At 44.7% G+C, this 288,358-nt stretch overlaps 2 protein-coding genes and 4 pseudogenes across 3 annotated transcripts; 2 read left to right on the top strand and 4 right to left on the bottom strand.

The window, feature by feature from the left end:
• Positions 1–77,521: 77,521 nt before the first annotated feature.
• On the bottom strand, positions 77,522–140,864 carry LOC143390290 (uncharacterized). Its single transcript, XM_077108331.1, is given in 32 exon segments — positions 77,522–77,698; positions 78,476–78,571; positions 79,970–80,160; positions 80,854–80,921; positions 81,542–81,652; positions 84,871–84,974; positions 86,536–86,613; positions 87,339–87,437; positions 89,355–89,413; positions 89,416–89,464; positions 93,006–93,120; positions 94,545–94,687; positions 100,818–100,901; positions 100,904–101,023; positions 101,966–102,040; positions 103,109–103,173; positions 103,176–103,284; positions 104,013–104,161; positions 110,685–110,850; positions 114,365–114,518; positions 115,295–115,364; positions 115,367–115,408; positions 118,697–118,807; positions 120,032–120,105; positions 122,393–122,489; positions 125,001–125,098; positions 132,537–132,568; positions 133,365–133,479; positions 133,984–134,090; positions 137,154–137,266; positions 140,283–140,373; positions 140,859–140,864. Coding segments are annotated over 32 exon segments (3,168 nt in total).
• Positions 140,865–144,758: 3,894 nt separating this feature from the next.
• LOC143390240 (heat shock factor-binding protein 1 pseudogene) lies at positions 144,759–145,248 on the bottom strand (annotated as a pseudogene).
• Positions 145,249–160,627: 15,379 nt separating this feature from the next.
• On the top strand, positions 160,628–179,042 carry LOC143390291 (interleukin-5 receptor subunit alpha-like; annotated as a pseudogene).
• A 26,379-nt stretch (positions 179,043–205,421) lies between these two features.
• Positions 205,422–218,350, top strand: LOC143390292 (lysophosphatidic acid phosphatase type 6-like; annotated as a pseudogene).
• A 6,529-nt stretch (positions 218,351–224,879) lies between these two features.
• Positions 224,880–237,880, bottom strand: LOC143390245 (B-cell CLL/lymphoma 9 protein-like; annotated as a pseudogene). Its single transcript, XR_013155065.1, has 7 exons — positions 237,802–237,880; positions 236,625–236,941; positions 234,838–235,026; positions 233,484–233,583; positions 228,978–231,232; positions 227,186–227,446; positions 224,880–226,065 (listed from the first exon to the last, which is right to left on the bottom strand). The product of XR_013155065.1 is annotated as a B-cell CLL/lymphoma 9 protein-like (transcript).
• Positions 237,881–269,056: 31,176 nt separating this feature from the next.
• LOC143390232 (dnaJ homolog subfamily A member 1) lies at positions 269,057–270,524 on the bottom strand. Its single transcript, XM_076842740.2, has one exon. The coding sequence runs from the start codon at positions 270,414–270,416 to the stop codon at positions 269,223–269,225; it is 1,194 nt and encodes a 397-aa protein (XP_076698855.1). The 5' UTR covers positions 270,417–270,524; the 3' UTR covers positions 269,057–269,222.
• Between the last annotated feature and the right edge of the window lie 17,834 nt (positions 270,525–288,358).

The raw sequence follows: 288,358 nt of genomic DNA on the forward strand, positions 1-288,358 counted from the left end.
CCAAGGCCAAATTTGGGGGCCAATAGAGGTGAGGCAAAGAACCTCACCCCCCCACTGGTGCATAGACCTATCCACAAGTATGGCTGTATGCTGGACCGGTAGTCAGTGACGGGTATGATCCAGTTGCAGTGGTATCAACCTAAGACAGGAGGCTGACGCCTAAAGGTCAGTTTTCCAATGACGGGTAAGAGCCATATGTTGAACTGGACAACCTACCAGGCACGGTCCTTAAGCCACATTACTTGTTGTTTAATTAATCAGAAGGGGGGAGATGCTGGGAGCCATCAGCCAAGTAGGTATGACAAATTCCTTGCCAGCTTACTCCCATGCTGTCTAGTGGAAGGACTTCTGAAAGGTGACCTTGCTCAAGGACCAGGGCAGGATCCGTGTTTAGGGTGTTCCCCCTTTAGAATAGGGCGGTTTAGCATAATAGGAGATTAGGGTGTTCCCCCTTTAGAATAGGGCGGTTTAGCATAATAGGAGATTAGGGTGTTCCCCCTTTAGAATAGGGCAGTTTAGCATAATAGGAGATTAGGGTGTTCCCCCTTTAGAATAGGGTGTATCCTGCTGCTGAGTTCCTCTTGAGTGCTTAGGGTCAGACAGTATATTTTAGGAGACAGAAGCCCATTCGGAGTGGATTAGGGCAGAGTGTGGATTTGGGAGAAGTGGATTTGGGCAGAGAACGTGGATTCCCCCAGAACGTGTTTGTAGACGGCCGGTGTGAGTTCGGGAATAAAGAATTGCTGTTTGAATCTACAAGCTGTGTGGAGACTCGTGATTTGTGCCCAGCCAGAGACTGCGGCAGGATAGGTCTTCTCCAAGCCTGGGAGCCCAAAGGGATGGTGGTCACCTGGAATTGGGAAGGACGAGCGAACCAGAAATTGGTGCTCACTTGGAGGATGAGTCCAAAGGAGCTTTGAGGAACCTGGTTTATGGTGCTAAGCTAAAGGCCTCCTTAGATATCTTGGAAGGAGGAAGAAATCCAAAATGTACTTTCTCAGCTGAAGTGGAGAAAACCACGGAAGACCTTACAGAACACCTTAAAAGACTGCAGACTGAACAGGCATCCTTGCAGTCAGAAAATGCACAGCTGCAAAGTGAGAATGAGACCCTACAGAAGAACTTTAAAGTCATGATGGAACGCTATCAAGAAAATATGATGAAACTGCACAGGAAATTAAGAGTGGAGGAACACTACCGGGTGGAGCAAGAGGAGAAACTTTCCAAAGTCAAAGAAATGTTGAGCCATACAATGGAAGAGCTGGAGACCTACAGAAAGAGAGCCCAATATCTTGAAGAAGAATTGCAGAGAACCACTCATTCCTGTCTGGGGAAGATTATTTCCTCTGAGAAAGAAGCACATGCTAGTGAGTTGGCAGCTCGGATTGCTGAAAGAAACCTCAGTTATTTCAGGAAACAAAATGCGCGCAACAGACAAAAATTAACTGAGAAGGAGCTTAGATTTGAACTTGTAGAAAAAGATCCCTATGATGCACTGGATGTTTCCAACTCAGCAATGGGCAGAAAGCCTTCTCCAAATGGGCCCTCACCAATAGGTCAGCCTTCATCTGAAAGGAGGCCTCCTCATTTTGAAAAGAGTGGTCCACTCACACTCTCACCTTTCACTCCAGTGGGAGGAGGAAGAGGGTCAAGGGGCCCTGGAGAATCCTCTGGACCATGCGACTAGCAGTAAAGGAAGAGAATCCAGCTGTCATAAGTTCACTGATTTTCAGAGAGCACCTTCTCAGACTGGGCCCCTCTCTCCCCTTCCTTCAAGTTCTTTTAATTCTTCCCATGTCCCCTATTCAGTGACAGTAAAAAACAGACTCCATTCTTTGTTCCTCATTCCCACTAACCTTGCACACAAAGTCAATACTTCTGTTAGGATCTCCTATATGATGTTTCATGACTGAACATTTAATGAAAATTTGTGTCACTCCCCTCCAATTAAATACTCTGATGGCTTCCTTACCTATGGCTTGAGGTAGTAAGGCTCAACCTAGGGCTCCAGTCTCACCTACCCCACCAGCCCTTCACACACCCTGCACACTAGTCAAAGTGTGCAGTGTTCCCTTCTCTAAACTTGTACCCTCACTCATGCTTTTCCTCTGACTAAACTAGCTTCAATTTCTCAAATATAGGAATAGTATGTGCACACCAAGCACAATGCAAAATGTCTTTTCTATGGCTCTTTCAAAAGTTAAAGTCATTATTTCAAATTAGGTTTGATTTCATTTTCTGATAGGCAGGGATAACCAAAACAACAGCTAAGTACTCTTTATTAGGTTTGTGTCCAAGTTTGGTAACAGTATACTAAAAAGCACTTGGATGAAATTTACTGATTAAACTTTCTTGTTTCCCTTTCACATACCCAAAATTCCCTGCAGTCTTCAATATTCACATAAAGTAACCCCTGAAAGCCTGTGTAATCCAAATCATCACAAGCCTCTTATGCCTTGAATCCATTAAATTATCCACACTAACTACTAATAAAAACTCCTCTGAACCACATCAGACCACAGAACAGCAGTATGAAATAAATATAACTGGTTATTGAAAAGGGACAAAATTGTTAATGCTGAACTTACCTAAATCCAGAAACTATTTAACCCAGAGCAGCCCACTAAACCAGAGTTCTCTCATTAATCTAAGCTGCATTCTGGTCCTCCATAAAATGTGATTACTTTCCCTGCAGAGTCGTATATAAACTTAAAGTGATATAATACATGTAAAGTACAAAATGCCTGATTAATTAACAGGTGTGTTAATATTCTACAAACCAATAAAACAGTTGATATAATTATTTAAAATACTATGACAATGCTCCATTTTGTCCTATTGTATTAGATGTGAAACATCTATAAAAATATATAGTATGTACCATTTAATTAGTATAGTGATATAATTAATTAGTATTACATTATTCCCAATGTATCTGAATGCACATGTGTAAATGTCTTTAACATCAAGAAAGGAAGATAAATCTAATAAGTCAGATGACTTCTTAAATGTGTTTCTGCATTCAATACATTGCAACAGTTTAAGTCTATGAAGAAAATCTCCTCTCCCGGAAAAGAGAAAAGCATTTTAACAGTCTTTCCTGATTACTATGCATTGTTTCAATATTATACCAAAACTCAGCAAATTATTTTACTCTAATTTTTTTGTTATTTGTTTTTTGTTTTCATGCAGTGCTAGGGGTCAAACTCAAGGCCTCAAACATGCTGGACAAGTGCTCTACCACTGAGCTACCTCCCAGCCCAAAAAGTGATAATTTTTAAACATTACAAGCAACTTAGTTCCAAACCATACTTCCAAATTTTTCATACACTGTTATACTGAAATCAATTCATCCACATTGCATTTTATGCATTATTTAGTAGCATTATGTACAAATCACCCGGTAATTATCAGTACTTGTTATGCAGACCCTTCCTGATATCTCTTTGTTTGATCTCAAAACTCATGCCTGTTAATACCACCACTGGTCTCATTAGGGAAGACTGTTAAGTACTGGGGAAGCTCTCAAGGTCGTGAGATAGGGATATTGGAAACTCTTCCAATATTCTAAATTTTTTGCCTCAATATTCCAGTTTTTGCTTAAAAATTGTAATTTTAGTATTAGCAACAGTTTTTCTTGAAGACACAGGAACATTCACCTTTTCTTATTTTTTTGTTTTATTTATTTGGCGGGGTCAAGCATGGCGGTGGTTACTGGGGATTAAAACTCAGGGTACTTGGCCACTAAGCCACACCCCCAGCCCTATTTTTGTATTTTACTTAGAGACAGGATCTCATTGAGTTGCTTAGGGCCTCACCATTGCTGAGGCTGGCTATGAACTCATGATCCTCCTGTCTCAGCCTCCAGAGTTGCTTGCATTAAAGGCATGCATCACCACACCCAGCACATTCATGTTTTTTAATAATGTATCTGTGAAATATTCAAGCATGAATAAGCACAGTCTGTCATTCTTTCAAGTAAAAATGGTGATAAATTTAAAAAGACCATAGCTGAGCACACAACTAACTTATACAAGTGGTTTTCATTATCAGACAACTACGTAACAGAAGTGATTTGTGCCATTTTATCACACAGAATATTTGACAAATTATATACTCAAGGGTCAAGATATAATTAAATGAATAGTTTATGGTGGTTCATCACAGACATTATGTGAAAGGTAAAAACTGGCTTCTTTTTTTTTTTCTTGGAGAATACACATTCACAAAGAACACTATCATTATTAGAAATTATTAGCCCACCTTGGTACTACCTGGATTTAAGCTAAGAAACCAGAAGTTTTACCCTACACTGATATTGAAAATGTTGATAAAATGAAAAAGGGAAAAAAAAGTCCTACTTGAATTACTAAAATTCTGACTCTCTCAACAGTATAGACATTAAGAAATCCATATACCCTCATAAAGACTCTGATTGCCGGGGGCTAAGGCTCAGTGGCAGAGTACTTGCCCATCACACATTAGCACCACATGAAAAAATAAAATGAAATAAAATAAAGGCATGCTGTCCCTCTCTAACTATATATTTTTTTTAAATGACCGATGCCAGGAGCAAAATTTTCACCACTCCTTTAATATACAAACTAAAGTACTAACAAGTTCAGTAAATCAAGATGGGAAGGCCAGAAGCACATTTCTCCAAGCAAGTAAGGGCACCCCATCAAACTAGCAATGACATGCTAACTCAAAAATGGTCATCAAATGAGGTCATGAAAAATCCAAAAGGCTTTTCATTCACAATGACAGAGAACCACTGTGTATAAGACCAACTAAATATGACTACTCATTAATGTTCTTTCTGAAAAAAAAAAGGAATTAAATGAAATGTATGCTGGAATGCATTTCATTAGTTCATGTTTAGTAAAATTCTAAAATAAATGTAGAAATGGCAACAGGAGGTGGTGGCACACACCTGTGATCCCAGCATCCCACTGAGGCTGAAGCAGGAGAATTCCAAGTTTGAGGCCAAAGTTAACAACTTAGTGAGGCCCAGTCTCAAAATAAAAAATGAAATAAAAAAAAACCATACATGTCTGTGTTTCCGTGTGTGTGTGTGTGTGTGTGTGTGTGTGTGTGTGTGTGGTGTGTGCTTGTTTATGAAGGACACGATTGTGGCTATATCTCAGTAGAAAAACAATAACTTTCTCTGCAGCTGTTCCACGCAGGCCTCAGCCCATGGTCATATAATTCTCCTTCTTCAACTTATTCTTGGGATCTTACACTACAGGTCCTTCCCATACCTCCTCTCACTCATCAGAGTAGTTCAAATCACTGGGAAAGTAAAGATCCCCTTGTCCTTCCTCTCTCCTAGCTCTCTTTTCCTTTTCTCTGGCAGCAGGTTTAAGAAGGTAAGAACCTACCATACCCACCACTATGAGATGTCTGTACCAACCAGGTGCCAGAACTAATAGACTAAGCCAGGACACTCACTAAGTCTAAGAGCTCCAGGTTCAATCACTCACATTCCACACAAGTCCTTTAGAACTAGCAATCCCAGCCAACACTTTGGTTTCAAAGAATTTGAATATACTTCAACTTGAAGCCCAGAATTTAATTAAAACAAATCAATTTCAGACTGTACCAAAGATATTTACAATACTTCTAGTAATACTGACCTCAGGAGGTAGTTGATTCCAACTACTTATCTCATACCAATTTGGTTTTAGCACTCCAGTTCTTCTGCTTACTACCTAGTATGACTTCCAGGACAAGTTATATTTAAACATATACAACTATGTGCCTCTTAAACTGGAAAATCAGGACAATAACATCATCTACTTCAAAGAGTTGATGTACAGCCGAGCACCGTGGCACACGCCTGTAATCCCAGCTGCTAAGGAGGCTATGGATCAAATTCAAGGCCAGCCTCACCAATTTAGCAAGGCCTTGAGAAACTCTAAGATATTTTTTAAAAGGGCTGAGGATGTAGCTTACTAGTAAACTGCCCCTAGGTTAAATCCCAGGCAACCCCCACCAAATAAATACATAGATAGATAGATAGATAGATAGATAGATACATACATAAATGAGTTGGTGTACAATTTAAATGAAGCAACTTATTTAAAGCATTTAACTCAGTATCTGGCAAATAGTAGGCACACAATAAACCAATGCTAACTATAAAGAACTCTAGGAGCAATTCCTCTTTCCTATATAAATTTCAAAATGGAGTATAGGAGCTAGGATTATAGCTCAGTTCTAGAGCACTTGCTGAGCATGTGTGAGGAGGTACTGGGTTCGTTCCTCAGCACTACATAAAAATAAATAAAGGTATTGTGTCCATTGACAACTAAATTAAAAAAAAATAAGTACAGGTTTTATAGCTGCTGGACCACTGACAAAAAAAAAAAAACTTCCTTCTTATTTCAACCACATACAACAGCTTATAGAACATACCTACATAGTTTCACCATGTATATTAGATTCCCATTTTATAACAATGACAATCAAGTTGTAGTATCTAAAAATTTCCTATACATAATAAGTGAGATTAAGATTGAAAAGCTCAAAAATACTTTCCAGTGGATATTATGTAAGGGTAATGAACTGTGACATACTAGGATTACCTTAACAAATGACTTAACCTGGTGAAAACTTTGTGACAGATGAGGTAATAAAATAATCATAAACTTTCACAAGGCATATAAGACATTAAGGCTGGGGCTAGAGTTCTAGCTCAGTGGCAGAATACTTGCCTAGCATGTGTGAGGCACTGGATTCAATTCCCAGCATCACATAAATAAAGAAAACAAAGGTCCATCAACAACTAAAAAACATATTAAAAATAATAATGAAGCAAATATATCAAGCTGGGCATGGTGACTGTAATCCCAGCGATTAGGTAGGCTGTGGCAGGAGGATGTCAGGTTGAAGGCCAGCCTCAGCAACTTCATGAGACCCTGTCTCAAAATTTTAGAAAAAGGGATGGGGATGCCTAGAACACTTGCTTAGCATGCATGAAATCCTGGGTTCAATCATCCCCAGTACCAAAAAAAAATTTTTAAAGCATGCAAATACAACAAAGATGAATGGTAGGTACACAAGCATTTGTTACATAATTCTCTATAATTTTCTACACACATTAAATATTTCATTAAAGATGAATCACTTGTGTGAAAAAAAATGGCAAAGAACTCTTGCATAATTGAATTTGGGATGAAATTGTAAAATATAGTCCAGCTCTATCTCATAACATTTATATATCCAAATATAACAAATAATTTTTAAAATCTTGTGTGTATTTCATGTTGATGGTTTATTTCTATATAAGAAAAGTGTAAAACAAGGGCAAAAGCCTGGTGCCACAGTCTGTATCCCAGCAGCTTGTGAGGCTAAGGCAGAGAGGATTACAAAGCCAGGCTCATCACCCTGTCTTCAAAAAATAAAAAGGGCTGGGGAGGTGGCTTAATGGTAAAGCACCCGAAGTTCAATGCCCATTACTGGAAATAAACAGGTAAATCTTTCCCCTGACACTGGTGAAAGATTCTAGAAATTCATGGATTAATAACAAGCACAATCAAGTTAAATGAGATATGATAATATAAAGAGGATTTTTTTGGCAGGGGGAGGGGTGTTGGGGTATGAACCCAGTGCCTGGCTAGTGCCAGACAAGCGCTGTGCCAATGAGCTACACTCCAGCCCTGTTTGACTGTACATTTTAAAACAACTGAGGAAAATTTTACCAAGACCAAGTCTTACACTGCTGCACTTAGATTCAACAGGGTACTTACTTTATCCAAATCAATAACAGAAAAAGCTTTACTTCCCATTTTTCATTGGAAGAAACTGGATTTTTCTTTTTCTACTGTTTATTTTTAAATAAGGAAGAAAAACACCGAAAATGATCCAGTTGTTGCAGCACCAAGCATGAACAATGAGACTGGGGGTGGTAAGAGAAAGGGTTAGTGCAGGGCCTAACAAGAGCCCTGCACACCGGCTCTGGCTAAACCCTGAGGATGAAAGCACTCTTTGTCCTTCTGGTCAATGCAAGGCCTTTCAGTGTCCCTGTATATAATTTTTTTTTTAAGCAAAAGAAGTGGGAGGATGGGGAGTTTTGCTTCTTTAGGGGATATCTCCTCAGCTGCCTGGCTACAATAAGGACAAAGGTCACATAGACACAGAAAAGCTTTCCAAGCACGCCACTGCTGGACCTTTGTCTATTAACACAGACAGCAAGAAGGACTTGTGTACCCTGCTTACATTACATCATATTTGCTATTAAACAAAATTCCAGGAATGGCATTTCTATTTCATATTGATCCTTGCAATCTAGTTCATTTAGAAAATCACAGAGGATATAGTCTTTTGTCTTCCACTTTGGACTCCAGTAATGGATAATCCCTCTATTTTGTGTGAGAAGACATCAGAAAAGATTAAAATTAAGAAAACCATTTCATTTCTCTGTTCAGGTGTTTTTTCAAAAGGTCATAAAACCAAATAAGATTCTCTAATAAAACTACAATTCAATGTTTTATTAAGCATTTTATTGAGACCTCCCATCTCAGTTGATACACTTTGACCCTCATGCTGTGAATCACATTTCCCTCACTGCCTTAACTTCACCAAGTAAAATAAGTTAGTGAGGGAGCTGAGAGAGTTTAACAAAATCCGATAGATAACCCATTGTGCAATCAAATATGAAGCTATAGTTAGCATTAGGCATCATGTCCTTTGAAGTTTTATACAAAACAAAGCTCATTTATCCAGTATTAAGAGTAAACATACAAATACTGACAGGCTTTACACATATAAAACACACATAAAATGAGTGTGTGCCCTTGTGGGCAAGCATGGTGTATGTATGAGAGAATATACTGCCACTACTGGAAATGTTCTTTTAAAATTTAACTCCGTGACTAAAATTTTATGTATGTATATGGCTGGCTTTTTGCAGAGCTATATTTAAATTCACTTATGAGACAATCAGAATGCAAACACATTTTATTAACTGAAGTTTTATTCAGAAGGTTTAGCAAGACTTTTCTTAATTAGAAATTTTACTATAACACTTAAGAATTACTGCATGGGTACGAAATTATACAATAAGAGATTTGGAAAAGGTCCTGGAAGATAATCAAATAAAATGAATGTTTGATTAACGACGGGGTTAAAAAGACTCTAATTAAGTAATTTGCCAGGGTTCACAAAGCTAAATTTCTTTTCTTGTGACAGTAATAAAAAGTCAATTTTATGTACAGTTTGCAAGCTCATTTTTTTATTAAGTCATGATTTACAAATGAAAAAGTTTTTTATACATCCCAAAGGAATGGCTTCTGGAAACCATACTATTTGGAAAATAAAACTATTTCAGTGAGAATAATGGAATATATTAAAGAATGCCAGCTATCTTTATTTGGTAAATTAAAAAATAACTTTGAAGACAGGAGAAACAAATTTATATCCACCACCTAAGTACCACTTGATTACTACTAAAGAAAACCTCCACTTAATACAGAAGATATGAAGTAGAAAAGACCAGTTCAGAAGGATGTAAGGTGAAAAGTATTTGCCACCATCCAATCTAATTCTCACAAAAGTAACACTGTCCAGTTTATTTTGCATCTTTCCAGAAATTTTCTACACATAAACATATATTATTTTTTTAAGGTTAATTTTTCTTTTAAATATTTATTTTAGTTTTTGGTGGACACAACATCTTTGTTTGTATGTGGTGCTGAGGATCGAACCCGGGTCGCACGCATGCTAGGCGAGCGCGATACCGCTTAAGCCACATCCCCAGCCCCAACATATATTATTTTTAAACACTTTGAAAAAATGTTTCTAAATTTAGTGAACATGACTTTCCTAAAATTATATAAAAGGTCAAATCAGTATAGGTTTAAGAAAGGAGAAGGAAATTTCTAAAATATGGGTAATTCACAATTATGAAAACAATGAATACTGCAGGATAAAAGTTATTATAAAATATAAAATAAATGCACTAAAGTGGTTGTTACTTTGGTTTTCTTAGTTTGTTCAGTACCAGGGAATGAACCCAGGGCACTTAATCACTGAGCCAGGTTCCCAACCCCCACCCCACCCCTTTTTTTTTTTTTTTTTTTTTTTGGAGACAGGGCCTTGCCAAGTTGCTGAAACTGACTTTGAACTCTCAATCCTCATGCCTTAGCCTCCAAAGCTGCCGGGACTATGGGCATGTACCACCACACCTGGCTTTTTTTTTTTTTTTTGGTACCAGGAATTTAATTCAGGGGCGCTCAACCACTGAGCCACATCCCCAGCCCTATTTTGTATTTTATTTACAGACAGGGTCTCACTGAGTTGCTTAGCACCTAGCCCATTGCTGAGGCTGGCTTTGAACTTTCGATCCTCCTGTTTAACCTCCTGGGCCTCAGAATTACAGGCATGCAACACCATCCCCGGCTGGCCCACTCTTTTTAAGAATACAATTTTATAGAAAGGAAAACTAAACTTGGTAGTGGACCTTGGATTCTAGCACAAGTCTGATTTTAAAGTTCACATTCTTGCTTTTGTACAGAAATTCAGGTTGGGTTGTATGAGTTGTTGAGGTTCATATTCAGTACCATAGTCTTTTTTTTTAACCCCTTTTCAGTGGATATACATATTTAAAACTGGTATCTTGAACTGAGTACAAGAGGTGTGTGTGCCTGAAGCCCTAGCTTCTCTGGCCATTCTCACTCTCCCTCCCTGTCCCCCCCCTTCTTTCTTCCTATCTGTATTTCCCACATATATTTTATTGGGGGGGGCTATATATACAAAGAAAATTAACATTTTTAAAAAATATTTATTTTTTTAGTTTTAAGTGGACACAATATCTTTATTTTACATTTATGTGATGCTGAGGATCATATCAGTGCCTCAAGCATGCCATGCAAATATTCTACCACTGAGTCACAACTCCGGACCCACATTTCTTTTTTTTAATATTTTTATTTGTTATTAATGGACCCTCATTTATTTGCTTAAATGTGGTGCTGAGAATCAAACCCAGTGGCTCACACATGCTAGACAAGTGCTCTACCACTGAGCCACAACCCCAGCCCCCACATTTCTATTTTTACTCAAGAAAATTTCCAGTAATGATGACATATCTTGCCCTTCTCTCTTTCTCTCCCCACCTCCACCCCACAACACATACATTTTATATGCTATGTACATAAAGCAAATCAGCATTTCCATTTTTATTTAAAAAATAAAACAAGACCAGGAGTTTGGTGCCAGCCTGAGCAATACAGTGAGAGCCCTATCTGTTAAAAATGAACAAAACTCTTGGGGATATAGCTCAGTTGGTAGAGTGCTTGCTTTGCAAGGCCCTGGGTTCGATCCCTAGCACCAAAAAAAAAAAAAAAAACTGGTATCTTGGATTCAAATCTATAGGACGTATTTACTAAAGACTATGCATAGTGTTATGGATTTTTGTTTGCTAATGTTTTTTTAAATTGGAACCTGGAGTGCTATTGTTAGTTTATAATTTGATACAAACTAAGAAGCAATTACTAAGCCAGCCGTGATGACACACACCTGTAATAACAGCAGCTCGGGAAGCTGAGATAGGAGGACAGCAAGTTCAGAACCAGCCTCAGCAACTTAACAAGGCCCTAAGCAACTCAGTGAGATCCTGTCTCTAAATAAAAATACACAAAGGGGGCGTGGGGGACTGGGGATGTGACTTAGTGGTTAAGTGTCCCTGGCTTCAGTCCCAGGAGCCAAAAAAAATAAAGGAAATTACTGGACTAAATAGACTTAATAAGATATAATTAAAGGAAATGGGTAAAATGAATATGGACTAGATTGAGAAATAACTGTGAAGATTAATAGACTAAAAATTTGCCAAAAATGATAGCATCATTTCCCTAGTATGTTTATTTAAAGTGGCTGCACCAAGTGCAAATAATGATCTTTGTATTTGACCACATGGGTCTGTTAACACTTAGGTGATGTGGGGGGGGGGACCTTGTAAGGTAGGCTTTATTAGTAAACCTGTTTCACATTTTCAGGAAGCTAAGGAACTTAAAGGTTAGGGAACTCTCCCAAAGATACAAGCTAGTGAGAATCAGAGCACAACTGAAAAAACTCAGGTCATCTGAGCTCCACTCCCTGTAGCCATCATCCTCTATTTCCCCTCTTAGAGTGTATTCATGAATATGTGAACAATAAATTTGCGAGTGAAAGGAAAACTTAAAATGTTGCTGTATTTTATTTTGAAAGGATAAAACTTTAGATGAGTTCCTAATAATGCACTTCCTACCATACTAACCATCAGGTGAACATTTTTCAAGATAGGAAAACTCCTTCACACTAAAGAATAAATTGTAACTTCTAAACAAATACAAGAAGTCAAATAATTTCCATCCTCTCATATATTGGGAAACTAAAATATTAAATAACTAATTCATACTAGGGAAGAGAAAAAAAGAATGACCTTTTTTATCCCCCACATATTACAAATTAATTGGAAAATTAGTTACAAATGTAAACCTAACATTTTTTAAATAAACATCTCCTTTTTTAATGTGCTTTCACGTATCTAATATTTTAATACTTTTAGCAGTTGGCACAAATAAAAAACAATTTCCTGCTAGGTCAAATGATAGACTTTTTTCAGTTTGGGTTAATTCAGATTCAGCTGTAATTCAATTACTATAGTCCAGACCAACAATACTGAGTACTCTCAGGTAAAAAAACAACACAATTTAAATGTATGAAAAACTTAACACATCAGCTGAGGGCTTAGTCTGCCAGTTTGCATAAAACATGTGAACGACCTGCAAGTGAGCTTGGACTGGTAGCACTGCTGTTTCACACAGCTACAGGTCCAGACTCAGGCAAGACTAGAATCATGGTGACTGCAGAGCCTAAATAAACACTTGCAAGCCAAAATCATGTATCAAGGTAAAACTGCACAGTGGGAAACATGAAGTCAACATAGGAGTAACACATTAGTAACATAATCCTAATCCAATTTAAAAGAAAACTCTGTATCTGGAATCCCAGCTACTTGGGAGGCAGGATCACAAGTTCCAGGCCAGTCTGGACAACTTAAGGAGACCCTGTCTCAAAATAAAAATTAAAAAGGGCTGGGGATGTAGCTCAATGGTATAGTGCCCTGGGTTCAATCCCCAGTACTGGAATGGGGATGAGGGGTACGCCTTCCTTGATCACAATACATAAAGTAACAAATTGCTCCAACTTCTAATCATTCTCTGGGGCACCATTCCAATCTAACTCTGCATTATTTTTCCACCCAGCACTTATCCCCTCTGATACTATGTGTTTGGATACTATCCTTCTCCTCCAGTACAAGTTTTGTAAGAAAAGGGCTTGTTCACATACCATTTTACACACTTAGCTCTTAATACAATATGTGGGCCAGGCATGGTGCAGGGTGCATTACACCTCACACCTGTAATCGCAGCATCTCAGTAGACTGAAGCAGGATCATCACAAGTTCAATACCACTCTCAGAAACTTACCAAGGCCCTAGGCAACTTAAAAAGGGCTTAGAAATGGTACTCAGTAAATTCCCAGTATGAAAACAAAAGCAACATTTGTTGAATAAATGAACAAATGAATAAATTCCTTAACCCCACCTATGCATAAAGCCTTCCTGGACTCCCAGCAATATTATGTTAATGAACTGTTCTGAAGGACTTTGGAATGTTTGGAACAGCAATCATCTCAAAAACATTCTGCTCTACAGCTAGGTTTTCACTGTACTACCACCAGACACAACATGCCTTCCTCACTGGCTTCCTCACTTCTAGGCTTTCTCAACACTAAGAAGCTACTACAGGCTTATAAACTGACCTAATTTCAATATTGTTGTGTCTCAAGGAATAGGGAGGGCTGAAGAGAGGGAGAGAGAATGGGGAACAGCAGGTTAATGAAGTAGTCAGAACATACACATTTATCAGTTAAATTCACCATTTTGTACAGTCAATTATAATAACAAAGACCACTGACCACAGACCACCATAACAGATAAAATAATAATGAAAAAATATGAAATATTAAAAGAATGACCAAATGTGACATAGTATGAGAGCATATACTGTTGGAAAATATACACCAACAGATCTGCTCAACAGAATCTTGCAATAAACCTTGGATTTAGGAAAATGCAGTATCTGCAACACATAACAAAATGAAACATAATAAAGCAAGGTACAAGACATATATGTTCAAGATAGATTATCTTATGTGTTACATTATGCACTCCACTATTTAAAATGTACTCGCAGGGGCTGCTGGTGGTAAGAGTAAAAACTTTATATGCACACGGCCCTGACACCAAAAAAATAAAAGACACTCATGAAAAAGAATTTATTGCCTGAGGTGAAGACAATTTGCTAAGACTGTTCAGAAGAGATAGGAGAGCTCCCCCTTCCCCCATAACCCAGCTAAAAAAAAAAAAGAATTTATTAAAAGTCTGGACACTGACTTTGCTTTGATCGTTATAAAATTCAGATCCAGGGCTGGGGTTGTGGATCAGTGATAGAAAACTTCCCAAGCACCTGTGAGGCACTGGGGTCAATCCTCAGCACCACATACAAAAACTAAAAAGAACAATTAAAAAAAAAAACTTTTAGAAAAAAAATCAGATCCAAAACTTCAATTCATGTGCAGAAATCATCCCAGGCTTTTGGAATTCATTTATATAGAATACTCACTATCTACCTGGTTGGGTTTTTATTTTTATTATTTCTCTTTTACTTGAGGTCAAATCATTTTATTGAGGGTCTTTGGGAAGGGAATTGAAGAAGAACTGAAAAGAACAATGAAATCTGGTCCTCTCAGAAGGGCCCTATCTATCTGTTCTCAGAGAGCCAAAAGCTGCCTGGTTATGTTTTAATCCCTGTTCTTTTTTTCCTGTTGCCTTGATTTCCTAATCTAGCATAATTTTTTAACCTAGTATTTCAAATATTTTTATAATCTTTCTTGAAATGATTACAATTTTCTGAGTCCTCCTGGGAATAAAGGCTGACATAGATTAATTTAATTAATTCTACAGGTTATTACTAGATATTTCTGTTTAAGATACAAAAGTTGCAAAGAACACTATAACCCATTTTAAAAGGTGAAAAGGCCACATAACATAAAACATTCCAACATTTCTTCAGTCCATCAGAGAGCTGAAGTTGCAAGGAAACCAAATTAACTGAATTCCAAAGAGGGACAAGGTCTCCCAATGAAGGACAGAACATATACCATACATAAGAGATCATGAGAAAAACAGTGTGGTAATACAACAATAAGAAGAATATATGCTTAAAGTTTAATACATACCTAAAAGCTAAGTGTGAGCTTTCAGTTTCCCAAACAAGTACCCCAGACACATCAGGAATTCTACCTTCACTTGCAAGCTCTTTAATAGGTCTTTAGCAAAAGAAGGAAGAGAGTCCCACTGGATTGAACAGGAGCGCAGGAGGTAATCAGCTACAGTTGGGAACAGGCACAAGGCCCCCCAGGACTCCTCAGCTCCTTTTCTTCTATGACGCAACAGTCTTAAGGCCATAGGAGAAAGGGCAGCAAACTTTTTCTCCCCTAAGACATCAGCACAAATCTGTTGCCAGAATAAGATAACAAACGCTTCTACCCCTGTTAAGTCAGGACACTACACTGATATAACACACACGTCTCGAACCACTGGGCAAGGGATAGAAAACTTCCAACCAAAACAATCACAAATACAAGATAATCAGTGACTGCAACAGGGAGGAGAGGTGGGAACACTGACAAAACCACACTCTGGGGCCCCTACTTCTGAAGATAGGATCTGCATAAGATGGGGGCTGAATCAGGAAAACTTCCTCCTTCACCATCTTCGCACCAAGTAGCAAGCTACACTATTCTCTCACTGGAGTAAAGAGCAGCCACCAGAAAGACTCCGAAGCTTGTGATGTACTACAGGTTATGATAACAAAACACAAAACTAGCTCACTTGATCATGACTGGATACCCTACACTAATGACCCAAAAGAACTGGGCTCATCTCTAAGCCCACAATACTATTTAAAGTTCCCTATGCAATGTTCAACATTTAATCTAATCTTAGCAGACACAAAAAGAGAACAATCTGAGTTGAAAGGAAAAAAATAATCAATAAAAGTAGACTTTATATAACCCACATGCTAGAATTACCAAGACAAGGATTTTAATTTTTTTTCTTTTGTGTAGTACAGGGAATTGAATGCAGGTGTCCTTTACCACTGGGCTACATTTCTAGCCCCCCTTTTTTTTGAGACAGGATCTTGCTAAGTAGCTGAGGGTGGGCTTAAACTGGAGATTCTTCTGCTTCAGCCTCCAGAGTCAAGGGGGATCAATGGCATGCACCACCACACCCAGCAAGGAACTTCAATTATGATTAATATGTTAATGGACGTCAGGAAAAAGATGGCCAACATATATGAATAGATGGGTAATTTCATCAAGAAGATGGAAAATATTCTAAAAGTTATATACAAAGGCTAGAAATAAAAAAAATACAATGTAAACAGACTAAGAATCAATGAACCTAAAGACACATGAAGATAGAATTTATCCAAAGTGAAACCGGAGAAAAAAGAAAAGAGGGAGAGGGGAATCCACTGACACTGCAAAGTAACAATGGTCTAAATGAAGAAAAAAACTGAAAGGAAGGTGCAGGAGGAAGAAAAAAGGCTAGGTCAAAAATACTGGAAAGAGGACTGGGGATGTGGGTCAAGCAGTAGCACGTTAGCCTGGCATGCATGCGGCCCGGGTTCGATCCTCAGCACCACGTACAAACAAAGATGTTGTGTCCACTGAGAACTAAAAAATAAATATTAAAAAAAAATATCTCTCTCTCTCTCTCTCTCTCTCTCTCTCTCTCTCTCTCTCTCCCCCCCCCACTCTCTCTCTTAAAAAAAATTTTAAAAAAATACTGTAAAGATAATGGCCTGGAGTTTAATAGAAGTAATGAAAGATATCAAATCATGGATCCACAAAGCTTAGAGAAATTCCTAGCAGGATAAATATAAAACCAACCAACAAACACAACTTGACACATCAAAGTCAAGGCAGCCAGGGGGAAAGTATTACATATACAAAGTACAAATATAAGAACTGTCAGACGCTAAGCAAGCCAGAAGACAATCCTTTTTTTCAGTGCTTCAAAATAGTGAAAGAAAAAAAGCTGTCAACCTAGAATTTTATGTGCAGGAAAAAGGAAGGCAACATAAGATTACTAACATTAACTGTTCTCCATGCCAAACTGAATATTAATCGTTATCTTCAAAACTAACTCAACAAAACTAACTCAATAAACACAGTAAAAAGTGATTTTATCCTGAAAAAAAAAAGTTAAATGCTGAGCAGTCCAAACATTTTACTTAATATTCAAAATCCTTCTAAAACCTTAGAAGGGGACATAGCTCAGTTGGTAGAGTGATTGCATTGCATTCATAAGACCCTGGGTTCAATCCCTAGCACTACCAAAAACAAAAAACAAAACAAAGCAAAACCCTTCTAAAAACCTTCCTGATTCTTCTTGTCCCATCTATAGCTTCAAATACTATAGAACTGAAGCAAATAAAAGAAAATGAGAGGTGGGGATGTAGCTTTCTGGGAAAGAACTTGCGCATGGTTAAGGCCCTAGATTTCATCCTCAGCACCAAAAAAACAGGAGAGTGCGCAAGCCAGAGAAAAGGGAAAGCATAGCCCAGGACAAACTCCTTACTACCACAAAGGTTCCCTCTGAATAATGAAATTATAGCTGATCTTTTCCCCACCGCTTTTAAAGTTTTCAAATATTCTACTACAAACATCTTGTCAAATTTTCCATGTTTAATTTCTTTTTAAAAATCCTATTAAAGCAAAACTGACAATGTACCAGAGTTAAATAACATTACATTTTACAGACAGGACTGTGATTAATTTCAAATTCTCACTTTCTTTTTTTTAGTTGCCGTTGGACACAATACCTTTATTTCACTTATTTATTTTTATGTGGTGCTGAGGATCGAACCCAGGGTCTCACACATGCGAGACGAGTGCTCTACCACTGAGCCACAACCGCAGCCCCTCAAATTTTCATTCTTAATGGCTGATGTCATGTCACACTGGAATTTCGCTGCTACTTATATAAAAGTGAAGTGATCAAGAAGGAAACACAGAAACCAGGCATGATGGCACCTGCCTATAATCTTAGTCACTCAGTTGGCTGAGGCAGAAGGATCACTAAATTCAGAGCCATTCTGGGGAACTTAGTCAGACTCACCTCAAAAAATAAGAAGAAAACAGTTTTACCTTCTACCATAGTTCCATCTATCAATGTGTCAAAATATAAAAGCAGCAGCTTCTGACTTACCTGTTCCACTTACTGCTACCACCTCCAACAATTAAAAAGTAGTTACTAACAGACCAGACTTTCTTTCAGGCAGCCTTTTAAATCCAAAGATCACAAACACTAAAGACTGAAAAATATCTGCTTGCTGAAGATAAAGCACCCAGACTGGTTCAAGGCATTGCATATATTCTAGCCCTCTTCATTATCCTATTAACAAATATTGCTATTCTCATTTATAATTAAGAAAGTAGAGATATTAGGGTTCAGTCCTTCAATTGTATTACCAGATTTCCACTGTGGATATCGATGTCATTAGCTTCTTCTACTTAGACCCACTAACAATGAACAGACCATATTTAATAAAAATGCCAACACTGATAATATTTACTAACCTTGGTTTATATATTCATACATACGTATTTAAATACAACTGTACATATTTAATAAAATATCACAAAAAAATTTATTTCATTGAGTAAAATAATTTAAAATGGTTGTGTCCCTAAACTTCAGAAGATTAAAATCTTAACAGTTCAAAATATTGAGCATTCACAATCAAATCTGCTCTTTCAAATTACAAGTTCCTAGTTATCAGTCAATAATAAGACTTAAAAACTCTATTAAGAAAAATAGTGTTGCAGGGGCTGGGGTTATGGTTCAGTGGTACACACTTGCCTCGCATATGTGAGGCACTGGGTTCAATTCTCAGCACCACATATAAACAAGTAAACAAATAAAGGTCCATCAATAACTAATAAAATATTTTTTAAAGAAAAGAAAGATAGTGTTGCAAGATATAGTGGCCCACACCTGTAATTCCAGCTCAGGAGACTGAGGCAAGAGGATCACAAGTTCAAAGCCAGCCTCAGCAACTCAGTGAGGTCCTAAGCAACATTGCAAGAGTCTGTCTCAAAAAATAAAAAGGGCTAGGGATATGGCTCAGTGATTAAGCACCCCTGGGTTTAATCTCTGGTACCCAAAAATAAAATAAAATGGCTGGGTGCAGTGGCACATGCCTATTATCCCAACATCTTGGGAAGCAGAAACAAGAGGATCCAGAATACAAAGCCAGCCTCAGCAATTTAGCGAGGCACTAAGCAACTAACTCAGTGAGACCTGGGTCTCACAAAATAGGGCTGGGGATGTGACTCAGTGGTAGAGTGCCCCTGAGTTCAATCCCTGGTACCAAAAAAAAAAAAAAAAAAAAGGTTTGGTGGTTCAATCCATAGTACAAAAGAAAAAAAAAGCATGTTAATGGACTGGGAGTGTAGCTCAGTGGTAAAGCACTTGCCTAGCTAGCATGCACAGTTTCCTGGGTTTGATCCCCAGCCCCGCAAAAAGAAAAAGGAGGGGGAAAAACACAGCATTGGAAGTTAAGTTCAGAAAATACCTTACAAGCTGGAAAAAATATACATGTGTCAATTGAGATTTAATAATTCTAATGATTTCTTCTTCAGCTAAAGTAATAATAAAGAGATTTGGAAATCTATAATGTACATTTGTAGCAGTACAGAAAAATATATACTGGGTTAATAAATCCCAACTTCAGTATAAGTCAGTATAAGTCACTTCCAGTTTTCACTAGAGTAGAACAAGGAGATAAGGAGAATACATGTGAAAGATATTTGCAAAGATAACTGATAGATACTTGGTTTTACTGTATTTTAGTGTAAAAGATGGGAAAAGCGACATGGGGCGATTTCTGCACAAATCATGGGCTAATAAAAACATAAGGTCAACCAGACATAGTGGAGCAGGAGTATCACAAATTTTAGGCTAGTTCCAATAACTTAGTGAAAGCCTGTTTCAAAATAAAAATTAAAAAGAGTGGGGGACATAGCTCTCAGTGGTGGAGCACTCCTGAGTTCAATCCCTAGTACCATAATAAATAAATAAATTAAATTAAAATTAAAAATATAAGGTCAAAAAGGACCTAGAAGTTCGTGTAGTCTGTTTAACAGATTTACAGAGGAAGAGTCTGAGCACAAGGAAGTAAAATTATCCCAAAGAAAATATCAGATGTTAGCAGCAAATCAAGCAGGTAAAGGGAAAGGCAGAGTACAAAGAAAGCCAGGAAAAGTTTAGTGTTTTTTCCACAGGATTATGGAATCTTACCAAAAATATCAAAAAAAGCCTACACTTAAAAGGGAATGATGAGCATCTGCAAAAGGCCAAATTTGCCTTACAAATCCTATTACTTAAGCACTGGTTTGACAATTTAGTTTCTCCTTCCATAACATAATCATGTATTTATCACCTCTAATCAAAGTTTATTTAATCCCATTGGTCAGAATTACCTCTCAATTAGGCCTCCAAAATGCATGACTAAAACTGCAAACTATTTACTACTCACAATAAAAGAAAAACTTCAATGACAAGGTTAGAACATAAACACCGGAAGTAGAAATAACAGGAGAGAAATATTTTGCTAAGAATGAAATCATTGCTGTCATTCATTATTCGAATACAAACTAATGTAGAAGTGTGATTTTTTTTTTTTTTTGGTACTGTGAATTGAACCTAGAAGTGCTTAACCACAGAGCTCAGATAAACTTTTGACCTTCCTCTCAGCCACCAGATTCACTGGGATTACAGGTGTGCAGCCCAGCCACCATTAAAATATTTTTAAACAGACAAAAGACTGATAAAGACGTATTGTCTTGACCTGGTACTCATGCACCTTTGGTTGCCCTGGAGCACCAAGTTCTTAAGTAAATGCTATATTTTGTCATTAAAACAGCACAAAATGTCTCCTTTGTAAGTTTTTAATACATTTTATTTCTTACATCTGAAGCTGTAAGAAAGCTTTAAAATCTGATCCATACAAAAGAATATACCAAGCCCATAATTGAATCTTCTTTCAATGAAATATGCCAAATGAAATGAGAATTTTATGACAGTATAAAAGAGAAATCTCTCTCTCATTTAAGAAGAAGGATCTGGCTGTTACCCAGGCTAGTCTCATATGATCCTCCTTTCTCAGCCCCTGCACGTTATAGGCCCAGCAATCACCGTTTTTACTTTTTTTTTTGGTGGTGATGGGAATCAAACCCAGAGCCTCCAGCATGCTAAGTAGGTAATCTACACTAATATCCTCCCCAAACTCTATACCATGTTCATTTCTATAATTCATTTCAATATGCATATCTAGTATTTTAAATACTGAAAAATCATGTTTCAAAAACACTAAATTTTTAAAAATTAAAACCATAAGTAAAATAATTTTACTGAACTTGGGTGTAGGGATAGGGGAAGCAAACAATCTGAAAAATCTCTTGGGAAAATTTATACAACATGCTTTCACTCTCTAAGTTCATGACTAGAGATTTCAATATTCTCTGACACATTTAGGGGCTGGGGATGTGGCTCAAGTGGTAGCGCACTCGCCTGGCATGCGTGCGGCCCGGGTTCGATTCTCAGCACCACATATAAACAAAGATGTTGTGTCCACCGAAAACTAAAAAATAAATATTAAAATTCTCTCTCTCTCTCTCTCTCTCTCTCTCTCTCTCTCTCTTTGAAAAAAAAAATTCTCTCTCTCTCTCCCTCTCTAAAAAAAAAATTCTCTGACACATTTAACAAAGACTTTATTGGTGAATTACTGAGTATCATAAAGTTGAATAAAAGATACAATTAAAACATAATTCTATTATTTGGATTACGATTCAATTAAACTGTTTAAAATTCTTTTATATGTGGGTGTGAGAGCTGGTATAAGAAGCATTTAGCCCAGACTGAATATCTCAAGAAACCTATTTCATTCAAAATCTTCCTTTTCAACACTCAGCAAACATACAACAGGCTTTTTTATTTTAGTTTAATAAATGAGTGTTTAATTATTTCATATAAATATCTACCCAAAAAGAGTAAAGCTAATTTGTAAATCAGCAGTTTATCTAAACAGATATATTTGAGCCAGGTGTGGTAGCAGACACCTAAAATCCCAGTGGCTTCAGAGGCTGAGGCAGGAGGTTGGCAAGTTCAAATCTAGCCTCAATAATTTAGCAAGGCCCTGAGCAACTTAGCAAGATCCTGTCTTAAATTTAAAAATTAAAAAATGAAGGTTGGGGCTGGGGATATGGCTCAGTTATTAAGTTCCCCAAGGTTTCAATTCTTAGTAGTAAATAAATAAATAAATAAGCAAGCAAATTTGTCACCAGTTTTCCTTAAAGCTCCAGAGTGAAGATAGTCAAGCAAAGAACTAGGCAAAGAGCAGATACTCAAAGGACTTGCAAAATAAATAAATAAATTTTATATATATATATATATATATATATATATATATATATATATATATATATATATAATTTTAGCTGTCAACGGATTATTTATTTATTTATATGTGGTGCTGCGGATCAAACCCAGGGCATCACATATGCCAGGCAAGTGCTCTATCACTGAGCCACAATTCCAGCCCAGCACTTGCTCTAAAACATAAATTACCACTGACTAAGCACTTATTATGAGTTCATCATTCCACTGGGTACATACTCATAAAAATCCTATATTCTATTCACTGCTAGTTGCCCTCCAACTTTTGCTTCCTTTCTTGATAAAAAGTATAATTAGCATATGACTCCTTTCTGACAGGCGCTCTCTAAAACAGAAGGCATCTCTCCATCTTCCTCATTTCCGTTACTAAAATGCAAACCTATTATCTGGGCCTGAAATAGTCCTGGCCAAGAGAGGGCATGCTCAAAAAACAAAGCTAGGCCACCTGGCACCTCTGAGTGCCACAATAGCTCAGGGTTTGGTAATATGATAACTAGTGGAAGAATCTACATTAAAATCAAGAAGTGCGGCATGGTGGCCCACATCTGTAATCCCAGGGGCTCGAGAGCCTGAGGAAGGAGGATCATGAGTTCAAAGCCAGCCTCAGCAAAAGAAAGGCACTAAGCAACTCAGTGAGACCCTGTCTTTAAATAAAATACAAAATGGGACTGGGGATGTGGCTCAGTGGTGGAGTGTCACTGAGTTCAATTATCTGTACAAAAGAGAGAGAGAGAGAGAGAGAGAGACAGAGAGAGAGAGAGAGAGAGAGAGAGAGAGAGAGAGAGAATAAAATTCTGACAGCAGTTTTCCCTTATCCTCAGGGCATAGGTTCCACCACACACAGGGCATGCCTGAAACCTCAGATAGTATTCCAAACCCTCTACATGTTTAATATATATAAAATATTAATAATAAACAATAAATTAACAACATACTATAATAAAAATTATTTAAAACTTGAGAAGAATTGTTTATTTCTAGAATTTCCCATTTACTACTTTTAGACTACTGTAGATCACAGGCAACTGAAATCATAAAATGCAAAACCACTGATAAGGCGAGACTACCACAAGAAAAAACACTATGAAGCAGACAATCCAATTTTAGTTAAAATTTAGAAATGTTAAAATAGGTTCAGAAAGGGCTGGGATTGTAGCTCAATGGTAGAGGGCTTGCCTACCACATGTGAGGCCCTGGGTCCAATCCTCAGCACCACATAAAAATGAAATGAAGATACTGTATCATCCTACAACTAAACATATATATATATATATATATATATATATAAAATAAATATTAAAAAAAACAGGTACAGAAAATATTCTGGAGAAAGACATCAGACAGTTAACTGAGAAGGAATAAACTATAGGGAATTCCACTTATTAATGCATTTCTGTAATGTACAATAAAATACATCTATTGGTTTTTCTTAGCACAGCATAAATAAAATTCATTATAACAAACACTTACTGAACATACAAGATATTTTAAGAAAGCAAACACACAATAAATCAATTTCAGGTGGCCAGGAGGGGAGGATTTAAAATTTTTAAAAATAAATAAGAAAGCAATCTCATGTTTTAAGAGATGATTATGAGTAGGGCACAGTGGCACACACCTGTAATCCCGCCTACTTGAGAGATCGAGGCAGGTGGATTGAAAGTTTGAAGTCAAATTGGGCAATTTAGGGAGACCTTGTCACAAAAATAAAATTTAAAAAAGGATTGTGGTATAGTGAAGTGTTAAAGCACCTACCTAACATGCATGAGGCTCCAGGTTCAACCTACATTATCCTCCAAAACAAAGACATGATTCTGATATTTGAGACAAAGCTCCAAAAATTAACCTCAAGAATCCATGAGTAATCTTTTAGAGATAACATCTCTCCCCTAACAATTAACAGTATGTACTTCAGTCACTTTTAGATGAAACAGAACAAGACTCAAACACCTTAGTATAGCTAGGGTAATAAAAGGTTCAGCAATGAAACTGAGATTCAATTTGGCCTAACTGTAAAAAGAGCCACAAAGCAAATCTTGATGAGAAAACAGATTATAATAAATGAGTCCTTACATAACAAAGAATGGGTCCCAATGGGCAAGGCAATCCCCAGCACCACCAAAAAAATAAATAAAGAAGATGGGGATCCAGGTGCGGTGGCCCATGCCTGTAATCCCAGCAGCTCAGGAGGCTGAGGCAGGTGGCTCAGCACCCTCAGGTTCAATCCCCAGTACAAAAAAAAAAAAAAAGGGGGCTGGAATGGGTAGGTCAGAGGCAAAGTAAGTACTTGCATGGGGGATTCAAATTCCCTAGCACTGCCAAAAAAAAAAAAAAGGAAAAGGAAAAGAAAAAGAAATACAAATTTAAATATATATCATTTTCATCTATTAAATTAACAAAAATTTAATTAGAGGTCTAGCTCAGTGATGGAGTGCTTACCTGGCATGTGAGGTTCCAGGTTTGATTCCCAACACCAAAAAATAAAATAAAATAAAATAAAAACTACACAAGTTAATGCTGGCAAGAATACACACAGCAAGCACTAGAATACACACCAGCAAAGTAAAAATACATGTCTGCAGGTTGGTGGTATGAGTCACTGATAGAAAACTTGCCTGGCGAGTGTGAGGCCCTGCGTTCCATCCTCAGTGAACCAAGGAGAAGAGGGAAAAAGAAAAGATGTCAATATGTGTCAATTAACCTAAATGTTGACATCTGCTGACCCAGTAATTTTTACTTTTACTAATGTAATATCTGAAATATGAAAAAACATTATGAACAAAGATGTTAGTCTCAGAATTCCTAAGAGCAAAACTGTTAACTTAAAAATCCAGCAATAGGGGTTAGGCAGTGCGTGTCTATAATCCCAGCTATTCAAGAGGCTGGGGAATAAGGATTGAGGCCAGTCTCAGAATAATAACAGCTTGTCTCAAAAAATAAAAATGATGGGCTGGGACTGTTGCTCAGTGGCAAAGCGCTTGCCTAACATGCATGAGGCACTGGGTTCAATCCTCAGCACTGTATAAAAATTAACAAATAAGATAAAGGCATTCTGTCCATCTATAACTACAAAAAATAAAAAGTAAAATAAAATAAAATAAAAATGAGGGCTGGGGTAGTAGCTCAGTGGTAAAGTGCTTGCCTTGCATGCATGAGGCCCTGGGTTAGATCCTCAGGACCACATAAAAATAAAGAAATAAAAATAAAGAAATGTGCCCATCTACAACTAAAAAATAATAAATAAATAATACAAATAAAAATGAGGGCTAGATAATGTAATTCAGTTGTAGAGTGCCCGAGTTCAATACAGACATACCGACTACCCAAAAAAAAAGCCCTCAAAATGTTTACTGAATTGTAAATACCTCAATATATCAAAATAGAAAAAAATACATAAAGTGTATGTATCTTCCCAATTTTCTCCCATTCACCTCTGCCTCTCAAGTTCAATGATCGTCCTTCAGAGGTCCCATTAGATCCTATGTTCAAGATTCCTGTTTTCCTTCTTACTTGCTTTCTAAACTATAAGTTTCCTGAAAGCAGAAACTATACATAATTTCTATATCCTTAGTGCTTATCCCAGAATGTACTGAATGATTCAATCAAAATGCATAATATTAAAAAAAAAGAAAAATCTTTATTTTTTAGGTGTAGTTGGACACAATACCTTTATTTATTTTTATATGGTGCTGAGGATTGAACCCAAGACCTCGCAGATGCTAGATGAGTTGCTCTACCACTGAACTACAACCCCAGACCAGATATTTCTTTTTATTTATTTAGTTTTAGTTTTTTAGGTGGATACAATATCTTTATTTTATTTTTATGGGTGCTGAGGATCGAACCCAGTGCCTCACACATGCTAGGCGAGTGTTCTACCACTTGAGCCACAACCCCAGCCCCCCAGATTTTTCTTTAGAACCTTTGGAGCAAGTATCCCAACTGTGCTTTGTCCTGTTTCATACAAAACAGACTGCCAAATCACCAGCTCCTAGTTAATGTGAATAACCAACAATAAATCAATTTCCAACCTATAAGCTAGACACCTTAGGACCACACATTCATCATCCACAAGTTATTTTCATTATTTCAAAAAGCTTAAAATAGGGCTGGCAGGCGGGGGGGAGGGGGGGGGGGCAGAATGCCTGTAATCCCAGTGGCTTGGGAGGCTGAGACAGGAGGATTGTGAGTTCAAAGACAGCCTCAGCAAAAGTGAGGAGACGCTAAGCATCTTAGTGAGACCCTGTCTCTAATAACAAAATTGGGCTGGGGATATGGCTCAGTGCTAAAGTGCCCCTGAGTTCAATCCCCAGATTAAAAAAAAAAAAAAAGAAAGAAAAAAAAGCTTAAGATTGGCATAAGTACACACCTATAGCCCGTGCTACTCAGGAGGCTAAGGCAAAAAGATTACTTGAATCCAGGAATTCCAGGACAGCCTGGATAACATAAGTAACACCACAGTCTCAAAAAAAATAAAAGGAAAAAAGTCTAAGAAATTATACATCAATTCATAATATGGAGGCAAAGATCAGCTAACTAAAATAGTTCCTTTTCTTCTATTCAAAATTTGTCAATTAATGGTGTTGGGATTAGAAGTACAGCATAGAGTTAGTAGGGGTGGATATTAAGGGTGTTAACCCTATCATGCTATGCTCAATTATTGATTAGCATATATAGAGAAAAAAAAAGAAAAAAAAAGAGATTCAAATTAATGGTTTCACAGTAATTACTGCCCAGAATCCCAATAGCAGTCTATGAGTAAGCAAGAGAGATAGCAGTTTAAAGTATTAATTTCAGGGCTGGGATTGTGGTTAAGTGGTAAAGCATTTGCCTTGCACGCATGAAGCACTGGGTTTGACCCTCAGCACCACATAATTAATACATAAATAATTAGATAGGTAAATAAATAGAGGTGTTTTGTTCTGCAACTAAATACATATATAAAGTAGTTTTTTTTAATTTGCCATCTTGACTGTTTTTTTTTAAAATCTTTATTTTTATTTTTATGTGGTGCTGAGAATCAAACCCAGTGCCTCATGCGTGCAAGGTGAGCGTGCTACACTTGAGCCACATCCCCAGTTCCATAAATAAAGTAATTAATTTCAAGTTTTTTAATTATAAACTACATGATCAAAGAAAATAAGTGAAAGTATGGACTTATACAAAACTATTAAAACAAGTCCTTTAAGGACCAAATTAAGCAAAAAAAAAAAACCTCCTCTTTAGTCCCCAATCTTCCTTATATGTAAAAACAATGACTTACACATAATTCAAATGTTCTTGTTAAGTATTAAATGTCACTTCTCCAACTACATAAACAAAGCTCAGCAGGAACCTATTCTGGAAATCTTGACAACGGTGTTTCCTTGGTTCTCTACTTCCTCTCAGCAGCTCCTTCCTCTTTTTGTAGCTTCCTCAAATAACCAGCCACTGCACAGACTACTAAAAATCTTTTGTTTTTCTCTTCACTCTCCATTTTGCTTATATTATCATGGACTTGTTTTGCCAATCCTTTCTGCTTCCATCTTCCCTATTTAAACATTGTTAGTTATCTTCATTTGTTAAATGGAGTGCTCCATTCATTTAAAACCCAACTTGTCCTAAACTGAACTTATCTGTCCACTCTCAAAATGATGTAGGAAATTAAATCCTAGGTTTTTCTTACTCCATCAATGACAACATCATATTTTATTCTTTAAATATTAGAGCTGCCTATAAACCCAGCCACTCGGGAGGCTGATTCAGGAGAAACCCAAATTCAAGACCAGCCTAGCAAAACCCTATTCTCAATTAAAAAAAAAAGAGGTGGGGCTCAGTGTTCCCTAGCATACAACAAGGCAGCCCAGGGTTTGATGCCCATTACCACAATACTAAACAAAACAAGAGCGAGTTTTAATGCTTTCTCTTCATCAACGATGTTCAAGCCCTAAGCTTTCTTCCTTTATGACAGCTTCAAGATGTGATCATCCTTTCCATTTCATTTTCCTCTAGTCTGCACAACCTCAGAAAACCTTCAATAGCCTACTATGTTGTATCCATGCTTCCTGTCCATCTCAATCCATCCAGCACAATCTTTCACCTTTCTCTAATAACAAGGTCTTCAAAAACCTCCCCTTGCAATGGGATGATTCTCCAAAACTGTCCCCCACACAACACATTCACTGAATTCTATTTCTGCCAAATGGGTCTTCTGACTGCAAACACACCATTCACCATTTCTGAACTAAGACTTTGTTCACACCACTTCCCTCAACTATACATGTCCTTCCCCTTAATGTCAAGTCTACCCAAATCTTCAATGATAGAGTGCTTGCCACCTAATGAGGTCCTGGGTTCAATTTGCAAAATAGAAAAAAAAAAGAACTGTAACAATATCATGCTTCTGAATTAATATTTTGAAAATGCAGACCAAGGAAAACACTCTAAAGAACAAAACAAACTATTTTATACTCTCAAACTTTTCAGGATAAGAATTCAGTTAATCCAAGTTCCCATCTAATGCTCAAAGCTTAACAACACACTCACAGTGAAGTAATAAAAACAATAAAATTCAAATATCCAGTAACCCAGACACTACTGGGTCTACTGGGTCAACTATTCTCTATTGTTACAGACTGGAGCTGGGGAAAACACTCAGTGGTATTTTGCCTAGATGTTCAAGGCCCTGGGTTCCATCAAACGCCCTTCACCAAAAAAAAAAAAAAAAAAAAAAAAAAAAAAAAAAAAACACACACTCAATAATTAAAAATGTAAAAAGCTATTTAATGTATCAGAAAGATGCATTATTGAAGAGAATCCTTCAATAATACAAAATACATAAACATATGGTTATTCACTGCAACATCTCTGTAACTTTTAAAATATTTGAAACAACCTAAACACCAAATATGGGTGGTTGAAAACAGTTGGTACACCCACACAATATGATACTCTGCAGCTATAAAAGAGAATAGGAAGATCTTCTGAAAAGAAAGATTGATTTCTAGTGTATACTTTTCCCTTGTGGTGCTAGGCACCAAACCCAGGACCTCAAAAGTGCTTTATCACTGATCTATACCTTCAACCCCCAGGGTATAATTTTAATTGGAAAAAAAAAGACCCAAAATTATCTATAGTATCCTATCTTCATTTAAGAAATGGACATAAGAAAATGAATAGCTGGGTGCGGTGGTGCACGCCTATAATCCCAGTAGCTCAGGAGGCCGAGGCAGGAAAATCAAGAATTCAAAGCCAGCCTCAGCAACTCAGCGAGACCCTGTCCCTAAATAAAATATAAAAAACGGCTGGGGGGCTGGGGATGTTGCTCAAGTGGTAGCGCGCTCGCTACTCAAGAAACTGAGGCAGGAGGATTCCAGATTTGAGGGTCAGCTTTGGCAACTTAATGAGACCTGTCTCAATAACAAGGGCTAGGCATGTAGCTCAGTGATAAAACACCCCAAGGAGGGGGGAGTACTTGGAGAACTGGTTGATCCCTAGACAGAGACAGGGAAAATACAACATGAGGCTGGAATACCTTGTGTACCAGAAAGCAAAAAAATTTTTTTCTTTTTAAAGGTAGTGGCTTATTCAGAGAACTCAGGAGTCAACCTGAAGGAACCCCAGAAGGCCAAAGCCAGAACAATTTGAATGACAAAACAAAAAAATAATTATGGATTAACTCACAGAATAAAATACGTACCTGTGAGTACATGATGATACAAATAAATAAATAAGAAGAAAAAGTTTTTCCACATAGAAGTACAATCAATAAATGCAGAAAGAAAAAGAGAAAATCACAATTAGGCAATTCCAAATGTAAATACTGCAGACAAGATCCACCAGGAGAAAAAACATTTATTTGTAGTCTTGAAGTATCTCCCACAAGCTACTTATCAATTTGAAGGGGAAAAACTCTATAGGAGAAAGACCAGCAGACACCAGCTTAATAAACTAATCATCACTGACACATCACTCCTGATACACTGAGAAAGAACATATAACCTCATTCTTTTCATGAGAAAACACTCAATAAATTCAAACTGAGGGCCATCTTATAAAATATCTGATCAGGAATCTTTTCAAGTGCAAGTTCAGGGTTGAGGTGTAACTCAGAGGTAGAACATGTATTTAACATGTGCCATGCCCTGGGTTCAACCTTAGTAACACACACAAGCATCAAGGTCATGAAAGAGAAGATGAAGGACATTTATAGACTAGAGAAAACTGAAAAGAAATAACAAGTAGGGATTATAGCTCAGTGGTAGTACACTTGCCTAACATGAAGGACACTGGTTTCAATCACCAATACCACAAGAGAAATAGAGAAAAAAGGGGAAAAAAATTAAAATGCTATTAGGATTCTGGAACAGAAACAGGATATAATGGGAAAATTGGTAAAAGGTGAATGAGGTATATAAAGGTTGAATGAGATTGTGCCAGTGTAAATTTCCTATTCTTGAAAACTGTACTATGGTATGGAATATATTAATATTCTATAAGTCAAAAATTAGTTCAAAATACAATTTTTCTTTTTTAAAAAATGGGGCTAACAATAATTTGCTCCTATTTAGGTTCACATACTAATGTTAAAGAGCTTTACAATTTAAAAAAGATTAAACACAAATTGTTAAAAGAATGTAAAATGCCGTCTCAAAATTATCAGTAATACATCTAGAAAGAGGATACAAGACTCATAATTTTCTAAGCTCTGAAACAGTTACTAGATGGGGTAATCATATAATTTACCATTCAAATTAGGCCCTTTACAGGAAAAAAGAGAACTTTGGTCATCCTATTAGGTCAGTGGTCAATGTCACTAAAGATCTCAAATCACTCTGAGTTGGCACAAACTTTATTTTTATGAAAGATACTCAGACCTCCCCACTCAGCCTCTGGAGCAAAGGCACTAGGGACAGAAAGTTGAACCAGAGGATGCAAAACTCCCCTACAACTTAGAATAATCAATGATTCATGGTAACATTCTTCAAATACATCTTTTGACATATTAAAAGAGTCTACTATGTATAAGGGGAAAATAAGCTAATGCATATTAATTTGGGGATCCCTTAATTGTGATTTTTTAAAAGAAGGACAGGAGGGGTGAGACTATAGCTCAGTGCTAGAGCGCCTGCCTCACACTTGTGAGGCACTGGGTTTGTTCCTCTGCACCACATAAAAAAAAATAGATAAATAAAGATACTGTGGCCACCTACAACTGAAAAAAATTTTTAAAAAAAGAGGACAGGAATGAAGTCACTGCTGCAGACAAAATCCACCAGGAGAAGAAATGTTATTTACAGTCTTGAAGTATCTCCCACAAGCTACTTATCAATTATGAAGGGGAAAAAAGTAACTCCATAGGAGTTACTTTTTAAAGAGGCATTTAGCTTCCACTGCCTTGCCTAAAATTCAAGTACACACACTCAGTCACCACAACATGCAAGGGGGTATGTGTTAAGGTCAAGTACTCTGCTGTCTGCCTTTGGAACTGCAGTTACCTCAGGAAGTTGGACTGGTTCCAGATTCTAATACTTCTGAAAAAGATCAACAATTGCAAGTATCAGTTGACAATATTAGCCTCAAAGATTCAAAAATATTAATCAGTTATGTCATTAAAATTCTATATGGATTAAGACCCACTTCCCTTATTGGTTTTTGTTTTTGTTTGGTACCAGGGATTGAACCCACTGAGCCACATCCTCAGCCCCTGTTATTTTTTTATTTTGAGACTGGATCGTACCAAGTTAGGACCTTGCTCAATTGTTGAAGCTGCTTTGAACTCATGATCCTACCATCTCAGCCTCCCAAATTGACAGATCTTAAAAAGTAGGTATAATCTTACAAAATCAGTAATCCCATTCCCTCACTATAATACTTCAATTTTAAGTCCCTCAAGAGATTTTTCTAGTGGAAAATTCTGTCCAAAACCAATAACCATCGTTTTTATTAGACCTGCAAAATTATAAAATGCCTCTCCTTTCACGTGATCTTTTTCTAAATAGCAAAAATAATCCTGTTTGACAGAGGCTAATACTATTTACCAAATTTTGTTTCTTTAAAATAATGCATATGGGGCTGGGGGTTGTGGCTTAGTGGTAGCATGCTTGTCTGGCATGCATGAAGCACTGAGTTCGATTCTCAGCACCACATACAATTAAATAAAATAAAGATCCATCAACAACTTTAAAAAAAATTAAATAATAATGTATATATTAGAATAGCCTGAGGATATAACCTTGTAAATCAAAAATCAAATTTAAAATTACTTAAATATTCTGGGACAGAACTAACATTTAATGTGAAATACAATAACCCAAGAATCTGTAACTTCATACACAATTCCAAGTCTGTCCCAGAACAGTAAAGTAGTCAACTGCCTATACTTTTATTTTTTACAAGGCTATCCTTGCCTAGTGGGAATTTACCTTAAGAATAAAAGCAGCCAGAATATTTCATTAGTTTTTCTGTTTTATACGAAAGTTAGAAATGGTAGAAGTTCAGTTATTCAGTAGGCCATATTTTATGAACAGCACATCTCTCATTAAATTTTAAATGCTTGATTTTAAAACCTTACATGTGTCAGGTGCAGTGGCACAAGTCCGTAATCCCAGCAGCTCGGGAGGCTAAGAAAGGAGGATCTCGAGTTTGAGACCAATCTCAGCAACTTAGCAAGGCCCTAAGCAATTCAGCAAGATCCAGTCCCAAAATAAAAAGAGCTGGGGATGTGGCTAAGTGGTTAAGTACCTTGGGTACAATCCCCAGTACTAAAAACAACAACAACAAAAAAAACTAGTTGTAGTTGTGATGCCATTTCTATTCTCCTAATCTTCCCACTTCAGATTTTAATTTGCACAAAAACAAAGTTTCAAGGTCGGTTTCTCAACAACAACAACAACAACAAAAAAAAAAAAAAAAAAAAAAAGAAATACAGGGCTAGGGATGTAGCCTGTAGGTACAGTGCTTGCCTAGCATGTGGGAGGCCCTGGGTTCAATCCCTAGTACCACAAAAGAAGAGAGAAAAGAAATACAAATGACTTTTGACAAGGCACTAAGATAACTCACTAGGCAAAGAACTGTCTTTTCAAGAAATGGTACTGAGACAACAAATATCTGCATACAAAATAATAAAGTTGGACCTCCACTTTACATTGTACACAGAAAATAATTTGAAATGGATCAAAGACCTAATATTATAAAACTCTTAGGGGAAAAAAAAGGACTAAATCTTCAAAAATTTGGTTTAAGCTAGGCACAGCAGCTCCTACTGACAATCCCACTATACTCAAGAGACTGGGGCACGAGGACCATAAAGTTCAAGGCCAGCCTGGGCAACTTAACAAGACACTATTCTCACTGTTTCAAAATTTAAAAGAGTTGAGGGGCAAAGCTCAGTGGTAAAATACCCCTGGGTTCAATCCCTAATACCACAAAAAAATAAATAAATAAAATTTAAAAAACTTTCGCCCCTCAAGAGACATCTTCAAGAAAATGAAAAGACTGACTCAGGGAAAGTTTGAAAATCCTGATTCTGACAAAGGGTCTATACTCAGAATATAAAGATAACTCTTGTCCTTTTTTTTTGAACTAGGGTCAAACTCAGGGCTTTGCAAATGCAAGGCAGATGCTTTGATGCTGAGCTACATCCCAGCCCAAAATAACTCACAGCTCAACAATACACAGATAAATATTGTATTTCCAAGATCCTGCATTCAATCCCTAGTAACAAAAAGAAAAAAAAAAGAATTCACATATATAAAAAGTCTAACTTCTTCTATTCATCCCCAAACGCCTAGAACCTAGATTCATTACCTTGCATATTCTGCCACCAGAATCCTCCACTCCAAGCCCATGGGTCAGGTCCCTGAAAAGGCGACATACACCATGCTTATTCCAAGCCCAAATCTTTGTTCATGCTGGACACCTGCTCATAATACATATCCCCTCTTCCCATCCAAACCCTGCCTAAAGTGGTCTTAAATTCTTTTCTTTCTTTTTAACTGATCTCTCAAGTTTTTTGTTTTGTCTTTGTTTGTTTATTGTTGCAGTGCCAAGTATTAAACCTAGGGTCTCAGACTTCTATACTTAAATTAGTACTTGCCTAGGGCAGGGAGAACTGGGGGCAACTTATATGGTTATGTACTATTTCCTAGGGCCTACTTAAAAAAAAAGTCAGGAGTCATCCAATTTATCCTTTCTTACATTCCTTTTTTCTACCTTCAGGGTTCAATCCTTTCCATTCTCCTTAAAAAATTATATTCTGATATATTCTGATTCAAAACTGGCTGTACTCATTCTTCATCTCTGCTTACTTTTCTTGTCATTCCAAAATTCTGTTTGTTCCCACACTTCAAGCCTGCTTTCCTAATTCCACCTGAATCCTTTATGGTCTTTTCCTCCTTCCTTTAATCACTCCCTAGTTAATATTAACACTTCCTGAAAACCAAGTAAAAAAAAATCAAGGAAATAAACTGGGCATGGTGGTGATGCCCATAATCCCCAAAAGTCAGGAGGCTGAGACGGGAGGGGAGAGGGTGGGGCAAGTTCAAGACCAGCCTGGGCAACTGAGGGAGATCTCACCTCAAAACCAAAAAAAACTAAAAGGGCTGGGGATATAGCTCAATGGTACAGCACCCCTGGGTTCAATCCTCTGTTCCATCAATGAAAGAAAAAGAGAAAAGAGGAGGGTAGGGAAGACTATATATGTATACAAACACCACTCTGGCCACTAGCTTTTTTCAAAATTTAGTATGAATATATGGATTACAGTGGTTTCTAAAGAATAAATAAATGGGGGCTGGGGATGTGGCTCAAGCGGTAGCACGCTCGCCTGCCATGCGTGCAGCCCGGGTTCGATCCTCAGCACCACATATAAACAGAGATGTTGTGTCCGCCGAATACTAAAAAATAAATATTAAAATTCATTCTCTCTCTCTCTCTCTCTCTCTCCCTCTCTCACTCTCTCTTTAAAAAAAAAAGAAGAAGAAATAAATGTAAATAATCATGGGGGGAAAATGTGATGTTGCATTTGAGTTTTAGCATTGTAAATTATTACAGACACAATAACTGAAAAATGTTTGACTTATTGATAAAGGTTTGAGAGTTTGTTTTGTTTTGTTTTATTTGTGGTACTGGGGATTGAACCCAGGGCCTTGGGCATGCAAGGCAAGCACTCTACCAACTAGGCTATATATCTCCAGCCCCTGAGCTCTCCTTTTTCTAATAAGCAGTCATAACTTCTGAGCTACACACCAACGGTAAAAAGACCATCTTTGAAAACCAAAAGTTCATTTATATCATTTATATTCTAAACTGACTATTCAAAAGTGAATATTTCCAGTGAATCTTTTATGTATAATTATAATGCACCAATAAAAATTTTTTTAAATTTTTTGGGGGACTCTTTTTTTTTTTTTTGTACTGGGGATTGAACTCAGTCACTCAACCACTGAGTCACATCCCCAGCCCTATTTTTGTATTTTATTTAGAGACAGGGTCTCGCTGAGTTATTTAGTACCTCACTTTTGCTGAGGGTGGCTTTGAACTCACAATCCTCCTACCTCAGGCAGCTGGTATTATAGGCGTGTACCAACGCACCCAGCTGGTACTTTTTGGTAAAAGATACAGTCAAGTAACAAAATAACAAAGATGCAAAAGTGGGTGTAGCTCAGTGGTAAAGAACTTGCCTAACATGTACAAGGCCCCAAATTCAATCTCCAGTGCCATAAGAAAGAGAAAAAAACTTCAAAAGATGCAAACTGTACAGAATTTGACCTTAAGTTATATTAAAAACAGGGGCTAGAGATATAGCTCAGTTGGTAGAATGCTTGCCTTGCATGCACAAGGCTCTGGGTTCAATTCTCAGGACCACAAAAAAAAAAGTTATATTACAAAAAAAGGACAAAATTTTAAGTTCAACAAGTTAAAATCCATAGTGGGCACATGTTCAGTGCACAGGTGGTCCTGGGTTCAGTCCCCAGCAAAAATAATTTCCATACAAAAAAAAAGAACAGGAAAGAAAAATATTAAATGTTAATAGTGGTGACCCCTACATAACAAGATTATAGATGATTCTTACTTCCTGTTTTTCGCTATTTTTTAAATTTCCTGCTTCATGTAATCACAAAACAAGTTTTTGAACACTAACATTTGACTATAGATGTTCCTCTTTGGCCTTTATATCAACCCTAAACCTCAATAATATGCTTCAAATCCAAGTCTGCCCCTTTAGTTTTATAAACTGGGTCAATGATACCCCATCTCAAAGGAAATTACAGAACCACTTTCAATTTAATTACATATCAGGGCAAAACAATTTTAGGGCACTCCTGAATGCTAAAATTGAGTTGTGATACCATCTATTTTTGCCCTAAAACTTACCTGAAATTGATCCCCAGACTCCAACTTACTCAACATTTTATGTGATAAATATTTACCAATTGCCTACTGTCTGCCAAGCACTATTATAGGTGCTGACACGTCCACAGTGAATAAAAAGGACAAAAATCTGCTTTCATGGAGTTTACATTCTACTGACAAGACTCAGCCAGCACACACCGGGCTCAAAAAAAGTAAAAAACAACTACTAGTTAATACAGGTCATAAAAACTGACAAACTTCACATACACTTAAAATAGCTTAAACTGTCTCAAATTTCAGCTGAGGCTTCAGGAGATTGAAAAATGCCTCCTGGTTGGCAGCAAGCCAAGGAACTAGAAGCCATTTGAGAATTCAGAAGTAGCTCGAGATCCTGCAGTATTTCATCCATGTAAATCTCGGCTGCAGTTTATTCACGGCTTGAAGTCATATGCACGGCTAAAAATCAGGAAAAATAATAGTTTCCTAATATTTTAGGTTAATGTATTATTCTTTTTAAAAAATATATATATTTATTTTTTTTAGGTGTAGATGGACACAACACAATGCCTTTATTTTTATGTGGTGCTTAGGATTGAACCTGGTCCGGCCCATGCAAGGTGAGTGCTCTATAGCTGAGCCACAATCCCAGCCCCAACATATTATTCTTAAAGTAAAAATAGATTATGTCTTATCACAGGAGTTTATTCCAGAACTTACTTTTTCCCTCATACTTCATAATGAACCAACTGAGTGAGCCAGACACTAAATAAGACTCTTTGGTCTCAAAACATCCCACAACTGATAATAGCTAACAGGATTGGGGCACTTTAATCTCTTTGGCTAAACCCAATAATAAGACAAAAACTAGAGGCCCAGCGGTACCTCACTTGCCTGGCATGTGTAAGGCACTGGGTTGGATTCTCAGCACCGCATATCAATTAATAAAGGTCTATCAACAACTAAAAAAAGACTTAAAAAAATAATAAGTTGTCCTAGAAAAATGTCATAAGACAAATGTCATCAACTAGTCCCTATAAATCCTTCCCCTAAACATGGAAGAATAAAACAAATTTCAAAGCATAATCTTCAGAATCACAACCAATTATATATGAATCAAGGTCACTAGATAAATGACTCTTTGGGATCTTGGGGGTTGGGATCTTGGGATTGAACTCAGAAGCACTTTACAACTGAGCTACATGCCTGAGCATTTTTTTTTCCTCTTAGTTATAAATGTCATAAATACTCTTGTTTTCTTTCACACATGCTAGGCAAGCACTCTATCACCGAACTACAATGCCAGCTCCCCCCAGGCCTTTGAATTTTTAACTTTGAGACAGGGTCTTACAATATTGCTGAGGCTGGCCTCCTAAGGGCAATCCGTCCTCCTACCACAGTCTCCAATTTGCTCAAATTACAGGCATGTGCCACCATTTATTTTTTAAATTTTGACACAGTTTCCCTAAATTGTTGAGGTCTCACAAGTTGCCCAAGTTCATCTCAAACTTGCAATTCTCCTGCCTCAGCCTCCCAAGATAACCTCTATATTTTAGAGAAGGGAAAACTTGACACCAGAAGCAGTTAATGTGACTACTGTAATACAACACATTTATTAAAATGGAAGACCAAACTCAAACCCAGATTTTTCTACTGCATGTCAGAGGCACTGCTGAATATACCAAACTAAATCATATATTTTAAGGCCAGCAGGTACCATTTGTAAGCGAGTATTTAATATCAAAAGGGGAGGGTTATTATATAATAAAGTGGGAAAACTAGCAAAGATTAGTTGCATTTCTCTTCATACATTAATTTCTGAGGTTATAGTTCAGAAGATACTTTGAATCTATAGCAATAAGTGTTTTTACCACTGCTTTCTTTTTTTTTAATTTATTTTCTAGTTCTCGGCGGACACAATATCTTTGTTTGTATGTGGTGCTGAGGATCGAACCCGGGCCACATGCATGCCAGGCGAGCACGCTACCGCTTGAGTCACATCCCCAGCCCCTTTACCACTGCTTTCTATGGCACCTTCACTAGCTTCCCGGCTCCAACAAACAAATAAATAAAATTAAAAAAAAAAAAAGAAAAAAACTTAAAACATGATTGAAATGCACTTTATTAAAATTCCTTGCATAAACAACAGCAATGGAATTAGGAAAAGTAGGTGGCAGAAGAGAAGCTAGTTAAGCCTGAGGTAACACTCATCCTTCTGATTTAGTTCAGATGTCAACTTCTAGGAATCCCTAATTCCTTCTTCCCAGACTAGATGCATAATAGAGTTAGCACTGTACTTGTCTCATGATATTTTATCTGTTTACCTGTCTAAACCAAGTTCTTTGAGTCCTCAACCCCAGACCTAGCACCAGTCTGGAACACAGAAGGTGCTGAATAAATAAACAAATGAATTCAACTTACCACTTTTATTAAATATTTTTATTAGTTATTGATGGACTTTATTTAGTTGTTTTATATGTGGTGCTGAGAATCGAACCCAGTGCCTCATACACGCTAGGCAAGTGCTCTACCACTGAGCCACAACCCCAGCCCAACTTTACCACTTATGCCAAAGCTCCAATATAATTGACCCAAATGGAAGTCCTCTTCATTTTAACAATGACAAATAGATAGAGTTTTAGCATGGTTTTCAAACCATTTTTAGCAGACAGACCTTTTGGGGCTGTGGACGTGGCTTCGTGGTAGAGCAGTTGCCTAGCAGCATGCTCAAGGGCCTGGTTCTAGTTATCATCATATTTTGCTGGTGGCCTTCTTGACTTCTGAACAAGGAGAAACACGAATTGAGTCTAATGTAAAGTATCTCTGCTTAAAGATCAGTGAGATAAAGATAACCTACTTGTCTAGCAGTTTGTAGCTATGAACTAATTAATTATGGTGCAGTATCACTATGTTCTAGATTACTCCACAGAGCTTCTTTTCTGTATATAGACTTTCCCCAGCTCTCAAATATAGGAGAGTATTCTTCCTCTCATTCTTACATGCAGGTTGCATAAGAAATAGCACAGCATAATAAAAAGGGCAATTATGGGCTTGGAGTCAGTCATAGCAGTGCAAATCACAGACCACACTTTACTGGGCAGATAACACTGGCAACATTATTAACTACTCTGCACTCCAGTTTCCTTATCCATAAAACAGCAACAATATCTACCTTATTAAAATTCTTGGAGAAATAAATAAAATCATGTATGTATGGTTCCCAGATAGTAGGCACTCAATAAATGGATATTATTATTATTGCTACTAATGTTATTTTTTTAGATCTAGCTTTGGCAAAGAGGAAAAAAGAATACAGCAAATATTACTGGCTTCAACCTGTAAGATAAAACTGAAAATCAACAGAGGGTGAAAAAAAAAAAAAAAGAAAAACTATAGGGCTGGGGTTGTGGCTCAGTGGTAGTATACTTGCCTAGCACACATGACACACTGGGTTCAATCCCCAGCGTCACATAAAAAAACTAAACAAACAAAATAAAAGTATTGTGTCCACCTACAACTGAAAACATTTTTTTAAAAAATAAAGGAAAACTATAATACAAAAGAAAAAAAAAACAGCAACAAGAATATTGGTTTTTCATCACATATATCAGCCAGGTGTAGTGTCACACTGCACTTAATTTAGTTCAGATGTCAGCTTCTTCTAGGAATCCCTAATTCCTTCTTCCCAGACTAGATGCATAACAGAGTTAGCACGTACTTGTTATAATCCCAGGAACTGAGGAGGTTGATGGTAAGTTTGAGGCCAGCCCCAGCAACTTAGTGAGACCCTAAGCAACTGAGCAAGACCCTGTTTCAAAATAAAAAGGATTGGAATATACAGTCTGTGGTAAAGTGCCCATGGGTTCTATTGCCAGTACAAAATAATAATATCATATGTCTATCACAAAACAGCTGAGGACACAGCCATTTTCTGGTTGACACAGGTCTTTTACAAATTTAGTTCCTTCAAAGAACGCACTGATTTTCTTTTTTCTTGGGGAGAGGGCTACCAGGGATTGAACTCAGGGGCTCTCAACTATGGAGCCACATCCCCAGCCCTATTTTGTATTTTATTTACAGACAGGATCTCACGGATTTGCTTAGGACCTTGCTAAATTGCCGAGGCTAGCTTTGAACTCATAATCCTCCTGACTCAGCCTCCTGAGCCTCTGGGATTACAGGTGTGCACCACCTTACCCTGCCTAATTTTCTTCATCAACCTGGCTGCCCCAAAACAGCAACTAGACTCCCCAGAAATGTCTACAGCCCTGAGAGATATTACACTCTGAAATCTTTTCATACAAAGAAAAAAGCTTTGTGTTCATAATAGACTATAAAACTGTTCTGTTTAAGTAAAAACTATTTGGACACCTGAATTCAAACTCATTTGTCTTGATAATCTGAAGGATGACCAGTTTCAATCTAAAGAGTTAGACTTTTAACAGGGACCCAAGAATGCCCTGAAAAATCTAAAAATCTAAATCTAAAAATCTAAAAAAAAAAATCTAAAAATAAAAATCTAAAAATCTAAATCTAAAAATCTAAAAAAAAAATCTAAAAATAAAAATGTAAAAATCTAAATCTGTGTATGGACAATTTTCTGTGGAAAAGGTCAAAGCAGCTTTCATCAAAATGTAAAAGTTGAGCCAAGTGCGATGGTACATGCTTATAATCCCAGCTATTCCAGACACTGAGACAAAAGGATAACAAATTCAATCAATTCCCAAACCGATCCCAAGTTTGAGGCCAGCCTGAGCAACTGAGGAGACCCAGCCTCAAAACAAAATTAAGCCAGTTACATGCACCTGTAATACCAGAGGCTTGAAAGGCTGAGGCAGGAGGATCTACAGTTCAAAGCCAGCCTCAGTGGGTAAGCACCCCTGGGTTCAATTTCTGGTACCAAAAATAAATAAATAAATAAAGGATTAGGGGTTTAGCTCATTGGTAGAGCACTTGCCTAGCATGTGCTAGGCCCTGGCTTCCATTCCTAGCACCAAAAAAAAAAAAAAAAAAAGTCAAAGTGGTTAAATCACCACCCCCCCCCAAAAAAAATGTTAAATATTCTCAACACAGCCTCTCTCAACCTCTTTTTCTTTGGGGCAGGGTGAACTCTACCACTGAGCCACATGCCCAGTCCTATTTTGAATTTTATTTAGACACAGGCTCTCACTGAGTTGTTTTGGGCCTCAGTAACTTGCTGAGGCTTTCAACTTAGGATCTTCCTGTCTCAGCCTCCTAAACCACTGGGATTATAGGTGTGCACGGCCCAGCCCTCAACCTCTTAATAGGTTGGGGTAAGCAGATCTCACAGCAGTTTTTTCCCCTCAGAACTAGGGATAGAATCCTAGGTCTCACAAATGCTGGGCAGGCACTCTACCACTAAGCTACATCCCTTGGCCCTTTTAAATTTGAGAGAGTCTCCCTAAGTTGCCCAGGCTGGCTTTGATCTTGCAATCCTGCCTCAGCTTTCCAAGCAGCTAGTATTACAGTCATGTACCACTGTGTCTGACTTCAATGCAAATATTTTGAAGTGACAATTTAATAAAAACTCTAAGTTCCATGTCGGCTTATGTTATCAAAATTCTAAGCATATTTCTCCCTTGCTTTTAGCATTTTTCATATCAGAGTTTTCTTCTTCCAGCCCCTACTATCTACCAAGCCCCATGTTCTGCCTCTTCGCAGTCAAAGAGGTCATTTCTACTTGAAATGGTTTTATGGGTCCTGCCATGCAAAACTGATGCCTACTTAAGCAGGTTCCAGTTTACATTCAAATTCATTATTGCTAACATTTCCCTTCGTTTTATGCTTTGTCACTTGAACACTAAGTACAAATGAAGGACACCTTGCCATATGACTCTCTCGCTCCATTTATATATATTAAAAATGTCTGAATTTGTTAATTTGATGCAAACAGCTGTACCCATATATTTTGAGGAACTGATCTATTCAAGCTATGGAAAAAGTAATTCTAGTTCTGCACTCCAGCCTGGATGCTTCAATGTTATCAACTAATCACATAATGACCACTGTGTTAAATACAAATTCCCACATTCCCTCTCAGGTTAGAAAAACAGAACTGCTCTGTTTCAATCCATTTTTAACCAGTTTCCATTACCAGTTGATATCATTTCCCCACTAGAGTGTTCTGATTAAATCTGTAACCTCTAACTCATTTACTATTTATATAATGTGTTTATATTTTAGCAATTGTAACCTTTCAGTACATAAAGCAAAGGGAAAGGAAGGTAAGGAGTTGAAGAATATACATCAAGAGGAAAATTAATTTTAGATTCAATGACTTGAGACAAAATTAAACCTTGAAGTTACATAAAAGTATCTAATATACTAGATAAGTTTAAAACTGATCCCCACTGAAAATAATATCTTAAATTTATCTTTAACAACTGTTTCTTTTATTCAAAGGAAAATTAAGTTGCAGAACTAGTAACTACTTCTGTTACAACCAACTCAGAGCTTTTAGAAGTCCTCTCTTCCCAAAAAACCACTGAGAAAAACAAACTTAAAAAACACTCATATCACAGTCTCTGTGTCTAGGAAGTTACCCAATTCACCAAGCACTGTCATAGTCAGCAATGCAGTCCTACTTATTACTTCCATTTAATTGCCAAAACATCTCAAAGATGCAGATAATGAATAATGCACTTGGTGACACAATACAGAAACTTCCAGTCTTACTCAAGAGTATGGAAAATAAGGGGGAAAAAACTGAAATTAGAAAAAAACTTAAACTCACAAAGTACTATGGAAGATAGAAGTACTTAGGAAATCCAGCACTGACCTCTACCTTGAAGTAAGCAAGCCAATCAACCTTCTCTCACAGTAAAACAATTAGGGATATTAATCAAAACTAACCAGGTTTTCCAGGAGCAACACTCAATATTCTCATAGGTAAACAATTCTTAATTGAACAGAATCATGCAGGATAAAAACATTGTGAAATCTGTACACACATCACACTGGAATGGAACTTATCTTTCCTCTGCACACACAATGCGCCACAATGCCTGCATTGAAAAATGTGGACTAACAATATTTAAAGAACAGAGAAAATGACACTTGACAAAAACCAATGACCTGAAATGACTCTGGAAGGGAGATGCCTTTTCCTTCTCAAAGTAATTGATACAGACAAGAATCAAACTAGATTGTGAAATAATCTGTGGCCCTCAGAGGAGTTATTTACTCAAATATCCTACTATCTCTAAAAATCAAATTCAACATGATTCAAACCCCAAAACACATCCAATTATTATTGATTAACAGAAATACAAGGGATGAGAGAAGGAGGAGGTGCATGAAATGCTACCCTCGGTAGGTAACACCTTTCTATACCTCTATGGAATTCATTAATAAAATGTTCTACCTTCCTCAGCTAGTTTTTGACTAAAACACCTCATCACCAAGACTTTTCAATCAAAGCTGTCCAAAATTCCACAAATAACGCAAATAACATAAGACACAATACTAGCGTTTCCTCCAGGAGCCCCGCTACCCTGTAAAACATCAGGCCTACGAAGAGCAAATTAAAGCCCTTTAGAAATATTCGTCCTAACACAAGCCTTCCAAGCAATGAGTCTTTTGGGGGTGATGGGTAATGTCAGTTAACTTCCTCTTCCTTTAAAAAGGTCAAAGACAGGGAAGCGTCAGATGTAACATTTCCTCCTTAGATCGCGCTCCACCACAAATCACATCACAACTCCCCCAATCGTTAAAAAGCATTAGCCAGAGGGAGTGCTTTTTTGTACGTTTCACCGTAGACTGAAAATGCAACTTACCTCGGGAACGAGCTGATTGGTTTCAAACAGGAAATTTACCAATAAAGTTTATTATGTATTAATAATGATCCGGGGAGCCCACCAAGGCCCGCTGCAAAGGGAGCTGAAGGGAGAGGAGGAGTAGGAGGGTGTGTATCCTCACAACAACCAGAGGAAAGCCTTGCCTGCAGGGTCGATCCCAGGCACCAGAAAATTCTGCCCAATAAAGGGGAGGGGGGCCACAGGAGGAAGAGGCAGCAGCGACAAGAGAGAAGGTTCCCCAGATCTAAAAGGGAAGGGCTGCAGAAGCATGGCCGAGTGGAGCTAGTTTTCACCATACTGCGGAGGGTCCCAGTGAGCCCCGCAGTGCTGCTGCAGAGGAACCCCAAAAGCTCCGGCCAAGCCCGGTGCCTGGGCTTGAGCGGCAGTCCCTTTCCTGGCTGGAGGGTGGCGGCGGGCAAGAAGGTCCCCCCCGGACTGCGGGGTCCCCCGGGGGCTGCGGCAACGAGAGCCGAAGGGCCGGCAGGAAGGTGAAAAGGATACTGTTGGGGCGCCTGGGTCTGGAGGGCCCTGATGTTCGGGTGAGGAGGTGCCCCGCTGCTGCCGCCGCCCAGCCGCTGCTGCCGCCGCCCAGCCGCTACTGCCGCCGCCGCTGCCGTACCGCTGCTGCTGCTGCTGCTGCTGCCGCCGCCGCCGCCCCCCCACCCCCCCCACCGCCGCCCCCCCACCCCCCCCCACCGCCGCCCCCCCCACCCCCCCCCACCGCCGCCCCCCCCACCCCCGTGCCAGGTCGGTTCCTGCTGCAGCCGCTGAGCCTGATTTCAGAGCCGGTTTCTGCGGTAAACTCATGGCAAAGCGAAGCCACCAACACCCCCCCCAGAGCGGGATCGGGTGCGCCGGGGTGCAGGGGCCGGGGGCAACTGGGGGGCTGGTTGGGGGCTGACCCGGGGAGGCGGCGGGAGCGGGGGGCCGGGGGGAGGCTGGGAGGAAGAGGAGGAGGGGGCCGGGGCCGGTCACACACGCCCGCTGCCTGCGCCGCCGCCTCCGGCTGCAGCAGCAGCCGCCCTGCGGGCCAGCACCTCCGGCTGCTGGTCTCCGTGACAACGCGACCCCAAGCGGGGGGCCGGACCCAAGGGGGCAGGAGGCGGAGAGACCCGACCTTTCATGCAATATCCTCATGGGCCGGCAGCAGGGGTCTTTATCCCCCTCCCCGGGGGAAGCGGCGCCCTTCTCGGTAGCAGGGCTCAGGCGATGCCGGCGGATTTTCTTCACTCAATGAGCAGAGCATCCAACATGGCGCTGCGGCCACCTCCAGCAGTCGGGCAGGACCGCTCGGAAAACTTCGGGTATTTTCGGAATGACTTGGTAGGCTGAGGATGGGAAGCACCTTCGGCTCTTTCCGGAGACAGAGAGCGGTTGGGATTCTTCGGAAGCATTCGGGCGCATCTTCGGTCTCCGTTGGGGAGCTCTCTAGGACTGACTGCCTTCCTCCGGAAAGATCGGCTAGGGGCCTTCTCAGGCTCACCGCGGGCGAGTGCGGGGCGGAGGGAGAGACCAAAGGTGAGGTCTGGCCGGTGAGAGCCCTCCCCTGCGGCCCAGCCTTGAAGAACAATGGTAATGGCCTCGAAGTCTGCGTCCTGCAGAGCCCTGCCCGCAGGGGCAGCGAGGCAACAAACCACAGTTCCTGCGGAAAGAACCGCTTCACCTGAGCAAAAGCGGAAGGTTAGGAACCCGCCCTCAGCGGGCACTTTATTAACATAACAAATACCAGTCTGCGGCCCTTGGCGAGCCTTTCACATCCATTATGTCGACAAGCTGTCCCTACTCATTGGGAGGGAATTGGAATGAGGAGGGGGGGGGGAGGAAAAGTGACCGGTCGAAGGTCACTCAGCTGGGCAGGGACTGAGCCAGCCAAGCCTGGATCGATCGGAATTCCACTTTCTTTGGGACGAACCTTGCCTGGTCCCAAGTTGATCTGACCCGCCTTATCTAGTCAGCATCCTTAACCGAGGGCTCTGGATGGGCTCTTCGGAAAGCCTACCCCAGTACTGGCGCGCCTCTTGGGGGGCAGCCCATGGTCTTCTCCTCACGTCCATCGGATGCTGGGGCAACACTTGTTGATAAGGTCTTTTATCCCCACACTGGCTCCATCACGATCACTCCCACCCTCACCCCGCACACCCAGCCCCGTGCCGGAGCCTCCTCCCGAGCGCTCAGTAGCACTGAGGGAAAAGGAACCTCAGGATCTCGGAGTAGTCCAGTGGCCATCGGGCATGGCACTGAGCCTTCATTAGCTCATGCAGTCCTGTGAAGTCCAAGTGGAGAAACTGAGGCCAAGAGAGGCTCAATACCAACACACACACACACACACACACACACACACACACACACACGGAAATTGAGGCTCAAAACGAACTGGAGACTTGCCAGGGTCGTGTGGACAATAGTTGACCGTCAAGGTTAGAGCCCAGTTCTAACTCCTGCGACACTGCCTCAGACTGTCCGCCTGCCTTTTTTTTTTTTTCTTTTAATTAAAGCTTTTACATGTAGTGGATGCTTAATTCATGACAGCCCCTGGGGTCCCCAGAAGAGCCCACTGGGATAAAAGAGCAGATACCACCACCACTGCCACCCATGTTGGCTGGGGCTTCACAGTTCCCTGGTGAAAACAAAACCTCATCCCTGTCTCCACACAGGAAGGCAGCAGCTACTTCCTACTGAGGAATCCTAAATCGTTTGGATTTGTAACACCTTGTTATCTAGGATTGGATTTCTGCAGCCTCTCCAGTCTCGCCTGGAAAAATTCCCAAGAGGTCCTTAAGTTCCCCAGATTCTCATTTCATGTTCTGAGATCTTAGGCTTCTTTATCCCAGTCAAAACCTGTTCCCAGAAAAAGATTTGACTTCTCATTTACACTAGGGTGATAACAAACTGATAATTGCTTAATTGTTATTCTTTTCTGAGCTAGTTTCACATCCTAACTTAATAGTACAAGCATCAGGCAATTAGTGTGTGCCTGGTCCTTGCTAAGCACTTCAGGAACATTTATCTCTTTTGAAACAGATAGACCTTGGGCAAAATAATGTCAACGTCCCTGATAAGATTCTGGCCTCAGGCTATCAAAGGGAAGCTTGTAGAGACTTGTAGAGAGCAAAGTCAAAAAGATACAGCTCCCTCATCCAAAAGCATGGCCCTGCTCAACACCTCACCACTACCACAAAGCAGCTAATGTTTATTGATTACCCACTGTGTGCCAAGGTACAATTGTGCTAAACATTTTTCTTACATTAACACAGTCCCCTAACAATCTGTAAGATGAATATATTCTCATTTTCGATTAAAGATACTGAGATTCAAAGATGTGAAAAGGCAACACGTGTAACTTTTAAGTGGAACTGTTGAGATTCAAACCCAAGGCACCAACTCCAGGTCAGCTCTGCTACACTGCCTGCAGCATAGTCATCTCTTCACCACAACCAGAGTCACTGTCAAGAAGAAAAGCTGCTTTGGGCTGGGCAAGTGGTACACGCCTGTAGTCCCAGCTATTCAGGAAAATGAAGCAGGAGGATTGCAAGTTTAAGGCCAGCCTGTGCAACTGAGCAAGACCCTAACTCAAAAAGTAAAAAGGGCTGGGGTCTTAGCTCTGTTGAGTATTCACCTTGCATGTGTTAGACCCTGGTTTTGATCCCTTGAACCACAAAATAAATAAATGAATAAAAAGAAAGAAAATCTGATTCGGGAGTGGGGGAGGTACTGGGGTTTGAATTCAGGGGCACTCAACAACTGAGCCACATCCCCAGCCCTATTTTGTATTTTATTAGAGACAGGGTCTCTCTAAGTTGAGGCTGGCTTCAAACTCTCAATCCTCCTGCCTCAGCCTCCTGAGCCACTGGAATTACAGGCACCGCCACTGCACCTGGCTAGAAAAGCTGATTTTTGTTAACTTGCGTGTTAAAAGCCCTTCATTGACTTCAGGATTATGTCTAAATCCAAGGCCCTTTAGGATCTGGGTGCTACTTTCAGCCTGCTGCTACATTCCACCTTGAATCCAGAGCATCTCGGTCTTTTGCCACAATGCCATCATTCTTGCCCTGGGACCTATATGCTGACTACTTCTATTACCTGTACCACCAAACCATCCTCTTAGCCAATTGGCTAAGTGCTGCTCAGGAGCTTGGCTCAAGCATCACCTCCTGCAGGCAGCCCTTCTTACTCCTGGGCTGAGCTGGACAGGGCTCCCAGGACTCTCAGGGCCCCCTGGGCAATGGAAGCTTTCACCTCTTAGGGCACTTCCTTTGGAACCAAATTATCTGAGTGTGATTCTCTGCCCTGCCAATTATTAGCTGTATGACTTTAGAGAAAACTTTTCACCTCTCCAAGCCACAGTTCTCATCTGTAAAATAGATTCTATCTTCTGGAGTTATCATGAGAAATAAAACAAATACAAAGCCCATTCCCTGGCTCATAGTCACATTTTATTTTTATTTTATTTTTATTTTTTAATTTTTTGATGCTGGGGATTGAACCCAGGGCCTTGTGTATGCAAGGCAAGCACTCTACCAATGGAGCTATATCCCCAGCCCTCATGGTCATTTTTTAATACATTTTACCTATTATTCATTTATGTGGGGTCATTTCTTGGTCATTTAAAGTGTCCCTTATTAAGTCCATTTATAATCTTCTGCTCTAAACTTACATTATATCTCAGTTTCATGAGACTAAATGTATGTGAGTGAATATACTTGTTTATACTTTATTTTCTTGCATGTACTATCTTAACTGAGAGACAGTATAAGATCTATTTATTTTATGCTGCTAACATGCTCTGCATTACATCAAAAAGTGTTTATATATTGTTATATAATCACAATTATATAAAAATCATTCTTATGGCTGGAAATAATTCAAGTTTAACTGTTTGCTATGATTTAGGAATGAGTTATGTATCATTTATTAAATTCTTAGTGTGAGCCAGAAATTGCTCTATTTTTCAGTGGATAACACAGAGCACCTTCTATGAAGCAAGTTTTCTTTTTCTCATTTTACATACACTATCCTAGTCTTCTGAGTGCTGTCTTTACTTGCCAAAGAGTCACAAAGTCAGAATTCAAACTCTGGAATTTCAAAATGCATACCTGATTGAGGTGTGTGCTTGTGGCTATTTATGTTTAAATGAATTTTTTCAATCAAGTTGAATGTCTGCATTACTTGAATTGAACACTGTAGCTGATTTTAAAAATTCAAATCAAATTGTAATTCTGAATCTCTGTAGGAATTGAGGAGGGTATTCTGATCACTTAATTCTCACCCAGACTAAATGACTAAAATTTTAGTTTATTATATTAAAATATTCTGTTGTTACTTAAAGAAAAATTTCAGTGTAATGCATACCACACTACCTATTACATGTGTTTTATAATAGGTGAGATAGGAACAATTCAGTAAATGTACCATGTCACAATTCTTAGAATTTTAAAAACTCTTCTCAAAAGTCTATTATGGCAGCTGGGCGCTTTGGTGCATGCCTGTAATCCCAGCATCTCAGGAGGCTGAGGAAGAAGGATTTCAAGGTCAAAGCCAGCCTCAGCAATTTAGTAAAGCACTAAGCAACTCAGTGAGACCTTGTCTCTAATAAAATACAAAATTAGGCTAGTGGTTAAGTGCCCCTGAGTTCTATTTCTAGTACCCTCCCCACCAAAAAGAAAAAATCTATTATGTCACAATAAATTTAAGACACAATTATAGAATTCTGGTGATGGCAATTTACTTCATTCAGTACTTCTCTCCCAAAATAGTTTGTTAACCATACTGGATAGAATCAACTAGAAGTTAAAATAAATAAATAAATAAATAAATAAAGTGTCCCTTAGAGCTAGCACTCAATAAATAGGATGTGATATTTGCTGAGTGAGTTGCCAGAAGATTTGGTATTATCCTGGAAAAGTCCTAGGCAACAGGGCCCAGGCCTCACTGCATCAGGAGAAAGAAGGAGTATTGGGTCTTGAGCAGCCAGCCCTCTGCTGTTTCTAGAGCCCGAGACAGGTGAGGGGAACTTAGGAATCTTCTCATGACCCAGTGACTTGTTGGCATGTGGGATCATTGCTCTTTTTCTCTGGGTGAACTGGAATCAGGCTTAAGATGGGAAGAGCCTTAATTTCTTTTTCTTTTTCTCCTCTCCTTCTCCTTCCTCTCCTCATTCTTCTCCCTCTCTTTTTTTAAGACAGGGTCTTAATTATTTTGCCCTGGTTGGGCTCAAACAGTAGCTGAGACTACAAGCATGTACCTCCACGTCTAGACTCCTAATGTCTTTTTTTTTTTGTACTGGGAATGAAACTCAGGGGGCACTCCACCACTGAGTTACAGATCCAGCCCTTTTTATTTTTTTTTTTATTTTGAGACAGGGCCTCACTAAGTTGATAAGGCTGACGTTGAACTTGCAATCCTCCTGCCTCAGCCTCCTAAATTGCAAGGTTATAAGCATGTGCCACTATGCCCAACTCTTCATAGTCATTTTAAAAGTTTGCATGGGGCTGGGCTGGGGATGTGGCTCAAGTGGTAGTGCACTCGCCTGGCATGCGTGAGGCATGTGTTCGATCCTCAGCACCACATAAAAATAAAATAAAGATATTGTGTCCACCTAAAACTAAAAAAAAAATATTAAAAAAAAGTTGGCATGGGGGGCTGGGATTGTGGCTCAGTGGCAGAGCACTTGCCTAGCATGTGTGAGCACTGGGTTCAATCCTCAGCACCACATATAAATAAATAAAAAATCTATCCCAAATAAGTATCCTAATAAAAATAAAGATACTTAAGCAACTAAAATATATTTTTAAAAAAATCTTATGTGTTGTACGTTTGTTTGCACATTTGTGTTTTGTGTTGTATGTCTGTGTGTGCGTATGTCCATATTTCATATATGAGGAGCGCTCATGAAAAATGGATCCAAATTATTATTTTTTTTATTCACGTGATTTAAATGGCTTAATTTAAATTAGGTAAACAGCTGTTAAGGATTGTTTTTAAAGGTGGTTAACAGATCTGCTTGTTTACTAATTTAAATCAGGTAAACAGCTGTTAAGGATTGTTTTTTAAGGAGGTTAACAGATCTGTTTGTTTGCTTTCACCTTTCCTTTTCATTATATTTAATAATTCTTTTCAGAATAATGTCTCTTTAGCATCATTGCCAGAATTCCTATCTTCATCCCAATGAATATAACTCAACAAGTATGCTCAATCAAGGAGTCAACTTACTTTGGGAGGAAACGGACTTTGGGAGGAGACGGACATATTGATAGATTCCTCCACTTTGAACCGCTTGCAGAACTTGCCTGGACTATGTAACTATCATTTAGTGCAGCAAATTGTGGTAATGCTGGCATATCTTTGCTGATGGTGTCACCAGTGATGCAATTTTTATTTCCTTGCCAGCACACCACATGTTAATTGTGGTAATGCTGGCATATCTTTGCTGATGGTGTCACCAGTCATGCAATTTTTCCAAAGGAGCTGTCAATTGGCTTGGTGTCATGGCATTTCTGTATCCTCCTCCCTTCTGCTAGTAATGGTCTAAATTTGGGGGCCAATGGCTATATGCTGAACCGGTAGTCAGTGACGGGTATGATCCAATTGCAGTGGTATCAACCTAAGACAGGATACTGACGCCTAAAGGTCAGTTTTCCAATGACGGGTAAGAACCATATGTTGAACTGGACAACCTACCAGGCACGGTCCTTTTTTTTTTTTTTTTTTTTAAAAAGAGAGAGAGAGAGGTAGAGAGAGAGAGAGAGAGAGAGAGAGAGAGAGAGAGAGAGAGAGAATTTTAATATTTATTTTTTTAGTTATCGGTGGGCACAACATCTTTGTTTGTATGTGGTGCTGAGGATCGAACCCGGGCTGCACGCATTCCAGGCAAGTGCACTACCGCTTGAGCCACATCCCCAGCCCCCAGGCACGGTCCTTAAGCCACATTACTTGTTGTTTAATTAATCAGAAGGGGGGAGATGCTGGGAGCCATCAGCCAAGTAGGTATGACAATTTCCTTGCCAGCTACTCCCATGCTGTCTAGTGGAAGGACTCCTGAAAGGTGACCTTGCTCAAGGACCAGGGCGGATCCGTGTTTAGGGTGTCCCCGGTTTAGCATAATAGGAGATTAGGGTGTTCCCCGTTTAGAATAGGGCGTATCCTGCTGCCTGAGTTCCTCTTGGGTTCTTAGGGTCAGACAATATATTTGGGAGACAGAAGCCCAGGAGTGGTGGATTTGGACAGAGAACGTGATTTTCGGCAGAGAACGTGGATTTCCCCAGAACGTGTTTGTAGAAGGCGGGTGTGAGATCGGGAATTAAGAATTGCTGTTTGAATCTACAAAGCTGTGAGTGGCTCGTGATTTGTGCCCAGCCAGAGACTGCGGCAGTGGCCCATCACATCTGGTACTTGTCCATCTCAGTCCCCGCCCCGCGGCACTCTGACACGCACCCCGGACACCCACACGCTCTGATGTCTCCAGGGCTTTTCCATACAGTGGCCCACACTCCCCCTGGAGGATCTCCTGGGTTGCCTGGAAGCTCCTATTTGCCCTTCCAAACCCGGCTCAGGTATCATCCGTGAGACAAACTTTCCTTGGTTCCCTCTCCCTGCCCTAAACAGAATTAATTGTTCTGTCCCCTGCGGTAGGACATTATTTTCTTGTGATTTCATTGCACTATATTAAAGGGCTTGTGTAGCCTAGTATCTGGCACAGGGGAAATATTCAATACTTATTTCTCCTGGGTGGGAGGTAGAGCTCAGTACACTTGCCTAGTGTGTGGGAGGGCCCTGGGTTCGATCCCCAGCCCAAGAAAATCAAACAAAATATATGTTTCTCTTCTGTGAAGCTGGATTTTTAAATAGCTTGGGGATAATAGCACAACTTGCTTTTTGAACATTAAAAAAAAAAAAAAACTTTTTCATTTTATGCCTTAACACAGAGGATTTCTTTCTCTCAGGGACAGAGACTGTGACTTTCACCTACACTGCTGTGTGGGCAGCACAGAGCCTGGCACATGGGAGATGGATGCTCTGTAAACAGTTAAGGAGGAAGGTTGATTGAGTCTTTGAATGTTCCTCTACCCTGTCAGATTTGGGAACTACCATCTGCCAGGGTAAGTGGGAGCCCTCTGCCACCCAAATTTCATTTTATTTGTTTGTTTTGGTACCAGGGATTAAACCTAGGGGTGCTTAACCACTGAGTGACATCACCAGTCCTTTTTATTTTTTACTTAGAGACAGGGTCTTGCTAAGTTGCTGAGGCTGGCTTTGAATTTACAATCAGCATCAGCCTCGAGAGCTGCTGGGATTCTAGTCTTGCCCCACCATGCCCGTCCACCCAGGAGTTTCAGAGTGGCCTTTCCTGCTCCTAGGGGAAATTGGGTCCTTCTCCCTGACACTGTAACTGAGAAATGTGGGCGGAGGACTCAGTGCTGTCCTACTTCTGCGGCTTGGGCATGGGATTTGGAACACAATAGATCTTGGCGCAAATCCCAGTTCTGAGAACTTAGTTGAATTGCTTCACCCTCTGGACCTCAATTCCTCTCCTCTGTGTGTAGGGCATGATGATAGTTCCAATGTTCCTACAAAGTTGCAAGGTGGAAAGATCCAGCACAGTTCTGGACACACAGGAGACTGTCAATCAATGGGGATCCCCCTCCCCCTTCAGCTCTTCCTTACTCTGATCCAGCTGAAGCTCTTTGGGGAGGGGAAATGCCACATGGCTCTGTGGTAGCAGCACAGAGCTCTAAATCATGGGCCAGAAGGGCACAGCGGTTAAGAGCCCCAGCCTCGGGGCCAGGTTACTTGGGTTCCCATCTCAGCTTACTAACCGTGTGATCTGAACTTCAGTTTCTATCTGTAGTGTAGTCATGATGATGCCAGCCTTGATCTCCTAAGACTTTATAAATGAAAATGTGGAAAGCACTCATTGGGGGTGAAGGTCAGTGGTAGAGCGTGCTAGGACTGCATGAGGCCCTGGGTTCCATCCCCAGCACCAAAATAAATCAGAGCTCCTGATAGATAGGAAGCTCTCAAGAAACCAGAATGCAAGCCAGCTCTTGTGTTGAAGAAGTCTCCTGCTAGACTTGGTCTGGTCAGCTGCCTCGTGACAGGACCTGCCACCATGACTTGAGGTCTGCAAGGACTAGAATCTCTGGATTACCATTCCTTGCTGACCCTCACTCCACTCCTGGCCTGGAGGTGAGGAGAAAACTGACTGCAGAGGTGGCTCAGTGTACTGGGTACCATGGTTTAAATAAGCCTCCAATGTTCTGGAAATCTCATCTCCAGAAATCTTGATAATGGTAATTAGAGGTGGAGATCAATAGATGGAGATCCCTTGCCTTGCAATGATTAGAATTAGATGAGGTAACAAGGGTGGGGCCCCAAGGATGGCAGTACTGGCTTTATTAAAAGAGAAACAGAGACCGGAGTTAGCCTGCTTGCTCTGCCTTACTGTGTAAGGCACTCCGCCATGTTCTCCTGCAGCAGGAGGCCCTCATCAGATGCCGGTGCCAGGCTCTTGGACTATAAGAAATAAATTTATTTTTCTTATAAATTACCCAGTCGGTGGCACTCAGTTGCAGCAATAGAAAATGGACCAGGCCAGTGGACTGTGAGGTCAGGCTCAAACTAGGTCTGAATCTGTTCCACCTCTTCCTGGCTCCTTTACACTCCAGATCCCAGTTTCCCACTAGGAAGGACAATGTCCCTCTCATAGAGCTGATTTGAGAATTACAGAGGATCCCACATGCAAAGCCCTGACAAAGGAGCCAGGCCCCGGAGTGGAAGCTCAGGGGAGAGTGGTTCCCTGCCCCGCCTTCTGGGCTGGGCGCTCTGCCCCTTCCTGGCTCTGGCACTGCCCACTGAGTTCAAAAGTGGCTGCTGCAGCTGTCGTTTCTGAAAATATGTTCCCTGGCTGCTTTCTGTCTTTTCATCCAAGTCTTTCCCAAATCCTTCAACAATCTCAAATTGGGGGTTTCAAAACACACATACACACACAAAAAAAAAATAAACACCCCTCAAACTCTGACCTCTGTGTGCCACCAAGTTGGCAAATGTCCCAGAGGATCTTGACCACTGGTCACTGAGTTAGACATTCAGTTCCCTCGGTCAAATTCACTCATATCTGACAAGATCAATAAGGGAAATGGGCAGCAATGATCAAAAGGGCCCACACTGGCTCTGGAGGCAGCTCTCACAGCAGGATCTCACACCACACAAAAGTTCATGCAGGGGGTGTTCCATAAAAGCTCCTCTACTCACAGGCAGCCCTCATGCCCAGAGACACTGAAAAAAATGGTTCCCATGACAACATGCTGCAAATGTTCTATATAAATGAGTCTGTGCGCTCCTGTGTGTGTACATAGCCACACAGAGAGGCATGGAAATAAACTCTTGGCATGATTTTTTTGTTATTCCAAACACAGAATAACTTTCAAGGATTGATGGCTGGAAGGGAGAACAAAGCTTTTTGAACCAACATTTTTCCAATGGACTGGCTCCCAGTGATGCCCAACCGTTTTAATGTGGGTCTGTTTTGGTTCTTGCACCTGGAATATAGTAGATTGTCAATAAATGATTGTTGAAGGAATGAATAAATGATGGATAAATGGAAGAAAAGAAAAGAAAAGGAAGGAGGGAGGGAGAAGAAAAGCCTGGAATATCAGGGCTGGAAAGGCTCCTACTAAGAATCCAATCCAATCCCTGTGTCTCTGTTGGAGAAACTGAGGCTCAGAAAAGAAGGATTCTTCCTTTCTTCTGCCCCAACAGAATTTTTGGCAGAGGATAGTAGCATAGACCCAGGCCTAGAAATTCATTAAATACTTAATAAATATGAGTTAAATTTCTATAATAATACACATGTATTGGACAATTATTATCTGTCAGCCCTGCATTAACTACATGCAGACAGTATCTCATTTAAAATTTGCACCCACGCAAGGGATAGGTTAAAATTCCCATTGAAGCCAGGGGTGGTGGTGCATGCCTGTAATCCCAGCAGCTCAGGAGGCTGAGGCAAAGGGACCAGGAGTTCAAAGACAAAAGCCAATCTTAGCAACTTAGCAAGGCCCTACGCAACTTAGCAGACCCTTTATCTAAATAAAATACAAAGGGGCTGGGGATGTGGCTCAATAGTAAAAGTGCCCTTGGGTCCAATCCCTGGTACCAAAAAAAAAAAAAAAAAAAAAGCTCGTTTAACAGAGATGGAAACTGTTTATCCGAGAGATGACATCACTTGACCTAAGTTATAGAGTCAGTATGCAGTCGAAGGAAGGGGGAAATTAAACTCAGGACACTCAGATACCAAGATTTGAGCCTCTCTGTTCAGGACCTCTCTCTAATTCCACTGCCAAGGATAATTAGCTGCCTTCTTGCAGATGTTGAGGGCTCCAGGGGTAAAATAACTCGCCTAAGACAGGAAGCTGTAGAGGAAGGACTTGAACTCATATTTTCGAATACGTAGTCCAGGATTCCCTCCAGTTTCCTTCCTGCTTTTGAGAGTCAGCCATCTAATTGAGCAAAGGAAGGGGACCCCCTCTGGCTGTCTTTGCCTCCCAGGACTCAGTTCCCCCAAGGACTCTGCTGATTCTAAGCGTCTCTTTGGGTTCTTGCGCCGCCGCCTAGTGGTAATATCTTAAAACTGCATTAGACCTAACTCCAATGAAGCAGCCCAAGCCCTCTTGGGAACCAGGTGTTTTCCCTAGTTCTCTGGAATAAAATAGAACTGGTGCTTAGGTCCAAGTGTAGGCTCCTTGCTGCCCTGGACGTGCCACATTCAACTTTTCTCCTCAGCTTCCTGACTGGCCTCCCTGACTCCATTCCAGACCTCCTCCAGTCTGTTCTCTGCATAACCAGCCAGCTTTAAAAACCCAAAATGGACCATGTTATTCACTCCATTCCCTGCTTATACTCCCCATAGTGAGTTTTTTGTTTTTTGTTTTTTGTTTTTTTTTTTTGGTGGTGGTGCTGGGGATTGAACTCACGGCCTAGTGCATGCAAGGCAAGCACTCTACCAACCAGCTATATCCTCAGCCCCTATACTCTCTCTAGTGTCCATTTTCTGAGGATGAAGTCCATCCTCTGATGGCCTGCAGGACACAGTCAACGGTTCCCACCTCTCTCTCTCCCTGCCTCCACCCTGTCTCTCCCTGATCTTTAGCCTCGCTTGTCTTCTTCCAATTGCTTGTGTCTGTCCGAGCCACTTCCTAAGTCAGCCTTTACACACACAGCCCCACACCTAGCCAATTCCCTACCCTGTACCTGGAAAATCCTTAAGTTCCTGCTTGTGAAGCTAAAAGATGACTGCCTCAGAGACGCACTGTTTTGAACCTAGGCCTGACCCTTGCTAGGCAAGTACTCTACCCTGAGCTGCACCCCCAGCCCAAGAACGCACTTTTGTATTCCCCTGCAATGCCACTCCCAGAGTGCTCTTTGGACTTGCAGTTACTTGTGCAATGACTGCCTTTATTGTAGTTAACAAAAACCCCATCTCACTCAATGGGGCACTCCCAGCACCAGGCACAATTCCTAGACATGTAGCTTCTCAATATTTGTTAATGAATGAACGGATTAAAATGAAACAAAGGAAAAACCTATACTTAGTAAGCTCTATATGCCACAAAGTACTCTAAATTATGTGTGTGTGCGCCGCCGCTGCCGCTGCCCACGTTGCACCACAAGCCGGAGACAGACTGGGCCGGGAAGAGTTGGAGACTGAGAAGGAGGCGGTGGCGGAGGCGGGGCGACTCCGGTGACCGGGAGCGCCGCAGACTGGCAGCTGCGGCGACTCCCCCCTTTGTGTCTGGTCTGCTCCAAGCCACTGGAAGTGCTTCCCGGAGGGCCACGGGGTGTCTCGCCGGCTTGCTGCCCACCCTTTTCCCCAGCAACCTACATCCACCCTCCCGCTGCCCCACGCCCTCGGCCTGCGACGCCGAGCTCCGCCAGGAGCCCAGAGCTGCGGGGGAACCAAGCGGCGGCGGCGGCGGCGACAGCAGCAGCAGCAGCAGCTTCTTTCTTGGGGGTTTGTGATTCGTTCACAGGAGCCATTGATGGGCGAAGACGAAGCTTTCATGGTGGAATTCACGTCAGGCAAGATAGAGGGGCAGGAATAGCCTCGAGCGAGAGAGAAGGCGCGCGTTCAGCAGGGAGAGAAGGGGCAGCTTTCCGTACCTCACCGCGACGCGCCGCCTTGGAGCTCGGGCCCTGCCAGCCGCTCCCCCTCCCCCGCCTCGCGCAGCCGGGCAGCCCGGGGCTGGGCCTGCACGACCCTCGCGAGATTGTGTAGGCTTGGGCTTGCCTATGGAGGCAACCGCCGTTTTCCATCTCGTCGAAGGAGAGGATTTGTTGTTCTCGAAATCGGAGTGAAAGAAGCACCGAAGCGAAACTTTAAAAGGAATCCTGCTTTCCCCGAGCTGCGGGCGATGCGACTCGGGCCGCCGGGCGCCCCTGCCGCCCGCCAGGCTTCGCCCTTCGCGGCAGTCTGGAACTTGTTCTGATCCTCGACCCCCCATCGAACCCCCGCCCTCCACTCCTCTGCTCCTTGGATATGTTTTCTCGCAGACCTGGATATTTTTATTCATATCGTGAAACTACGAGGAAAATAACTGCCGGGATTCCTTCTGCTCCCCCTGTTTCTCCCCACGGACATGCCTCCAGTTTGGGGGGCCAAGGCACCCCCTCCTAGGCGAATGAAGCCCCCCAGTCGCGAGGGAGCGAAATGAAGGGAATTTCTGCAGCGGAATGAAAGCTCTGCAGCTAGGTCCTCTCATCTGCCATTTGTCCTTTCAAACTGCATTGTAATACGGGCAGGATAAGTCAGACGGGAGAAGACCAGCCTCCCTGCCGGACTTGTCTGCCCGTATTTACTTTCCATATATATATTTTTCCCCCTCCTGCTTCTTGACTGGTCCAGGGATGACTTCCTCGCTGCAGCGGCCCTGGCGGGTGCCCTGGCTACCGTGGGCCATCCTGCTGGTCAGCACTGCGGCCGGTGAGTAGCCCCGGGTAGCGGGTCCCGGCCACATGCCCAGCGGTGGCGAGGGAGGGAGCCCTCGGAGGCCCAGGCCTGCGCTCGCCCTTCTCGACACGTCCCCTTGGGTCACTGTGGAGGGGATCTGCTGCCGGGTACCGCCAGCGAAATCGCCTTTAGTGTTTTCGTGTAGTTTCATATCCTCACTCCCATATTCCCAACCCCATCCCCCTCCACTGGGGCGGGGGGGAAAGACATGTTGGGTGTGGTATCTTGACATTTTTAGCTATGAGGTAATGCAAGGAATAAAAATAATATTTTAATCACCAAAAAAACAAATAAATAAAAATAAATTGTGTGTGTGTGTGTGTGTGTGTGTGTGTGTATGCATGTGCACAATTGGGGAATGAACCCAGGGGTGCTCTACCACTGACCTGCATCCCCAGAACTCCCCCCATTTTTTTTGAGTCAGGGTATCTATAAGTTTCCCAGGCTGGTTTTGAACAAGTGATCCTCTGCCTCAGCCTCCTGAGTCACTGGGATTACAGGCACAAGCCACTGTGCCGAAAGAAAAGCTCTTATAACCATTACCTCACATGAGCTATGACATGGCCATTATTAGCTTCATCTTACAGGTGCAGAAACAGACTCTGAAAATTTAAACTGGTGGGGCATAGTGACACATTCCTGTAGTTCTAGCCACTCAGAGGATTGAGGCAGGAGGTTCATTTGAGCCTGACCAGGCACTGTGGTGCATGCCTGTATTCACAGCAATTTGGGAAATTGAGGCAGGAGGATTGCAAGTTCAAAGCCAGTCTCAGCAATTTATTGAGGCCTTAAGCAATTTAGCGAGACCTTGTCTCAACATAAAACATAAAAAAGGTTGGGGATATGACTCAGTGGTTAAGCGCCCCTTGGTTCAATCCCAACCCTGGTACGAAAACAAACCAACAAACAACAACAACAAAAATCCATAATGCATCCATTGCTGGGCATGGTGGATCATGCATGTAATCCCAGTGACATGAGAGGCTGAGGTAGGAGGATCAAAAGTTCAAAGCCAGCCTCAGCAATTTAACAGGTCTCTAAGCCACTTAGCAAGACCCTGTCTCAAAATAAAAAATGAAAAAAGGGCTGGGGATGTTGCTCAGTGGTTAAGTGTTCCTGGGTTCAATTCCTAGTACTTAACAAAATAAATAAATAAAAACAAAAACCTTACTATAAGGCTATTAAAAAAAAGAATGCATACAAAAACTAGTGATATCTGAATAATGTCTGTATTCTGCTGAACAGTATTATACTGGTACAGTTTTTTGAGGTGATTATATCCAGTTTTGACATTGGCTATATTTATGCAGGATAGGTGAAGGGTACATAGGAATCTTTATGTAAGTTTCTGCAACTTCCTGTGAGTCTATGATTATTTTATTTTTTTAAATTTGTTTATTGGTGCATTATAATCATACATAATAGTGGGATTCATTGTTACACGTTCATACATGCACACTATAATTATTTTAAAATAAGGATTATTTAAAATGAAATCATTTTTCTGTATCCTGATTGTGGTTACATGATTCTATATACGTCTCAAAACTCATTAAACTGTACATACAAAAAGTCAATATTATCATACATAAATTTTTAAAAATGTGGTCAAACAAAGACTTCTTCAGATTAACAAAAGCTGAGAGAATTCATTACTACCAGAACTGTACTATATGAAATCTTCTTTTAAAAAAATTTTTAATTGTAGATGGACACAATACCTTTGTTTTATTTATTTTTATGTGGTGCTCAGGATTGAACCCAGTGCCTTACTCAAGCAAGCGCTCTACCGCTGAGCCACAACCCCAGCCCCTATATGAAATTTTTTTTTAAAGAGAGAGAGAGAGAGAAAGAATTTTAATATTTATTTTTTAGTTTTGGGCGGACACAACATCTTTGTTTGTATGTGGTGCTGAGGATCGAACCTGGGCCGCACCCATGCCAGGCGAGCGCGCTACCGCTTGAGCCACATCCCCAGCCCCCTATATGAGATCTTAAAGGAAGTTCTTCAGGTGGAGGAATGATAGCCAACAGGCCCTTGAGTCTACCGCAACAATGATTCACAGAAATGGCTAAAATGAAGCAAATCTAAAAGACAAGTTTAATTTTTTTTTTTAAACTGGGCATGGTGGCATGCACCTGCAATTCCATCAAATGGGGAGGCTCAGGTGGAAAGGTTGCAAATTTGAGACCAGCCTGAGCAACTTAGCAAGACCCTGTCTCAAAATTAAAAATGAAAATGGCTGGGAATGTGGGTCAGTGGTAGAGTGCCCCTGGGTTCAATCCCCAGTACCCAATTCTAAAAATAAAATGAAAATAAAGTAAATGTATTATTATTGAGTCATGGCCTTGGACATACTAGGCAATCATTCTACCACTGAGCTCTATCCTTAGCCCTTTTTTTTGCTTTTAGAATTTTATTTTGAGGGCTGAGGTTGTAGCTCAGTGGTAGAGCGCTTGCCTTGCACGCTGAGACCCTGGGTTTGATCCTCAGCACCGTATAAAATAAATAAATAAAAATAAAGATATTGTGCCCGTCTACAAATAAAAAAAAATATTTAAAAAAATATTTTGAGATAGGGTCTTACTAAGTTCCCTAAGCTGACCTTGAACGTGTGGTCCTTCTTCCTCAGCCTCCTGAGTAGCTGGGATTACAGGTGTGCTCCAACCATGGCCAACTCAAACAAAAACAATTTTTTGTTTGTTTGTTTGTTTTTGGTACTGGGAATACAGCCGAGGAAGAGACCCGGAGGCTGAGCGTTGAATGGTGGCTTGATCATGGAAGACGGACTCTCCGACCAGGCCAGGTTGGAGGATCCACCTTCCAGCCCTGGGATGAATACATTTGTGAAAGGAGTCCCGGCAGCTTCCCAGAGCCCTGGCTCTTCTCTGTAGTTTGGAATTTACAGGGGGAATTCCTGGATTTCCACGGAGCTGTGATCCCTAAAGCCAATAAGACTGTGGAATCATGGGCTGGCAGGGGTCAAGCAGTAACCCTTGACTTGCCAAAGATGAGGAACACACAGAGACTGTAAAGGACAGCAGAGGTGAGGCTGAGATCAGAATGGTTGGCCTTCAGAGCCCCAGCACTGGCCTGCTGGCTGCAGCATCCCCAGAGGACAGTCAGCCAACTTCTTACTTGACCTGTATGGGCAGGAGAGTTCTAGGCCGAGCGAACACAGATCTAACTTGACTGGCCAGAACGGGGAGCCATGGCCTCTGAGTCATTCCCAGGCTGGGGCCAGTTACAGACTCAGAGACCCAGCAGCCCCCGAAGGAAGGAGAGGGTAGGTCCCCCAGGAAGGACTCTGCTATGTTGCCCGACACTTACACCCTTCATCTTTCTCTTGGTTTCTCCCCAGGGACCTAGGACTGTGTATTGGGGAAAAGGAAACCATCAGACTCCCCAGGGGCTCCTGGAAGCCAGCTCTGAACTGACCCTCAAAGCCACTGTGCTCCACCACCCGTGCCAGGGCCATGGAGGTCAGGTGACAATGACTGCGCTCCTCTGCTGGCCAGCCCAGCGGGTGCTTGGATCCACCTGTGGTGATTTCCCTAGTTCTGGAATGCGCATAGAAGGGATGGACGCGCCACTGGCACAATCCCGGCCATGGTTTTCTGACCCGAGACATAGAATGGTCATTTCCTTCCAGGTGATAGGAAAGGCCAAGTGGAAGCCACTAGAACACCTCTATCTTAAAAAAATTCACAAACCAAAAGCACACTGCATTTCCAGAGGGATTTCAGAGGTCACTGTCACCATCAGGACTTGAAAGACACAGGAGTGGTGATTCCCACCACATCTCAACCCATCTGTTTGGTCTGTGCAGAAGGTTCAGGGGGATGAGTGTGGATTATTATAAGGTTAGTGACTCTATTGCAGCCACCATCTAGATACGGTGTCATTACCTGGTCCCACAGTCCCAAACCATCATGTGACACACTCACACCCATCATAAGCCACCATGTGACATGCTCACCTCCATCCCACACCATCAAGTGACACACTCCAATCCCCAATTCTGGCACGCAGCTACTGATCTGGAACTTGCCTTCCTTCCCCTTCCCTGTCCGTCACGGCCATCACAAGTGACTTTCTTAGATCTAAAAAGGAGAGCAAGACACCTTCACTGTCCTGCCTCAGGAGTGTATCAACTCTCTAGCCCAACGTCCCAATTTAGTTCACAGAGATCTCTATGACCTTCCTCTTCCACGAGATACCACACTGCCCCATTACATGGATGTCGTCACGCTGAAGTGGTGATTGTCCTACACTCCGTGATCCAGGTGCGTGTGAGGGGTGGGAGTAGTAAATCCACCTGGAATTCAGAGCCTTCTACCTCAGCAAAATATCTAGGGGTCCAGCAGTGTGGGTATGCTGAGATACCCTTCTACAGTTGCTCCATCTGGTACCCCTGCATCCAAGAAAGCAACATGGTACCTATTGGGCACCTCTGCACTTGAAAGATATCATATTCTTCATTTGGATGTGTTGCTCTGACCCATTTACTGGGTGATCAAAAACAAACAAACAAACTGCTATTTAAAAAAAAAATTGGTACCAGGGATTGAACCTAGGGGTACTCTACCACTGAGCCACATCTCCAGCCCTTTTAATTTATTTTGAGACAGAGTCTTCCTAAATTACTAAGGCCGGCCATGAACTTGTTATGCTTCTGCCTCAGCCTCTTGAGTAACTGGAATTACAGGTGTGTGCCACAGGCCCTGTGGAAAAGCTGCTAGTTTTTTTTTTTTTTTGTACCAGGGATTAAACTCAGGGGCACTCAACCACTGGGCCACATCCCCAGCCCTATTTCATTTTTTTTAAAAGAGAGAGTGGAGAGAGAGAGAGAGAGTGAGAGAGAATTTTTTAATATTTATTTTTTTAGTTTTTTGGCAGGCACAACATCTTTGTTTGTATGTGGTTCTGAGGATCGAACCTGAGCTGCACACATGCCAGGCGAGCGCGCTACGGCTTGAGCCACATCCCCAGCCCCATATTTCGTATTTTATTTAGAGACAAGGTCTCACTGAGTGGCTTAGTGTCTTGCTTTTGCTGAGGTTGGCTTTGAACTCATGATCCTCCTGCCTCAGCCTCCCATGATACTGGGATTATAGGTGTGCACCCCTGTGCCTGGCCAAACTTATATGTCACTTTTTCTATATAGCAGGAAGAGAATGTAGAATATTGGCAACTTTGAGGGCATATAAATGATTGTTTGGGTAATGAATTGTTCCTGAATTGCGTGTGTGTGTGTGTACGCATGCTGGGGATGGAACCCAGTAGGTCTGATCACTGGGCTACATCCTCTTTAGAATCTGAATGAGCCCCAGGGACACTATCTTGGAAGAGACATCTGTCCAGGGGCAGCGACCTCCAGCCTACTTTCCTGAGATAGATAAGGGCATTTCAAGGTGGGGGTGGACAAGGCCCCAATCCCTTTTGCAGCCTCCTTTTTACATAGATCAGGGAACTCCGGGGGCTCCTGGTGCTTGGGTGGGCAGAAGCCACCAGCTTTCTCCTAGGTCATGAGCCTGACATGCCAAAAACCCCACCGTGTCTTGGAGGCACCCTTCTCTGAGACCAGCAAGCCCCAGAGGTAAGCCCTCCTGCAGGACTGCTTCTGTGACTCTTGCAGAAAGCCACACCTCATCCTGGGGGTAGATGTCACATCTGGGATGTGACCTGGCCATCAGCTGTCCTGGGTGACAGGTGTGCTGTTGGTGGCTTCTTTTCCTTCTGTTCAGAGGCTGACACAGCTGATATGACATCTGACACTAGAGCCCTGCATCTTGCTGAGGTGGACATTAGGGTCTTGATGTTGCCTAATGCAGACTGGAGAGCAGCCAGGGGGCTCTGCACCCTCCAGGTGCTTTGAGCAGAGGAGCACCCCACAGAGGAAACCCATGACCTCCACAAGAGGCTTTGCAGAGATCCAGGACAGCCCTGAAACCCAATGGTCTTCCTCTTCGCTCAACCCTTTGCAATCTCCCTCTGCAAGCTTTGGTTTGACCGACCTCTAGACTCATGTATTCAGCCACCACTCATCGATCCACTCTCAACCATGCTGACTGCCTCAAGTAGTCATTTGCCTACACTCATAAAAATCAGTTTGTCTCCTTGTGTTTTAGAATTAAAATGTGGCGACTCCCTGGATCCTGAATTTGACCTTAATATAAACTACAATTTGGGACCACAGGTTCCTCCAGCAGGACACTCAAGAGAATGCGGCATTCTGATTTTGAGGATGCCGATCACTTGTTTCACAATTTACATTTGTTGAAAAAAAATCTGCAAGTTTGTGCATTCCCATTACCACTTAATATGAGTGGTAAGTTCAGGTTTACTCCATTCCGTGTACCCTATTGACCCAAAGGGGGAATCCCTCTCTCGTAATGGTGACAATTTATTTTGATGGTTACAGGGACTGGGATTTACCACCTCAACTGCATTTTCTCCAAAGCTTCACTCTCCAACAAATCCACTCCAGTCAAAATAGCCATCAGCAGTTATTCAGTAAATGAGGGCAGAGGCAAGACCTGAACCCAGGACTTCTGAACCCAGGACTTCTGACTCCAGAGCCCTTGTGCTGATTCCCCAGAACATTTCATTTCTTTTTTCCTTTTGGAGATGTACTGAGGACTAAATCTTGGGGTGCTACATTAAGCCACATCCCCAATCCTTTTTACTTTTATATTTTTGAGACAGGGGCTCACCAAGTTGCTGAGGCTAGCCTCAAACTCAAGTTGCTGAGGCTAGCCTCGAACTTGCGAGGAACTGCCTCAGCCTCCTGAGTGGCTGGGATTACAGGCGTGTGCCGCATCAGACTAGAGCACTTCTAATAGTGAGAAGATGTGCTTCCTGCCATGGAGAGGCCCATCCGTGTCCCATCTCACTCTGATTAGTCAATGACATAACCTTCTGCTGGACAACTATGTATAACCAAAGACAGATTGGCGCTGCCGTCCCGGCTCCCGCTGCCTCACGCCGACCCTGCGATCCTTCATTTTTTACAGAGCCAGCAGCCGAGCCCAGGCCAGGCCTGGCCCCAGGCACTGCCCAGTGTGTCCCTTCCCAAGCAGGTCCCAACAGAATGAACGGGCAGATGTTCACTACTTGCTGAGAGCCATTAGCCAAGTAGGTATGACAATTTCCTTGCCAGCATACCCCATGTTGCTTAGTGGAAGGACTCATGGAAATAGGACTTGCCTTAGACATTTTGCAGTGACATTGCATGTAAGGTGACCTTGCTCAAGGACCAGGGTGAATCCGGGTTTCGGGGCTGATCAGGGTTTTAGGCTCTCCTTGGATTTAGGGCATTCCTGGTTTAGGACAATCCGGGTTTAGGGCGGTTCCAGGTTTAAGATTATTCCTGCTGGGAATAGGGTGTATTCTTCTGCCTGAGTTCCCCTTGTGTTCTCCCGGGATTCAGAGAGTTTTTGGGAGGCAGAGAACGTGGATTTCACCAGAACGTGTTTGGAGAGGGCCAGTGTGAGTTCGGGAATAAAGAATTGCTGTTTGAATCTACAAAGCTGTGAGTGGTTCGTGATTTTGTCCCCAGTCAGACTGCGGCAACTACTGGAAAACACGAAAACAGCAGACAGATGTAGCTCCGAGGTGGAGCACGCATTTGGCACTCGCAAGACTCTGGGGTCATTCCAGCCCCCCAAGTTTAAAAATAAATAAAATCAGAAGAGAGCAAATGCCAAGGAGCTTGCATTGTTCAGCCTGGAAATGGAAACAAGGACCCCTGGGGTGTGGCCTAGGGGCAGAGCTCCCACCCAGCAGGCATGAGGCCATGGATCTGAGCCCCAGCCCTTCAAAAGGAAAGGAAAGGAACATTGACACAAGACAAATTAGAATAGAACCAGCAAATAACAGAGGGGGGCTCTGGGCTGCAGGTGTAGCTCAGGTGCAGACCTGCCTATTTTTTTTTTTTTTTTTTTTTTTTTTTTGCAGGAGGCCAGGATCCATCTCCAGCACATCCCCCTGCTGGCCCACAAGGTGGTGCAGGTTGAGTCTGAGTATTTCTAACCCATTGGAAGTGAGTAGCTGAATTTCCTGGGGGAGGGAGGGACTGGCTACCAATAATCAGCAATGAGCTGGCATTCTGTAAGAGCACCCTTAGCCTTGGCTGGCAAGGCAGCAGGGTCCCTGGGCCCAGTGTTAAAGTCCACCTGGAGTGGGGGCAGGGTCCTGGACTCTGCACTTGGGTACCCTGGGCTTCTTCAAGGAAATTGACTACAGATGTGTCCTGGGGTGTTCCCAGCCTTGGAGAGGATGGAGAATCAGGCTCCTGATGACCTGGTGACCCGGTGAGCCCCTAGCATGTGCCAAGTACTTTCCATACAGTTTTCAAATCTCCATGCCAGACTGGACCAACTGGTCATTCTTCGTTCAGAGACACTGTTGCTCACAAGAGAAGCCATGTGCCCAGTGAGACCCAGACTAAGAGCTCTGGGTGGGACGGGCAGGAAGATTTTCAGCGGTCCCCTGGTACCCACAGGATATTTTTTTTTTCTTTTTTGGTACTGGGGATTGAACCCAGGGAGATCTACCACTGAGCCACATCCCCAGCCCTTTTGCTTTTATTGGGAGATTGGGTCTGACTAATTGCTGAGGCTGTCCTTGAACTTGAGATACTCCTGTGTTGGCCTCCTGGGTCACTGGGATCACAGGCGTGTGCCACCACACTCAGCCCTCCTTTTATCTTTTAATTTTGAGCCTGATATAAGGGATTGAGCCTGGAATAAGGGATTGAGTCGGGCACTTTACCACTACGCTACAGCCCTGATCGAGGAATACAATATGCAGGAGGATGTCAACCTGGGCCCTGGGGAGGAGCCTAACACACCTGGCAGGCTGTGCTTCCTGCCCCTTGGGAGCCACTGTCATGTAGGAAGCTCAGCTCTCCTGAGACCACCAGGTTGAGAAGGAGGCCCTGGTGGGCAACAGGCCATATACAGAAGAGGACCGGAGGGTGCTGAGGTACATACCAGCAATTCAGGAGGCTGAGGCAGGAGGAACACAGGTTGGAGGTCAGCCTTAGCAACTTATTAAAACCCTGTCTCAAATTTAAAAAAAAAACACCACAAGGACTGGGGATGCAGCTCAGTCGTAAAGCACCCCTGGGTTCACCTCAGTACCAAAAAGAGACCTCCTGAGGGGAGGTCCTACTCGCGGGAGCAGAGACATCGTAACTGATGTGCTTCTCAAATTCCTGAGCCAGGAACATCGGGAAATGGTTCCAGATCTATACGGCCCAGCTCAGGTGTGTCGTAGCACCCTGGACAGCTGGAACATCCCAAGTCCTAATCCAAGCCAAAGTCCCATCTTGGCCTCAAAGAACTGGTGGGGCTGGGGCCGTGTCTAGGAGGTACAGATGCATAGTGCTCACCCAGCCCTGCGAGGCCCTGGGCTTTGGTCCCAGTTCTACAAAAAACCATAAAACAAAACCAGGCGCCAGGTGGACCTTAACAACTGGATTCCACGCTTTCTGCTGAGAAGCTCCAATCCCTCTAGGTGTTTCCATTACTCTTAGAACAAATTCAAGTCCTTTCCCATGGCCTCTGAGGCCTTGCAGAGACCTGTCACCTCTCAATGCACTGCCCAGGGACAAAAGTAGCTCCAGAGTATGCCAGGCCTTTCTTGCCCCGGGGCTCCTCTCCTTCCCCCCAGCCTGGCCTGTAGAGGGCAGGTCACTTACCAGGTTGAGATGACTTCCTAGGTCCACTAGGGCCTCCTGCCTGATGCTGGGCTTTTCTTTTTTCTGTCTTTGTTCCTGATCTCTTCTCTGAGCTTCCTCTGGACACAGTAGCCTTAATTTTTATTTAGTCTGTCTCCCTCAGTAAAGTAGAAGCTCTGGGAGGACAGCCGGTTTTGACCACCTCTGGCCCCAGCTCTGGGAACACGGCAGGTGCTCTTTGTGGGATGAATGGAGCTCCTGCCAGGCGGGTTAGGCTTGGTGCCGAAATCCAGGTGCCTGGGCCTCAGCAGATGCTCGCTGAGCGAATGCAGCTGTGCGGATAGGGACTCTTGGTGTGCTCCTGGAGGGGAGGGGCTGGTGTGGGTGGAGGGGGGACAAGGTAAAGGGTATTTCCAGGGGATCCGTTCAGCAAACTGGCTTAAGAAGATTGTTAACAAATATGAGCTGGGGCCTGAAGCCAGAGAGCAGCTTTGACCAGCAGCCCTCAGAAGGCCGATTTTCCATGTCTGAAGCCGCAGAGGGTGGAAGGAGGTTTGGGAGCAAGAAATGTGGGTCAAAGCATGGATCCCAATCATCATGGCTGCCACCACCTAGAGTCTTTCAGGGTCAGGGTTCTTCCTACAGGGGCATTTCCAAGGCAACGCTGAGCCCCAGACAGCACCAGGGCCCTTTATCCTATAAAAGCAAAGTCTAAGGAACAATGACATTTTAAAGAGTGTTAGATAACAGTAAGGCATGGTGATACACGCCTGTAATCCTAGAAACTGGGAGGCTGAAGCAGGAGGATTGCAAGTTGGAGGCTGGCCTCAACCCTTGAATTTAGCAAGACCACAGCAACATGTTAAGACCTTGTTTAAAAATAAAAAAAAATAAAAAGGATTGGGGATAAAGCTCAGTGGTAAAGGGCCTCTGGGTTAAATCCTCCATACAAATAAAAATGGGTCAGATAACAGTTTTAAGTGGTGGCTCTTTTGGACTAATTTATGCTCTAGTCCCTAACACACTAGACTGAAAATCAAAATGGAGTAACCCATACTAACACTCAAACAAAAATTAAGCTGATATAAGATCAGCTTAATTCAGGAGAGAAAGAAGACAAAACTTGAATTCCCAAACAGCCCGTTTCAATGGCATGACAAGTTTTTTTTTTTTTTTTTTTTTTTTTTTTAAGATGGACACAACACAATGCCTTTATTTATTTATTTAGTTTTTATGTGGTGCTGAGAATTGAACACGGGTCCTGCCCGTGCTAAGCGGGTGCTCTACTGCTGAGACACAATCCTAGCCCCACGTGACAAGTTTTAATCCTTATCTTTTTTGTGCAATCAAAAATTTAATATGAGGGATGTGGATGTTGCTTTGTGGAAGAGTGATTGCCTGGCATGCATGAAATCATGGGTTCAATCCCTGCTTAAAAAAGAAAAATTACTAGCAAAAATACTATTTTTTAAATGTATACTGCAGATGGATCCCAGTGGTGCTTTACCACTGAGCCACATCCCCAGCTCTTTTTAATTTTTTTATTTTGAGACAAGGTCTCACTAACTTGCCCAGGCTGGCCTTGAACCTGCTATCCTCCTGCCTCAGCCTCCCAAATTGCTGGGATTATAGGCTTGTGCCACTGTGCCAGACCAGCAAACTACTCTTTTTACTATTTTACTATTTACTTATTTTAACTAGATTCATGCTTCATGAAGCCCCATAGGATGGAAGAAAACTCAGTCCAGTATTTAAAATATGTTTCACTTGATTCTAGATGTAAAGATAATTAAAAATTAAAAAGAATTTCTGAAAAATCCATCTGTTTAGAATCATAAAAAATTGATCACACGTATATGGACACATTTAAATGAGCATTTAAATAATTAAATTATTATTAAGTTCAATTTTTTTTTCTTTTGGGTACTGGGGATTGAACTCAGGGGCGCTCGACCACTGAGCCACATCCCCAGTCCTGTTTTGTATTTTATTAGAGACAGGGTCTCACTGAGTTGCTTAGTGCTAAACTGCTGAGACTGGCTTTGAACTTGCATTCTTCCTGCCTCAGGCTCCCAAGCTGCTGGGATCACAGGCCTGGGCCACTGTACCCAGCTCCGGCCCTTTTTATATTTTTTATTTTGAGACAGAGTCTTGCTACACTGCTGAGACTGGCCTTGACCTTGAGATCCTCCTGCCTCAGCCTCCCGAGCTGCTGGGATCACAGGTGTGTGACACCGCACCCATCCAGAGCTTCTCTTAGGCCCACGTCCTGTGATTAACTCAAAGGAAAACCTCAACAGCCCAATGCAGCTAGACCCGTGATGGCCCAGACCTTCCAGGAATGAAGGGTTGGGTCACCCCACGTGGCGGAGAGCTACAGCAGATAAGGCATTTGCTGACAGAAAAGGAAATCTGAACTGGAAAGTGAAGGAAGGGAGTGATGAAAAACAGCTCTCCCTGGGGGCGGGGTCCTGTCTATGATCCTAGACTCAGAGAATCTCAGGTTCGAGGTCAGCCTCGGCAACTTGCCAAGATACTGTCTCAAAATACAAAATAACAAAGGGCAAAAGGGCCTGGGGTTGTACCTTAGTGGAACAGCATCCCTAGGTTCCATCCCCACGCAACAAGAACAAAGAAGAACGGCTCTATCACAGAACCAGCTGCAGAAATGAGCATTTCTCCCTTACTTTGTTAGGAACATGTTTGTGGGTGTCTAAACACCTCCTTTTGGGGAGAAATGGGGATTGAACCCAGGGCCTCCAGAATGCTACACGAGTGTTCTACGACTGAGCCACACCCCGGGTCCACCTCCCTGTCTGTACCGGTGTTTTGGGGACTGTGATTGGCCCACTCCTAGCCCATTTCTTGAGGAGAATTCCCGTTTTAAGCCGCCCTCCTTTGTGAATGGTGGTCAGAGGATAGGGGGAAATTTTTTCTTATTTCTCATTTATTTCTGGATTTCTCTTTTCCTTTCTTTTTTTGGTGATTCTGGGGATTGAGTCCAGCACCTTCAGCATGCTAGGCAGGCGCTCTACTGCTGAGCTGCACCCCGTGCCCCATGGTACCTTGGTTTATAAAAGAACGAAATTTCGGTATTGCCAAATGTGTTTATCTTCTTTATGTTTTTCTTTTTTTTAAAGGTGGCTTTGCTGGTATGAGGTTGTGGCTCAGTGGTACAGCGCTTGCCTAGCTCATGTGAGGCTCTGGGTTCCATCCTCAGCACCACATGAAAGAAATAAAGGGGAACTGGGGCTGTGGCTCAGGGGTGGAGTGCTCGCCTAGCACGTGCAAGGCCCTGGGTTCGATTCTCAGCACCATATAAAAATAAAAAAAAAATAAAAATAAAGGTACTTTAATTTTTTTTTAAAGAGAAATACAGGTATTGTGTTTCCAATTACAATAAAAATAAATGCTAAAAAAAGGTGGCTTTGCTAATCCAAAGATATAAACAGATTGTTATATTTTATCTCATACATTTATAATTTTAGTCTGTTTAGGTTTCTAATGCATAGAGAACTTACTGATGTACACAGTAGGAGGGAAATCCATCTAAATTCAGTTTTTCTCAAATGGATCCGCCAACACCATTTATTAAATGGTTCATTTCTCCACTCAGGAAGTGCTTCCTCTATCTTACACTAATTCCTATATATGAGCAAGGTTGTCTCTGGCTTCTGGTCTATTCCAGTTTGATACCTGTTCCTAACCTACAGCAGCTGTCACTTACCATTGCTTTATAAATATTTACATATGGAATATAGCTCCTTCGTTGTTTCAATGTTTTTTTTGAATTGTCCTGATTGTGCTTTTTCCCTTTCATGTGAATCAGCTCGTCAAATTCTATGCAAAATTATCTTGGGATTTTGGCTGAGAGTATGCTGAAATCATACATTAATTTGGGGAGAGCTGGCATTGAAATTACACTGGACTTTTCCGCCCACCGGCAGGGTGCTCAAGGGCATTCTCTGACGGCCTTTGGTGAAGTTTCCAGTTTTCTCTTCTGAGGTTTTCCAAGTTCTGGTTGGGCTCTACAGTGGACCAAATTCTTTACAAGTTTAAAGCCTGTCCTAACCCCCTGCTCCCTCACCCTTTCAGAGGCCTCTGCAGGCCCTTCTGCTTACACGATTGTTACAGATTGCTTACTTTTTCCAGCTGTTCCCAAGTTACATCCTGTGTGTTTCCACATGTGTTGGGTGAAGTCTGAAGGCCAGGCTGGGGTTTCCAGTCCTGCTTGGGAGGGGAACAATGTTGGGCAAGGATCTAGGAGGATGGGGGCAGGCAAGGGCACTGGGACCCCAGCCTAGGGAGGAAGGAGCCTGTTCTTCGTCCTTGGGAGGTGGCCTGTCTGGAGGGAGGGCATCTGCAGGCCCAGGGCTGGGGGAAGGGTGGCTAAAAGCTAGGTCTCCCTTCTTGGGAAAAGGGTGGGCAGCAGCCAGCTCCTCCATCCTGTGCCTTCATGCATGCGTGTGTGTGTGCGTGTGTGTGTGCGTGTGTGTGTGTGTGTGTGTACGCACATGCGTGGTCTGCACACGTGGCATCCCTGGGGCTTTCTGTTTCTAGCGGCTTCTCACGTTTTCCAATCGAGTGGCCTGGGTTCAGAACCCAGCTCAGCCACTTCCTGCCTGCAACCCAGTGTCCCCGAATGACACCTCCTCTGAGCATCAGGGCTGAGAAATTCTCTGTCCCACAAACTGTGAGCTCCAGGGGAGGCGGGGTGAGAACTCTTGCACATGGCTGCACTCCAATAGGCACGTGACTCATGGCGGGTATAAACAGAATTCACACATCCATCCTGCTGGGGAGGGGTGTGCCCTCTGTGCAGAGAACATTTCAGCCTGAAGGACAAAAGGGACCCAGAGCCTCAGTGGGAAAGGGCTTGGCCTGTTTGGGCTCCAGAAAGAAGTTGGAGGCCTGGGGTGTGGCTCAGTGGTGGCGCTTGCAGCTTGAGGCCTGGTTAATCCCTGGCACTGCCCCAGACAAAGCAAACAGGACACAACAGGGTCAAACACAAGAGGTGGGAGCCAGTGACAGGGAGGGACCTTCTCCTTAAACAGGCTGCTCTCCTGAGGACAAGAGCTGGAGGGGAGGGGGCTCTCCCAGCTTCCCCGGGGGAGAGACACTGGGGCCTATGGGCCTTGCAGGCCCCTTCGCACCTCGTGGGGACAGTCTGAGCTCAAGCATCTGAGCTCTGGCATCCTTACTGTCGCCCATATCTGATGGTTACCAAGACAGTAGAAGAGAGTACATTGTAGGTCTTATAGCCAGAGAAACAGAGTCCAAGAGAAATGACCTACTCCTATTAAAGACAGGTAGAGTCAGGCCGGGCTTGGTGACCCACACCCGTAACCCCAGAGACTTGGGAGGCCAACACCTCAATCTGTCCTGTAGGCCACCATGTTTGTGGTACTTAGTTACAACAGCCCTAGTAAACTAATACCCTCTGGAAGGAGAGGAAAGCCTGTGTGAGCCCCCCCCATGCAGACCTGAAGCTTCCTAGAGGAGATAATGGTGAGTGGGGCACTGAAGGGTGGTAGTAGTTCACTAGGTGGGGAAGTCAGAACATTCCAGGCAGCGGGAAGTACATATGTAAAAGCCAGGGGAGGCTGTTTTTTGGACCTCTTTGAATTTCCTGCCTGCCCTGCCCAAGTATCTGAGATCCAGAAGCTCTTTGGCTCTGAGATAATGGAAACATGACGTTGACCAGGGAGCCCCTTGTGCCCAGGCCATGAGACATCATTCTCATGGGTAGGGGGCGCACACAAGCCTGCCCACGAAGACCTGCTGGCTAGGTGGGGGTTGGCTAGGTGGGCGCAGGCAGGAGGAAGCCCCAGCTGTTCCTCAGGGTCCAAAGCCTCTTCCTAGTGAGGCTAGGGTGGGCCATTCTGGGCTGGCTGGAGCTTTCTTGTGGTTCCAAAGGATGCACAGCACCCTGGAAGGACACTCGGACACAAGTGGCTCTCGATATAAGTACTTTATTTTAATTACAATAGTGCCACACAAAACTACGGTAGCACGAAACATAATACAAAAAATAGATTCCCACCTCCAAACCCCACACCCATGTTCCCACAGAGAAGCAAGTCCTGTGGCTCCCCTGGTCTTGGGAGTGCACTGCCCATCTCCCCTTGGCCTTGACACTGTGGAGGGGCAATGGGAGTGGGGACCCTGCCTCTGCGTGGGGCTGGGCTTCTCCCCCTGCCCCCGCACATCCTGACAGGGAGCGCCATCTCCTTCCCTCTGGCTAGACTCCAGCCCAAGACACTTGCTTCTGGCTGGTGGTGTGACAGTTTCCAGGACCACCCTTCCATGGGGAAGGCAGGAGGGTGGGGCATCGGAGGCACAGGGAGGCGCAGGGATGGGAAAGGCCCACCTCCCAGGTGGCTGGCTCTAGCTCCTTCCCTGGTTCCTTCTAATCTTTCTCCCAAAGAGCTCCCAGGCCTTGAACTTGTTTGTGAGTAACAGGGGCCTCACCTGGAGCCTACTTGCAAGCCTCCTGCTGACCCGAGCTCACAGGGCAAGGCTGAGCTGTCTGCGCCTCTTGGACAAGGCTTCCTCGGTAAGGGGCGCGCCATGGGGCAGGGCCTAATCTCTCACGGGGGCTGCTGTGCAGCTGCAGTCGGGTCCACCTACCTGGTGGAGCCTGAGCATCTGCTGTTGGGAGGAGCTGTGGCCTCTAGAAGGTGTGACCTTCTTGGTCTCTTGACTCCACGGGCTAGACTGGGCTGAGGAACCCTGCCCTTAGCCTCCTGTCTAAGGAGGGGAGCCTGTCCAGCTACAGGGGCTGTCCTGATCTAAACCAGGGGACCTTGATGACTAGAGCCCAGGGCGAGGGCAGCGGCATCTAACTTCTACTACCCAGAGCCACAGCCCTGTAGGCCAGAGCTCCTGGGGGCTGAGGGGTGGCCCTGTGAGCATCAGGAGTGGGAGTATGGCCTTGGGTTCCAATCAGGACACTTGGGGGCTCCACTGAGGAGGCCGGGGGCCGCTGGGGCAGGGGTCATCTCCTCAGCACGGCCCAGGCCACAGCCTCAGATAAGGCACTAGAGAACTGGTCTGGAAGCTGACCAGGCTGGGGGCTGAGGACGGAGCTCAGGGGAGGATCTGGACCCTGCTGCAGACAAGAGCGGCATTCTCTTTCCTCCTTCCCTTGGGGGAGAGGGATCCTGCAAGGCAGAGCCCAGAATGGCTGGGGTGGGGGGGTTGCTACAGAGAAGCAACAGGTCCCGGGGGTGACCCGAAGAGGAAGGACCAAAAGAGAAGGTCTATGGTCAGCTGCGAGCATCTGGTGCTGGAGGGCCCTGTGCTCCAGCTTGGGTGCCTTCAGACCTGGCTTCATCTGCCATAGCCATCAGTCCCCTGCTGTGACTGTGGGGATGAGATCTTCCTTGCTGGGGTTTCCATGGTTGAGCTCTGGGGACAGGGGCAGCAAGCTGAGAGCAGCTGGCCATGAACTGGGCCTCTGCCTGGCTCCCCCATTTCCTGTCTGTGGGTGACCATGCAGTAGTAACCACAGTCAGAGGATTTGCTTAGTGGCCTGGGGCAGGTGTGTGTGTGTTCCCGACTCAGCCCAGCCTTGCAGTGAGGGGGTAAATCAGTGGGGCTTCCTTTGTCCACAGGTTATTTAGGAAAAAAAAAAGAAAACATAATAAATATAACAATCCTTCCCTCAAAAAAAAAAAAGTGTTTTAAATGCATTTTTCCCTGAAGATTTCCAGTGTATTCCACAATGTTTAAAAAATAGTTTCCCCAAAAATAGATCTTAAAGCATTTGACACAGTGGTAATTGTGGTCTATGTGGTGCTGGATGTGGGTGAGGGGGCTGTGTCCCCCGGCCCTTGTCGCTGTGGGGCCCAGGCCTGGTGAGCCACCAGCCCGATACCCGAATGCCCACTGGAGCTGGTGCTCGCTGGGACGCCAGTCTGCACAGGGGAGCAACTGGGGTATGCAGAGGACCCCCACCCGGCCCAGTGCCGGCTGCAAACCCTCCAGTTCGGGGAAGGGGCCCTGGGCGGCCAAGGGGTTGGAAGAAGGGGCAGACTTGGCAGCCTCCCCTGGGGGCTCATCCTCAGCCCCTTCCTCTCTTCCGTCTTGGCTCTCTGTGCTCTGCCCTTTACCAGACTTCACACTTGTGATGAGGGTTCATGGGTGACCCAAGGGCGCAGTGGAAGTGTTCTGAGAACTCTTTGGAATTGGAGAGGGAGCCGATGACCCTGAAGCAAGAGGGGCTGTGGGGGTCGGTGATGAGGCCTTCATGAGAGCTCTCGGGCATTCGGACAGAGCACCAGACCTTTGAGGAAACAAGGGGGAGAAGCTGGGGTCACTGTGGGGCCCTGAGGCCGCCAGACTGGTCCCACCACTGCAGGGGTGGAATGAGCCCTCGCCAGGTGCTCACACCCCAAGGACTCAGGAAGGCCCGTGGGTGGGTCGGAGGGGAGGCTGGAGTGCGCCTATGCCCTTCTCTGACGCAGGTGTCACCAAGCTGTGTCTCTTCAGCCAGAGCCGGGTCTCTGTCTGATACCAACGTACCAGGCTGGGATTCTGCCTAAACTCCACTTTACAAATCTTGGATTTAGTCCAGATTTCATATTTCCTGGGTAGGACACTCTCTCGAGAGGCAGCTCTGGGAATCAACTGAAGGCCAATTCAAGTGCCAACCTGGTGGGTCTTGATTTCTTTCTTCCCCGGTTCTGGGGACTGAATACAGGGCTGCTCTCTCACTGAGCTACATCCCCAGTCCTTTTCATTTTCTATTTTGAGACAGAGTCTTGTTAAGTTGCTGAGGCTGAGCTTGAACTGGTGATCCTCCTGTCTCAGCTTCCCAAGGAGCTGGGATAATAGGCATGCATTACCGTGTCTGGCTATGTTAAGAAGTTTCTAGAACCCCAGAACCAGGAGGGGCCTTCTCCACCACATACAGGATACTAGTATTCTTTCTTGGCCCTTCCTTGAATCTCTCTAATGACAGGAAGCTCACCTCCTCACAGGCTAATGACCTGAAGATGGTCTGATGAGTTAGGGAGCTGGTGATTGGAGGGGACCTTACCTGTTCCCCTAATGAACTCACCTGTGAAAACCCCAGGAAGAAGAGCTGGTCATTGGTGAGACCCAGCGTGGGCAAGGTCTGCTCCTCCCCATTCTTCTTTACCCAGTTCTGGTAAGCCTGGGAGGAGAGAAGGCCAGAGGTTGAGGGCAGCCAGGACACAGGGGCGAGGGGCTAGTGTGCAGGCCGAGGCTGGTTTCTGGGTTCTGGGCCTTGGCTCAGCCTGGAGGATCCCTCCTCTTTCTCTGCTCCCTCCCTAAAGGGGAGTGAATTCGACCCCATGGCCTAAAACGCCACACAATGCTTTTGGCTCTCCAATGTGCACTTTGGCACCAGCCTCTTCCCTGATCTGGATATTCAACTGCCTTAGCTGGACACCCAAGGTCACATCCAACTCAGCATGGCACAGAAGGAAGAAGTCATTTACATGAACCCTCACCAAACCTGCCACCATAGGATGGCACCACCACCCTCCTAGTTACTCAGGCTCAGAGTTCCCCCCAACTCTTCCAGCCAAGCCAAACACCCCAAAACTGACCCTCCTCACCCTTCCCCCTGTTCCACATGGCCTCTCACCTGGGTAATCTCACAACAGCTTCCAATGGGTCTCCCTAATTCAGAGGAACCGAGGACACAAGCCTGGTCCCCTCCTCATGTGGCAACTCAAGCGAACCGTCTAGGGCGAGTGTTGGCAGACCTCCTCTGTGAGGGCCGAGTAGATGTTCCAGCTTTGGGGCTACCGGTCCCTGTTGAACTATTCTCCTCTGCGCTCAGAGTGCAAAAGTAGCCACAGGCAACCTGTGGACACAGTGTGGCCAGGTCCCCCAAACCTATGGGGACAGTCTGGGGCTGGATTTGTCCATGGGCTGCCGGCTTGCAGACCTGCCTTAAAGAAGGAATTAGATCATGTCTCCTGTTTGACCCTGGAGTGGTTCTCACTGTTGCCAGAATAGAACCAAGCTCCTTTCTCAGTGACAGAGGCCCTTGCTCCCGACTCCTTCCACTACCCCCTGCCCCTGGCCCTTTTCCCTTGGTGAGTCTCCAGGCTGCCTCTCAGGCCGGGACCTGTGTCTGAGTCACTTGGTTTCACCTCCGGCCACCTGAGGGTGCAGGTCAGGGGCTCAGAGCCAAGCCAATGGGCTCAGATGGTAGCGACTTACTCCAGACTAGGATCGGAACCCAGAACTGGCTCTGAGCTCAGTGTCCTCCTGGGCCCTGCTGCCCTACCTGGCAGTGGGTTCCCCCGCAAAGGCAAGAAGGGGCTGGCTCTGCAGGTGGACCCTGCCCTGGCTCTCTCCTGGGACTCTCAAGCAGGTGGTCTCCAAGCAGAAGGCCTTGGGCACTCGGCTCAGGTGCTGCGTCCACAGTCAGTGCTCATATCCTCCCCACCCCCACTGACAGACGAGGAAGCCGAGGCACAGCACTCCTGCAGCTTGCCAGGCGTTTCTACGCTGACCTACTGATGAGGCATCTGGACAGATGTGGACCTGGACAGGTGCACAGGGGGAGTAGACCCACCCGATAGGCCACCTTGAGGTCCCCGTTGTCTGCGATGTTCTCCCCGAGGGTGTGGCGGCCATTCACCAGCTCCCCGTTCACGCTGTAGCTGCTGTACTGCTCCACCATGCACTCCGTCTGCTGTTTGAAGGCCTCCACTGAGGAGTTCTTCCACCAGGGCTGGAGGTTCTCGTCCTTGTCATACTCCCGCCCTGTGGTCAGAGCGCAGGAGTGGCACTATCGCTCTTCTTCCCTCGCAGTGGGAAGTGGGTTCCCCTGTCTGACCCCACCCTCTAGCCTGTACAGGGACAGGATGCCCATCAGAGGGCCAGAGGACGGGCCAGACCGAGTGGGAGAGGGTGGGGGAAAGTGGCCAGGCAGGCGGCCATGTGGCTGTACAAAGGTTTGAGGCGCAGGGTGGATCTCCACTGGCCAAGGGCCTCGGATCCCAAGGAATGGAGGTCAGCAAGGGGCCAGTGGAGTTGGCAGAATCAGGAGCACATGACAGGCCTGGTTTCCAGGGTCTCTGCCACTTCCTTCTTGTCCCTGAGCAGGGGGCAGTTGAGGAAGACCCTGGACACTAGCTGCTGAGGAGGGTGTGACTTCCACGTCTCTAATTCCTGACTCCTACTGAGCACCGAGCACCCAGCACCCTGCAGAAGGTGCTCACTATAGCCTTCACACGATCCTCCCCACCCCCACCTTGACCTGTTGCACCCATTTTGCAGATAAGGAGACGGAGGCTTGGAGAATGATGTGACTTGCCGAGGTGAGAGCATTTGACAAGCGGCCGAGCCAGGGTTTAGACTCTGGTCCTTCTCTCCAAAGCTAAGTCCCAGGGAGCAGAGGCAGTGGGGCTAAGAAGCTGATGGGCTCTGTCTGGAGGGACCCCAAGGTACCTGTACCTTGATCATCAAAAGCGTGAGTCAGCTCATGGCCCATGATGACACCAATGCCACCAAAGTTTAAGGCCCTGGAGGGAGACACAAAGTGAGAGCAAGGCCTCTGGCTCCTGCCCTGCCATGTGGCCCTCACTTGTTGGGCCTGAGATGTAGCAGGGGCTCTGTGGGACACAGCCCTGGAGACAGTGGGAGGCTGGGCAGTCTAAGGGAGCCAGCTGTGCCCTGTGGGTGACATGCACGTGCTGGACACTCTAGAGGATCACTGTCCCCTCCCACAGACTAGCAGTTAAGCTTTAAAGCAAACGAAGCCTGGGAATGGGCCAGTGCCTCTTCCCAAGCTCCACACAGTCATCCAGGGAGTCCAGCTTCTAGGACAGCGCCCTCACCCCGCCAACTCCCTGGCTGCAACTGCTCTAAGCCACCGTCACAGCAGTATTTCCCACATGGGGCTCTTGACTGCATGACTGTGCCACGTTTCCCGATTGCAGGAGCTTTCAGCCCCAGAGACCCTTGGAGGGAAGGCAGTGGACAGGGGCTGCTGCGCTCTGCACACACGACGCTGCAATCCTAGGCCACCTGGGCCACCAGGGCACAGATGGCTCAGTGAGATGGCTGTCAGGGTCAGCTGCAGACACAGGGCTGGCTGAGGGGCAGGGGACCCGTCGGGGCACCAGCACCAGATATGGCCTACTTGGGCGAGGAGCGGGTGTAGAAGGGCGCCTGCAGGATCCCAGCCGGAAACACGATCTCGTTCTTGGTGGGCGAGTAGTAAGCATTCACCATGCGCGGGGTCATGCTCCACCTGCAAGCAACAGGTGCATGAGAGCCCAGGCGGTGGGCAGAGCGGAACTCCAGTGGGTACTCCTTGACCCCAGGACCAGGTCAGCACAAGGACATCGGGCAGCACTGTTTCTGAGGGGGAAGCTAGAAAACACCTGAATACCTATAAATCAGTGATGTCACCTCAGAGGGTGCCACACCGAGGCGCTCACAGACAGCAAGAGGGACCATCAGATATTGAACTGAGGTTATTTTTGAGGCTTGAAATGTGTCTAGCAGCCGTTCTAAGGTGTGGTCTAAAGTGACAGTCCCCAAGATCCTCTGGTTTATGATGTCAAAACTATTTTCATTATAACATTGAGACACTCTGTCTCTGACACGTGTTGAGATCTGCATCATGGTACAAAAGCAACCGTGGATGACACTGCTGCCGCCTGGGCAGGGGGCCGGGCAAGTCATAGTGGCCACCTGACCCTTCCCTAGCAGGTGCTCCAACCAAAACAAGCCAGCGGGTCATTTTCGTTGACAACACCCAGGAAAAAGTAGCCTAATCATTAATTCCATTAAATCTCGACCCCCAAGTACCAGTCTTTTTAATATCCTGTGTGACCAATGGGGAATACCCACGTGGTGCTTCAGGTCTCTCTCATCCTCTTCGGATGACCGACCAGCCATGGAATTTTGGACTTGGGCAACTAGGCAGACATGTTCTTGAAAATGAAAAAGGAAGCTTAGCACCTCAGGGGAACTAATTCACATTTTGTCATTTATTACCAATGATAAAAATCTGAGGTTTCAAGAAAAATGAAGTTTCAAAGAAATATTAAAATTTTGGAAAACTTGTATTGACCATCATGAATTTGATAGCTTCCCAGTACTTTAAGACTTTTCTCAGGAGGTCAACTATGATGTTAACTAATGTGGATTTTTTTTTTTTGGCTGCAGTATATGAGAGTGGAAAATCTGTAAATCTTAGTGGAACCACGATTTTTTTCTTTTCTGTTTTTTTTTTTTTTTGTACTGGGGACTGAACCCAGGGGTGTGTAACCACTGAGCCCCATCCCCAGCCCTTTTTTATATAGTATTTAGTGACAGGGTCTTGCTGAGTTGCTTAGGGTCTTGCTAAATTGCTGAGGCTGGCTTTGAACTCATGATCCTCCTGCCTCAGCCTCCTCAGCTGCTGCGATTGCAGGCGTGTGCTACCATGCCTGGCAAAACACTATTTTCCAAAGGACCAATGCATGAGCCATTATGTAAAAAATTATGTAAAAAATCCAAAAAGTGCAAGACAGATCAATGATTTTAGTGTACAGGGTATGAAAAGTTCATGAATAAGTTTTCAGATTTTTCATAGTATATTTTTTGGGGGGAGGGCAAGGAGGTTAATGGGGATTGAACTCAGGGGCACTTGACCACTAAGCCCCAGCCCCAGCCCTATATTGTATGTATTTAGAGACAGGGGCTCACTGAGTTGCTTAGTACCTCACTTTTGCTGAGGCTGGCTTTGAACTTCTGCCCATGCCTCCTGAGCTACTGGGATTATAGGTGTGCACCACCACGACTGGTTCAGATTTTCCATAATGCATTAATCTTTCCTTCCTTGGGGACTGAACCCAGGGGTGCTCTATCACTGGGCTTCATCCCTTGCCCTTATTTTTTACTTTGCTAAATTGCCGAGGCTGGCCTTGAACTTTGGCTCCTTCTGCCTCAGCCACCTGGGTAGCTTGGGTTGCAGATGAATACTGCTGTGTCTGGCTAGAAGACAAGTTTAAGTGAAAACTTTTAATCTAAAACTTAAGAAGCCAGGTAAATTGGCAGTAGTGTCTGTGCCATATTCTGAAGGTGAAGGTCCACCTACCTTCTTGTTTGTTAGTGGGACCCTCATTCACAATGGAAAACTTGGAGGAAAAAGATGTTTGAACCTCCATTGCCCACAAGAGGGTGCCAGAGGCAAAGAGGACTCATTCTGACTTGGTAAGATTTATCCTGTTTGAGGAGTGGAGGGACTAGTACCGGGCTGACTACATCTAACTTTCCTGGGGAGACCATTTTAAAAAGAAGGGTCTTTCTCCAGATTATTCTGACTTAAGATCTGGGGTAGAAGTTAGGCTATGGCTAGGTGCAGTGGTGCACAACTGTAATCCCAGCAAATTTGGGAGGTAGAGGCAGGAGGATCACATGTTCAAGGCCAGCTTCAGCAACCTAGTGAGGCTCTCAGCAACTTAGTCAAACCCTGTCTCAAGATAAAAAATTAAAAAGGGCTGGGAATTTAGCCCAGTGATAAAGCACTCCTGGGTTCAATCCCCAGGAACTCCCTACCCCCTGCTGCAAAAGCCCCCACAACCAAAAACTACAACAAAAAAACGTCAGGAGGCAACCCCCACACCCCCCCCCCACATTTTTGGCAGTGCTGGGGAGGGAACCCAGGGTCTCAAGTACTAGGCATGTACTCTACCGCCGAGCTACACCCTCATCCTTGGAGACTATTTTTGAAACTGCTCTCCAGGGGACACTAATGCAGAGTGGGATTTGCAGTGTGTTAAAGTGCTTGGTTATCAGCACCCATCTAGAACCTTCCCCAGCCCTCAGTGGGACAGTGGGAGAAACCACTGCTCCTGTTTGTGAGGAGTTATGGGGCACTCACCCATGCGGAGGGCCTCCTCTCAGGGCCTGGCTCTCCCCAGTTCCCACACTGTATTGCTTCAATGACCCACGAACCAGTTCCCTTCCCTTCTACTTTGAAGATAATGAAATGAAGGCTCTGAATGCTGAGGCCATGAAGCTGGGATGTGGTGCCAGGCCCCCTCGGCCTCAGAGGCCAGGTTCACTCTGCCAACAGGCTGGGCACTGCGGCACCCAGATTGGGGCCAGGATGGGCTCTACTTTGGCTTTTTTTGCAGAGGATTCTGGGGATTGAACTCAGGGGCACTGGACCACTGGGCCACATCCCCAGTCCTCTTTTGTATTTTATTTAGAAACAGGGTCTCACTGAGTTGCTTAGTGCCTCGCCATTCCTGAGGCTGTCTTTGACCTTGCGATCCCCTTGCCTCAGCCTCTTGAGCTGCTGGGATTACAGGCATGTGCCACTGCACCCAGCGGCTTTTGGTTTCTTAATTTGAAAAGAGGGCCTCTGTGACAGTCACACCTGGCACCTGACAGTGGGTGAGGAAGGCAAGCTCAGTGGGGTGCATCCCCATGGTGGGGAACCAAGGCCTTCCTGGCTGGGCCTGGGGGACTCACTGGTCTCTGTTGGGGGCTTTCCTGAGCTGGTCAGCGGTGACCCTCCATGAGAAGTTGAAAAATCGCATGGCGTTCTCAAAGTAGAGGTCTGGAACTGCCGTGTACTGAGGAAAGAAGCAGAGACACAGATGGGAGCAACCTCAGAGGAAAGTCAGAAACTCAGACCCCACGAGGTGAAGGGATGGGTCGGCAGGTCCAGGGCCAGAGTGTGGGCTCGGAGCTGCAGGCTCGGCCCCTCTGAGGCTTCTAACCTGCTGGGCCCAGCAACAACTATCTCCTTCAGGCACCTGACAGTGTCACAGTGCTGCAGGATGCCCCATCAGTGGTTCCCTTGGGCAAGAAGTATCTCCATCACTGTCCTACAGGACTGTGATGATGGGTGTGTTCCCCGTGTGTTCTCCCCCTACACTGGCCAATATGGTAAACTCTGGTGACAGGTGGCTACTGAGCATCTCAAATGCGCTAGTGTAATTAAATTTTAATTAACTTAAGTTTTGATTAATTAAATAGCCCCCCATGGCTGGTAGCTAACAAATTGGACAGCACAGATTTAATGAACCACACTGGAATCTGGCTCTGAAATGTCAGGGGACAGGCGTTATCACACCCCCCACCCCTGGGCCCGGCCTCTCAGCTCCTACCAGGTGCAAAGCCCTCCCTCAGGTCCACTCCAGATCTTTATGGCATACCCAAGGGCTGTGGTAAAACACTGGGCCCTCAGGGGCAGGCCCCTGTCCTGTGGGCCCTGCCTGAGCCGTCTCCAGGAGACTCTGGGTCTCGCATCAGGATGACCCTGGGGTGTCTGAAAGTATTCTCAAGAAACATGGCTGCGGAATGAGTCTCCTATTCTCAGAAGTAATTTTAATAGTCTTAGGTTTTAAATAGAACCATGATGAGAGGTTATTATAATTTCAAAAATGCCTGAATTTCACTCATGAGAAGATAGGAAACTATCATTTGGGGCAAAATCACAACCCACTTAAAGGGGTGATGTGCCGAAGGTTCTGGCAGCAGGGAGGCAGCAATCCCCCTTCGCCTCAGTGGAGCTTCACCGTGCATTTGGGATGGCTGCCTCCTCTTTCCCATCCCCATCTCAAGGTCAAAATTTGAGGTCCAAGTTTTCTCTGAGGAGGTTGGGGTACGACCCTGAAGACAGGTGGCCGTTCTGGGGCAGGAGCGGAGGTGTGAGGGGCTTCACTTTCTCCCCCCACCACCGTGGTGTTTTAGGGCTGCGATGCTGGCCAGCTGACCCCAGCCCTGTGGGCTCTGGGTTCAGGGTCAGGTGCTGCACCTTTTAGGATCTGCTTCCCCAAGTCTTTTATTTTTTTTTAAATTTCTTAGTTGTAGATGGACACAACATCTTTATTTTTTTTATTTATTTAATGTGGTTCTGAGGATTGAACCCAGGGCCTCATGTGTGTGAGGCAAGCGCTTTGCCACTGAGACAACCTCAGCCCCGCTACCTCCCCCCCCCATTTTATGCAGTGCTTGGGTTGAACCCAGTTGGAGTCATGATGCAAGGCCAGTGCTCTCCCGCTGAGCTAATCCCCTGATGGCTGTCATGATGCCAGGTCAGCCTCCCTGCCTCCAGAAGCCCTGGGCGCCCCGCCCACCTTGGACCCTCCCCAAGTGGGCACTTGGGATAGCAGGGCGTAAGCCACTCACGTCGTTGAACACTTTGTCCAGTTCCTTGGGGTCCATAATGAAGCTGGGGTAGCCTATCATGTTGTAGATGGTGTCCGCCTGGATGGGAGGGACACAGAGGACTGAGCACCCGCGATGCTGACCAGCTGGCCCCAGCTTTGTGGGCTCTAGGCTCAGGGTCATGTCAAGGGGCAGGGGATCAGGCTCCTCCCCACTTAGGGCTTTCACATCTTTTTGGAAACATTCCCCCCATGCCTAACTTATCTTTTTTTTTAATATTTATTATTTAGTTATAGGTGGACACAATATCTTTTTTTTTTTTTTTTTTTTTTACTTTTGTGTGGTGCTGAGGATCGAACCCAGTGCCTCACATAGGCTAGGCGAGCACTCTATGGCTGAGCCACCACCCCAGCCCTCAGTTGATCTTTTGGGTTTCTGATTAAATGTTGCTTCCCCAAGGGAAGCTGCTATGGTCCAAATGTGTCCCCAAAGTTCAAGTGTTGGAACCTTTGGGAGGTGATGAGGTTCTGAGGTTCTGAGGCTCTGTTCCCCACTGCTGGGGGACTGGGAGCTGTGGAGGGAGCGAGCACCACAGTGGCTTGGTCCACCTCTCTGTGCGTGCTCTCCTGCCTGTCCACCTTCAGCCAAGAGATGTGTGACATTGGGCTTCAGGCTGTCCCCCCAGCCTGCTAGACTGGTCACAAGGCAGGACAGCATCCATGCATGCCAAGGGGACAGGCTGGCCTCTCCTAGCCCTGCTCTCTCTCTGCTGCTCTTGCCTGGTGCAGGAAGCCTGGGTGGCCCGAGCTCCCGGGCGGCCTCACCTTCTCCTTGGCTGATTTCCGGGTGTCCTTACCCATCCACATCAGCGTGCTCAGGCTCTCCTCAAAGGCCTTCTTGATCTCCAGGATTATCTCACTGGCCTGAGGAGACAGATGTTGCACCCTCAGCTCTGGGCACTGGCCCCCTGGATGCAACCAGTGCCCCAGGCAGGATGACACTGGACCCGAGGTCAAACTGAGGTTGGCTCAAGGCCTCGGGTTCTGCAGAGCGGGCTAAGAGGGTGGCCATGGCTGTGCTTCCCGACCATGTTCCTAACATGGACAGACATCCCGCGAGACGAGACGGGCCTTCCATGCACTGGTCTCTGTGGCCAAATGAGCTTGGACGTGCCTTGGGGAAGCGGAAAGGTCCGCAGCAGGACTTTTCGGAGCCTTTAGAGTGGTGGAGTGCTCTTTTGGAGCCGTCCAGAAGACATGGCCTCTCCCAGGCTGATGGGATCCTTTTTGATGGAATAGAGCTTTAACACCCAGAGAACTTGATCTGAGAGGCACTCAGAAAGGCCTCAGGGCACAAATGGCAGCTGTTGAGGGTGATGATGCAGGGCAGACCCGGGGGCCAAAGATAGAAGATGGAAGATTCTGGGGAAGGGGAAGGCAAGAGCCGTGGGGCTGGGGCCAGACAGACCTGGACTCAGATTCTGCCTCAGCAGATTAAAAAAAAAAAAAAAAATATATATATATATATATATATATATATATATATTAGTTGTAGTTGGACACAATACTTTTATTTTACTTATTTTTATGTGGTGCTGAGGATTGAACCCAGGGCCTCGCATGTGCTAGGCGAGGGCTCTACCGCTGAGCCACCACCCCAGCCCCTGCCTCAGCAGACTGGAAGTGCAGTGCTGCCCCTTGACTACAGATACTAATCACGCAAACAATACCATTAGTGATAAACAATCGCTGCCATTGACTGTAGCTTATTTTGGGCCAGGTGTTCTTTATGTGCAGCATCTCATTTTGTTATGGCCAGGCTGTGTGGGCAATGACCACACAGACTCCATTTTGCCCTGAGACCCCACATCATGTAAGAAAAGCTTCTCCCGTGGGAAAGCCCCGTCTCTGCACCCATCAGTGAGCGGTTGCCTAGCACGGCATGTTAGGCGACACAGATGGCAATTCTTATACAACGTAAAAGTGTCCCCTCTTCAGTTCCCATTTTTCTTGGACAATCTACCCTGTCAGAGGTGTAGATGTTAGTAGCCATTCTTTAACTTGTTCTCGACTAGGGACGTTTTGGCCCACCCTCTTTACTGTTTATGATTTTAGATCTTATGATGTTTGCTTATGGATCTGAATCATAGCAACAGCCACTTATGCGTTAATATAGTTTTGGACTACAAAAGGTGTGCTCAAACCCTGGGAGGGGTCGAAGGGTGTGGACTAGCAGCCTGGCCCTTGGCCGGCCAGCTGGTGGATCCAGACATCAACTGGTGAATAAAGGTTCCGTCTCTTGCTTTAAGATCGACTTGGTGATTTATTGCTGTCTCACCTTAACACCCCTCTGCAGAAGGGACAGCCCCACTTTCATGTCCCAGGTGAGGGGAGAACACCGCTCAAGTCACCCAGCCAAGTGACAGAGCCAGAATCTGAGCTGGGGGCTAGCTGTCTCCCTAGCACTCAGCCATGATGATCCTCTACCTGCTTGAATAATTCTGTCACCCTCAGAGTAAGAAAAATGTCACTTCCAGGTCAACATTACCTGGTGGGGTCCTTCGCAGCCCCAGGAGGTGGAGGTGGCTGTGGTAGCCTCATGGGGTCACTGGGAAGATCAAATTAAATAACACAAACAACTGGCCTGGCCTCAACCATGGAAGTCATTTAGCAAGTCATGCCCTGCAGCCTGAGGAAACGGCCTCTGAGTTAAAGAAGGCCCCGGGATCCTGTGGCCTGGAGCAGGAAAGGACCAGGGCAGAGCAGAGTGTGGGCTGTCAGGCTGGGGTGGAGGGCGCCCAGCAGATGCGATGCCCACTCTGTCACAGGGGAGGTACTTACTATGTTCTTGCTGTCCTCGGCGAAGGTCGCTTTGACAAACATGGGGCCCAGGGCAAAGCAAGGTTGTTTTCCGTGTCACTCACACAAAACTTCCAGCGAGGAAGGCAGGTCTGGAAAACACGAGCGCAGAAGGTCACTGGGCCCAGTCCTCCTTCTCCCAAGGCCTGCCTGTGAGGTGGCGCCATCGGGGGCCTGTGCTTCCCCCCAGAACTCCAGGGAGACAGACCTCTTCTGACCGCAGAAGTTACTTTAGGCCACAGACACCCCTCATGGCCACCACCTACTGTCTCCTGAGTGCCAGTCTCCGTGATTGGCACTTCACGAAGGTCTGCCACTGAGCACCCCTAGTGGGCAGGGATGGGCCACTGGACAGACGGGAAGCAGAAATTTAGTAAGGGCAGTCATTAGTCCAGCAGGTGACAGTAGGTGACAGGGGTGCCACAGGGATGGGAACTCTGACATGCCTGGCCCTCCATCCAGGGCTCCCGCCAACTCCACCTGGTCTTGCTTCCTGGAGGACACAAGGAATCTTGGAGGCGCAGAAACTCGGGAAGCTGCCCATCCACCTGAGCAATGGGAACCTTCCTAGAAGGCCAGGGGCCCAGCCCCATTTTCAGCCTCCTAGAGACAGAAGGCCACATTGACATCGCAAAACTTCAATGTCGGCTTTTTTTTTTAAATGTGCTAAGGATGCCAGGCAGTGCCTCACCACTGAGTCGCACGCCCACCCCAACCCCAGCTCTTTCCTTATATTTTATTTTGAGACAGGGTCTCTCAATGCTCACTGCCCAGACTGGCCTTGAATTTGCAATCCTCCTGCCTCAGCCTCCCCAGCAGCTTGGACCACAGGTGTGTCACTGTGCGGGGCTTAAATTGGTTCTTCCTCAGTCTCACCCACAAGCAGTGCTAGCCCACAGGATGCCTCAGTATGAACCAGAAATGGTCTTGGGCTGCAGCTCCCCAGAGTACGGGCTGATAAAGAGCACTGGGAGGGTTTCAGCCCACTGGCCCCCTGCCTGGCCATCCCCCCATGGAGAGTGTGAATGACCAGGTGTGATGACCCTGCTTATGGAAACCGGTCCAGCTGCAGGGTCCTCTTAACCCTGAGGAACAGGCGTGACAACCAGCTCGGGGCAGCCTGCTTTACACCAGCCCTACTGCGAACAACCCAAATGCCCATCAGCAGATGGATCAACAAAGTGTGGTGTTGTTCTACAGTGACATACCACTTGGCAGCACGGAGGAACCAGCTACTCAGAGATGCCACGACATGACGAATTCCACAGACTCACTGAGCCAGGCAGCCAGGCAGGCAGCGTAGGACTCGGCTGCCCATCTGCAGCACCTCGGGGAGACGCAGGGAGGGGCCCGAGGGCATGCTGGGTAACTGGTCCATGGAAACCTTCTCTGTCCTGACTGGGCTGGTGGTCACACACATAACTTCATTGTCACAAATCAACCAACTGTATCCTTCACCCACACTCTATGCATATGTGTGTGCATACTGTTTTTAAGTGCTGGGGGTTGAACCCAGGGCTTCACACATGCTAGGCGGGCTTTCTTTCTTTTTCTTAATGGGGTGCTACGGATGGAACCCAGGGCCACCCTAGCATCACACTAAACTGGTCTATGTCTCAAATTTTTATTTTGAGACAGGGTCTCCCTGGAATTACAGAGTGTGCCACCATGGCCAGGTATATTGAATACTCTATTGTATGTAAATTATGACTTAATTTTTTTTTCTAGTCAAGAAGGAAGGGAAGGCCATTCTAGTGTAAGTGTAGCCCCTGGATTCTGCTTAGCTGTCCCAACCTGTGTCCGTTTCCAATGGCTGCTTTCTGCTCCCCTCTCCCTCCTGCCCGCTGCCCTGCCAGTCATTGGGCAGCCCACAGCTGGACACAGACTTGGCCTGGATATGCTGAGGCCGAGCACATAGTGGGTCACAGCTACGGAGCCTCCAACTTTGAGGCTGGGCAGAGGCTCTGACGGCTGGATCATGGGCAGATTCTTACTCATCTTCTGCCCGCGTCTCTGGAGAAGCCCATTCACTTTACACACACGCATTTGTCCCCTGAGTGACTCCCCTGCTTGGGGACTGTGCCAGGTCTCAGGAATTAGAGCTGAATCAACCGCAGGCCTGCCCTTGAGGACTCTGTGGAAATGCCAAGAACATCCAGCAGGAGACAGAGGTGCAGTAATGATGTCAATAGCCATGACAGCACTGAGCGCCTGAGTGCCCAGGGTGTGCAGGCCCCACGCCTAGAATGCTCCAGGGAGACTAAGGGAGAGAAATGAAGCACAGAGAGGTTAAGTCACTAGCCCAAAAGGAGCACTCAGGGAGCAAGTGGCTGCGGTGGGCTTGAGCCCAGAGAGTCTGGCTCCAGTGACTTCCCGCAAAAAGGCCACCCTGACTGCATACGACAAAGGTTTTGGAATGAGGAGAAAACTCTTTGAAAGAAGAAAGGGTCAGGCAGCATTCATCTGACGTGGGGGCCACCTCCAGGCAGAAAAGGAGGGGCAAAGAGGCCCCTGAAGAGGCTGTGCGACTTGTAGCCTCTTCACTGTAACTGGAGGAGCACCAGCAGGGAGTGGAGAGGGGTCCCTCCTCCCAACAAGAACTGCGGACTGTAGGCAGGTAGCACGAGGACAGCCGGCCAGGCGCCCAGCAGAAGCTTCTGCCTTTGGAACTGACTTTACGGCCTGAGGAAAAGGAGCCCAGGGATCAGTCACCCCTTTTCACAGATGGGAAGACTGAGTTCCTGCCCCATTTAAGTGACCTGCCCAAGGCTATGTGGTAAGAAGCAGAACCTCCCATTCAAATCTCTGCCCAGCCTCCCCTGCTCTGCAGCCAGGGCTCTCCCAGCCATTCTCTGAGCCTTTGGTACATGAGGGAGGTTAGCCCTGGCACCTCCCAGGCAGGCAGGGCTCCTCGGCACAGACCCACCCCACCCATCTTGGTATTCCTACACTGGGCTTGGGGCCTGGCCCATGTGACAGTGCAGGAGTAACTGTTTGTTGGATGCATAAATGAGAGGTGACGGCCTCATTCTTGGCATCAGAATTCCTACGGGAGGCAAGCTTCCCCGGCGGGAGGGAGGGAGACCTGGGGCCTCCTACAGAAGGACCCACAGAGGTTTGGGGGCACTCAAGATGGGTGGAGCCTACTGGGTCTGGGGCCTGGGACTCCTGCCCCGAAGAGAACCTGAGGCCTGGATCTGGACTGGGGTTCCCCCGACTACAAACAGGGAGGATAAGAATTAGGGAACCCTCGTGAGCAGGTGTTTGATGTGTTTGATGCTTCTGAGGAAGAAGTCCCCACCTTTAGAGTCACAGTTACATAAGGAGAGTGCTGACATCTCCACAGCTGGAGGGTCAGAACAGAGACTACCTTCTCTGCAAACCAGCTGAGTTGTTAAGACTCCTCTTTGTGCTTGGCTTAACCACCTCCTTCCAGAAGCCTCTGCCCACCTAAGTCCCCATCAGTGTTCCCATGACCCCAAATGGACCCTTCAGTGGCCTCTTCATTCTCCTCCTAGACTCAGCCCTCGTAAGTGCCACAGCCCTGAGGGTACAGTGGTCTTTCCAGCCCCCAGCCCAGGGCAGAGCACACAGTAGGTCAGCATGAACCTGGGAATCACTGTCACAGCTCACCTTCTTGGTCACGTACATGACTTCCATGAACTTCTCATCGGCGTCCTGAAAGCGTTGGTCGAGGAAGGAGCTTGTTTTCCGCACCAGGTTCCAGATCATGTAGTTGTTCAGCAGGCTGGGGCGAGAGGACCGCTGGCTCAGAAATGCCCGGGGCTCCCGAACAGCCTCACCCCAGCCTCCTTCCTAGCCTACCTGGGTGCTTGACTCGCGGCTGCCTTCCAAGCACATGGAATGTAACTCTCTGAGGAATGCCTGGCGCTCCACCTAGAACCCCCCAGTGTCCAGTGCAATCACTTGCATACCAACAGTGCTCAATACATGCTGCTGCTTAGCTGCTTTGTGTCTGAAGCTGTGAAGCTGCTGCCTAGAGACTTGCCTGGTGGTGTATGCTACAGTGGGGAGGAGGCTGCCATTCCCTGCTGAAGGCCAGACAGGAAGTAGAGGCCTTAGAGCAGCAGGGGCAGGAAAGGAAGCTCTGGCCACCAGGTTTCCATGAATGACCGTTCCCATGTCCCCCATCCACAGGGCACAGGAACCTATCTGTGGATGAGTCATGTTTGCAAAGATGTTACCTTAGTACAAAGATGTTCACTATATTGAACATCTAACCTCAACCGGAATCACCCTAAAAGCCTGACTACAGGGAGAGTGTGGCAAATATTGTATGAACAGTTGACAGAATACTATGCAACTATAAAAATGATCCTCACAGAGGGTTTGGGATGGCACTGGGAAATATTCATAATGAAAGTAAAGGCAAGGCTTGGAGCGGTGGCACATGCCTGTAATCCCAGTAGCTCAGGAGGCTAAGGCAGGAGGACAGTGAGTTCAAAGCCAGCCTCAACAACAGCAAGGCCCTAAGCAACTCAGTGAGACCCTGTCTCTAAATAAAATACAAAAAGCTTGGGGATATGGCTCGGTGGTTAAGTGCCCCTGGGTTCAATCATCAGTACTCCTACTACTAAAATAAAAATGAAAAGTCAAGGGAAAAGTAGATTATCCATCTAGTCACGTTAAGGAGAAAGAAGAGCTATGGATTGGAAACCTCCCTTCCCTCACACCTTCTCTCTCTGATATGCACACACACAAACACCCCCCAAAATGGCCAAGAGTAATATTTTGAATAATTTTACATTTTTCCTATTTTTCTGTAATTTTCAACATTTTTATAAGACTTTGAAATAAAAAAATAAAATAAAAAACCCGTAAGTATTAACCAAAAATTATGGGTGGTATTGGTGGAGTCCTGTTCCATGACAGGCACGGTGTTAAAACATGAATCATTTTGTGTGACTCTCACGAATCCCCTGCTTGGTAGGTGCTATCTGATCCCCATCTTATGGGTGACAGTATGACCCCGACAAAGGACAAGGGACATGCCACAGCTACACAGCTGGCTGAGGGCAGCAGGATTTGAAGCTGCCCAGGGGACCAGCACCCTCTGCTGCCTCTCGGGGAAGCCCACCAGGGTGCAGCGCCCTGCATCCGGCCACCCTGCCACCTCCTGCCCCTCCTGCCCAGCAGGGCTGCCGGCCTCACCATCTGTCCGTGACGTTGATGAGGGCGGAGGCCTGCTCCAGGTAGTCCTTGTCATAGACCACGATGGGCTCGGACACGTTGATCTCCATGGGGTGGAAGATGGCGTTGAGGAAGGGCAGCCAGTTGATGGCCGGTGCCAAGGTCTGCAAGGGAAGGGGACAGCGTGAGGCTGGAGGGTGGCTTCTCCTCAGCCCCGTCTTTGGGTGTCCCTCAGAAGGTGTCATTGTGCCTCTCCCTGGGACCATGGTGCTGATGGAGCTCCAGGCAGAGGCAGCATCCCAAGGAGCCAGAGGCAAACCTCATCTGAAGCGGAACCAGGGTGGGATGAGAGGCTGCAGCAGCAGCAGGCACAGCAGCCACCACCGTCACCACGCCCTTCCCATGTGGCATGTGCCACTGCCCAACTGACCAAGCAGTGGCCACAATTATCCCCATTTACAGAGGAAGAATGGAGCCTCAGACCCCTAACAGTTAAGAATCAGGAGCTGGACTGGACTCCTGGTTTAGCTTCCTTGCTTATAAGCTGTGCAACCTTTAATAAGTTAATGTGCCCATCTGTGCCTCAGCACCTCATATGAAAAACAGGGATCATCATGACAATGAGTCCCGTGTATCTGGTAACTGGGAGGGTCACACACAGAAGCCAGCACTGTCCCACTCAACAAGAGTATCCGCAGCAGCAGTCTGCTGCAGAGGATCCAACATTCAGGAAGGCCAGCGTTGCGGGGGTAAATTGTGGTCCACAAGTGAGGCTGCCGAGTGGGGAGCTGGGACAGCAAAGTTGGTGATGACTGACTGCAGCAAGAAGGGAGAGGCCCGCAGCTCAGCCCTGCACACACCAGGCCCCCGGCTCTTTGCACTTGTTTGTTTTGGGGAGTTATTGGGGTCTGAACTCAGGGCCACTTTACCACTGAGCCACACCCCCAGCCCTTTTTTATTTTGAGGCAGCTATGTTGCTTGGGGCCTCACTAAGTTGCTGAGGCTGGCCTTGAACTCTTGATCCTCCTGCCTCAGCCTCCTAAGCCTCTGGGATTATAGGCATGCACCAGCATGCTCCGGCTCTGTTTTTTTTTTTAAGTATTTTTTGAGTTGTGGGTGGACAGGATGCCTTTGTTTTTATTTATGTATCTATGTGGTGCTGAGGATTGAACCCAGTGCCTCACCCATGTTAGGAGAGTGCTCCACCACTGAAACACAACCTCAGCCCCAGCAGCTCTGTTTTAAGGTGACCCAAAAAAGACCCTGTACCCAAGGGCTTTCCAAAGAGAGACTTGGCTTTTCATAACTGTCAGCTCCCAACAGATCTTGCTTTCCCTTTGGCACCCCAAGGTGCCCTGTGCAGAGGTGTCTCCCCCAACACCTCCACGTCACGGCCAGCATCTCCTGCAGCAGCAGCCTCCAGCCATGTGAGCTATCCCTCTTGAGGTTGCAGATTTTTGTTATAAAGTCCTACAACATTTTAAAAATAAATTGTGGTAAAATATGCTGCACATTTATTATCCCAGAAACCCAGGAGGCTGAGGCAGGAGGATCTCGAATTCAAGGCCAGCCTCAGCAACCTAGTGGGACCCTATCTCAAAATGAAAAATACAAAGGCCTGGGGATGTGGCTCACCCAGCTGCAGATGACTTTTGCAAGACTTGAACTCTGTGCTTTTCACTTCCTACCGCCCCCTGTCTCTGTGAGTCCGATGCCGGCCCAAGCGGCCCAACCTAAGTGCAAACACATAGGATTTGGGCTTCAATGCTGGCGTGTGTCCCTTGGTGTCACCTCCTCAAGCAGAGCTGCACAATGTGTCTGCTCTGGCCCTGTATTCCCCACACGCTCAGTTATTTTTAGTGTGCAGTTTTACAGAACACGAGGCTTTGGGCTGCATATAGTCTTTTAGCAAAGACGCCTCTACATGTCAGTCACTTGGATGGGCACCTAACTTAGCTAGCAATCCCAGAAATTACGATCATCGCTTAAGACCCTCCAAAAGTGGCCCTGGGCCTGGCAGATTTCAAACCTCTATTCTCTTGAAATGGTGAAATGTAAGACAAATACAGGAAGTGAGAAATGCATTCCCTTCATACAGGAAAACCGTACCCATAAAGCCACCTAAGATCCACCCCGCCTGCTGGGACAGGCAGTCAGCCACAAGACCCCCAATTCACAGAGGCTGAGTTTGCTGATCAGGGAAGGTGACTATCCTGAGGTTATATGGCTTACTGTGGGTGTATTTGGCGGGGTGCTGGGGATTGAACTCAGGGCCTTGAGCAGGTAAGCACAGGCTTTACCACTGGGCTCCACCCCAAGGCCATTGTTCCTGGGTTTGTTTGTTTATTTATTCATTTATTTTTATTTGTTATTATTTCTTACATACATGACAAGGTTTATTTATTTGTATTTTATAATTTTTTTTGGTTGTAGATGTACATAATACCTTCATCTATTTATATGTGGTGCTGAGACTTGAACCCAGTGCCTCACACGTGCAAGGCAAGCGCTCCACCACTGAGCCACAACCCCAGCCCCTGTTCCTGGGTTTAAGTGGACATCTTATCTATTGGGGAACAAAGATCTCAAAGGACAAATGAGGCTGGGGACGGAGCGGGGGCAGCTCCCAAAGGCGGTATTGTGCTGGTACAAGTCATCGACCAGGTCTCAGTAGGGGGCTGATTGGCGTCATCCCTGGGTGAATGTTCCCACCAACACCAATGGCAAACCCCCACAGGGCTGGGAAGAGAAGCGCACAGTGGGCCCTGAGCCAGCAAGCGCCAGCACAGCCCTGTCGCCCAGCTGTGACATGAGCTGGTGACATGAGCTGGGCATTAGGAGGCCTAGATCAGAGTCCCCAGAAGGAACCAGCTCTGGGCACTGTCTATCCTTTCCCTAAGATGGGGTCAGCAACCCTGCCTCCAGAGCTGACTGCCGTAGGCCTCTCTGCCTGGCCTCCCCTGTGGCCCAGAGCCTCCCCTCTCCCTAGCAGGAGACCCTCAGGCCAATCTCTACATTTCTGTGGCCACAGAATTCAGAGGTGTGTGATGAGACCTTCAAACTGGGTCCAACAATCAGGGTCACCTGACTGCATGGCCTGGGGCAAAGACCTGGGAAAGTGGGTTAGTTTACTGAATGTCACCAGTTACAGGGCTCACGAGAGCTTCATGAACTGAGGTGGCGGATCCTGGCACAGGGTGAGGCATCAGGTGGGAAAAGTCCTACGTATGCAGTCATCACAAACCTGCTCGTTCTGGGAGAGCAGGGTCCTGACAGGGCAATTCTCACAACTCAGAGATAAAGAGGCTTGTGCTGACAGCAGGACGTCCACATTTCAGTGTCTTGCTTCAGGGAACTCCTAACTGAGACGCAGGTGTGAGATCTATCTTCATGGATGTGGCAGTTATGTTTGTTTGTCTATTTGGTACTGGGGAGTTAAACTCAGGGTGCTCGACCACTGAGCCACGTCCCAAGCCCTTTTTTGTATTTTCTTTAGAGACAGGGTCTCACTGAGTAGCTTAGTGCCTTGCTTTTTGCTGAGGCTGGCTTTGAACTCACGATCCTCCTGCCTCGGCCTCCCAAGCCACTGGGATTACAGGTGCCCCTCAATAATGCAGCAGTTTTAATGGACTAGGACACTCTGCCCTGACTCAAATCCCCTAGAGGCAGGCCCAAGAGCTGCTTCCCATGCCCACAGCCTAGGAGGACCACTGGGCACCAACCAACTCGGGCCTGAGGAGTGGGAAAGATGAGGGTGCTTTCGGGCTTCATTTTTACAGGAGAAATGGCAGAGGATGGAGCCAAGGCCCAAATAGCCTGAGGGGCAGGAGGTCCTAGAAAGGAACGAGAAGGCCCCCCTCCACCCCCAGAGCAGCAGAAGGTGGTCTGACTCATGGCTCTGAATCCACACTCCACTTGGGGCTCGCCTGGAACACCATTCTGTTCCAGCAGGTCTAGCCTTCAACCACATGTAAGCCTGAAGTCCCTCTCCTTGATTCATCCTGAGTAGGAGAAGAAAACAAATCTCCAGCTACCAGAGAAGAAGACACTGTGTCCCAGGGTGGAATGATTCAAGTTAATTTAGTGATGGGGACCTGAGAAATATCACCGATCACAAAAGCACAGCACTACTGATAATGACTTCTGGGATATTACTTTTCCACTGTGCATCCCAGTTTACAAAACAAAATCTCATCTTTTGCATCATGTTATGTCCTCATAACCCGCGGGCAGGCCAGGCAGGTTTCGGGGGTGTCCAGGACTTCTCTAAATGTTAGCCTGTGTGTTTTTTTCATGCACACATGCCTGGGTGACAGTCCGTAGTTTTTGAGCTGTTCTCAAAAGACTCCATGACTTAAGAGTTAAGAGCCACTGTCCCTGGTGAAGGCAGGGGCTGTGTCTCATTTATCTCTGTTCCTGCACAGAACAGGTGTAAGCGGATGAGCAAAGGCCTTTTTACCCGGAAGGAAATCAAGGCTCAGGGTAGGCTCCTCACCTGCCAAGGCCACACGGCTCAAGGTGTGACCCTCTGAATCCAGGCCCCCAGCAGGCACTGTGTGGTCTTCAGCCCCTGCTGAAGTTATAACCTTTCCTTTCCTCCATGAAAAAAGAGAGTGGAAGCAATGGGGAGAGGCTGCCCGGGGCAGAACCCGCTGGCCACGCCATATTGATGTCCATTATCTGAGCACCACGTCAGAGCCGTGAGGCGAGTGCTCAGGCCAGGCCCCCGCAGCTGGTGGGCAAATTGCATCTCCTTCCACCTCCTGGCCTCAGAGCAGAAAAACAGTGCCAGATGGTGCCCGACACAGGCTGCCGATCTCCATAACAACCCACTCGAACCACTCACCCTGTCACCAACCTCCCCAGGGACCTGAGGGGTAGCTGTACCACCAGGAGACTGGGCTCTCTTGCCTCAGCCCAGGTCTTTGCACGGGCTGCACCTGTGCCTGGGAGACCCCACCCACCGCAGCCCTCAGGATAAAGTGTGTCTCAAAGTCCAGGATCTGCTGCATCTGGGGCCAGGTGGCGCCCTCACCCCCGGGGCCCAGCAGCCTCCCCGCTGGACCATGTAGTTCAGGTATACGGTCAGCCCTGGGACTCAACACTCCCGTCCACTAGGCCAGGGTGGAGCAGGGCTGGCTGTAGTCCTGTGTCTGGGGCCAGAGGGACACACACTTCAGCCAGGAAACCCAGTGGAAGCACGACTTCTGGAATAAAGCCTACGAGGCCCTGCACACACCAAGGTCCCCGCGGGGCAGGTGTACACTCAGCTTCCCCAGCCCCTCCCCACTGGGCCTCAGTGGCCTACTTCTCTCGCCCACAGCACTAGGCAGGGAGACTGGGATTGTTTCTTAGTGTCCCCACTAGACCAGAAGCACAGGAAAGCGGGGCCCAAGGTGGCTCCTGATACATCTGTCAGATGGAGGAGGAAAAAAGGGCAGGAACTTCCTCCTCGAAGGAAGAAGGAATGGATGGGTGAGGAGCAGGGAGAAGACTGGCCAGTGGAACCCACTGCAGGCGCAGGGTCCGCCCCAGCAGAACAGCAAGGGCCACCAGGTGCTCCTGCCTGAGGGCAAGGGGCTGGGAGATACGTGGGACCACTCTGCTCATTCCTCGGAGACCACCAGGGCCCAGGACAAGCAGCTCAGCAACAGCACACGGGCCAGAAAGAAGGAAGCAGTAGAAAGTCCACCCCAGGCCCTGGAGGCCTGAGCAGCCACCAGGGGGCAGCCTCAGCAAGGCTGACCTTCGGAGGGGACAGCAGGTCTCTGGTGAGTCACAGTTTCACAGAAAGTGCAGGTCTGACTCCCCGTTACGCCTCTGGATATTGCCTAGGGACATGGTCAAGAGCTGAGCCAAGCCTGAGTCCAAGGGCCAGCACCCCTGCCCTCAGGAGCCTCCGGGGCCTGACCATGTCTCTCCATCTCCTGTTCAGCAAAGGGAGAAGCAATGTAGGAATCCACACCCCACCTTTACTTAGTGCTCCGTGCTGGATGACTGGGAATGCCCCTGTCCGTGTGAGCCTTACATCACAACCATGGAGTTGCTAGGGAAACGCTGTCACACGAAGCAGCCCGGTGAGGGAAGAAGCCTGGCTCTGGAGTCCCTTTGCACTCTGTGGTCACTAGCAGGTAATCTTACTTGTCTGAGCCCCAGTTTATCTGTAACCTGGGCATAAACACCTCCTCCCAAGGGTGGCTTTATGGTCATGATGAAGTTGGTATGACCCCTCCCCCCAAGAGCCCTGTCCGACTCCAGTGGCCCTGCCCCTGCAGTAGCCGGCGCACAGGGTACCTGCAGCTCGGCGGCCGTCACTTTGTGGTAAATGAGCTCCTCGTCCCGATGCTTCTCCTGGGGGATGGTGATATTGGCCGATGCTTCTCCTGGGGGATGGTGATATTGGCCAGGATCTGCTGCATCTGGGGCCAGATGGCATCCTCATCCCCGCCGCCCAGCAGCTTCCCCAGCTGGACCATGTAGTTCAGGTATCCAGTCAGCACCTGTAGGGCCCAGCACCCCCAAACTGTCTGTCAGTGGCTGCCACCTGCCACCCAGTGGGCCAGGTGAGGCCGGCCCAGCTGCGGCCCTGTGCATGGGGCCCAGGAAACATGCTGGAAAATAGCTCTGGGGAGGATTCTGGCGCTGTGTGTCTTCACTGGTGTCCGTGGCGCTCCTGGTAAAGCCCACCGCCTCTGCACACACACAGGTCCCTGAGGCTGGCCCCTGCTGCTCTGGCCCTGCCTTTAGGGCTCGTCCTCAGCCATCTTCCTGTTCTGGAAATGCACCTTTTCTGAACCACCCTCTGCCACCACGTCCCTAGAGCTGAATCAAGTCCTTTCTCGGCTCCCTCTGCCCTGATCACAATGTATACAGTTGGCATCTAGTTGGGTGGTCCGTTAAGTAATGTCTCCCTCTCCTACTGGACCTCGAGCCCCGTGGACAGGTGAGTGAGCCTCAGTGTGCTGGGCAGGGGAAGGGAGAGCTGTGAGCGGTTGGAGGTGATCTGGTTGTGGCTCTGGATCTCCCCACTTACTGGCTGTGTGACCTTGAAGAGGTCACTTCTGTGTCTGAGACTTATTTCTTCCTCTGTATAGGGCAAGGTAAAATGAATATCCATTTGACAGATGAAGCAAATGATGTTCAGAGAAGCTGAGTGACTTTGGGGTGACTGGGAGGGTTAGAGGTGAGGTATATAAAAGGTCTGAGACCCTCAAATGGTGGGGGCTGCTACTGCCACCTCTCTACAATGGGGACAAATTACACCTAACCCCTGCCCTTTGTGCCCACAGTGCCTGCATATGAACTAGCGAGCCTGGGGGCATCCCTCCCCTGCCTGGGCTGCCTGTTGCCCATCAGGAAAGTGATACCCCTGTGTTCCCCCAGCTTCTAAGACCTGCCTAGGTAAGCTGTGGGGGACACGGTGGGAGAACCACCGCAAAGGCGCACTCACCTTCTCCGTTTTCAGTCTTGTTCAGGTAGTAATCTCTGGAGGGCAGGCCCAGGCCAGACTGGTCCACCTAAAGAGGGAGGCAGAGTGACAGGAAGGCCCTGCTGCAGGCTTGTGTGTCCTAGCACAAATCTGACCCACCACCCACCAGTTTTAATAGTGTGTCGCATTTCTCTCCCATAGCTCTCTGATATTTTTATGGGATATTCCCTTATGAAGATGGCATGAGTTGGATGAAACAATCTTTATTCTAATACTTGAAGATGCAGCAATTGACATTTTTCAAAATACCTACATTATCTTCACTGTAGTCCCACAGGATAGGTGTGACAAAGTATATACCTTACAGATGAGAAAACAGGCAGAGAGATGACAGAATTCCGATCCCAATCGGCTCTCCTAAGTCTTCTCGAGGGCTAGCTAACCCCAATAAAGGGACTGTTCAAATAAACAATTCCTTGTGAACTATAATAAAATCTTTAGAATTTCTTGTTTCTCTGCTTTAGGTACTCAAGACGTCTCACTAAAGTGGACTCAACGTTAAAGCTGAATCTTTGAAAAAGTTCTGTGGAGTCAGGTGTGGTGGTGCACACCTGCGATCCCAGCTACTCCGGAAGCTGAGGCAAGAGGATCACAAGTTAGAGGCCAGCTGGACAACTCAGTGAGAGCTGGCTCAAAATGAAAAATAAAAAGAACTGGGGAAGTAGATCGTGGTAGAGTGTCCCAGGTTCACTCCTTAATCCAAAAAAAAAAAGTATTCTGTTACCAACAGGAACTACCAAGTTGATACTTTTTTGAATTTTTAAGTGATGTTCAATTGTGGAATCCTTTGCCAACTGTGATCCTCAGCTTGGTTAGTAAAACAGACATACTTTTATTCCATCAAAAATATATTTAGGGCTTGGGGATATGGCTCAAGCAGTAGCGCGCTTGCCTGGCATGCACAAGGCGCTGGGCTCGATCCTCAGCACCACATAAAAATAAAATAAAGATGTTGTATCCACCCAAAACTAAAAAATAAATATTAAAAAATTTTCTCTCTTTCTTAAAAAAATATTAAATTTCAAATATGAATATCCTTCCCTTCTCCACAATCCAGCAGAGGAGACGAGACCTATGTCACTGGAAACCACAGTACTTTATGGACATACTTTTTCTTATGTTCAGCCTCTTCCTTTGCCCTCTTCTTTTCCTCTATTATCTCTTTCTCTTGGCTGCTGCTTCTTGTCTTCTTTTCTGTCTTTCCTCCAGTTCTTCTGGGCTCATAATCTGCTTCCTTTTGGTGGACCCCTCCACTAGGCCTGGGATAAGAACCTTTCGGAAAGACAGGACCACAGCCAAGAAGGTCAGAGACGTCCGATCCTCTCACGTCTCCTTCACCCTGAAGCACACTCTACAGAGGTGACTCGCATGGGATCTCACAGAGCACAGCATCACTGTGTGGTGGGCACTGGCCGCCAGGTAATCCAATTTAACATTCATATTTTGCATCGCACTGGCACGGCACGCAAAGCACTAGCATGGCTGCTAGTCATTTTGATTCATCTCATTAGTAATAAGGTGCTCACTTTTTTCTTTGATTGAAAGCATACACCGTAGGATGGCATTTAAAGTTTAAATAATTTTAACACGAATCTTTCTACAAATGTACAATTCCTTTTAATACAGTATTTTAGCATGATTATCTTAATGATAGCTAACATTTAGAAAATACATTTTAAGCACAAAATACTGTGAACATTACATGTATCGGTTATGATTGCCATCATCTCTTAATGAAACAGGGTCATGATTATCAACAGCAGGATATGGTATTTTGATGTAACATGGTGATCCCTTTAGGGTGGCTTAGAAGAGGGACAGGCCTACTTTTACCTGTATTAAATGGTATAATATACTCAGCTTGTTAATGTTTTTTATACTAGATTTTTATATAGGGTTCAGTTAATTTGCTATATTTTAACAGACACTTATTTCTTAACAAATCATCCTAAGATATAATTTTTTGGAATTATGACTTCACACAAATTAACAGCTCTTACACTGCCTTTATTTCGGAATAACTGGCCTTCTTGACTTGTTTTCTCCAAAAGGGTTTTCTGAAGATTCACCAGTTGTTCAAATGATTTTCTGTCGTCCTTACTGGGCTCTTTAGAATAATCTTTACCTTCGAATAAGTACATATGGCTTTCTAAGAACATAAAACACAAAGTGAGAAATGTAAAGACATTGAAAGACAGGTTAATGCTATTCAAAGCAATAACTAGGTGAATAAGAGAACAGCCCTTACTCTAAAGGGCAAAGACCAGCTTGTGATGAAGGCATTCCATTTCCTGTTGCATTACACTGATAAGTTTGGGTTCTACACATGTTCACATTTCAAAGGACAGAGCATTGGCTTAAAACCCTTTTGGGTCTATCCAAGATGATGTGGGAATCTCTGCTGGATCCCTCTACCCTGCTGAGTCTCAAATCACTCATTCATTCCACAACTATTCCCAGTGTAAATCTCACTGACTTTTAAGAACCGCTAATAAAATCTCTACTTTTTAATCCCAAACATCCCTTTTTCTATAATATTAAAAGGAACAAGTGACAATTCTATGAGAAAATGAAAAAAAATCACAAAAAAATAATCCCTTAGATTTATAATATTCTTTACAGATCTCACAAAGCATCTTCATGTTTTTTACATCAATCGTGTTATAGCTAACCCCACTTATGAAAGGGGAAACTGAGACTCACACTGACACAGGGATTAAATGGTTCCAACTCTTTCTGCTACAAAATGAACATGGCAGGTTTTTCTAATTCTAAGATCAATATGTTCTTTTCAGTAGATTAGTGTGTATGGAAAAGTAGAAAAAAGCTTGCAAATAATCATGGCAAAAACAATAAGAACAGTAGTATAATCTTTTTTCTTTCTTTAATTTTTGCAGTGCTGGGGATCAAACCCAGGGACTCACAAATGCTAGGCAAGAGCTCTAACACTGAGCGGCACCCCCAGCCAATAAAATATTCTTAAGTAGCACTTTATGCTATCAGAGCAATTTCACATCTAGTATCACATTTGATTTTTGCAGCTGTGTAAAAGAGTAAAGCAGACATTAATAGCACCATTTTATAGATGACGACACTAAGGCCCAATGAGGCTAGGTGGTCTGCCAAGATCATGAATCAAGTGATAACCAGCCAAGACCAGTAAACACAGACAGGTAGGATAATAAGTCAAAAGTAAAATGTATGTAATAGCACATGTTACCAAATAATGTATTTTCACAGCATTATGAAATCAGCTACAAGTATGTTTTCCCCAGAGAGTATGAAAGCAAAACATTTTCATTCTCAAGAGATCAACTGCTTCACACTTGTACCCAAATCTAACCAGCCATAATTCTAATTGGCATTTGCTAATTAAATCAGCAGGGGGCTCTCAAAGAGGCACTCTATCAACAAGTGGAAAATACATAAAGGGCTGAGAAGTTTCAATTATGATCAACATTATGAAGTATCATACTGCATGAAATTCTCAGCTTACCATATAACTGTGCTTTTTAAAAAACTTGGCATGAAAGATAAAGCTACCTTACTTTATACTTAATTGTGAATGGGCTCCTCTAACTACTCCTCTTTCATATTCATTTGTTATTTTTAACCATGCTTTATGTCTTCAATCTGTTTCGAAGAGGCAGCTGGAGCCCACAGGTCTAGACCCTCATCTGGGTCCTGCCAGAGGAACAATCTACCACAAAGAGAATCAAGACAGTCATCGAGGGGGCTGGGGATGTGGCTCAAGCAGTAGTGTGCTCACCTGGCATGCGTGCGGCCCGGGTTCGATCCTCAGCACCACATACAAACAAAGATGTTGTGTCCGCCGAAAACTAAAAAATAAAATATTAAAAAAATTTCTCTCTCTCTCTCTCTCTCTCTTAAAAAAAAAAAAAGACAGTCATCGAAGACAACATTCCAAATTTTAATCCAACTAGAGAATCCAACAGTTAAACTGTCTGCAAAAATGTAATTTTTTTGTAGGTAGACTGAGATATATAATTATCTTTCTGAAAACACTGCAATTTTATTTTGTTCTAGTAAATAAAGTCAATCTAGATGAGTATAGAAAAGGGTGGAAACTTGGTACTAAGGTAATCAAATACAACTTAAAAATATGACCACACACATATCTAATTTTTCTCTCACCTGAAACAGCTAAAGGACAATACACAGATTACTAAAAAGATATGAGGCAATGGTAGATGAACAGTGCATGAATTCTTTGGAAGATAAAAAGTGGATAAGAAGAGAACAACAGATTCAGAAGAGCTGTGGAACCAAAACACTGGTATCTAGCTGGGGCTGACTGCAGGAACCCTTTCAGTCCTCCAAAAACTCAGACGCACAAGCACAGGCACCACAGTATGGAGGAACTGAGAGGATCCGCACACCAAACACCAGAAGCACCATGAGCCCTCAGCTCCCTGTCTTTCCAATTTAAACCAACAATTTCACTGTAATGGTATAGGACTCGTTTTAGGATATGATGAGTTGTCCAGTGAAATCTTCAAATCTGGCTGTCTGAAAAGCTCCCCCAGTGCAAAAGCTGGCTTGCTAACCAGTGCTGTTGGCATGAGGCCCAAAGGCCACCCACCTGTTCACAACAGAGCTGTCTGTCAGCTTTGGGGCATTTCACCAGCACCCTGATCAGACAGGACACCAGATGTTTCAGGTAAACTGCTAACAAGAACAAGAGACTCCAAAACAAAATTTTTAAAAAGAATAGGAAGAAGGAAAAGCAAATGGAGGAAAAAGAGATAATACAGTGGGCAGGGTAACACTTTTTGAAAAGATATAATAAATATCCTCCCTGAGATATATTTTAAAAAGCTACAATAAATGTCCTCGGGGAGGATATTATATCCTTGAAATGGGAATGGGATACGACTAAAACAACAAGCTGAGAACACAAAAGAGTTCTCGAAGAATATAAATGTGATACTATCATAAAAAATTTTTAAGATAAAACACAAGAAAAGTCCAAGAACTATGTTCTGTAAAATAATGCAGGTTGCCTAGATTTTGAATTCTCCATATATTCCATAAAAACCACACCAGTCAACAAGGATAATCAAACCACCCCTAATCTAAGCCTACCAAAAAATTAGGAGTCGGGAACTACTATAAACTTCCACTTGAAGGTAAACAGAGAATGAACATCCCATACCAGCTGAGCTCTGAAGCCCTCACTGGTCTGGGGAGGCAGACGGAGTCTGCACAGGAGCAGGACAGTGGAGCTCTAGCAGTGCCAGACAGATAAAGTTCATCCTCCAGAATGAGGTCACCCCAGGAAGGGAGAGCAATGAGGACATCTGAGATTGGTAGTTCAGAGCAGTGGCTGCTTAGGAATTCAAAGGAAGGGCTGGAAGGAGATGCAGTCAGACATCTGGGGGTGCTCTGCTCTCGGGTGAGAAAGAGGTAATGCAGACAGCCTTCGACAGTCTATGGCAGGGAGAAAGAGAGAAGCAATGGGAGAAAATTCAGAAGGACAAAACCAAAAGCCTCACCCAGCCCCTTCCCTACCAGTAAAGGAAGCACCCTACTGAAGCCACTGTGCTTCTCTGTATTGATGGGAGAAAGAACTCTTTTTCTTGGGCAGGGTGGGGTGGGGTGGGGAGGGAGGTACTGGGGATTGAACTCAGGGGCATGAGCCACCGAGCCACACCCCAGCCCTATTTTATATTAATAGAGACAGGTTTTCACTGAGTGCCTCACTTTTGCTGAGGCTGGCTTTGAACTCACGATCCTCAGCTTCTGGATTCACCGGGATTACAGGTGTGCACCACTGTGCCAGGCTAGAAGGAACTCTTGAATTAAGAAGGTCAGTAAGGTTGAAAGATCTATATAATGAAAATTACAGAACCCTAAAGAAAGAAATCAAAAAAGACCTTAGAAGATAGAAAGATCTACCTTGCTCTTAGATAGGCAGAATTAATATTATCAAAATGACCATACTTCCAAAAGCGCTATACAGGTTTAATGCAATTCCAACCAAAATCCCAATGATATTCCTCATATAAATAGAAAAAACAATCACAAAATTCATCTGGAAAAATAAGAGACCCAGAATAGCTAAAGCAATCCTTAGCAGGAAGAGTGAAGCAGGTGGCATCACTATACCAGACCTTAAACTATACTACAGAGCAATAGTAACAAAAACAACATGGTATTAGCACCAAAACAGACTGGCAGACCAAAGGTACAGAACAGAGGACACAGAGACTAACCCACAAAACTACAATTATCTTATATTAGACAAAGGTACCAAAAACATGCACTAGAGAAAAGATAGCATCTTCAACAAATGGTTCTGGGAGAACTGGAAATCCATATGCAACAAAATGAAATTAAACCCCTATCTCTCACCATGCACAAAACTCAACTCAAAATGGATGAAGGACCTGGGAATAAAACCAGAGACTCTGCGTTTAATAGAAGAAAAAGTAGACCCTAATCTCTTTCATGTGGGCTTAGGCTCCAACTTCCTTAATAAGACTCTTTTGGTGTCAGAATTAAAATCAAGAATCAATAAATGGGATGGACTCAAACTAAAAAGTTTCTTCTCAGCAAAAGAAACAAATCTGTGAGGTGAATAGAGAGCCTACATCTTGGGAGCAAATCTTTACCCCTCACACATCAGATAGAGCACTAATCTCTAGGGTATATAAAGAACCTCAAAAGCTAAACACCAAAAAAACAAATAACCCAATCAATAAATGGGCCAAGGACCTGAACAGACACTTCTCAGAAGATAATATACAATCAGTCAACAAATACATGAAAAAATGTTCATCATTACTAGCAATTAGAGTGATGCAAATCAAAACCACTCTAAGTGTTGCAGTCTGATAGGACTGCAAATTGGTGCAGCCAATATTGAAAGCAATATGGAGATTACTTGGAAAATTGGGAATGGAACCACCATCTGACCCAGCTGTCCCTCTCCTCCATCTATACCCAAAGGACTTAAAAACAGCATACTACAGGACACAGCTGCATCAATATTTATAGCAGCACAATTCACAATAGCTAAACTGTGGAACCAACTTAGATGCCCTTCAATAGATGAATGGATTAAAAACTGTGGTGTATGTGTGCGCGTGTGTGTGTGTGTGTATGTATACACACACACACACACACACACACACACACACACATAATGGAATATTACTCAGAAATAAAAGAAAATAAAATCATGGCATTTTCAGGTAAATGGATGGATTTAGAAAAGATAATGCTAAGTTAGCCAATCCCCCAAAACCAAATGCCTAATATTTTCTTTGATATAAGTAGGCTGATTCATAGTGGGATAGAGAGTGGGAGATGGGAGGAACAACAAGCTCTAGATAGGGCAGAGGGGTTGGAGGGGAAGGGAGGAGGCATGAGGTTATTAATGATGGTGGAATGTGATAATTATTATCCAAAGTACAGGTATGAATACACGACCTGGGTGTGAATATACTGTGTATACAATCAGAGATATGAAAAATTGTGCTCTATATGTATAATAAGAATTATAATGCATTCTGCTGTCATATATGAATAAAAAATTTTAAAAAAGATCAGTAAAAACCCTCTCACACCAGCCCATATTGACTCCCTGTTGCTGATACAGGAGAACAGACATTTTAAAAATGATCATGAGAAAAAGAAAAAACAAAACAAAACCCCTTTCAAGTCTGAAATTCAAATATTTCAGAACAGAAAATGCACAAAAAGATAAATATTGGGGCTAAGGCTGTAGTTCAGTGGCAGAGTGCTTGCTCAGCATCCACCACATTAAAAAAATAAAATAAGGGCATGCTATCTATCTACAACTTAAAAAAAAAAAGAAAAAGATATTGACCAAATTTGGGAAAAAAGAAAAAGAAAGACAAAATGATCTCCTACACCTCATGGGTCTTTTTTTTAATATTTATTTTTTTAGTTGAAGTTGGACACAATGCCTTTATTTTACTTCTGTTTTTATGTGGTGCTGAGGATCAAACCCAGGCCCTTGCACATGCGAGGTGAGTGCTCTACCGCTGAGCCACGACCCCAGCCCCCACCTCATGGGTCTTAAAAGACCTAAAGCTGGGGCTGGGGATGTGGCTCAAGTGGTAGCGCGCGCGCCTGGCATGCGTGGGGCCCGGGTTCGATTCTCAGCACCATGTACAAACAAAGATGTTGTGTCCGCCGATAACTAAAAAATAAATTTAAAAAAAAAGAAAGGAAAAAAAAAAGACCTAAAGCACATGACATAGTCAGTACTGTTGATGAACACAATAAATGTCCATAAATATTAGTTGCAATTTAAAAAACATTCTACTATTGAGAAGAGGAATCACTGTGCAAAGCATTATCATAAAGATAGCAGGTTTCACCAAATAAACTCCAGAGAAGATGTCTGCGTCAAGGGAGAAAAGGTTCAAATTTAATCCTTGAGACTGACAGGACCATAAACATTAATATCATTCCTTGGATTCAAAGTCCAGCTTCAAGGGAACAACGATTACTCTGGCAGTTCTTGGACCAGGAAGCCTTAAGAATGTCACAGATGACTACAGGGCTGGGTAGGAAAGAGAGGTCCCCGGGGCAGGACACAGGACTTCCCGTGGGGATGCATCTCACTCACACCCTAGCTTGAGGTGACGGAGTCATTGGCTCACCTAAGCCCAACTCACTTCCTTCCTCCTGCTCTCTGATCCCTCCTCCAGCTGCAGGCAGGGCACCAGATGCCCACTGGCCATTTTCTGTCTCTCCCAGGATGGACTCCAGGTCTACCTCCTCCAGGGTGCTCCCCTCAGAAGACAGCAGTTTATCCAAGCCGAATTTCAGTATGTCACTCAACTTGAATGAAGAAAACGAGAGATCCAGTTAGTTCTCATGAAAACACAGGTGAGGATGTGTGACTCGTTAGTGTCTAAATGACCCCCTGACGGACTTTCTTCTCTTCCATCACAAATTGTGAATGTATAACTGATGTGATTCTGCAATTTGTATTTGGGGTAAAAATGGAAAAGCATAACTCACATGAATCAAATGTATGAAAGATGAAAAAAAAAAAAGAATTGTAATGCATTATGCTGTCGTGTATTTAAAAAATAAAATCAATTAAATAATAATAATAATAAAAAAAACCAAATGACACCTTCCAGGCTGTTCTGGAGTTGGATGAGGAATAAGCAGAGAGGTGATGAATGATGATCAGAGATGTTGACTTTGACAATTATTTATGATACCAAAAAAAACTTTTTGGCCTCCAATTTTTTTGAGGAGTGGGGGCAGATAAGATGATCCCCAGCATCTTCTCTAGCACTCTCACCAGCATTTTCTACAGGCACTTCCAGTAGTCGAGAGAAGTCAGAGACCCTGCTGGCTACCTTCTTACCTCTCCCACTGCCAAACTAACCCTAAAGAGAAGGTGTCACTGAACACCTCATCTCACCATGAGCTGCCACCTGTCCTTGCCAAGCCGCTTTGCTACTACAGTGCTTTACGGTACCCACTTTGGCAAAACCATGACCACCCTGATCACCAGACCCCAAGCCTTTCTCAATTTCAATCTCCCTGGACAGTCCTGGGGCACTCCCCATTCTGCCCTCTTGCTCCCGCTAGGGGACAGACTCGGCCTACTTCCTACGGCTGCAGGAACCAGACTCTTAGATATGTTACCTGGCTTCACTTGCTACCTGCAACTCTCCGCCTCCCTAAGTACTCTCTCTTAGGAATTCTGAACCAATTGGGATCCACATATTGGGACTTCATTTTCATTCTGCCCTTTTAGATTTGGTTAGTTATCTCTAGATTGCCTATTCTGTAATTTGGAAACTTCAGCTTGAAAATACCTGAGATGAAAACTATGACAAAAACTATGCAAAACCACACCTGATATATTTATATTTAACCTTGGTGTACCTATATTTATAACCAAGCCAAATGGCTTTGGCATTTAGTACCCAAAACAGAAGAAAGCCAAGTATTTATGATGAGGCTCAGTCCATAGGGACCCTTCCCCCTTCCACTCCTTGGACTAAGTCTCCTGGCTTCCCTCGCTACTGCTCACTCACAAAGTGTCTTTAAGGAACTACCCATTTTTTAAATGAAAACCACTTTATTACAGTAACTAAGAGCATGTAGTTGGAAGTTAAAGAGTGCTCGGATTAGAGTCATGAACCTGATGTTTGGAAAATTTCTTAAGATGGAGATAAAGACGTCTATCTCATTTTTTTGTTATTCTTCTTCTGAAAAAACTGGAAAAAGTGCACGTCACACATGCTTAGCACACAGTAAGCATTCAATAAGTGCTCACCGCATCTTTATCTGCTCTCTGTTTCTGCTGTGTTCTCCTGGTAAGACAAGGAACCTGCTTTCCTTTTTCAGGACTTCACTGCTCTATACTGCTTAGATCTGTCAAACCAGAACCACGTCTTTTACTATTAGATTCTTTTAATAACTTAAAAAATGTCCTGCTGTATTTTGAGACAAGGCAGTGAGTTATCACCCTTGTTCTTGGCAACCATAAATAACTCACAGTCTGGTAGCGAGGAAAGAATCAAGACAGAACCAGAATGTGATTTCTTGCCATGGCCTGGGCAGGAAGTCCCACCAAGGTCCTCTCCCACAGCCAATAGTTTGTACTGGCCCAAGGATCTGGTCCCATGGCAGAGTTTGTGCCTGTGCATTTCACAATGATGTGCTAGCAGCCAATGTCGCAGGGAAACCCCTGATTGAATGCCTGGAGCTCCCTCCACTGGGGAAGCGTGAAGCATCTGAGAATTCATCTCCTCTAACTCCTGATGCCTGTGCTTTTACAGCAGCCCATGATGAGCTCCTCTCAGAAGGTCCTATGAAGAAGTGTATTTAGACACCTACAGTGTACACATACCTGTCTCTCAAGCCTTCACCTTCCATTTGAAATTGCTTCTTCAATAGTGTGAAAATAAAATGCACAGCCTGCCAGGCCAACATGACAGATGAGCATGCAGAAGACTCAAAACAGAAAAGGCCAAAGACTCCACAGTTACTCTCTAAGATAAACAAAAATCAAGCAAACAAACAAAACCTAGGGTTCTTATTTCAGGTTCTAGTACCCCCAAATCTGTGACCCTTTCCTGCAGGTCAATGACTCCCTAACAAAAACAGCACCATCCCTGTCTGCAATGCTGATGTGTAAAGATACAGATGTGAGAAAATTGCCATTTTTAACTCATGCGTGGGCTAGTTGTGAATTTGATAATTCTGCTTGTGATACTGTGTAATTTTTCCCCTTTCACATACCTCTTGAATTTTTTGTTTGATAAGCTGATCCTTTTAAAGCCTGGTTTTTCTTGCAAACTTTTCTAATTCCTTTCTCTTCTGAGTCTCCCTCTAACAATAATTTATATTGATTTTTAATATAAACTCTGTTGACTAAAGCCTACATTATTTTCATCTTTCTAATTTCTATCCCTATCTTCCTACTTTCTACTCTCATCTTTCAGGCTTAAAGGCTTAAAGCCATCTTTGAACTTGCTCTCTCTCACTGCCTGCCTCAAAACAAGAGCCAACTCCTGTCATTTCTCTGCAGTTTCCTACAGCAGACCTTCCCACAGCTACTACCTTTTGTCAGACATTTATTACTCTCTTCATGCCTGAATCATGCTAGATACTAGGGGTTGATCTCTCTGCATCTAATCCCTCAAAAGGACCTGGGGTATATTATAATATAGGTTCAATTTTATCTCAAAGGCCTCCTACCAAAAGAGAGCTCTCTAGGATATTCTAAGCCAGCATTTGACTCCCATCTAATTTTTCCTTCTTCAAGCAAATTAACTCTAGTGCTGTCACCCCTATATCCTATGGCATAATTTTGAATTCCTAATCTTGTTCACTCATCTCTGAGTTTGGAATGAGTACTGTAAGTCACTACTCAAAGGGTCTGGGATTAAGGATGAGGTATGGAACTAATCATGACGGATTTAAAAAAAAAAGGAAGAAAAAAAAATTACTTAAAACAAATTCTCTCTGAGGTAACTCGTGGCACACTCATCATTAGAAGCCATGAAGAGATTAATCCATGATGTTCAGTTTCATGCTCAAAGTCATACGTCCAATAAGGGATAAGATGTGAATTTCAATCCAAGTTAGATGGTTCAAAGCTCATTCTCTTTATTCTATTTTCTCTGCCTTTAAATGCCACCCTCAATTTTAGCTAGTATGGCACCTTGCATGTAGTTAGGTACTGAGAGGGTGAGAATTAGGCCAATGAAAAAATGTGTAATTTGCAACAATGGGTGATTAATGCTGGTCCTTTTTATTTGCATTCTCATCCACAGAGAGTGCTGGTTATAAATCATGAGACTCTAAAAAGAACACATTTTACCTGGAGGTCAGTATCAGCCAAAGGTTTCTGGGCTCCCAGAGTAAAATGGCCTCTTTCTATGTTCGTGTTGGTGAGCTGCAGTTTGGAGGCTGCTTTCCTATAAACTATTTCTTCCACAGTGTCTCAGCCAATCAGCCGGATCACTTCCACAGCCCTGTACAGGAGTCAAATGAGAGCAGTGTTATGAGTCTGCAAAGCTGGGGAAAAAAGCATGCCAGGAAGATACACCTAAAAGGAAGCAGAACCAAATGCCACACTCAGGGAACAATGAAAAGGACACTGCTCATTGGGACCTGAGCATTTGTTAGAGAAATCTGGCCTCAACTTCTTTCTGAACTTTTCCCCAAAAGAGTAAGAGGAAGGAAGATGAAGTGACCACTATTGGGCCTACATCTGTAGCCAGGATAACCCCTGGCAGGCATGTTACCTCAAGTCAAAGGGTAGCTGAACACAACTTTGTTTTCTCTTTGTGGTACTGGGAACCCATGGGAGCTTTACCATGAAGTTATATCCTAGCCTTAAAAAAAAGTTTTGAGACAGGGTTTAGGTAAGTTGCAAGGTTGGCCTTAAACTTGATCTTCCAGCTTGAGTCTCCCATGCTGATAATGATTACAGGCATGTGCACCCACTGGCTTTAACTTCATTTTTTAACTGAATTAGGATCTAACGTGAGAAACATGAACTAAATAAATTCTAAGTTTTTTCTAATCATTTTGGAATTTAACTGTTCAACAAAGTGAGTGTGAACTGATCATGTGACTACTGATCTCCCAACATGACTCTACAAGCCAGCAGCACAACGGGGTTCAAACCCAGTGGTCTCTCAACTCCAACGTGGCACTGTTGTCAGGACTACCCTGTCCACCTTCCTCCCCAGTGCACAGCTGCAAGCCAACAGAGCAGAAAGGTGCCAATGTCTAACTCACTCACTTGTTCTGGCCAATTCGGTGAGCTCTGGCAGTTGCCTGCAAGTCATTTTGAGGATTAAAATCACTGTCAAAAAAATAACAGTATCTGCTGCTGTTAAGTTCATGCCAACTCCACCTAAAAACCATACAAAAAAGGAGCATGATCAGCAACACACAAATAAGAAACTAGAAACACACAAGGGAGGACTGGGTCATCCTGAAAATCTGAAATCAGTCCAACTGACTGGCTTCATCCTTCAAACTGACATTTCTGCCCCCAAATTCAGGTTTTGACCACCCTACAGTGGTCAAAGTGCTACCTCACCTTTCATTGCATGAACTGGGAAAATTTAATTATCAACTATAACAGAAAGAGAGGTAAGCAAAAGAAAAGAATGCTTAAGTTAATTGCGTGAAGCCATTTAATATTTGTTTGAAAACCTTGATTGGATTTTGCTTCAGTCTGTGAATAAGGACACAAGTTCTTTCAGAAAAAAAGCTCCAAAAATAAGAGGTCTGGGGGCTGCAGTTATAGCTCAGTGATAGAACACAAGTGATAGAACACGTGAGGCACGGGGTTCCTTCCTCATCACCACATAAAAATAAATGAAATAAAGGTATCATCTGTTATGGTTTAGATGTGGTGTCCTCCAAAAGCTCACATGTGAGACAAGGCAAGAAGGTTTGGAGGAGAAACGACTGGAAAATGGCTTTAACCTAATCAGTGAATGAATGCCTAATGGGATTAACTGAGTGGTAACTGGAGCAGGTGGGTGTGGCTGGAGGAAGGGGTTCACCAGGCACATGGCTAAGGGGTATATATTTTGTATCTGGACAGTGGAGTCTCTCTCTCTGCTTTCTGATCACGATGTGAGCTGCTGCCCTCAGTCACACTCTCCTGCCATGATGCTGCCTCCCCTGGAGCTCCAAGGAATGGAGTCGGCCTTCTATGAACTAAGACCTCTGAAACCATGAGCCCTCCAATAAACTTTCCTCCTCCACAGTTGGTTCTGGTCACAGAGGTGAAAAAGCTGACTAAAACAGTGCCCATTTACAACTAAAAATATATCTTAAAACAACGAGAGGTCTGCAATGGGCAGTAAGAAACGCACATGACCACACTTGCAGCTTTAACAAGGTAGGAGGACCTGACACTAGCTATGAGAAGAGCAGATGATACGTGACTCTGACTGGAGAAAACCTGAGAGTGTCTTCCTGTACTGGTTTCCACACTGATCAAAGAAGATGTCGTAAAATCAGTTCAAGACAAGAACACTAAATGCAACAACTCTCTGGTCTTTCTCCAATGGTGCAGGAAAAGGCCAAAAGAGCACTTTGGGTTCAGGAATTTTAAGAAGCAAACCACAGACTTCTCTTTGATTAATGTGGAAACTGTACAGAACACACTCTAGCTAGGGTCATTGGAGCTCATTGCTAAAACAAGCCTAAAAGTGATTGTTCCAAGAGCTGAATGAAGGGTTCCTTTCCACAAGGACTACTAACTCCCGGCTGGATGTAAGACAAGCCAGGCAGGAACATTCTCACTGAAGTCTTCCTATAAAATCAAAGTTGGAATAAAGAAATACTAATGATTGAATATGGAGAGAGGCTAAGTTATACCCAATAATAAGAGCTACACTTCTACTTTACTATTGCCAAGCACTGCTCACAGCACTTTACATGCGTTGACGCTTTTAACCCTCACAACAACCCTGTGTCCTTGCTAGCACTATTCTCATTTTGCAGATGCTGAAATGGAAACAGCTAGATTCAGGGATTTATTTGAAGTTGCACCACTAGAAGATGAAACAGTCAGGATTCCATCCCGTATTCCAGAATCTGAGGTCATTACTCCTGGAACACACAGACAGGGTCTCACAGTGTTGCCCAGGCCGGCCTTGAACTCCTGGGCTCAAGCCATCCTCCTGCCTCAGCCTCCTGAGTAGCTGGGACTGTAGGCATGCACTACTGTGCCAGGCTCCAGAACCTTTTTATCCATTGTATGCTAACTATCGAGCCAGTCATCTCATTTGAAAATCTATTTGTGTTCCATAAGAATTATCTTTCTCTTGAGTTAATAGTGGCTAGTGCAGCCCTTGTTCACCAAAGATGGTATTTTAAGCTGCATTTAGTTGTTTGGGTCATATTCCTAAGCTATCGCTGGCATCTGCCGGCAATATGTGGTAACAACCTCGTGGAAAGCTGGAAGGAAACATTGAATGAAAATGCGGCACATCTATAGCTGCAACATGACGGCACGTATGACAGTCAGTGCGTGGAAAAGGCTAATGTCCAGGACGGCTTTAGCTCCTAGATAATCTACTCTAAGGCCTCCAAGGAGATTAACTAATTTTAGATGTTTCCAACATTTGCTCTCTAAATATGAAAAATAAAATCTTAAATGCATAAATGGAATTCCTCTCCCAACACTGACCATGCCTTTGACCAGATCCTTTGAGCTTCCCCTAAGACTAATCATGAGACAACGGGACTGAATGACAGGGTGTGGTATATGACCTGGGAAGAGACTGGACCAAAGGAATCTGATTGTATCTGTATTGGCTTAAGAGAGAGGTAAGACACACACTGGAGAAATGATCTCCTGATACTCAAGGATCATATCTAACACTTCTTTTATAGACCCATATAGTACAAAGCACTTACTAAGTACTTTCTACATAAGGGTGACCTTTTGTTCCATAAGGACATTAATCTCTCTTTCATCAAGGACACCATTCCTGTTTGTGTTCCTATATCTATTCCATCAGGATTACCATCAAAAAAATAAGATCATGAACTTAGATTATGAATTCAAAATTAATTTAGGGCTTTTTGATTCAGAATGTAAGAAAAATTCCATTTCCCCAAACTAATTTCAAATTATTTAATACTATATGAAAGCAACTGGCAAAATGCCACAAGTGTCATTTATTTATGATTAAGTCATATGGACAATACCATAATAATCATAAATAGCTGTCAGTTTCACTCTAGTCACATTTTAAACAACAAATCTTTATTAAACTTTATAACACTCTTCCAGAGGTACTCCTGGAGGAAGAGAAACTAGAAAAGAGATTATCTTATTTTCCAAATTCATGGCTGGGAAGGAGAATAAATGAATGTGAATAAAACTTTCCCTAAAATTAAAAACAAAACAAAACAGGACGTTCCCGGTCAGTGGTCTAAGTGGATTAGAATTACTTTCCAACAGGCCCAGGTTTCAGCCTCACTTCTCACGATGACAGCTTCACAGGTTGAACAGAAAAGAACTCCACACGAGAAGTCCAGTACTAGGCCACGTAAGTGCCTCGATTCTCTCCTTTTCAATACTCCTTGGTAAGAACCTCGCCTTTCAGAGAATGAGGGGAAAACGTATCAGTGGTGGTATGCCTGTCTGCTTCCTCAACACCCCTGGGTTTACCTGCCCTGGTGCTCAGGAGAAAAATAAAGATGGGCTGCTGTCCAAAGTTCTTGATGGCCAGGTGTCTCTCTTCGCCTCTCACAGAACCGTCCACATGCTCATAGCTGTAGCCTTTACGCAGAGAAGACAACAACCACACACAGGTCCTTACTCTTTGCAAGGACTCTTAGGAAATAAAATAATCAAGTCATTCCTAAGCCAATGCCTATTTGTCCTTTCCAACCCAAGCCTGCCCTACTTGCAATAAAGCCCAAGGGAAAGATCTCAACTGTTTGATAACTTGATCTTGTTTCTTATTTTATGTGGTACTGAGGATTCAAACCAGTGCCTCTCACATGCCAGGTAAGGGCTCTACCACTGAGCCATACCCCAGTCTGAAAGATCTAAATTTAGGGGAACAATTCATCACTTCACCAAAAAAAAAATCACCATAACACACTAGCCTGGGTTTTAAAAACACAGGCAGCCAAAGTCTTTGGCATTTGCAGAGTTAATATTTAATTTTGACTCTTCCCAGGCCACCCTAAATATCCACACGCTGGAAGTTGGTGCCTGCTGAGACAAAATCCTGACTTAGGCAAGCAGTAAGACAAGCACTTGGGAGCCTGCCTGATGACCCAGCACCTGCTTTTCAGTGAAGCTCTAGGGCTCTCCACTTGTCACCACGCATCAGGTCAGGAAGGGGAATTACAATCTCAAGTCATGTTTTGGCACTCGAGATTCCTCAATGTGCCAGTAGCTGAAGTGTCCAGTTACTGCAGTACTTGGGGGGCATCAAGTAGATCTGAGAGACCACTCTCAACTAAACTTTAAAACAGTTATTTCTGAGGCTGATACTCTCCCACAGGCTCAAAAATCAACCTCTGTTCAAGCTTTGTCCCATTATCCCACATCAATTTTATTATATATTAAGCAGAGTTCTCAAGTAACTGCCTACATTCCCTACTGTCACAGAAATAATTGCTCCTACCCTCCCCCTGCTTGATTTGTGGGATCTCCATACTATCAATCTTCATTTTCTTACTAATCCTGAATAAGTACATAACTGCTGAACTGTCGAGAGATGCTGCAAGTGTTTGTCACTGAAACTCGACTCACACATTTTTGAAGCCACTCAACATTTTCACGTCTGCTCCATACCCATCACCTGTATCACCTGGTGAGAATGTGGGTGTTACTTCTGCCCATACATCTCTACCCTGCAGTCGATCCTTGCTTCACACATCACTGTCCACTCTCCTCAGCCTTTTCACCTTCTTGTCTTTAACATTTTCCTCGGTAACCTTCCCACACCCCTTATGATTCTCAGATGATGTAGTGGCCAAGGGGAGTCACCATTGTAGTCCATATAGTCCTGGAGAATATCCAACATCTGGGTCATCTGAGAGAAGAGTAAGATACGATGGCCCCTGGCAAGAAGAAGAAAAGGAGAAACTGCCAACTCTAGTAGTGTTTAGGGCGAGTGACCCTCAGGCAAAATCTAACAAAGAGGACAACTTTACACATAAGGGAAATGCTAAAGTAGAAATATCAATGTCCTATAACTTTCTCAGAAACTCTGAATACTTTACACAAGAAGACAAAGTGCCTCCACATGTAGCGGCATCCCTCAGAGCAGTCCCAGGGCACCTGTCAATTCACTAGGGAGTGTGAAAGCCCTGGCGTAACCAAGGAGCCTCTTTCTGGAATATTACACTTCACTCAATGAAAACAGAAGTTTCATTTCAATAGAAAAATAAATACACATGTGAAGAGTAAAGGCAAAGTTCAAATATGTGTGCACCTGTTCCCCAAGATCCTGAAGAGCTACGGAAGGCTATCTACTGCTATTCCTACTTGGCGGTACAAGTCATTACCATCTAGAAAAGTCGAGAAGCATGTTAGAGAAGCAATCCCCCATGGTACACAAGAAACTTACATATAGAGAGTGAAGAAAGGAAAGGAAAATTCAAAATAATGTAGGAGGAACAAAGTCAAGGTGACTGCCCTTCTTATCAGACATTGTTTTAAATTTGCCTGAACAAATAAGGACAATGCTGTTAAAACAACATTCTTTTTAAGAAACTAAACTTACCTTAAGGCTGCCAGGAGAGTAAGACCAAGAGTTGGGGAGAACATTGGCCAGACTCTAGCCCCAAATTGTTGGAAAAAGCACTGAGTTTGAAGGTGAGTACCTCGATTCTTATCTCTCTCTGCCACTTATTACCTATATGACATTGGGCATAACCTTTCGAGGTCATGAAAAACTTGGACGGAAGGTATCTATAGGTTCTTCTCCATCTCTAACACACTCACTTATGGTAGATACGTCAAAGGCCATAAAATACAGTAAGACGTGTAATTATAATTTTTAACAATTTTTTATATTTACGTGTTAGTCATAGTTGAACACAATACCTTTATTTTATTCTTTCAATTTCTTTAGTTGTAGATGGACACAATAACTTTGTTTTATTTATTTATATTCTTGTATGTGGTGCTGAAGATCTAATCTCCTGCCTCACCGTGAGGCGAGTGCTTAGTCACTGAGCTATTTATTTATTTATTTTTGTGTGGTGCTGAGGATTGGACCCAGGGCCTCGCATGTGCTAGCTAGGCAAGCATTCGACCACTGAGCCACAACGCCAGCCCCAAGACATGCAATTATTTAATTTGCAAAAGACTGGGCAATTTTGAAAAATCTGAAGTTTTAGGTTAGTTCAGGCCACACCTGGGGCAATCATCCTAAAGGCACAATTCTGAAATTCTTGAGTCTCTGGTCTTTTCCTAGACTCCCCCTTTCCTGTGGTGATGAAGATGTACATGCTGGATACCAGGCTGCTGAACACTAACCAAATGTCATCTTCTGATACCCAACTTGCATTTCTGGGAAAGAGTATTCCCCAACTACGCCTTGAGTTTAAATCAAATCCCAAAGATTAACAAGACCCAATGTTTACTCAACCTTTATTATGTGTCAGTTCAACTCAAGGAAGCAGCAGGCAATTTTAAAAGAAATGCTCCAGGAATGCTCTCTACCACTGAGCTATGTCTAAACCTACTTATTATTATTTTGAGAGAGGGACTGGCTAAATTGCTGAGGCTGGCCTCACACTTGGTGATCATTTTGCCTCATCCTTCAGAGTCAACTGGGAATACAGGTGTGAGTCACCTTGCTGTCTCACTTTTAAATGGAACCAGGGCCCCCTTAGTGTGTCTGTTGCAACACACAGCTATATCTCTAGACAGCCTGATTATGTTAACTTTTTTTCATTTAATTAAGATATTTTCTGCCAGATTTCTCTGCTCTGTTTTTCTATATAATCGACATTCTATGGAAAGACACATTAAAGCTATCTTATTCTTCAAAAAAGAAATGCTCAATGTTGACTCGTCCTTGTGGATGCAACCAACATAGTTGGACTGATGAGGTAAACACACACTGATCAACAAGGTAGCAGAGTAAGGCAGGGCTTGCCAAGTCCTGGACTGGGATCCTAAATGCTGTAGGAATTCAGGAAAGAAAGGATAAAGGTGGAGGAGTGGGGTTGGATGAGATGGAATAGGGGGTGGGTGTACAGTTGCAGAGAAAGTAGGCCTTGAATTCCAGGCTTCTGAAAAAGGGAACTTGAATCAGTCTCAAGAATCAGTAAGTTCCTCATTATTCAGGTTTGAATCAGTCACTCCCTAGAGCAGTACATGTCAACCTATTCCTACCTGGAATGCAGGAATGCCAGCAGCTTATCCAGCAGGTGAAGTTTCCCACTAGCCTCAATCAGGTGGTCTCCAACTTCAAAAGGCTCTGGCTCCACACCTGGAAAGCAGAGAGTCCAATCCTAATTGTGTGCCCTGAGTCAGGGCAAAGTTCTTGAGTAGAAAACCCAATAGGTAGCCCACAGCAAGAGAGCCCAAGCTCTTTCTAATGCAGTAGGCCCTTCAGTCTCACCTATTCCATGCATTTTGTAATAATTTGCTTAATACCACCTGCAGAGCCTGGCACATCCAAAAAGTCTAATAAATATTTATCTAAGAAACAAACTCACTCTTTAGGAAACTGAGGGAAAGGAAGATGCCAGAGATCAAGAAGATCCACAAAGGAAATTCTAAGGCTCTCACTCTAGATAAGGAATCAAGAAATAGGCTTAGGTGTGTATAAAAGCGATTCTCAAGATACAGGCAGCAGTCAGAATATTATGGAAGATGTCCTTCAAAATCTATGTTCCTAATGCCCCTCCTCCCTTAAAAAAAGTTCTAATGTGCACTTGATTAAAGTTCTGTTAAACTTTTAAACAGCTCATAATGGTACTTGGCAAAGACTCCTTAAAACAAGTACAGCATGTAAGTGACATCATGTTGTATTACATGAGTATTCACTAGGGTTACTAAATGCAATCTATGTGAGGAGTCAAACTATGTTATGACCTACATGGGGGAATTAACGGGAGTATCTCAGTAAACACATTAATTCAAAGAGTTTGAGAAGCCAGAGTTATTTATAGTATCAGGCCTCAATGCTACAAGCAAGCAGCAAGATTTACACTGACACAATGTCTGCTCATAAACTTTGCAATATATCAGAGTCAAGATATCAAGATTTCTAGATGTTTCTGGATAGTAAGCCATGGACAGTCCAACATAAAAAGGGATTATGTAAATTTTTGAGAAACAGGGCTGGGGATGTGGGTCACCAGCAGAACGCTTGCCTAGCATGCATGAAGCCCTGGGTCAATCCCCAGCATTTCCAAAAGAAAAAGGAAAAACACTGAGAAACAGATAAGAACATGGAGGAGAAGAGACTAATGAAGGAAGAAAAACAGTGACAACAGATATCAGGCCAAGCAAGGTCAACCTCTGAGCTGACATTAATAAGAACTTACACCAGCAGAATTAAGTAATGTGGAAAAGTCACATCCTATGCATGTGTATTCTTTTAAATATAGAGTACCAACTCTTGGGAAAGACACATAATCAAGGGTCCCTAAAAAGAAGGCAAAGACAGCAGAGATAGAGGATGCCCTACCAGGCAGGGGATAACAATATTTGAAACTAATAAAAATGATTATATCTCCAGTAAAAACTCTAAACACTGCAACTTTTAGGCCAATAAATATTAAATACATAATCCAGGTCTAAGATTTTCCTCTAAATTTAAGTGATTTATTATAGGATGAGGACCAAATTTTGATTTGGTCAGAAATTAACAAGTGTGGTCTCATGAATGAGCAAACTTTCAGGTCAACAAGGAGAAGGTACTTCACATTTCATTGGCTTCTCAGAAACAAGGGCAGCTCCAGGCCACAATGATCTTTCTCATCTACTTTGCCAAATGATACAAGAGATCAAGAGAAGGGAATGCAATCAAGTGTATCATACTAAAAATACAACAGATGAGAGACTGAAGGCAATATGCTGTAAGAAATTGGTCTCTTCATGACTCCATGTGAACGGTAAGTTTCTAAATAGGTAAATTGGGGGAGGTGTAAGGTATATCCAATGCATCTGCAACTGCAGACAGGAGTATAAGATCTTTATTTGTAAAAAAAAAAAAAAGAGAGAAAAATTAAAAGCAATCAAAAGAGAGTTGAAACATCTCCAAAAATAAAATTCATTTTATTGGGGTAGGGTCTGACTCATTTGATAACAAGAGAAAGGAATAGTAATTAGTCATATTAAATACTACTTTTGTCATTGCCCTCCAAAACAGGTTTATTTAGCTCTGCAGAAGTCTGACTACAAAAGTTTTAATTTATGAGATGGACATCATTATCCGAAGTACACGTATGAAGACACAAATGGTGTGACTCTACTTTGTGTACAACCAGAGATAGGAACAATTGTGCTCTATATGGGTAATGTGAATTGTAATGCATTCTGCTGTCATATATTACAAATTAGAACAAATAATAATAATCATAAAGTTTCCATTTAGTTGGCTCTGTATAGACTAGTCTAAGTTTTAAAGGGGAGTTAGAGGGGAGAAGGAATGGTGGACAGATGGGTATAGGATTTCTGAGCCAGGAAACCCGCTCTGCATGATACTATAGGGTGGAAACATGCCATTGCCTGTTGTTCCAACTCACAGGACACGCAACAGTGAATGAATCCAGCATTACGGACTCTGGTGACACTGAGGTGCCAACGTAGGTTCATTAGTTTTAACATCTCTCTTCAGGGAGAGGCTGAGAATGGGGGAAGCTAGGCTTGTAAAGGGGCAGGGGATATATGGGAACTCTCTGTACCTTCTATTCAATTTTGTTGTAAACCTAACTTGCTCTAAAAAATAAAGTCTATTAAAAAAGGAAGGGGTGTGTGTAAAAACGAAGACTATCCTTTGAGTTTACCTCTGAGAGTGTCTTATGCAGCAGAGAGCTTTGGCTTTTCAATCTGTGGGCTGCATCCACAACAAGAACACTATAGGAGAAGCTGTGAGAGAAAATACAAACTTTCAGTTTCGTGTAGCTCAAACATATTTCACAACCACATCTTACTATACAATTATGACGTGTTAGAAAGAGTAACAGCCCACTCTGTTAGAAGCATACCTGGCATCGTGACCTTCCTATCTTGAAAGGTTACTACCATGTGCTTTGTTTTCCCCTCAGATGAGAAAGATCTATGCAGAAAGTAAGGAGCCAGAGACAGAAATGAAAGGATACGTTTATCATATTGTACTATGTACCAGACATTGCGCTTGTGGCTTTATGTGCAATTTAATCCAAAGAATAAGACAAGTAACCATAATTGTGCCAACAAGGACACTAAAACTCTGAAAGGCTAGGTAACTAGGTCAAGATCATAAGGGCAGAGCAGATATTCAAACCCATAAGAAAAATCAAGAGACAGTGATGTCACAGTTAAAGGAGTAGGACTTTATAATGGGAGAGTGGTGAACAGGATCACGGAGATGTCCAGGATGATGCAGCCACTGGACTTGTTAACGTGGAGGTCACTGGGGGCTGCTGCCACAGCATGTTTATAGTATAGTATGTCATGAGAGTAATTTCTCAAGAAGTTTCAGTCCTAGAATCATATTTTTAACAGAGGCTACTGGTGGAAAGCTGTTAAAACAATCCAAAATATGGAAAAAAATTGGATGATATTCTAGATGCATTAACTTAAAATAGCAAAAAATGAAAATAAACTATCTAATAATAGGTGATAAAATGATAAATAGTAGCTGCAAAATACAATAATGAAAAAGGTATAAATATTGAATATCCTTTTAAAAATGTGAAAATCATGCAAAAGATAATAAAGTGGGCGTTTTTAATTTTATTGGTAAACATTATGGAATCCCACTGCATTATTTTTGCACTTGTAAAACTAAGTGTGTCAAACAAAAAAGTGGGTAACGAAGGACAATACTTGAAAAATTAAAACAAACGTCTGTGTAAAGGCTGGCCTACAAAAAGGAAGCCTTCTTTCCAATATCATGACAGACACTACAGACATACAGGAAGATAATCAGAAATGATGTTGAAAACTTGTACTCCAATAAAATAGAAAACCTCAAAGGCATCGACAAATTTCTAGAGTCATATGATTTGCCTAAATTGAATCAGGATGAAATACACAATTTAAACAGATCAATTTCAAATGATGATGGGCTGGAGATGTGGCTCAAGTGGTATCGCGCTCGCCTGGCTTGCATGTGGCCCGGGTTCAATCCTCAGCACCATATACAAACAAAGATGTTGTGTCTGCCGGAACTGAAAAATAAATATTAAAATTCTCTCCCTCTCTCTTTAAAAAAAAAAAAAATTTCAAATGACGAAATAGAAGATACTATCAGAAGTCTACCAACCAAGAAAAGCCAAGGACTGGATGGATACACAGCCAAGTTCTACAAGACCTTTAAAGAATAACTAATACCAATACTCTTAATTTATTTCAGGAAACAGAAAAAGAGGGAGCACTTCCAAACTCATTTTATGAGGCCAATATCACCCTGATTCCAAAACCAGGCAAAGACATAACAAAAAAAAGAAAACTTCAGACCAGTATCTCTAATGAACAAGATACAAAAATTCTCATAAAATTCTGGCAAATGGAATACAAAAACATCAAAAAGATTGTGCACCATGATCAAGTGGGATTCATCCCAGGGATGCAAGGTTGTTTCAACATAACAGAAATCAATAAATGTAAGTCATCACATCAATAGACTTAAAGATAAGAATCATATGATCATCTCAATAGATGCAGAAAAAGCATATGACAAAATACAGCACTCCTTCATGTTCAAAACACTAGAAAAACTAAAGATAACAGGAACATATCTCAAAATCATAAAGGTTCTCTACGCTAAGCCCCAGGCCAACATCATTCTAAATGAAGAAAAATTGAAGGCATTCCCTCTAAAAGCTGGAACAAGACAGAGATGCCCCCTTTTACCACTTCTATTTAAAACAGTACATGAAACACTGGCCAGAGCAATTAGACAAAAGAAACATAAGGGATACATATAGGAAAACAACTCAAATTGGCATTATTTGATGATGATACGATTCAACACTTGGAAGACCCTAAAAGTTCCACCAGAAAACTTCCAGAACTAGTAAATAAATGAATGTAGCAGGATACAAAATCAACACCCATAAGTCAAAAGCATTTCTGTATATCAGTGACAAAGCCTCTGGAAAGAAATGAGAAAAACTATCTCATTCACAATAACCTCAAAACCTGAACAACAAAAATAAAACAAAAGCAAAACAAAACAAAACCCCAGAACACACACAAGAAAACTTGGGAATCCACTTAAGGAAAGAGGTAAAAGATCTGTATAAAGAAAATTATAGAACCCTAAAGAAAGAAATCAAAGAAGGCCTTAGAAGATGGAAAGATCTACCTCACTCTAGGATAGGCAGAATTAATATTTTATCAAAATGACCATACTACCAAAAGCAGTATACAGATTTAATGCAATTCCAATCAAAATCCCAATGACATTCCTCATAGAAACAAAAAAGCAATCATGAAATTCATCTGCTAAGATAAGAGACCCAGAATAGCTAAAGCAATCCTTAGCAGGAAGAGTGAAGCAGGGGGCATCACTATACCAGACCTTAAACTATACTACAGAGCAATAGTAACAAAAACAGCATGGTATTGGCACCAAAACAGACTGGTAGACCAGAATAGAGGGCACAGAGACTAAGCCACAAAATTACAATTATCTGATATTAGACAAAGGTGCCAAAAACACACACTGGAGAAAAGATAAACTCTTCAACAAATGGTGCTGGTAAAACTAAAAATCCACGTGCAAAATGAAATAAACCCCTATCTCTCACCGTGCACAAAACTCGAGTCAAAATGGATCAAGGACCTGGGAATAAAACCAGAGACCCTGATCTAATAGAAGAAAAAGTAGGCCCTAACTTCCTTAATAAGACTCCTTTGGTGCCAGAATTAAAATAAAGATTCAATAAATGGGGCAGATTCAAACTAAAAAGTTTCTTCTCAGCAAAAGAAACAATTAGTGAGAGTGTACATCTTGGGAGCAAATCTTTACCCCTCACATATCAGACAGAGCACTAATCTTTAGGGTATATAAAGAACTCAAAAAGCTAAACACTAAAATAAATAAATAAATAACCAACCCAATCAATAAATGGGCCAAGGACCTGAACAGACACTTCTCAGAAGATGATATACAATCAGTCAACAAATATATGAAAAAAATGTTCATCATCGCTAGCAATTAGAGACATAAAAACCAAAAGTACTCTAAGATTTCATCTCACTCCAATCAGAATGGCAGCTATTATGGATACAAACAACAATACGTGCTGGCGAGGAAGTGGGGGAAAAGGTACACTGCTGGTGGGACTGCAATTGGTGTAGCCAATATGGAAAGCAGTATGGAGATTCCTTGGAAAGCTGGGAATGGAACTACCATCCGACCCAGCTATCCCACGCCTCAGTCTATACTCAAAAGACTTAAAAACAGCATACTACAGGAACACAGCCACAGCAATGTTGATAGAGGCACAATTCACAATAGTTAAACTGTGGAGCCAACCTAGATGCCCTTCAGTAGATGAATGGATTAAAAAAATGTGGCAAACATACACAATGAAATATTACTCAGCAATAAAAGAGAATAAAATCATGGCATTTGCAGATAAATGGATGGAGCTGGAGAATATTGCTAAGTGAAGTTAGCCGATCCCAAAAATCCAAATGCTGAATGTTTTCTTTGATATAAGGAGGCTGATTCTTAGTGGGGTAGGGAGGGAGAGCACTGGAGGAATAGACGAACTCTAGATAGGGCAGAGGGATGGGAGGGGAAGGGAGTGGGCATGGGGTTAGAAATGATGATAGAATGTGATGGGCACTATTATCCAAAGTACACGTATGAAGACACGAATGGTGTGAATATACTGTGTAAACAATCAGAGATATGAAAAAAACATGCTCTATATATGTTATATGAATTGCAATGCATTCCGCTGTCATATATAAATAAAAAAAAACTAATATAAAGAAAGATAATTAACCCATAATTAATGTGTTTCTGCTACTGTGACAAGTAGCTGAGATAATGAGTTTATAAAGAGAAAAGTTTTACTCTGGCTCACAAATTTGGAGGGTCAGTCCACCATCAGCTGGCCCCCTTGCTGTTAAGCACATCATGGCAGAAGGGCATGGCAGAGCAAGCCAGCTATCTCAAGGCTGGGACATAGAGAGCAAAGAAGAGGAAGAGGCTGGATCCCTGCAACCCATTCCAAGGACACACCCTCAATGAATGACCAGAAGACATCCCATGAGGACTCACCTTTCAAAGGTTCCACACACTTTCACTAGTTTCATGCTGGGGACCAAGACTTTAACATATGAGCCTTTGGGAGATATATAGGATCCAAACTATAGCAGTGAATCTCAGTAAGTACTAGATGTTAATAATATCATCTTCTTTCTCACTTTTACTCAACTCTTTTTTAAGCATCTCTCATTTTCCCTCTTATTTAAATCATTTAATAAATAAGTTTGCACAGTTCTTGTATCCCACAAGCAGTGTAAGAGGAATTTTTGATGGAAGGAATTAAATGTGGGAAATCTGATCACAGAGGCTCACAGTATAGGCGGTGGGCAGGTTAATAAACACACTGGCACTCTACCTACTGGTGAGCACATGCCACCCTTTGCCTTTGTTTCTATGTTTGTCTGCATCTGCTACAAGACTACACACCCCTGAAAGTCAAGGTCAATGTCTTAATCTAATCTATCCCTATGGACTCATCTGGATCAATAAATATTTGCAGAAAAACAACAACAACAACAAAGGAAGCCTTCCTCCTTAGGCTACAGAGAAAATTGAGAGGAAGAGAGACAGAGACAGACACTCAGCTAACAAGAGTGGAGTAGGAGAAGACTGAACTGGGGATCCAAAAAGAGGGCAGGAAGTGCAAGGAGAGCACTGGGCAGAATAAGCAGGGGATATATTTAGGATTATAAGGAGACAGGGTCCCCATGAGGTTGGATGGTGGTTATGACATAGGTGGTGAGCGTCCATAGTATAGTTCCACTCAAAACAGACTAGGTCTGATTCCTTTGGAAGGACTAGACACAGATATGTATATACACAAACATCTAAAAATGCTTATTTAACGCAAAAGGCTAAGTGAAGTGGATTTTGGTTCAATGAGTGAAAGTGGATGGAATCACTCATCAAAGGAAATTAAAGACTGTTTCCCAGAAACGAAAGTAGAGGGAATTCCAACACAAGAATGGAGAGTCCAACAAGGGAACTCCTGATCTTCTCGATCCAAGATTTCACAAGCCTACTGCCTGTTGTCCAAAAGATTTCAATATTTCATGGTGATAACATACAACTTAAAAATGGCCTTCATAAACCTCTTGAGTGCAGATTTTATCACATTGCCTATTTTCAGAATGTAAAATATAGCAATGGAGAAATATAACATTAACAAACATACTAAAAGAAACAACTATGTTGTTGGGATTCTTGCTATGAGTCAATATTATAAATGTCCCTTTATTACTAAGGCTCTTAAACCCACCCAGAAATGCATTCAGAACAGACTGAAATGTAAAAATGTGTTTCTGCTGAATAAGGTGACATTTCAGTGCTTCTACATACTTAGAGAAGCTTCTCTTAAAAACACGGTCCAGGGACTGGGGCTGTGGCTCATCAGTAGAGCACTCGCCTAGCATGTGCGAGGCCCTGGGTTTGATCCTCAACACTACATAAAACTAAATAAATAAAATAAAGGTATTGTGTCCAACTACAACTAAAAAAAATAAACATAAAAAAAAGAGGCCCAAAGCACCAAGTGCTGGGTTTGAATGTCTGCTCTGCCTTACTTGGATTCTTAATCTCTTAATATCCTTTTTTTGTAAAATGCGAATAATAATCCCTGCCTACTAGGATTTTCATGAAACCAAAATGGGACAATTTACATAAAGTACCCAAGAACATTTATGTCCCAATCTTATTACCTTCTGAGACCTGCCAGACAGTACCGTGTTTCATGAATATCTTTGTACTCCTCATCCCTCTACTGTACAGACCATGGGGCAGCTCTATGATTTACTTTCCTGGTTATTACCAGTAACTCCCTTTCCATGGAGAGACTTCAAAACAAGACAAGTTGGATATTAAGAAGACAAGAAGAGTTGGGGTAAGGACTGAGTGGTAGAGCAGTTGGGAGGCCCTCAGCTCAATGCCCAGAACCATAAAATGAAATGACATGAAATAACGTGACACTACATAAAAATAATAAAGTAAAAAGAAAGAAAAAGAGGAAACACATCATATGCTCATTTAAATGTAAATTAAGTAAAACAAAATACTGGATGGAATCATAAAATCTTGATCCCAGTCTTCAAAATAAGAGTAAAACAGAAACTCATTTACAACAATCTGGATGAGGAAAAAATATTTAAAATATTGATAAGGGCCTTTGAGAACAAAACCTGAGTATGAAAGATGCACACAGGGCACGATGGGGCACACCTACAATGACAACTACTTGGGAAGCTGGAGGATTGCAAATTTGAGTCCCATCCCAACGACTTAGTGAGACTTTCTCAAAATAAACAATGAAAAGGGCTGGGCATGCAGCTCAGTGGTAAATGCCCCTGAATTCAATCCCCAGTACCAAGACATAGTTAAATGGACAAATTACAAGTATACTTCAAACTTCTTTTCCAAATAGTCAGTTCTATAGCACTGAGTGCGACCTGGTAATTGCCAGGAAAAGGCTCCTATACTAAGGTAAGATCTCAAGCAGCAGTCCTCACAGGTGTCTGTGCAGTTACAGTGTAAAGAATCCAGTGTCCAGGCTGGATGCAGTGCCCCACCTGTGATCCTGGAGACTCTGGGAGCTGAGGCGGGAGGATCACAAATTCAAGGCCTTCCTTGACAACTTAGAAAGACCCTGTCTCAAAATTTAAAAAATTAATAAATAAAAAGGACTGGAGATGTTGCTCAGTGGTAGAGTACTCCTGGGTTCAATCCCCAGTACCAAAATAAAACCAAAAAACAACAATAAAAATCTGCTAGTAATAAAAATCTCTAGTAATCTGCTAAACAACAACCATGTAGATTTAATCTCAGTTGTCACAATAGTCATCCAAAGTAATAAAGGTAACTACCCCCAGTTTACAGATGAGGACATTGAAGTTGATGGAAATTAAGAAACCAACCCAATAACACATAGCTAATGAGTAGAGGTTAGATCACAGAATTCCCACCATGCCTGCCTATACATCAACAGGACCCAAAGAAGACAGACCAGACATATCAGGAAAGAGGCGAAGTATCAAAAAGTGTAAGACAAGACAAGACTTCCACACATTCAGCACAGTTTCTGACAGGGTACAGTATACTCACGATTTTAGGAACGGTGCATCTTTCAAGCAAATCTGAAAAATTAAGGAAGACACATTAAAAAGACTGGTATTGCTGGGCATGCTGGCCCACACCTGAATCCCAGCAGCTTCTGGAGACTCAGGCAGGACGGCGGCAGGCTCAAAGCCAGCCTCAGCAACTTACTGAGACTCTGTCTTCAAAAATAAAAAAGGCTGAGGATTGGTTCAGTGGTTAAGTACCCTTAGGTTCAATCCTTGGTAACAAAAGAAAAAAGTTAGAATTAAAAAAATAAAGACTGGTATTGATAAATTCTGATTATTAATAATCTAGTTTCTTATTTCTTGTTAACTCTCTTAAACCAGAGGATCTAAGCCTTTAACTTGTTTACTAAGTTAAAAACTAAGCACAATTTCTAAGTACCACTATCACACAATCAGAAGTTATGGTTAAGTAGAAGGCCTTACAGTTGCCCAGTCTTACTCAGATAAGGATTTAAAACAAGACCGAAACTAGGCATCCTGCATTCCTATCACCCGGTTATCAGACATGATGCCTCTGTACATGAAACCCTCTGCCCTGCTGCCTGCCTCCTCCTGTTCATCAACAAAGAGGCAGCTAAAGTGCCACTTTCTGGGAAGCTTTCCCCTTAATCCACAAGTAGAGAGGGAAATATGTCTAGCTACCTTGAAGCACAGTGATTCTGTACTTCGTTTGGTCACAGTCCCTCTTTGACAATGTGATGAAGGTGGATGTCCTCCTAGAAAAATGTGTGCTCTCAAAAAAAAGTCAATATAATTCAGTGGGTTCTACAACTTCTAAGGACCCAGGTTAGGAGAAACGAATGAAAACCTCATAGGTGGTCAGCAGCACATGAAAACGTGACTTCTGTTTTAGGTCTTGCTGAAGATGGGCTCTTTCCTCCTTGTCCCCTGCATATGTTACACAAGAAAGACCTGGAGCAAATCTAAATCCAAGAAAAGAAGCAGATGACCCAAATGCCACAGCCATGAGATGGTGTGTGCATGTCATGGACGGACTGCAGTGTGCAGACGCCATTCATTAGGTGCTGGTCACAGAACTGTACCTAGAATAATGGTTAGACCTCAGGGTAAGGTCTGTGTTAAGCAGGGAGAAGGATCAGGTCTAAGAGTGTCTCATGCTAACTAAAAATGCAATGATGTTTCTCACTTTAGTTACTTCCTATGTTATTATGAGAAGGACAGTTTCTCCTTTACATCAGCAAAATTTACTGAGAATAAGTACTAGCCTTTAAATTGTAGAAGGGTAACAGTAACACCCACTGGATCCTCCCCGATCAGACCTTGTGTCTTGCCTACACTGTTTCAGTTCAACCTTTCTGGAATAAAATCATTGAATATGACAAGATTTTGCTTCATGATCTTTTATCCATCATCTAGAAAAATATCTTCACATAAACAATACAAGTTCAGCTACATCTACTCTGTACCTTTCCATTTCTTCTTTCCAGTTGTTCAAAACAGACAGAGGACTGAGAATCAGAAATGGTCTTTCATCATTTAACCTTCCCGTCAAGTAAATGAGGAGAGCAATCATCTGAAACAAAGCAGGCAGTTTTGATCACCTTTCCAGGAGACACAACCATAAAGTTCCCACAACCATAGGCAGAGAACACAAACTGTTATACAAGACTTGCTTTAAAAAGAAATTCCATACAATCTTCCTCATATTAGGAAACTAGTAGGTTCTTAGAAGTTCATAGAACGACATCAAGTAAGCTCAGTGACTTTGCTAAGGAAATCGATGGTGTTCAATTACTTTAGGAGTTAATGAGCAATGAGGCTCAATATTTATGTAACTGAACCAAAAGCAAAAACGTCAGGAAAGAACAGAAATCAATGAAACCAATACACCTGTTGGAAAACAGCAGGAGTACTTTGAAAATATTAAGCCAGAAATGCTAAGACCTGACAGCAAGCAGTACATGCACATCACGGCCTTGGCCCTTGGCTCGGCTGCTCTGATGAGAGTGCTTTGCTTCCTCCCCAACTTTCTCCCTCCTTCTATAACCATTTAGAGGGTGCCTTCTACTTGCTCAAGTTCTAAGCTCAAGTTATATGTGAACAAAACAGATACAACCTTTGGTCTTTCATAATGGGTGCATTATAATCATACTGTATAGCGGGATCCATATGCCATAGTTGTACATGCATATATCTACAACACGCATTCAAATGCAGAAAACAGACAATAAATCATTCTCACAAGAAGTATGAGTATGAAATGAAACTTTGCAAAGCCAAATGTGCATACTTCGGGACATGTTTGAGTACACTTATGTCTCTAAAGTTGCTCTCAACAAACAAAAACACATGAAGAGCTTGCATCCCCAAATACTGTGCTATTTCTGAGGAAAAAATATGCCCTAAGGATCAAATTCAAAATCCTGAGAAAACTATAGGCTCAAAGGTGTTCACATCAAAATTAATTTAAGTAACCCAAAAAAGGGGGAATTCATGATTCCTCATCAATAGGACGTTTAAGCAAATTATAAATTCTCAATGGCATACTATGCAGCCAGTTGAATGATTTTGAATATAATAAAATGCAAAACTATAGTGCCAATGTTACATTAATGAATAGAAATCATATGGGCTAGATGTACACTGTAATTTCAATGATGTAAAACATACCTTGCTGCTTATGGCTGTGGTTAGAGTGCTGTGATGACAGAGTGGCAGTTCATTTTTTTTTGACACAATCATATTAATCTTAAAAAGGAAATGATTTTCTCATTTAACTATCCCAGCCCAAAGTGTGCCCAGAGCATCCCTCTAATAAGTGGCTTAACTGGATTAAAACCATTCTGTTGAGTGCTCCCTGGGGATGCAATTTAGAGAAAGTTTGTCTTTACTACACAAATCAGAAGTGTCTACCAAATAAATTCAGAGTCACTAGTGAATTTTATCAAACATCTAAAATGGAAATGAGAACAATTTTACATAAGCTCTTGCTGAAAATTGAAGAGGAACACTTTTCAATATATTCTATGAGGCCAGCTTTACCCAAATACTAAAACCAGACAAAATTAGTATAAAAAAGAATATCACAAAACAATATCCTTCATAATGTAGATGCAAAATTTCTAAACATACTTTTACCAAAACAGACTTGGAGTTGGTATATTTTTAGAGAATTTAAAGTAGAGGTGGAAAGGCAAAGGAAAATTGGAATTTGCTGGCTCTCTGTGAAGTCAGTAGGACAATTTCAATGACTGAGACAAAGGAGATTATAGGGAGGATACCTCCAGGAAACTGATTTTTAGTTTCATAGTTCTCGTACAGGAATATACCAGAAACAGATTTGTTTGCCCAAGAGAGAGAAGTGATGAATCTCAGGGGACCTTATATAAGTGGTCGCATTGTTTCTGAATAATGCCAAGATTGATGAGGTACATCTGCCTAAGTAAAGGACGTTTCAACATATGATCAGACTAGCCTATGTGCACCGCTGCTCCAGCTTAAAGTTTATATATATATATATATATATATATATATATATATATATGGTGAGAGTCGGACGGGACAGTTGAACTTCTAAAAAGATTATGAGACCCTTTGCTCATTCTCTCCAGTGACCACTGGTGAAACTTTCCTGGGATTGAAAAGTTTTTATCTTCCTGATTTCTGATCAAGCTGCCTCTGACATATATCACGATTGTACCAGGATATCTTTTATATCCTTCAGATAAGTAAGTGATTAACCCAAGTGGTGTTGTGACTGAATTTTCCATTAATCCAAGGCCATGTGTCAACCCAGGGCAGTATTGCTTATTATCCTGGCAGAAGCATCAATTTCAACACTCCACCATTGATCACTAGATCAATGCCCGAGGGGGCCATATCTGATTCTCCCCTTTTAAGGTCAGAGAGTCTAAGTTTTATTTTGGAAAACATAGGGTACTTCCTCCATATTTCTCTATCACTGTAGAAAAATGGGCAGCAGCCCGACCCCAACCCACCCCCAATGAGAAAGAGAGAGTAATATTAGAAGCAATACAGTTAACTTCATATAGTGTAACTAAGAAGCACAGTCAATTTGGTCCTTGGGCAAGTATACATGCTTCACACAGAGAAAAGCCCTAAACCTGGGCCCATTAACTTCACTTGTAACTCAAGTAACTTTTCTCACAGACACATGTCAATGCTCATATAAAGGTAATGACATAATTAATAACTACCCCCACAACTAGAAAAATTAATCCCAAGGTTGTGATCTCTTAAAAGTTAAGCATTTCACATTCTAGCATATACATATATACACACACACATACACCCTCACACACACACATATATAACAGAACTTAAAGATGGTATTAAGCCAGGTGTGGTGGCACACGCCTATAATCCCATTGGCTCCGGAGGCTAAGGCAGGAGGATCATGAGTTCAAAGCCAACCTCAGCAATTTAGGGAGGCACTAAGCAACTAAGTGAGACACTGTCTTCAAATAAAATACAAAAAAGGGCTGGATGTATGGTAAAGTTTTTAAGTACACCTGAGTTCAATCTGGGGTACCCCCCCCCCCAAAAAAAAGATGGAAATGAGTTGTGTGGAGGTGTTTCAGTGTAGGTAAACAGTGCTTCTTCCACAGTAACATACCTGGCAGGTCTTACCAAGGCCCATCTCATTTCCCAGGATGCAGCCATTTTGACAGTGGAATTGCTGGGCTAGCCAGTTGACTCCCTCCAGTTGATAAGGGCGTAAATGAATTCCTAGAAATAAAAAATATAGAAAAACCAGAGAGCAGACATTTCAGCACATATGTGGGCTAAGCTCTAAGGCTTTGAATGAAGAACATGGCTTACATTCCCTTAATGTCAAACTTTATTGGCTATATCTTTTATTGGGACGTTCTATGTATACAAACATTAGCTGATTTCCAAATTTCTTTTTGGGCAGACTTGGGTTACCATTCAAAGCCCTGAAATAGCCTGTCACTGTTATATAATCTTCTTGATCGATGAGAAACTCAGCCTGGGATCTGTTCTGTAATACCCAGTCTCAAGCCACTGTCCTTTCCTGGAAATAAGTATTCCTAGAAGTGATGCAACAAACAACACATGGACTGTTCATATGCTTGCTTAATGGCACTCATCTAAATCTGCCATTCCTGCTATATTGTCCCTTAAAGAAAAGGGGGACAGTAAAACACCATGATCCTGAATGCTCCCTTTCTGTTTATAAAAACCTAGCAAAATTAAGGGACCAATGAGATCAAGCCTAGGCTGGAAAGTCCAGATACATATCATCTTGGAGGACACTGGCTTCTCTCTGCACACTGGGCACTAGGGCAAGTCAGTGTTATCTGTAAAAAGCTACTTTCTTGCATGTATGCTGGTCATACACACAAACTAAAGCTGATGTCACTGTTTCCTCAGTCTAACATGTAAGCCTCCTCCCTCAATGGGGCTGGGCAGAGAACTGAGGGCTCTGTGGAAAGGATACATGTCACTTGTTTGGCCAGAGCCACCAGGAAAAACACCAGGAGCAAGAGAGGTACTGCTTGGAGAAGTACCTTCAGGGACACAGGTGCTATCTGTTCAGTCTGTTGCCACGGAACTCTTCCTGGAGCCGTCATTGATCTGTTAGAAGCTTTCCCCGATAAACCATGTCTCCCATGCTGTCTCCAGCACCTTCTTTGGCCTCCCCACAACCTAGTACAACTGGGCTGTGGACTGCCCCTGCTAAAGGACAACATGAAAACAGGACTACACTGTGCGCCAACAGAGAAGCAGGGTTAAGAACGGAGACGCTGCTACATAAAGGGTGTTTAAAACTGAACAAGGATGGCAAGACACTATAAATATTTATATTATATATATTTATAATTATATCTATAAAATAGTCAAAAGTAAAAGGTTGATGGGATGGGGTTGTAGCTCCTTGGAAGAGCACTTGCGTCACACATATGAGGTCCTGGGTTCGATCCTCATAAAATAATAAGTAAAAATAAAGATATATATTTAAAAAAGTAAAAGGTTGAAGTGGTGGATAAAGAGTGACGCTCAAAGAGTTCATGCACAGACCTCAGAATCAGTGAATGTTACCTTACTTGGCAAAATGGAGTCCACAGCCATGACTAAGGTTGAGGGTCTGGAGATGGGGAGACCATACTTAGTTATCCTGGATTACCCAATCTAATCACTCACACCTTTAGAAAATGGCCCCTTCACAAGATGTGATTAGGAGGAGGTGACTATAATGAGGCAGTCCAGGTACCCCCGCCCAAAAGACCTTGCCATGATTAACCTTCTCCTCTTGTGAGATCAGGATGCCTTGCAGTTTGAAGCTTCCTCTTGTTCTAAATGATCTGTTGGCTCTCCAGAGTCAGGCCTCTAAAACTCCAGTCAATGTCTGGGCTATGATATTCTACAGAAGCTTTGCAAGATATTATCATTGGGGAAACTGAGGAAGGTTCCATGGGATCTCTTTTTTTTTAAGTGCAGGTGAATCTATAATTAGTATATAATAACATGTTTAATTAAAATGATATGAAACTATACAAAGATAACAGTATTTAATACTTAGAAGATGACTGCAAAAGTTAAAAAAAAATCATCCAAAAAGAAGTTAGACAGAAAAGGATTTAATATGGGGAATCAGGTCACCATAAAATTTTTTGTTGCAAGGGCTGGAAAAGCAGCCCCCGGTTTAGCTTCCTGGTACAACTGCTGGATAACTATCAGAACTGGCTCATTCAGGTGGTATCTACCTACAGGACCAGGAATTCAGGAAGCGACCAAAAGCTTATGCTATTTCCCCAAATGTTTCACAAAGAACACACACTGCTGCTGGAATCAGGAAAAGAAGAATCTTGACCCACACACAGTTTCCCTACATATCCATCTACTTTAACGAATAGGAGGGCCAGTCGCCCACCGGCGCTAACCTTGGTACAGTTCCCCGTCTTCCCGCACCGCCTGGTGGTGGACGCCCGACTACTCCCCCCAAGGCTCCCTGCGACCCGCGCCTTCGCCCGCCCTCCTCACCCACCTCCGCGTCCCCCCGGGTCACTGCGGCGGACCAGCCTGCCCACAGGCCCCTCTCCACCCGCCCTCCACTCTGAGGGAAGCGGCATGGCGCCTCCTTTCCCGAGAGCCATGGAGCCCTGGAGGCAGGAGCGGGCCGAGTGCTCTCCACCGAGAAGCGCCGCTCTCCGGGCGGGAACCTCGGGCGCCCCCTCCCCCCCCCGTCCCCCCCCGCCCCCCCCCCGTCCCCCCCGCCCCCCCCCCGCCCCCCCCCCCCCCCCCCCCCGTCCATCCTGCCGCGCCCTCGCCCGCGCTCCACCGGCGCTTCCGAAAGACGACTGACGGCGAGGAACGGGGAAGGGGAGGCCGGCGAGGGTCGCTGCGGCTGCTCCCCGAGGGCAGGATGGGACCCCGATTGACCTCGCAGAGCGGCGCCAGCGCGCATAGCCCGAACGCCACGGGGAGGACCACCCGACGGCCAGCCACCTGCGGCGCGTGCAGGCTCCCAGAGTCAAGGGGGCGGTGCGTCTTCCGAGTCCGCACAGCCACCCGCACAGCCGGACCGCCTGGACCAGGGCTTTGCGCCCCACCAGGCAAGTTTCCTCGCCCACCGCCCGGCTACCCGGAAGTGCCCCGCGCCGAGCTGCGCCCACCAAGCGAGCGCCCACCCACTACTGGCGGAGGGGAAGCCCCGGCTCGCGGAAAGCTGGTGTACACGAGGTGGCGTGTCTGGGCGGCCCTTCTCCTGCAGCCCACTTACCTGTCAGGCCGCACTGCCGTAAGTCCGGCTCCTGCACCCACGTCCTCACCGCCTCGGGTCTGCCCTTCACCTGGAAGGCTACTAAGAAGCCCTACAGGATACCCTCCATCTGGCTGCGAGAGGCTCCGCCCCATGCGCGGTGCGTGCTCTGCATTTCCTGTGAGCCCCAGAGGACCCTGGGAGCGCCGCTCAGGGCTGTGAGAGCGCCGCGCAGCTGCCAGGGGGCGCACGCTGAGGGCGTCTATTGCGAGTTGCTGGAAGTCCGCATCCAGGTCAGTCCTGGAATTCTTGGCTGGAGCAGTGGGTGGCTACTCTGCTCTCAGGAGTCAGCTCAATTCTGTTGACTCTAGCGGTAAGTTGGGCGAGACTCTGAAGCCCCCTGAGCTGTTCCCTGTTAGCTGTAAGCAAAAGCCTCCAAATGTTGCTGCCGCCAAGGGCATTTCAAGGACGCTATGAGAGTAGGTAGATTGCCCACTGGGTTAGCTTCAGGATGACCAGCCTCAGTTCTGGGTGATCCCGTGATGTAATTTACCACTAGTACAAATATTATCATAACCACAAAGTCACTGCATTTACCCCCATACCTCCTAGGTGCTGCCCTAGGAGCTGATACATATTTTCTTATTTAACACAACAACCTTATAAATGGGTTTTATTTATTGTATCTGGAATTTGAATCAGCAAAACAGGGAACAGAAGCTATTATTTTCCTAAGTAACTTTACCAGAGTATTATTTTTAAGTAAGTTAATCCTGGTGCTTCCGTTGGCCTTTGATAAATTCATTATAAACTACAAAAGAGTTACATTTGGTTGTTTTTTCGTAGAGACGCCAACAAAGCATGGTTTTGTGAAGCTAATTTTGTGTCTTGAGTCTTCATGAATACTGCTTGAGCCACCTACTCCATGTGCCAACCACTTATGTCACTAGAGACAGAGGCTACTAATCTCATGGAGCTATACTTTAAAAAGAAAATAAAGGCAATAAATAAAAACCAGATAGTGATCAATGCTAAGAGAGTGGTAAATGCTAAGATCCATGCTAAGACAGTAAAACAGTGTCGCATCTTAGGGCTACATTGATTTTGTCCAGCACCTTTCCTGTTCCCACGTCCTAGGCCAGAGGCCTGACTCTGGGGTCCCAACAAATCAAAACTGATAACTTTCTCTGAAAACCAAATGGAAAATAATGGGGAAAAGGAGCTTCCATCAATGTACCTATACTGGAAAGACAAATGATGTCAATGTCCCAGTCCTGTCTCTCAGGTACTAATGAGAGCGTTAGCTTAAATAGAGGAAGAACTGGTACAGGAACCAAGACGGACGTGTAATAAGTAGTCCTGGTCAACTGTCATGTGGTTTATCATTCTCTTGAGTTCTGATCACCCCGAGTCTTATTGGTGTTGAGGACATTGCCAGCTGTTCAAGGGCAATGTCCACTTGCTTCATGGGATATTTATCTATTAGATCTGTGATCCTGGAATGGGGGGCATTCAGTTCCCATGGGACTCTATTGCTCCTGCTGAGGGAAGGCAGTCTCTTCACCATTGATCCGCCTGTAAGACTCACTGCTTGTGGAAAATGTGGGGTAAAAACTGAAGACTTCTAGGCACCACTCCAAGGCCCAGAAGTAGAAGCAAGCTGGCTGTGGAAAATATCTTAATTTTTCACACCTTCCTGTCTTCAGCCTTAAAGAAAGCATATTATCAGCTTTAGATGAATACTACTTACATGATTAATATGCTTATACTTACATAAATTAGTACATTGATTATGGAAATGCTGTGGGGATCCTCAAAAAAACCCCAAAAACTAGAAATAGAACTACCATATGACCCAGAGTTGTGCAGGAATCTGACCCATGCTGAGAGCCATAGCTGAGTCGGAATGACACATGGCATTTTTGCCAGAATGGAGTGGTGACGCCAACAAGCCATTGAGATGATGATGGTTATGTTAAACTGTATTCAATTGTATATTAGACCCCTGCTGTCCGCCTAGGCCTGCTACTTTGGAGTTCTGGGATTCCTGGAGAATTCCCATTGGTTGGGGAAGGTCCGGAGGAGGGATTTCCGGTTGGTGTGCTGTGTGCCTGGAGGAGTGGGCGTTCAGGAGAGGTTCCTAGGGAGCGTGTGGAGTGTGCTGGTGGAGTTCAGAAATAAAATTTGTTCCTGCTTGAGTGGCTCGTGATCTGTGCCTAGCCAGACTGCGGCAGACCCAAAGTTTAATAAGGGAGTAAAACAGACAAATACGAAATGAAGAAGAGATGCCAAACTTTATCATGCTTTTAGTTATACATTAGGCAGCAGCAAACCCAACTGAAGAAACAGATATTTTTAGCAAAGACAGCCTCTCTAAGTCCCTGTTTTATTTTCCTATTTGGGGTTTTTTTCAAAACCTTTCCATAGATTGGTATCCTTTGGTGGCTTCTCTGAAAGACTCTCTGGCTATTAAACTGCTTCTCAGTGTTTTTGCATCCTATTCTTTGTTTAAGTTGTTTCCTCCCCTCCAGATTTTAATACACTACATTTATCTGCTAAAGCAATGATATCAACCACCTTCCACTTAAACAAAAGGGTGCTTATTGTTTTTTAACTTAAAGTGTATTTCAGAGATAGGGCCCTAGCTCTAAGCTAAGTAGACTGCTAATATATTGAGGCTGGCATCTAAAATATAGCTGAGAAATGTAGCCAAGAGACTCCAGATCTGCAAGTCAGGTAACACATTTAAAAGTTTTACTTTGAATACTGTAGAGGCAGGCAGGGGAGAAGCAGAGAGTTCAATTTTGAGGCTATTGCAATAGTCTGGACAAAAGATGATAATTGGGGGGCCAGCATGGTTGTAGTAGAGTGATGAATAGATATATTGTACAGGTAATGCCTAGAAGATTCACGGGTTGAGCATTGGCAGGAAATGGGAGAATATAAGATGATTTCAACAATTTGGCATTGATAGAATTGAGTCACCATGTTGAAGGAGGAAGGCAGCAAAGAGTTTGGGGACATCAAGTATTTATTTTTGTATTGGCAAGTATGCAGAAATAGGAGAACTCTCATACATTGCTGGTAGGAATGTAAATTAGTACAGCAATTAAGACAAACACTCTGGGGCTCATCAAACACACACACACGCAGAAACTAGAAATACAACTATCGTATGATCCAGCAGTTCCATTATAGAGTGTATATCCAAAGGAAATACAATTAGTATGTGAAAGAGATATCACTCCCCAGTTTATTACTGCACTCTTCACAGTAGCCAAGATGTGGAATCAACCTAGATGCCCATTGTGGATGAAGGAATAAAGAAAATGGGGCATATATATACAATGGAGTTTTTGGTTTTTTTTTTTTTTTTTTTAGCAGGATTTCAGGCACCTTTATTTTTGGCCTCTGAAATATGTTACTTCAAAGAAGTCAACTCCTCCCCAAGTCTGCACCATCCTCCAATAGCCAGCGGCCTATCATTTCTACTGCTCTCAATAGCCCTGAACACACCCTGCATGCAGGCTGCAGCGGGCCTAGGGTCCAGTCTGGGCAGCACACACTCAGGTTACCCTGAAGAACCTGCTGCTGGCCCCTCCCAAGAGCTGCTACAGCTGGATGACAATCCTGGTGGCTTTATTACAGAATCTGTTTTCCCCATATAATCTATAAATAAGACAAAACATTTCTTAATATTATATATTTGCAATACAAACAAGACTGGTGATATGGGAGACTTAAACCCTACTCTTTTCTAGTTTTGCCTTTATGAAGACCATGGTCACTGCAGTTTTGAATGGCAAATGTTATTAACTCTGTCTTTTATAATCAGTAACAAAAATTATTACTCTTAAAGAATTTAGGTAAGAAATAGTTCAAAAACCTGAGCCTACTGCCAGTCATTCATCATTTTTTAGCCAAGTGATTGGCACAGACTTAATATTCTCTCTTCTTTTTCTCTTTTACAATCAGTAGCTCAAAGAAAGGATGGAATAATTGAGTTTAAAATCCTGCCTTTTTTGTGGTAATCATTGTAGATGAACAACTAGAGGCCTACTGAAGTATTAGAATCTCATGCAAAACTCTAACGAATGCCTCATGACATCAGGCTATTCGAGTATTTCCTGTATTTAAAAATACTAATGCAGTACAGTGGCAGTGGTTACCTTTCACTGACTTTAGCATCTGATCTCACAGACTAGTCATAAGTTGCGGTTCAATGGAGTTTTGGCAACAAAGTAGTGACAAACACTTCTGAATAAACAATTTCTAGCGATTTGGAAAGTATCGCCAACACATTATTTAGTGTTAGCACAACAGTCACTTTGTGCTGAAAATGAAAGAATCCAAACTCTACAAATGTTTTACTTCACCAAGTCCAACAATAATTGAAGGATTTACTACTTATCTAATAAAAAATTATACAGCAACTTTTATCAAACAGCAACTACTACAAAAGAATGGCAGTAAAAAAGGACTTCACAAAAATACACAGTTTGACAATTTTATGCAGGAACTGCCAAAATTTTAGTGTTTAATAATTAAGAGCACAACTGACCAAGTTTCAAGATGTGAAGATACCATGTTCCAGAAACTGGAGAGAAAAATCACTCTAAAAACTTATTATATGTGATAAGAATGCACTATAATATAAAACCTGTCTACACTTAGTAGTAGTTAGTTGCAAAAAGCCATTCAGTTTTCTCTTGGCTTGGAAAAATGGTGTTCCAGATTTCAGGGTAATTAGCAACCTTCAACTCTTTTGTGTGACAGGTATCTTGTTTTCTCCTTCCAGTTCTTCCACCCCAGCCTGTGTCATGAAGTCTGCGATGTTTTTCTCCAGATCATCAATGCGACTACTCATATCATCAATTCTTCCAATGATCTGGTCGGACATGGTCTGAAATTTATCTTGCATCTGTTGCAGGAGTGTCTGCACCACCGAGGTGAGGTCCTGCACGGTCTTGGGGTCAGTCTCGGCCATCTCTCTGGTTCCCAGCTTGGCGACGAGGTCTCAGACTGTCCTACAATGGAGTTTTTTTTCAGCCAAGAAAAGATGAAATTTTATCATTTAGAGTAACATGGATGAGCCTAGGGACATTATATTACATGAAAAAAGTCAGGCACAAAAAAGACAAATACCACATATTTTCACTTAATGTGGAAACTGAAAAGGTTGATGTCACAGAAGTAGAGAGTAGAACTGGGAAGAGTGGGAAGAAGAAGGGGTGGAGAAAGGCGGGTTAATAGGCACGGGTCCAGCTGGATGGGAGGAATACTTCTAATGCTCTCTAGCTTAGTGGGGTTCTCATGTTGATGGTAATTAATTGAATATTTCAAAATAGTAAAGAGGATTGTTGTAGGGCATGATGTAATGTGGGGCATGTTGCATCAGAAAAGAGGAAACTTAACTTGCTGGCTGCTACCGGCTTCCCAGTCCTGGGGCCACAGGTGGCTAAAAGAGCACCTAGCGATAAGCCAGAAGGCATTGCCGTGGGTTGTGATGAAGAATCGGACCACCTCTAGGATAGGCTCAGAACCCTTCTGCCCTCACGGACAGCTCCTGTCTCCCATTACTGCCTGTAGGATGGTGAAGATGTAAATTCTCCCCACCCTGCTCACCTTTACCCTGATTGGCTCCTGTACATTATATTAGCTGTGTATGTTTTCTCATTAAACGAGATCCTGCTTTGACTCTTCTCCCTGGCGCTTCTGATGGTCCTCCTGTGAGGGAGGGCTGGGTGCAGATGGCCAGTCCTTTACCTTTCTTGGCCTGTCCTGGCTGGGGCGTGCTCTCCCAATCTCTCCCACAGGTCAGGAGGGAACAGGGAGGCTAAAACCCCTGACATCTGGTGCCCCACGCAGGAGTGAGAGTATGGAGCCAAGCCAAGCGAGTTTTCCGAGGTAAGGGTATCCCTGGAAAGATGGGGCAATCTCACACTAGGCATAAGGACCCAGCTCTTAATGCTCAAAAGCCGAGGTTTAGAGATCTTGGATGCACAGGCCAAAAAGGTCTGGGAAACCTTGACACCCTGGGGTCCTGGTTGATGGCTGAGGGGGAAGAGGAGGGAGAGGTTTGTGAGAGGGAGCTAGGCTGGTTGGCGGGAGCCCCAGGTGTTTCTTCTTGGGGCCCATTGCAGGCCCCACCAGCGCCCGGGCATCTGAGTCCCCTGTCCCACTCCGCCCTCAGGCATTGGGCCACCTGGGACCCCTCAGAACAGTTGGTGAGGAAGAGGGAAATTAACCTGGGAAAGGACCCCCCTCTGAGGGACTATCTGCTCTCAGTGTCTGTATCATGACACAGGTACAGAGACTCAAGAATAGGTTTGGCATAGGTAACTGGATAGATTTTCTAGAGTTCAGGGGAAAGGGTCAGAACTGAATCTGAATAAGGAAGTAATGATTTTTGGATGGAGCTTAGGTTCTAATATCCTCAGGAGTGTGACTAGAACTATAGAAAAGACTAGTCCTTGGTCAACTGATATCTAGAAATCGAGAAGAGGGGCAGCAGAAGAGACTAAGAACAGCGAGTGAAATCATATGAGCACTAAGGAATGCCATCCCTAAGGACAAAGGAGTGGAGCCTCACCAGTGAAGGTCTACATCAGATGCAGGTAAGAGGTGGGGTGAAGAAAGGGTAGAAAGTAAGCACTGGATTGGTGACATCATGATGGCCAGTGGCCTTGGCAAGGAGTCCAGTGCCTGACACAGTGGCTGAAACCAGAATGGAGGGAAGAAGGTGGAGACAGACTCTCTCACCCCTTTGGAAGAGTTTTGATGTAAAAAGAAGCAGAAAATTGGCAGCAATAACTATCAGTAAGGGCAGTTTATTTTAAGGTGGGTGATGTTAGAGCAATTGAATGCTGATGGGAATGATCCAGGAAGTGTTCTGGAGTGAGATGCACAAGTAGAGGGTTGGCATAGACAGTAAGGCTCAATATGAGATTAGATTTGGTGGTGACAGCACCTGATGTCTCCTGACTCTATTGTCCAAATGAAAAAAGGAACAGTGTCATCAGGTGAGCTTGGTGGAAGGGGATGGAGGTTTGAAGACAGAAAGATGTGAAACAGTTGTCAGGGGAAGTAGAGAGGGAATGGACTGGAGGAATATGATACCATTGTCAAGCAGCAGTGAGGGCCACGTGAAGTTGATGGACATGAGACCAAGCAGCATGGTGTGTGCTGGCTGCAGGTGGGGAAGAGGTAGAGGACTGAGTGGACATTTGCCAGATGAGTACAATAGAGAGTGATCACGTTGGCCATGTCCCCAGTGTCTAGAAGAGAGGCGAACATGTTAGATAAGGTCCCTGCACTTATGGAGCTTATCATCATTCTAGTGATGAGAAATAGAAAAAGAAAAGGGGAGTACAAATAAGGTAGTACAGTGCTAAGAAGATTGCAAACAGGGTCACAATAATGAGAATGGGGCTGGGAGCAGCTCTGGATAGAGTGGGTGGAAGAGGAGAGCGGTAAAAACATGACATTTGAATTATAGTCTGAATGATGAGAAGCCAGCTTTGTGAAATCAGAGGAAGAAGGTTTAGGGCAGAGAGATCACACATGCAAAGACATTGAGACAAGATTTGCAATGGATAATAAATATATTTTAAGAATTGGTGACTGAGTTGGGTGCAATGGAGCACTTCTGTAATCCCAGGTACTAAGGAGGCTGAGATAGGAGGATGGCAAGTTCAAGGTAAGCTGGGCAATTTAGTGGGAACCTCTCAAGATAAAAAGGTCTGTAAAGTAAAAGATCTGCAAAGTAAAAAGGCACGCAGCTCAAAGGTAGAACAACTACCTAGCATATGTGGGGTCTGGGTTCACTCTCTAGTGCTGAGAGAAAAAAGATAGTGACGATGCACTTGAAGGGGTTTGCTCATCGTTGACCACAGGACTGAGTGAGAGAGAGAGGCCAAGGTGGGCTCCCACAGGCTTCTGCCCTGGGATATGGATGTGTATGCCACCACTGAGGACTTCTAAGGGAGAGAAGCTGGTGTGAGGGAGGGAAGACCATACAGTCACCTTCAGGATGTATTCGATTGTCCTGGATCACTGTCTGGCCTGAGTAAGCACTCAAAACATACTGTTAGATGTCCCAGTGAGGGGTCTGTGGAGGGATTGAAAAGTCTAGGACCTGATTGATACAACCTAAGGTCAAGAGAGGACATTCAACACGTAGGCAAACAAAGGTACAGAAAGTTTAGGAAACCTGTTCAATATTTTCTAGCGAGTCAGTATTAACTGTCTGAACGAAATCTAGCTCAATCCCTTTTTCATTCATTGCTCTGGTCATACAATAATGATGCTTATATTAATGTTTCATTTCTCCACATAGAGAGAGAAATGTCCTCGGACAACAGCAACACAATAACAATAAGTGACCAAATCATGTTTTGGTAGATCTTAGCATCTTCAACCCCAACCCAAACAAGCATGACTGTCGCACAGGTTTGTGAAGAAGTTGCGTTTGCTGTCCACTGTGTTGCACTGTGTTTACTGTGTTATAGTAGGATACTAGATGGCAGCATCTGGTGAGTCAGATATGGAGCTTGAGTAAAAGATGTGGCCATAGGGAAAATGTGTACACAACTCTTCTTGCGTACATGAACTTGGACCTTTGGGCTAAGGTTAGAATTGGATCAGTGCCCTCCACTGAGTTGAAAGAAATTTGGGTTTTTTTCTCCCAAGAAAGGAAAGACCACATTTGACTTTGATATAATTATATGTCTTAAGCATCAAATTTATATAATAATTTTAAAACTCAGAGAACCCAAGAGCCTGAGATGATATACTAAGAAGAATGTACATTTAAGTAAAACTAGAAGTACTTTACAGCACCCTGGCACAGTGACCTCTGAGAATCGATGCTCCTTTTCTATACTGAAGGGCACACACTGAAATATTCTCAAATAAATCTTTGAGAACATAGGTCAGAGATGTAGATAGCTCTGTACTGAAACTTGCCTGTGTGTCTTATTTTACAGAACAGTTCCTGTTTTCCTTTTTTGTTTGTCTGCAGTACTGGGATTGGACCCAAGGTCTTGGGCACGTTAGGCAAGCACTCTTCTTAATAAGCCACATCCCCACCCCTTTTAATTTAATTTAATTTAATTTTAAGTTGCCAGTGCTGGCCTCAAACTCACAATCCTCTTGCATTAGCCTCCTGAATAGCTATGATAATGAGCATGTGCCTTCATACCCAGCTTTTATTTTCCTCTCTAATTGAATATGTTTTCAAATTAGTCACAATAATTTCACTTTTTGTTCTCTGTCCAGCAGGAAAGGTTTTATGTGATCCACTTAGCCAGCCCCTGAAGCTTTTGTTTACTAGTGCTGAACTTTTCTGATAAACTTCTACATAAGCAGCAAGTTATCAATAATAAAATTACATGAAGCCAAAATATTCTCATGATTCAGCCTACACTGAAACCCTAAGAACTCTCTCTGACTTCCTCTTCCTCTGGGTTGGTAAGAACCCAAAGCCATCTTATATCCTAACTTCACAAAGCCTGGGTCTTAGGTGTGAAAATGAACATTCCTGTTGCACATGTACCTGTGTTGCTGAGGTGCAGTTGCAATGTTAAGCCAAAATGCTCAAAAATGGCATGTAAAACAATCTTTGTCATCAGAGGGCCTGAACAGCCTGAGTGCATCTGAAAGGCCTCTGGTGCATGGCGATTCAGAGTGAGGACAGTAGAAGCTGTCCTTTAGTACTGTGGTGAACACTAAATGAGACCACCATATATATATACATATATATATATATACATATATATATATATATATATATATATATATAAACAAATTTGAATTTTCAGGATATTGTGAAGGACCAAAACACATTAGATGGAAATGAACCTGCCTGCATCTCACCAGTAAAGACTCCAGAGGTCAAGAGTTACCCTTCATGGTCGAGGTACCATGGTAATCTTCTTAGCTTGGAAGTCCACAGGCATGGCCCACAGCTGTGGTCTCTGAAGGTAAACAGACAGAGTGTCATGGGTAGCCGACTCTGGTAGGTTGTATTTCTATTCCCAACTATCCACTGTCTCCCCTGTGGGATTATTGTGCATCCAGCCCTTAGACATGTGGCTTTCTATTTCTCTGAATGGGCAGAGCCCGTGTTCTTTGTTTTGAAATGTGAATGGATGTGGTGTCTGAGTTGAAGCTTTAAATGTGTCTGAGTTGAAACTTTATTTCTATGTGGTACTGAGAATCAAACCCAGTGCTTCACACATGCTAGGCAAGCACTCATCACGGAGCCCCAACCCCAGCCCCTCTTGATTCATCTTAAAGGCTCTTTTCTTGGGCAGGTGGTAAACCCACATACTGATTTTAATCCACTTGGATTTTTCTAACAGTTACCCAGAATTCTGATTAGATCTTGTTGGGGACACTGTCTAGAGTTTTTATGGTGGTTTTATTGAGATATGATTCACATGTCAGACAATTTTCCAAAAGTACAGAACTCGGTGGTTTTACGGTGTCTGCAGAGATGGCAACTGTCACCACAATCAATATAGAATGTTTTCATCACCCCCAAAGAAGTCTGGTTTCCCAGGTTCTACCAGCCCCCAGACTTCCCCCTCCAACCATAGTAATTATTTTTTTGACATACGTTTTCAATTCTCTTGGATGGGTCTTTGCTTAGAAATGCAATTTCTGGATTAGAGGCAGACCCTATCCTTTTGGAGAAATGCCTGTTAATTTTCCAAGGTGGTTGTACCATTTTACAAGCCCCACCCACAGCAGCCTGGGGGGTTCCACTTGCTAACTTTTCATCTCAATTGCTCTTCTCCCCATATTCAATGCTGCTCTTGAGAATCCTGTGAGAAACTTGGGCCTTGTGGCTTCTCAGAGGGGACAAAGAAGACTTTGAGGCCAGAAAGGGCCTCCCCAAAGCGAGAGCCTCAAAAAAATGGAGAGGGTCTTTACAGCTGAGTTAAAGTTGATTGAGATTATTTTTAATCACATTAACCAGTGTCTTTGAAGACACAGAGGGAGAGGGTGATGCGGGGGAGCCCTGTGTTATCTGTGGACCAAGTTAAAGACAGGAGGCTGACCAAAATGATTTCCACATGTATCTTGTGGGACTGGGGATGTGGTTCACTGACTGAGGGCTTGCCTGGCATGCAGGAGGCCATGGGTTCAATCCCCAGCACTGAAAAAAAGGTGTAATGCAAGCCAGGCATGGAGGAGCACGTCTGTCATCCCAGCGGCTCGGGAGGCTGAGGCAGGAGGATCGCTAATTCTAAGCCAGCCTCAGAAAAAGTGCAGTGCTTAGCAGCTCAGTGAGAGCCTGTCTCTAAATAAAACACAAAATAGGGCTGGGGATGGGGCTCAGGGGTTCAGTGCCCCTGAGTTCAATCCCTGGTACCAAAAAAAAAATATATCCCCACATTTGTACGGACTAAAACATTTCTACATATAAAAGCACAAGAATAAATAAAAGACACATTAATTCGGCCTCCATAGAGCAAATGATTGGTCCCAATCCTTCACTCCCCTCTAGTAATTGTACAAACCCGTACCCCTACCACCGGGCCTTACCATGTTGGGCAGAGTATGCTTTGGGCTTGGGCCAGCTGACTCTGAGTTTCACCCTGCCATTTGCTCGGGTTTTGGGGACGTCCTCGACACTGATGTGACTCAATGTCTGCAATGTGCTCGGGCCGTGATCTGCCTCTTTGACAGTTTGGCTCTGGGTAGTGTCTGGTTCCAAATGATTGGCGGATGCTGGGAACAAACCTGAGCCCAGTCTGTAATCTGAAGTAGTTAGACATACCCTTTATTTTATTTATTTGTTTTTTATGAGGTGCTGAGGATCGAACCTAGGGCCTTGCATGTGCTAGACGAGTGCTCTACCGCTGAGCCACAATCCCAGCCCTCCAGTCTGTAATCTGGAGCCCAACCCAAGGTGAGCCAGACCTTCAGTCAATAGAGAAACCAATACTTATTTACACTGAGGAGCTTGTGGGTTTTTTTTGTAGCCAAACCTGACTAAGACTCCCACCACGTAGAGATAATCTCTCCTATCAGTCTTAGCATCTAACCCAAACTGAGATTTTGAAAAAAATAAAATAAAAATTATGTGCCTATGTACTGCCTGTTGAATATATTTCTTTAACGCCAGAGTTTTTGATAACACCCATTTTCATATCCATGTATTGCAACTTCACAAATTGTGTGTCAGCCTGGCATGGTGATGCACACCTATCATCCCAGCGACTCAGGAGGCTGAGACAGGAGGATCATAATACATTCAAGGCCAGCCTCAGCAACTTAGCAAGACCTCATCTCTAAATAAAAAAAAATTAAAAGAGCTGGGCGGGGTGTAGCTCAGAAATACAGAACGCCAGGGTTCAATCCCCAGTACCAAGAAAATAAACTCATCTCCTTCTCTTAATCGTTCTTAAATTACTTAAACTCTTACAAGGAAAGTCACAGTAAATTTCCTTCTCTTTTGTATAAATCTTGGTCTACCTTTCACATTGTTTCCACCGAGTGCATCTCCAGGAGTGGAGACCTTTAATAAGCTCCCCAAACCATACTTTGCAAAGAGTTAAGAGTCACTGAATCCACTTTCCAAGTTTTTTACTCTTGGGATTTTTTTTTTACCCATGACATTTGGGCTAAACCCACGCTGTTTTATTTCTTATGGAATTGAGTCAAAATTTTTCAAAATTTTTTTGAAAAAAAAAAAGACTTTGGGGAATCCTTCTAGCACCTTCCATGACAATGTCTTTGGACATGTATTTTATATCCTAAAGAATGAAAGTGACTTCCTACAACATAAACCATCCACATTCCTGCTGCTTCTCCATTGCTGTTATGAAAACCGGGGTGGGGGATATAAGCACATGACTTTTTTATTATTATTATGGGCTTCATTGGGACAGGATCATATGCCTGGTTGAGTGTCAGTGGGGGGAGCGGCCAGGGCCAGCTCTAATTTTCTGTAACTCTGAGAGCACCTGGCACGGTGCACAGCTGCATGCAGTAAATAGGTCTCATGTGTAAGAGCTTCAAAAATACAGGGAACAGTATAATGCAGGCTTTTGAGCCCAGACTTACTGCCCTTGCAGTAGTACTCATAAGTATTCTCAGCTTCTTTAGTGACGGCTGTGCTACAACTGAAGCCAGATGGGGAGGACTTCAAAGAGCTCTCAGATGACTGATAGCCTATCTTAACTTCTCTGGGCACCACTTGGCAAAGAGATGGATCTCTCTCTGTTCCTTCTTTTACTTCTCCTTTCCCCCCAAGGAAAGTCACATTTGGGGGGTCATCGAACAATGCCTGATCTGGTTTCATTTGGGGCAACTGTCCCAGTTAACGGTCTGGTACAGTAGGGGCTCTCAACCACCAAGCCACATCCCCAGCCCTATTTTTGTATTTTATTTAGATACAGGGCCTCACTGGTGCTGAGGCTGGCTTTGAACTTGTGATCCTCCTGCCTCAGCCTCCTGAGCTCCTGGGATTGCTGGGATTGCACTGCCATTCCCGGCCCTGCAGTAGGGATGCAGAGACGTGTGGAAGTTTTCGTCTATGGGCTCCCTGTCCATCATATCAGAAATGGAAATACTGATCTAACCTCAGCAACGCGTTCCCTGTGCGTCTGCTGTCTGTCTGCTTCAGTATCCCCAAACTGAGATTTGCTTCTCCTGGATTGAGGAATCGTACCACATGCACCCCCAGGGCTAAAGCCCTCTCAAAGGCAACCAGCAACATCAACAACCGCAAAGATAATGCATTCAACACCCTTCTTATCTGGTCAGTCCCACCCTAGGTCACATGTTTAAAAGAAGGCAGCTTTGCTCTCAGCTGACCTTGAAATTCCCTAGAAGCAAACAGAAGAAAAAATGTGGGGCTGGGTTTGTAGCTCAGTGGTCTAGCACTTAACCTAGCACATAGGAGGCACTGGGTCTGAACCTCAGTGCCACATGTAAATAAGTAAATAGAATAAAGGTATTGTGTCCACCTACAACTAAAAAGTAAATAAATAAAGATGTGGGTCTGAGCGTGGTGGTGCCCGCCTATCATCCCAGCAGCTCAGGAGGCTCAGGCAGGAGGATCACAGGTTCAAAGCCAGCCTCAGCAACATCGAGGCCCTAACAAACTTAGTGAGACCCTGTCTCTAAATAAAAAATAAAAAAGGGCTGTGGCTCAGTGGTGAGTGCCCCTGAGTTCAATCCCCAGTATCATTAAAAAAGAAAAAGAAGAAAAATAAATGTGGAAAGAGAAAATGAAGAGGCGGGGGATGTGGCTTGGTGGTTAAGCGCTCCAGTTCCAAAATAAATGAATGAATAAGTAATGTGTTTAAAAAGAAAGAAATGGAACAGTAGTAGCTTTGCTTACATGGAAACAGAGCTTGCTACCAAGACAAAGAAGGGCAAGGGGCATCACCCAGTGACCAAAAACTTGCTCCTCAGGCTCAGAATGAGGGGACTTTCCTATTCCTCAGTCTGCACTGCTTGTCAAATCATGTACCCAGTTTTGAACTGGAGACGAGACACAATCATTACTCCAGCGGATGCAGCACATTAAAAAAAAAATTAATAATAATAATGCAAAGCTTTAGAGGGTCCAGAGAAGACTCCATTACCTGGTGGCCACCAACATAAGTTAATGTCAACCCCCAAAGACACCAAACTGTGTCCCAAAGCAGGTCAAGGTGCAGACAAGACGGTTATCAGATAGTGGCTATCCAGACCCGGAGAGATGCTTTTGATTGACAGTGGGGTGGTCATTAGGAGTGCCAAGTTCATCATCCTGGTCCTCTCACCCACTCCTTCCTCCTGGGTGTTGGCTTAGAGAAGGTGCATTGCTCTCCCATCGCGGAGGAAACTGCCTGTGCGTTTCTCACCAGTGCAGCTGTGATGATGACACAGTCAAGAACTGTCTCCGAGTCAAGCGGTGCAACCCGAGATAAGGCTCCCTCTCCATGCCCGGCTGCCGACCTCTGAGTGCACAGCCTCTGAGTGCATGGCCTCTGCACTTCTCAGGAAGCCGGCCTCAGATGCCTGACTCATCTCAGGTGAGCAGAGGAACACCTTGTCCTAGGACACCAGAGGTATCCCGTGCACCCCCTCCTAATAATTGCATGGTGGGGAGGGAGGTTTTAAAAAAAGGTGAAAAGTTGCAATTTGTAAAGATAGGAACTTATACTAACTTTTGTCAGTAAAGACAGAATTAATGATGAGGCTTCAAACTTGCATCAGGCAGGGGCTGGCCAGAGAGAGCACTTTTCTTTTTGACTTTATGAATGGATTAAGTAAGAAATGGGCTGATGCATGCCGGGCTGAATCCTATTGAAATAACTCTCATAGTTTTGTTAAAAATTTATATAAATATGACACATCTGTTTCCCGTGGCTCCAGATCGATACTGGATGGGATGAAAACTAGAACACACATGCAGCTAGGATTTCTTAGAAAATATATGAGTCTAGAAAATAGAGTGTCATAATGTATCTTGGTTGAGGAATTTTCAGAGCTCATCTGAAAAGTTGCAAATTAAGAACCAATTACAACAGGGGACTGGTGTTACCGTATGTAACCAAAGGCATTTTGCATTTTTGTTTCTGCTGAAGGTGTTTTGGATTTCCAAGACAGTTTGTGTCTGAAGTGTTCAAAAAGTTGCTGATCTATCTCTCTCTCTCTCTCTCTCTCTCTCTCTCTCTCTCTCTCTCTCTTTCTCTCTTTCTCTCTTTCCCTCTCTCATCTTTATGTTCACTTAATTATTTACCCCAAAGCAAAGAATATATATATATATATATATTTCCATGCAGATCCAAGACACAAAATAAGAAGGAGAGAAGAAGGAGATAGGAAAGGAAAAACCAGACTCTTTGAATACTCCACGGATCTAAAATTCATTTATTGCATGAAAACTGACCGTGCTTCATAGTTATATCCTGCAGAATGCATTCGATACTCCGTTTAAATGAAATATACTGAACATTTCATGACCGGGATGATCCCTAGGTTGCTACTCCATGTGATTACTTCCCCTTTCATTGTTATTGGAAAAAAAATCAATCTATGTAGCTGTTAAAAGTTTGCATTTCAAAATCAAGTCACCTGGTTGGTTTACATCCTCACTGTAAGCGTGCACCACCCCCTGACCTTGCTGGTCCCCCTGTTTGATTTCAGCACCTATGTCCTGCCTTGTCACGGCTGGGTGTTGATTTACCTCTGCTGTACCCACCTGGACATCTGCCCCCACGCCTGGGTCGGCCACCATGAACGTGACCAACGGGGTCCTTGGTTTCTGCTGTTGGTACTGACTTTGAGGAGAGTGTCCGTGCACAGGTACGCTCAGGGATGTGGGATGGTCATGTCTGATGGGAGCGAACATATTTAATTATCAGGTATATCTGCAGCAAATTGGCCAGACCCTCAGGGTGGCGGTACCATCTCCATCTGGACAGAGGGCTTTGTGTGTGTGCCCACAGTTGGAACCCATGAGTGGTACTTTAGGACTATTTCAGAAAACCAATCAGAGGCTCATTAGGGGTGAAACAATACACAACCCCAAATTGGCTGAACAGTCCTTGTTAGGCATTTATACTTTTAGGAATGTGCTTTTGGTTTATTGCACTCTCTCTTTTTCTCCTAAAAAAATGGGTTTTATCTCTAACTGCACGGTGCAAGATAAAAGAGGAAGTTAACTCTTTAAAGAGTCCAACAAAGCACAGATCCTCTTCGTATCTTTTTCAATTTCTGCTGTGAAGTGGAGCCTCGAATTTGATGTCACTACAGCTAACTCAAAAAAAAAAAAGGCTCTAAAAATGGGCCTCAACCACCACTTTGGTTGTCAAATAAATGCTCTTGGCAGAAAATCAATAAATTATAAAAAGGGGGAAAAAATAAAGAGAGGGGAAAGATTTTTGTGACTCTGAACTTCAGTAGAACTGGACGGATTTCTCAAGAATCTCAGGGAAGTCCACCCCCTACCATGGTTAACACTTGACTCAACTTTCTAGAAACATCTGTCCTGAAAGAGATTGTGCCCCTGTTTTCTTTAACCTTTCATGGCCCACTGGAAGCTCAATTCTCAGAGAGCACTCGAGGAATCGTAGGTTGACTCAACCCCATGTCACAGGAACAAGTAGCTCCTGATCTGTCCTCGATATCGAGTGCGTGTTCCCAAGTGACCACAGGTGGGCAGCTGGGCCTCCTTCCTTCTGGTTAGCTTGAAGTTTATCATGCTGATGTCATGGTTTTCTGTTGGACCTTAATGGGCCACCAGGAGAGGAAGGACTATTGTATTTTGGAGACGGTAGATGGGTGCCTATAAATGCAGCTGGTAAATTGGCTCTATTCTTGCACCATGGAGAGGACAGGGTATTTTTGGATTAAAGAGAGATCTGAGCTTCTGTAACTCCACCCCCAACCCAGCCACTGTCAGCAAGAATGACTGCTCTTCAGGGGGCCAGAAGTTTTAAGGGGCCACCGCTGGGGGTGCTTCCATAGAACAGAGAATCAGCAAGACTCAAGAAAACGGGGTGCGTGGGGGGGTCCGATGCTGAATCTCCAGGAAAGCTGAGCCTGAAACCCATCTGTGTACCCAAAACCGCTCTTCTTGGTCACCTTTAGACTCTTACGTAAGTACATTGTGCAGCAAATGGGACAACTGATTTTTCTTTCCCAGGTACCATCTATTTGAATAGAAAACATCCCCAAGAGATGAAAAAAAAATCTGTTTCTGGCCAAAAGTTGATCTTCATAAAATATTTCGAATGATCAAATTTGGAAAAAAACAAAAAACAAAACCAGTTCTAATTTCTGCAGCTACGTACGACTATATGGCCCATTCTAAGGGAGACTTCTTGCTTATGTAAAATATTCAATCATCTCCCCACTGAGAAATTCAACCGTTCTGTTATTGACTTCAACAATTTAATTTGCAGAAGATGAACAAATGTTTATTATTTTTAGAACGTCTGGTTCTAACATATCTCTTACTTGGTAACAGTCGCTAGGCGGGGGGGCTGGGGAGGGGTGTTAATTTTGCAATTTTTTTTTCCCTGAAATTCCTATTGATGAAACGAGTGCAGTTAGGTGGTAGTTGGTATCATATCAGGAAATGCTGACATCTTAAGACATCACTTATGCAGTCTGAAGAGGAAGCTCTCTTGGTTGTTGAGAAGGATATTTTATCATTTCTGCTCAGGCTCCGAAGATTGCTAACACTTCCCTTTAACTCATTGAAAGTACCCACTGGTTGAAAATTTGAAAGAAAAATGTGAAAATGTCTTGGTTTTTGTTTCGTCATCACTGTGGGTTCAAAACGTCTTTTACTAGCTGGAATTGTCAGAGAAAAAGAAAACGATGATTATTTCTATCGAAATGGGCATGGTTCTGTTTAGCAATACTTAAGTTTATTTGAAAAAAAGGACTTTATGGTTTCGATGCTGTTTCTTTCCTACCACAGTGACCTTTGCCCTTAGTAACTGCAGTAGCAATAACTTAAGCAGCCACTTAGCTAAGGGAAAAAAACAGTGAGGAGTTTTGTGCTATTTGCTGAACTTACCTGTTTACTCAGGATCTCTCCTTTGGTTCTACTGGAATTGTATTTGGAAAATATCAAGCTATTAAAATAAAACTGTAAACAGAAAACTGTAAGTCATTCTAATTAGGACCCTAGAGTTGACAGAGTGTAGGGTTTTTGTTTTGTTTTGTTTTGTTTTTTGCTCTTGGAAGATTCCACATGGGGCCCAAGTTCTTTGCTGAGAGGTGGCTGGTTCTTTGGCAAATTTTCAGACTGATTTCCTTCGATGGTAGGAGTGATATCTATGCACTGAATCACCGGGGACTGTCTAGACACAGGAAGGATGGCTCTGGGAGAATTGCGGGTGGCTGGTACTTACAGTGCAGCTCCCAGGAGAAATATCTGTGAAGAGAGAAGCTCGAGATTTATTTTCTTTAAATTTTTTTTAAAAAATTTTCTAATTAGTTTATACATGACAGTAGAATGCACTTTGACACATCCTACATGAATGGAGTATAACTTCTCATTCTTCTGGTTGCCCATGTAGTAGAATCACACCAGTTGTGTGGTCATATATGCACGGAGAGAATATCTGATCCATTCTCTGTCCTTCGTACCTCCACGATCCCTCACCTCCCTTCACTCCCCTCTGTCTAATCCAAAGTACCTCTGTTCTTCCCTAGCCTTCACCCCTTTGTTGTGAATTAGCATCCGTGTATCATTTGAAGCCTTTGTTTTTTGGGGATTGGCCTTATTTCACTTAGCATGATTTTCTCCAGGTCCATCCATTTAACGTCAAATGCCATAATTTCATTCTTTAAGGCTGAGCAATATTCCTTTACAGTGCATATGTACTAAATATTTTTTATCCATTCATCTGCTGAAGGGCACCCAGGTTGGTTCCACAGTTTAGCTATTGTGAATTGAGCTGCTGTAAACATGGATGTGGCTGTGTCCCTATAGTATGATGATTTTAACTCCTTTGGGTATAAACCAAGGAGCTGGATAGCTGGGTCCAATGGTGGTTCCATTCCCAGTTTTCTAAGGCACCTCCATACTGCTTTCCAGAGTGGTTGTACCAATTTGCAGTCCCACCAACAATGTATGAGTGTTCCTTTCCCCCACATCCTCACCAACATTTATGGCTGCTTGTATTCTTGAAGAGCTTTCTAGTGGAAAATTCACCAAGAGAGATGCTTCTCTCTGCTCTTTGCCCCATGAAATAGGATGCTAAGTTTTTTTCCTGCTTTTTCACACTGAGCAATGGTGACTTTTCCCACTGTGAATTCACTCTCATCGTCTCTTTGTCTCAAGTAGGTAGAAATATTGTCAGAGGTGGAAGCCAGGGTCTGATGCATGATAAACACCCACTCTGTAACCCAGTAACAACCCCTAGCCTGAGGCTTGTATTTAAATAGTCCTGGTAATGTTTTATGTCTGTCGTCAACCATGCCTAACACATTTTTTTCATTGGGAGGCCTGGTCCCAACGTATAAGTCTACCATATAGTATTCCTAGCATGTAACAGATGGATGTCACAGCCGGGCATGGTGATGTGCCCCTGTAATCCCAGGGGCTTGGGAGGCTGAGGCAGGAGGATCACAAGTTCAAAGCCAGCCTCAGCAACTTATCGAGGCCCTGTCTCTAAATCAACGATTTTAAAATGCTGGGGATGCGGCTCAGTGGTTAGGCGCCCCTGGGTTCCATCCCTCGTACCATTAAATAAATAAAAGGATATATGTCACAAATGCTTGTTAAATGGCCAGATGCCCACATCTTACTTTAGAAAGGGGCTTTCCGTTTTTCTCAGAAATGCCAGCAAGATGATCTCAATTGTCCCCTTCCTCTCTGCAGGATCCGACTGACCATCATGGTCCCTGTACTCCTGATTCTTTGGGGAGCCACGGTGATACCACCCGCCGACTTACTTCCTGACCCAAAGCGTAAGGACCTTGGATTCAACGTAGTGCATCATAGAATGGGTAGCACCGTTTCCCCCTGAGCAAACCCACGGTGAGGACATTTTATATTTATCTTTAAATATGACCCTTAGCTATCCAGGGTGGGTGCAGAGTGCTGGAAGTCTCATGAGGTCAATGGAAAATCCCCACATGTCAGTCAGGGAGCAAAAGAAGGCTCTGTAGCAGCGTGAACAGTATTGGCCTAATTCTGGTTAACGAAAAAAAAAAAGTTAAAAAGTTGTATCAATGCATGCCCAGAAAAAAAAAAATTATATAGTGACTACATCATGCTAATGTCCTTCTTCATGGTAGGACTGCAGATTTTTAAAGAAATATTTTTTAGTAGTAAATGGACACAATGACTTTATTTATTTATTGATGTGGTGCTGAGGATCGAACCCAGGGCCTCACACAAGCTAGGGTCAGTGGTCTACCTCTGAGCCACCACCCCAGCCCTTAATGTCATTCTTCATGGTAGAATTGTAGGATTTTTTTTTTCTTTTTCTTTCCTTTTTTTTTATTGTTCATGTTTACAAAACTGATGAGCAGGTACTGATTTTATTTTGTGAGTAAATGAATTTTTTTTTTTGAAAGCAAAGTGAAAGTGTGGTTCATGAAGCGGATAAAAAAAGCTGTTTTCTATAAATGCCTAAGGAACCAGGGTCACCAGTACTTTGGACCGTGACTCATAATAGGAAATGAACGCATCACGAATCTTTATACATCATGAATCACATGTACACATACCTCAGTACCTTTATGTAATGGTAACAAGAGATTCACAATAAAGCTCTTCTTCTTTTCACGTGTGGTGCACCCTGTTATTTTCTATTCTGGTATTTTTCGATTCTATGTTTCTTCCACATCATTGAAAACATGCTGGTCACAACCCAATAAATGGTGATTGTGGCCCATTCATACATAATGGCTCTCAGTTTGAGAACTATAGTTACAATAAATGGTGTTGAAAAATGTTCATATTTCAATAAAAAACCACATCCATGGTACAGATAGACACTTGGGGAAAGTAAAAAAAAAAAAAAAAAGATAATGAGATGGAAACAGTTTTAAAGAAGCATCTTCTGAAATTATTTCGGTATTGAACATCTTCACATCCATTAGCAAAATAGTACAGTAAAACGTTTTTAAATACTTGAAAGTGCTGTTTGTGCACAACAAAACATCGTGTTGATTTTTAAATTTTTCCACAGTGTCCCTTCTCCAACCTGTGAATTTCACGATCAGAGTCATGGGTTTAGCTCAAGTCCTCTTAAGCTGGGAACCAAATCCTGACCAAGAGCCAAAGAACGCTCACCTGGAATACCACGTGAAGATCCACGCCCCACAAGTCGATGACGTAAATATCCCTTCTAATGGCAGCTGTTATTATGTAGAGTAAATGTTGTTTTGGCTGCATTTTTTTAATCAAATGAAATTCTAAGTAAAAAAAAAAAAAAATTAAAAGACAATGACCAAAGGTAGAATGGAGTAGATAATGGTTTGATGTTTTTTTTCTACAATGGCATAAAGAACAGAAGACAATAAGTAGCCTTGCAAATGGGCAGAGAGCAAGGGGCAAAGTCAGAGAAATTGAGTTCAAAGCCCCCCTCATCTATACCCTATTGTTGTCTCCTTGGACCCATTAGGTGACTCCCCAGGGCCCCAGGTTGACTTCTGAGCTCATGGAAACCACCTGCTACACCTGCTGTGTCCCAAAGTCCCAGGAAGGCAGAAACAGTGTGTTTTTAACTATTTTGAAGCCAATATGGAATTCTAGAGAATTTCCTGTTACTTCTTCTGCAGGGCAGAGGGACACTAGAGATAGGAATCAAAGGGAACTTCAACCTCAAGCTCAATTAAACCTTAACTGTGATATTTTGTTTGGTTTTATGAGAGGAATATGTTCATGGGCCACTGAGCAATGATGTTATTAGAATGGATTTTTAAAAATCTTTTTCTAACAAGCCAGGCGTGGTACACATCTGTCATTTCAGAGGCTCAGGAGGCTGAGACAGGAGGATCGCGAGTTCAAAGCCAGCCTCAGCAAAAGCGAGACCCTAAGCAACTCAGTGAGACCCTGTCTCTAAATAAAATGCAAAATAGGGCTGGGGAGGTGGCTCAGTGGTGGAGTGCCCCTGAGTTCCATCCCTGGTACCCACCCATTCCATTTTTTTTTCCTAACAAAACGATTTCAGTCTATTTTATCTATGTACCATTGGAAAAGTGGAAGAAGAGGCATCTGGGATAAGAAGTCGTTTTTTTAAAGGCTACTTGTGGATTTTATTTGCAGTTTGAAACTGGGAGCACGGAGACACCTGCGTGGCCCCCCTCCACAAAGGCTTTTCGGCAAGTGTTCGAACCATCCTGCAGGAAGGTCACGCCCCCCTGGCCAGCAGCTGGGTTTCTGCAGAACTCCAAGCCCCACCAGGTAAGGGAAACTTCTCAAAGTCCAATTTCATTCCGAACTTTGCAAAATGGGGAAACAGAAAAACTAACAATGATTTGCTTTTCTGCAGTCAGTCACCAGTTCCTGGGAGGAGTCTTCCAAGGCATGCACACGCTAACAGGGGCTATGGTCACTTCTTATTACCAATTCCACCTGTGCATAATATATAGTTGAAATAGGTCTGCAGTACAACTTTTTTTGGGTACCGGGTATTGAACTCAGAGGCACTCAACCACTGCCATCTCCCCAGCCCTATTTTGTATTTTATTTAGAGACAGGGTCTCACTGAGTTGCTTAGGACCTCCCTAACTTCCTGAGGCTGGCTTAGAATTCGCGATCCTCCTGCCTCAGCCTCCCGAGTTGCTGACATTACAGGTATGCACCACAGCGCCCAGGCATTAGGCCCCTGGGCTCCATACCTCTAGTTTCTATCCTCTAGGAAGTCAGCTCTTTGCAAATACTAAGTTTCTATAAATAGCTGACAAGACACATGCCATCTTTAAGGTTTCCAAAGAGGTACAAGATTCAAAGAAAACAACAGCCACCTTGTTTTGTTCTATTTCTGACCACCCAGGGTCTCCCGGAACCTCAGTCTCGAATTTAACTTGTGCCACCAGCACGACAATGGCAGGTAGTGGTCACCTGAGGTCACACCAAGTTTCTCTTCACTGCACCTGGCTGTCGGGTGAGGAGGCCCCCCCAGACACGCAGTACTTCCTCTACTACAGGTGAGTCCCTATTTTTACCCATGCAAATAGGTCGCCTCCTCTGGACCTTTAGGAAACTCACGAGCGTTCCACTGTAGGTATGGCTCTTGGACCGAGGAGTGTCAGGAATACAGCAAAGACCAGCAGAAATACCGCCTGCTGGGTCCCAAGGTCGTCCATCAGCAGCAAGGGGCACGGCTGGCTGGCTGGCGGTCCACGTTAATGGCACCAGCAGGACAGCTGCCATCAGACCCTTTGATCAGCTGTTTGGGGTGCAAGCCATCGGTAAGACAGACTCTGCCCAGAGTGGCCCACATCACTGCATGGCAGGGTCTCAGAGCGCATGGGGTGGGACTATGTTTGTGCTGCTGACAGGGGCAGGTGGCTCAGTGGGAACACTGCTGCAGATTTGGGTTGCATGACTTTTGTGCTATGGGGACCGGCCCTGGATGTTGGAGGATGTCTGGCCACATCCTCAGACACTGCTCAGGAGATGCTGTCCATACCCCTGTTGGAGATGAGGATCAGGTTCTAGTTTTCCTGGTGTTGAAGAGGAAACGCCCCAAAGCTTAGAAAATGAGTTTTATTTAAGAAAGAGACAGGCACAGCTGAAGAGAAGGGACCCCAGAGCTGGGAGTCCAGGGAACTGGGCATGTCTTGCTCTTTGACAGACCCCAGAACCCCCACTACCATCTCGGGCTCCTCCATGTAGGTGCCCAAGGGCAGGCGGGGACAGGAGCACAGGAGGAGTCCTGAGCTATCTATCCACTGAGCAGCAGTAGTGGGAGCCCAGAGTTTAGCTATTAGCAACCCATCATTGTCTTTCTTTTTAGAACCCGGAATTGAACCCAAGGGCGCTTAACCACTGAGCCACCTCCCCAGCCCTTTTTATTTTTTATTGTGAGACAGGGTCTTGGTAAGTGGCTTAGGACCACCTCACCAGGTTGCTGAGGCTGGCTTTGAACTTGAGATCCTCCTGCCTCACCCTCCCCAGCTGCTGGAATGACAGGCGTGCACCACACTGCTCACTTTCTGGGTAGAAATATGGCCCCCAATTATAGGAGGAATCCGTGCGTATGTAGGCGTATGTAGGTGACACCTCATCAAAAGCAAGGCGCTAAGTAACTCAGTGAGACCCTGTCTCTAAATAAAACACAAAATAGGGCTAGGGAGGTGGCTCAGGGCTCAGTGGTCGCGTGCCCCTGAGTTCAGTCCCCACAAAAAAAGAAAGATCTACTGGTAAATCTTGAATGCCTGGAGAGGTGTGGGTGGATTGGAGTCAATTGGCCCTGATCACCAACTCATGTCACTGACCTCTCCTTCTCTAACCAGCTCGAGCGAATCCACCAACCAATGTCACAGCCCACATCCAGGGAACGCGTCTCTCCATCCGATGGGACAAACCTATTTCCGCCTTTCCACAGCACTGCTTTGATTATGAAGTGAAGATACACAACACAAAGAAGAATTATTTGCAGGTAATTCCTCAGAGGGTCCCAGAAGTCCATGACAAATATTCATTGTATAAACATTGAACAATTTTTTTTTTGCTCCATTGGCTGCTCTGGTTATAGCTGGATACGAACAAGGTCAAATACATCTACCCAGGTGTTATGGAAATCAACCAAACCTTACAAGCCTTTTCTTCTTCTTATGGATGAAAATAATCCCAGGGATCAGATGAAACCTCGTGGGTACTGGTGTAGGGAAAATGTAAAATGTCATGGCTCGGTTGAAAGCAGAAACGTCAGTGTTCCAAGACCTAGAGCCATGGTTTTGGCTGTGTTAGATCCCATCTCAGCCCAAAGCTACAGACATCCCAGGTGCCATCGATGGATGACAACACACCCAAAATGTGGTGTGTACATACAGTGGAAGGTGTCACTCAGCCTGGGTTTATTTACTTGTTAATTTTTATTTTTGGGGGCACTGGGGATTGAACCCAGGGTGCTTAACCACTGAGCCATATCCCCAGCCCTTTTTAATATTTTATTTAGAGACAAAGTCTCACCGAGTTGCTTAGGATCTTGCTAAGTTGCTGAGGCTGGCCTTGAACTTGGGATCCTCCGGCCTCAGCCTCCTGAGCACTCAAGTTCTCAGAACAAACCAGAGATATTGCTCGTGATTCAACCTGAGCTTGTTCATGGAGCTACATCCCAGCCCAGAGGGCCAGTTTTGCAAGATGAGAAGCACGGGAAGATGGACTGTATTTAAAACTGCTGATCTGTACACTTAAAAATGCAGCAGATGGTCAATTTTATATTGAATGTATCTTACTGCAGTTTTAAAAAACACATACGGGGTACAGTGGCATGTGCCGGTCATTCTGGCTACTTGGGAGGCTGAGGCAGGAGGATCGCAACTTTGAGGACAGCCTAGGCAATGTAAGTTGATCCCATCTCAGAAAAATAATAAAATAAAAATGAAAACCTCCCACCTCATTAAACTGCCAACATTTCTTGAGGATAGATTACGTGTCAAGCTTTATAATTTTATCTTATCCTCACAATAACTCTTGGGTAATTACCATTCCCTTTGGAGTGGCAAGACCTGGAAAAAGACTCTTGCTCACAGTCACCGAGCTAGAGCAAAACACAGGGGTGGCAGGCTTCCAACACGTGTCTCACTGATAACAGAAAAAGTAAATGCAGAGCAATGAGATTTCATCAATATATTTTTTGTGGGGTACCAGGGATTGAACTGAGGCGCACTCGACCACTGAGCCACCTCCCTAGCCCTATTTTGCATTTTATTTAGAGACAGGGTCTCACTGAGTTGCTTAGCACCTCGCTTTTGCTGAGCCTGTCCTGCCTGCAAAATTTTTTTTGGTAAATGGTGAGAGGCTTTGCAGGCCATTCATTTTTCTATCAAAATTACTCAGAATTAAAGCGCCACAGTGTCAACAAATGGGTAAGACTGCTTCCCATACGGCTTTATCTGTGGACACGAAAATTTCCATTTCACATGGTTTTCATGTATCATGAAACAAGACTCTTCTTTGGAGATTTTCCAGCCACTGAAAAATACCTAAGCCGCTGAGTGAGGTGGTGCACACCTGTAAGCCCAGGGGTTTGGGAGCCCGAAGCTAGAGAATGGAAAGTTCAAGTCCAGTCTCTGCAAATTAGCAAGACCCTAACGCAACTTAGGGAGACCCTGTCTCAACATTAAAAATTTTGAAAAATGCTGGGATATGGCTGGGTTGTCTATCACCTCTGGGATCCATCCACTGTACTAAACCCCCTCTCCATAAAAACCTCCAAAACGTAGCAGGTCATAGTTTGTAGGTCATTCAAAATCAGGTGGCAGATGAGTTTGCAGACACCAGGATGGGCAGCCCTTGTGACGTTGTTTAGGATTCAGGATGCAGAGGGAGAAGGCCAGGGAGCCTATTCACACTGGTAGAGGCTCCTCTGGTCTTTACATCTGAAACATCAATTGGGCCCCTACGGGAGCTCCTGGATTTAGCATGGATGGCCAGATGTCTTTGAGTGACTTCCTGAACACCGGGTCACTTTATTTCTACAGGACCCCTCAAGCTGGTCATCGACATACCTTATGGGTTTTGAGATTCTTACAAGACTTTTTTTCCCCCATTTAGATGGAAAGGATCACAACCAACGCGTTTGTCTCCGTCATTGACCATCTCTCCAAGTACTCCATTCAAGTGAGGGCGGCCGTGAGTCCCGCCTGCAGGACAGCTGGGCTTTGGAGTGAGTGGACTCCACCTATCTATGTGGGTGAGTCTCTGAGAACTTGGGGTGGGGTGTCTTGGAATGGTTTTGCGTCTCTGCTGGGTCACATCTCGTCATGGTGTGGCATGGCTGTTGGAAGAGTGGATTTAAGATTTCTTTCGGGGATGGCAAAAAAAATTACTATGTAGATTTTTACAGATGGTGGTACATGTCTGTCATCCCTCTGGTTCAAGAGGCTTAGGCAGGAGGATCACGAGTTCAAGGCCAGCTTCAGCAATTTAGCAGCCCTAAGCAACTTAGTGAGACATTGTCTCAAATTAAAAAAAAAAAATGGCGGGGGTTGCGGCTGGGGATGTGGCTCAGTGGTTAAGCACCTCGGAGTTCAATTCCTGGTTACCCCTCCACCCTGCCTCCCCAAAATCTGCTCTGTATTCCATTCACTTCACTACAGAGTGGCTCTTGAGGCAGTGACCCATTAGACCCTGAGAATGGGAGTCAGACCTGAGGCCTATCAGGTAGACTTCCACGGAAGACCAGGGAAGGGGAACACTGTTTAGAGTCAGAGGAGCCTGGATCCCCTAAAAATTGTGCAGTGCGCAACACACATGGCCTTACGTGGTGGCCCTGACATCACTAGAGGGCTCGGAGAGCAAGCAGGAGCCTTCCAGAGGAGAGGGAACTGAAAGTGGGGTAAGAAGAACTGAGAACACACCACATCACCTGCTGCAGGGTTCTGCTGAGCCTCAGCGCCCCCCCTCTCCGTGCCCCCAGGTTGACCTACCTATGCTGACCCCAGTGCACAAGGGACTTCCCTCCACCCTGTTTCATATCCCCAGATAAAAAACTTACTGTGGGCCCAGAAAGAGAAACACACAGAAGAACCACGCCTCAACAAGGCTTTTGAACAAGATGATTCATTTTGTCAGATACCTGGGGTGGAGGCTTCATTTTTATTCCTTGAATTCACAAGGTTTTCATTTTTAAAGTGCTTTCTGCAACTTCCCAAGGGCACCAAGCTCGGTGGCCCCACTGATATTTCTAAGCACCTTCCTAACACCACCACGTAGGCTGTTGCAGACAAACAGACACATGTGAGCTCCTTCCCCAGCCCTCTTAGATTTTGTTTTGAATGCTGCCCAAGGAATTTCAAAGCACCATGCTAGAGACCAAGAGCAAGGTGGTGGCTAAAAAACCACTTAGGATTTGGGAAGGGGTGCGATGTGAAGCTGTCATCCCAGTTGACCAGAGCGTGGGCCATCTAGGTGTTAGCCAGGGCTCTGACCATGTCCAGATCTCCCACCCAAGTTAGAAGGGACCAAAGATAATACGGTGAAGCAGATACTCAGAGGCTGCCTAGGTACAGTGTTCAGGAGGATTCTGAGGATGAATGTTGATTCGAGGGCATGGAGATCATTAGAGAGGACCGAGTGGGGACTCAGCCCGTCCAACCTAACCCCTCTTGGCCTGTGTCCTCAGCTGTGACTCAGAGTCCCTTCCCCCTGTCACCAATCCTGTTTCTCCACCCCCGCATCACCCCTCCTTGAATCTGCTGAGTAGCAAAGGGGATCTGGATGGAGGGTTCATTTTAAGCTGGTTTTGAATTTGTCCCTCACTGGCCACTTTAGGGCCCTCTTGCCATTACATCCTGGTCCTAGGCAATGGCTGGCTAGTTCAGATCTCAGCTCATTACGAGTCCCTGCCCCCTGCACCCCACCCCCAGGTGTCCCTCTTGGATGGGTGGCATCTCACCCATTTCACCGACAGCCACCCCTTTCATGAAGATGAGGTGAGACCGTTTCAGCCCCAGGGGCGTTTTCACGTTGTCCTAGGGTCACCTGCTTTCACTTTTCCAGCAGTGTCTTGTCACTGTGTCGATTCAGAGGTCCCCAGGTCTTACAGAAGATGTTGAGTTTGCAGAATTTGGGGGGAAAGGCCAGGAGGAGGCCAAGAGGGGCCCTCCTGCCCTGGGTCCCTTCGGCTTCCCCTCTCCTGTTGGCACCACAGTGTGACGACTGCAGAGGTGATGGCTGGTGCAGATCAGCAGGCGGGGGGACGAGGATGGCAGCTCCAGGACCTGGGTGCCCGGCACAGTAAAGCCCAGGAGATGTATTTCATGGCCTCACTGGGGACTCTGGGTTTTGCAAGTGGGGGATGTCGCCTGGGCTGGGTCTGGTGAGGCCACTTCCTTTCCCCAGGCTCCTGTGGTTTCCAGGCTGGGTAGACCCCTGCCTGGCAGCCCCACCATTTGTTCACTACAGTGTGTGTGGGGGGGCTACCTGTGATTTTTTTATTTTTTATTTTTTGGTACTAAGGACGGAACCCAGGGGTGCTTAACCACGAAGCCCCCTCCCCAGCCCTTTATTATATTTTATTTAGAGACAGGGATCTTTCTGAGTTGCTTGGGGCCTCACTAAGTTGTTGAGGCTGGCTCTGAACTCAGGATCCTCCCAGCTCTTGATTTGCTCAGCCTCTGTCCTGCCAAGCAGCAGGGCCAAGTTCCTGGACCTCTTCCGGCTCGGCTCCTCTGACCCACCTGTTCCTCTCCAGTTCTCCTCCACATTCATTTGAATGCAGATCCCTGCAGGATAAGGCCATCCTCACCTCCTGTCTGCTGTGCATTTTTGTTGAGGACTCTGACAACACTCCAATTTAGGTCATGATCCGAGGATTTGCAGACGTTACCTTGAGTCCTGAGTGCTGCCTGGGCATTGAGCATCTACTACGTGGGTTCCGTGCCAAGCCCTTTACACACATCCACCCCCCATCTCCATTTTGCAAAGTGGGAGATAGACTGATACCCTGCTTGGCCACCTCCAAAGCAAAAGGTGAAACCTGGATGGAACCCCTGTACCCTTGCTGTCACTTTGGTTTGATGACCGCACCCCTGCAGCTGCCTTTGGGGGTTGGCAGAGGCGATACAGCAGCTGATCCCATAGGGAAGGGAGCTGCAGGTTCGGGACCTGCAGAAGGTGTGCTGCCCTCGCTGCCAGGAGGCCTTTGCCTGCAGAGAAAGAAATGGCCCCAAGCCTAGCCTTCCTGGGGGGTAACTCAGACAGGTGCTCTCCAGCCCTTTGTAAAGGCCCCAGGCTCCAGTCGCCATTGCCTCTCCAGATTTCACTTCACCTGAGCCATTTCTCCAGGTGAACAGGACTGTGTGCCTTTTGGGGGTGGTGACCTCCACCCTCTGCTCACTCCTGCTGTCTTTTTGGGGGGCTTCAGCTGGGGCCCATGCTGCACTGGAGAGCCCAGGCACCTGGGGGTCAGATTGTGCCTTTGACTTGCACTGGGAACCCGGGATCTCCTGAGAGCCACCACAGCTTCACCCTTCCACCAGGGAAAGCTGGTTGAACCCGGCATCCCGGATGAGCACATTGAATTCTGTCCATGATTCAGCCCTCTTGGGGCCTACTGAACGTCTCTAGAACCAAGTGAGCAAGAGGGACTTGCAGGGCAAGAGGGGCTGCAGCGTCCAGTCACAAGTGGCTTCACCAGGTCCCGCACCAGCCAGGAGCAGAGCTGGCACTCACTAGTCCAACCCTGGGGACTTCCTGGCCCCTGGATGCCATCCCACCCCACATCCACCCCCAGGCCACAGAGCAATAGAATTTCCACCCTTTGGATCATCTGCAAAGTTGAGATGTCAAAAATACAGGAGATCGAGGTCCCCAGAAACCAGACAGCTGGTTCCCCAAATGCTCCAAGTTGGGGTTCCCAAATGCTCTAAGTTGGCCACGTGTGCAGAGTGTCCAGGAACCAAGTGGTCAATTCCGAGGGCTGCTGCCCCTCAGGACAGGCTGTGCGACTCCCTCTTTGTGGAACTCATCTTGACATCAACACAAGGCATTGCCCAGCGACTTTTTAAAAAGAAGCATCTGTGTGTGCGATTTCAGTGGTGGGCAGAGTAAAGATTCTTTAGAGAAAAGATTCAAATTACCTGAAAATTGTGAACAGTTCTGGGACTGAACCATGAACGTGTGCATGAAATAGTTCTTTAAAGAAAAAAATCTACAAGGCCAAAGACTCCAAAGTTCCAAGTAAGGATGTGAGATGTAGGATAAAGAGAAACACTGGATCCTCAAGGAAACACTCACAAGCCACTGAGATGAAGAAAACTTAGCTGCCTGTCAGTCTGGGCCTGGGCCCTTGTAAATGGAGGTAAATAGGCAAATGCAGGGAAAATGGGTATGAAATTATGCAGCTCCGTCCTGAACCCACCTCCTGTCCTGCCCTGATAGAGCCCTTCAATAAATATGGAGTGCCCAGCCCAAACCAGGGCCTCTCATTCTTGAGACAATGCATATTCTCCCCTCCATGTGCATCAACCTTCCTAAATGAACCTGTCTGTGCCTTTGTGTGGCTTGCACAGAAATTCTCTCCTGTCACTTATGTCGAGAACCCTGCTGGTATTGAGTTGAGCTCCTGTCTCCTCTGGGAACTTCCTGGAACCTTCTCTGCAGACATCTATTCTCTCGTGACATGTTCGAAGGGCTCTCCCAACTCTTAGGCTGCTGAAATCCTTCATCCTCATGACCAGCATAGCTATACCATTGGTGGGGCCTGCTCTCCTTATTCTCCCTCTGCAACACCATAAGACGTGCTCAGTTCATTAATTTATAGTTAACTCACTTATTTATAGCCCCTGGCTCTCAATTCTTTGTGCATTAGGAAATAACTGGAAATAGCAGGTGATTGACAAGTCAGATGGTGAGTGCTCTTCCTGCACTAACTGTACCTGCCAACATATTTGGTCTTGCAAGGAAGCTGACCTGGTTGTGTTTTTGGTTGTGTCCTTTCCCGGCTGCATGTGAGGAGACCCTGCTGGAATCAGGCCAGCGGCCATAACCCCCTTGCCAAACTCCCCCCAAGCACTCATGCATGGTACCTTAACGTGCACGGATAACATTGTTCTTTTCTGATGGAATGAAATGAAATCAGGGGCCTCGATCTCTTTGCTAATAAGGGGAGAATCTTTGCTTATCAAAGGGATAGCTGAACTCAATAACCAGAGAGTGGTTTAACTGAAAAGATCTTTGTAATCATGCTCACAAAACAACAGTGCTATTGTCAGGACTTGGCTAGTGGGTGTTACACAATGTGAGCCACATATGTGGCCGTGTGTGTGTGTGTGTGTGAGCCTGATAATATTTACAACACTGGTTCTTCTTTCTATGGGACCCCCAACTTTCTCTGTCCGATGAACCTAGTTGTAAACAGGCTACATTTCTTCTGGATTGACAGACTCGGTACAGAACTCGCATCTGCTCTGACAAGTCCGGCATCTCTGGATATACTCATCAGGGTTCTTGCCTAATGAGCAAGAGAGGGGGATGGTTTATGTTGAGGGAACAAGGTGGAAGCCGAATTCCTTTGTTCAGACAAGAAGAGTGGGAAAAGGAGTGAGACAGTATTGGAGGTGACGCTGTGAATTCACCCCAGTTGCTCTTTAGCTATGAGCAAGTGTGATCAAGCTTGGGGTCACTGGGGCGCTTCATCTGCAAAACTGAATCCTACCACTGATGAGCATGGGTGAGATTTTGAAAAATAAAAGGTCGAGCCTCTCCGAGGGTGTTCTTCCTAATTTTAAAAACCAAGGCTAATGTACACAGAACATTTCAAAATGAAAGCTTTTTTTTTTCCCCAACAGGATGGCTATCTTTTTTTATTTGTTCTAAGTAGTTACACTTGACAGTAGAATGCATTTTGACACATTGTATACAAATGGAGCATAACTTCTCATTCCTCTGGCTGTACATGGTGCAGAGTTATACCAGTCTGTGATCATGTGTATGTAGGGTAATGATGTCTGTCTCATCCCACCATCCTTCCCACCCCCACCGCCCGACCCCTCCCCTGACTCCCCTCTACACAATCCCATCTTCCTTTACTCTTTCTTACCCTATTTTTTTTTATGCAAACTTGGGTTGGGCTGTTCTCAGCTTTGCAAAAATACTCAAGTGCATTTCATCTATGGGAGGTTTTTATTTATTTATTTTTTGGGAGGTATTAGGGATTGAACTTGGGGGCACTTGACTACCGAGCCACATCCCCAGCCCTATGTCATATTTTATTTAGAGACAGGGTCTCACTGAGTGTTGTTTAGCACCTTGCTTTTGCTGAGGCTGGCTTTGAACTCACGATCCTCCTGCCTCAGCCTCCTGAGCCGCTGGGATGACAGGCATGTGCCACCAAACCTGGTTTATAGGCACTTTTTGATCTAGACATGGAACTGTGCATCCTGCAGGGTCAGGAGGAAAGACCTGGGAGAAGAATTAAATTAAAAGATAAGATAAAAGATAAGGTAATAGTTGTAAATATCCAGGGGTCACGGGATGAGCAGAGAGGGCCAGCCGAAATTACAAAGAGGGAGAAGGAACATTTGGGTAGCAGAACCCACAGTTGTGTTTCAAGGAGGACTCGACCTTTGACAGACTGAAATCCAGAAAGGAGGTTACGAAGACTTGACTTGGGAGAAAAAAATCCAAGAATCCTTTGGCTTTGGCTTTGAAGACATCACCAGGGATTGGTTTGGGCAAATGAGGCAGCCCAAATCCTTTAGTCTAGGAACTCCGGCTGGAAGAGGAAGGAAGAGGCATGATAGGTTTGAGGAGGTGGCCAAGCCAAACCACAACTTCTTCAAGACAGGACCTCTGTGAATATCCGAAAACAGAAGATAAGAGATCAGAGCTTTGGGGAAGTACAAGAGGAACCTCAATCGGAGTCCCCAGAAACCCTCAAAGCAAGAGATGAGGTGGCGAGGAGTCACAGGCACCCAATCTAAAGACACTTCTCCCTCTTGGTTCTTGATTTTTTTTTTGGTTTTTCTTTCTGGTTTTAAGTCATCTGGTGTTTTGGGAAGTCTTAGTCTATTTACACAGCCTGGAACTCTCCGCCTGTATATGCATTTCACATTTTATAGACCAAGTCAAGGGCAAACTGAGGATTGGAGGCTTCTTCTCCCCGGGCACTCGGAACTCCACCACACCTGGGCTCAGGTGTCCCAATATCCTGTGTTGTTATTGACCTCCTGCAGTTTTTCCCACCTGTTCTCTTCACCACTGTGTCCCAGGACCTTGGACAGTGCCCCAGACATCTAAGGAGGCTCCTAAATCCTTGTTAAATGGATGGATGATGAAGGAGAGGTCATTGCCACAGAAAGGAACCTGCTGTGTTCAGGGATATAACTCACGGTTCATAGAGGCATTTTAGCAACCATACACACCCCTCTGCTGCCTTTGTTGTTTGTACTGGAAATTGAACCCAGGGCTGCTCCATGGCTGAGCTGTGCATATGCCCAGTCTTTTTTTTCCCCCTAAGACAGAATCTTGCTAAGTCACTGAGACTGGCCTCAAACTCACAATCCTCCTTCCTCATTCCCTTAGACACAGGTGTGCACCACCCACCACATCGACTAAGGACATCGCTTCTTTAAATACCACTTATAGAATGGCCTTGGGTTTTTCTTGAACACATTCCCAGTACCTTACAAAAAAAAAAAAAAGATACACACACCCCAAAGCTATCACTGAAACCCCCAAGTGTCTCTCCCTGGAATGTGGATTAGGAACACATTTAGATGGAGACTAAGATGCATGCCAAATGCTTACTGCACAGACCAATGGTCATTTCCGTCTGCTCTCCTATCTGTGAAGTGGGAATATGGGTAAAGGAGGCTTTGAGGGGAATCTAGATCATAAAACACTTACAGCCGAGTCTGAGACCACTGTGTCAACTACAAATATGCTCTCTTACTCCCTCCACAAGTTCAGTTTTTGACTTTGTAAAAAATGCTTTTACAATGAGTTTTCTAATTGTGAACTAATTGTGGGCTTTTCCATCAAAAAAATCTGACTCCTCGAGTGGATGGGCTCCAGGTGCAGGCGGATGGGACTCCGCAAGTCCTTGCCAAATGAATCAATAATGCATTGCGATTAAAAGTGGCCTCACTGCTATTTCATTTCATTTCACCCTCTTGGCCACTTCAGGGGCATGACATGATCATCTCAGTCTCAGGAAGGTAAAGCCACCTGCCCAGCATTTCCCACCACTTTACCACTCACACCCCAGCCTCCTGATGCCCCAAGCCTCAACCTTCCTCCTATCTACCTCTGATCCCTAACTCGGGTCTTTCTCTCTTTTTCCCCTCCACCAGGAAGTGAGACGCAGAAGCCCCTGATGGAATGGCTCCTCATCCTGCTCACGGTGACCGCCTGCTTCGCCGTGTTGATCTGTCCGCTGCTCTGCAGGATGTAGGTCTTCTGTCTCTGCATCCATCAGACACAGGGTTTTTGCTATCAGGTTGAATTGATAGCATTTCTTTTTGTTTCTGGGTGGCCTTTCTGAGGTCAGCGGAGACCAAATAGATAGCGAGACGCATCGGCAGGCCTGCATCAGACGCTGGAAAGAACACCTCATGGCCCTTGGCCACTGCCCACGCTCTCAGATTCCTCAATGACCTCCTCATTTCTGTGAAGCTTTTGACCTGGGTGTTCTAGCCTTCCCATTCAGTGCTAACTGGGCTTTTATTTTATTTATTTTTTTTAATTTTTTTGCTATGGGTCTTTGATAACCCACCAAGTCCCAAATTTTCAATTCTGCAATGAAATCAACACAGGTGCAATGAAACAGAGTGCTAACCATACTCATATATATGTATTCAAATGCTCTCACCAATCACCCATTATTTTTCTCCAAGGAATGGAGCCCCAAATACCTACCATTTCTATGGCATAAGCCTCAACGGTGAAGTGCTTCCTTTCACCACCTGGCCCCAAGGGGCTGGTGACTCTTAGGTCCAACACAGATCCTGGAAATGCCATGCAGACCCTGCAACTTGCAAATGGCCCCAGACCCCTCTCCATCCCTGGTAGCACTCTGTAGGATAAAGTACCCTTCCGAGGCTCGACGGCATGTTCTGTCTCAGCCCTTTCATAACTCAGAAAATGAACTTCATGTGAAACAGCTTTACTGTCCTAAATGTTCTATCCACATGGCGTCTCTGGGCTGGGGGGCAGGTGAATGGCAGTCTCAGGAATGGAAAAGCAAGCAAGCCATGTCCAGGCATGAGCATCGCAGGGAACATGCTAGATATGAAGGACACAGTGTCAGGACCCAGCCTAGCGACATGCACCCATGTCCCCTCTCCTCTGGAAGTCTGGATCGGCAGATTTTTGGTATTTTTTTCATACTAGGGATTGAACCCAGGGACACTTAACCCATGAGCCCCCTCCCCAGCCCTTTAGATATTTTATTTAGAGACAGGGTCTCACTGAGGTTCTGAGGGCCTCACTTTGGTGGAGGCTGGCTTGGAACTCTCAATCCTCCTGCCTCAGCCTCCTGAGCTTCTGGGATCACAGGTGTTCACCACCGTGCCTATCCTAGTTCAGCCCACCCTGGATTTTAAGTTGATCCATCATCCAGTCCTGGGACTGATGAGGTCAACTCTCAGAGTAGATATGGAGGGACAAGAGAGACACCCGTGCTCACCGGCTCCTTCCTTTATTCTGTTTTCAGATGTCACTTGTGGGCCAGGTTGTTTCCACCTGTTCCAGCCCCAAAAAGTCACATCAAAGATCTCCTGGTGACCGCTCACTGTGAGGTAAGGCTGAAGGTCTTGAGAGGCATCGTGAGCGCCCGGGGTGCAAACCCTGGGGAACCACCGCTGAGCTCTTGGCTTTCTATATGATAAGGCAGGGGTTTCTCCCAGGAGGCCAGGGGACGGTCACTGGAATGGTCTTGTTTGGCTGATTTGGGTTGGACATGTTCACTGCTGTCTCACTAAGGTCCCACCCCATGATGAGGGCCCTGGCCTGCCCAGGCAAGCTCTGTACCGCTGAGCCACAACCTCAGCCCATAATCTTCAGATGGACACCTCCTTTCCCCAGGTAAAGTTATCTCGGCATCTTTGTGGTGAATCACTTTTCTATTACATGGTTGCACTCTATCTTTGACTTCGTTGATCTCCCTGTCTGTTTTCAAGAGGAAGAGAGAGAAAGAGAGAGAATGGTGTGGTCTGGTGCAATCATCCCTATGGCCTACATTCCCAACCACAGTGCTCATGGGGCTGGCCACAGCTGAATGACACCTGGCAGGGACCCAACCTCTATCTCCAAAGGCAAAAGCCCTCTGTCCTACTCTTGGGGCCTCTGCTACAAGAACAAGGGGACCTACCAGCGTTACTGGCAGTGACCACCAAGAAGTGACCAGCTAGTGAGAAGGGAACCCTCTACTTTCAATTCTGCTGCTGTCCCTCAGTGTCCATGGGGGATTTGCTCCAAGGCTCACTGTGGATTGCAGAAGCCACAGATGTTCAAATCCTTTATATAAAAGGGGGTGGTATTTGCACAGAACCTGTGTGCATCCTTTCAAGCCTAATGCCTGATCTTGTGCAACTGCTGGGTAAAAAACGGTCTCACTGCACTCTTCAGGGAGAAACGACAAAGAAAGCCAAGTTCATACAGGTTCAGGACAGATGCAGGTTGTTTTTTAAAAATTTTTCTCAAATATTTTTGTTCTGGAGTTGGTTGGACCTGCAGATGCAGGATTCAGGGATTCTAGAGGACCGACGATGGTAGCTGGCACAGAGCTCGGTTCTGGGTGCCCAACGACTGGGGACTTGGGGGATCTCTGCCACCTCACAGCCCTGCTTAAGCAAGGGCTTGCTCAAACCTCAGTTAGAAACGGGAACATTCAAGAGACAGTGAAGCAAGGAGATCAGGTGCCCTTACAAGGTGACAAAATCAGGGGGCACTTATTTAAGAAAACAGACAGACAGACAAACTTATGGTGAGCTTTTAATTTATTGGAGTCTGCTTTCTATCTAACCAGGGAGTTGCTCCCCGAGCGAGCTCAACTGTAAACCTTTAAATTAGGGGAGGCTCTGTGTGGGGTAAGAGGAGGAGGACAGGGCCATCCACTCTTAGAAGGTTCCAGACTTTCCAATTATCTGCATAGTGTTGGAGCCCAAACTGTGCATATCAAATGTCCAAATTGAGGGGAATATTGTAACGGACAGTGGAAGAAACTGAGCGATCACAAAACCAAAGAACATAAATCCATATTTAAAGTAGCACATTATGTTACAGAGGAAGAAAGAAATTTGCAAAGCCGCCGGATGGCTGGGGTATACACTGCATGCTTAGCGAGGATGAGACCTGGGGTTCGATCCCCAGCACCAAAAATAAGGAAAACTGGGCAGCCCTATGACTTAGTCACAAAAAATGTACAGAATGCTTGATGCATATCAAACACTTTAGGAGAGACAGAGGTGGGTGACAGGTAGGTTTTATTTTACTCTTCTTCCTACTTTGCTTCTTCAACAGTCACTCTATTTTTATTTTTTAAAATCATTTGAATCATAGTTTGGAAAGATGAGGTGTTTCTGCTCCTTTTGCAGAAAGCGCGTTCCAGTGCCACAGAGATGGAAGTCGTAAGTTTTGTGGAAGGGCTTGGATGTGAGGTCTTGGAAAATTCCGTGTTCTGATGCCTTGGAGCCTTCTTGGAAGGACTTGCACCACGTTCTGGGCCATGAGAACAGGGACGGCTGCTTCTTCCGCGAAAACATGGTCAGCATTTAAGGAGCCCTCAGCAGGGCGAAAGGGGCGCACGACTCTAATCCCAGCGGCTTGGGAGGCTGAGGCAGGAGGATCCAAGCTTGAGGCCAGCCTCTGAAACTAAGCGAGGCCCGAAGCAACTTAGCGAGACCTTGCCTCAAAAGAAAATAACAACACTCAGCTGAAAAATCTCAGGAAGAAAGCAGAGTACACTGGCCTACAGAAAATCACGAATCCGGATTCAGAGAACTGTCTTTCCCATAGCAGTCAGGAGCTGCCCATTCTTGAGGGCTTTTTTCTTGGAGTTCTAGAATCCCTTTTGCTCAAGGAGCCGGCATGTGTGATGAGAGAGAGAACCAAACAGACTGTCTCAAGACCCAGCGGCCTGATCCAGGGAGCATCCTTTGAGGCAAAGTGATGTGAAAACATCACCCTGCTCTTGAAGGTAGCATTAATATTCTGGAAATATCAAGGAAGTATCTCTGTCACCTTGGCAAGCCTTCTTGGCCTCTAGTCACCTTATCAATGCCCCATTCAACAGAGGCACTCACCGAGGTTCAGAGAAGCCCTTAGGCAGAAAAATGGCATAGTGAGGAGGTGAATGCCAGGTTCAGGTGACCCCAGGAAGAGCCCATGGGGTTGGGGGAGATGAGACCTGCAGAAGGGAGCAGGAAGGCCGAGCCTAGGGTTATGCTGTAGTCATTTACCAAGGGTTTGTCCCCCGCCATCTGACCCAGGATCCCTGGAAGGTGTCCAGAAAACTATTCTTAATAAACACCTTAGATCAGGAGTTGTAAGCAAGCATCAGCTGGGCACCGTGGTGTACACCTGTCATCCCATGGACTTGGGAGGCTGAGGCAGGAGGATCGCGAGTTCAAGGCCAGCCTCGGCAATCAGGGAGACTTCGTCTGAAAATAAAAAGGGCCGGGGATGTGGCTCTGTGGTAGAGTGCCCCTGGGTTCAATGGCTAGTACCACAATATGTAAATAAATAAAGCATCGGAGTCACCTGGAGGGACATTAAAATCCTGAAGACCAGGTCCCATCCTCAGGACTGAAGGAAGAGGTCTGGGACAGGCTCTGACAATTTGCACTGCCCACCAGCTCCCTGGTGTCCCTCGTGCTGTGGGTCTTGGGATCACATTTGGGAGATTCGCTGCCCTGGGTGACTCTGTGCCTGACCCACGTTGAATGTGGACTTCAGGCCTGTGCACCCAGAAGCACCCAGGAGCCGGACAACTGAAGCTGTGGGGGTCCTTCTCTGAACAGGCAGGCGCTGGGACATGAGAGCCACAGTGCCCAACCTTCCCCAGGCTGCAGAGAACTGGGACCCCTCGAGGGGATTAATAAAGTCCTGGGGCCCTCACTAAAACAGGTGAGTGTCAGACACCTGGGGTCTCCTACATCCAGAGCCCAGCTGCAGCTCCTCAGGGGATCCTGTGTTTTTCAGATAAGTGACGTCGTTATCTCTTGCGACCAATGATGTCCTAACCACCCTGGGTCCAGGCCCTCTCACAGGAAGTGGCTGGGGCCTCGCCAAAGGGTATGATTTAGGGGAGACGGGCAAATCAAGGCAGGAAGAACACAGGACTCAGACCTGTGAGCACCCCACCGTCCTCAATTTGAGGCAGTTGGTGCTGGACATAACCCTCTCCTTTCACTCTCTCTATTAAATGTTTTGTTTACTATCGTGCGTTTCACTCAAATTCTTCCTGGTGAAGTCACAAGGACCTGCTCCCCGCTCCCCCCCCCACCCTGGCAACCCCCCAGCCCCATAACCACCTCCCTGGGAAGCCTTCAGAAGCAAAGCTGGTGGACACTATTTCTGGATTCTCCTTCTGGGCCTCCATGCCAGCCTCAGAGCGGGTACCCATGGGAGGAGACTGCTCCCCACTAGACTGTGAGCTCTCAGCACCCAGTGCACAGGAGAAATGCATCTTTTTTTTTAATCCTTGGTTCCCAGAACAGGGCTGGGCACAGGGGCACATTCCTGTAAGCCCAGTGGCTCAGGAGGCTGAGGCAGGAGGATCGCAAATTCAAAGTCAGCCTCAGCCACTTGGCGAGACCCTGAGAAACTTAGCAAAGACCCTGTCCCTCAGTGAAATATTTTTCCAAAGAGGTTGGGGGTGTGGCTCAGTGGTGAAGTGCCTCTGAGTTCTATCCCCAATACCCCTCCAAATTGCTGTATGTATAACAGTGGTCAGACTTCAGAAGTGGCTAACTTTGGGGGGGCCTACTCTGTTCCCAGTTTACCTTTTGAATATAGTACTTACTGTTTATTTAAAATGGGCAGATTTTTCTTGTTCTTCTCCCTCTCCCCAACAACATTAGAGAGACAGGGCTGTCTTTTCCTACCCTAGTTAATTGTCCTTGGACACACCGGCCAAAGGGCTTATCTGCCAGAGGATGGGCTTATCTGCCAGAGGATATAAGAAGTAAATATCTTAAATACATTCAGGGTGCCCTGGGACCCCCACCCCCACCCCCGCTTTACATTCACGGGATCAGAACCAACACAGGTCTCTCTCCAAAACATCCTTTGCAAGACTTCAGCCCAGTCCCTTTCCTTGAACTTGAAATTGGATGCACATCACGGCAGGAGTGTGCATGTAGGGTTGCAGGAGGTGGGGGTGCTGAAGTTCCCAATTGCTAACACTTGAAGCCCCTGAGCCCCCCTGAAATGCCGGGGGGGGGGGCTCAAGCTATTTACACAGCCCAGGGAAGAATGCACTCGGGCAAAGAACATTCTGATTAAAAATCCAAACATTTTTCTGATGAGACTTGTCTGTGGCAGGACCATCTGTTAGTGGAATTCATAAACCCCCGGTGCTCATTTGTTCAAGAAAAAGTCGATTTCTGGAAGCGAGAACAGGGCACTGAAAACACTCTTTGATGGAGGCCCAGGTAAAAAGCTTCATGAGAACAGGACCTAATTGTGGCCTAAGGATCTCTGTGACCTGTGACTCTGTAGCCCTGTGCACTTCTACTGCCTGTGAACCAAGTTCCAGGACGCTGCAGAATTCTCTAGAATTTCATATTGAACTACCATCTTATTTTCTCTCAGTCACCCTTGGCTTTAGGTAATAGATGTGAATGTGAATGTGATTTAGATGAGAAATGTTTAGTACGAATGGCAGTGAATTGTCCAAACACTGAAGAGAGGCACTTTTCTGTTTTTTTTTTTTCTTTTTCTCCTTGTCTGTGCACATTATTGTCTGACCTCTGGGCTGGGAGTGGTGCAGTAGCCTCTGACCTGAACTGACCTACTTCAGTCTTTTCTTTCTTTTCAGGACACATCTGCTGGTCACCCATGCACACCTGTCTTCCGACCCACCAGGAGCTGCTGGGATTACAGGCGTGGACAACCATGCCCCGCCCTCAGCTCCCTTTTAAAACCTCCTAGTCATGTAAAAATCTGCACGTTTGCTTTGCTCTGGAAACATCTTTTTTTTTTTTTTTTGTCTTAATTCTCTCTGTTCTAAGAGGAACCTCAGAGCCCCGGTTCTCAGAATCTCTCACACAATCCCCTCATCCAAGAAAAGGCAGAATGAGGGTCCAGTAAGTGAAATAGAAAAGACAGCAAATCTCGTGCCTACCCCTTTGCAGCTTCAGAGCTCAGTAAGTCCCCTGAATATTGGATTAGAAATTAATCAGCCAGGGTGCATCTTTCTCCCCCCCATAAGATGGCAGGTTTAGCAAAAACATAGCAAGGAGGACCAGATCACGTTTCATTTGAATTTCCAGTAAATATTGCATGTGACATCATTATATCAAAAAAGTTGACATCTTAAAAAATCTGAAATCGAGTTTAACCGGGCTTCCTTTATTCATTCTGTCAATCCCAAACTTGCAGAGTATCCAGAGTTTGAAAAATCATCTCTAAGTCCCTGGGTACACTCTAAGTGCACTCTAAGTACACCAAGCAGAAAGCACAATTTGCAGTCAAGGACAGAGCAGCAGTCCCACTAGTCCACTTCAGAGTAGAAAGTCCACTTGCACCTGAGATCCATGGGCCCTCTCTGCAAGACCTGGATGCTCAGTCTAGCCCAAATCACCTACCTTCCTGCCTTCCTTTTTTTTCATGTGGTACTAGTAGTTGAACCCAGGGCCTCCTGCATGCTCTGAGCTACACTCCAGACCCTTTTGTAACTTTTCTTTGGAGACGGGGTCTTTCTCAGTTGCTGAGCTGGCCTCCAACTTAAGGAGCCTCCTGTTGGAGCTTCCTGAGTAGCTGAAATTACAGGTGTAATTTCTTCTCTGTAATTTGTATTATCGTGTGACATGTCCATGGTTTGACTAAGCCAGCATGCTTTGAGCACATTTCAGCAAGGAAGAGCTGGAATAACTGGGGAAAGGTTTGTAGGGATTTAACTCATTTCCTGCCAACCCACATTTGCACAGTAAGGATAACTCAATCATTCTGTCTTGATAAATGTTTACGGCAACAGCCCCTTCCCAGGCTGGGAGAATTCAGGGCTTACCTGAGGAACCAAGGGGGGTCCTCCCCATCTTCTGGTCTGCACCCGGGGCATGCGAGCTCTGTCAGAGCTAGATGCATTGAGAGAATCCAGCCATCTTTCAGAACAGAATGTCCTTCTACAGAGTTGAGTCACAGGTGGATTACACACAGAGGAGAGGTTAAGGGTGAGAGTCTCAAAACGTTAAATGAGCAAAGCAGAATTTCCCCAGTGTTCTTCATTTAGGGAAAAGAAAAACCAACAACAAACCTCAGCGGGTGACACATTCTATCTGAGAGTAATACTCGGGGCCATGCCTGAGACATCCCCTTGAAAGTCAGTTGTTCAGAACCATCTATTTCCCCAACTTCTGCAAACATCATTTCCAATTTTCCTTGATCAAACTACTTTTCTCGATATGTGCAGGCTCAGTGTGATCAAGGCGCTCGGGCTACGTGAGCACCAACTGGATCAGACACTTCCTGGAGAACTTGGGTATTGTGCAGAGGGGGATGTGCAAACCAGAAACAAAGCTGGTCCCACAGTCTGGCTGCTCAGAGGGGCCTGGTTCTTGTTCTCGCCAAGGCTCTATCCTTGAGTGTTTCCTAGCCTCCTGGGATCTGACCTGTCATGATCATTAGCTCCTTTCCTCCTGCTAAAGTTGGCAAAGTTGATTCTGTTGCTTGCAACCAGCCGACCCAACCTGTAGCAACCGCAGCAGCAGCCAACAGATCAGACGAGTCGGGGGGGCAAGTACCTGTGGGGAGCTTTCTTTTAGCCCCATCAGACCCACCTGATCCAGCGGCTGAAGCTGGAGATGGAGAGAGCTCATCAAAGCCGAGATAGTGAGAAGCCAGGCCTTCCGACACCACGCGCACGTCACCAGGGTCACCACGACACTCTCTTCTGTGGCCGGTCTGCTGTGGCCCATGGGCAGGCAAGCGATGCGAAATGCTACTTCAAAGACCCCCTTGGATCCGTTCATCCATGAGTACTTTACTGCAAGGCACGGTGCTAGGCACGAGTGGAGAGTGCACGGAGGAGAAGACCGACCTCCCTGCCCTCAGCGAGCTTACAGTCTAGTCGGGAAGACGAGGCGCACAGACCAGGAAAAGTCGGGGACAATACAGGCGTTGGCGTTGCCATCCAAGATAACAGTACAAGAGTTTTCCCAAAGTAGATTTTTGATGGAGGGGAGGGCTACAGCAGATTCAAAGGAAGGACATCACGAAGGACAGGCGTCTGGGTGACTTTCACAGAGGAGCCAGGCGGGACCTACCCCCCCGGGTAGTGGAGCTTTGGGTGGGAGAGAGGATGGGAAGGGTATTTCGGGAAGGGGCAGCCGTGGGACCCAATGGCACAGAGGTGAGACCAAAAGGAAGAATAGGGAGGGCTCAGAGTGAATGGATCTGGAGTTTAATTGGTTTAGATGAGGAAGAGAGTTCTGGGCTCATGTTTAGACTTTAACCTTTTGGCCAAGGGGTTGGGGGGCAGCAGGACATTTCTTTGTGGAATTTTTTTTTTTTTTTTTTTTTGGTACCAGGGATTGACCTCAGGGCCACTCGACCACTGATCCACCTCCCAAGCCCTATTTTGTATTTTATTTAGAGACAGGGTCTCGCCGAGTTGCTTAGCGCCCCGCTTTGGCTGAGGCTGGCTTTGAACCTGCGATCCTCCTGCCTCAGCCTCCCAAGCTGCTGGAATGACAGGCGTGAGCCACCGTACCCGGCTCTTTGTGGATTTTGACCTTCTCTGGTTCCAAAGAGGATGTGAAACGGTGTCTCTGGGGTTGTTAATTCCTAAGGGACAGCTCTGGGTTGTCCAGCTTTGGGTCATGGACAGAGACTTTTGAGTCCTTCTATGATCCCAAAGGTGAGCTAACACATTCCCTGATAGGAAAAATGCTCCCAGAAGACAAGTATCTTTACAAATGACAGAATATTTATTAATAATACCTTTTAAAAAAAAGATTACATATGCTAGGTCACTGGTAAATATCATTTACACTAGGGGAGGGTGGATGGGAACTACCTGGGCTATCATTTTTTTTTACTCATTTTATTATTTTGCTGATTTTTTTTTTTTTGCGTGTGATTTTAAATTTTATTTTTATTGGAACATAGAAGTAACCATATCCAACTAAGAAAGGAACACAGCTTGAAATACTGACAATATATATATATATTTTCCCCCCAGTTGCCTGATTTTGACATGGGTGGAATTCTGATTACGTCTTTATTGGCGAATGTAACTAGACGGTTGAAAAAAGTTTAACTTGTATTATTGGTAAGCAAAACCCGACCCACGACAGGAAAATTTTGAGATCTCTGAGAAAGAAGAAAAGGTGACAGATGTTTACAAGTCAAAGTTTTTATAGAAAATTGCATTGCCTTTTATATTAGGGTTCCACGAACGCCCGTTTACAAAAACCTCCCCCGTAACAAATAGCTCTTTTCATAAGAATATGACTTTGTGGATATTGTCATTTTTCCAACGTGTGATTCTGGAGAACGTACAAGGTAAAAGCTCATAAAGCAACAAGGCTAGAGATTGCAAAGCAGGAGATTCATCAAGATACCAGACAATTGTACTAAAGATCTTTTATAGAGTCATAGGAAAAAAAATTCTCAACAGCAATTGTTTTGCTGAAACAGGAGAAATCTTTCAAACTGCATGAATGACTATGATTCAAAAGAAGGGTGCTAGTATTACAGAGAGACACGAATCCTCTATAAGAAACTGTGCCAAGAGAGGATGAATCCATTGACGGAGAATTACTTCTTTTAAAATTCACATTCCAAACAGATACATAGAAAGAGAGTAAAATTATCATTTTTGTTTTTTAAATTCTTTGAAAAGACTTGGGTGACTATAGTAACTTTGGATCTATGTTACTACAGGGTAGGTAACTTCAAATTTAACATCTAAGGTAATGCTACTACGAAGACGATGCTAACTTAGTTGAGGGAACAGAAAGTCTTACCATCCGATGACGAATTCATATTATGAGAGTATGAGGATATTGTACAAGGTACCTCTTGGACAGAAAGTGTAGCTTTTAAGACCTGCAACTGGTGCTAAAACCATCTCAAGTTGTGTTGAACAACAAAATTCACCCTGAAGGCAGGAAACTATATTATACATGTCAAAAGGATTGGATTCAATGCATTAACCATTCAGAGAGTAATTTATATACAGCAGCCTTGAGTTAGAGACCCAAGCTCTTCTGCCATCAGAGCCTTGTCAAACTCTACAAATCATTTGCAATGTATTTACCAAGATGGGCTTCCAACTCTTACAAGGAAGTATTTTCAAATCATAATCGTATACGGTTGTGTTGCCCGTAACATTTTTTTATAGCAGAGGAAAAAAAAATTAATATCTACATTATATGTTAACTTTAAAAAATTCTATAAAACACTAAATATATAATAAAAATATGCATATAAGGACATATGTAAACTGCTTTGGTAACATCATATTACAGATGTCTTCAGTGCATTGCAGAGGTTCCAAAGAAACCTCAGGACAAAGCTAGATTTGCTTTGAGGAAGTACTGTAGAATACCATTCCTAAAGAAGCAAAAAACTTTTTTTTCCAGTAATAAGATTTACTCGAACAACAATATTACTTAGTACTGGGTGTCTTCAAAACAACTAGCTAAATGTTGCTTAGAGTATAAACAGCAAGTCCTTTAGAGACCGTTCGTCATAAACTAGACCTGGATGTGAGGGAGATCATGAGGGTACTGATGGCCGATAAGGTGCATGCGTTCGAAGTGGAAGCCCCCAAGCCTCTGGCATAGAAATCTGCAAAGACAGAAGGAGTCCACTCAGCAGGAATCCACCCAGTAGGTAGCAGCACACCCCGCCCCTGCTCCAGAAAAATCTTCATTAAGCTTTTCCAGAAATGCACACCCTACCTGGTCTTAGGACCATCAGCAAAAGAAACTCTACAAAAGGGTTCAAGGTGGTGGATCGAGACCTGCAACCATTACAGAGAAAGCTTTTTCCCTCTGCACCCGGGTGCAACCAAGTCAATCTGCTTCCTGCTGTCTTTGGACTCTAATCTCATCTGTTCCTACTATAAGTCAAGAGAGAGGAGGAGACACAGGGCTTCACACAGTGGCTGGGTTCCCCCCCAAAAAAAATATGATCTCCCAGTGCCTCTGGAGCTACCTGGCTAGGAACCTGGGAGCAGGTGACAGGAAATCCCTGCCACTGTGTTTGGCCTTTTGTAAAATGAGGCTAAGGATGTGGAATGTGGGAAGAAATTTCTCCCCCTCCCCTCCCCTCCCCCTCTCCCTTCCCCCTTCCCCCTTCTTTTTTCTTCCTTCTTTTTGGTATTGTTGTGACTCCATTGAATGGATGAGGAGCCCCGGGGCCCAAAGAGGTAAGATACTACTTCCAAGATTGCCTCGTTAGGGGACAGCTCTTGGGGAGCCTTCGCTTGACATCAAAGTACTTTAATATTAACAAACTAATACTAAATACGAAATCCAACCCGAACAAGACACAGCCCAGGGAGAGAGCAAAATGGCCTGAGAGCGTTTCAGGTACCCAGATTTTGTAAGTGCAATAAAATGGCTTCATGGAGACATGACTGCTATTTGGTACCCATAAAACGTAACAGGTCCTTCGTTCATCTGAGAAACCTATGGGCACTTAGCGGAAGGATACTCAGGGCTAAAATTCAGGACTCAGTGGTGAGGATTTTCATTATGATTTAAAATATCACCTCTCCACTGACGGCTTAAAATTTTACAGCCTGCACTGATCCCCAAATCTCCAGACTGCTAAATCCAAAGGCTAGTGCCCATCTCCCCTCAAACGTCTAACAGCAACCTTTCTTTTGTATTGTGGCAAAATACACAAGACAGAAAAGTGACCATTTTTAACTAGTTTAAAGGGTGCAGAGCCTTGTCATCCATTTAGACACTCCTTGGCCAGCATTGCTATGTATGTCTAGAAATTTTTTCATCCCCCCCGAAATGAAAACCCAATATTCACTCAAGTTCCACCCCTACCTGGCCAGCCATGGCCAACTGAGAACCTGCTTTCTGTCTCTACAATTCTATAGAATTGAATGGATTCGCTCAAAATACATAAAAACAGAAACACATAAAAAAATTTTAAAAAAATATAAAAACACAAACAAACAGAAACGCCTAAAATCATCAAGTCTGGCACGTTGTTCCACATGTTTGAAAAGGAGGAGAATCCTGAGTGTGTATTTATGCACCTGTTGCACACACACCCATTCAGTTTAACACATTTCCGGAGGAAGACACTGAACGGCATGACAGCTACCGTCTCTGGGAGAGGATTCTTACTTGATATCTTTGGGATTCGAATCTGCTCACTGCTGCTGCCGTCGCCTCCGTCGCTGAATGGCTTAATCTCTATGATGTAATCCTTATTGAAAGGTAGCGAGAGCTCCACCGAGGTCTTATTTGTCTCAATGACAGATGTGCTGCTCTGTCGGTTCCATCTGTACAAGACCTGCAGATACAGGAACAGGTCACCTGCTGTCCTCAAGAAGACCCCGAAGATGGGGGTATTCATTTGTTTTTCACCTGTGACACCCGTGACACACAGAGATGCTGAGATTCTCTGGCTGCCCCTGGATTTAGAAGGCCTGTTCGTGGAAAGGGTTGTGCCTGCAGCTCCCACTTCATTATGAGGGAAGAGCATAATGTCGAGGGGCTGGGGCAGCTGCATTGCACCAAGATGCTGTGTGGCTGGCCTCTTGGAGGGGTCCCCTTAACACATCTGGCAGAGGATGAAGAGGCAGATGCACATTACGGGCTGTGGGGGCAGAGTAGATTCGGCCACTGTGTGTCTGGGCGCCTCACTGTCACCTCTTGAGACTCACTCACTTCCCTAGTTTATCAGATGCTGATAATAGCCGAGTGCACTTGAACATGCCTGTAATCCCAGTCACTCAGGAGGCTGAGGCAGGAGGATTGAGAGTTCAAAGCCAGCCTCAGCAAAAGGGAGGCCCTAAGCAACTCAGTGAGACCCTGACTCTAAAAAAAAGTACAAAATAGGGCTGGGGATGGGACTCCGTGGTGGAGTGCCCCTGAGTTCAATCCTTGGCGCCCCAAAACAAACAAAAGAAAAGATGGGCACAATAGCACCCATCTCTCTGGTTGTCTCCAAGATTGCACAGGGAGGGCCTGGCTCAAGGGAGTCTTAATGGGAATGAGAGACATTTGTGGCAGAGGCTACAAGCCCAGGACTCACCTGGCACATCAGTGTCACCATGAATCCCAGAAAGAGAGGACACCTCAACAAAGGGAGATTTTGAAATGGGCAAGGCAATAATCTTTCCCCAAACTGGGACCCCAGATTGGCTAGTTCCCAGCTTGTGCTTTTGTTTTCCTTCTGGGTGCCCCAAAGTGATCGGGCCACGTGGATGAGAAAGCTACCTAGAACAGGCTGTGCTTCATTTGATGAGGGGCTAGCTAGCACCCCTTCACCTGCCTGTGGCTGCCTGCCCTGACCAGCAGCAAGCCCCCCCCCTCGAGCAAGAATGAGGACTTCTAAACACACACTTCTTTTTTTTTTTCTTTTTTTGTACCTGAGATTGAACTCAGGGGTACTCCACCCCTGAGCCCCATCCCCAGCCCTATTTTGTATTTTATTTAGAGACAGGGTCTCACCGAGTGGCTTAGGGCCTCCATAAGTTGCCGAGGCTGGCTTTGAACTCACGATCCTCCTGCATCAGCCTCCCGAGCTGCTGGGATGACAGGTGTGCACCTAGCTAAACCCACTCTCTTAAGCTGCTATCGCCCACCCTTTGCAGTTTCCTATGATAATTAAAAAGCTAGGGGCACTTCAGATGGGTGGTGCTCTTAGAGTGGCATGTTGGAGCCACTTTGGTCACAGATCTGATGCTCCAGACATGTGTGTGTGTGGAGGTGGGGGGGACGGATCACCTGACAGGAGGCATTGGGCACTTCCTGAAGACAGGTCTGATGGTCACAACAGGTGCTCCGGGTGCAGTGAGTAGGGACCAGGGATGCAGCAGAGAGCCCCACAACAGAGAATGAGCCAGGTCAAAGTTTGAATAGGAAAAAAGGTGAGAAACCCCACTCCAGGTCTATGCCAGGCTGCCTGAGTGAGACCCCACAGAAGTTAAAAAAAAAAATATATATATATATATATATATATATTTTTTTTTTTTTTTTTGATTTTTTAAATTTTATTTTTGGGTAGTGGAGATTGAACCTGGGGATGCTCCTACTGCTGAACTTCATCCCCAGAACTTTTTTAATTTTTTATTTTGAGACAGGGTTTCACTAAGCAGCTGAGGCCGGACTTGAACTTGAGATACCTCCTGCTTCAGCCTCCCGAGTTGCTGAGAATTTTCTTTTTTTTTAAAGATCCTCAGATGACATCAATACGGGAAGAGCCCCATGAGCTACATCAGTGGCTCTCAAATTGGGGCACACATCAGAATTATCTGGAGAATTCAGTAAGACACAACCTGCAGGGTACCCTTCCCCGGGTTCCCAGTGCAGAAGTGGCTGGGACCCGAAACACTGCAGTTCCAATGCCCTCAGCTAATGCCAACACTGCTGGGCCCGGGGTCCCGCTCTGAGACCCACAGACATGCTCCTTTTTTTTCCCCAAGACCCCCGACCAATGCTGATTGGAGACAGAAGGTCACTTTTCTATCACAAGGACCAAACCAAACGTCAGTGAAATCCATCAGAATTACCTTAAGAGTGTTCAGTTCCCATTTCTTCCCTGGCCATCTCATTACCTTAAAGGATGTCTCCCTCATACAAGGTGGAAAGATTAATCAGCCACCCCCCACCCCTGCACCCCCAGATCATCCCCTTGCTAATGATCAGGCTCCAGTAAATCCGCCGCCGCACTCAGGAGTGTCGAAGCCTCACGTCACAGCCCCTCAGGAGAGCGGGCTTGCTGAGAACATGCAAGGTCACATCTGGCTTTGAGGAATAAATTGCTTCTTTGATTTACCTCTGGTCCTTGCAACAGCTCAGAGAATTCAACGAGTTTCAAATATAAATCCAGAAGAAAAAAAAATCCAGACTTCTTATCTGCACAGCTTACGGGTCTTGTAATATTAGGGACTGTGGCAAAACCTTAAAAAGGACCCGAAAAACCCTTTATTGACACCAAATGTACACAAGGATATAGAGTGACTAGAACCATGGGCAGCGCTCGTGGGAGTGTAAAAAGGGGCAGCAGCACAGGGAACGTCATAATGGTCCCTCAAAAAGTTAACCATAGAATTATCAGATGATCCAATAATTTAACTTCTGGGAATATACCCCAAATAATGGAAAGCAGAGTATCGAGTAGATATCTGTACACTCATGTTCTTAGCAGCATTACTCACAATAGCTGGAAGAAAGAAATGATCCAAATGTCCATCAATGTGTGAATGAATAAAACAAAATGTGCTGATTCATACAATGGAATATTATTCAGCCTTAAAAAGGAAGTAAATTCTCCTACATGCTGCAACACAGATGAACCTCGAAGACATTATGCTAAGTAAAATAAGTCAGACTCAGAAGGACAAGTATTGTATGCTCCCGCTTATACGAAGCCGCTAGAGTAGTCAAGGGTATAGACAGAAGGTAGAACAGTGGTTGCCAGGATTCAGAGGAAAGGAAGAATGGAGAGTTATTGTTTAATGAAAATGTCTAGATTTCTGTGTCTATGTTCATCAAGGATGCTGGCCTCTGATTTCCTTCTCTTGTATTGTCCTTGTTCGCTGTTGGTGTCAGGGTGGCACTGGCTCTATAAAACGAGTTGGGTAATTTTTTCCTCTGTGTAATACATTTGGGCTGATATAATAAAACTACCTAGATTCAGTAATGTTGTACAATAGAAATTCAGAATTCACAGTTCTGCCACAGAGAAGTCCAAAATCAAAGCTCCAACAGATTCAGCATCTTGGTGAGAGCACAGTCCACTTCAAAGCCGGACCTCCTTTGGTGTTGAAGGGACAGATGCTCCTTCAGCTTCTCACAAGGTCCTGCTCCCACCGAGGAGGGCCAAGCCCTGGTGGCCCAATCGATCCCGGAGGTCTCCATCTGATGTATCACATGAGGGGTTCAGTGTTGACACAGGAGTCTTGGGGGAAACACCAACAGCCAGCCACAGCACCCTCTTCCTCTTCTCTTTTTTTTTTGGAAAGAGTCTGAGAAGGGTCATCATCAGTCCTCATCAGACTGTAAGCTCCGGTGGAGACCAGCAGTGCAGCTCTCGGGTTCTCTTTTTGACGGGGTGTTTCTGTCACTCCCATCTTCTCCCTCATCGTTGGGCTGCTGGGATCTCTGTGGCCTCATGGTTCGGTCTTCTCGACTGTATTCACAGTGTCCTCAGGTAGTCTGATTTGCGGCATGTGTGACTGTCACAGTCCTCCCATTATCCTTTGTGCTCCTGTGGATCAGTTGTGATAAGGCCTCTTCCACTCCTTATCTCTCTTCTCTTAGTGAATCTGCTAAGGGTCTGTCGACTTTATCAGCTCTTAGTTTCATTGTCTTCTCTGGTGTTTTCTGGTGTCTACTTTATGTATTACTACTTTATTTTCTCCTTCTTCTTCTCCATCTTTGGGCTTAGTTCTTTTCCTTTTCCAGTTTCTTCAGTTGTGAGTTGGGTTGTTTAAGTGGGTCTCCCTCTCTTGGACCAAGCCACTTACTACTGTGAACTTTTAGAGTGCGCCCGGGGCACTGAAGACCGCTGCCATGTCGGGTGCCCACTTTGGATGGTCTCCGATATTTTGCAACGTCCCCTTTCACTTTCCCCTTTGACCTATTGGTTGTTGGGGAGCATGCGCTTCACTTTCCATGTACTTGAGGTTTTTCTGAAATCCTCCTATTACTGATCACTGGTGTCATGACGACAGAGCCAGAAATAACACTTTACGTGACACTTCAGTTTTCTTACATTTGTCAACCCTAACATACGATTCACCCTAGAGAACGTTCCACATGAGAAGAAAGTTGTCCGGCTGCTCTTGGAAGAATGTTCTACACACATCTATCAGGTCTATTTGGCCTAAGTGTAGTTCAGATCCAATATTTCCCTGTTGACTTTCCGTCTCAATGATTCATCCATTATTGGAAATGGGTGTTGAAGTCTCCTACTATCACTGTATGCAGCTACTTCCCTCCTCAGACCTTTTGTTACTTGCGTTATGTATTTAGGTGCTTGATTTCAGGTGCACATTTTGTACAACTGTTACATCCTCTGGAAGAATTGATTCCTCCATCACTACAGAATGACGACCTTGTTCTCTATTTTTACAGTTTTTACTTATCATCTCTCTTACCTGATGTGAGTAGAGCGGCTCATGTACACACGCACCTTTGGTGTCCATTTGCATGAGTATCTTCTTCCACCCACCATTTTCAACCCATGCGTGCGTTAATGGTGGAGGAGTCTCTGGGAGGCAGCATATTGTTGAATACTGTCTTCTTATTCATTCAGCCATTTCAATTGGAGAATTTAGTCATTTATGTCCAAGGTAATTATTAATAGGTAAGGACTTACACTGTCACCTGTGGGTTGTTCTGTGGATCTTTCCCTGCCTCTCTTGCTATCTTCTGTTGTGATTAAATGATTTTCTCTAGTAGTATGCTTTATTCCTTACAACTCCATACATTTTTGCTTTGTGGTTACCACGAGGCTTTTATAGAACATCTTAGAACAGGCCACACTAAGCCAATATTAATGTTGATCACAAAAAAATACGACCACACTTTTACTTCACAATACCCATTCTGTTTTCAGTGTTATAACTTACGTTTCATATTGCATATCCAATAGCAAATTATTGTATCTATTATCATCTTAATAGTTTTGTCTTTTAACCTTCATACTCAAGACGTGGTTTATTCACTGTTCACTTAGTTTTACCAGGGAGTTTCACACTTTCATATGTTTTCGTGTTACGACTTTCCTTATTTGAAGAACTCCCTAACGTCCCTTGTAAGACAGGTCTTGTGATGAATGACCTCAGCTTTTGTGGCCGGAGAAAGTCTTTATTTCTTTTTTATTTTTTGGTAACCGGGGATGGAACCCAGAGGCTCTTTACCACTGAGCTATATCCCCAGACTTATTTTTTATTTAGAGATAGGGCCTCACTAATTTGCTGAGGGTCTCATTTAATTGTTGAGGCTGTCTCAAAATCGTGATCCTCCTGCCTCAGCCTCCTGAGTGGCTGGGATTACAGGCGCGCACACCAGGTCCTCCTTCGTTTCTGAAGAACAGCTTTGCTGGGTATAGTGTTCTCTGTGGGCAGTTTAGTTCCGGCAGCATTTTGAACACATAACCCCACTCGCCTTGTCCTGGGACGTCTCCTTTGGAAACCCACGACAGCCCTTGGGAAGGCCTTTGTGGGTCATCTGCTCCTTTTCTCACTGCTTTCAGGACCCTCATTTTGTCTTCAATTTTTTTTTTAATATTTTTTATACCTTCACTTTATTTATTTATTTTTAGGTGGTGCTGAGGATGGAGCCCAGGGCCTCGCCGTGCCACATGAGCGCTCTGCTGCTGCGCCTGAGCCCAGCCCTGGTCTTTATTTATTGGCAGAGTGATTATAAACAACATGTCTGGGTGTACTCCAGTCAACGTCCTTTGAGTCTGCATGGAGTCCCACCTTGGGACGTGGGGCTGGCCGGATGCTGAGGCTGGCATGAAGCCCAGGGCCACTAGGGCCACTGAGAGACCTGGTTCTCGGGGCAGGCCTGGCCTGGAGTCCAGAGCTGTGGGGCCTGCCCGGTGCTGGGTTTTACTGGGATGGGATCAATGTCGGGGTCCAAGGCAAATTCCGGTGTTTCTATCCCACTGCTTGACCCGAGTGGAAGGGCCCTCTGTGCGCTCTGCTCCGGGTTGCAGAAGGGGGTGTGAGTGAGCACTGTCCCACCTCCCCTGTACTCCTCTGTGCCACACCCTGGGTCTCCTCCTGTGGAGCGCACTCTCACCAGGCGGGCGGACTTTAAACTCCATGTCTGTGAGAAAGTAGCATGGGGAAGTCCTGTTCTGCCATTTTGCTGATGAGGATATTTAATGCTTTTCAAACACAAAAATCCATAAGCTTAAGAAGATGTACGTACACTTAACTAGATATAAACATAACATTGTATTATAAAAATAAAATGCTATTTAAAACAAATCCTATGTCAAATAAGTTTGAGATTAAAAAAGGGATAGGATTATGATAGGACTGTTGGCACCTTCATCTTGGACTTCACAAGTTCCAGAATTGTGATAAATAAAATCATATTATTTAAAACTAACCCAGCATAAGGTGTTTTGTTATAGCACCCAAATGAACTAAGACAATTATTATTTTTCTTTGCTTCAAAAAAAAAAAGTGTTTCTGATTGTCTTCATTTTCCTATGTCATCTATATGAACAGAAATTCTGATGCAAATGCCATATTAGTGCCAGTCGGGTCCTGTTCATATTCCATTTGCTGGAAAGTCTTTGTGATAGATAAGGATTATTCGTGCATCAGGAGTTTTGCTTTGTTTGGTTGTAATCTTCTTCTTTTTCTTGATAATTATGGAAGTATAAAAGATGGCTTTTTAAACAAGTCCCAAATTTTAACTGAGCAGATCGCTGATATGTTTCAAAACTTAAATTCAAATTCGGATTTTTTAAACTATAATAACAGCATCACACGAACAGAAACACCAGCATTTCAGTACGTAAAACAGCAAATACCCAAATAGCACAGCATCAAGCGCCCATGTTGTAAGTCACTCTGTTGTGGGCTGTGGGAGTCAGGATGTTTAAACCAGGAGATGGTGAAGACAGGCCCAGTTAGGGCTGTGAGAGGTCAGCAGCTTCCGCCTGGTCCCCTGGTCCTCTGGTCCCCTGGTCCCGGGAAGGCCTTGGGGGTTGGCTGATGAGGGGAGGGAGGCGGGAAGAGGCCTGCAAACAGCTGTCGACATCCCTTCACCCTTTTTAGTAAAAACAGTCTGCAAATCTCCTTCGAAGAACTGCCTGAACCCCTCACAGCTTATGTGTTGTGGTAGACTTAAGTCCCCCCAGCCCCAGGATAGGATGGAAATGAGAAGTAAGCGCGTGTCTCCAATCTGGCAACTGATTCTGAGGCCCGGGGCTTTGTGGGTGGGGGGTGGGAGGACGCGGCTCACCATTTCTGGGAGACTGAGTGGTAAAGACAGCAAAGGCGCTCGATGCAGGGGCCAGGCTTGAGTCGTCAGGTAAGCTTTGAGGATCAAGTAAGCTTTGAGGATCAAGGCTACTGAGTGGGAGATCGAGCCCAGGGTTACCAAACAAAGAGCACTTAGTATCGTCTGAACGTCTCTACAGCTAGGCCACGAGGTAGCTCTCCTGAAATCGTGGGGACTATCAGTTCTTTTCCAGGTACACCAGCTTGAGTCTGATTTTTGTGTCACTTGCAACAGAAAAATTCCTAAATGATTTTCAAGAAAAAAAATCAGGGAGCTATCCATCGAAGTGAGGTAATGGGGGGACAAAGTCTCCCTGGAGAGCAGTCCCAAAGGACAAAGTTCTAGTCTCACAGGTGAGAGAGGTGGCCACGGTTTAAATGTGTCCCCAAAGGTCTGTGTGCTGGGAATTCAACTCCCATCGTAGCAGAGTTGGCAGGTGGGGCCTCCTGACAGGAGGCTTCACCTCCAAGAACGGTTAAGGTCACCTCTGGAAATGGATTAGTTAGTGTAGCAGTGGTTGGTTATAAAAGCACACTCACCTGTTCTCTTGCCTCCTTACCTTGGGGTGCTCCCTGCCATGTTATGATGCACCCAGAAGGCCCTCGCCAGACGCCATACCATTGGGTTCTGGACTGTACTAGTCAGCTTTCTGTTATTATAACAACATACCTGAGGCAATTAACTTAATTAACTTATAAAGAGAGAATGTAGCTCAGTTGGTAGAGTGCTTGCTTTGCATGTACAAGGCCCTGGGTTCAGTCCCCAGCACCAAAAAAAGAAAAAAAGAAAGAAAGAAAAAGAAAAGAGAGAGAGAGAGAGGGGAAAAAAAAAGGTTTATTTTGACTGATGGTTCTGGAGGTTCTATAAGCCAGATTCGCGGGACCCCGCTCCAGGAGCCAATCACACAAGAGTCTTTATTGCAAGAAAAAAAAAAAGAAAGAAAAAGAAAAGAGAGAGAGAGAGAGAGAGAGAGAGAGAGAGAGGGAAAAAAAGGCTTATTTTGACTGATGGTTCTTGAGGTTCTATAATGCCAGATTCGCGGGACCCCACTCCAGGAGCAATCACACAAGAGTCTTTATTGCAAGCTCTAAAGCCTGGACTCACAACTGTTCCGACGCAGCGGTCCCAGGGAGTGAGTCCTGGTTCTTTGTTCAGTGAGATTTTATAGGTTTTGGGGGGATCCTCTATGTGTCACAACATCACACAGCAAACCATTTCACAGTGAGGGAAATTCAAACAACAACTCTTAACATTGATTAGCACATTCACTGGTGGGAACAAGTTAGATAGGGATGATTGATTAGTACAAGAAAGGGATTCCTTTGAACTGATTGGTTTAGGCACGAGGGGTGTACGTGCTAAACTACATGGTTTCTCAACATGTTATCAACCACCATAAACTACTGGGGGGTCATCTGGTATCCCAGGTATTTTTCCCGTCTCATGCCGATTGGTGGATGCTAGGGGGTTGCTATGGGCCCTCACCTAGCCTGACTGAGTCAGGGCACCTGGCACTGCAGACAAACAACTCAGCAGGTGGGAATGTGCCTAGGAGTGCTCTGTGGGTTTTTCCTAGGGCAAGGGTCATGCCCCCTTCCTTGGACAGGCTTTGCTCTGAGGTACAGGCTGGTTTCTCAAAAATGGAGTCACATTAGTTTCTCAGTTCCAGTCCAAAATTAGTTAGCCCGTGACTTTGGACCTCGGGTGAGGGCAGACATCATGGCAGGAGTGCACTGTGAGCAAACCGCTCAACTACCGAGCCCGGGAAAATACCGGAGTCTGCTCATCCCCTACGAGGGCATGACTCTAGTGATTTTAGGACCTCCTGTAAGGTCCCACCTCTCAAAGGCTCTAACATTCCCAACAGCACCACTCTGGGGACCAAACCTTTAACATTTGGACCTCTAAGGACATTCACCCAAATCACAGCACACCCACAACCGCAGTGCAGAGAGGCTTTGTTTTCAAAAGCTGCATCTATACAGAGCAAGTTCAGACTATTTTCTTGTCATCGATCTCCAAACAATAAGGTGTGTAACAACTATTTACATTGTGTTAGGTTTTATGCGTGATCTGGGGTGCTTTAAAGTGTATGGCAGGATGCACGTAGGTCATATGCAAAGACTAGGCCGTTTATACGAGGACTTGGTTGTACAGGAGTCTGGCATCCCCAGGCCAGGGACATCGGGACCCTGGGACCAATCCCCTGCAGATACTGAGGGATGACCAGTTGACTGTCCATCAGTCATCCTCAGAGTGCCATCTGAAGAGGTGTTATGTCTGAATTAACTGGCACCTGTCAGTGCCCGGTACTGGGCTCTCCCCTCAGATCTAGTAAGACATTCTGGCGCTCTTTCCTGTATTCCAACAAATACCCCCTGGTGATGTTGTCACCAAAACGCTGGAGAACACTCTTCTGCTGGGCTCTCTGTGGTCTCTGGCAAGTCTCTAGTCATACTGCAGTTAATTCAACCAAAATTCTCCTCCAATTGTCAGTTCACCACTCACCACCCCATTTTGCACAAATAGTCATTCTCTCATTTTACAGAAAGGAAAGAGACCACCCAAGAACAAAGGCCCAGCTTCCTGTACTACAGCACCTCCACTCAAGTCCCCTCCTCTCTCCGTGGGAAGCCACGCACTGCTCCTCTGATTTGGCCTCTCACCTCTCCCGCTCTTTCCACCTCCGTCTGCAGCCTGCTGTGATCATTTAAACACATACACAGTTTTCTCTTATCTTCAAAAGATAGTTCTCCCTTAGTTTTGTGAACCACGAGCCTCCAACGACTACACCTAACGCACCTCCTCTCAGTCTTCCTTCCTGGTCACGTCTACACCGACTTCCCACAGACTTCCCACTTGTATGTGATTCCTCTGATGTTAAACCCGGTGGATCCTGGGCCTGGTATTACCTGATTCCTCAGTGTCACTGAAGCCGTTGTCCATTTCTTAAAACCTTCTTCTGGGCTGGGGCTGGGGCTCAGTGTGGGGCACTCACATACATGTGCAGGCAACAGGTTCGATCCTCAGCACCACACAACAATAAAGTAAAGGCATGTGTCCAACTACAGCTAAAAAATACTATTAAAAAAAAAAAAAGCAAGACGTTCTCCTTTTGGCCTCCTGCACGCCCACGTCTTGACTTTCTTTCTATCACCCTGTTCTTCCTCGGTCTTTCTCTGCCCTTACCATAAATGGTGGTTTCCCGGAGTCCTGCCCTAGGACCTGCTTGTTTCTCCTCCCATCTCTCCCTCGCTCTGAGACTTCACTTCTGTTATTCCAGTTATCAGCTATGTGCAGAGGAGTCCCACACGCATGCTCCTTGCCCAAACTTACTCTGCGCTCCACCCCACGGCCAGCTGTCACAGGTCACTTAGCTGCCTACAAGGATCTCATTCAAGATTAACTTCTAACTTCTGCCTAACCTTTCCAGGTGAATGGCACCGCCTGAGAAGTCAGACTCAAGTCACCCTTGACCCCCCAACCACGTCATGAACGACCCCTAGGTTTCCTAGGTTGCAACAGCCTCTTAACCCGCCTAGTTCCCTTCTAATTCAGAATGATACCACGAGGTATCACCGTTACGACGACTGCTAGGTTCTAGATATTTGCTCTAGTTAACTTGAAATCAGACTCCATGCCTCTTGACAACCGTAAGAAATGAAGGAAAATTAACCTTCGTACTTCTTAATGCTTATGATAAAGTAAATACTTTTCTGTAAACCAAATTCCTCAGAAAGAGATTTATATAGGAAGCAATAAGAGATGTAATTCCACTTGGCAAGTATTTATTGAGTACTTAATAAGAGCCTGGTACTGTGGTCCTCACTGGAAACTGACCAGTCGACATGTTTGTTTCTTATCTAATCTTGTGATTGAGATTTGCAGCATACTACAGTGGCACACCCACATCAATGTTTATAGCAGCTCAACTCAAAATAGCCAAGCTACGGAAACAACCTAGGTGCCCTTCAATGGATGAATAGATAACGAAAATGTGGCGTATGTATACACAACAGAATATTACTGTGCCATAAAGAAGAATGACATTATGGCACTTGCCCATAAACGGATGGAACTGGAGAATATCATGCTAAAGGAAATGAGCTAATCCCAAAAAACCAAAGGCCAAATGTTCCCTCTAATTTGTGGATGTTAATCCTAAACAAGGGAGGTTGGGGAGGGAATAACAGAATCCACTGGATTAGACAAAGGAAAATGCGGGGGTGGGGGTGGAGGGTGTTCATTGCAGGCTCCCCTTCCCCCTCCCCTTACAGGGCGGCTGCAGGTGGGACTTTCCACTGGCTGAGGAGACGGGAAATGGCCAATCAGTAGACGTGACCCTGTCATCTCACATCAGCCCTAGTCAGCAGGCCGACTTGCTGTGGGGTGGCCTCCCTACTGCCAGCCTCCCTCTCGGCCCCACCCTTCGCAGACCCATGAGCCTGGCCCGAAAAGTTGAGTTCACTCTGTTCAGTGAGCCTGCTGAACAGAGGGGAGGAGGAAGACAGAGCTACCTGGCCATGACTTTCCTGGCCTGAACTTGAGTATGTGACCAGGGTGAGTCCACCTCAGGACGGCCACAGAGGTGGATCCTGAAGAGAGTGAGTCACACTCTGAACCTATTATCTGCCAAAATACACCCTACCATCCTGTGTGACCAAAGGGACGACTTTTAAAAACCTGAGTTTTGCGTGATATTAAATGCATGATATGATCTCTGAAGACAATTTGGTGGAAGGAGGGCTTGTTTCTCAAGCCACCCATCCCTGTCTGGTGGTAAAATCACCGTCAGAATAACAGTTGCTCAGTTTCTTTCCCCTGCTCAGTCTGTCCCCAGACCATGATTTCAGGATTCTCTCCTTCCTTTTAAATGGCAGCTCACCAACTACTACACCAGGATCCAGGATGCACACACACAGTATTTATGAACTCCCCAGGGCTGGCTCAGGGCTGACAAACGGTACTTTCCAGGGGTGGGGATGTGGCTCAAGCAGTAGCGCGCTCGCCTGGCATGCGTGCGGCCCGGGTTCGATCCTCAGCACCACATACAGACAAAGATGTTGTGTCCGCCGAGAACTAAAAAATAAATATTAAAAATTCTCTCTCTCTCTTAAAAAAAAATGGTACTTTCGATCACCACATGGGATCTGTCATTTCCAACCCCTCCTGCTCTGGCCTCCTACACATCTCTCCCTCCTCTGCTGCTCTGCAGGAGGGTCCCTGCCACTGGTCCCGCAGGAGAAGACCTGCCCATGATGCCGCCAAGTCCCTGCGGGTTCCAGACAGTCCTGCTCTCCCTCGAGCTGGAGTAGGAGTTAGAGCAGCAGACGGAGGCAAGCATACAAAGCAGGTCTATTTAAGAAGGGGTACACAGCCTTCTCCTGGGAGGGAGGGAGGGCATAGCTGGTGTCCTGGTGTCCCAAGAGGTGAGGGCGTCCTGACTTGCTGTCATTGTCTTAGGCTTCCTCTCTTCTGCTCTCTTCTCTCTCCTTCCTGCCTGTGTGACTCCGCCCAGGAGATGCTTGGTGGGATGGCCACAAGGTGGGGAGCAGGTGGGCTGAGGCCGGGGAGGACCTAACGAGCAGGTCCCTGTCTGCTTGGGAGTTTTTAACGATTCCTTAGGATGGGCAGAACAGGCGGCTTTGGAGACCTTAGCCTCTCTGTCTCCCACTTGCCCAGTTTCCAACCTTTGGACCCAGACCCATTTGGCCTGTTTTCTCACTCTGGCCTAGAGTGCAAGGTGTGTGTTAGGTGCCTGGCCTATTACTGCAGAAGGTACTGCCAACACACCTTGCCTTAAAGGCGTTCTCATGTGCTGAAATGGAAGCGCTCCAATACCAGGCTGTTCTGCACTGAAGTTGAACCATCTTGGCCCGCTGTTGAGAAAAGCCTGAACTGTTGAGGTTGCATCTCACTACACAAGTGTCAAAGCGGTGCCGTCTGATCTCCTGGATGCCTTACTGAGATCAGAATAAGTCATTGTCTTAGTCTGCCATAAAAAAAACACCATAACCTGAGTGGCATAAAACAAATGGATTTACTCATAGTTCTAAAGGCTGGCATCTGAGATCAGGGTTCCAGCATGGTCAAGGTTCTCTGGTGAGGGTTCTCCTCCTCATTACGAGCTCCGGCTCACATAATCAACTATTTGAGACCATTTCTACTAGCTACTAGAGACCATTTCTACTAGCTACTTCCTGGCTTGGCTTCTCCCTGGGTACACACATGCCCTTTCTTTGGTACATGGGCATGAAGGGAGAATTCTCTCTCTTCTTATTAGGGCACTGATATGGTTTAGATCTAGAACGTCCCCCAAAAGTTCATGTTGAAGGCTAGGTCCCCAAATCAGTGAGGTGGGGCGTTGGGTAAATGATTGGATCATGGGGCTCTAAACCCATCATTGGATTAATCCACTTGGTGGATGAGCAGTTTGGGAGGTGGTGGAAACTGTAGGCAGGTGGGACCCGGATCCTGGGCTGTGACCTTGAAGAGTACATCTGTACCTGGCCCCCTCCTCCTGGTCTTTCTCTTCCTCTACACCTCATCTCAGGCCCAGAGCAACGAGGTCACTCCACCTGGACTGAAAACTGAAACTGTAAGCCAAACTCATGGTGATGAAAAGCCAACACCTGTGTAGCTCACTTAACTTTAATCACCTCCTAAAAGCTTATTTCCAAATACAATCACACTGGGGTTTAGGGGTTTTTCCTTTTCTTTTTAAAGACTTTTTATTCTTTATTGGCCTGCCAGGCTGCCCTCTCCCTGTGCCCTCCTTCGGCTCACCTGCAAAGCTGCAATGTCTCTCAAATGATTTCTTACATTCAGTTCTAACCTTCTGACCTTCTGTGTCTCTTTGTGAGTGTGTGTGGTGCTGGGGATTGAACCCAGAGACTTGTGCGTGCGAGCCAAGCACTCTACCAACTGAGCTATGTCCCCAGCCTAGGGTTTAGGGTTTTAATATAGGACTTTTGTGGGAACACAACTCAGTTGGTAGCAAACAGGATTTTTTTAACACACGACTCAGAAAAGTGAGCCCATGGGTTGGGCAGCAGGAAAGCTATGAGGATGTGCAGGGTTACAAGATGACACCCTGCCCCCAGACTCACTCAGAGCCTTCCAGGGGCATCAGGTCAGGGGCAAGCTCCAGGCGCAAGTTGTCTTTGCATTGAGTCCAGTTTGACTCAAGGGCAGAATTCAGAATGATCAAAGACTGGCTTGGAAGGTTTCTATTCCAACTCCTCACAATGCCTTTCCTCTCAACTTGGGCTTTTTCCTTGAGCCAGACACGTGTGGTCTTGGCTGTGTTTTGGGCAAAAACCCAAGATTCGGGTGGGGCTGCCTGTGTATTCACAGAGACCGACAAGCCAGCGTCAGGGCAGATCAAGGTCTGGGTTGCCCACAGGCAAGGCCTGGATTTTCCCACAGGAAATATTCTGGATGTAAGTGTAAGGTAAGGCAATAGCGGCGACCAAAGGAGGCAGATTAAGAGGCCACTGAACAAGGCTTTATTGAGATGTCACTCTCCGGTGGAACTTGATCAGACCAACAGAGTGGACAGGAGGAGGGTCTGAGGAGAGACTGCGTGGGGGCTCGACAGGACTGGAATTTTATGGGGCTTATAGCAGGAAGGGAAGGGCTTGGGACAGAAAAGGTGTTTTAGAGTCCCTTGTCCCGCAGGAGTTGGGGGGCGGAGCTGGCTGAACTCCAGGATTGCACAGGGGATCCTGCTGATTGACAGGCCTTAGCCAGGAGATCCCACTGATTGACAGGCGTTGGCGCCCAATTGGTGTTTCTTTCCTGCCAGCAGGCTGCTTGGTGCTTTGTTCCCAAGTCACCGGACAATGACCCAACAGTTAAGTAAATACATCCCTGAGCACCAATGTCCCACGTGAGATTGTGAGGACTCATGCCCTAGAAGTGTGTGAGCCAAGGCTGGATGGTAAGCGTGGGCAGTACAACCTTGCGCCCACCTCTGCAAGGGTCGCCACGCACCGGTGACCTGGGCTCGGCCTCAGCAACAGCCCCCCCACAACTTACTTGGAATAAGTTTCCCAAGTTCAAAGCCAGACTCAAAGTCCCACTCCCTGTCCTTCAGTTCTACCTGGAGCTGGCCTCCTCCTGGCAGATTCCCGGGTTCCTGCCCCCATGCCCAGGCCTGCCCACGCGGGTTCCCGCAGCCCCAGCGCCCAGGCCTACCCACGCGGGTTCCCGCAGCCCCAGCGTCCAGGCCTGCCCACGCGGGTTCCCGCCGCCCCAGCGCCCAGGCCTGCCCACGCGGGTTCCCGCCGCCCCAGCGCCCAGGTCTGCCCACGAGGGTTCCCGCCGCCCCGCCCGGCGGAGTCCCGGCGCATGGCCTTGTGGGAGTTGTAGTTCCCGCTGGCGGAGGGCGCCAGCCAAGCGCGCCTGGGGACTCCACTTCCCGTGCTCCTCTGCGGGCCCGGCAGAGACGGTTCCGGGCCGGGAAGGGCTAGGAGCTGTGGCCAGTGGAGCCGGTCATCTGTGGGGTGTCCGCCGTTCATGCAGGGGCCTGTTCCTTCAGGAGCGCAGGGACCCGACTGGAAAGCGGGCTTGAGGACTCGAGGGCGAGGGCAAGGGCGAGGCGCGGCCCGTCGGGTGGGCCGGAGTGTTCACCCGGGGTCCCCGCGCGCTCGGGGCGGCCCCATGGCGGCTCGCGCCCTGGGCGCGCTGGCCGCGCTGGCCTGCTGTCTACGCGCGCGGCGGGTGGCCCCAGGCGAGCTGCGCCCCGAGGCGCGCGGCCACCTGGAGCTGAAGCAGGTGCAGGTGGTGTTCAGGCATGGCGCGCAGAGCCCGCTGTGGCTGCTGCCCTGCACGGATCAGGTGAGCCGCTCTCCGGGCTCCCTGCTCCCGGCTCCCCGGCTCCCCGCTCCCCCGCTCCCCGGCTTCCAGCTCCCCGGCTCCCCGCTCCCCAGCTCCCCGGCTCCCCTGGCTCCCCCGGCTCCCCCGGCTCCCCCGGCTCCCCCGGCTTCCCCGGCTCCCCGCTCCCCGGCTCCCCGCTCCCCCTCTCCCCCTCTCCCCGGCTCCCCGCTCCCCTGCTCCCGGATCCCCGGATCCCCGACGGGCCCTTCCGGCGGTGCGCGCCCCAGACCTCCAGGGTCGCCCCCAGCTGTGGCGCCGCTGCTCCTCAGGAGGAGCTCGGGACTCGCCTGGGGGCCCTTTGGCCAGTGGTCAGCGGCGCGCCAGGGCCCAAAAGTGGCGTGTCGCGAGCCAGGGACGGCCGCCTCGGTGCTGTCGGGGACCGTCTCGCTGTGTCAGGGACCTGCCTAAGGGGACCTCGGGCTGCCTTGGGATAGGTTCCAGGACTCCCTCTCAGGGTTAGCTGGAGGCGGTTAGAAGTCTCAGGAAGACGTGGTGACAGAGGCTGTGTCCCGGCTGTCTGCGTTTCAGGCTTCTAGACCTATAGTTAGTGGAAGGGCTTGTGGTCGGTTTGGGGATATGATGCTTTCAACTCTGCAGGGTTAACGATGACTAAATAGCCTTAGAGCACAAATAATTCCATGTTTTTTTATGGTTAGCCTCTCTGTACGCAGGTCCCCAAGTCCCACAAGTAATTGTGGAATGCCTAGTTGCGACGCTTAGGTTGAAGTTGGAACAAATCAACAGGTTGTCCATCTTTCTGGTCATAGTTGCTTTCTAGAGGAAACCGAGAGAGTTGGACTCTTCACACTGTACACTAAAACCCAGTTTTCAAAGCAGGCCTTATCATTTCCTTATCGTTTTGTAAGCACATGAACCATCTCTTGGGCAACCTCTACCCCCACTTTTCCCCATTTATTCTTGTTACAGAGGGCTGGGAAGTAATTGATAGGAATGCACACACACACTTTTTTTTCATGTTAAAGACAGGTTATCAGTGGTAGCAAAGAATAAAGCTTGACTGTCTAGACCTGGGCCTCGAATGTACAGTGCATGTATTCCCCGAAGCCCTGTAAAAAGATTTAGTTTCTTTTAGAGATTTCTCCTGAGCCAGTGGGTGTGTGATGGGTGTCTTATGCCTTTCTGGAAGAGGGGGTCCTTATTGCTTAGCACACCAGCTTCATCCATCATCTCTAACTACAAAATGCGGAACATCATAGTCCATGGCCTCGTTTTGCAATAAGAGAAGACACAGTACCTCTCCTACCAGATCATACCTGCAGACTGTAGGTAGATGCTTTAAAACTGTTTGGTAATCTAGAATAAAATATGTGCATAAAATCCAGGGGTGGAAACCACCCTCTTTCAAGTGAATGTCATCAGTGAATGTCCAAAGTGAATGTCGTCAGCCCTCTATAACTTGCTTCTGGAAGGCCTTGCCCAGGTTTTCTTTTCAATATCCCATTTAATAGACAGGTGATTGGGATTTTCTATCTTCCTAGTTCTGATATTAATTATATTCAGGTGGGACCATGTAGCAGCCATTCAAAAACTAAAATTTCTTTTGGTACATGTTTACTGATTTCTGATTGGTTTATAGATAAACACATGTGACAGGTCATTTCAGTTATTTTACAAATCCTTAGAAAGTAGTCTTGTTTAAAATATGAGTGGTTTTTTTAGGGCTTAAATAACTATTTGTTTAGCCTATCTTGATAAAAGTATGTGCCTTGGAAATAAAATTATGGAACATAATTAGCTGTTTTCCTGATCATTACAGTAGATCCTAGTATACTTTCAAAAGAATAGATTTGACTCTCATTTTAGGTTTCCCTGGTTCCCCTGCAAACAGTGGCAGGATGACCACCAGGCAGGTTCTTCTGTTTTCATTAAAGACAGTTCACCCTCCCCTAGCTTCATTGTTAAGGTATTTTGGGTTTTATTTGACAAGATAGATTAGCTAGGAAGCATAATGTCTTGTTACTTAATACCTAGCCAGAGCTCAGCTGAGAAAGGTGGCGTTCAGGATGCAGCACCTGAAGAATGTGCCAGGCCAGTACATCCATCTTTCTATAGTGATGGTTCTTTACCTTAGTAGGATATTGAACTCAAGTGGGGATATTTTAAAAATACTGATGCCTGGGTCTTCCCCCCAGAATCCTGGTTTAATTGACCCAAGTGTCCAGACATTGTAAGATTTTCTCTGGTGAAACTTTAGAATTGTCTGGACTCTTCATCATTAAGAAGTAAAGGGCCTTCCCCCCAGGGAGGTTCAGAATAGGGCTCAGGCATCAGTAACTTTTTAGAAAATGTCCTGCTGATGCCAGTGTATAACCCAGGTTTAAAACTATGGTTTTATTTAAAAACCTACACCTGGAAGTTTTTTGTTTGCAAAATTTTTTCTCTTACTTGGAATTTAGCATATCCTCCCAGTATAGAATTGGCTTCACTGAAATGTGCTTTGGTGAGATGTTCTCTTTCTGTGTTGAGGGAATTGGGAGAAACAACCCCACAGAACTCATTGCTGTGACTACTGAAAAGATGTTCATTATATTACTCTCTCCTCTTTATGAGGACCCTTGGGAGGAATTTGTCTGTTAGCATTAGATATGGTGTACTTCTCCTGAACAGTTTGCTTGCTTTTATCTTTAAACTTGTCTAGCTGATCAAATTTCTCCTTTTATATAAAAGCCAGAAAGTTGGTGCCAAACTTGTGGTCCACCTATGATAGGTGTATGGGTTTTTGATAGATGCATTTTTGGTAACCTTATTACTGCATCTGTTTTTGCCACTATGCTTATTTGGTTTTGTCTCTTACCTACTTTGACTTGGTTGTCTTACCAGATTTTAGATATCGCTGTCGTCTGTTTCTTTTTGGAAATGGGGTATAAATATAAGGAGATTTATCAAGTCAGTCTTTATCATTAAGTTAAGAAGAGGAAAGAGGATGAGAGTGTGTATGTGGGATGGACACCATTTATGAAACCATGTTGATCCTCTGAAAACGTGGGCTCTTGACTTTGTGTGACCTGCACTGCAGGACTTGTCTCTTGGGAACCAGAAAGGTGGCTAAGCAGAGAGCCTTCTCAGTGAAGCTGAATGGCCCTGTGGACTTAGGTCTCTGACCTGGAGAAGGGTGATTTCATGTCAGTTTTCAGTGTAGTGACGGAGAGAGACAGAACATTTCAATGATGGGGTTATGCCAAGAGTACTGGGAGCACAGAGGACTTTACTCAAACTTTTAAGTGACCAAAAGTGAATGCAGTTTCCCCGCTTTCTTCTGTCTTAGTGTTAGTCAGGGAGCACCTCCTCTACCCTTTCCACATTAGGTACACAGGCTCAAAATCAAAGTAGTAGTTTTCCTTTCTTTTTCCTTAGTTACTGCCAACCCAGCCACAAAATAAAACTTTTACCTACTAATTCAGATGTCTCACATTTACCTCCTCTGTTCTTGCTGCCTTAGGTGAAATCTTGGATCCTTTTATTGTTTGGACTGAGGTATCTCCTGAAATCTCATGGATGAGACAAGGCAGGAATATTCAGAGGTAAAATGATTGTATTATGAGCATGGTGACATGATCAGTGGATCAGTCCGTTGCATGGATTGGCGATTCGGGGTGGGGGCTGCTGTGCTGGGTGCTGACTAGCAGGTGAGGCAGTAGGTCACTAGCAGCATGCTTTGGGGTTTGCATTCTGTCTCTGGTGCCTTGTCTTCTCTGCTTCTTGGCTACCAGCATTGAGCAGCTTTGCTCCACCACACCCTTCCACCACCCTGGTCTGCCTCACCTTGGCCAGAGGAATGGAGCCAACCAATCATGGACTGAACCTCTGCACCTGTGAGTCCCACATAGACCTTTCCTTTTCTAGATTGTTCTCTTTAGGCCTTTTGGTCATAGCAGTGAAGAGGTGACCAACAGTACTCATGTAGACTATGGCAGACATCATAAACTTGACTTTCCTGCATTGGTCTTCCCAGTCCAATAGTATTATACTCGTGACTTTTGAACTACTCTGGAGCTGTGGGCCAGGGGCTGGCTGCCTGGGGCTCTGGGTTCTTATTCCTACTGCAGCTGGAGATACTCCAGTTTTTGCATTTACATGTACAAATTGAATATTCAGCTTTTCTTGGCATTTGCTAATTAAAAGGCTTGAAAACCATTCCCAGTTTGAGACAAACTAGACTACTTCTTTGTATACACATTCTTTAGTATCTCTACTTTGCTCCAATTTTCTAGCTGTTTTTGGAATCCTGAATGCCACCATTTCTTCTTACCTGCTTCTTACTCCCAAGTCCCAGTTGTTGCTTGTCTAAATTCTGTTCATTTCACATATGATCTGTTCTGTGAAATATTCCCTGAATCCTCAAGCAGAAGAGAATGTCTGTTTTACCTTGAACTACAATGGACTTCATCTGGTTTCTTATAGCATATATTCCCTTTTATTATGTCATTTAGACTCAGAGTTTGCTTCCTCTATTAATCTGAAAATCAGGGAAAGGCAGGGCCAAATTATCTCAAGCTTGATATCTTCCACAGGATCTGGCAGATGGTCAGAGTTATTAATTTCATGTATGGTGTGCTATGCCCTTCTTAGGATTTCAGAATACAAAGGTCAATAAATGACCGAGTCTCTGTTCTCAGGAAGCTAAATCTACTGAACAGGACAGACCAGTAAAGGAACTCTCCTAGAACAGTATGTAAAGGTTACCAGAGAGAGCCACCAGTATTGCTATAGAAGTTCAGAGCCATGGTCAGGCTTATTGAGTTTTACGGAACGAAGGAGTCTTCTCAGATGACAGGAAAGAAAATTCTAGGAACATACATTGAAAAACTAGGAGGTATGAAGATGGCGCTGAAGGAAACAGTTGTGGGGCTGGAGAGGTAGTGTGTAGGGCAGGGGAGAAGTCCTGAGGGGGTGCTGAGAAGAGGTTGAGCCATGCTATGCAAGCCAGGCTCAGAACTGAGGAGAAGGAGTGATGATCAACTGTGAAAAAGGAAGGAGGAGGTAGTAAGATCTACTCTGATGTGCGGTCACAGCAGGAGCATTCAGAGTGACTTTATTCTGGCCAACAGGGCTGCAGGGATTGTGTGTGGCAGGGAGTCACAAGTTGGAGTCCTGGGCCTGGGAGGGTGTGGTAGCACTGGAAAGGACAGCTGAGGTTGCGAGGTTATGTGGAGGTGCACTCCTGGCTGCGAGAGTCACCGACAGCTGGAGCTTGGGATTGTGGCCACTTGGGATGTCTGGGAGCCATTGCAGGACAGCGGGAGCAAGTGCCAGACTGCAGGGAATAAAGGGAGGTGGGGAGCAGCCAAGGCTTCCTGTTGGCAGCTGTTTATTTCAGAAATTGGATAGCAGGAACTGATAACAAGGGACACAGCATGTGTGGTGTGCTACGTGGGGGTCCAGGTTCCCTGGAGATTTCCCAGGCATGGTCACTAAGGCCATGCTCATGCACGCCAAGCACCTGCCGCCAGCACTGGCCATCTCTCCCCTTCAGCCTGGGCTCAGGGCCAGAGTAGCTCCTGACAGTATTAGTGCAGTACTCATAGGACCTGGACCAAGAACACCTGGAATCCTAAATCGGTCGTTTCTCCCTTTTCCTCCCACGGGAAGGTCTGTAGCCTAATGTTCGAGTGATTCTGCCTAATGTTCCATGTGACCACCAGATGTTAATGCTGTGAGTTTCAAGAAACTTTTAAAAAAACATATCTTGTTTTTTATGATCACAACAGGTAGAGTGGAACCCCCAGCTATTAGAGGTCCCACCCCAAACTCAGTTTGATCACACAGTCACCGAGCTGGTGGCCCCAAACCACATTTTCCTTATGACTCTCAGTACAGCAGGACTACCTTGAAGGTGAGCATGTGTCCTGCTCTGGGCCACTGCGAGTTTCAGTGGGTCTCTGGGTGAGATCAGCTGGCAGGTGTCTGATTCTCTTTCTTCCCCACCTCAGGGGGGCATGCTGGCTGGGCAGCTGACCACGGTGGGCATGCAGCAGATGTTTGCCCTGGGGGAGAGGCTGAGGAAGAACTATGTCAAAGACGTCCCCTTCCTTTCGCCGACTTTCCACCCGCAGGAGGTCTTGTGAGTCATTAGAAGAGGAGATGTGGCACTGAGTGAGGTCTTGAGTGTGAGGGGTCGATGTCGGAGACCAGCTCCAACAGGGGGTCTCAGGAGACGAACGGATGGTGAGGAGTCGGCGAAAGAGGGGTGGAGAAACAACACAGACACCAAAGTGCAGGTGTTGATCCCAATCTTTACTTGTGAAGTTGATCATATATACTTTTCATTTTGGCAGGCTCACAGTACTTTGTGGTTACAAAACAGGAATCATTATTTAAAGAAACAAAATATTACCTAGCTACAATCAGAATAGAAGAATGTATCTTGGCTTGTGCATAAGCAAACATTTGTACTTTCAGTTCGTGTTTTGCTTTGAGCTGTTTCTGCTTAGTTAACTTTTAATAATAGTTACAAATGTCCCAAACTATTAGCCTATACCTTGACTATTCTTTCTTGGCTTACTGACTGGAACCGGTGCCATGGTTATGGCAAGTGGTTGACTTGTTTTTAATTTTAATCAAACAAGAGTAAGAGCACAAACCATTGTGCTCAGGAACAAGAACAAGTTGCCCAGTACTAAGCACTAATCTGTCTTCTTAACATTAATTTTTCTTCTCTAGATTTTAATTTAATTTCTCAAAAACTTCCTTGACAGGAATACAGGGAATTTTTCATTAGACATTAACAATTTACACTCCACAGCTGAATCATTGCATTTAGAGCAAACAGATCCATTCTTTAGAAGTAGTTGTATTAATTGGGAAAGTCATGTTTTTTCCTTCATACTTAATGGTCATATTAGAAGTCACAAGTATACTTATTAAAGGAATACAAAAACAAATTAGCCCATTCCCAGAAACATACTGCGCTCCTCCAGAGGATGGACGCCTTGCGCCATCCACCTCAGTAGGGCCTTGCCATTGCCTGAGTCAGGGGAGGGGCGCAGCAGGTCAGATACCCCAGGGGCTCCTGTCTTCTCCCAGAGAGGTTTGGGGGAAAGTTGTCTGATGCAGTGGTCCTGAGAGCAGTAGTGACTGGAGGTCGCGTTCATTGGCCTGTGCGTCCTCTGGGGGCAGCCATCCCACCGAGCAGCAGCGAAGCGTCTTCCTGACCTCAGGGCCCTGGGTGTCCGGAGACTGCAGCTGCTCGTGGTGCAGTGTATGACTCAGCCTTCCTTCCCCCACGTCTCTGCCTTTCTGTTTTTTCCAGTGTTCGCTCCACCAACATGCATCGGAATCTGGAGTCCACTCGATGTTTGCTGGCTGGGCTTTTCCAATGTCAGAAAGAAGGTCTGTCTGTGGGGTCTACAAGCCAGCCCCTGGCCCTTGAGGAGCGGCCTCCCAGAGTCCCTCTCTGTGTCCGTTTCCCCATCTCTCTTCTGCACATGTGGCCTCGGGTGTGCCTGTCCTCAGGGTCCTTGCTGCCTGCCGTGTGCTGCAGCTTCAGCCTGACCTGTCAGGAGTGGCTCCAGTGTGCCTCCTGCTCTGGCCTCTCCTCCCAGGCATCTGCACAGGCTGCCCAGGGCCGTGCTGGCTGCATCCCGGGGACAGTAGTGACCTGCTAAGGGAGAGGAGGGCAGAAGAGTGCTGATTCACAGTAGGACCCAAGCATTAGCTGCGTTTCCTAGTTGAGTTTTGATGATAAACCTGTGTATGGCTGCGGTCAGAAATTCCCCAACTTTTTACTCCCAAGGACTGCATTTTTTCCCCTCATGGATCCCATATATCTAGGGTCCCTGGCCATCAAAGGAGGCTGCATTTTTGGCTGGGCACGGTGGCACAGTCCTGTAATCCCAGTATCTGGGGGAGGGGGGTTGAAGCAGGAGGATCACAAGTTCAAAGCCAGCCTCAGCAATTTAGCAAAGCCCTAAGCAACCCAGTGAGACCTGTCTCTAAACGAAATACAGAGTAGGGCTGGGTGGTGGCTCAGTGGTCGAGTACCCCTGACCCCCAACCCCCCCCAGAAAAGGTGGCTGCATTTTATCATTTGTTATTGATTCAGACTTACTTGAATCCCTGGTCTGCAGAGTGTCTGCAGAGCGTCATTACCTCATCAGAATTTAAATAGTAAAGGGTGCCATAAGGCAAAGGTTATTGTTCTTTTCTTTAGCTTCTTTAGCAGTATCTCAAACAGAAACAAAACATTCATCGAACTTTTAAAAATGTGTAACAGAATAGGAACTTCAGGCCAGAGGAGCCTGCCTTATCCCTACCTGGGTTGGGTGCTGTGGCTGGTTTCTTGCTGCAGTTGGCTGCTAAGCACAGACGTGTATAGCCAACAGAAAGCAAACAGAGCAGCTCTCCCTCCCTCCTGGAGAGCCCAGAGCTTAAGAATCACCCACAGGGCCTGATCTGAAGTCCTCACTTGCTCAGCTTCAGAAGGGCAAATTCCCTCTTCCTGGAAACACCAGAGGCGTGACAAAGGAGGAAAGATGTCTTTAGGTGACCCCTTCTCTTCAGGCAGGTCACAAATTGGGGATGCCCCAGGGTTCCAGCAGGGAATTATGTGGGTCCTTACATGTCTCTTGTGTGGCTTCCTGGGTAGTGGTTGTATGCATGGGACTCAGAGAGATGGGGACTTCAGTTTGACTCCTGTTAGAGATACTTCTGTACTCTCCCCAGCATCAAGGGAGTTGAATGAGCCAAAGAACCTCAGAAGGTGCCACCATGAATGGACGTGGTGCGACACTGGGTTTTGCTTTAGGAAGGAAATCTTCGAGAAGCTCCAGGGGGCTCCGTGAGAACTGTGGAGACGCAGGCTGGGAGGAAGCTAGAGACTGCTGGCTGGCCCCATTTGGCCAGTCCTTGGCTCAGTTCATATTTGAGTATCTATTTAGAGTGTCTTTTTACTGTAAACTGTAGTTCCAAGGTGCCAATACAGCAGCAGACTCCAGATGGTATAATACTCTGTAGTGCCATCTGTGTTATACTAGATTATTATCAGTTTTTAAAATCCCAGCACTAAAGACTTGGTATATACCAAACGGTATTCTAAGGACTTTGCATATATTGTTTAAGTCTTTTTATAACCCTATGAGGAAGGTACCATTTTCCATTTTACAAATAAGAGAACTAAGAGGGGCTAAATGACCTGCCCAGGCACACTAAATGGTAAATGGTGGACTTCAAACAGTCTGGTATCGAAATCCATGCTGTCAACTTTAGGTTCAACTACTTATCCAAGGATATGTGCATGTAGATCATTTTTTGAGTTTTTGTACATGTAGAAGCCCAGGATTGTTCAGAGGTCAAGGGACTATAGGAAAGGAGGGGGCATGGGACATGCAGATAGACTCTGCTTTGAACCACCACCTTGTAGATATCAGCACTGTTACTGTTGGACATAGTGTTGGGCGAGGTTCCCGAGATCACTGATAGGGTTCCACCCCTGGGATTGCACATGAGCCCTAGAGAAAGAAAGTGGCTTCCCAAGGCAGCCCTGTGGGTTAGTTACGGACTCAAGACCTAACTGACAGGCCTTTAGTGGGGTTTCCTTCTGTTGAGACCAACGAAGTGTGTTTGGATTCTCATGTTCTAGTAAAGCTACCATGGCTGCTTTTAAAAACCTGGGGTTCCGGTCATCGGTAATCGGAGAATAAAGAGCTCCTTGGGACTCGGGCTCACCTACTTGCCGTGTGGACTGACCGCAGTGAATTCCAGATTGCTGCTGATGGGAGATGTTCCTTTTGCCCTTGGGCCTGGGCTGTGGGAAAAAAAAGAGCTGCCACAGGACTCTGCTGCTTCTGGCAGGGTGTTAGGATACCTCCAGGCGTTGCCAGAGGGAAAAAGAGCTAGTGATCTCTGAGCAGCAGCTAGGTATAGGAACACTGTGGTCTGATCTTTGGTTCCTAGCAACTCTTCTAGAAGGCTGGCTTTTATTTTGGGTAGGACTCCAGCTTGAGGAGATTTATGGCTTTGTGGCCACCTTTCTCAGATTGTTATGTGATAAGTTGCCATATTGGCCTATGAGATTGAACTTTGGGAAGAAAATTACCTAGTTCTGATCAAATTAGGGATAGCCCATTCTTCATTAGGATGCTTAGTTGCTGGCAGGGCTTGAAGGCAAGGAGTGTTGGGGATGAGACAGGGGAGTGTGGGATAAGAAAATAAAGGAGAATGCTTCACTCAGACCTTCACTCAACTCTAGACCTTGAAGGGTGTTCCTCAGAATGCCTGAGTTGGGACAAGGTGGGGGCGGTCCATTCCCCTCTGGTCTGTTCATGGCCCCGTAGGAGGGCATGTGCTGGGCAGAACAAGGCTGCTGCCTGCTTTGTGCGATGCTCGGGTCGTGGGAACACTCAGCAGGGCCGGTGTGTGCTGGGGCCTTTGCTCTCCTTAAGGAGACCTTGTGCTCCATCTCTGTGGTGGACAAAGAGGAGGAGGAGGAAGTGGGGCTTGGGGAAGAACCCAGTGAAGCCTCTTCCTGCCTGTGCACCCCATTCCTCCCAGGACCTGTTGTAATCCACACTGTTGAGGCAGACTCGGAAGTGTTGTACCCCAACTACCAAAGCTGCCAGAACCTGAGGCAGAGGATCAGGTAACTGCCTAGTGGAGGGCGCCCCTCCCCACCTTGGCTGGCAGACCTGCCTGCCCTGAGGCTTTGCCCAGACCCACCCTCGTGGCTGCCTCCTGCTGCCACTGCCGAGGGAGTGCAGGAGCTCTTACTCGTGGCCGCAGGCTCACAGCGGAGGTGCAGGGAGTCTGGAGGTGGTGTACAGTTGTGAACAGGCCTTTTCCCCATTCGGACTTTACACTCGGTCTCTGGAGTGGGTGGATAAGGTAGTGAGTGAGCCGGTCATCAGCCTGCGAATCCAGGTGTACTGGCCCAAGAAGACAGTCCATCAGTCAGGAGTACAGACGGGATGTCCATCCCTAGATCAGTCAGGAGTACGGGCATCCAACCCTAGATCAGTTAGGAGTACAGACATCCAGCTCTAGATCAGTCAGGAATATAGATATCCAGCTCTAGATTATTCAGGGGTACAGATATCCGACTCTAGATCAGTTAAGAGTACAGACATCCAGCCCTAGATCAGTCAGGAGTACGGACATCCAGCTCTAGATCAGTCAGAAGTACAGATATCCAGCTTTAGATCAGTTTTTTGAAATTTGTTTAGAATACCTGGGGTGTGTGTGTGTGTGTGATAGAGTAGGGGTCGAGTGGGTGATGACTAGGGAGGATTGTGGGTAGGGAGGGGTGCTCAATTTTTTTTTAATAACACATTTATTTTATTTTATTTTTATGTGGGGCTGAAGATTTAACCCACATCCCTGTGCATGCTAGACGCGCTGAGCCACAACCCCAGCCCAGGGTGCTCAATTTTTACATGTGAATTTTACATTCAGTCAGTATCTGCTAGGATCTAAAACTTGTGGGTACTTATTTATTCTACATTTTTTGAAGAGTATATGCATATCATCATATTAAAAATCTGAGAAGCCCATAGTAAGGAACTCTGGGGCTGGAGGTAGAGCTCCTTTGTAGAGTGCTTGCCTCTCATGCACAAGGCCCTGCTGTCCTGGGTTCAGTCCCTAGCAACACACACACACACACACACACACACACACACACACACACACACAAGAACTCTGGTTCATCTTTTGTTTTTCAGGGTGGGGGGATTACCGGGGATTGAACTAAGCCACATCCCCAGCCCTATTTTCTATATTTTATTTAGAAACACAGTTTCACTGAGTTGCTTAGTGCCTCCCATTGCTGAGGCTGGCTTTGAACTCACGATCCTCCTGTCTCAGCCTCCTGAGCTGCTGGAATTATAGGAGTGCACCACTGTGGTCCGGCCTCCAGCTAATCTTTTTTTCCAGTTAATCTTTAAGTCTGTTTTCCTCAAACTAATCTAGCCATAGGACCTCTTTTGTGTAATGAATACATAAAGATCACACATGGGAAATATCTCTTCAGAAGTTGGACACTGTGGCAGCGTAGGAGCCTCCTTCCTTCTCTTGTGAAAATGACCTCATGCCGCAGAGGCACAAACGCACCTGTGCTTAGGTGCAGTGGTCTGAGGTCATGGGTGAGAGCTCACGTAGAGCATTTGTATGGCAGATCTTCAGAAAGCATTTTAGGGAAAATGAAAGTCAAGTGGAAATTTGTGAATCCCTTGCCTTGGTGTTTTATTCTTTTTTTAACTTAAATAAAAATTTTAAAAAGTGTGGAGTGGTTGGGAGCCATCAGAAATGGAGGAGATCTTTTCGATTCTGGCTCTTCAACCCACCAGGAGTGCATGGCTTTGGAAGGACCTGGGGCCATGGCGTTTTGAGCTATTTAGCCCCTTCCCAAAAGACAGGTCCTTGCAGCCAGGGTGGGAGCCGAGCAGCTGCCAGGTTGGGGGCAGAAGCTGTGATCTGAAGTCCTGCCTGTGGTCTTTCAGGTACACAGCCTCTTGAGCTGCCCCACCCTGCAGAGATTCACCCAGGTGGTTGAGCAGAGGGCCATGGACACGGCCTTGTACGTCCTACAGTGGGAAGACAGGTGAGTGGCCTGTGCAGCTGCTGGGGCAGAGTCATTCTTGGTCAGACCTCCGAGTGTGTGGGAAGGAGGCCCTTCAGGCCTGCTCACACTGTCTGCTGGCACCACCTTGGCCTGGGAGACAGAGCCCCTGCTCTGCGGCCTTTTCAGGTCCTTACGCTTCTGATCCGGGCTGGTGACCCGGTGCCTCCACCCTGTGTTGCAAAGAATATAGAGCACCACATGCTGAGTGACTCAGCATTCCCTTTTTCCTTGTGTTCCAAGGTTCAAAAGATTTAGTGGGAGGTGTGGAAGCTGATGGAAGAATGTATTTCTCACTTTCTTCATCATGTTACACTTTACACATGAGTGTCATCTTCTCACCGTCAGGTGGGTGAGAAGCTGGGGCTGAGAGTCGGCAGCCCTGCCTGAGCTGAGCTAGTGCGTGCCAGAGCCAGGACTCGGACCAGCCCTCTGACGGACAGGCCTGTGTTTGCTCTTTCTCTTCCTGCTAGTAGGGATGCTGTTGGTAGAAGGCCTGCTTCTTGGCCACCAAAAGGAAAGGCTTCCCTCTTACAAATGTCAGAAGCCTCTTTTTTTCTGTTAGAATAAGAGCATTCGGCTTATCCTCAGAATTAGTGGCTTAATGTGGGAGTGGGCAGTAGAGGAGGGTCCTGAGGAAGACGGGGCGGCTGACATTCCAAGGGTTTGCCCAGTGTGCGGCCTCAGAGGCCCTGACTGCACTGACTTTCTAAAAAACAAAAATCTTATTTGCTATTTCTTGTTTTACATGACAGTAGAGTATATTTTGATATATTTATACAAACATGGAGTGTAACTCCATGCAGTGGGTTGACATTTCAAAACTGTCATTTAATTATTTTCACATTTTACTCAATTAAATGTTCATATATACTTGTATAAATAAATCTGTGTGTGTATGAAACATTTTAATAGCTCAAAGACTAGGAGACTTTGTAATTTGGAGAACAAAATAAATCACAGCAGTCCTCCATCCCCTGTAACCAATACATTTTGACTGAATGTAATGGTGATGACCCCGTCCAAGATGGTGCTGGGCCCAGGCCCCGATCACACTTGACACTGAGAGCTGAGCAGCCAAACCAGAGCCGGTGAAGCACATTCTCAGGTCACAGACGGACTCCTGGGGACAGGCAGAGTCTTCAGGAGAGGTCCTCACAGGGTGGCTGCGGAGTCCCTAAACGGGAAGTGAGGAAATGAAAGCCCTGGAAGCTTGGTGAAGATCAGAAGTAGACACATGGTCCCAGAAGATTTTACAGAAAGACCTTTTCTATAGTAAAAAAATACATAAAATCTTGAAACTGAAACTCACCCTTAACATGAATTAATTGGAGCCAGACACCACTGGGACTTGTGAGCCATTCTGCCTTCTACCCTGCTCTGGCCACTGGAGAAAGGAAGATGGCAGCCTGCACACAGCTGTGCGCTGGGTGCCGCTTCCCATGTTAAAAAAAAAAATTAAATTCTTGGACTTCACCTCTTGCAAGGTATGAGGAGTCCAACCCCCAAGGACCACACTGAACACACAGGTCAGCCAGCCCAGCTGCCTCCCACCTGTGGCTGCAAGCAAAGACTGACTTTCCTATGACTGGTTTCTTGAACCAGTTCTTTAGAATCCTAGGGCCCTCAAAATTGGTTGGACTCTGAGTGGGGTATTTTGCAAGGGAAGCCCGAGTTCTTTTGCATTTGGTGAAATAAATGAATTCATCATTTAACTTTGTGTGAGGAAGCATGTGTGAGACAACCCCCGTGAAGGTTCTCTTTGCTGTCTTTGTGTGATCGCACGCCCACTCCCCTTCCTCCTCTAGCAGGGTTGGTTGCCAAGAGAAATTAAGCACTGAGCCAGGAGCTGACATTGGAGTGTGGTCACCTACAGGCAGAAAACAGATTCATACCCAGATAAGAAGCCAGGTTAAACAAAAGAGGGAGGGGGAGACAAAGTTTATTACAATCCTCATAACATACTTTCCTTTAAACATTATTATTTAACTCCCTCCATGAAATGTTTGGCCATAAAATGGTTTTTGTGCTTTTTAGACTATTTGCTTTACATGTGTTATTAAAAATTTAACCGCCAAATTAAGATTATATGATTTTTCTTAATTGTAAGAGTTTGTGACTTCCAAAAAAATTACAGATCTGAGCTAGAGAACAGAAAGTGGCATTAAGATTCAAATTGTCTAAACAGTATGGGAAATGTGATGCAATTTGATGTTTTTTCTTTTTTCTTTTTTTAAAGCAAAAGGGATGAGTCTTGAGTTTAAGGATTTTGTAAAATAAGCAAGTTTTATTAGTGATCTTCCTGTGGTTCCCTCCCCCAGCCCCCAGCTGTCTTCCACACATTCCAGTTTGTAAATTTTATGAAAAATAATCTGATTGAGCTGGGGCTGCAGCTCTATGGTAGAGCACTTGCCTAGCATGTGCAAGGCCCTGGGTTTGATCCTCAGCACCACATAAAAATAAATAAAATAAAGGTGCTGTGTCTAACTACAACTAAAAAAAAAAAAAAAGAAATCGGATCACTTCATTCCGTTGCTTAAAACTGATTTACAAATTTTGTGGTTCATGGATCAAACTCGGGGCCTCACACATGCTAAGCCCGACCGCTACCACTAAGTGACACCCTAAGCCTTCTTGCTCAGAACCTTGAAGTGGGCCGCTCCAGGGTTTCAGGACCGCCCCTTCCCCTGGTCTCATGGTGTACTCTGCCCCCTTAAAGAGACCACCCTGCTGTTTCCCTTTCCTTCACCAACAGGAAACTCCCTCCTTCAAGAGTCACACAACATCCCCATGGCTTGAGGCTCTATGGAGACGGCCTGTTGGCCTGCTGGACCAGGGTCAGCACTTTCACACCAGTGGGGACCTGTCTGTTAGTGGTTGATCAAACATCGACTGTTTCATTCCAGCCTTAGCCCAGTTCTTACATACAGTGGCTCCTCTACCAGTTTTGTTGAATACATTTGTCCTTGGATTAAAGAAGATTTCCTTCTCCTTTCACGACTTTGAAAGTGCTCAGAGAAAGAAAAGGAAACGACAAAGGGGTACACAGTTTAATTGGAACACGACTGTCTAGCTGGGGTGCTCCCAGCTGCTGGTTAAGCAGAAAGTAAGAATAAATGCAGTGCCAGGAATGTGGTGCCCACCTGTGACCCCAGCTACCTAGGAGACTGAGGCAGGAGAAGCACAAGTTTGAGGCTAGCTTTAGCAACTTAGCAAGACCCCATCTCAAAATAAAAGGGCTGGAGCCGTTGGTTAGTAGTAGAGTGCTCTTCCAATCCCAGTACCAAAAAAATGGAAATGTGCGGCACAATATCAAGAAACTAAGAATTCCAAACAGTGACAGCAGGACATTAAACCAGTTGGGGTCTAACAGCCCCAGTGATGCAGCTGAACAGCAATCACAATATTGAGAAGTTGTGAGAGAGCAGGAAAACTGGGAAAGAGGTTGGATCAATTTTTTGAAGAGTGACTTAAATTTTATTGGGGGTTGAGAATGTAGCTTTGGGACAGAGAGCTTGCCTAGCAAGTATGGGGCCTTGGATTTGATCCCCAGCACCACAAAATGAATGAATTTTATTTTCTCATGCCACATCCTTCATAAGATCACTACAGTATGTGTTCATTTACAACTGCAGAATTACTTTATTTCAGATTGTGTTAGTAAAAATGCTCTTAAGAAATAATGTCATGACCCATGCCCCACCACTTACCCCTGAGTTGAAGCAGCAGGCCATGACTGACTGCATTTCCTCCATCCAATCCCAAACTCAGGGAGAACAGGTAAGAGAAAACTGGCTGAGCCTTCACAAGATTGTATATGGATGAGAAATTTTTATCACTTATTGATTTTTTGTAAAAAAAAAAAAATCTTGCATCATTAGTTCCCTATGCAATCACATGAAGTCTCTCAAAATTTGATTTTATTTCATAATAAGTAGAAAAAGTTGTAATAGCTCCAAATAAACTTTGCTTATCAGACACATCATGATGAAATGTTGGCATATGTTGATAGAGTAAATAAATGAAAGATTTGTGACGTGCTTAAAAGTCTCAACTAGTTGGAAATGGGAAAGTTGACTTGTACTGCAGCAATTCTCCAGAAGGGGGCAGCACTCCCTGAGCCAACTGTAACTGCCTCCTCAGAGGCCGCCCAACTCTTGTCTGCCCTCCAAGGTGGTACCTGCTCTGCAACCCTTTCCTGACTTGGCTTCCCACTGCCTGGCAGGAGCAAGGGAGCAACACACCACCAGTGACTGTGACACTATTCCATGGTTATGTGCAAGGAGCGCAGCTAAGAAAAGAGCCCATGGACAAATGCCAGTCCCCAGCCTTCCTCAAGGCTCTCATCTCATGCTCCACATGCTTGGCTGTTACCCTGTCCTCTAAGAAAGAAACCTAGCAAGAAACCTAGCGAGATGGCTGAATTTGCAAAATGAAAACCTCTTACTATCCTAATTTCTCTAGAACATAAAAAGTCACACCACCCAATACCAACAGAACAGATCTGATTGAGTTGGGTTTCTTAAACTCCTAAGCTCAATTTTCTCAAGTGCAGAAGAAATCATAACCACCTCCTTCACAGGGCCCCTCAAAAATCAGCAGGACAACTCATGGAGGTGACTGGGAGAGTAGGCGCTCTGACACCTCCACATGTTTGCTGTCTGGGGCTCTTGTGTTGCTCAGGCTGGAAAACTGCTGAAGGTGAGAGAAAATGGCTCTTAAACGCACTTGTCGGAAAGAGCAACATTCACAGACCAAACTCAGACCGTGAAACACCAGCAGAGCCCAATTGTACGAGTTTGTCAGCAAATGGTGCTGCACCTGCTGCTCCTTGCTTAGATTCTCTCACCTAGAAACAAACATGCACACAGACGCCCACTCATTGGGATAAAAATCCTATGACCAAAGAAATGCGCAGGCCAGAATAAAGTCAACTGCCCAGAAACACGACACAGAGGCCCTCAGAGACCCCGAGATGCTGCAGGCACGTCCAGTGTGCAGACTGCAGGGCCAGCAGGGGTGACAGGAAGCAGACAGTGGGGACGGGGGTCAGGAGGATGGACACAGAAATCCACGGGCTGAGAACCCAGGATCTGCAGGTGTAGTAACGTTTTATCTTGGCAGGAGGCAGGGACACCTCTCAGCTTGTTCAAATGGCTGAACATATCTTTGCCTTCTTAATTATTTTATACCATTAAACTGTCACCAAAAACTCCTAATAAATAGGATGATCAACCGCCCGAGAGGTCAAGGTCAGCAAGGGGACTAGGGTTGCTCTTCTGCTCATAACCAGGACTTTGGGGCTGAGACAGTACAGGATGAACTTCCTGAGTAACGACTCCTCTGTAGCAAGGAACAGGCTTCATCCGAGAAGGCACTCTTGAGACTTTCCCCTGTCGCCCCAGTGACCAACTCTAACACATGGATTCTCCACTGCTGGGCATGTGGCAACCAGTACACCAACACGAAACACACAGGACCCAAGTTAGCTGAAAGGCAGTTCCGTTTTGTAAGAAACAAATATAGTTTATTTTTCTTACACCACAGCTCTGGCGAGTGGTTTTGTACCAAATTTAATGGAGGTCACACAGAACGTTTTACGCATGGGAGGGGAGGAAGGGGAAGGAACCACAAAATCTAAAACAAAAACAAAATCCTGGGTAGCTTTTAGCATCTGTTCCACTCCCACATTAATAAAATTCACTTGGGAATTCCTAATAAAAAGAGAACAGAAAATGAGGTGGGCAGGGGAAGTGGGCTGGGGGTGGAAAGGCCCAGGGAGAAGGCCAAGGGCCCTCCCAAAACAGAGCTCCCCTGCAGGGCCAGGAGGACACTCGGCAGGAACAGGGCTTCTCTGGAGCAGTCCCCAGCGGAACACCAGGTATTGCAGCTGCCACAGGGGAGGGGAGAGGAGGGGGCCGAGGGTCACCAGGGGGGCCCGAGGGAGGAGAACACACTTAGCTAAGACAGGAAGTGTGGGGGAAACAGAGAAGACCTGATGGTGGGTTTGTGTACTGAGAGAGACAGACAGTGCTGACAAGCACTCAACTGAAACAAATGTCCTAAGCTTCATTATTTTTAAAAAGAAAAATTTCCCCCCTCCCCCCACCCCTTGCTGAACTTAGTTCCTTTTTTGTGCTTTTCATTAATACTCTGCTCTGAGGTCGTAGTTTGGTTTTTCTATACACTGGAGTTGAGAGAAAATAGTCAAAAGTCTGAAGATGGATTCTCCACCTAAAGTAAACAGCCCAGCATTCCTGTTCTCCTCTTGCCCCAAAGACTAACGTCTCTGCTAAAATCCCTTTTACAATATAGTACAGTACACACAAAAAAATAAAGCCCAAATTTAAAAAACAAAAACAAAAACAAAACAGAAGAATCCTGGGAGAAGCCAGTCCAAAGGACGTAAACATACAGAGAACGGTGCAACATGTGACCGATGGCGATTCTCAAAGCACGGCTACAGATTCCCAAAAGTAGGTGCCATCATGGGATACCCAAGTCCACAAAAATAATTTTTTAAAAATAAATCTTAAAAAAACACACACCTGTTGATTAAATGAAGAATTTGTTTTCAGACAGATCCATACATTCTCGAGTTCCCCTCCCCCAAAGCAGCCCTTGGGTCTCTGTCCCCCTATTGCATGACCAACAGTAAGCACTCCTGGCGCTCCCTCCAAGCAGCGCTCAGGACCTGGAATCTCATCTCGACAAGCATCGGCACATCCAATCTTAGCAGCTTAAAACATCATGTTTCCTGGGTTGCCAGGTCCTTGGCTGAATCCACCCATGCCCACGTCAGCAGCCATGCCACAGGGCCTCATCTGGGGGGGGGGATCATGATGTTCTGTTGAGGTCCCATCATGCCCTGCATGGACATCATCATTCCTGGGGAGCCCACAGGCCCGGGGTGTGTGTACAGCCCAGCAGGCCCCCGATCCTTGCCAGGAATCATGCCCACGGCAGCAGCTGGATTGCTCATCAGGGTGGGCTGGCCGGGCATTGTAGATTGTGCTGGTGACATCATCCGATGGTGAGGTCCCATCATGCCTTGCTGGAGAAAGGCTGGTGGTCTCATTGGGTTGTGGCCTGGCAAGGATGGAGCCGTACCAAGAGGGATGTCCGGAGTTCCTACTGGCCCTGGACCTCCCATGCCAGGTAATGCTAGTCCCATTCTGGGGGCTTGATCACCCATCATCCCCTGCATGTGCGAAAAACCAGGTCCAGGACCCTGAGGCTGTTTACGGCCTGGGACTTCCCCTCCAGGGAAATATTGCAGAGTCTGGCTAGGTTTCTCAGATGGAATAATGTGGGACAGATCAAACTCAGGAATCCCGGTGGCACCAGGTCGGATGACCTCCTGCAGATCTGGGTCTGTAAACACTGAAGGCATGCTGTTCCCCAGGACAGTGAAGGAGTCGGGACCCCCTGGGCCTCCAGGTTTGCAGAGTGCTGCATCTGCTGAACTTGGCGGCAGGTTGCTGGGGCGGCCGAGGGGGCCATCTCCTGGGAAACCCATCCCTCCTGGAAAACTGCCTTGTCCTCCACTGGGGCCATTGTGAGAGAATGGGACTTGCTGCAGAGGAGACTGCACTGGAGGGAAGCCCTGGGGGAAACCCATCCGTCCTTGAGGTACCATCGGAGGCTCCTGGGACCCATGCCCCATGACAGGGTTGTGTGACATCAAGCCAGGCCCCATTGGGACCCCATGAGGAGGTATGTTGGGTCCCATAGCATTTGGTGAGGGCATCTGACTGGAGTGAGAAAGTGGCTGGGTCATTCCCATTGGGCTGAGGGTTGGCATTGGAACCACGGGGTTTGGACCTGAAATTCGAGGATTCTGTGTATTAATGCCCATTCCTAGAAAAATAAAGATATCAAAGGAATCAACTCAACTAAAAGCAACTCAGAAAAACTAATAAATCAAATTAACAAAAAAAGTTATTTGGTGGGAAAACAAAATCTCTGCCATCAAAGACTGAAACATACTTGGGGGGCGTCTGACCCACGCATATGACATGACTGTGCAGAAGACAGCAAGGGAAAAATTCTATGTTAATAAGCAAACAGTGTTGTCGTCTTCACTGGAGACAATTTAACACAGGAAGAAAATAATCTGCCTGAAAGACTGAAGTACGGCCCTTTGTGGAGACAGAGGATTATTGGTTCCACAAGTCCAATGGCCAGGAATTATAACAAAGAACCCAAACGAGTCTTTTTTTCCAACTGACACCTGGCATTATTTTATGTTGCCTTCCCAAGAGACCATTTAACTCCAGGTTACAAGACACGTCAAGGCAATGACAGCGATGATGTTTAATGGAAAAGGGGAAGTGTCCTGTCTGCCAGTGTCTGGGATGTCTAAACTTCTGGCCTCCCTCTGGACCGTCACTGAGGGCGGCAGGGATGGCATCTGTGCCCCTCACACAGCGCGGCCTAACCTGGTTAACTGGGATTGCCATCACCTTCACCACTGAAGATCACACCTTTTTTCTGAGATTAGTGGGGGCAGAGGTGGGGGTGGGTGAAGGAATGAAGGTAGACAGAGCAAACAATGAAAGGAAGACTTTTATTATGGCCCTAGTTCTAAGAAAGGACTCGTCTAGGAAACAGGGGCTTCCCACTCTCTGGAACCCTGTGGTGGCTGGTGGCTGGAGGGTGTGTTTTCAGGAAACCACGTGAGAGCTAACGACATTCCCATCAGCATGTGAGAAAGAAATGACCTCAGCATGACTGCAGGAGGGCCCCAAAGGAAAAAGTCCAGAACCCACCAGGTACACAGAGCAGGGAAGCCCTCTCACAGCCTCAGAGGAGCTGATGAAGAAGGCCATCCTCCTCTAGTCAGGCACCTCCACTCCACTGAGACTGACTCTGATGGCACATGGCTAACTGTTCAATGTCCACCTGTCTCTAAGAAAACAATTCAGGAAGTCTCTCCCTGGTCAGCACCAGCTCCACACCCATCTTTTTGGCTTCTTACCTGGCATGTTGTTCATTGACGGCAGGTTGGGAGAACGGGCTGGAGGGGAGTCGTCATCAGAGCTGGCCACAGTCTTGATGGCATCATGGTACAGTGGGGTCGAACTGGGCATTGCGAACTTGGACATTCGAGACATCATAATCGAGAGAGGGTTCTGGGAGAGGGTTGGCTCTGGAGGCATAGTGTAAGGTGTGCTCGAGGGAAGACTTCCAGGGATATTCACAGAGGCAGGCTGGCTGGCTGTAGGCGGTGGAGGGCCACCTAGGAGAACAAAGCAAAACAAAACAAAGATGGGCAGGGAGTCCACTGGTTCTGAGAGCTACTGGGCCCTATGATTATGAACTGGCAAGGCCAGGAAGGAGACAGATGAGCAGGACAGTGTTATTAGACCAAGGACACGAGTCATCAATCTTCTAGTCAATCTCTCTGTGTGTGCAGAAGGAGACTGTGGCGTGATATGGAGATGACGGATCAGCAGATGTGAAGATAAAACGCAGCAGGAATACATTAGAAAAATGAGATTACAAACAACCATTTCATTGAAAAGAATGTGAAATATAAATAGAACTCTTTCCCTTGCCAGTCACAATTTAAAACTTGATCCAGGTATTAGAACCCCATGAAGCCAGACTAGTGCCCAACCCCAGGACCAGCCATATCACCCTACACAAACTCTTCGTTTCCATGACTGCTATGGGTTAGAAGCTCACATGTAAGACAATGCAAGGAGGTTTGGAGAAACAGTTGGGTCACAGCCTTAACCTAATCAATGAATTAATCCCTGCTGGGACCAACTGAGTAGTAGCTGGAGGCTGGTGGGCTGTGGCTGGAGGAAGTGGTTCGTGAGGAAGTGGCTATGGGGTATGTATTTTTTATCTGGAGTGGGCAGTCTCTCTCTCTCTCTCTCTCTCTCTCTGCTACCGTCAGCCACACTCTTCTGCCATGATGTTCTGCCTCACCTTGAGTCCCTAGGAATGGAGCCAGCCTTCTATGGACAGAGACCTCTGAAACCATGAGCCCTCAAATAAACTTTCCCTCCTAAAGTTGTTGTGGTCAGATCTTTTAGTCACAGCAGCAAAAAAGCTAACTAAAACAATGGCCATGATGCTTGACCTAAGAAGGTCCAAAGCAGCTAGCTATTCCACTGTTTTAATGACCCGCTTACCCCAGAGGAAGACCCTTGCCTTGGCAGGACAGGCCTCCCATCTTGTTCTGGTTCTAGTTTTCTCAGGTGGAGACTGTACCAAAACTAGTACACACCTCAGAGCTCTGGTTCCACCCACGAAGCTACTATCATCAGTGAGGGTCTCTCCCAAGAAGAAAATATGAACAAACTGCAGCTGATCTGAGGAAATGGAGTTTTCTGTGGGCAACTATAGTTACAAGAACCAAACAAGTCTTAGAATACTTTCCCTCTATGTGTGGGACAAGACTCAGTCATAGCCCCTTGAAGTGGGTGGGCCCAGGATTTCAGGAAGTCACATTTCCCCACTGTTAGGACGTTCTATCTCACCAGCCTTGTTCACTGTGCTAAGGTAAGTCACTGTGGCAACTGACACACAGCGTCCCACTCCCTTCCTCCTTCCACAGCACCCACCATACACAGACACTTTGCAGGGCTGGGTACTTGTGCAAATGTCTAATGCAGTACTCAGAATGATGCACCTTGCCACGAGTTTTGGCAAAGGCCACTTCCTCTGGTTACATTCAAAGACACCAATTTTCTTAAGCAAAATCAGGGTCTGGCAATCTCTAGGTATGAGTGCGACTGTGAGGATGCCGACATACTGACCTGACTCTACACTTCCCAGCATGGCTGGGGAGGCCATGGTGAGGGGAGCTTTATGGTTTGGAGGAATCCCAGGACTCTGAAGGGGAGGTTTGGGAGAGGAGGTCCATCCAGGTGATGGGGCAGGAAGTGATGGAGACTTGAGGTGAACAGGCGAAGCAGCAGCAGACCCCAAAACAGGGGGGACTTAATGGAAGCAGCAGCAGCTGGGCCTGCCAGCATGCCTGCCAGCTGCGATGGAGTCTGGGGGGACTTGAGGTTCCCCGAGGGTGAGCCCAGCATTGGGGACTGGACTTGGTGCATCGTGGGAGACTTCAGAGGGTTGATGCCTGGGGAATGCACCTGGCTGGCTGCCACAGATATATCCAGGGGCTTGTGTCCCAGGCCACGCTGGACGGGGGGAGCTGGGTTGAGGCTGGTGGGGTTACTCGAGGGGTTGAGAGGTAGTGGTGGCATATGACTGAGCCAGCTGTTAGTCCTTTGGTCGGGCCCAATTGATTCTCTGAGATTCCGCAAGCCACTGTCGCTGCCTGGACCCTGAGACATGGGAAGGAATGGCCTGGGGCCCATGCCATACTCCTGCTGAGGGTGCTCACCAAATGGCAGGGGAACCATCTTCTGCTGGGCAGGCAGCATGTCTGAGCCGCCTGGGCGGGACTTCATCGACTACTCAGGGCCTGCGCCAGCCTCTCTCATCTTCTGAGGCATCATCTGAGTGCTGGGCCCCATGCTGACATTCAGATGCATGTCTCCCTTCATCCCACCAGGAACCATCCCAAACTCAAGTTCCCGACCAGGGCCTATCTGTGGAGGCATTCCTTTTGGAAAGTCGCCCCTGGAAGGACTCAGCGGGCCCTCAACTGGTATCCGTGGGAAGATGGGATTGTTCCTGGGCTCCATGTGGCACTGGGAGCCTGGAATCAACCTGTTCGCCTCCATGCTGGGCCTGATGCCTTCCATGCCCATCCCTGGGGGGAGACCCAGCTGCTTCTCTGCCAGCTGCTGCTGAAACATCTCTTCAGACAATCCTTGGGGGTTTGGGAAGCGCTCCCCTCGGCCAGGACCGCTGAAGACACCTTGGCCGGGAGGGAAGTTTCGACCATCTGGGATTTTTGGCACATCGTCTGGCCAACTGACTCCAGAGAGGCCTGGTCTAGACGCAGGGTTGGGCACATTTGGCCCTTCCATCTCAGAGTTTATCATTCCTGCAAATCCCGGGAGGCGCATCTGGCTCCCTGGCATGTTGGGATGGGGAGCCATGCCCCTGGGGGGGAGAGAATGCGAAATGCTGATTCCATCAGAGAACGGCTCTGCAGCCCCGGGTGCCCAGCCTTCACCAGGAGTCACCTGGTAGGGAGGGGGCGGCCCTCGGCCCACAGCCCTCAGCCCACAGCCCTCGGCCCGTGCGGGTGGACCAGCACGTCCTGTAGGGAGCACTGCTGCACCACCACTTGCTCCTGCTTCCTCCTCTTCTCCTCGTAGAACTCTTGCTGCAGCTTCAGCCACGCCATCTGCTCAGGGGTCATGTGCTTCAGGTGGTCAGGTCCGATGGGCACAGACTGTGAGTTCATAGAAGGTGGAACCATTTCATCTGGAGAAAAGGGCACATCTCTATGTCCTTGAGGGCCAAGGGGAGCTCCCACATCTGTCCGGGGCCCAGGACCCTTACCCAGGCTTTGGGACTGAGCCATCATGGCCTGTATTGGCCCTTCTGTTTTTTTCTGAGGTCCATCTAATACCCCAGGATTCTGCTGGGGCCCCCCACTCTGTCCTCCTGAGAATTCTTTCTCATCAGGGAAGAGAATATGCTGGATGTCTCTGAGGGTCTGCAAGGAGCGCTCACGGTGCTCCAGCTGCTCCTGAGACAGGCCGTCAGGGTTTTCTCCCAGTGTGGGGGGCTTGCCACTGGACACTGATGGGGGTGGAGGGGCTTTGGGATCTGCCGAAGAGCTACTGCTCCCCTGGGAGACAGGGGTCACTGCTCGATTGTTGGGCATTGAGTTTGGCCCGGTGCCGTTTGGGGGCAACGGAGTGGAGCTGGCAGGACTGCCAACAGGAGCAATCAGTTTATTCTCCACCCCAGGACTGTCGTGGTCCAGGGGACGTGGGGGTCCCACAGGCTTGGGTGCTGGTGCCGGAATGGGTGGAGTTGGTTGCAGTCTGGTGTTCTGGGAAGAATTCTGGTCCTGGTTGGCTGGAGCTGGGGGTTGTTGTGGGAGAGGTTTCGGATCATTGCGAAGGGCAGATATCTGTGTATTCTGAAGATAAATGATATTGTTTAGATCATTGATAAACTGAACGGAGGGGCAATTAAAAGAGCAAGATATGTTATAAAGGACTTGTCCTAGTGACATAATTCTATACTGACACTTGATTCTGAAATTATTTACATACAACCCTTCTTTGGACATAGAGATGTTTTGATTTTTTTTTTAAACCTTACTGTCCAATGGCATCCTCTTTCCCTTCTTAAAGATCGGGTTCCAATAACTGTGTAAGCATGCCAGGGGAGACCCACTCTGCCAAAGAGAATACATCTGAATGTCTATTTCGAGGAACAGGTTTTATATCACATGTCTACTATGTGTTTTTGATTCAGGGAAAAGATTAGTTCCTTGGTATGTGGGAGGCTACACCTAACACCTTTTTCTTTTTCCTGGAAGTACAATAGGGTATGCAGACTTATCGTCATCAATCAAAAGGTCTGATGCTTCACTTGTAGCCCTGTGCTCTGCCAGCTGGATACAGCGGGAGGCCACTCCATGTCACATCCCCTCCGGTAGGGTGGCGACTGAAGTGTTCCCCTCCTTGAGTTTCCAGGGGCCTCACATCTATGGTTTCTGTTTTTAGTTTGTGATCACTGATTCCCTATCTGATAAGAATTTCTACATTAACTGTAGTAGGATAATCTGCAGGAAGGAAGCGTATGCACACAAGTCTGAGGTGATGTAGCTCGCGGTGTCCCTTGATCTGTTCCTTCCAATGGACAGCAGGCTGCCCTTTTTAACTTATTAAGTACTACTGCTAAACTGAGTCCTGGATAAAAGCTCCCTTACCTACAATTGGTGACACAGACACTACGACTGTCTGGAAGAAGGATTTACATGTTCTAGGTCTCAACTTTAGCACAGCTGAGACTTCAGAGGGTTAAGAAGGGCCTGATCTACAAACTTTCTCAGTTATTTTTCACCAGCCTTCAGTGACCCTCCTAATCCCTTTTTGGTGTTCATTTGTTCCTACTTGTTCATTTAATCCATTCTGTATTCCTAAACCCACAAGGCTCTTAACTTACCTCCCCACTTACTCTCTGGAATGTTTACCTTTGGGTAAATCTGCACATGAATTATTATGTGTATCTACATATATGAAGAATTTATATTTCATATAAGCAAAAACATCTTTGAGTATTTATACTCTGTAAAAAAATATATACACAAATGTTTCATTTGGAAGTACTGATGCACATTTGTCTGTAGATAGATTTGTATGGGTAAAATCAGCTCAATCTGTTTGACTCTGTACAATTCCACTTTTGCAACTCCTCAACCGAAGCATGGAGGTCACCCGAATTTTCCTTGTCGTGCCGTTTCAGGTTTGGTTTGGTTGGCCAGGTTAGAGGGGGGGTAAGTTTTAATAAAGCAATTACAGTCAAGGAAACTGTTTCTCACTACCCCTTTCATTTCAGATTTAGAGCAATGGATCATTACTAATTCCCTCCTTAACTCCAATTCTGATTACATTTTAGCACCAGAGAAGGTGGAGGTGACAACTGTATTAAGAACTATCATTAAGTCAATAAAGCTCGACTGGGTTACAAGGTACCCAGTGGTCCCCCAGACAACAAGCATTTTAAATATAACGATATTCACTTTCCATCTGAGTAGTGCAGATAACCTGGGAAATATAAAATCCCTCAGTTGAGGAAAGCTCAAGCTCTGCTATGTCCACAGAGATGAAGATTTCTTTGATACACAAAGTAGACAAGATGGCACCGATTTTATCTGGAATTATAACTTTGCTTACTGTCATTTAACTTTCCCATGATTAAGACTCATACCAGTATTAGAGTTCATGCTCTCTGAACACAGGGACTGTATCTTGAGCTTCTTAGCACTCCCCACAGCATCTGGTGCAATGCCTGGACAATGCAAGACACCAGAAATGTCGTTTGGTTCAATTTAATCAATTATATGCATTAAAATAAACACTGCATATTTTTTCTTCAACTAATTCAAGAATGTTATTTTTTAAAAAATCTGCTCTAATTATAGGTTGAATTTAGATTTTCCTAGAGATGGTGACCCTGAAATATCTGTGTAACTCCTCTTTTGTTTAGCACCTTCTTCCCCTCACTCGTCATCAGTTTACCAGCATCTGATAGAAAGGCACAGTGTGACATGCCTAAGGTCCCACAATACCAGGGTCACACTAGATATCCAGAATACAGCTCCTTGTCAATCACCACCCGATCCTGGGCAGTCACTGTGGACCCACTTCTCAACCACATACCAGAGGGGCTGTGCTTCTGTCCGCCTTGCTGCTGGAGATGTTCTGGATGTGGAAAGAGACGATGGTCTCAACCTGGCCCTTCAACACGGCTTCGGCAGCTCTCCAGAGACAAAAGGGCAAACATGCTAGTCCATGTCTCTGTCTCACTCACTGTGACCCCAACTGGACCCCATGCTGGACCTCGAAGGGAGTGGAAGGAGAAGCACCAAGAACCACCAGAGATATTGGATAAGAAGAAACCAAGGGGCCGGGGGTGGCTCAGTGGTGGAGCGCAGCCAGCCATGTGTGAGTCTCTGGGCTCAAGTCTCAGCACCATATGTAAGTAAGTAAATCAATGACTAAAAAATAAATTTAAGGGCTGGGGATGTGGCTCAAGCGGTAGTGTGCTCGCCTGGCATGCGTGCGGCCTGGGTTCAATCCTCAGCACCACATACAAAACAAAGATGTTGTGTCCGCCGATAACTAAAAAAAAATAAATATTAAAAAACTCACTCTCCCTCCCTCTCTCTCTCTCTCTCTTAAAAATATATAAAATAAAATAAAAATAAATAAATAAATAAATAAATTTAAGAACAGAAGAAGAAACTAAGGGAAACATTTTATTATCATCAAACACCTGAAACTAAAAGACAGCCATGAATGTACCCCAAAAAGAGGCACTAAAAAAACAAAGAACAAAACCCCAAACTTTCTTCTTCTTAATGAACCTACTATTAAGGTATTTTATAGAAGATCCTAGTTCAAAATCCCAAACTGAGAAGTGTGAACACTAAAATCTCAAAAACACCCAGGGATAGGGAAAGTTTAAGTTTGTTAAGATTCACTTTTTATCTTAAGTGAAAAAGAAAAGAAAAAAAGTGAACACAGGGTATTTTTTGATGAATAAACGAATAAAAATCAATTCAGCCATCCACTCAGAACATATATAGCAAGACGTTCATGGTAGTTATGTTTAAATTCCAGAGGTTTTTCTTTTTAGTGTTTTTTTTATTTTAATTATTCCACTATAGATATTTACTACTTGGGGCATTTAAAAAATAATGATAAGCAAATTGTAGAAAAAGTGTTTATTATACAATCACTCTTCTATGTTTAAAAAAGGTAGATGTGTATATATGTATTGGCACAAAAAATTTCTGAAAGAAAACTCAAGGAAGTATTATCAGTGGTTGCCTCTGGGGAGTAAGATGGGGAAGGATTTACATTTTATTTTATCTCTTTTTGTACTGTCAACTTTACATGATACAAGAGGGAAAAAAAATCAGTCTGCAAGGGGAAGGGGAATAAGAATTAAGGTCCCCTCTCCCCACACACATAAGTGATGTTTAACAGCAAGACAGTGCCATCAACTTACTTATTGGCCATCTCAGTAGAAAACACATACACCACTTTGGCTGGAGTCTTCTGAGCAGGTGTGGGCTCTGGGGCAGTAGTTGGCCATGGGAAGGCATGGAAGACCTGGGGACTGTGGCGGTTGATGGGGTCATAGAGTGTGGTGAGTGCTGGGAATCCTGGGACTTTATATGGTCAGCAGAATTACATTCTAAAAGAATAAAAGACTCATTGTCATGGAAAGACTGAGACTCTTTTTTTTTTCTGCCAGCATTTACAGCATCACAACACAAACCCACCTTGAGAATTTCAAGGAGAAATTATCTTGTTAAGAGGAAACCTTCTTTCTTCTTATAAAATTTCAAACACTCTTCTCCCTACATGACTCATTACAAAGCACCCTCCCTCCTCATTTCTGTAAATAGAATACATCCTTCAGATATCAGTATAACTGTCCCTCCCTCCTGGTAACAGTTTTCAAACTTCTTGGACTTGCCTAGATGCCCCAGCTAATGGAACTCATAGTCTCCTAACTTCTCTTACTTCAGCATTCATGAAATTTCATTGTTTATTTAACGATCAGCTTCTAGATACACTCAAATACTTAAGGACAGCTACTGCGTCTATCTTATTGACCATGGTACCCCTAGCATCTGCATAGTGCTGGCCCTCATAGTAGGCCTCCCAAACTTAAGGAGGCCTTCCAAAACCTGAGGAAGGAAGGAAAGGAAAGAAAAGAAAGGAATAGAGGTAGGGAGGAAAGAAAGGGGGAACAATCACCCAGGTTTTCTTTTTTTTTCTCACAATATTGGGACTTGAACCTAGGGCCTCTGAATGCTAGGCAAATGCTCTACCCTGAACTAAAACCCCAGGCCTTTTATTTTTCATTTTGAGTCTCCAGGCCAAAGACATGCATAAAAATGTGGGCAGCCCTGTGAGGTACCCCATCAAACTATGTGCATCCCCCCGGGCAGCACTCAACAAGATGGTTCCAGACTAGGCTCCAGTGAGTAGAAAAGTGAGAAGGAACAGTTCCATTACACATCACTAAATGGCCCAGGCTGGCCTTGAACTGATGATCCTCCTACCTCAGGCTCCAGGCTAGCTGAGATAACCATGAGGCCAGCTTTTGCTGCACCTGGCAAGGTTTTCCATTTTTCATATGGGTTACAGTTCTTGAAAACTAACTTCACATTCTGGCCTACAGTTAGATTTTTGTTCTTACACTAGGAGGAAAAAAACCTAAAATCACATATCATACCCCTTTCTGGCTGACTCCACTTTGGTACCTGCCAAATCTCTACCACATCTGGTAGTCCCTCATTCCTGCCACAGTGAAATCAGCTGTGACAAGTCTAGAGTACTGTCAGGGCCACCAAGGCTTCCTCTTGTGTCTGCAAGCCTAGCAAAGTGGCAACCAGAGAGCACAAACCCAAGCCCAGGGAGACTACTCGGATAGAGAACAGGAGGTCATGCCACTTGCAGAGAGGCTGGAACTACTGACTGGAAACTGAAGGAGAATCAGCACAGAGGCCAAAGACATGCATAAAAATGTGGCCAGCCCTGTGAGGTACCCTGTCAAACTATGTGCAACCCCCCGGGCAGCACTCAACAAGGTGGTTCCAGACTAGGCTCCAGTGAGTAGAAAAGTGAGAAGGAACAGTTCCATTACACCCTGGGAGAACTCCTGAATCTGACTCCTGTTCTCCCCACTTGACCGAGCTAGCCTTTCTGGCCTCCAACAAATTTCAGAGGCTTTCCCTCAGGACACCGACTTCCCTCTGAGTCTCAGGGATCTTACAGACATACCTTTCATGTCAGAGTCATCGTTTGGAGTCCCAGGATCTCTCTGATCAAAGGAGTCGGCGGAAACACTTCGCTCCCTTTTCCCCTTCCCCTTGGAACCATTTCCAGCCCCATTCTTCAGCCCCATGCTCCCACCTGGGTCAGGGAGTGCTTTAGGGGTATGGCCCCCACTCTTGGAGTCACAGGGGGATGGCTGGGATTGGCTGGCTGAGCCCCCCTGTTTACCCTGATTAGAGAATTTGGAATCCAGCTGGGGGTTTCCAGATGGGGACATCACTGTAGGGGGACAGACAATCACCTCCTGCTTTGACTTAGGGCTACTATAAGAAACAAATAACAAAAGGAGATAAGACACTAGGCACAGGAGCAGCAATTTTTCAGTGGGTCCAGGAAACCCTAAGGACTAAATAACCACCCCATGTTGCACCTCAGCCACTTGCTAGTTCCCATTTCAGAGCCATCCACAGAGGAATACTGAACACAGTGGACTGCCAGGTCTCAGGAACCCTGGTCACATGGGGACCCATCTCTAGGCCTTCTGTCAATAAAGGACAACGGTTTCTATGTACATAGGGAAGTGACTCTCACACGGAGACTAGTTTAGAGTCAACAAACATGCACCCCCAGCCTGGTAACAGACAGCTGTGAGGAGAGGCCAGCTTCCCTGCTGGGAAACGTGGACAGTCGCAGAGAGCAAGAGGGAAACCCACTGGTGCCTGGAAGCTTAGGGAGATCCTCCAGGACGCGAATCCCTCCCAAGAGTGCATTTTACCAAAACAGGGTAGATCAACCACTGCCCCAGTGCGGGAAGGAAAGGCTCCTTTCAAAATGAAACCCAAGAACTGGGTAGCAGAGGGAAAGCTGGCATGGGGCTGGGGGCAACCTCAGGCCCTCACCTTGCCAAGTTTAGCAACTGTCCTGTTGGTCTTTGTATGCGAATTTTGGCAAGGTGTGCAGTGGTAAAGAGGAGAGGTCCGAGAAGGATGAGTAAAGAATACTACAGGGAAACTACATAAGCTTTGTCATTAGCCCGGTGACTCTTCTGTTCCTATTTACTATTCCATTTCCCTTCCTTTCCCATTTGGGTGTCATCTGTTTCTAACCCAACACACCGTAACATTAGTGTCTGTGGTGCACCAGGAATCCCCAAGGGGCCGTGGGGAGTGGCCCTTGTCCTCACCTCTGTGCGTTTCCTGATGGAGAGTTCCTCACTTTAGGGTTACTGGAATGCATTGATTGAAATCCTGAGCTTGCAGTCACAAACAGGGAGGGGCTCACCGAGTTCCTCTCGGGCTATCGCAGAAGCAGCTGCTGGGAGCAGCAGCAGTGGCCCACTGCTTGCTTGGCGTGTCCCTTAGCACTGACCACCTGTACACCATTTTCCTCTTTGTTTTTCTCTGCTGGGGAAGTGGGTCCTTTCTCCTTGCAGCTCCCGCATTCTCTGGGTGTGTGCCTCCTGCTGCCAAAGGAAAATCTCGCATCTCCAGGGCACTCTACAAGAAAAGAACACCCCAAAATGGTGAGACATAACATAACACTGAAACATAAAACCACATCACAACAGGATCAAGAGGAAAGCACCAGCCAACAAAGAGCCAGCAAGATCATCCCTCAGCTTCCAGCAGAGTTAAAGGAAAGGGCGACACTCCTATCCTGGCCATAGACTCTGGTGCTGAAGTAGCTGAAGAGTGACTAAGACCTTATCCCAGCACACAACCTCGCACACAAGCAGCAAGAACTAGGCATCTGTAAGCAGAGGAGAAATGCAGTTTAATCTTTAGCCATTTAGTCTCCTTCACATTTCTCTACTTCTGAATACAAAATCCTCAAAAACATTTTATTCTTTTTTTTTTCTTCTAAAACAATGCTTTGAAACCACTGGGAAGTGCAGATCCAGTGACTCTCTGCTATTGTAGCTCTGGTGGCGAAACAATGGCACCAAAATGTAACAAACCCACCCCAATGTCAAACCACGAATCCAATGAATCTATGCTTATTTTCTTAGGGCCTCAAGGGCAAGGCGACATGAAAGGAGGTACTTCTGAAAACAAATATTGAGCCAATACTAAATACAATCAGTTCTGTTCCCGATTTCCATGATCTTTCTATTAAATTATGCCAAATATGTGTCTTGTATTCTCACTGCTTAATGACAGGGACTTTAGGCATGGGTAAGCAAGGGAATGATCCATAATTCTGAAGGTAAAAGAACATCTTTGAAGTCTAATATATTTTTTGAGCCAATTTGCAAGGCTAATGTGCAGCATAAAGGTCAAGTAAATATTCCCAAACCTAGCTAGAGAATAAATGAGAAAGCCCTTTATTTAGGGAAGCCCAGACTGGCTAAGGGAAAATCCAGGTATACCCTGAGTCAGTCCCTCCCCTCCCTCCCCTTCTGCTGCTGGTGTCTTACTTCAGAACACAAGACTGAAGGGGGAGGTTATTAAGTGCAGGATTAGTAGCTGAAGAATCAAAACGCGTCACAAACAGCTCAGGTGTTGCAGCTTACATGTGTTTCCAGAGTTGAAAACTGGACTAATACTGGGAGGATCAGTTATTTTCTAGGTTTTGGCAGTATGATCATTGCCAAGTGTCTATTTTGTCATTTAGAAATTTTTACAGTCCCAACCACTTTACCTGGGACACAGAAGGAATTCATGGAAGTTCTGAATATACACACTTTTTAAATAGAGAAGACAGGAAAAAGAACTATAACAAAACATAGGGAATGTTGCTAGGCTAAACATTTTGTTTTTAATTTAAGGTTATATTTTATCCCTATCACATTTCAGCCTTTTTGCTTTTCCAGTTTAAAGTATAAAATGGATTGTGTTTGTCCAATCTGACAGAGAATCATAAATCATTCTGTAACTCCTCAACAAACATCAGCAACCTCTGGTAGGGAGGAAGCAGCAAATGCATCCACACGGACAAGGCTATTCCAAACCCTTTACCTCAGGAAAGAAAAGCATTACCCCTGTACAGGGCCCGTAGCTCCTGGTCCCTCCCATCTGTGTCACACACTGACCACTCCGTGTGCATATTTTACCCCTGTGTGAAGGCTGTGTCTCTGAAGACAACCCCCTGTTTCAAGGTCTTTGGTTTTTCTATAACACTCAGCACAACACACTAAGAGGGTTGGGTCTTCTGTGACTTACTTGGCTTCTCACTGATTGGAAACACCCAGCATTTGTTTTGCAATCTCTTTCCAAAGCAATGCAAAACATATTACAAATATCAAATCTCTATTAATCTGCCACGAATTTATGAGCTGGTAGCACAGACTCTTTCTAGTAATAATGCTGTGACCATAAAACACTTTTATTTTCAAAGTACTTCTACATATAGTTCCTTATTCTCTTATCACCCCAAGCTCTAGGCCTTCTGACAGTAAGAACAAATGAGCAAAATTCTCATCTTTTTGTGGGGGATGGCAGGGGGTGCCAGGAATTGAACCTAGGGACACTAAACCACTGAGCCACATCTCCAACCCTTTTTATATTTATTTTGAGACAGAGTCTCACTAAGTTGCTTAGGGGGCCTCACTAAATTGCTAAGGCTGATTTTGAACTTGTGATCCTCCTGCCTCAGCCTCCTGAGTGATGGGACTACAGGCGTGCACCATGACGCCCAGCTCATCTAGATTCTGCCAGGGATCCCTTCCTTCTTGAAAATGACCTCATTTGGTTTCCCTCGTTTTCTCCTAGCGCTCCAGTCATTCTATGCCTGCTTCCCTGAGGCCTCTTCTCCACTCAGGCTCTAAAGCCCCAAGCTCCTCAGGAGTCTCTGTGGGCCCTGGCTGCGCTCATCCTGGAGTCCTCTCCATGCCGACAGCTCCCAGATCCCCATGGCTCAGCCTCCAGCTGCAACTGCACCCACCCATACACTTCACACTTCCCCAGACAGTTCCAACCCAACAGGATCCAACATGAATTCTTGTCTCTGTGTAGTCTTCCTCCCAAATGACTTTCCTTCAGTTTCCCACACTTTAGTAAATGTCTCCTTTATCCACTCAGTTGCTCATGTCAGAAATCTGGGAGTCACTCTTGACACTTGACACTCTGCTAACCCCCACGTCAAGTTTGCACATTTTTGTTTAAAGAATGAAGTCCCAGCTTGTTTCTTCTTCAGAGAAGGAAGGTTCCTTAAAACCAGGAATCTACACGGGAGTCTGCATCACATTCTTCTCACAGCACCCTGCGTTTTTCCGTGTTTATGATCACATGTGTGATCATGTGATCATCTGTGTGACATTCATCTCTAACAGCACCAGAAGCTCCCTGAAGGTGGGGACGGAGACCGACCTGTTCATCCCTCTACTCCCAGAATTTACTACAATGAAAATACTGGTTTCATCCACCCAGAAAATGATACCAACATGGAGAAGAAATATCTGCATTCTCACACTCACTATAGCATTTACAATAGCCACGATGTGGAATCAACCCAAGTATCTGTCAGCGGATGAACAGTTAAAGAAAGTGCGTTGCATTCATGCACACCCTCTGGGATACTATTTGACCTTAAAAAAAGATTGAAATCCTGTCATCTACAACATAGATGAAACCAGAGAACATTACTTTAAGTGAAATAAGCCAAGCACAGAAAGACAAATACTGCATGACCTCACACACAGAGCTGGACAAAGTTGAACTCAAAGAAGTAAATAGTAGGATAGTGCTTACTAAGGGACAAGAGGTGAAGAAGGAGGGGAAAAGGTCCATGAAGCAAAGCCCAAACTTCCTCAAGACCACCTCTCAAAGCCAGGCCTATGCCCCAGTGCTCTCTCCACCAGTGTACTCACCGAAACCCCTGGTCACGGCACTGCACTGCTCATCATGGAGGTGGGGAGTCTGGGAACCCCTTTCTTAAAGGTGATCTCACCTGGAAGACGGTAAATAGTGGGAAAAAATTCCTAAATAAATTTAAAAAAATGAACCACATCAATTTGTGACTAAATACCTTAAGAGAAAAACAGGTTTCCCAATTATTCTAAAATATTAATTGACAAGAAAATTCTCATCTCCATGTAACAGAACCTACTTCCAATTATTAAAGGGTAGATACACAATCTGTAGATAATTCAAGACCCTGTGGCTTTTCCTCCTTCCCAACTGCATATTTTACTTTCGGACACTAGAGAAATACTGGGTGAAATCAAAATTTATTTTTCTACTTTTGAAGTTTCTGGGCATTTGGTTGGGGTATTTTTGCTTCTGCCCATTTCTTATGAGTATAGAGAATTGAGCACTGACTGTAAAGGTGAAAAGACAAAATTCCAGACGTGCTTTTGAACTGACAAAGTGAAGACTATTCATGGTTCCTCCTTCCTCTCAACTGTATCTCTACAGGGCAAGCATCCAGCAAGAAAATGTATTTTCATAGACTTTGGAAGGAACTTAGGGCTGAGCAACCTGGCCATGTGATCTCCTTTTATTCAACCCCTACTATGTGCAAAACGCTTCAGATTAAGCCAGCAGAACAAATACTGGTCAAGGAGAACTATTTTCAATATTAGTCCTCATATACTAGAGTCATGACACTGAGCCCCACCTTTGCCCAGAATTTATAGTTCTGAAACTGCAAGGAAGAAGAGTTCCAGACTGTCTTATGGCCAGATTATTCAGAATTATTAAAAGGAGACTCTGTAGGGTTGGTGTAAAGTTTTAGGTAAATTCACAAATAAATCTGACCAAGCTCAGAATCACCTCTAAAATTCCAATTTCAGCTCTGACAACGATGCTTTCCTACTTTCCTATTCCAAGTTTATTAGAACTATGTCATGTTTAACAAATTTCATTTCTATGCTATGACCACTACTCCATAAAAGGCATAGAATCAAACTTAGAATGTGGAACTAAAAGGCCTCAGGATTTCATTCCGAGCTCATTCTTAACTTGTGGCATGCCAACTAATAAAAGGGTTCTTCTCAGCAACAGTACACAATAGGAAAAAAACAATCTCTCCCCACCAGCAGGAAGACTGCGGAGGAAAGTAAACTCGACATAGGGTATGTCTAGACCTTGGTCCACATAAAATATCAATGTGCTTATGAGGTAAAATGTATCTACTGACCTTCAATAACTAGCAAACTTTCAAAGAAAGAAAAATTCATATTAAACTGAAGAATCGACAACATTCAAGCACTTAAAAGTGAATTTCAACTATTGATTTGAATCATTTAGAATAATGGCTACCCAAAGTAGTATTTAGAATAAATTTCCCTTCTCTGTGAAATTCTCCTAGATTGCCAACTGTCCCCCATATGTCCTCTATGGCCACATAGCATTGTATTAACACTACTATAACACCTATAAAACTGTGGCAATATTATATATAGACAGGGGACTCCCTGAGGACCATGTCTTTCATCACCTCAGCACCTGACACCCAGGAGAAACTCAATAAAAACGGGTTGACGCATGCATCATTATGGGATTGAGCACTGCCACCTTCACCTTGCATTTCTAGAAACCAAAGGTGACGGGGCAAATGCCTGTTCCACCCCCTACCACCTGTCTTACTCCTCAGTCTTCTGAAGTGACTTACGCTCAGTCCCTGCTCACAGAAAAGTATAAGGTAACTGCACTTGTAGTTTTGACTTGCTTTTATTTGATGACTTTTACCTTAGGAACTGCTAGAATAATGAACCAATACAATTTAGCTTAGAAGCAACCCTATGGCTAAAAAAACAAAAACCCCCCAAATGCAGACCGAATCCCAGAAGTTATGGGGTCATTATCAAGTTCTTTACCTTTCAAGGTGTCCAATCTGCCCTCTTCTTCTACATCAGGACCCAAGAGCTTTCTGAGAATGATCTCTGAACCCAAACAGAAGGAAATTTTTAAATCAAAGTGGAAGGACACTAGCTAGTCCCACATTCAGTCCTACAAGGACAAGATGAAAGTTAAAGTTTATACCCAAGTTCATACTGATTCCAAAGAAAACCACCCATTCCACAATTTTCTGTGGTCAAAGCACTATTTGGAAAAGGCAATAAAAAAGCAGCCTGGTCAAAAATGGGAAAGGAAGGCAAAACCCGCTAGAACTCAAAATACAAGTTGGAGATACATACCCTGCAGCTCATATTTAGCCCACTGAGCAACAGTTATGATTAACAGGTAACTGAGAGCTTATAGAGCAAAATCCACCAGACTCAAAAATTTCATATGAATTATTGTTTTTAACTTTTTCCACAGTCAGGAATAGCCACCATACGTTATAAAATGGACTTTTATTTCATATGTCCCTGTTTTTCAAGTGGTAGAGATACTGAAAGATATCACAAAGCCTAAAAGGCAAGTGTCCATAAGAAATGATAATTTAACTTCCAAAAATTGCTTTGTCTAGGAAAAAAACAAAATCCACTGGTCTGCAGCAGGCATTCCCCAACCTGGGAATCACTGACTCCCAAGGCTTCTGTGGAGAGACTTCAGGGAGGAGGTGTGTCTATGGACTCTTTGGGAAAAACTTCTTCAACTGTAGTTATAGTTATAATAATTCATAAAAGTATTAGCAATCCTGTGACTATGCTACCAAAATAACCACAAGACATTTTCATGTCAACATTATAGTTGTTGTAGATACCCTAACATAACTTAGTATAGTCATTGCTACTTCAAAATAATAGTATCATTAGACCTGAGGCTACATTTTATTATTCAGTGTGTTATAAAGAAGAACATACATCACTATACCACAATTAACATTTTGATAACTGTTTACATTTCATAAGCAATTCTATGCATTTTATTTTGTGCATTTAAAAAAATATTTTCAGAAAGGGTCCTTTGTTAAATTGCTAAAGGGGTACATGGAATATAATAGTTAAGAACCCCCAACCTAAAGCAAATAAAGTTTCTACAGACTCAACCATCATATTCCCCAAGGCTGACAGAAGCTAAGTAATCCCACCACACTATTTCATAGCTGGAGAAAACTAAACTGCCAGGAAGCAGAGAAACAAATTCAAGGCTACATGTACACAGAGTTAGCAAAGCCTAGGTGAGAACTCACAGCATCTATCTTTCCATTCTCTCTGGGTGACCTTTGCTTACATTTCTGCAATTTTCATCAGTATTCCTATCTTGCCACTAAATGGACAGAGGTAGTACCTTTCAAAATTCATATAAAACCAAAACTCAAACAGAACAAGACAGCTTGATAAGCTTGTTGCTATAATTGTTATTACAACAGCTGAATTTAGTATGCTAGTGAGATGGTAATTTTGTAGAGGTGAGAAAAAAGTTAAAACTACATAACCTCATTCTCAGAGGTGTTCAAAGTACTTTGCAGATAAGCATTAACTTGATAGGCTGAAATGCAGTTATGTGTGGTTAGAGCAGGTAGCATTACCACTTCATAGATGGGAGAATAACAAGAGATTTGTTCAAAGTCATCATAAGGCAATTGGAGAGCTAAGGATTCCACGTTTAGGCTTTAACCACTGATCCAAGTCACCAGGATCAAATATTTAGTTGATTACACGCTTGTGAAATCTTTTTTTCTCCCACAAATCCAGAGTATTTTTCTTTTGATTTACAAGAGCAGACACTTCTGAAGGCTAAGGGGGAAACATACAATAAATTTCAACGTATACAAGTACTTTTTGCTTCTGCTACTCATCTAAACATTCAAGTTAAGAATGGTTTGCACAAGGGCCAGTTTTGTACTACTTGCCTTATAAAAAGAGAACTACATGAAAACTGTAATTTCATCTTTTAGCCAATTACCTCCGTGTCTGTCTATCCTATTATCACCTTAAATTCAGTACAGTTATTACAAAAGAACATGCTAATGGTTCAATACCAAATCTCTAGGTCATAAAACTACCAAATGTCACATACACACCCCACTCTCTGAACTTTTCTAAAACTTTAGATTTTCTCTTCTTATCCAATCATCAAATAATTAATGGAACCACCAGTTAACTAACAGCTCCTTTTATTTACCCCTCTAATAGTCTGGGTCTTTTTCAGCAGTAAATAAAGAGGACTGTCTTAAATTTTTACTTAGGAGCATTACGTTTATATACACAAATATTTCTTCCTTGCTAAACTTCCCAGGCACTGGGAATCAAACAATCATGTTGCACCGTCTCCACAATCATAGGTTCTAAACACACTAAGTCTTACTATCTAACATTCTTTTGTCCCCTCCTTCCACCTTTCAACTATTTTACAACTTATACTTTCTGTCTGCTAATTCTGATTCATCACTTTGTGCTCAGTGCATAAGAACCCAAATCTCTGCCTCAAGAACAAACATTTAGCCCTGCATGGTGGTGGGTGCCTGTAAATCCCAGAAGCTCAGGACGCTGAGGCAGGAGGATCTAAAGTTCAAAGCCAGCCTCAGCAACTTATTGAGGCCCTAAGCAACTTATTGAGACCGTGTCTTAAAATTAAAAATAAAAAAAAAAAAAAGGCTGGGGATGTGACTCAGTAGTTGAGTCTGCCTTCAATCCCTGGTACAACAAACAAACATTTAATTCCTCAATAAATCAAATGCTAACAACTGCTTCATCACATAACACTGACCAAAATGTGGCTTCTGAGCCCCTCATTCCTTTTCCCACGGAAGCACCTGGGAAAAAGGTGACTGGCATCGCTGCTGGCTCACCTTGGAGACTCTCCCTAAGGCTCTGGTCCCCTGGTCCCCTGGCCCCCGTCCCCCAGCCGCCGGTCGGGTAACTTCCCTGGCCCCGGGGCTGCCCCTCGGGCTCGCCCCCTTACAGCCGTTCCTTCCCGGCTCCCCAAGCCCAGGCTCCAGGAGGGCAGGTTCAGGCCTCCTCCTCGAGGCTCCTCGAGGCTCGGTGGCCTCCTCAGAAGGCCCCCAGCAATACTGTCACAGGCCTCGGCCCTCCCCTGGGGACAGGATGGCCGGCCCTGCCGTGCTTTCCTTGGGATGTCTCCATTTCGCCAGTCCCACCGACACTCACCGGTGACTTGTCAACAGTCGAGGCAACTTTGGAAGGCGGCGGCCGCTCCGCAGCGGGCGCCTGTGGCGCCGCGACCTCACCTGCCGGCCCGCCCCTCTGCACCCGCCCGCCGCCCCGCCGCTGCAGCCCGCGAACTCTCCTGCGCCACACGCTCCCGGGTCCGCGGGTTCCCGCCTCGGCCACGGCCGCGCTCCGACCCGCGTCCCCGGCCCAGGGGGCGCTGCCGTGGCCTCCCCGGCCCCGCGGCCCACTCGGCCCGGCGCACCCCCGCGGGCGCCCGCCCAGCCCCCCCCGCCCCCCCCCCGCGGGCGCCCGCCCGGCCCCCGGGCCGCAGCCCGACCCGCGCCCGCCTCCCTCCCTGGGGCCACTCACCCTGAGGCGGGCGGGGACGGGGGCGGCGGCGGGCGGGGCGCGCGGCTCTCAGCCCTGGGGGGCCTGGGCGGCGGCGCGGCATCTCCCCCGGGTGGCGGCGGTGCCGTCCCCCTCCCGCGGGCACACATAGGCTCCATTGTCCGCCGGCGCCTCCCCCTTTCCCGCTCCCCGGCTGGCGACCGCCTCTTCCCTCCCCTCGGCCCTCCCCCAGCCGCACTGCGCCGCCAGAGGGACGGCCGGCCCCGCCTCGGACGCGGGCGCAGCAGCCCCTTCCAGGCCCGACATCCCGCCAGGCGGGGCAAGGGGCCGCACCGCCTCGCGCCGGGAAGGGCCGCCCCCTCTGGGGAATGTCCCTGGTGCCCCTGCCTAAGCGCGCGCGAAGGTACCAACCGGCCCTCACTCCTTCCCGCCCCGCCCTCCCGCGGAGGCCCCGCCCACCAGCGGCCTTGCCGCCTCCACCCTTCCCGCCCTCCCGTGGAGGCCCCGCCCCTGCCCCGCCCACCAGCAGCCTCGCCGCCTCCACCCCTCTCCGACCCTGACGTTTTACTACGGACCGCCCTACCAGCACCGCCAGCCAGGTCCCTTCCCAGCCCTTCACCGGGCCAGAGGCGACGCCCATTCCTCACCTTAAAGTGGCAGATCCCTCTTTCTCACCTTAAAGTGGCAGAGCCCTCTTTCTCAACTAAGAGCGCCTCCCTCAGGCGGTGGGGTGGGCAGTCCTCTCTGGCACCCTGCTCCCACGCGCTCTCCCGGAGCCCCGGCGCCGCCTGCAGCCCTGGGAGCAGCCGGAGGAGACGGGAAAGGCGAAGAGGGGGAAGGGCAACGGGGAACTGGGCAATCTTTGGCCAAAACCGGTCGCGAGCTGCTCAAGGTCTGGCCCGAGCTAGAGGCCGCCTCCCCGCACCTGAGGCGCGCTCCGCCCAGCCCTTCCCGGCCCTTGCGTCACCTCGGGGCTGGCCCAGCGGCTGCAGCGCACCGTCCCCTCCCTGGGGCGGCCCGGGTCACACCCCCGCCACCCGCGCCTGAGCGGATTCTCGCTGGGGTCCTGCAGCCGGGGGCGGGGCGGGGTGTCCTTCCCCGTAGGGCCCAGCCCCGCCCCGCTCGGGCAGTGCTACCTGGAGCCACACAGAGGACCCTCTGTCCTGGTCTTGGAATCACTTCACGACCACAGTACGCTCCCCCCAAACCTCCCGAGTGGAGGCTCAGAGCCAGCGTACCCCGGTACTGTGCACAGTGAAGTGAGAGGTGTCTGCTTAGATGGCACTTTTTCTCAGAAGGAAAAGCGAAGGCATCATGGTTAACGCATGTTGCTGAATCAAAGCTCAGATTTGGGCGACTCCTTGTAACTGCGTGGCCCTGTGGCTGCCGAGACCGATGGTTATTGCACACCTGCTGCTCTGCAGCCTCCCCAAGATACATTGCCGTTCATCTCTGCGATTGGCTTTGTGGGGTCTTGACCTCAGGTGCTTCTGCAACTCAGTGCACTGGCTCAACAGCTCTGGGAACTCAGTTAAGTGAAGTCTGCCCAGATTAGAATGTGCCCTGTGTCTCCCCAAAGACAGACAGGCAACACACCAAAAGACCTAGGTACATTTTCTTCTGCTCTTGCTTCTGTTATCCATGATTTTAACGGGGATACCTATTTCTGTGTCAATTTCCCTGTCTATAAAATAGGAAACCTTCCTTGGGGCACCCTTTTAAGGAATGGTTCTGTGGTAAAGAATTGTACAAGAGAACCCTAAATATTAAAGCTGATTCACTGCATTCCAAACCACTTAAAACTCCTAACTGGCCATGTAAGTTTCTATGCCATACCTCCCCCACAAAGATCCTATGGAAAATTTTAGCAAGATGTTTTCTCTTTGTCTTCTGTTGTGACTGAGGATATAAATAAAGAAACCAATAATGATTGTAAACAATAGAAACCCAAGAGCAAGTGAGGGATTCCAAACAGGGAATAATTAAAATAAAATGCTTTTTGGTCAAGTTTTGTCTATAGAATATGTGATGTAACATAGCTAAGAACTTCTATAAATGTTTGGGGGTGGGGGAGCCACGTATGGTACAGATCTAAGAGAAAGACAACCAAACCCAGAACATGCAAGACACATTTGGGATTTCCAATGTAGGTGGAAAGAAGGACTCATAGGGTACATAGATCAGATTGTACCTTTCAGTAAAAAACACTGCCAAAATAAGCCTTAAATTGGGGTATTCCAGACTAGATCACCTCTGCTCAGCAAGCTCACAATACTCATTACGACACAAATTAAATATTCTTAACTGTTTTTGCTAGGCATTAAACCCTCATGCAGTCTTATGTGTCAGAGTTCAAAATTATTTTTGTTATTGGAACAAAAATACAAAGGAGTATTAAGTGTAGAACACTAGAGTAAAAGGTATAATATTAAGAATTGTAGCATGCTCTGTGCAACCAAAATAAATGAATGTTTTGTAAGGAAAAAAGAAGAACTTAAGCATGCTAAAAGTCACAAAATCTAAAGGTCAGAGTCTCAGTAGGAACATTAATTTAGTTATAATACACATGGGATGGAAATGTTTTAAAATATTTATTCTATTAAATAGTTTATTTTACTAGAATATTTGCCTTCTAAATTTTTAACTTCCATTCCTTTCCATGTTACTTGAGAAAGAATTCTATTTTGGTATACAAGGATCTGACACTGTGTGTGTGTGTGTGTGTGTGTGTGTGTGTGTGTGTGTGTGTGAACACTAATGGATAATGGTGAAGTCATTTTTAAAAGCATCCTATAAATAAATGCTTCAAACTGGGTTTGCTACTGTAGAAATTCTAAGATAAGGAATTTTTTTAAAAAAAAAATCCAAATGGTAAAATTGCTTAAAAAAAAAGGTTTTTGACACTAAAGAAACCTAGCTTTGACTTTCTTAGCTACTGAAATTTGCTTCTCAGGGATGATAAATAAGCATTTGCTGATTGCAAACATGGGAGGTGGAAGTTTTGCTCCTTACTTCCTATATAGCATTTGTATTATTATTTAGGTTTGCCTCCAGTCTTTCTACTGTGTGCTACACTTTGAATTGAAGGAATAAGTGCTTTTGTTTCCTCAGCTCTTGACAAACATACCTGAATATTAGAATTGGAAGGAACTCCATTCCATTTCTCAGATAAGAATGCTGACCTGGAAGTCCAGTGATTTGCCAAGATCATGCCCTCTGTTAGGGATTAGAGTTTAAGTTCAACCCTCCACAGCACTGTTCTAATTTCCCAGGATTGTTCATTCCTAACAGTACTTATAATTGTGGAAAGAACATGAAGTTCTACCTTAGGAACAATGAGATTAAGACTGAGCAAGGTTGAGCCCACTCAGCCAGTTGGTGTGAGGGTTACAAGAGGCTCTAATGAATTCTTCCCATGGTCAAAGTCCTCAGCTTGGCCTTGGGTCCCTGCTTCTTGTACTACTTATGAGAGAATTTTTTTTTTAACATTTATTTTTAGTTAGCGCGGACACAACATCTTTGTTTGTACGTGGTGCTGAGAATCGAACCCGGGCCGCACGCATGCCAGGCGAGCGCGCTACCACTTGAGCCACATCCCCAGCCCTGTACTACTTATGACCAGTTCATCTACATCACTGTCCAAACCAAAGCTAGAGAATCTCAATGCCAAGGAAGACTACCCAGGAAGTCAAACTGACTCACATTGAAGGGTTAGAATGGAATGTCATCTCCTGCCTTTTGTGCTGCTGGAATAACAGGCAGGAAATCATTTATTCTTTGAGTTGTCCACGACTAGAGAAACTCATCTCCTTGCCCTGACTTTCACATTGAGGGCCATGGTGGAGTGCCAGTGTTTTATTCCTGCTGGGGAATGTGGGACCAGCTGTCTCTTGTGTAAGGTAGAAATCAATATCCCCCCTTCCTTCCTCCTGTAGCTTCACCTGGAATGATGTGTGAGAGGTAGGGTACTGTTTTGTGTCACGAAGGATGTGCTTTCCCCAACCTGGGAACTGGAGGCACCCTGTTTGTTGTGTTCTGGTGGATCTGTGAGATGACCTTCCATCTCTTGAGAAGTTTTCACCAATATTTCCCTTCTTTATTTTTATGCTTAACCTATACTGTTGTGCCTCTTAACTCTTGTCATTCTGCCTTAGAAGATTCAAGCTTTGTGACATTCAACCTGCCATTTTCCTGGGTCCTAAATGACTGGGATTTCAGTGCTGATGCCCTCCCCACTTTTCAGACTCAATTGTGTGGTCCATTATGGCTTCGCTTGAGACTCAGTAAGCGTCCCATGAGCCCTAACCATTTCTCCCCAGATTGATCGATCTTCATACCAGGTCTTTACATTGGTTCTTCTCCCACTTCCCTCTTCCCCCTCTATTTCTACTGATTTATTATCTCATTATTATTATTTATTATTTATTTATTATTCTTTATTATTATTTATTATTCTTTACTGCTTTCCCACAAGCTGGGAAAGTGCCCCTCCTAGTTCATTTGATTTCCTTCTAGATTTACCTAGGAGATAATAAAATGATTTTATTCTTCCAAGTTCTGCATTTGCTGCTGTACTCTTCCCACTTTGCAAGATCAACCTCTTTCCAATTTCTCCTGAATTGCTTCTCAATCATTTCAACGTTGACTTCACGTTTCTGGTTTGTATCCAGGTCGCTCTCATAGCCACAGTAGTTAGATAGGCAGGACTAAGTTATACACAGGACCAACCACCATTGCAGCAATGGAACACCTAACGCTGAGATGAACCCACATTTTCCCTCCTGGGCTGCCAGACAAGAAACCAAGAAAGTGGATCCCAACCAAAGCAAGGAAACAAACTGAACTCCATTTCTTATCACTTGGCATTCGCTTTATGGAGTCTTATTGTTGCCTGTGACATATTCCAGAGAAATTATTTCAAATTTTATCCATACTCTTCTGTATTGCAGGACCAACCTTGTTTTCTCTTTTCACTTCTGAAGGGCCTGGCTCAGTTTCTCCCTTCCAGTGCCTACCTACCCTTTTCTTCAGTATCTTCAGTAAAATCCTTCCTATAGCAAACTCCATTTCCCCATTTTTTTTACTCCAAACTTATTTATATAGAAGCTGCCACCACAGTTCTTTCCTTCCTGTCAATAACCTAACCACTCTCAAGTGATCTCTTTAATAAGACCAAACCTAATGGCCAAATCCAACTAATGAAGACCCCCACCATTTTTCCCTTTAACTCTGAATTCTAAGAAGTGATGATATTCATGTTTTGTCTTCTTTATTGATTCAAATCACTTCTTTTATCTCCAAACCGTGGGTGTTCCTTAGAGTCCTCAGTTCTTTGATCAACCCCTCTCTCCAGTTTCCCCACTTCAGCCATCACCTCTTAGAGTGTAAACAACACATCTACAAGTCTAACTCGGGTCTCATTTGAACTTAACCCTGCATATCTATCTGTTCCTCACCCATCTAGAGGGACTTCACCTGTTGCTGGGAGCCATCAGCCAAGTAGGTATGACAAATTCCTTGCCAGCTTACTCCCATGCTGTCTAGTGGAAGGACTTCTGAAAGGTGACCTTGCTCAAGGACCAGGGCAGGATCCGTGTTTAGGGTGTTCCCCCTTTAGAATAGGGCAGTTTAGCATAATAGGAGAGTAGGGTGTTTCCCCTTTAGAATAGGGCGGTTTAGTAATAGGAGATTAGGGTGTTCCTCTTTTGGAATAGGGCGTATGCTGCTGAGTTCCTCTTGAGTGCTTAGGGTCAGACAGTATATTTTGAGAGACAGAAGCCCATGCGGTGTGGATTTAGGCAGGAGTGGATTTGGGCGGATTGGATTTGGGCAGAGAACCTGGATTCCCCCAGAACGTGTTTGTAGACGGCCGGTGTGAGTTCGGGAATAAAGAATTGCTGTTTGAATCTACAAGCTGTGTGGAGACTCGTGATTTGTGCCCAGCCAGAGACTGCGGCATTTGGTGGCTCGTACGCGGAACGTCTGAAACTTGAAGGTAAGTGAAATTGCTCGCCCCTGAGGGAAGGCGAGAGAATGGGTGACCATTTCAGAAAACAATGTGTTCTTCTTTTGATTTATTTTGTTTTTCTTTCAAGCTGCCTATCCCTAGAAATTTCTCAGGCAAACTGGAAAAAATGGTTGACTAAAGGTTTGAAGTTTGTCGGCCCTGAGGAAGAGAAAATTGATACAACGATTTTTTATTCTGTTTTTGCTTCATTCAGTTTCGGTTTTGTTTTGTGTTATCTTATTGGGTTGCGTTATCTTTATAGTAGATTAAAACAAACTGAAAAGATGTTAAGTAAATTGTTAGAGGTTCAGAATATGGTGAAAGACATTTTAGATCAAGCAAAAGAGAAGGTCTCTCCAGCTAGTCAGACAGAGGAAGAAAATTTAAAGGAAAAGGGGTTGTTAGAAAAAAGGCCACAACAGGAGGCTGTTACTAACTCCGTTTTATCACAAGAGGCTTTAATTCAACCAACAGCCCCACCGATAGAGACAGCTGAGTGGCCCTCAAACCCCGTAGTTGATAATTGGGATCCTGAGACAGGACCTCGAAGATTAGCATGCCCTGTACTTGAACAGGTAGGAGGGCAGCGAATTCACCGTGCTTTAGATTTTAAAACAGTGAAGCAGTTAAAAGAGGCTGTAACAACCTATGGTCCCCAAGCTCCCTTCACGGTGAGCATGGTCGAGTCCATTACTAACTTGGACATGACGCCAGCAGATTGGGCTAGCATGTGTAAATCTGTGCTAAATGGAGGACAATATTTGTTATGGAAGGTTGCCAATGAGGAATTTTGTGCAGAGACAGCTAGGAGAAATGCAGCAGCCGGTTACCCTCAAAGAAATTTAGAAATGTTGCTAGGAAAAGGACCTTATGAGGGTCAGCGGCAACAAATTGAATATGATCCTGCTATATATGCACAAATTGCTGCAGACGCAGTTAGGGCATGGAAGACTTTACAAGGACATGGAGATTTACAAGGTCAGCTATCTAAGGTAATACAGAGAGCTAATGAACCTTACGCTGACTTTGTAGATAGGCTAATTCAAACGGCTGCCAAAATTTTTGGGGATACGGAACAAGCAATGCCATTAATAAAACAACTGGCTTATGACCAAGCAAATCGTTGCTGCAGAGAGGTTATTAGACCATGGAGACATGAAGATTTAAACACATATATTAAATTATGTAGAGATATTAATGAACAAGGGCAAGTCTTGGCAGCTGCAGTACAACAGGCTTTAGATACCAGGCCAAAAACATGCTATGATTGTGAACAAACAGGACATTTTAAAAGGAGTTGCCCCATAGGAGGAGGATTTAACAAAACTAGGTATCAAAGAAATAGAATACCGGGTATTTGCCCACGATGCCGTAGAGGGAGACATTGGGCTAATGAATGCCGTTCTCAAACTACCATAGAGGGTACTCCCTTACCAAAAAACGGAAAAGGACCAGGTATTTACCCACGATACCGTGGAGAAAGGCATCAGGCTCCGTTGCCAAAAAACGGACAGCCGGGCCCAATGCTCCGGGGCCCACAACCACAAATATACGGGGCAGTGGAGGAACCCAGCAACACCATCAGAGTAGTGCCCAGGACACATTGTCCATTAAATCCCTCATCAGACAAACCCGAGGGAGCGCAGGGTTGGACATCTGCTCCTCTGCCAGAGCAGTACTAACTCCAGAGATGGGAGTTCAAATCATTCCCACAGGAGTAAAAGGACCTCTTCCCCAAGGGACAGTAGGCTTATTATTGGGACGTAGTTCATCTACATTAAAAGGACTTATGATAAGTCCCGGGGTAATTGATCCCGATTATGTAGGTGAAATAAAAATTATAGCTAGTTCTCCAAGAGGTATATCAGTAATTTCACCTGGAGACAGAATAGCACAGTTGTTAATAATACCCAGCCTACATAATAAATTTCCTAGTCATAGTGTAAAAAGAGGTTCCAGGGGATTAGGCTCCACAGGTGTAGATTGGGCTATGTTGTCTTTAAATTTAGATTCTCGCCCAATGTTAAAACTAAATATTCAAGGACACGACTTTAATGGGCTACTGGACACAGGTGCAGACCTTAGCATCATATCTAGTAAGGAATGGCCAAAACATTGGCCATTACAACAAGCCACTCAAACGCTTCGAGGCCTAGGAGTGGCTACTAATCCCCATAGAAGTGCAATGATATTAGATTGGAAGGATCCTGAAGGTTGTGAGGGAACTATACAGTCCTATGTATTGGATCATCTTCCTATAAATTTATGGGGACGAGATGTCCTAGATCAATTAGGTTTGACATTAACAAATAACATCAATCCTAATGCGCCCACTACTAGGGCTAGACAAGGTTTTAGGAAAGAAAAAAGATTAGGAAAACAAGGACAAGGTATAGCAGCACCAATTCAAATAGATCAAGGAACAGACAGACATGGGTTGGATTTTCAGAAAGGGCCACTGAGACAATAAAAATTACTTGGAAATCAGAAAGACCAGTGTGGGTTCCTCAGTGGCCCCTGACTAAAGAAAAGATACAAGTAGCCCATGATCTGGTCAAACAACAATTAGCGGAAGGACATATACAACCTTCCATATCTCCCCATAATACTCCCATTTTTGTCATTAAAAAGAAATCTGGTAAATGGAGATTATTGCAAGATTTAAGAGCCATTAATAATGAGATGGTTATTATGGGACCTGCTCAATCAGGGATTCCTCAATTGTCTGCTTTGCCAAAAACCTGGCATGTTTTAGCCATAGATATTAAAGATTGTTTTTTTTCAATTCCAATTCATCCCGAGGATAGTCCACGTTTTGCATTTACTATCCCTGCATTAAATCATGAAGGTCCTGATCAGAGATATGAATGGAAAGTACTCCCTCAAGGGATGGCTAACAGTCCAACTATGTGTCAAATATATGTTAATAAAGCAATCCAGCCACTTAGAAATCAAAATCCTGAACTACAAATATTTCACTATATGGATGATGTATTATTGGCACATAAAGATAAAAACATATTGCTGGAATGTTATGCCATACTTACAAACTTATTAAAAAATTATAATCTAGAGATAGCAATAGATAAAGTACAATTAAATTTTCCAATTAATTATTTAGGAGTTCTATTATCCTCAACCATGGTCCGTCCACCAAAAATTCAAATACGAGTAGATCAACTCAAGTCACTTAACGACTTTCAAAAGTTATTGGGAGACATAAATTGGATAAGGCCTTATCTAGGCATACCAACAGGAGAGTTGGGACCTTTATTTGATATTCTAAAAGGTCCATCAGATCCAAACTCACCTCGCATGTTAACTCCTGAAGCAAGAAAGGCATTGAAAATTATTGAAACATATATGGAAAATATACATTTGGATAGAATTGATATAAGTTTGCCTTTATTATTTATTGTACTACCAACAAAAAATATTCCTACAGGAGTATTTTGGCAAGAAGGTCCATTATTGTGGATACATTTATCTTATTCTCCTAACACTATTCTTACTAGGTATCCTGAGGCTGTAGGACAATTAATACTCAAAGGAATAAAAGCAGCGAAGGGAGTGTTTGGAATTTCTCCCAATAAAATTATTACTCCATATACTATGGATCAAATTGATGAGTTAGCTAATGAGTTAAATACTTGGGCAATAATCATGTGTAAATCTAATGTTTCATTTGATAATCACTTACCATCTAATCCTTTGTTGTCTTTTTGGTCTAAGCATCCTGTAGTTTTTCCAAAAATGACAAGAAAAACCCCTATCATGAATGCTCCAAATCTATTCACTGATGGATCAAATAATGGTACAGCAGCAGTAGTTACCCCTGATCAAACTTTTACATTTTTAGTACCCAAACAATCAGCTCAAAAGGTAGAGCTTAATGCAGTATTACAAGCTTTTTTAATGTTTAAAGATTCTGTATTTAATTTATTTTCTGATAGTCAGTATGTAGTTAATGCTATAGTATCTCTTGAAGATGCTGGTAGGATTTCCCCTTCTTCTACTGTTTTCTCTTTGTTTTCCACTATACAAAGTCTAATCTGGGACAGAAAAGATCCATTCTTTATAGGACATATTAGAGCACATACAGGATTGCCTGGAGCCCTTAGTTTGGGCAACGATTTAGCAGATAAAACTACACATGACATACATATTTTCTCTACACTAGAAGAAGCTATGAATTTTCATAAAAAATTCCATGTTAATGCTAATACTTTACAAAAGCGTTTTAAAATAACTAAAGAACAAGCCAGACATATAATAAAACAATGTCAAAATTGTGTGACCTTTTTACCACAAGTTAATCTTGGAGTCAATCCTAGAGGACTGATACCTAACCATATTTGGCAGATGGACGTCACACACTTGCCAGAATTTGGAAAATTAAAATATTTACATGTTACAATTGATACTTCTTCCGGATTTTTGATGGGCTCCCTTCATGCTGGAGAAAAAACTAAAGATGTTATAGCTCATTGCTTACAAAATTTTGCCACTGTGGGTGTTCCTAAACAGTTAAAAACCGATAACGGTCCTGGCTATACCTCTACCTCTTTTAAACAATTTTGCTCATCATTTGGTATTACTCATATAACAGGAATTCCATACAATCCACAGGGACAAGGCATAGTTGAAAGAGCTCATCAAACTATTAAAACGTACTTATTAAAGCAAAAAGAGGGAATTGGAAAGGGGTATATATCCCCCAAAGATAAACTTAAAATAACACTTTTTACTCTAAACTTTTTAAATTTGGATTCATCAGGACTTAGTGCTGCAGAAAGGCATATGTATCCAAAAAATGTGCATAAGCCTAAAGTTCTTTGGAAAGATATTCTAACAGGACAATGGAAAGGTCCAGACCCAGTGATTGTCTGGAGTCGGGGCTCTGTTTGTGTGTTTCCACAGGGAGAACAGCAGCCGATTTGGATTCCAGAAAGACTAACTAAAGCAATTTCTACAGATTGAAAAGAAGATGATTTGACTCAAATCCATAACAGCTGATATCCAGAACTCCAGCTTGGCCATTCTTACATCTGCAACAGTGATTAACAAGGATGCTTTTTTCAATATCTATTTTATTATTGCATTTTTCCCACATCATAAGGTTCTATTTTTATTTTTTGAGCTCACACAAACCTAGGTTAATGTTTTTCTGATCAGTTTTATTTTTTTTTGACTATAGAGTTTTTAAACATTGCAATGGAGATTTCACCTAGGTAAAGCTACAAGGCCTTTATTATTATCTTATATGTTGTACGTTTGTTTGCACATTTGTGTTTTGTGTTGTATGTCTGTGTGTGCGTATTTTATATATGAGGAGCGCTCATGAGAAAATGGATCCGAATTTTTTTTTTATTCACGTGATTTAAATGGCTTAATTTAAATTAGGTAAACAGCTGTTAAAGATTGTTTTTAAAGGTGCTTAACATATCTGCTTGTTTACTAATTTAAATCAGGTAAACAGCTGTTAAGGATTGTTTTTTAAGGAGGTTAACAGATCTGTTTGTTTACTTTCACCTTTCCTTTTCATTATATTTAATAATTCTTTTCAGGTTAATGTCTTTTTAGCATCATTGCCAGAATTCCTATCTTCATCCCAATGAATATAACTCAACAAGTATGCTCAATCAAGGAGCCAATTTACTTTGGGAGGCAACGGACTTTGGGAGGAGACGGACAGATTGAAAGATTCCTCCCCTTTGAACTGCTTATAGAACTTGCCTGGACTATGTAACTACGTTTAGTGCAGCAAATTGTGGTAATGCTGGCATATCTTTGCTGATGGTGTCACCAGTGATCTTTGCTGATGGTGTCACCAATGATGCAATTTTTCCAAAGGAACTGTCAATTGGCTTGGTGTCGTGGCATTTCTGTATTCTCCTCCCTTCTGCTAGTGATGGTCTAAATTTGGGGGCCAATGGCTATATGCTGGACCGGCAGTCAGTGACGGGTATGATCCAATTGCAATGGTATCAACCTAAGACAGGAGGCTGACGCCTAAAGGTCAGTTGCCTAAAGGTCAGTTTTCCCATGACGGGTAAGAACCATATGTTGAATTGGACAACCTACCAGGCGCGGTCCTTAAGCCACATTAACCTCACTCCCCCACTGGCACCAAGGCCAAATTTGGGGGCCAACAGAGGTGAGGCAAAGAACCTCACCCCCCCACTGGTGCATAGACCTATCCACAAGTATGGCTGTATGCTGGACCGGTAGTCAGTGACGGGTATGATCCAGTTGCATTGGTATCAACCTAAGACAGGAGGCTGACGCCTAAAGGTCAGTTTTCCAATGACGGGTAAGAGCCATATGTTGAACTGGACAACCTACCAGGCACGGTCCTTAAGCCACATTACTTGTTGTTTAATTAATCAGAAGGGGGGAGATGCTGGGAGCCATCAGCCAAGTAGGTATGACAAATTCCTTGCCAGCTTACTCCCATGCTGTCTAGTGGAAGGACTTCTGAAAGGTGACCTTGCTCAAGGACCAGGGCAGGATCCGTGTTTAGGGTGTTCCCCCTTTAGAATAGGGCAGTTTAGCATAATAGGAGAGTAGGGTGTTTCCCCTTTAGAATAGGGCGGTTTAGTAATAGGAGATTAGGGTGTTCCTCTTTTGGAATAGGGCGTATCCTGCTGCTGAGTTCCTCTTGAGTGCTTAGGGTCAGACAGTATATTTTGAGAGACAGAAGCCCATGCGGTGTGGATTTAGGCAGGAGTGGATTTGGGCGGATTGGATTTGGGCAGAGAACCTGGATTCCCCCAGAACGTGTTTGTAGACGGCCGGTGTGAGTTCGGGAATAAAGAATTGCTGTTTGAATCTACAAGCTGTGTGGAGACTCGTGATTTGTGCCCAGCCAGAGACTGCGGCAACCTGTCAAAACAAATTCACCCTCTTTCCAAAGTCCCCCCCCGAATTTCCTGTCTTCCACCTAACCCAAAACTTTGGGAGTAATCCTGACTCCAAATATCCTCTTGTCCATGGATCTTCTCAGTCACCAACATCCACAAATTCCTTCTTAAATCGATTTACTGTTTTCTGTTTTCAGATTGGGATTGTCACAATAGACATTCCTGCTTCTCCCTGACCAGTTGAGTCCACGTGCTTTCTCCAGATAGATCTCCCTAAAGACCTATCCATATATCTTATTCCAGTTCATGCAGTGTCTTTTCCTCTAGAATTATTTAAGCCACACTGATACTTCAGGACCCATCTACTCTAAGATCCTAACAATACGGTGTGATAGAAACAACACTGGCTTTAAAGTCATATAGACCTGGGTTTAAATATTGAGCTACATTTTATTAATCAAGAAACTTTAAGCAAAAACAAAACAAAACAAAAAACCCTTTTTTCTTTCTCATCCATTTTAGGGGTAGTTGTTTATATTATCAATTTAAACAGCCTAAATATGCAAATGTTTAATATCATCCAGTTTTTACTGTAGGTCCCAGAGTTCCCCCATATCCTGTGAGTGGAATCTCATGCCTGCTTTTGAATAGCTTATTTTTGTTATATTTATTGAGCATCTATAACGTGCATAGCATCTTTGGGATCCAAAAAATGAATCAGACATGAAATTCTATCATGTGTTTAAGAAGGTTTTAGTAAGCATCCAGTGTGTGGCAGGTGCAAAGGACTGAATGAAATTCAGAAAACACAAGACATGTTCCAGGATGTTGGGATCTGGGATCTATCTAGTTAGGAATCCTGACAAGTAAACATTCATAAACAATTATAATAAGTGATGATATGGAGAAATACCACGGGTTGGTGGTGTAGAAAAGAGGTGTCTATCCAATAGGAGTGTAGGGAATGCCAACAAACCTGAGCAAGATCTTAAAGAAGCATAGGAGTCACCAGGCAAAGAACTCAGCACCACACCCAGACTGGGCTGTGGACACAGTGTGACAGTGTGTGTAAATGGCAGAGGCACAAGTGAAACGGCAGTCAGAGAAGGTACGTTATTTGAGGGGGAGGAGAAGAGCAAAAACTGCTCCTTGGAGGTGCACTTGTTGGAGGTGACCTGAAGGTCAGGTTGATTCCAACAGGCAGGGGCCAGAGGCCTCTGTCTTCTCAGCACTGCATGCAGTGTCCTGCATGTGACAAGGACAGCCCCCTGTCTACTGTAATGATGACAGGGATGGTAGCTAGGTCTTTCTCATGAAGTTTGTTCCTCTATTTTCCCAGGATGCTTAAAAGGGGAGACTCATAACAGCCATTTCTGGGTAGAGGGACTCTTGGTTAGACTGCCTGGTTTTGAATCCCAGCTCTGCCATTAGTAAGCTGTGTGACCTTAGAAAAATTACTTAACAATACTAGGATTCATCAAGTGACATTTTCCACCTGCAGCAGTAGGGGAATAAATGAGCGACTATGTAGAAACATGAGCCAGCAGAGCCTGGTACATGGGAAGGATTCAATAAATGCTGATTATTGTTATTACTGATGTCCTGGTTACTATCATTACCCAAAGTGGACCTGACTGTAGGGGAGATTTTAGGGGCCATCCACCACCTTAACACTTCACTTATTCTCATGCTCCTGACATGCCCCTTTAAATTCTGCCCCTAGAAATTCATACCTTTGGGTTTAGGATGCCACTTCCCCAAGCCCTTGGGCAGACAGCACAATAAAGGGTTAACTCTGTTTTGTTTTAAGAAGTTATCTGGCTATACCTCTATCCTTCTTAATTGCTAACTGCACTGAGGGAATATTGTGGGGAAGAAAGAAAAGGCTGATTCTGAACCTTGGAGACCTTTCCCCAGAACTCAAGGCAGGAGGCGAGATACTCAGAGGCCTTCTGGGATTGGAGGAAGGGGTTGAAACTGAAGAGAGATGCCAGGAAGGGATGAGGAAAACAGGGTCGTTTGTGCCAATAAAGACAGGCCTGCTAACTTACACAGTGCGGGCCTTGATCTGGGGACTCTTCATCAACACCCCTTTCTCCACTCTGTGCTGTGTTTTGGAATTAGTGATTTTACTCAGAGTCAGTCTTCTAGTAGAGGATGCTGGACAGGTGATCAAGGAACCCCTGGCTTAAGATTTCACAATGACTCTACCTGTTTGCTTTCTTACCACTTATCATACAAGAGTTAATAAGTACCTACTATGTGTCTGGTGCCAAAGAAGTAGGACGAGAGTTCCAACAGAAGCTGAAGAAATCTTATAGTCCAGTTGAGAAAACAACAAAAAAAGGAATACTGACAAGTAAACAACTACAAAAATAAATAAATAAATGTTAAAATATGTCTATGCAGACACTTGTATGTGGATAGCCCTAGCAGCATTGTTCCTAATTAGCTCCAAAGTGGAAACAACCTAAATGTCCATCAACCGATGACTCGATTAATAAAAGATTAATTTAATTAACTATATACAGTGAGATACTATTCGCAATAAGGAATGGACCACTGATACTTACTACAACATGGAAATGCCTCAAAATCACTATACCAAGTGAGATTCAAAGGACCACATGTTGTATGATTTCATTTACATGAACTGTCTAAAAAAGGAAAATCTATATAGACAGAAAGCAAATTAGTTCAGGTAGGAATGAGGATTGGTTGTAAATGGATATAAGGTTCTTTTTCATGTGAAACAAATATTCTAAAACCAGATTTTGGCAATGGTTACAAATTTACAAAAAAAATCATTGAATCATAATGCTTAAAGTGGGTTCAGTTTATGATATATAAATTATACTTCAGTCAAGCTGGTGTTTCAGAAAAGTAAAGCTGATTTGTGAAGGAGAAGAGAGTTAAGTTTTAGGGTTATGATTGACAACCAGACAGGGAAGAGAGACATCCTTCTAGGGGAGAGAGTAGGCCAGGGTTATAGAGGTGAGAGCTGAAGCAAAAGAAAATGTTTGCAGGAGAACAAGAAGATGCCAAGGGCAAAACTTTTCCATGTCACTACACTTAGGGGCAGTGATGATAATACGGCTGAGCTGATATGGTACTCACTTGGGTAACAACATATCCAGCCAATCATAAAATTCAGTTGTATTCTCAAAGCTCATATCCACTGAGAGCAGAGGTATGTGCCCCTCAAGAGTAGGGTAAAGCTGTCTAGGGGGAAATTGCCTTTAAGTGATTAAAATACACAAAGATAACTGTGAATGGACTGAATATGTCCCTTGCATTTTGGTGTTAAAAGCAATTTTATCCAAATTAGAAATAGGGAATGTGGACTTTCAAGAGCAATGCAATGATATGTCATTAACTACCAAGATGGATATTATGTTGGACCACCCCTGGAATCAGGCTCTTTGACCCTAACACAAACTTCTGAAATTAGAAGAAGCCTGTCCAGACTCTTGGAGAAACCCTGCAACTTATTTCCCTCTTCTGAATTTGGGGCAAACCCTGCTCCTCCTGCCCCGCCCCCAAGCTTAAAGACTTCAGAGAGGGGACCCTCCCAGGCCAGGGGACCAGAGGTCCTCTCTTTCCCCCAAGTCCCGACATCTCAACTCCTCAGCTAGTGGAAGGAAAACCCAGTCATTACTGTCCTTGGTTGTGAAATAAAGAGTAAAAAGGATCTGGGGCAGGGTGGGGGGAGTGCTGGGGAGTGATATTCGCCAAATTACATTGCTATGTTGTGTGCGTGTACAAATACGTAACAAATCCCATCATTATGTACAAGTATAGTGCACCAATAAAAATGTGGAGAAAGAAAGAACCCGGGAGTTTCAGGTACAGAGGCAAAGGAGTGAAGGAAAGAAAGTCTAGGCTGGGAACAGCACTGACTTCGAACCACCAGGTCTGTCAGCTAAGCAGTGCTGGTCTCCGTCTGTGCTGGAGATGGGACCCCAGGCAAGGGCTCTACCACTGAGCTAAATCCCAAACCCTAAACTGGGGATGAAGACTAAAGAAGGGATGGAGGCAAGTTTTCCCAAACTTCTAACTGACGTTGATCATGTTCTTCATCTTATTCAACAGAATAAGATGGTATAAACAGTCTGCAATTCTTTTTTTACCAATACAATCACAGATATTCCAAGTACCAATGATAGTCATCACTATGACAAAATTACAGTAGTTATTAAACCTGCCAGTAGACTTTATTAATGTTTTAATAAAGAAACATAAGTAATATTTGTATTTCAATATGTATCACTTGTATTGCAATACAAATATGTATCGCAAATTTGATGCTTTGAATATTTAGATCATCGTAACTATTTTTGTAATCTTCTGTATTTAATTTTATGTTTAAAATCATTATTCTATCAGTAGAATATCCAATCAGTAGGCTTCACCAGATTGCTAAAAGGACCCACAGCAGAGAAAAGTCTAAGAACCCTGGGCTGGAGAAATTTTTTCTAGTCCCCATCTAGCACCATTAAAACAACAACAACAACAACAACAACAACAAAAAAAAAAACAACCTCCCTCCAATGCCTGAAATCCCACCATTAGAGAACATTTCCTTTGGGTTTTTAAGATTCCCATTAAAATGCAAATGCCCCCAAAGGAGGAGAACTTCTTCAGTGTTATGAGTTAACCCCTTAAATGGGGTTGTCTAGCAGCTAGCTGAGCACAGCCTCCTACAATTCAATTAGACAAATGTCTATTGACCTCCTGCCACGGGGAGGGAGCCCGGCAGTTGAGGGCGCAGACCCTCCATATTCCTCCTCTGGGTGTCTGCAATCTAGGAGGGGGGACAAGTCAGGGAGGACAGCTTCCCGGAGCAGTGCCCAGAGTCAGGGGGCCCGGGCAGGGGTGGCCGAGCGCAGCGCGCTAGGCCCACGGGGTCCTCGGACACAGCCCCGGCCCTTGCCACCCGAGCCCCAGAGCAGGTGGACGCCCCTTAGAGCGCCTCCGGCTTTCCCCCGGGTTACAAGGGTTTGGGGATGCGCAGGAGGAAGTGACTGCGTCCTACAGGGGCGGGGGACTGTGGGTGACGACCGTGTCGCTGAGGAAGTGACCTGCGAGCTGAGTCCAGCAGGGTCAGCCTGGGGGGAGGGGCGGGGGCGTGGGGGAGGGCGCGCAGCGGATTGCGGGGCAGGGGGCCCGGCTGCACCTGGTCAGGGGGCTGGGTGGCGAAGGGACCTTGACTCTGTCGCTAAGAAGTTTGCCTCCTATCCCTTTGCGACCGTCAGATGAGCTTTACCGAGCTGGGCCTGAGAGCACAGTCACAGGTGGGGATGGGGCCAGGCACGTCAGGGGCCAGCATGGACCTCGGGACGTGGTAACCAGTCAGCTCCCCGCCAGAGGGGCTGGTGGTGAGGGCTGGGCCTCGCCCCAGAGTCGCCCCCAAGTCGGACCTGCCCTGGGCCATCTTGGTCTGCGGATTCCATGGCCTTTTTATTTATTTATTTATTTATTTATTTATTTATTTATTTATTTATTTATTTTGTGAGTTTTGGATACTGCAGATTGCGCGCAGGGGCGCCCGACCACCGAGCTACATCCCCAGGCCCTTTCACTGTTATTGCGCCCCAGGGTCTCCCCAAGCTGTTAGAGGGCCTTGGGGAATCGCTGAGTCTGGCTATGAACTTGGCTTCTCCTGTCCCGCCTCTCGGGATTGCAGGCTGCCCCCGGCCCTGCCCAGGGGTGCTCTGGGGGACTCAGTGGAGAGAAGACTAAAAAAGGAGGTGGCTTTGAGGGCAGAGTGAGAGCCTGGACTGACGTGGCTCCTGGGAATGGGCCCAGTGGGAGCGTGGTCTCCATCAAGACGGGTTAAGGCAGGCTCAGGGGACAGAAGAATTAGGGTGGAACGTGTGGGAACAGATAAAGGCTCTCCCGTGTCCAGAGAGAGCAAGGAGGGCTGATTAGTAGTGGTAAAGGGAAAAGAAGGGAAGAAGGTAAAAGGTCTCTGGGTGGCAGATTGTACGTGGCTCGCAGAGCAACAGAAGTGCGTGGAAAGGCTGAGTCACCCAGGACCTTGTGGGGGAAAGAGCAGGGCCTTTGGGAGAGAGGCAGAGGAATAAGGTGACTTGGTGAGGCAGGTGATGTGCTTAGACATAAAGTGCCCAACACAGAAAAGCCAAACAGAGGGTTTTCATCTTGAGTAAGCATCTCACTGTGGTTAAGTGGGAAACAGGATCAGCCCCAGGGGCACATCAGCTCTAAGTTCAGGCAGGGGAGGGTGCCAAGGCCTAATGTATCACCATTTTGTTGAGGATCCCTTAACCAGGTGGCAGCAGCTCTGAGCTATGAACTCAGGCAATTCCTTCTCTTTTCGGGAGCTCCCTTTTCATTTTCTTGTTGGAAAAGCAGACAGTAATAAAACTTATCACCCACTCCTCTCTTGGGAGTGCTGCAAAGAGCAACCAATATACATACATAAATAAGTCTGAACCTCTGGGCAAGAACACAGTGTGCTAGAAATGCTAAACAATAATAAATCCACCTCCCCTTTCACCATGATAGTAAACAAGGTGTCTTTTTTTTTTCTTTTTAAGAGCAAATGTAATTAACCAGGACTAACTTTGAGGTTGTCTGTGTAGTCTCCTAACAACTAGTAATTAAGTCTAAAATCTTGATTTTTCAAGAGTTCTCTCATTAAAAGGTCTTAGAGTGACCCTAATACCTCCATCAAACCAAGGCTCAGACTATATAGCAATTAACTAACATGAAAATCACTTTATCATCCTTTCTGACTTCTTAGTATACATAGGTGACTGCCAGCAACATACAAGCTGCAGGCAGTCCCCTCCATCTTCTTAAACTGTGCTCCTTGTCACACCCTGAGGTCTGCCTTTTGGCAGAATGGTGCCATATAAAATATTCAGATCCTAGATCGGATGTGTGCAACCTACATGGCAAGAAGGCTGTCAGACAGAAACACTGAAAGGAAAAGCGCCCCTAGAATGACAGAAAGGGAAAATCCAGCTTTAGAGGAGCTCACCCCTAATTACACGTTCCATGCATAGCAAATCTCTTTCAATAAATCCCATCACAGTCCCCACTCCCTTAAAGAGCAGGCCTGATAGGGAGCAACTCCCCTCCTTTGTGGTAAAATCCAATTTTCACATCTGGTAAATGAAATAACTCCGCTGTGAACCAAGGGCAGGTTGGGGTGAGCCATTAACAGAAGGTTAGGGGCTCTGCATTGTGTAACAGCTCCTCTGGGAACCCCTGCTGGAGACTGGCTCTTTCCATGCCAGTTGAGGCTACTTGGCCAGAAAACCTCCCACCTCCCAGGCTGAGACGCAGGCCTTTATAATCTGGAGTGGTGAAGAGAAGCACTGTGGCTCAGGTTCACCTCTGTGGAGGCCTGGCCCTGGCCTTTCTCTCCTGACTTGTGGACTTTTAGAAGATAGGCTCACACTGCATTCCTGACAAGATGACCAACAGAAGGGACAACTGCAAAGGGATAACACATGGGAAAAAGGAACTGAAAAAACAGAAATCCAGCCAGGGTCTGTATCCTGTGAGGACCTAATAAAGGTGGACATCACAGGGAATCAGCAATGAGAGCGCGCACGTGCACACACACACACCCCTGAAGATCACTGGAATGTGGGCCAAGAACACATCCCAGGATACATACGTTTAGAAAAGGTGATGATCACAAGTAAATGGAGAAAGGAAGGATTACTTAACAAATAATATTGGAGTGATTCTTCTACTTTAGGGAGAAAATTTATGATCCTCATTTCATGCCATACAATAAAAAAAATCCAGAGTGATTAAAGAGATAACTATTAAAAAATGAATCAGGAGAAACAGAAGAAAATATAGGTGAATATTTATCTAAAGTTGGGGACAGGGAAAGATTCTGAGAATGAAATCAAAGGAAAAATAATGAATAGATTTGATTTTCCATACAAATGTAAAATTCTGTTTATAAAATGATCATGAAAGTCAGACAACGTAGTGGAAACTAAAATATTCCAAATGTAACTGAAAACAAATTAACATTTTTAGTATATGAAGAGCTCATACAAAGAGATATGAAAGATATAAATGCCTTAGTTGAAACTTAACAATTTTTCCTTTCTTTTGCTCTCTCTCTTTCTCCTCTCTCTCTCTTACACACACACAGTATTAATAAAAAAAAATTCTCTTGAACTTATGGAAAAAACTTATAACTAGTCATCAAAGAACTACACATAATTTGTATTTTCCATGAGGACTTGGCACATGGAAAATACTTGATAAATATTTGTTGACTCGCTTAAATTAACGAAAAAGAGAATTCCAATGCTCAGTGTTGATGTATGTGTCAAAGGAACACTTTCATAGCAGCTTGTAGGATTGCACACTAAAGCAAGAATCAGTAAAATTGGGTTTTTTTTGTTTTTTTTTTTTGCTTTGTAATCAGTATATTAAGGAGACATTCATACATTTCAAGAATTGCTTAAATTCTGATATCCAGATTTAAGCATGTGAACATATGATGACTTTTAAACATACAGTTAAAGCTATTCATCATATTTGCTAGACTACCAACATCAAATTACAGTTACTTTGGAGCATAAGTCAAATGGTTTAAGCCTGTAACATACCTAAGGAACACCTTCCTATATTATACATGCAAACTACTTTTCCATGTATAGGTCTGGATTTCACTACCAGGGCTTACCATGGTCCAAAGAGAAGGGAAAAATGTAACCAGGACTGGTCAACACAGTTTTGTATATATGTGTATATATATATATATATATATATATATATATATATATATATATATATATATATTTTAAAAGATGGCACAATAGAAGGGAATGCAATTCTACAAGTGCAAGCCCTTAAGAAGCAGCATATAATGATAAACCCCATCTTTTGAAAGGTATCATTTCTTTCACTGATATCAGAAGCAAAATTATACATTATGTCACCTTCAAGTAAGTTGAGGCAATAGAATGCAGAGTCATCACAAGAGTCCCACTTAATACAAATAACTAGACAGACCAACACTCCTCTACAAATTAAGTTTTCTTTTTCTGATTGCAAGTTAAATACAGAGTTTTAATTTTATAGCTTAACAATGAAGGGTCATACACTGAAATCAACACATATACCTAGTATTTCAGTCTAAGTTTATCCACATACACAGCTGAAATCAACTACAAGGTATGGCCTAACAGATGCTAGGGGAACTTTAAAAGTAGTTTTTACAGGTATTAAACAACTTCTTGCACACTGAAGTCATCATACATACAGGGCAAAGTCAGAGCTTTTATATTTGCGTTTATTCTTCATTTAACTTTTAAAACACTACTATAATTGAATATTAAAACAAAAACAATAGCAAGTAGTGAGCATATTATGATTATAGTCCTTCACTCATTCACTACTGCATATAAAATGCCTGCAGTGAGTGTTATTCACTGGCCCCATTAAGAGGTTTGACACTGAACACCACCTCTGGGATGATGTTCATCATCCTCATATGCTTCTCCATTATAATGGTGCCGTCTTTCCTGATTTGGATCAAAGTCCACCAGTTCTACCTGATCCATTTCATCAGTCTCTTCCACTTCCTTCCTCTCGGGTAGGAGTTTTTCCAGCAAAGAGAGTTTGTCAGGAGACAGAAAGCCATTTTCAGGAAAGTTTACCTTAAACTCGATGATTAGGCGACCCTTTTCATATGGTCTACGATAAATTGGCATACCTTCATTTAGCACACACTTTATATCTCCATGCTTGACAATCTGACCTGGATGAGAGGTGATGACTATGGTTCGATTATCAAGAGTAGATATTGGCTTCTGGAAGCCACATAATGCTTCCACCAGCTGTATGTCCATACACATGAAAAGGTCTTCTCCTCGTCGAGTAAAAACAGCATGGTCCTTCTGATCTAACACAATGATAATATCTCCTGGTTCCAGTCCTGGCTCTTGGTCTCCTTCACCATGGAATGTTATCTTCTGTCCATCTTTCATGCCTTTGTCAATATGAACTTCCAGAATCTTCTTCTCTCGAACTATCTTCCTTCCATTGCAGCTTTTACATCTATCTTTAGGACTGATCTGTTCCCCATGGCCCTGGCACTCCATGCACACAGACTGAATTTGCTGAACCATTCCAGGTCCTATCTGATGAATTCTTATTTGCATTCCAGTACCTCCGCAGTTGGGACAGCACTCTACTGCTCCTTTCTTACCACCTCGGCCTTCACATTTGTCACAAATCACATTCTTCTGCAGAGCCAGTTTTCTTGTTGCACCATTATATAAGTCTTCTAATGTTACTGAGAGCTGGTGCACAACGTTTTTTCCTCTCCTTTCTCTCTGCATCCTTCCTCCTCCTCCAAAAAACATATCAAAGATGTCCATGGGGGAGCCAAAACCACCACCTGCTCCACCCTCCTTAATTGCCTGTTCTCCTCCTTTGTCATATAATTCCCTTTTCTTGGCATCAGAGAGAACTTCATAAGCTTGAGAAATCTGTTTAAACTTTTCTCCTTCATTTGGATTCTTATCAGGGTGGTACTTCAAGGCCAGTTTTCTGTAAGCCTTTTTTAATTCTTCCTGGGTGGCATTGGGTTTGACCCCCAAAACATCATAGTAAGTGGTTTCTTTCACCATTTTCTACAGCCAGTGAGCGGGCTGGGGCCGCTGTGAGGGAGTGGGAAGGAGCGCGTAACTGTGTGCAGCCCGGGCAGCCGCCGCTCCTCCGCCTCTCACCGAGCGTTCTGGAAAGTTCCCTGGTTTTTTTTTTTTAGTACCAGGGCTTGAACCCAGGGTTGTTTAACCACTGAACCATATCCCAGCCCATTTTATATTCTTTTTAGAGACAAGGTCTCACTAAGTTACTTAGGGCCTCACTAAGTTTCTGAGGCTGGCTTAGACCTCTGATCCTCCTGCCTCAGCCTCCCGAGCTGCTGGGATTACAAGTGTGTGCCACTGTAACCAGTTGTAAAGTATTTTTGTAGCAGGCAGATAGTGCATATTTAGGGGTTTCCAGACCATACAGTATATGTTGATACTACACAGCCCTTACACTGTAGGGTGAAAGCAGCCGCAGACAGTGTGTAAATGAATGATAATGGTATTGATCCAAAAATTCTTTATGGGCACTTAAATGTGAATTTCACTTAATTTGCATGTGTAATGAAATATTATTTTTCTTTTGGTTTTGTCCTAAGCATTTAAACATGTAAAAACATTCTGAGCTCATGGGCTGTCCAAAAACAAGCCACAGGACAGATTTGGTCCTCGTGTTTTATTATATACTGTGCCATCTCCTGTACTAGAGTCACATTTCTGGAAAACAGTTTGGCATTAGACTTTTTTTTAAAAGAGAGAGAGAGAGAGAGAGAGAGAGAGAGAGAGAGAGAGAGAGTTTTTAATATGTATTTTTTAGTTTTCGGTGGACACAACATCTTTATTTACTTTTATGTGGTGCAGAGGATCGAACCCAGCGCCCCGTGCATGCCAGGTGAGCGCTTTACCACTTAAGCCACATCCCCAGCCCTGACATTAGATTCTAAGGTTCAAGGTCACATGGTATAACTTTAATAATTAGACTTTAATAAGGCTATACCCAGGCTTGTAAGTATTAAAATAATCAGGAACAAATCTTTTCAAGTATTAAATTAAAAGTTCATATTTTGTCCTAATTGCTCCAATAATTCCTTTTCAAGGAATAGCTTATAAGGCAAAAGGAAATTTATGCAAAGGGGCATCTAAACATCTGGCAGAATGGGGATGGTACATTAACACTTGGTACGTTCAGATGATGAAATACTATACAGACATAAATATTTCAACAAACAGTATTTTGTCACATGCAAAAAAAAATTGATCATGAAAAAGTTATGTGGAAAATCAGGATACAAAACATGTACATTATTCAACCCCAGTTTTGCAAAGCACACATGCACATAGGGCTTATGTGGAGAGAAACATATAAGCATAGAGAAGAGATGGAAGAAAATGCGATGAAATGTGGATCGGGCTCTGGAGGCTGTTGGTGAATGACTGGATCTTCCTTTATCCTTTTGTTTGTGATTCTCCACCATGAACAGTCATTACTTTTGTAATTAGGGAAATACACAAATGCTGTATCTTAAATAAACTGGAAAAAAAATCTAAAATCAGAAGTTCACATTGAATAGAGAAGAGATAAAGAAAAGGCTTTCAAATTCAACCTAGATGTAAAATCCCGACAAAACTGCAATGAAAAACAGACCCAGGCAACTGAAAATGGTCTAAAATCCATGCAACATCACCACAGGAGGAAAACAGTTCTGACCAAAAGCAGCTGAGGCCTGGAGTCTACAGCTGACTCCACACTGAACATCTCACCCTCTGCAGATCCCTGTGCACAGAGTGGCTGGGCCCCTCGGAAGGCTTCCTTTCTCCTACCCTCCCGTCTCCTGCCTGCTGCCCCCAGAGAAAAATAAACCAAAATCAAAACAAAACAAATATAAACAGACAACCCCGACTCTGCTTTCAAACTTTAGAGTAATGGAATTCTACAACTGACCCTGGCTCTGTGTTACTGTTAAAGATCCCGGTCTCTCATAGTGTCTCTCTTCTGAGTGTTAACAGCTGGTTACAACTTGATGCATCTTTGCCTGGACGTGAGGAATCAGGGAGGACAATTTAAGTAAATGGAGGGCTCCCTTAACCAGTCCAGGATTTCACAGCTTGTTCCAGAACCTGACTGACTGTAGGGGAGCCTACCGTAAGCCAGTTCTAGGCTACACCTGTATACATTTTGCTTTACTTAATTCTGATAAAAAGCCAGTATGAAGGTCTTTCTCAAAGTTACCTACACAACTGTCCTGCCAGACAGACACACCACATAAACCTTAGAAGGGTCAAGTAATTTGCTCTGGGTCATCTTGATAGTTAGTCATATAAACCTGAATTTCAAGTTTGTGACTTGAAACACTTCTAAAATGGCTGAAACACTTCTAAAATCAGGTTTTAAAGAAGCAGGTCAGAGCACCGGTGCTACCTTAAACACACTTGAGTATAAGGTTCAAAGGTCACATGGTGTAACTTATAGGCAATTTTTTTTAAAAAAAACTTAGGTTTTCTCACCATAACAATAGGAGTATAATAAGACCTCTCCCTTAGAAATGATACAATGGAAATGCCCAGCACTCAGTGGGCCCTCAGTAAAACATGGCATTAGGGAACCAGAACTGCTAATCTCCTTGGCCAAGGCAAAACATTCATTGGATTGACATCTTGAAAACAAAAAATTACAATAAAGTAGGGAGATTGTGGAGATTATGGAAAAAGGACTTTTCCCTCCCTTTTACTTCTCAGAAGTTTAATTTTTTTCCTTTTCTATTCAAGATAAGGAAGCACATTTGAGACAAGAGGTTTGGAAATGGAGGTACTTCATAGCATGTTTGTGCTTTTGCGATCAACCTAAACCACTGTGCGTGGTGCTTTTGTGGATGGCAGGAGTGATGGACTTCCTTTAGGAAGACTCTGTCTCACAGAGCCCCTGAGTGAGCCAGAGGAGAATCTTTTACCCACAAAGAGGAAAGTGGTCACATCCTTCCCTTCCTTTGTGGTTTTGACCTAAACCACAACTCCTCCCCTTTAGTTAGAGTGTTTTCTTTACATACATTCAGATGGGATTTGGTTTTCTTCCATCTAACATGTCGCTCCCTTCCCTGACACACAGAAGCACATCCCACACCCCTTTTTGCTGAGGCAAGCCTGTCCCGTACACAGGAACAGTCTGCGCTGCTCTCACAGCCATCTATTCTATCCACAGATGCCTGCGAGCGTAAGAGTCTGTCCCTGGAGTCTCCCGGAAGATCCCAGGGTCCTTCCATTGCTCAGGCCCATGACTTGGGGCAGGAGGGATGAACTAATGTACGGGCACTACTTAGGCAGAAGGGAAGCCAGGGCTGGGGTTGGGGCCCAGTGGTGGGTCACTTGCCTCACACGCAAGACACGAGGCACTGGGTTCTATCCTCAGCACGGCATAAAAATAAAATAAAGATATTGTGTCCACCTAAAGCTAAAAAATAAATATTAAAAAAAGAGAAGAAGCCAGCCGAGCGCCTATAATCCCAGCTGCTCAGGAGGTTGAGACAGGAGGATCGGGGGTTCAAAGCCAGCCTCAGCTATGGCACGGCACTAAGCAACTCAGTGAGACCCTGTCTCTAAATAAAATGCAAAATAGGGCTGGGGATGTGACTCAGAGGCAGAGTGCCCCTGAGTTCAACCCCCAGTACCAATAAATAAATAACAAGGACTAGGGCCCTGAAATGAATGAGACGTTGGGCTTTCCAGGTAGGGATGATTGGAGGAAACACCATGTCTTTTGTGTTCTGGAGATAAGAAAGAATAAATGAAAATGGAGAAATAAACACCATGCTCAAGCCACGAAAAAGAAAAATCAGAAAAGACCCTAAAAGTGGTAGGTTCAGGAAGGTGGGCAGACTGCTGTCTCCTGACTGCTACTTTGGTTCCCAGTTAATATTTGCCAGATTTAGCATTCCTGTGAGTGCAGCTCTCGTGAGCTCTCCGTCTCAGGGACAGGATTTAAACCATGTCACACACAGCTCTCATTACTTGCAAGGAAATGATCTTACTGAGGAAAGCCGCACAGACCATACACACACGTACTCAGGAAGAGACAGCTGCTAGGTGTGCCCTATGCACGACTGACACAGCTCCTCAGTCTCCATTGCCAATGCCCACGCGCAGGAGAGCATTTCCAGGGTGGATCTGAGAGCCCCTTCAGGACACAGGTGGCAAGACAGACAGTCAGTTTAGCTGTCTTGCTAGAAGGGGTGGAACGACAGTCATTTTCTAGTTTATTAAGCACCACCAATGTCAAGACGGCTTCTACTCCAAATAGTGGGAAAAAGAAGACCCTCTGCTGTTGAGGGGTTTATGATCTTGTTAGGAAACTGATAGCACAAAGTCAGAATTCTAAGGCTAGAAAGGACCCTGGGTGCCATCTGATCCAGTTCAATCTCATGCCTCCGTCCAGCTTTTTGGTTGAAAGTTTGATAACTGAAATATAGGGAGGGTGAGTGCTGAGTGTCCTTCCCACTCAATAACGAGCTAACAGGGATGGAACCAAGTTATCTAACTCCAGTCTGGGTACCCTTCCCTTATATTTCAAAAGGAATAACTAGAACAGATAACTATGTGAGTTAATATGACAAAAACCATGTGCACAAAAGTACTGTGGAATGTGAGGTCTGGGGTTAGTCCAGAAGGTCTGAAGGATGTGTGTAGGAATTGTCAGAAATGCAGTTCAGCTCAGCAGCCATTTCTGAATGCCTAATGTTGGCAAAGTATTTGATTAGGAGGGGAGGAAAGCCAGTCAGGTGGGTATCACAGAGACCTGTCCTACAAGGCAGCTGTACCCACTGAATTTATGAGTGGAGGGGAATAACTGAAGTAAGCGACACAGACAGTCCTCAGCCAGCAAGAGGGAAACGGCCCTCAGAAATACTGCGATGGCAAAGAAAAGTGATCAAGACCTCAGGGAGTACGGCTTGACAGGGAGAGTTCCAATTGTTATCCAGGCATTAGGGGAAGGTTCTCTAAATTCAAGCAGAGTAAAAGAAGAAATCATCAATTAACTTATATATTAAAACTATTTGGAGTTTGTCCTTACAGACATAAGGTCTTGATTTTTTGTATTGATCATAGCCACGTTCATTCAGCTTGATATTATGAAGACGTTGAAGAAGACATTTACACACGCGCACACACAGAGCATTCATAGGAAAACCTGGAAGCACGCTCCAAAGCTCATATGGTAGACTATGAGGACACCACAGACCAAAAGGGACCTTGGAGGTCATTACCAATGGAAAAATAAAGGTCAAGAGAAACAGAAGGAAAACCCATTTGGTTTTAGCTCTAAGGTTTATATTTTTTAAGCCAAAAAAATTTGGAGATGAAATATAAGCACCGTATGGACACTATGGAACATCATGTTTTTTGTAATATACATATATTTGTAGTTGTTGATGGACCTTTATTTTTTATTTTATTTTATATGTGGTGCTGAGAATCAAACCCAGTGCCTCACACATGTCAGGCAAGTGCTCTGCCACTGAGCCCCAGCCCCAGACCCTGGAACACAATATTTTAAATAAAGATACAATTTATTGTGGTATTAGAGGATGGTTACAGAACATTCCACTGCTTTAGTCCTTTGGTTTGCCAAAGATACTTTCCAGAAGAGAATCATGTTCTACTCAGTCATGAGAGCCTTCCATAGTCTTTACTAAAAACAACAACAACAACAAAAATCAATCTATCTCAGTCCAACGCGAGCCCATGGTAAAAAAAGAAAAGCCACAGGGAATACAGACACATCTTTGATAAATAAAATGAGATGATAAATAAGACTATCAGTTCACAGGCCACCAAGTTTTCTACAAAGCCTAGCATGTGCAGGGCTCAATAAATTCTAAATTGAAACTATAATACGCTAAAGATGACCTTGACTAGTGTGCTCTTTGGATATCATGATGCTTATACTGCTGTAATATTAACCCAGTCAACTATTACTTGCCCAAATGTAAATCTAATTATTTTACTATCATAGTTATTTCTGGTTATTCAAAAGCCAAAAACAATCCCAAATCTTAGTGTGATAACTATTGGAAGTTGTGTGGAGGTTCTTGCACTAAGATAGCCCTCCACCAGATTCACCAGCCCCGTCCACACAAATGACATGACCGAGATGCCCTTCATATAAATAGACATGTCTCTTCTGACAGCGATAGATCTGCATGAATTCTCTTCACTTTCTCACCTTGTTCCTGCAGTGACAAGAGATCAGCAGTAGGTGAAATCGCTAACAGTGACCATGGCCTAGCACCTCAGTTATTGAGAGAAACAGCAGCATAGAAACCTCATCTCAAGAATTAGTCAAAAGAGAAAACCAGGAAGATCCAGGAGTCATACTTGATGATGTCACTATTGTCATGAGTCAAGCAGCACTTCTCATTCATTAGTTCCATATTTTAAATCCCAGTATATCATCAAGATGTTTCATAATAGTTTTGGCAGAAAGATAGACTTACGGAGCTTTGTTCTTTTCTATGCAGTGAATTTCTCATTCTTCTGGTTTTTGCCTGGATGAGGAAGTGAACTGATTCACCTCCGTGATCACTGTGTACTATGGTGTTCTGTTAAGGATAAGACCTTTAAGAATGTATACACATAGAGTGTGCAAAACTGGTCATCTCTGGAGTAGCCGGGTGTGGGGGAAAGTTGAAAGAGAGCTTTTTCATTTTTAGATTTTTGTGATAATTTTATACTTGGCGCAAGTATCGCTACTTGCACACATATAGTCCTCGTACTTGTGAAACTCAGGCAGAGGGTTCCTTAAGACCCAGAGTTTAGGGCCAGGGGAGGGAGAAAAGGGGGTGGGGGAGATGGTGCAATGAGACAGACCTTAGTACCCTATGTACGGGTGTGATTCCAGGAATGGTGGGACTCTACCTCATGTACAACCAAAGAAATGGAAAGTTGTGCTCCATTTGTGTAAAAAATTAAATTCATTAAAATTTTTTTTAAAAAAGAGTTTAGGACCAGCATGGGCTATGGAGTGAGAACTTGTGTCATAATAAAAATAAATAAGTAAGTAAATAAATATGTTTTCATAAAGTAAGCAAAAATTCTTGTTGAGTTTCTCACTTCCCGGAATGTTTCAGCAGTGACCAAGATTAATAGCAATGATTCTCCAAGTTTAAAAGGCACAGGCTCCACTCTGGTCTCTTGGTCCTGCACAGTGCATTGGGGGCACTGTTTCATTTAAACATCTGGCAGAGTTAATTTGACACAAATATTCACCCAAATTTTGTGTTCATAATAAGTGAACATTCTTGAGGTTTGCCAAAACCGTAGCTGGTAATTGCTGAAATACAGACTCTGAGAGTGTTAGGTACATTTAAAGAATTTGCAGAATCCAGTGATGTGTAAATGCACATAAATTCTATCTGGTTTATTCCAATTCTCTTAGGGTTATTAAATTCAATTACCAATTATTAGACTATGGGCAAAAATCTCTAAATTGTAACATAAGGTTGGAACGTTAAGCAGATAAATATTAATGAGTGGTTAAGAGAATCTATTGCAAAATTGTGAAACAGCATTTTTGAAATGGGAAGAAAGTGTCTATTCCTCTCTTCTTTCCCCAAATGAGCATTATTATGTTTGTATTACCTAGAAACTTTACCTTTGATTTTTCTAACATAAAGAAAGGAAGCAGGATGTCATGGAAAACATGGAGTAGAGAACCCCACAGACCTGGTTTGAATCTCTGGGTGACTGATGAGCTGGGTGACAGTTCGTTTGGCTCTTTTTGGTCAGTTCCTGAATGCTGCTGGCACTTCACTAGGTGCTGGGCACTGGGCCGAGAGCAGTGGCAGAGGCAGAGGTTAGATTAGAGTTTGATGGGGGAGATGGACAATTAGACTCTGATAGAGTGTGAGAAAAAAGTCACAAGGAACTCTGGAGGGGAACTAACCAGGTCTGGTGCTCAGAGGTGGCCTCCAGAGAGTGATATGAATGCAAGAGCTGAAGGATCACCCAGACTCAGCCAGAGGAAGCGACCCCTTCCCTCTAGGAAGAAGAGTTGTAAGATGCGGAGTTTAACAAGTTATCTCAGAAGTGTCGCTGAAGTTTTAATGAGTTTTGACATTTAAAGCATTTAGCGTAGCATCTGGCACATAGTAAATGCTCAATAAATGATAGCTATTATTCTTTTTACAGCCTTCCCTGAGTTGTCTGAATCCATCCTCAAAAGTACAGAAACTGACAAAGTGACCTTCCAACCAAATATTTACCTTCTCCTGCTTATACTCTGTGGAGCAGGAGGGTTGAGCAGACCAAAAGCAAATCCTATTGGCCCAAGAATATTCTGCACGCCCGCAGCTCAGTGTGGTCCCTCACCTTGACCACAGAGACAGGTGTCCAAATCTCTTTTCATGGGGTTAACATGTTACGGGAGTCAGATCCACATTCTGGCCCCTTCTAAGGATGCTGGTTCTCCCTGTTTAATCAGACAGGAAACAGATCACGTGCTGCGGCAGAGGTGTGCAAACACGCTTTAATTACAATATTGTAACAACAATTAGAGATCTATCTAATCGAGGACTCTGCACTTCCTGCTCGGATATTACTCCCATGTTGGGATAATTACTGCTAATTAAGCTTGGAACTAATTAGGCTAAATGACCTCATTTATACCAACAAAGATGACTTCTAGGAGTTCATAAGAAAAACTAGGGTGACTTTATCATTCCTGGACTATTTGGCATTTCACACTGGAAACAGAGCACCTTCCCCTGACGTCAAGTGGTGCGCCTGGTTTGTTCCCCTGGAATTCTGGTCCTGAATGGTGGTAGGTTCTTTGTCTACAGATTCTCTCCTCACCGTCCACTCAAATTACACCGAGTTCTTCCCCAAACGGCAATCATAGTCTCATGAAGGGGCAGCCCCTGAGAGCAGTGACAGTGACCCACCACCGCCTTGTCTCAAGTCCCTTTTGTCTTGCGTTGCATTCACTGTGCCTCCAGACCCTGCCTCAGGTAGAGTAAGGCACGGTTTGGGGGCTCAGTGCCTTACTCTTCCTAACCTCCGTCTCCGTCTCTACGGTAGGGACAATAATAATGCCATGTAGGTTTCTCTGAAGATAAATGAGCTCATACATATATGTGGTAAGCAGAATAGTGCTTGGCACAGTAGTTCTCAAAAGAACAGGATTTTTCCTTCCTTCAGGGCACCATTATACCCACATCTGAACTAAGTTGCTCACCTCACCTGCCCTGCTGTTTATGCTCTGTTCCCCAGCACCCAACCTTCGCATTTTTCTCTCTTTCTCTTTCTCTTTTCCCTCCCTCCCTCTTTCCCTCCCTTCCTCCCCTAGCTCCCACACAAGGTGAGGTGATGGAAAGTGCCTGATGCTGAGACCTCACCCCTCCCGAGCCTCCTGTGCTCACCTTCACCCAGACGCTCTCTGTACATTAGAAGGAAAGGAGCCACACTCAGGCCTAGAGGTAAGTCGAGACCTAAGGACCGTAGGCTTCAGGACCTCTCACTTTCACCGAACTCTTGCAAGGCCCTTTTCTTCAGGAGGTCCTCAAATGGAATAGCTTCCAGCCACATGCACCTGGACTCGGCTCTGCCTGTCCCCGTAGTTCACTCTCAAGTGCTAGCTGACCTCTTCCTCAGCAAGACCCAACATCCATTTCACCTGACAACAAACCCCACAGTTGCTCAACTGAGACACGTATTGAAGGGACAGAGCCAACACACAGTGACGTTTCCAGCATGATTGCTGCTTCAAATGTTGGACCCTATTATCTTGAGATGAGCTTTTATACCAACCAGATCCTTTGATTTGATGCGAAGGGTCTTGACAAATTTTAAAACACCCCCCACACTTTTATAACTATCAGCTTACTGCTTATTCAATCATGGTTTTTCAATGACAATTAATCAAAGAGATAAGAATTTTAGGAAACTGTAGTTTGGGGTTCTAGTACATGGTAGCATTGGTGGCAACTGTAACTGCAAGCCTTGGGTTTGTCATCTTGGAAAGGGCCAGCTGGTGAGAAGATGGGGCAAGGGGTGGATCTGGAGGGAAGAGAGTTAAACATCTACCAGGAACCTACGCTTTACGAAGACCTGGCATTTCTTACAATCATGTTACATGTGATCCTGGGGGACAACAATCCCCATCCCAGATTCCCCAGACATTTGCCTGAAGAGCAACTATTTCAGGATTGAAGTGAAAAGAGAAAAAGAGGAGGTAAGGTCAGTCCCAGGGTATTGGCCTGGGCCTGGGGATTTATTCAGATTCCAAGTCACTGAATACTCTGTCTAGGGCACTTGTGGTCTCGCAGAGGTGGGGTGAACATTCAGCATATCTTTGTTCTAACACAGTGAGAGCTTACCAACAGCACTGCGCCAGGCAGGAGGAGAACGGCCTCTGGCACAGCAGGCAACTTGCAAGTTCTGTCTCAGGCCCCTTTTCTTCTGAGACATGGCAAGAGGAATGGAAGCCCGTCTCCGTCATAGTTACCCTGTGAAATAATAGCAGGGGGTCCACGTAGAGCTGGGTAGGCGTGCAAGTGTTCTCATCCCTTTGGGCTTACATTTTCTCAGGTATAAGGTGAAGAGATTGGAATAGATGATGGCTAGCTAGCATCCTGTCAACTCTCAACATTCTAAGATTTAGTCCTTGAGTTTAGTGCATTGAGTTATTAACTCAAAACAACTAGCTTGCTTTTATGGTACCTATAGGATCAGGAGAAAGTATGGGGAAATGGAATTCAGGAAAATTCAAGAAAAACAACAATGTTGTGCAACAGAACTTTCTGCAAAGATGGAAATGTTCTCTGTAAACAGTGTCAAAAGTGGTAGCTACTGGCTATCTGGGGTTATCAAGTATTTAAAATGAAGCTGATGTGACTAAGAAACTGATTTTAAATTTTTATTTCATTTTAATTATTTCAAATTTAAATGGGTTTATGTTAATAGTGGCTATCATATTGAATAGGGAAAATAGCCATTTTATGTGAGCCAAATGTCAGGTACAGATCAAATAGGGAGTGGGTCGAGAACTGTTCTGTTGAAGAATAAAGAAAGGCGTGGGTTTAATTTTGGAAAGTTACAAATAGGGCACAATTATTTTATTTTATTTATTTTTTGGTACCATATCTTTATTTTTATTTATTTATTTTTATGTGGTGCCGAGGATTGAACCCAGTGCCTCACAAGTGTGAGGCAAGCGTCCTACCACCGAGCTACAGCCCCAGCCCACAATCATTGTTTTAGGTCTTCTAAGAAGGAAGAACAGACTCTCAGTTTGTAGGGAAGGAAATGATCATGAACCTTGTGATCATATATGACCCCATGTTCCCCAAGAACCTTTCATGAGCACAGTGTGATATTCAGAACAACTCTGTGATGTTTTCTCATTTTACAGATGAGGAGATTGAGACCCAGATGTCTGTTCAAGGTTGCAGGCTTCAAACAGTGATGAAGAAATGTTTAGAACCAACCAATCACTTCCTGCCTCACTTTTCTACTTCCTCTCCCAGGCAGTTCAACCTCTAATCTCTCCCCTTGCCTAGCTTCACCATGAAAATGGTCACAAATTATAAAATATCCCAAAATATAATAAGAATAGAAAAGATGAGCAAAAGAAGGGCTCAATAGTCCACCAAACTAGACAATCAACCCTGAACAAATCAAGAGTCCGTTATATCTCAGTTGGGCATGGTAGGTAGCTGTGATCACTGCAGAAGGCTGAGGCAGGAGGATTGCAAGTTCAAAGCCAGCCTTAGCACCTTATTAAAAAAATACTGTGATATAGCTCAGTGGTAGATGCCCCTGAGTTCAGTCCCCAATATGGGGACAGCAGGGAGTTATATCTCTTAAGAGGAAAGGAGTAAAATTTAAGTTCCCAGTACGTGTCGGGCGTTGAGAAATCACTAGCTTGAGCTCATACACCAACGAAATGGCACAACTGGAATTCTGTCCTGCCCTCCTGGCTGTTCCCACAGTCATGTCCACATTCAGAGCAAGGAAGATTTCTCCCTTTTCTCTTCCCATGGAGAATGCTGCAAAGAAGCCAAGCATGCAATCTCTGGGGCTGCCAGGCCTGGACTGGACCTTAGATCCGGCACATTCAGAGGGTTCTACATTTCCAAATCCCCCTTCCTCAACTGCAAACCTGAGGGGGACATTCTACCAATTTATAGGGTTATAGTGGATTCAACCAAATTAAGTTATAAAAAACACAGCATAGTGCTTGGCACACTTGCAGAGTGAACAGTGGTTATTAATATTTTACATTTTTAATGTGCTGCAGACTGTTGGCAATTCTAAAACAGGAGTTCCCAAAATTACTTCAGACAAGTAGTGTTTTTGCAAAAATCCACTGAGTAGATGGTCTTTGAGGACAAAGGACGCTCAGTTGGAGGATGGGAGTGAAGTTGAATGGATGCTACAGATTTCAAAACGGTCATTGGCAGGATCAGCAACCGAGACGGAAACAGTGAGGTGATCTTGGCTCAAAGGCCTGGGGTTGCTTTCTGACCCTCTCTCTCTCTCTGTGAGTTGGTGTCCCCATTAACCCTTCTGGAGTTCACATATCCACTCCTCATTGCCTGTGTCTACCTGAATGTCACACCTGTATGAAAACCACATTCCCCAAAGAACCATTCTTTTTACCCATTCAGTAACTACTTATGAAGTACCTCCTGTGGCCAGGCTCAGTCCTGATAGTCAGAACTCAGCAGTACACAGGACAGAGGGAGGGGACAGACACAAAGTGCACAGATGGACAAGATCCCTACAGAACACGGTGCTATGGTCAGCAAGAAGGAGAGAGCTGGGCTTGTAGGTAAAGGGCCGGACAGTGGACAGGTCAGGAGAGGCAGAAAGCCAGACAGGACAGGGAAGGGCCAGCCTGCAGGGTCTGAGGGCAGACGATTGTGGGCAATTGTCACAGCAGGTGCAGGAGCCTGAGGCAGAAATGAGCTTGGTGCACCTGGGGGAAGGAAAAGGCCAGCGCGGCTCAGCTGAAGCCCCCTGTTAGGAGATGAGGGCAGACAGTCAGGGGCCGGGTCATCAGGCCCATGCTCCGCCCTGGGAAAAAGTTTGGATTTTGTTCTAAATGCATTTGAAGGCCACTTGGATATTATTAAGCAGGGGAGCGATGAGATCTGGTTTGCCTTTTAAACCCATCACTCTTAAGCCTACCCCCGGCCCAGCTCTGAAGTGTGAGTGCACAGGTGCACGCACACCCCTTCTCCTAAGAGCACCGCCACTTTCCAGGTACCTAGGCCTGCCTGCGCCTCTCCCGCCCTTCAGCCCCTGCCAGAGCCACCAGGTCTGCCCCAGGAGTGTTCCTGGCTCAGCCTCTTTGTATTTCCCCGCCATGGCCTAGTCATGTCCTTGAATAAGGTCTGCTAATGTCACCTTCCTCTTCAGGAACTCCAAAGACCTCCGGTCCCCAAGAACCCAAGTCAGAATTCTCTCACCCTCCCGTGTCATCCTGAACTGCTCTTCTCTCCCTCTGCGCTCACCTGTGTGCCTTCTGTACGCCACCTGTATACATCCTGTGCTCCACCTGTATGCATTCTGTACTCCACCTGTGTCCTGTACTCCAATTGTATACATCCTGTGCTCCACCTGTATGCGTTCTGTACTCCACCTGTATGCCTTCTGTGCTCCACCTGTATACATCCTGTACTCCACCTCTTTACATCCTGTACTCCACCTGTATACCTTCTGTACTCCATCTGTGTGCCTTCTGTACGCCACCTGTATACATCCTGTACTCCACCTGTGTGCCTTGTGTACTCCACCTGTATACATCCTGTACTCCACCTGTGTGCCTTCTGTATGCCACCTGTGTGCCTTCTGTACTCCACCTATATACATCCTGTACTCCACCTCTTTACATCATGTACTCCACCTGTATACCTTCTGTATTCCAACTGTGTGCCTTCTGTGCGCCACCTGTGTGCCTTCTGTATGCCACCTGTATGCCTTCTGTACTCTACCTGTATACATTCTGTACACCACCTGTATACATCCTGTACTCCATCTGTATACCTTCTGTACTCCACCTGTATACATTCTGTACTCCACCTGTGTGCCTTCTGTATGCCACCTGTGTGCCTTCTGTACTCCACCTGTATATATCCTGTACTCCACCTGTATACCTTCTGTATTCCACCTGTATACATTCTGTACTCCACCTGTATGTGTTCTGTACTCCACCTGTATACATTCTGTACTCCACCTGTGTACATTCTGTACTCCACCTGTATGCCTTCTGTATTCCACCTGTATACATTCTGTACTCCACCTGTGTACATTCTGTACTCCACCTGTGTACATTCTGTACTCCACCTGTATGCCTTCTGTACTCCACCTGTATACGTTCTGTACTCCACCTGTATGTGTCCTGTATTCCACCTGTATGCCTTCTGTGCTCCACCTGTATACATCCTGTGCTCCACCTGTATATGTCCTGTGCTCCACCTGTGTACATCCTGTGCTCCACCTGTATACATCCTGTGCTCCACCTGTATACATTCTGTGCTCCACCTGTATCCGTCCTGTACTCCACCTGTATGCCTTCTGTACTTCACCTGTGTGCCTTCTGTGCTCCACCTGAATACATCCTGTGCTCCACCTGTGCACATCCTGTGCTCCACCTGTATACGTCCTGTGCTCCACCTGTATACATTCTGTGCTCCACCTGTATACGTCCTGTACTCCACCTGTATGCCTTCTGTACTTCACCTGTGTGCCTTCTGTGCTCCACCAGTATACATCCTGTGCTCCACCTGTATATGTCCTGTGCTCCACCGGTATACGTCCTGTGCTCCACCTGTATACATCCTGTGCTCCACCTGTATACATTCTGTGCTCCACCTGTATACGTCCTGTGCTCCACCTGTATGCGTTCTGTACTCCACCTGTATACGTCCTGTGCTCCACCCGTATACGTCCTGTACTCCACCTGTATGCGTTTTGTACTCCACATGTATGCCTTCTGTACTTCACCTGTGTGCCTTCTGTGCTCCACCTGTATACAGCCTGTGCTCCACCTGTATGCATTCTGTACTCCAACTGTATACATCCTGTGCTCCACCTGTATACATTCTGTGCTCCACCTGTATACATCCTGTGCTCCACCTGTATACGTCCTGTGCTCCACCTGTATACATCCTGTGCTCCACCTGTATGCCTTCTGTGCTCCACCTGTATACGTCCTGTGCTCCACCTGTATACGTCCTGTGCTCCACCTGTGTGCCTTCTGTGCTCCAGCTAATCTGGCCGATCTGCTCCTCTTGCTCCTCTGGCTTGCTTTTATTTGCACTATTTCCTGGGAGTGAACTGACACTCCCTCAATCACATCTAATGAGGTCTTTGCCATCCAGTCTCTGGAGTAAAATGATACTGTCTCCTCAACACTGGCTCTGCTCTTTCTGACTAAATGTGAACCTCTTGCAAGATTTTGTCTGAACCTTTTAGAGTATTTATTATATTCTTCTTTGTATTACAGTTAATTCCCCTACCAAATTATTAGCCCCTTGAGGATGGGCACTGAATACTATTCATTTTATTTTTGTTTTTTTTAGTTGTAGATGGACTCAGTGCCTTTATTTTATTTATTTTTATGTGGTGCTGAGGCTCAAACCCAGTGCCTGACACGTGCGAGGCAAGCGCTCTGCCACTGAGCCATAGCCCCAGCCCGAATGCTATTCACTTTTTATGGCTGTGAGATCTACCAAAGAACCAAGTGCTTGCAAGAGGTACCTGATAAATACGTGTTGAATGAATGAATGAACAATGGAATAAATAGACAATAGATTCTAAAATTCATCTTTGGGCTGCATCACTCAGCAAAATGACTTTTGGAAATCTATGAATAGTCAGAAGAGGGAAGAAGCAGGGTCCAACCCTTTCATCTTCACAATGGCTTGTAAGGGCCCCTGAGAAAACCAATAAGCGTGGAGACAGTTTTCCATTGCTGTCCATGGAATGGGAGTCAGGAAAAAGTCACTCGGGAGTTGCTGGGAATCATGCACTGTGTTGACGGGCCCTAGGACATGGACTCCAGTCTGTGGCTCCCCGCTACCCACAGTCCTTCAATCCCCACGGTGGATTTATGGAAAATAATGTAAAACCATTTCTCCTAGCAATTAATTTTGAGTTGAGCAGTTCCTGTTCTGAAAAAAAGACAGAAGTTTCAGCTGATTTCCCAATTCTTCACTGTACTATATTAACATTCCCAAAGACTGATCAGTGTGTTGGGGTTTACCTCAATCAATGGCCCTGGTGAGTTCATTTATTTTAAGTGGCTTGGCTTTGGAAGAAAGAACTCACTCGTGGAGCAGCCTTCTGTTTCTTTCTTACTTTCTTTTTAAGAAAATGGGGGCAACATTTGCTTGGGAAACAACAAAGCAACCTCTCCTCACTATCTCTTGCTTTGTTCATTGACCTTGACTCTTTTTGTGAATAAGATGGTGATCCCATGGCATTGTTGCTATTTAAATGACAGGGACTGTTAGTACCTTGCTTAGATGAAAGCGTCTGTGACTAATCATATCTGGGCATCATAAGGAACTGATGAGGTGTCTTGTTTTCATTCCTTTGTCACAGCTTAGAAGACTCCTCCTAGAAGGTGAAGGGATCCATGCAGATTGGTCCCTTTAGTGAGGGGAACGCAGCAGTAGGTGGCTCCTGGGCTGCTGCTCCTCCTGAGTCCTAGTGAGGGCTCGCAGGGAGGTGTTCCCCATCATCATGTTCATCCACCTTTTACTCTGAAGTATGGAGTCCTGCAGGAAGTGGACAGAGGCAGGCCTTTCCAGGCTGGTGTCCAGAGTTTAGGGAGCCAGCTTTCTACCAGCTTCACCTCTCTGTTCTCTGGTCTTAGTCCCTGACCCTAGAGAGCCGACTACTGGTTGGAGAGTCCAGGAAACAGTCTTCTTTTACAAACACTTTTTTTTTGCGGTGCTGGGGGTTGGACCCAGGGCCTTGTGCAAGTGAGGCAGGCCCTTTACCAGCTGAGCTGCATTCCCAGCCTGCAAACACTGTTTCTATATGTACGTGAGGTCAGTGAAGAGATGCAGGTGTGAGCCTATCCTTAGGGATGAGGGTTTCTTCTCTTGGCTGTGGTTCTCTGAAGGAAGGGGAAGAAAGAGCCTTTTTATTATGACATTTGGCTCCTTGGGGTCAGAAGTACTCTCCCGTAGTTCAAGAAAACCAGGTAAAAAATACTCCGTTTTCATTTCAGCAAGGTCATTCTCAATGGGATAGGAAAACCTGGATGCAACGCTGGTTCTGCTTTTAACAAACGTCTATGGATCAGTTTGCCTAACTGTAAAACAGGAACAAAAATACCCGTGTGTGAAGGTTTTGCACAGGTTTCATGGATGACAGATATAGACAAGATAGAGAAATACAGGGGATGACAGAAGAATCTGGTGGTCTGGAAGCTGAACAATCAGAAGATTTATCATGACCTCCCAAATCCTCTGTCTTTGGACCTGTCCCGCTCAATTAATATAGAAATGATTTGGTTAAAGCTATAGAAAGCATTTTTAAAAATCTCATTTGACAGAGGATGAAAATAAGGGATGCCCTGTTGGCTCCATTTCTTATCACAGTGCTAAAACTCCATTTGCTGACAGAAAAGAAGAAAAAGAAAAAGAAAAAAAACTCATTTGAAGATGCTATAAAATTGGTAGAAATGACTAATAAATGCAAATGCAAAAAATAAACCAAAAAAGCCTCAAAATGTTAATTCTAAAAAAATAAATTTCAAAATAGATACAAGCAAAAATAACTTAAATCCAATATATGAATCCATAAGTCCAGGTTGCTTACATAGCAGCCTGTGCTGAGGAAAGGAGATGCGGGAGGGGGGAGGGGAGGAGGAGGCTACACCAAGAGACTGTGATACCTAACGCAGGGAGGTGAGGGTTCTGCATTCCCATGGAGACAAGTGATCAGTTTTGAATGCCTCTCTTTAAAAGGAATAC

The sequence above is a fragment of the Callospermophilus lateralis genome, unplaced genomic scaffold (genome assembly GCF_048772815.1).
Source record: "Callospermophilus lateralis isolate mCalLat2 unplaced genomic scaffold, mCalLat2.hap1 Scaffold_52, whole genome shotgun sequence".
Lineage (NCBI taxonomy): Eukaryota > Metazoa > Chordata > Mammalia > Rodentia > Sciuridae > Callospermophilus > Callospermophilus lateralis.

Coding starts and splice junctions, on each gene's coding strand:
- LOC143390232 (XM_076842740.2), bottom strand. CDS start 270,416: ATGGTGAAAGAAACCACTTACTATGATGTTTTGGGGGTCAAACCCAAT.